The following is a 288,358-nucleotide window of genomic DNA, read 5'->3' as shown; positions in this document are numbered from 1 at the left end:
TACTGTCTGTTCTTCTTGAGTCTCAAATTTTCTCATCTTTTCCATGTTGCAGCCTAGATCCCTCCTTTACTTTCTGCTATCATGATCTTTAATTGCCTCCTGTTTACAAAATAAAATCCTGCCCCTCCAGCCTATGCCTGACATTTGCCTTCTTATCCCTGATCTGTCATTCATACCTGCCCTCTTGAACCCACATATCTTTTTCTTACCTCATTCCCCTTCTTACCTCATTCCCCTTCTGCTGGTATCTTTATTTTTATTTTTATTTTTTTTACCAGATTAGTATAAAATTGTTTGTGAGAAATTACCCCTAGGGCATGTTAGACAATCAAATAATAAAGAAAATGCTCAGGCATGACAGGCTGTACTTTTCTGGGTAGTTACAACATTCCTTCTTTTGTCCTATAAAGCATGAGTCCAATAGCCAAGTGATCAGCACAACTAAAAATGAGATACAATTAACTCTTTGGACTTTCTATCCTTCTAAAATAAGTCTACATCTCTTGGAAAACGTCCACTGACAGCCTTGAAACCCCTCCTTTGTAGGACAAGCACAGTACTGCAGTGACAAAGTAACTTTGTGCTTAGCATCTGAAAGCAAGGAGCCCAGCGATGCAGTGGCGTGTTTCTACCCTTATGCCCAAAAAAATCTCTGAAAGAGAAACATGGGAGTAGTCTCCTCCTTGCAGGAATAGTAGTGGGGATTTAAACAAGCTCCATGATAATTTCAGTTTAGTGCTTGTAGCATTTTGATTTGATTTCTAGAGCGGTTCTTGTGTGTGAGAATGAGATTTCCCTCGAAGGCTACGAAACTGGAGGCTCTGCTCCAGGTGAGCATCAGCAGCACTCCAGGGGCACATAGGGGATCACACAGATGCCAGGCCCTTTGGGCAACTGTAAGCCACATGCATGACAGGGACACTATGGTCTGAAGAAAAACCCTTGGGCATACGTAGAGTAGATGATCTGTCTAGCATGATGAATTACCTGCTCCTGTCCTGGATTTCTAATGCTCTGACCACAGCAGTCCCATTCCCAGGCACTCAGTGCTCTCCATCCCCTTAGAGGGAGCACAGACAGCTCACCCAGGATGGTATGGACAAGAAGGTGACAAGATATCTCAAAAACAGATGACAGGATGCTCAGATTTGCAACACTTCTGTCTATCTGTGGCCCAGTGGAAACTGCAGTGGAAACTCACTGAAGCACTGTTAAGCTTTTCAAGACTAATCCTTTATCTTGAGTTTTGGAATGTCAGAGGGATTGGGCACTCTGCTTACCAACAACACAGGAGATGAATTTCTGTTCCTTCTACTCTAGGACCTTTGTTGTAGTAGAAAAGCTCCTTAGACAGGACCTAGAAGGCTGTTCACCACCCTGGGTACCCCACTGTTGGAAAGATGCTGACATGCAGAATGGAATCTGTATGAGAGCAGAAAGAATGAAAGAGGGAGGACAGACCCCTGCTAGATGGACAGAGAATGAAGTCTGGGCTGGCTGACCAAGAGCTGAAGAGAAATACTGACCATACACTCATGGTATATGAGTCATGTTATGGTTGTTTGTGGTAGTACAGTGTGCAGCACAGCTGAGCAAAAGAAATTCATAACTGAATACCAGGAAAAATGAAAGAAGAAATGGAAGAAGTTCAGAGGATTTCCAGCTCCAGTTAAAAACATAATAATAGATGATATAGCAATATCACAACTCTGGGAGACTGAGACCCCTATTTCCATTCCCAGCTTCTTATCTTTGGCTATCATAAAACAGAATGTGCTGACCTGCAGAGCAAAAATTTTATGGGAAGCAAACAAGCACATAGAGAGTTGCATATGAATGAACAGTCTGTAGCAATGGGCAGGATCAAAAACTTTGTTAATACACAGAACAGACACCAAACTGGGGAATATGTCTAACTATGGTCAAATAACTTCATAGTTTTCCATTCTGGGCTTACTTGGCTCTTCACCAGGTCTCAGCCATTCTCGGAGATGGGACACTGAATGACTGAATTATGACTGAGATAATGTTCTTCCTTGGTTTAAAAACAGAAAGCACCAGAAAAGCATGAAAAGCAATAAACAGTGCTTAAGAGGAAAATCCAGAATGATTGAGGAGTTAGTAACGCTGGGAATATTTTTTATAGCTTTGTGATTTTGGCACGGGACAAAATTCTGAACACATTCCTGACAGATGAGATCTGCAAACATCTGGAGAGATATAAGCTGATAAGAAATCACTTATTCAAATTTCATAAGGGATAAATTTAGACATTTCCAACAGCTGGAGTGACTGTGAGACTTGGGCAGAGCTGTGGTTGTAAGCTGTCAGGAGTGCAGCAGGGAATCAATCTGGCAGCCAGGCTGCAGGCCAAGGTTTTACCTCGCCATCAGCAAGGGGAGAATTTCCCAAATTTAAAGGGGTAATTCTCCCAAGGGTAAATTCTCCCAATGTTCTTCGTGTACCACTGCAGATCTGGATGTGAGAACCTGTAGGGCCAGTGATATTCTAACCCCCCTGTGTATGTACCCGGCACAGAAATGTCTGTAGGAGTCAAGAGACTGACAGAACAGCTCTGAAACCCCTCTGCCCCCTCTGCCCCCTGGAAACCTGCTGCTTTTGGGAATTTCTAACAATCCTGCCGGGGACACAAGGTGCCCCCAGCTGCCTTTTTCATGCCATGGTCCAGCCATGGACTACATCAGCCTTGTGCAGCCACAGCTGAGCACTGCGAGAGAGGGGACAGACAGGAAAAACCTCAGGCCATGAAATGGGAAGTATTTTGGCACCTTACTGCCCTTGCTTAAATATCTCTGAGCTTCTGGAAACCAGGCAGGAGTGGGAACACCACAGGACAAAAGGCTTAGATTTTTAGTGGGTTTAAAATAGGTTTGAAATCAAAGAAGATGAGATCCAGTGATCCAATGTCGACTGACGTTCCTGAGAGGCAGCCAAGAAAAACAAGCTGCTGTTCAGAAACCCTCTGAAGAACAAAGGAGAAAAGAAGGAGATGAAAGGGAGAATGGAAAAAAGTATGAAGCCACCAGCTCAACACGTGTATCTAGAGGACTGCCATGTCAGCACTAGTATCTAATAAGGTCAGATGAAAAAAGAATTTTTTGTTCAACAATAAGATGCTGATGTGTTTGAAATGTCTCTGATTTTAATAACAAATTAATCTCTAATTTCTAAACGCACTTCAAGCCATGAATTCCCTATTTGTATGGGACAAAAGCAAAACAAAATTGAGGGGTTTATATGGTTTAAAAGGAATTAAAGGGCTATTTTTTTTCTCCTTCCATTGTTCAATGTATAAAGCAATACTGCCTTCATGTTTGCTGATCTAAACTGAAGTATCTCCCTTAGACACCCTGTAGTCTTTATGTCTCTTTTCTAGTGTAGAAAGGCCAGAAAAAGGAAGACACAAAACCAAAAATAACTTGTTTTTTCTATAAGGGCTTAAATAAAATATGTTTTTTATGTGTCTGAAACATTTTTTAAGCTATTTCACTAGTTCCAAAGCTCACCAATTCTAAAGTGTTCCAAATGAAAATAATACTCATTTTGATCTTCTACTTTATTTAATATAAAGCACATTCCCTGTTGCTGCAGCAAAACATCACTAACTCTGAGCAAACGTCACTATTATTTGAAAGGCAAGGAGATGTGGAATGCATAATTTTCTATATATTTTATGAACAGGAATGTAGACACAATGAAAGTAATCACATTATCCCAGCCTGCAAAGCGAGGCAGAGGCATAACCAAGAGCACAGGTTCAAATCAGAGCCTGGAAAAAAGTCAAGAGTGACTCATTAGATTGCATTTGTGAAGGGTTAGTCCCCAGACTTCAGCTTCAGTGCAGTGATTTATATTTTCTATCTTGGGACAATGTATTTTTCAGTGAGTAATGATGTGGGTTTGTCTGCAGCCTCCTACGCACAGAAGCTCTGTATTTTGTGGAAAGCAATGTCCGGTGGGATTGACACGAAACTGTCTGACAGCAGATTTTAGTGTTCAGTGAGCAGCAATGATTGCTTGCATTTTTGAAAGCAAGAATGGATATGAAACACAGTTGGGGTTTTCTATTCCCCAGTTAATTTTCAAGATTATCATAGAAAAGAAGACTAAAGCCCAGTCCCCCAAATCCATCAACTGGTTTGTGTATGTCCACGTAACACCTGGAACATTCAAGATGTTGCTGGGACATGTGCTGTCTTTGGGGGATCTTGGTGTAAGAATTTTAATTTATCTTAAGTTAAAAGTTTAAAGCTTGTGCTGGCTTGTTCCAAAGACCTTTTTTAATATTAATTGAATTATGTCAAGTATTTTCTGTCAGCTATAAGATTTGTCATAAATCACAAGAAATTTTGTAATAATGTAGTTCTGTGCATTATGTCTCCAAAAAGCCCCTTTCATAATGGGAAATACTGTCTTATGTCTTTTAATGTCTTTCTTTCCTCCCTTCCCTTGGGCTGTGCTTTTTTCTTTCTTTTGTCCTTTCTAGCAAAATTAAAGCTTTCCTTTTGACTGACTGGAGAAAATCAGCCATTTAGTTAAATTCTAGGTTTGCATTTTCTTCATCTCCCTTTAACAGAGGCAATTTCCTTTAATCTGCAAAAATATTTAGTATGCTGGACTCCACATTTCCATTTAGTTTCTCTCCAGTAATTTGCCATTTGAGATCTTTTAACAAAGATGAGCATGACTGAGCTCACAGAAGCCTTCAAGACACTGAGGACATTTGGTCCAGAGCCAAACCCACCTCTTGTGAACAAGCAACATCTACAAACATCCAGCCCAAAATACCAGAATCAGGTAATGCTGCCTCTTGGAGCAGATTCTCCTAGCACAAAGAGATCAGAGAAGTACTCAGAGGAGTTGCAGATGCCCCATCCCTGGAAGTGTTCAAGGGATGCCAGGTGGATCAGGTAACCTGGTCCAGTGGGAGGTATCCCTGCTAGGTGAGCTTTAAAGTCCCTTCCAACTCAAGCCATTCCATGATTCTATCATTTCTGAGGTGTCATTCTCCCTCTTGTATATCCCAGGGCAGAAGGTGCCATCCTACTGGCACAAGGATGCCCAGAGCACAGGTAAGGAAGCCAAGCTGGGCCACATGCCCATTTGCAAAATTTTATTCCCTTGGGCAGTGCTCAGTGGTAAGCCAGGGCCATGCACTTGGGTCCATAACACTGAAGGCATATGAAGAACAGGAGAAAGATGCTGGCACGAGACAGAGCCAGTGACCAGCTGATGGGAGAGAGAGTTTGAGTCCCAGCAGATGTTACCACTCTGCAGTGACTGAAGGCAGGCAGCAGCTTTGGTGAAGCAGCACACAGCTGAGTTGCTGGAGGTGGCCATTTACTTGTTTTGGAACAAAACATGAAAGGAACAGCTGCTGCAGCCTCTTCAGTTTCAAGAAAAGCCACAGAGGAGAGTGAAAGTCTTTAGGGAATACATCTGGGCAAAACTTGCATGTCAGGTCCCATACTGGGGACTTTGATGTAGTTCTGCAGTGAACCAAGACCCCTGTTTTGATCACGTTGCTTCACCTCTTTTCCCTTCTCCTTCCAAGGAGTGTTGGCCCCATCACTGGATGAAGGTAAGCGTTGAGGCTGGTCTGATCAAATGTGAGTCCTTGCTGAGAAGCAGCTGGCTCCTGCTCAGAGCCACCTCACTGCATGAGCCCCATCTTCAAGGACAAGGAAGTCAACTTGGGTGAAGCTGTCACCTCATGAGAAGGAGGCAGATGCAGAAATGCTATGAAGCAGGAGCTGATTCTGGGGCCCTGATCCAGAGCCTTGTTCATTGTGGACTTTAGGCTCTGAAATACCCCTGAAATACCATGCAGCCACTCAAAAAGGCTTTGAGCAGCAGCAAGTAAGTGACAGGCAGGAGCTTAGTACCAGCCCTCTGTAGATCCCCTGGTCAGAACCACTGAGGGCAGTCATGCAGCAGAGAGCCTTTTGTTTTGGGAAATGAGTCTGAAGGATAAAGTTGTTGTTTGTTTTTTTTTTTTTAAACATTAACTATCTGGGCAAGTAATTTTCCAGCTATGGGTGTCCTACAAAATGCTGGCTACCATTTACCACTAATGAATCTTTGTGGCAGGGGTGCATGGTGGGTGAGCCAGAGTGCTTTCTGATTCTCTAAGCAAACACTGACATTTCCTAGCATAAGCAAGTTGAGTGGTGAGCAGTGACTAATGAACAGCTGGTATGAATTCTTGACACTCCTGGAATTCAGAAATATGTTGATGAATTCTGGCTGAAGTCCAAATATTCACAAAGTAATGACTAAGGTGGTAATGAACTACAGCTGACTGGCTTATTCATGTTTAGAGGCTCGGGGGTTTATTACAGCACTACATCCAGCACCTCTGATCCAGTTCTGGGTCACCTCGATGTCTGGAAGGTGGTGGGTGCCTGGGGATGACACAAGAACCACTGCAGGACAGGGATCTACAGGAGTACTGGTGCTAATTTGCATCCATCTCCAGGCAACCAGGACTTCTGGCTTGTGTGAAGGCTCCAAGACCCTCTGTATCTGAAAGGGAAGGTGCACAAGCAACTTCACAAACACTGGTCCAGGAAGAGTAAGTACTACACAGAAGATGGCAAGTGAGCACCAAATTAGGAAATGTCAGTGGTCTAAACGTATACAAGTAGCATTGCAGAGAAGACTGAAGTTGATGAGGGAGACTGAGAGATTGCCAGAACAGCATGGACTGCAAGATTTAGGAAATTTCAAATTGGGAAAAGCTTTACTCTCTTAAAATAAAATCCATGGTTGCAAAACAAAGAAGGATGGGGAAAATTTACAGTAAAGTGCATAGACTCTATGCTATGAACATATGTATTTACAGATGCTGATAGGCACCAGTAAATATTGGACTCTTCTACTCAGTCACCTCTGAAAATGTGACGTAGGGTGACAGCATTTTTGAACACACTGCCTCCTGATGAGGCACAGGATAGATTTATATCAATGCCATGCACTGATTTCAATGGGGTTTCTCTTGATGTGCACAAATATGACCAGGGCATCCCTTGGACAATCTTCCTGCAGTAACTGAGCATGTATATGACTTGTCTTCTATTACTACTGTGCAAGCAGATGGATCCAGTATCTGTGAAGACAGGCATATTTCCCAGCATGGTCTGCGCACAGATTTCCTTGGGTAGATTCAGGCTGGCATCTCAAATTAAACTAAACTCAACCCAACAAATGTTCTGGCTCCCTTTCCCCTTTTTTTTTTTTTTTTTTTTTTTTTTTTAAAGGGGATTTATGCTAATGGTAAATGAATCTAACTAGCAGGCAAAACCACAGATGGGAGAACATGACAGATTGATGTAGCCAGGTGGAATCATGTTTGTTTTAATCCACAAGCAGTAGGCACAGCCGCAACAGCCTTTTCATGCGGCTTTACAGGAATCAAGCACTCTGAAACTTGATTGGAATTATGTCATGAGAAATAAATAGTCCAGATTGAGTCAGAGATAACAGAGGGTGCAAGGCAGTTGCAGTGCAGCATTGAGGAAAAATGTATCTAACAGTTGTTGAATGTAACAAACCCAAGGACTCAGAGGAATAAGCTGAGCTGAGGGGATGTTTTGGCTGCTGCTTTCCCATCAGCCAGGAATGAGGGTCTCCACAGCATTTGGGAGGGACAAGAAATGCAGTCCTGAAATAGCAAAAGATATTATTTGGCAAGTGCTATTTTATTGATGCTACAAGCACTGCTCTGCTCCTCTTCCTGCCTTGACGTCACTACTAGACATAGACCCCTCTGGTGCCACAGGGGCACAAATCCCACCATCCCTGGGACATCTCTGCGGCATGAACCTGCTGGCTGGGGCTTTCTGTCATCACACAGGGACTTTTGCACCACAGCAAGGTTTTGCTTAAGTGAACACCTTTTTTTTTTACCTGCTTGCCACTGGATTTGTACACAGGAATCCTGACCACTGATGAAGTTCTCCCCTCCCTCCCTGCCAGAGCCCCTGATGCTTTTGTCATGAACAAGCCATAGCTGTTAATGCTTTCCAAGAAAAGCAGCAGTGTTTTGCTAAAAGTGCGGCTGGCAGAAGGTTGGCATTGGGTTTCTTTGTTAAAAGATGACAGAGCTTATGTTTTCTTGGAGAAAGAAAAGTCCTATTGATATAATAATATCATGCCAGGCAGACAGTCCTGCTTGTGTAATCCTCTTTGAGCACAATGCGGTGTTGTGGCTCGAGCATTGTTTCCAGCTGAAAAGTGGCTGCGATTTGCCTGGTCAAGGACATTATCCTGACTGACAGGTCTACAAAAGGAGACAAGCATGTGTGGCAGGCTGAGGGGCTGGCTGAGTCCACCTGAGGGGTGAGGAGATGGAGCAGGGACCAGGGCGGGGGAGCCTTCCCGTGCGTGCATCTTCCTTCTGTTGGTTGAAAAGTGCTGCTGGCGTCCCACAGTGCTGGTAGCATCCCACAGTGATGTGCTCCTGCTTTCCCAGCACAGCAAGGATTCTCAGCAAGGTTCATCAGATTAAGCAGTTCCCACCAAAGGACACATGGCCAGAGTAGAGGAGAAGGAGGAATGCAAGCTGGAAAAGTTGCACCCAAGCCCAACACTGTTATAAGGGTGATACTTGGATACTTTACCAGAAAACATTATGCTGCCTCTGTTTGTAAAGACTGAACATGGATGGTAGGTGTCAGGCAAAAATTTTCTTCCCCTGCAGCAGTCAAGGTGTTCCTATACATGCCTTGTCTAGGGCCATTGCTGAAATCCTGGTATGCCAGGGAAATAGCAAACCTAGTTTACAGCTCCAGTGGCAAACTCCAAATACTGTGAAGACCTTCCTCCTTTTCTTGCTTTCCTATCAGGGTTACAGAAGTATGCAGCTTAGATAGCCCTTTGCTCTCAGAGCTATGATACCTGAGAAAGGTTGGGCATTTAAAATTAATTGGTGATGGACAATTGTGAAGGCACTCAGGTTTTGGATGAGTACTTCCTTACTGGGGAGATTCCCAGAATATTAGGGGTTGAAAGGGACCTCTGGAGATGACCTAGTCCAAACCCCAAGCAGAAAATGGAAAGAGAATTAGAAATGGAAATAACATAAATATTAGATGACACCATAGCAGCTGGCACTCTGTCATGACATTCCACTGTTAGCAATGTCTTGTTCAATCAGATGTCCTAGAAATCACAGTAAATAAATGGAAAGCATGAATAAATATGTGCTGACTATGTACAATGATAACAAAGAAGAGAGAGCTTTTACATGTTCACATTAAAACATGTTGATAGTTTCTGCTAACCTAGAATTAGCTGGAAGGGGAACACTGATATTTCTAAGTCCAATGGCATTATATAAATTGAATTAGACACTGTTTGCAAAAAACCCCTGAATTTCACTTTTTTTTTTACTTACAAAAAAAAGCTTTTACTCTTCACTGGCTACTGAAAAACCAAGCTGTTTAACAATCTCTGGAGGTGTTTCTTAACAAAGAGTTAAAAGTTGGTACCAGATATAGATTTGTAAATTTCCCCTTTATTGTCTATCTCTTTTGACTGTGGTACAATTCAGATGAAATCAGAAAGATGTCATGACTTCAAGATGTTGATCTTGGCTTGCTTTGCATTAGATACCAATTCTATGGCAAAGATGATGAAATCTGTGGGCATTTCTGTCCACTGATGGGCTGAGCCTTGCTTTAGCAGCACAGCTACGGAGATAAAAGAGCTGTACTCTCTTTGTATGCTACAAACTTTGTAGCATAAAGTTTGCCTCAAGGTTTTGCATATATATGCACTGACCTTTTCCCACTTGAAGAGCGTTTGTCTTTGGCAAACCAGTGCCTTCTCTATCAAGAAGTACATTACAACCACTTGTGTTGCAGTGACCATCCATAAGCTGTCTGCAAAACCTTCTTTAGCATTGAACTCAGCTCTCAGCTGTGAAGCGATAAACCTGATTCAAGCTGAAGTCTTACACAGATCTCCTGCTGGCCATTTAAACAGAGGCTGGGTTCACTCAGCAGTGAGCAGTGTGTACCAGCAGCATGGCCAGATGAGCACAGGAATCAGATGGATAAGCAGGGCAAAGAATACAGGAAAGAAGAGAACTGCTCTCCTCTTTGGAGCTTGATACCTCAATCAGCATCCTTCCTCTAGCAGAAAAAAAAAACAAACAAAAAAAACCCCAAACCAAACCAAAACCCAAAAAAATCTCACTGTTTTACTGATGATAAATGAGCATCAGTACCATCCAGCCTGAACCACTAGCATTTTCATTATGTATTCAAGGGATGGCACTAGGAGAGGACTCTCTGCAGATGGACAGCACACATGTTCTTGCAGCTTCTGTCCTCTGGATAGGAATTTGTGGATTTAAATTCCAAGTAGCGCTGTGCTGCTCTTCCACATCAGGCTGGCTTTGCCCCTCCACATGGAAAAAAAGAGTGCAAATTATTATGCATATAATTAAACCAAACTCTGCTGCAGATGCTCAAAACTTCCTGAGCATGGCCAGACCAAGTGTGTCCAGGCCAGTAGCTGATTACTGAGAGAAGCCAATCACCTGCAGTCTTTGAGACCACTCCTAATTAAGGCAGATATTTTTTTACATCTTTCCATCTAGTACTGACCAGGCCTGAACATGTTTAATTGGGAGATATGATGAGTTCTAAGCCTGAGGTTGTATTAATCTTGCTTCTAAATTTGGACACAAGCTTTGAACTAGTAATACTGGAGTTAAAAGCATCATGTAAATGGGATTAGGCTTGGCTCATAAAATCTTGGTTTCTTCCTTGTTTGTGGGAAAAAAAGGCAGGAAGAAAGCACACAGCAGAGCAGATACTTCAGACACAAATGGCTAGTAACTCTACAAACACCTTTCAACACCTATCTCCCAGCATGTAAGAACATGGTATGCCTGGGGTCCTGTGATGGGCGTCAACACCTGCAGGTGGGATGATGTTCCTGGGATGGTGTTACAGGGACAGCAGTCCCACCCAGCAGTGGTGGGGAGGGAGTCTGTCTGTGGTCCTCCTTGAGGACAGGCTTGGCCACCCAGTTCCAAAATATGTGCCTGTGGGATGGCATTGCACATTTGCTGGTGCCACAAAGGAGCAGCATAGTCCAACCTCCCTGCTGTGAGGAAGGCTGGGAAATCCAGGGAGCTGGCAAAAGCCACCTGAGCAAAACTTCCAGGTGGAAAACAAAGGAAGTGTCTAGGAAAAAAAAAAACTTGTAAGAGTTACCCCAGGGTTGCAACACGGTGCTCTGGCTGTTCCTTGGATCCATGTCTTCTAATGCTGGGTGTATGAAATCATAAACCATGTAAGCACTGAGCTGAGAGCAGCACTGCCTCTGACTGGGGTAAAGACAAACAGGGGGGAAGCACTGGAGTTAAAAAAATGAGGCAGCCTTCCCCTCAGTGGTGTGGTGGAGGCATTCATCCAGGGATTTGCTGTCTCAGCAGTTCACAAAGAATACATGGAGCTTGATATGTTTGGAAGTATGTCAGATAGCGCTCTAACCCTTGCACTGATGGATGTACACATCTTAGCATGTTCCATACATCTCAAATATTGTTTCATGAGAGAAATTCAAGCTTTCAGGAAGGGACTAACTTCCCAAGAGAGTGTGTTCATATGCCTAAATTCAGCTTAGTACATGAAAACACAGATTCTGATCTCATCTCTTGACATTTCCCTATTTAACAACTAAATTATAATTTATCGTGTCTTCTGAATATGCTCATGGATGATCTCTAGTTTTGCAGCTCTAATTTATATAGATGTGCTCAGAAATGTTTGTTCATATTGCTCCTGTCCAGTCTCCAGCATCAATCTTCTGAGCAGGGATTTACCAAGCTAGCCAGAATCCCTTCATTTACATTTCTGCATGGGAGAAAGTTAAATCCCCTTTATGTCCTATTTTGCCTTTTCTTTTCTACTCTACTGGAGTAGAGTGCTTATAAGAAACCTCACAGCTGATGAACAAAAGACAGTATTTAATTTAGTTACTTCCAAGTAATCCAGTCAAGCCATTCAGACATTTGTTGCGAAACAAGATCATCAAGGCTAAGGGGCTTGTATACACTATTCCTATTGTTCTGGTGAGTTATTTGCCTTGTACTTAGAGCAGCCTGTGAACTATTTCACTCTATATAATGAGGAGGAATTTTACACATGTAAAGTATTCTCCATGCCTTGGTTTACAGATGTGGTTTCACAGTTCTTGTCTTCAGAGAGCTTGACAGAGAAATATCTGAGGTATCTAAAATATTATGAGAGGTCAGAAAAGGCACCAAGAACTTAAGCCTGGCAGCTTTTCTGGCCTCGTTCAGCCTGCTGCAGTCAAAGAAATGCTTTGACTTTGGGAAAGAGTCCTTAATGGTCTTGGAAGGAAGTATACAAAAGCCAAAAATATCTCCAGGAGAGTTTGAAAAACATCCTTTTTTTTTTTTTTTTCCCCTTTAAATGTTTGTTTTCCCATTGAAAAGTAGTTTCAGTGGAACATATTGAAATGGCTCACTGTGAAGGCAATCCAAATAATATTCAAATACATTTTATAGATAGCCCCCATATCATGAAGTGAGAAGACTCATCTACTGAAACCCCTTTTTTCCTTTTCTCATATACTCCCATATGGACACACACACAGAAACTGGAGCCATTCACACACTAGATAACATCAACTCCACCCTTTCCTCTGGATGGAGGAATATAAGATGAGTTGTGGTTTGTTGCATTCACAAAGGTGGTGGCCCTTTGCATCAGACTCCTCTCAAGGATCTTTCTCCTCTGAGGATTCCTGCTGACTTGCTTCCCTCCTGATTCCTGCATTTCATCAGACAGTTCTGGCTTTAAATGTTGGACTCCACCTTACTTACAAATCTGTGCTCTGGATCACAGTGAAGAGAATCTTTGTGAGGATATTTTGTTTGAGATTTTAAGATGCATGCACCACTGGGGACTCCAACCAACCCAGTTCTGTCAGTGGCTCTGATATTGAACACTGAAATCTTTGCTCCTTTGGACTCTTGTCTCTTTTGTCTCAGGCAATTTTTGTATTTCCTTTTTCCTTAAACTTTTTGAGCCCATTTAAAAATCAATGCAGAAAGTGAACTTTGAAGCCAAACATATTTTTTCGAGTTATGGGTGTTCTATTGGAAAATGTGGTACCATCAGCTGGACTCCATTCACATGCAAGTGAAGCAGCTGCTTCAGACAGCATTTAGCAAGTGTGCTACCACTTTCAAAATGGAAGGCAGTTAAAAAAACAGTCATCCCTAGGAAAATCAGTATTTTTCCATCCTAGGAGAAAGTTCCACACCCAAGAAGATTGTTATAAGTAAAATACTTACATATAAATAAATCCAACAGTCAAGCAATTTTTTTTCTCTGCATAAGCAAGTTTTAGTACTTGAAGAAAGCTTCCTTGATACTAGTTTGGTAAGTAAGAGTTCCTTGGAAATAGATAATAAAGCTTGTACTGTGTGCTTAAAGGCAATTCAGGAATATAAACCTGCTTCAGAAAACTGGACAGTGGTGTCATTGGTGAATCCCCTGGAGGAAGGTTTTCAGAGGAAAGCCCCTCAGAGCTCTACATGGCTGCCTCCCTCCTAGACCATTTTGCTGTGTACAAACCCCAGCTGCACTCCTGCCTGCTCTGCTGATAATAATTCCTTCTTCACAATATTAGAGTTTCTCCTTCTAGCAACTGAGCCTTCCTGGTGGGAAGGACACAGTACTTCTGGGGATTGTCCTGACAGCAGATTCTGACTTGCCCTGCCTTTGACAAAGCACACAGACACAGCCATTTCTCTGCTCTCCTAACTGGGTCTCCCATGAACCCTCCTCATCTAGAAGCTTTTTTTCATTTCTCAAATAAAAGTCTGAGAACAACCTGTTCCTGGTTTAATTAGCAGTATCCTGCCACAGCCTTTTCATTTGTATTAATTTACTTTGGTTTTCTCTCTTCCCAGCTTTTCCCATCAATAGCTATCTCTTAGGCCAGTGGGACAATACGAGCTTTTACTTGGTAGTAGGTGATGTTACCCTGATGTCCATTTGCTGGGTCTCTATTCTTACAAGAGATGAGCTCTTCCACCTCTCTGGACACACTGCATGTGTTGTGAGGAACAATGTAAAACCTACATCTGTATTTTGGCTTCCTTTTCAACAGTTACAGCTCCTGAAACTGAATGACTTAATATAAATTCATTTTAATTTACACATTTGTCTTTAAGCAATTTTTCTGCCTGCAGCACACCCAAATTTAACATTTTCTACTAATGTCATTGAAATGCTCCTCCCTTTCCAGTTTATTAATAAAGTTGTTAAAAACCTTTTGTTGGCCTCCAATATGATTTACTATATGTGTTGCTGCTTCCATGACTAAGGGGGACTATTAGCGGGTCTGGAACATCTCCGGTGTGCCTGGACTACCTCTGCATCTCCCTAGTTTAAGTCCTGCCTACAGAACAGGCTGCTTAGAAGACAGAAACAATAAGACAACACAGTTTTAGATCACTACATGTGGATTCACCCCTCCCCACTTCCCTCCATTCTGAAACAGAAGTTGTTTCTTCATAATTTTAACAACCCCCAAAACCTTAGCAATAGCCACGAGCCTTCCCTGACCACAACACTCAAGTAATTTGAGAGCTATGGCTCAAAAAGTCTTAGTTCTTCTTTCCAAAGCAGCTGAGCTATGGGAACAGCACATGTTGATGATTCTTTCAATTTATTTACTTATTTATGCCCTGAATTGGCTTTTACTTTCTTTGCTGTCAAATCAGGTCTTGCTGGCATTTGCTTTAGGGTGACTGTCTCTATTCCCAGTAGATGGCATTTCTCCAGAAGAGTGCTGAAAATTATTTCTCTTACTGAAGCCTTTTATTGTTTCTGCATGAAAATTTGTAGAAACCTCATTAAATTTTCATTGTCTACCAGCATGCAGCCAGACAAAGACCTTACAAATCAACTATTTTGCTCTTCCAGAGTCTAATGATTAAACTTGAAAGCATCAGTCAGAGGACACGCGGTCCAGTTTGCATAGAAAATTGCCACTGATGTCACACAAGATATGTGTAGCAAAGGCAAAATATGTGACCTTCTTTAAGATTCCCCATGTCTTGCTCCCATCCCATTAGAAGCAAAGGCATCTCTTGCTTATAGCAACCAATCTACTCCACATTGCCAAGTACTTTGGATGAAGGTCTCTCCTTTGTAAGCATCACTCTTCAAGCTGCAGGTTAGGTAACATCCGATGGCAACAGGAAAAACAGCTCTTGATGGACAGCCCTCCACATTCTCTCCTGCTGAACCAGGCTGAGGAACTTCTAGTTGGTGTTCTTCATAAACCAGCTATACTCCAAGAGCCAGGTGAGGAGTAGGGTCTAGATGAGGAGATGCAGGCATCGTGGCAGACTCAGAAGTGCCCTGTCTGCCATTTCAGTGACATAGGGGAGTGAGCAGGATCTCACACGTGGTTCTCAGCTGGGCCAAAAAAACCAGAGGGTAGTTCAATATACCTGGGTTTTAAAAGACAAACTGCAGGCAACAGTGAAAAGTAATACTTCATAGAGCCTTCCTTATTCTTTCCTTGTTTTCTTTTTCCAGACTGATACCTTGATCATGATGTCCTGGTGAAGCCAGAAGAGGAAGAGAAACAGCACTGCAGAAATCAAGCCGGGGACCTCAGGACTGACTGCTGCCTCCAGCGTGGATGGTGTGTGTGTTCCTGCATCAGCCCAGGGCAGCCTCCCATCCCTCGGCGCAGCTGTGGTTTCATTGTAGTGTCATACGACCCCCTGCTGGCCTCATTTTTCTCCTCAGCATTCCGTGCGATACCAATTTTTCTGGGGGTTTTTTGCCCCCTTGGGATTTCTTCACCCAGTCACCCCCCACAGACACTCCTTTCTGAGGTTGAAAGTAAGTTTTCTGGAGGAAGGACAGCCCTGCAAGGGTCTGACCAGCATTGCCCGGCACCATCCCGCTCCCTCGGCAGCCCCGTCGGTGCTCGCCGTCAGGAACCGACGGTACCTCGGGCTAATGAGTTGTCAGAAACCCCTTCCCCTTCCTCCCCTCCCGGGCAGGTTATTATTATTATGAGGGCTGTCAGTGGCGGGTGAGGATGGGGCAAGCAATCCATTCCTGCAGCCAGCGGGGAGCTGGGAATCTGTTCACAGGGGATCAGCGGGGTGCTGTGGGAACCGGCCTGCCCTGCGAGAGTCCACCAAGGGCGACCATTCAGGAGAGAGCTGTGGGTTCATGGCGAGCCCGGCATTAGAGTTGGCCTCTAATGTATACCCTAATGAGTCTGCGGAGGGTGTTCTGCCTGCCTCAATGTCTTTAGTGTGGCAAAGTGGAGTGGACAGTCCCATACAATAGTGGGCTTAAATTCAGCTTCTCGCCGACGTCTAATTCATGGGCGGAACGGCTTTTGTGATACCTATAGAAGAGAAGTACAGTAGGGTCGTTTCACCACCTAATTGGAGTTGACAACCCCATATCTACCCATATCTCCCAGCACATATTTGCATTTGCACATATTTGGAAAGGGAGGCATTTCATCTTCCCTCATGTGGTCAGCTACCAAGATGGGAAAAAGAGGTGTGTGGCTTTGCACTTTAGATGCTCATAGTGTTGCAGCAAAACCAAATACATTCTGGCAATGCCTTTTTCACTTCCTGAATGGCAGGTAGAACATTAAAGATTACCTTTCTTACCTCCACTTTCCACCTTTTACACAACACTTCCTTTTCCCCACCCATGGTTTGATGTCTCTGTAGGGATCCTCTTCATGCTTGTTGAGTGCCTCACACAGAAGAGGCACTCAGCCTCGCATAAGTCTTCTAGGTGCCATCATGATATCAATAAAATAATACAATGATGGCCAGAATAATAACAAATGTCCCTGCTTTGCAAACAGGAGTTTCACAACTTGCTGAAGGCCACTTGCTTGACCAGTAGTGGGGTGAGACTGTCCCCAACCCCATGCTTATAATGAAAGAGTGCACCAAAGCTGCCACATGTCAGTCTTTTGGGCAGAGCATGAAGTTCCACTATTATCAACACTTTATTGATTGTTCAGTTCAGATACAACCTTTGAGTATACACACAGTCAGTACTAATTCTTCCCTTAACACCTGAGAAAGAAACCTTCCCAAATTCTCTGTGGGAGTCAAAAAAATGGGCACAGTGGAGAGCCAGTTAAAACCCAACCTTCTCATTCCTTTGATAAACCATCCTGTCCTCAAAAACATCAGCAACAGAACCATTCTTTCCCCACCTATGTCAATCTTTGGGAAGAACTGACTGTGGTTTCAGCTAACTTGGAGAATTTCTCTTTTTTAGATTTTTTTTTTTTTTAATAAAAGCTTGTGCTTATCCATTTGTCATGCTAAAACCTCCAGGCTCAATACAACCCTCAACTCCATTAACAGTCTATGATGAAATCATGTAAGTGAATGAATGGCTTCTTCCATTTATTAAATAGATACTTAATTAAATAGGAACAGAAATGTTGAATGTGGTGAAATTGCCTATCTGGTACTTTATGCTGGGACTGAAGGAGACTGTAACACCACTTGGATGGAGACAAACTTTATGCATCAACCCAATCAACCCATAGGCAATTCAGTTGTTCTTGATTTGTCATGGAAGTTTTCTAAGATGCTCTAGAGCTAGAAAGCAGTATAAAGCCACACAACAAATACAAAAAAAAAGATGAGATAAATTGCCATAAATTTTTTTTCTAAAGATGTTAATTAACTATATTATTTTGCTTAGGATGAAAAAATGTACTATGCTTTTGGTCTTAAAACGCAATGATCTGCTGGAAGTGTGAGAAATATGTTTTAAAAACCCCAATAAGTAGGGTACACATCAGTAAAGACAGCTCAATTTTGTTATGGTGGTGTGATCAAAAAAACATTTTCTACCATGCAACTTTTAATTAGTCTCGCAAAAAATTATTCTGCTTCACTTATACAGAGTACAGTAAATGGTTACGTAAATGCATAAGGACTGAAATAAATATGCTTTGTTCAAATGTGGTGACCTTTGGGAGACAAAGATGATAAGAGAATGAAGTTCCTTTCTGTTTCATCTTGTATTTACCAAGTGGCAAGCCAATGTTCCCTCATGAAATACAGTAATTATGATAAAAAATAAAGTGAAATGAACTTCTTCACTTCACACTTCAACAATCTTCCAGCCATACAGATGCACTCATGCATGTATGGCTGTCATTTCCAATCCAGACAATTTTTGATAAGCTTTAGCTATTCTGAGGTGCTGCCAGTTTGAGTGACAACCTTGATACCTGAAACTAAATGGTTAATCTGCTCACCATTGTGAATGTAATCAGTGCTCTCAGAGGAATCAGAATCCCACATTTTTCTGAAATAAAACTGGTAGCAAATAATATAAACCATATTTACATAAGTAGCACAGAAATACAGATTAATAGGCACGATGTTGTCTGCACTGTTTTGTGGTATCACACACACACACACATATATATAAAACACACCCATGCATATTAAAACAGAAAAAATATGGAAAGAAAAACATATTTTAAAATTATAAAAATGGATTTTCCTTTGTAATAAAGAAATGAATTTTTAAGCAATGTTTTTCATCACAACATTACAGATGTACAACTCATGTCTGAGTCATGTGCGCTCTGTGAATTTTTAGTATAACTTAGCATCCAGTTCCCATGGAACTCAGGGGCATCCCGCCCTTGAAAGCACAGTCATTGCTTCCATCCTGATGCTATTTCAACACACTTGGAGAGGGTGTGTACTTCCAAATGTTAATAACACAAAAACAGTGAAGGCAAAGGTACATAACATGTACATAACATGCCTACATAAGGCAAAGGGTATTCAATTTCCCTCATCTGTTAAACACATTAGAGTTTTGATCAATGTTCTTAACTTGCACCTTTTAGTCCATTATCTGAGGCTGGAGTCAACTTGCCACCATCAAACAGGTTGTATTTTTCATTTGTATAAGCAATTATATACTCATATTATTTGCTCAGCATCAGAAACGGTGGTCTGCAGTATTTTCCATCCATACTTAACTTACTGATATTGACTAATCAGGGGAAAAAAAACACAGTTTCATGCAAATGAACTTACTACTTTTAGAATAAACTCCCTGAAATGCTGGCAACTTTAGTACTGCAAGTAATAGGCCCATGAATAAAACCTATTGTATGAGTAGTGTATTAGAAAAATAGAGATCGTTTATATATCACCTCAAAGACACATAATAAAATACAAGTTCTTCAGTCTAATAAGTGTTACTCCCTAAAAGCACACAAAAAGTAGAGCCAAAAAAGTAGAGCCAAAAAGTCTTTCTCAATCTGGCCTATGGGAAGGTCCCTCTGCAGACTAGTTCAGCTAAGTAATATATAATAAACAAGTATGATGGCAGTCAGATTTCCAGCCACTCTTATCTCCTGAATGGGTAAAGTGGCTGCCAGAGTCGTCTGGTGGGAGCTGGTGTCCCAGTGCTGGGACAGAAGCAGTGTCACCCACTGTCGTGACAGTGCTTCTCCTTGGACAGCCCAATTCAGAGGGCCACATGAACTGCCATGCACTTGACTATCATGACTTATATTATCAGCTACTTAAAGCCATACTCTTGGGGTCCCAACATGATAGTACTGCAAATTAAACTTTAACAAGACTGTTTAGATGTGAATTTGATGTCTTTTGTTTGATACATTTTAATTGCATCATTTAATCCTCTAGATCTCCTTTCCCCAAAATTATCAGAAAAGCTTTTTCTTGAGCATTAAAGTAAAAACCTGCAAAATGACAGATGAGCTGAAGTGTTTTAGTCCGGTTCACAGAAGCACGTAAATCCATAAAGTGTCACATGTATGAACTAGCCCTTTTCCCCTTCTAATTACATATGTTTTTAACAGTCTGTCAAAACAAGTAGTCACTCGCCTTACACCAAGCATCATATGGAAAGAACATAAATATCAGTACATTGCAAGCTGCAAGTGTTCAACCTTAAGAATATTTTTAGAAATACAACATCTGACAGAAAATTCTCAACATTGTGTATGGATAATATCTAAGCTAGTGTTTATTATATAGTCTGCATTAAATGCATCTGTTTATTAAGTGAAGTTGGCAATGCTATTAAGGTTTCTCTGTTTTCCATTTAAAGATCCACTTTCTTTGAGGCTTATAACTTTGGCAGCCTTTAACTGTTTATATAAACACTTACAGGAGGCAGATCTCTAGAAAAGCTTTCCTGAAAGAAGGAAATAATCTGCACCAAGCTGATTTTTTTCAAGCAAAAATTTAGCCAAGAAGTTTATTTCCAAGAATGGTCCTTGGACAAAAAAACAGGTTACAAGGTTTGGAGAAAAGGTAAGTGTTGCAATAAATGGTCTTTATAATAGGTACCTTTTTCTATAAATTTGCTGAAATTTGCCACAATCTACCCTTGAACATAAATAATGTTCCAAATTACAGTAGTTGTACATGCTGGTCCGAATCAGACAGCTCAGACACCAGAGTATGTTCATTGGCAGAGAAACAGGCATTTTTTTCAATTGTTTTTGTCATTCAAACTAGCTTAAGTACCCCTACTCTGCACTGCAGTAAACATGGGCAGGGCCTGATCTTCTCTTCACTCTCCTGGTCAGTACCTACCCTTGGAAGTATGATTGTCACCACATTCCTGGGCAGAAGAGTAGATCACCTATTGACCATCTTTGGGTCCTATTACAAGAACACCTTCCGGTTACCTACTTGGCTCTTTGCATTACCTCTGGTGTAAACTGCCACAGAAAAGACATTGCTCTGGCAAGGGGAGCCACCAAATGGAGGCAAATGTCCACACTGTGCTGCTGAGGTCACCTGTGCCCCAGAACAGAAGCAATAGTGGCTGCTGTAAGACTGCACAGAACAGAAAATGCCCTGAGGAGAGTGGCATGACAATGGGGCCAGCTGCTCACCTGGGACAAGTGAGAAGCATCATAAACTGTCGGGCCACCATTGGGACCACCAGAACTGCTCTTTGAGGCTCTCCAGGCTCTTGGTGCCCATGGTACCACAGCTGCCTCCTCAGAAACACCCGCTGGGCAAAGAGAGAGGCCAACTCCCATCATCCATGCACTTTGGAAAAAATAAAGTAACAGCTGTATAATCTAACAGAGTACTCAACAAAACAAAGGCAGATACGGCAAAGTAAATAGCAATCTAAAGTCTTCCAGAAAGCACTTGTAATAAGGAAACACCAGCACATCAGTGGTCTCCTGGCTGGAAATGGAGCTGGTAGATCTGCCCTCAACAAGCATTGACACAGTCCAGTGGAAACTTGGCCAAAACTCCAACTTTCTGAACTCTCAAAGCATTTTGAAGAAAGGCATCTCTGTGGTGACACACTGCACCCAGTACATACAGCTGGGCCCTGCCCCAAGAAGCATGAAAATCAGGGGACTGGTAATCTGAGAGAGGCTGGCATGAAACCAGCATAAACAGCTACAGCCATGATCTCTCTCCTGGATGTGTACCAGATGATGCATGTCAAACCATGGGATTTTTTAGTTACTTTTGCCTCAAGAATGCTGCAGTCTTTTTATGTTGTCTACCTTGTGTGTCTGGTCCTTATCCAGTTAAGTCCTGGTCCCTGTAGCCTTTCCTGTCTGAGGTAGGCTGAGCCCTTAGGAGTTCTGGTGGCTAAGAAAAGCGTGACCATCTACACAAGCTTGGGCTTCTGCCTGTTTCAGGCAGTAAAGAAGATGCTCAGAGGTTCTGCTGGCTGACCAGAACTGGCTGCATGAAAGCTTCCCCTCCAGTCTGCTCCATGGAAACATTTGTTTGGAAACACATATGTTTGACTTTACAGCAGCCCTTAGCTGCTCCCTGGCCCTGGAGAGGCCCTCACAAAAGGACCAGCAGTTTTTGGGGAGAGACAGAAGTCACTGGTCTCAGATGCAGGGCAGTGATTGCTGCCTCTCAGCTGAGATGTGGGCCCTGGGCTCAGGTTCAAGTCAAACATGAAATGCAGACATTGCCTCTGGAACATTTTCAGAGTATGGGGCGTTGGGGATTTTTTTTTTTTTTTTTTTGACTGCAGCCCCTTCCTGGAAATGAGACATTCCAGCCCAGCTGCCCCAGGATCAGCTCTGACTCCTCTGGGAGAGGGGTGAAGCAGCAAACAGCCCCACAGACTTTGCAGATGCTTAAAGCCCACATCACTCTTCCCTTTGGCTATCACAAAAATAGATGTATTTGGCCAAATTAATAAAAACCACAGCATGTTCAGAGCCTCAGTGTAGTGAAAGGAGTTCAGAACACAGTTGTCCCTATACCTGTCAGTCAGCCTCACTGGTTTCTTTGGGGTCTGCGGTCCTATTTCTCTACCTCATCTCTCCACATTGCTTGAGCTCAGAAAGAGTTTTCTAAGTAGTTCAGGAATCCTGGAATTACCTCCTTCTTTGAAGCCAGCAGTGTTTCTCCCTTACTTTCTCCTCCACAGCTAGTTTCCTTCTGCTCTTTCTCTGAAGTGGTGAGGGAATCTCTTGTACAACATCTGGCCTCTCAACCAGCAATCCCCTGGTGACCCATGCACCTATACGACTGCTGTGTTAGCATGAATCAAGGACTATTAAGGCTTGGAAACTGTGGTTAGGGTTATAGTACCACCACTGGAATTTCAGCCACAGCTGGAAGCAGAAGGAAAAGCGAAGAAGCAGTCAAGCTCCTCTGTAAAAATACAGCTTGCCACCTAACACAGAGAGCCTCCAACACCACCAGACTTTCTCAGCTTTCAGACATATTTCTCAGAACACCAACTCTTGAGCCACTTCTGTGAGTTAGAGCCAGCTATTAGTTTCCATTAAGATGCCTGTGTGAAAGTAGTTTCCAAATTCCTTCTGCGCAATGCTTGATCCCCCCTTTTTGACACACACATGAATGCCATTTTATTATTTGTATAGATCACTTTGTTCTCCTCAGCACAAAATTTCAGTTCCAATTCATTAATGTCAAAGCATAAAAGAAACAACATAAACCAACAAAAGTTTGCTGAAACCAGAAGATAACAGCTTATAATTAAGGAAGTCCCATTATTTCTTGGCAAAGGAGCCTGTGTTTTCAGAGACAGATTCTTAAAGGGCCTCCCATTAGTGTAGCTGCATAATTTGCATGCACAGAGAAATAAAGGTTTTTGGTATGCATAAAAGGAGGCTTTAATGTTCCCGTAATTTCTGCCCCTTCTTGCTGACACAGCCCAGCATGGTGACAGGTTCACAGCAGAGCCACTCTGGCAACCCTCCTTTGGGAGGAACAAAATCTTTTTGTGACTCCATCAAGACCTGGGCTCTTCATAGAATTTTCAGGGTTGGAAGGGACCATTAAGATCATCCAGTTCCAACTCCCCTGCCACACAGAGGGGACACATCCCACTAGATCAGGTTGCACAGAGCCCTGTCCAGCCTGGCCTTAAAAACTTCCAGGGATGGGGCTTCCACCACCTCTCTGGGCAATCTGATCTAGTATTTCACCACCCTCATGGTGAAGAACTTCTTCCTAGTATCTAACCTAAAACACCCTTCTCTGGTTTGAAACTGTTCCCCCTAGTCCCATCACTACCTGACACCCTAAAATGTCCGTTGCCAGCATTCTTGTAGGCCCCCTTCAGATACTGAAAGGCTACAATAAGGTCTCCTCAGAATCTTCCCCTCTCCAGGCTGAATAACCCCAACTCTCTCAGTCTGTCTTCACAGGAGAGGTGCTCCAGCCCTCTGATCATCCTCCTGGCCTTTCTCTGGACACACTCCAGCACATACATGTCTTTCTTGTAATAGGGGCTCTAGAACTGGATGCAGTATCCCAGGTGTATTCCCCCTCTTGAGAGAGTATTCCCCTTTCTCAAGAGCAGAGGGGAAGAATCACTTTCCTGGACCTGCTGGCTGCGCTTTTCTTGATGCAGCCAAGGATCTGTTTGGCTTACTGGGCTGCAAGTGTACACTGACAGGTCATGCAGAACTTCTCATCCACCAGCACCTCAAGTCCTTTTCCTCAGGGCTGCTCTCAAGCCAGTCACTGCCCACCCTATATCGGTGCTTGGGATTGCCCTGACCCAGATGCAGGACCTTGCACTTGGCCTTGTTGAACTTCAATAGGTTGGCATGTGCCCACCTCTCCAGCCTGTCAAGGTTCCTCTGGATGGCATCCCTTCCTTCCAGCATGTCAGCCACACCACAGTTTGGTGTCATCAGCAAACCTGCTGAGCATGCACTCAATGCCACTGTCCATGTCGCCAGCAAAGATGTTAACACTGACCCAACACTGATTCTTGAAGGACTCCACTTGCCACTGGCCTCCACTTGGACATGGACCCATTGACAGCCACTCTTTGGGTGCAGCCATCAAGCCAGTTCTTAATCCACTGAGTGGTCCATCCATCAAAACCAGTTTGGAGACCAGGATGTTGTGTGGGACTGTGTTGAATGCTTTACTCGGGTCCAGGTAAATGATCCCGGTTGCTCTTCCCTTGTTTATTGATGCTGTGACCTTTTCACAGAAGGCCACAAGATCTGTCAGGCATGATTTCCCCTTGGTGAAGCCGTGGCTTTTGTTGGCATACACCTACTAACCCCAACATCTCTCAGCAGGCAAAAGGTCCTGTGTTGATCTGAAACTGCACATAACGCCCCTGATTTCAGAAGAAAAACTGCATTCCCTTCTCACCAGGCTCACCCCTGCCTCCCTTCAAGGCACGATCTCTGCTCCTTGGGAAAGTCCACCCCAAGCAGACTTTTCATGGAATCATCGTTTTAATTGGAAAGGATCTTAAAAGTTCATCCAACCCTCTTGCCACGGTCAGGTCTTTCAGTTGATTAGGTCATTCAAATTCCCATTAAACCTGACCTGACTTTTGAATCTTGCCTTTCCTCACATGTGTTTGCCAGCCCCACTGCTCCTGCAGGGCTGATGGGAAGTCTCTCTTGGATTTTATAGTTCCCCTGTACCCTTCCCTTCAGCTGCCTCCAGGTCTTGTTCAGCTAGACCAAACATCTACTCCAGGCTACAGTCTTAGACAAAAATATGAATGTGGAAGCACACAGTAAGAGGCAAGTTAGTTGGCTATAAAACAGATAAAACAGTTTTGTGGCTCCTGTATGCCCAACTCTGCAGCACAGCTAAGCTTTGATTCAGCAGGTCATCACAATATGTCATGGAGAAACTAAAGACCTCCTTTTTCTGAAGCCTGATGTCATTGCCTACTGTATCATGAAATGATACAGTTTCCAACCCAATCATTTGGGTTGGAAAAGACCCTGAAGATCATCAAGTCCAACAGCTAACCTAGCAGTGCTAAATCCATCACTAAACCATGTTCCTAAGTGATCCATAGAATCACAGAATCATAGAATTGGCTGGGTTGGAAGGGACCTCAGAGATCATCAAGTCCAACCCTTGATCCACTACTGCTGCAGTCACCAGACCATGGCACTGACTGCCACATCCAGTCTCTTTTTAAATATCTCCAGGGATGGAGAATCCACTACTTCCCGGGGCAGCCCATTCCAATGTCTGATCACCCTCTCAGTAAAGAAATTTTCTAATATCCAACCTAAACCTCCCCCAGCACAACTTAAGACCATGCCCTCTTGTCTTGCTGATAGCTGCCTGGCAAAAGAGACCAACCCCTCCCCGGCTACCCCCTCCTTTCAGGGAGTTGTAGAGAGTGATGAGGTCTCCTCTGAGCCTCCTCTTCTCCAGGCTGAACAGCCCCAGCTCCCTCAGCCTCTCCTCATAGGGTCTGTGCTCAAGTCCCTTCACCAGCCTGGTTGCCCTCCTTTGGACCTGCTCCAGGACCTCGATCTCCTTCCTAAACTGAGGGGCCCAGAACTGGACACAGGACTCGAGGTGTGGCCTCACCAGGGCTGAGTACAGGGGCAGAATCACTTCCTTGGACCTGCTGGCCACACTGTTCCTGATACAGGCCAGGATGCCATTGGCCTTCTTGGCTACCTGGGCACACTGCTGGCTCATGTTCAGCTTCCTGTTGATCCAGACTCCCAGGTCCCTTTCTGCCTGGCTGCTCTCAGCCACTCTGTGCCCAGCCTGTAGCTCCCCATGGGGTTGTTGTGGCCAAAGTGCAGGACCCGGCACTTGGCCGTGTTGAACCTCATCCCATTGGAATCAGCCCAACTCTCCAGTCTGTCCAGGTCCCTCTGCAGAGCCCTCCTGCCTTTCAGCTGATCCACACTTCCCCCCAGCTTAGTGTCATCTGCAAATTTGCTGATGATGGACTCAATCCCCTCATCTAAATAATCAATAAAGATATTGAACAGAACTGGGCCCAACACTGATCCCTGGGGGACACCACTGGTGACCGGCCACCAACTGGATGCAGCCCTGTTCAACACCACTCTCTGGGCCTGGCCCTCCAGCCAGTTCTTAACATCTTAACATCTACACATCTTTTAAATACCTCCAGGATCTCAGTCCTCATCCATGGTGAAGGTCTGTGGTGAATGGTTATTGCCTCAATCATGGACGTTTAATCAAAGATGGTGTTATTAAAATGACAAATTGTCAACAGAGAGAGGAAAGATGTTTTATTGGTAGAGATCTATGAAAATACTGCTTGAAGAGAAACTGTGCTCTGGGGAGACCTTATAGCAGCCTTCCAGTACAGGAAGAGGGCTTACAGGAAAGCTGGGGTGGGGATTTTCACCAGAGGATAGTGACAGGACAAGGGGTAATGTTTTTAATCTGAAATAGTGTAGGTTAGATATTTGGAAAAAATTCTTCGCCATAAGGATAGTAAGACACTGGAACAGGTTGCCTAGGGAGGTTATTGATGCCCCATCCCTGGAAGTTTTCAAGGCCAGGATGGATGCAGCCTTGTGCAACCTGGTTAACTGGGAGGTGTCCCTGTCCACATAGGGGTGTTGGATATTGATGATCTTTAAGGTCCCTTCCAACCCAAACCATTCTATGATTCTATGTTTTATTCTGGCAAAGCCCCAGGTCAGGATTATATCTCATGTGAGGGCTGTCAACAACCCACAGATACTGCCACAGCAGTTCCCCAATCACCAAGAGCTGGCAACTGATACAGATTTTCTGCACATACAAAAGCTTTCTATTTCTTATTGGAAAAGATTTTCAGAGAAAATTTAATCAGATATGTCCTACAGAAAATTAATGGGCAAGAGCAAATTTTCCATTACAGCATGATTCATAATGACAAATCTTCCACTATGCCTATTGCTGAAGGAAAAGTAAGTTTATTTCATGAAAAGATTCAGCCTCTTCATGTTTTAGCAGCATGAAGAGCTGCAGCAAAACTCTCCAGAGTCCCCACAGCCTCTAAAACCTTCTGGTCCATGAGGGTTATAACCACTGCATCCCCGAGTAGTTAGAGCAGGGAGCTTGTCAGAAATCAACTCTTGTAGCACAAAGCTACTTAACAACTGCCTTAGCTTAGATTGAGGCATTGCATCATGTAGTATTTTTGAGAATTGGACACTGAGCTCTGGGAGCCTGGCAAGGGGCAGGAAGGAGGGTGGTACATCTTCACATGGGACAGGTTCACATGGGAAAAACTGCAGGTTCTTACATGGTGTTGGCATTATGAACCCAAAAGAACCAGAAGCTGAGGTTCATCTGTCACACAGCAGAGCTAACTCCATGCTGCTACATTTGATTTATTTTGAGGCAAACCTGTCCCTTGAAGGTGCTGTCTCCTGGTGGAGCTTCCTTGTTGTTAACTCATCTCTCTACTCTTCCTTTAGGGCTGTTCCAAAAGCTGGAACATGGGGCAGCTCTTCAAGATTTCTTAAGAAATGTGTTTATGCCAGGCAGAAGGGGGTTACTGCAGGGAGTTCCTCTCTCAGCTAATTCAGCTCAATCAGGAAATATTTTGGGGCAGCTCAGCTTTCTCTCAGCAATGTGAGTACCAGGGTAGCTCTCTCTGCTCGGCATTAAGGTGACTCAGTCTGTTAAGATGTCAGTGAGAATTCACACTAACACAGATAAGGCTATCTAAGGAGTCCCTCCACCAGAAACGTTGCTGCCATCAGATGTACAGCTGCTTAATGTGCTTTCTTAGGAACAGAGTGTAGGCAGGCATGCTAAATTCCCACCCCTGAGCTTTCAGAGAAAATCCTATCCACCCACCCAAGAGCTAAGGTTTCCATTAATCTGTCACAAAAACTCATTCCTGTTCATTTCCTGATGAGCAGCAGCCTACATACCTTAACTCAAAGGCAGAAAAGAATGCAAATGATTACTTCCCCTGTTACACAGGGAAATACAAGGAGGACAAAAGGTGAACTTCACCCCTATGCTGAAGGTCAGCAGAAGACTTGAGTAAGCAAACTCAGTCAGAACTATTCAGTCAACAAATTAAATTCCTCACAGGGGGAAAAAACCCCAAAAAGCTATTTTGTTTCCTGATCAACTAAGTTACCCAGCCAAATACAGCAGATGAAGTCACACTTTCTGTGTTTTCAGTACTCCTTCCTGCCCTACCACTACACAAAACTGCTACACACCCAGTTTACAGCTGATGAGGTTACTGGCAAGTGAATTCATGCACAGATTATGAAACTAGAAGTCAAGCACCCCTGCTTTCTGTCTTCCACCCTATTATCTATAACCCTGAGAAATTATTCTGGTTTTGGACAACTTTTTAACAACAGGGCTGGAGTATTTACTCATGTCAGATGAACAGTGTATTAAAAGCTGAATGTAATTGCTCCTGTATTTCTTGGTAAAATACATCTCCTGTAAAAATACCTTGGTAAAAAAAAAAAAAGCTCTCCCAACATAAGTAGAGACGTTGTGATCAAAATTAGTCCAATATGTAAAAATAAGAAGTACTGTTTATAGATAACATACCGAACCTGTTATATTGCCATTCACAGGCATATATATTTATCCTTGGCAACTGTCAGAAAAGTGCAGAAATTACTCCCACAGTATTATTTTACCTAAGATGCTCACTTTAAGCTCACTGCATTCTGCCACATTTCACATTATCACTTGAAATCAGCTATTCTTTACTCCAAGTGGCATGAAAAATTTTGCTATATACCATTACCCATTGTGTTCACACTTTATATAGTCCCAGTGCAGACTTCTTTACAGAAATCTTAAAACTTAGTTAACTCTTCCAGCTGGCCAACGGTGTGTCTTGCTACCAGACAGACTATTTACATAACTTTGACCTCCTCTCTGTTGCACATCCAATACTCCCTAAAGAAAATCACACTCATTTCTAATGAATGTGGAAACAAGTATCAGAGTGCACTTTTGATTCTGTTCTTATTCACCCCTACCCATCCACAAAAGTAATGCAGCCACTGTGAGCGAGAACAATCACCATCATTAAAAGATCAGTTGCTGAATTAACAGCATTAAACACTCAGATTTAAGCAGGTGATGATGGGTTTTCTATGGCACTAGACTGACCTTTGGAAGGCAAAGTGCAGAAAAAAATGTGAAAGGTCTGTTACAGAAAGGTTAGCTCCTCATTGTGTGTTTTCCACATTCAGCCTCCAATACATTAGAGGAAGGGAATAAGCTGTATGCAGGAAGGTAACCACACATTGCAGCATCTGGTGACTTTAGACATTGAGAAGCAAAAGACAGTGTAGATGTGACACATTGGCAACTGATACAAATGTTGGTTCAACATATTTGCCTGTCAAAGGTTAAGAGTCATAAATTACAGCTGCAGCAGGACTAGAGCTTCTTGAGTGTGAAGAGGCTGGTGTTCTCTGCACCAAGAAAAGCTCTGGCAAATGCTTTGACTGGGAGTCAAATGAGACCATGTAGAGCACTTGCACGTTGGCAAGGACATCACTTACACATCTTACAAACTCTGAGGTTCTCTATCCATGCGTGTGTGGAGTAAAGAACATACTGGTCGCTAAACAAACACGATGTCGCCTAGAAGGCTCGCAGGGTAACACCAGCAGTTTGTCAGAAGCCTCCCGTTCCGTGCCACAGCCACCTTACAAGCACTGCCGCCTCGTGGAGACCGACCTGTACAGGGAGAGACGGACACGGACACTCTAACCGCTGCTGAGCTGACCGCGGCCCTCACGGATGGTAAAGTTTGAGGTGCAGAGCAATCCATAACCTGCTGAGATGCGCACACACCCGGCTGCTCTGAGGCCGTGCGTACACCTCGTCCGAGAGTGCACCTGCTGCTCCGGTTCTCCGCCTTCCAACACAAAACACAGTTGCCGCCGGCCCCAGGAGGCGAAAACGGCCCCTGAGGACCTGCGAGGCAGCGTGGCGGCGAGGAAGCCGCAACCCGGGAGGGACAGAGGAGAGCCAAGAGCTGAAGGCGCTGGGGACGCCGCCTCCCGCCCCGCCATGACGGACTCCGGCAACCGCCGACCACGCGCCAGCCCCGCCCCCCGCCAACGATTGGCTGGGAGAGGGGGAGGAGAGCCGCGGTTCAGCCAATGAGAGACACCCAGCTCGCCGCCCAGCCAATGGGCAGCCCCGTTTTGCTCCCGGCACTTAGGAGGGGCCGCCCCGGCCCTGTTGCCATGGCGGCGCGGCGGGGGTGAGGGGTCAGGGGTGAGCGCGGCGCCCCCGGAAGTAGAAGCGGGAGCGGGCGCTGCCTTCCCCCTTCTCTCGCGTCCCGCGGCGTGCACGAGGGGTTCCCGCGTGGGTCCGTGTTCCTCCGGCCGCCGCCGCGCGCCGCGTCGCCATGGTGAGGGCGGTGCTCGCGCCGCGGGCGGGAACGGGGGGAGGCGGGGAGGCGCGCGGCGCCGTTAACGGTTCCCGCGGCTGTTAACGGTCCCGGGGTGTGTGTGTGGGGGGCGCTGACCGTCTGCTCTCCCCCTCAGAGCCTCCCCCTGAACCCCAAGCCCTTCCTGAACGGTCTGACGGGGAAGCCGGTGATGGTGAAGCTGAAGTGGGGGATGGAGTACAAGGGCTACCTCGTCTCCGTCGACGGCTACATGAACATGCAGGTGAGGGCCGGGGTGGGCGGCGGAGGGGCGGGAGCCGGCCGGGCTGGGTAAAAGAAGAGGGCCGCCAAAACATCGGCGGTGCCTCGCCGAAGGGCGCGGGGTAGTTCGGCTTCCCCCGGATGCTGTCGGGGGGTGGCCTGAGGAGCAAAACCGCCCTCTGCTTGGCAAAGCTGATTCTGTCATAACCCTTGAGTGTTGCTGGTTTTCTCCTCAAGCTTGCAAACACAGAGGAGTACATAGACGGTGCGCTGTCTGGACATCTCGGTGAAGTCTTGATAAGGTAATGAGGGTATTTCTGGCGGGTTTCTTATTTATGGGGTTTCTTAAAACTTGTCTTACAAGTCTTACTGCTTGTTTTAAAATTTGTACTGCCAGATGGTGTATTTCTCGACTTAGGATGCTAAGTGCTAATGTGTCCGTTTTGTGAGGGCTATGAGGTACCTTCAGAAGGGTGAAAAAAGGAATTTCACAGTATTTTAAAAGCAGTACTTAAAATCTCTTTTTCAAGTAACTGGTTACCTTAAGTTTTGCAGGTTGTTGTATATGTATTAATCTCTCAGCATGATATTATAATCTCAGTAGTTATTTTATTGATATCTCGATGATCAGACATTGGAATAGGCTGCCCAGGGAAGTAGTGGATTCTCCATCCCTGGAGATATTTAAAAAGAGACTGGATGTGGCACTCAGTGCCATGGTCTGGTAACCGCAGGGGTAGTGGATCAAGGGTTGGACTCGATGATCTCTGAGGTCCCTTCCATCCCAGCCGATTCTGTGATTCTATGATATAGGTAGATACTATAAACTCAGTATATCAGTGTTTCACTACTGAAAACATTTTGCGTGTTTGGAAGTTAAACGTGACCATAACTCTTAACCCAAGATTAAAAATTTCTTGGACAACGTTGTCAAACAGTTACAGCTTTATAAACTTAAGCTTTTTGTAATTGTTGTGAACTTTGTAGAAAGCTGTACAAGGTCAATGTCAGTAATTTCTTGTGTGGAATTTGGCTATTGCCAGACTACACTCAAGTAGGAAAATGCTTAAAACAGTGTATAAAAGGGATGGGAAATACAAACATTTACAGTTAAGGAACTCTTTGTTTCTGTTGACAGGTGCAATAATGTTTTGTACATCAGAGGGGTGGAAGAAGAGGAAGAAGATGGAGAAATGAGAGAATAGGTGTTTTGTATATCTGGAAATAAACTTTTTGTTTGTTTGTTTTTCCATAGTTTTGTAATAATGTGTTTACTTTTTTCCATTCTCTTTCAGTATGGGGGAAGTTAATTCTTGAAAAGGTCTCTTGTCTTTTACTGACATCCAAAAAACTGATGCTGAGGGAATAGGCAGTTATTTCGATTCTAAGCTGAAAATATTTGCCCCTGTACTCAGCCCTGGTGAGGCCACACCTCTAGTACTGTGTCCAGTTCTGCCCCTCAGTTCAGGAAGGAGATTGAGGTCCTGGAGCGGGTCCAAAGGAGGGCAACCAGGCTGGTGAAGGGACTCGAGCATAAGTCCTATGAGGTGAGGCTGAGGGAGCTGGGGCTATTCAGCCTGGAGAAGAGGAGGCTCAGGGGAGACCTCATCACTCTCTACAACTCCCTGAAAGGAGGTTGGAGCCAGGTGTGGGTTGGTCTCTTTTCCCAGACAACTCTCAGCAAGACAAGAGGGCATGGTCTTAAGTTGTGCCAGGGGAAGTTTAGGTTGGACATTAGAACGAATTTCTTTACGGAGAGGGTGATCAGGCATTGGAATGGGCTGCCCAGGGAAGTAGCGGATTCTCCAACCCTGGAGATATTTAAAAAGCGACTGGATGTGGCACTCAGTGCCATGGTCTGGTAACTGCAGCGGTAATAGATCAAGGGTTGGACTTGATGATCTCTGAGGTCCCTTCCAACCCAGCCAATTCTATGATTCTATGATTCTATTAGGATGAAAAGTGAATTCCTAGAAAGAAACAAATAGCCCTTGTCCAATTTTTAAGTATTACCAGTGACAACAAATGCCTTTAATGTCAATGGAAATACCTGAATTTAAATGATTCCTGGATCAAATTAAATTTGCAAAGTTGTGTCCTCTGAAAGAGAATGGATTATGTACCAGATCAGTTTAGCATTGGTGGCAGTACTTGGCTGTCAGTCACACTGAACACTGCATATAACAGAAGGTGAAGAATGCTTCATCATGTGTATGCGACTTTCTTCTGCCATCACTAAGCTGCATCGCCGAGTAGACTGGGGGAGCTGCAGGAATAGTCTTTTCCCTCTGTAATGATAATAATAAGGGCTGTGGAATGAGCAGCAGGAAAAAGCTTAAAATTCCTTTGGTGCTCTGCTGTGGTCTTGGCCTGGTCATGGAAAACGAGCAGAAGGGACTCTTGCTGCTCTTTGCAGACTCCAGCTCCTTCTGTCAGGTTTTGCACAGGGATGTTGCACAGAAGCTTGAGATGATACGGAGGAAAGAGGTTTTCCAGAAACCTTCAGCACGCCACAGGTTGTGTCATTAGCTTACTTGGTTGGCCTGAGGAGAAGCGCTGTGTGGTGGCAACCTAACAAGGGAATAAAACCACATTCTGGCCAGCTTTCCTTAGTGGGTTTAAACACCTTCCTGAGACACTGGGAATGAACTCCCAGCAGAGAGTGGGTTTGCCACTGGTGTCCTGGACACACCGCAGAGAGCTCAGTGCCAGCCCTGTCTGCATCACCACCAGTTTGGTGATGCAAAGGCTTCTGAAATAAGGTACTGACATGAAGAACAGCTGTAAGCCTAATCCCCTACCTCAGCATATTTACAAACGCATTCAGCTTTCGGTTTAAATGCTATTATTTGATGCTTACAGAAAAGCATCACTGTTTTGAGCTATTAAAGTGGAAATTTTGGAGATGAGTCAGTCATAAGTGCAGTTCCACAAGAACTCGGCTAGTGCTGGCTGTTTACCGGTACAGGGCCCCACAGAAAGAATACATTGGTTCTAACTTTGTAACTGATCTTAGTTCTTGTGCCCACACACTGCAAAGATGGATGCATTTGTTTTATCTTTGCTACCGTAAAAATGTTCCACTCGTTTCAATGGTAGACCCCATGCAGGTAAAGTTAGACACAGACTTAAACAGGTGCTTAATTCAGATTTTGGTCCTAAAGGGTGTGAAAAAAGTTGCAGTGCAGACAAAGGTAAAAGGTACTCTTGAGTAGGTCAGTGTAACTGGAGCTGGTCCTCAGTTGGTATGGAGTAAGCTAGATTTTATTCCTTTCTTCTGGAGCAAATCTAAAAGGCAGAAGAATAGCAATTGTTTGCTTACATATGTATTCAAGGTATAAATAAAAGGGTTCATAATTTAACTTTTGAAATACAGTGTATATAAAGTAGCTAGAAATAAAAAGCATTCATGAGTTTAGGTTGTTAAAATTCTTTGTAGGATAAAAGAAATCAGATGTTCCATCAGGAAAAGGTTATACCCTGGAAAATGATGTACTAAATACAGTTAAGTCAGGTAGCCAAAAAAAAAAAAAAAGGCTAAAAATATATATAACAAGACTTGAGACAGGCAACACAAGCAGTTTTGCATAATTTTTGTTACTCATTTGAGTACAGGTTGTTTGCTGTTTACTTCTGACTTGGAAACCTTCCCATTCCTAGGAGTAGCATACGGCCTGGCTGAGAAGACCCTCTCTCCTTGCTGCTGCTAAGAGACAAAATGCCACCAACTTAATTCTATCTCGCACGTGTTGCTGGCTGCAAAGAATGGCCATAAGGCTGGGTGCCAAAGTGATTGTTGGCTGGATGTCCCCACTCCTGACAGGACACAAGTGCCCCACAAGCTCTCCTTTTCCATTTGCTGTAGTTTGTTTGAACAGGATAAGAAGGCTGGAAGAGGATATGCTGAGAAATATTCTGGCTGAATTAGATCCCTTGGGGCAAAGTGTAGTGTTCCCCTGAGATGTACCTCCATCACCAGGGGCTGATGGATTTTGCCAAAGAAGTCATTAAGAGAGAACCTGGGAACAGAGCAAGGATTCAGAAAGCTCATCTGAGCAAACGTTGCACTTCCGTGATTTAAAAGAAGTGAAGTTTTTCTGAATAGGAGAAAGAAAATGCAGAATTACTTAATTTTTACTTTCGCAAAGCTGTGCAAAAAAAAATCGTAATCAGACATAAAACTCAATCTGATATGAGGGAGCCAAAAGTATGTAATAATTCTGCCATTCTGAAATACCACATCTGAAAGTCAGTTCTTTCCATTCGATGCAATTTCTTTGTTTGATCACAAGGCTCCAGCAACTTCTGCTGCTTTTGTAAACAGGGAAATAACATTCAGTTAATTCCACTAGGATTTAATTCTTAAGATATGAACAGTGTCTCCTTTCAGGATATTTCATCATGCTATGTATATTATTGGGAAGGACTACTTAGCGGAAGAAAAAGCTAACATAATTAAAGGAAAATGTAGCAAAAATTTGGATTAAGAGTCATATCCAACCTTGGGCCTTCTTTATTTATTTACATGTAATTCACAAAAATAAACAATCTAAAGTAATCTTGACAGTATATTTGAAAAGGTGCTCCTTGAGGAAAATGTGTATTGTGCACTCACACAAAGCAAGAGGAGATGAAATCTCTTAAATCAGTAACCTGATAGTCAATTGATGTCTTTACTTATCTCTACTTTTACTAATTTTTTTCCATCTCTGTTCTTTCAGTAACTGCACTTTTTTTTTTTTTTTTTTTTTTTTTTGAGAAATTAGTTATTTTCCAACCAAAACTCAGGGAACCTAAGCTACTCTGTGATAATAATTTAAGGCATAGCATGTTATTCTTCAACCTGTTTTAGGATCACACCTTTTCAGCAGGCAAAGACCCACCAGCTATGCAGAGAACCGTGAAAGGAGTTTTCTTTTGGTTGCCTATCACCTCCTACAAAATTTTGCAGAAAAATAAACTATTATCCAAGATTAAAGACTTTAGGCAGGGTTCCTCTGGCACCCTGCAGTCTTCTGTTTATATCCAATTAATTCTGACATTAACATTTTTAAAGTACAGCCCAGCTGTTAGAATCTGTATTGTTTGTATCAAATTCAAGATTTTCCAGAGGATGCAACTGTGAAATTGTTCCTGCATTAACTTTTCTGGGCAGTACTTTAAAAAATATATCAGGCACAGCATATCAGAAACCACTGATTTTGCAGTGGATTGACCTTTTTCTTCATATACTGATCTATTGCAGAGAAAAATATTCACCTGAAGAGCACAAGGGCATATACAAAAACACAAACATAGATATAAGTTTTCTGCATGGGGAAGGTAAGTTTGAGAATTAAATACATCCCTATTTTTACCAAGCATAAAATCTATTTAAATCAGGAGCTGCCCTCGGTTTTGGAAAAACCTAGTGCACTGTACTAAATTTTATCCTTATGGAGTGTAAGAACAGACTTGTCACAGCTACTAAGCTTTACTCATAATTTGTCTTTCCTTCTGCCCCCCTTTTTATCAAAAACTAATGCTATCTGTGGATGGAGTCTGAAACTGGATAACTAGAAATAGAACTGCAGACGAAACCTTTGCTTTTCAAAATTCTCCCTGGAATTGCTGAAAGAGACAAATATCAAAAAATACATAGCTGTGAGAGAGCCTTCAGGCCAGTTTGTTTGACTTCCAGGCCACACTTACAGAAGCATCAGATGGCCAGGCACGCGATTAAATGTGTAGATGTGCAAGTACAGGTGGGAACTTAATGGTCATTGGTATTTTCTCAAAAGCAGAAAGAGTAGCTCGTTGGACATACACTCTAAAATACTTGTGAATACGAGGAAGATGATAGGAGGAAGACAGCCCTACAGTGACACTGCTCATTCTAGACCTCTTTATTCACCTGCCATCTCTGTACACAGAGAGTTGAGCTGTGTGCTCACAGGGGGGTGCTGCCTTCTGCTTCAGCTAAATCATCTTCTTTTCAGTGCTTTTATTAGCATGACTCATACTACAAGTGCCAGGCTCCACCACAGCCTGCTGCGTTTCATTCCTGATACACCAGCTCTCACCCCACCACTGCAGTGTCCTTCTGCCCTTGGTCTGACTCTGTTTCAAGGTTCCTCTTTAATTTCCACTTCTAAACACAATGTGATACTGTTGGGAGAGGCCAAAGTCAGCAGCAGGAACCCCTGGAAGCAATAAAACACCATGTACTACCTCTTCTGTCAATCTGCCTGCCAAGCATGAGAGACCATTTAGGAGGAAGATGAAGATTATGTTATGGTGCAGTACTGGGCCAGTGGAACAGTATCACAAAATAACACCCAGTGCTATCAGAGTTTTACTCACCATCAGTGTTGTTATTAAGTGCAAATTACTGTGTTTTAGCTGTGTACCTTGCCTCCTTAGCAGACAACACTTAACCAGAAAAGCTCATTCAAAGAGCCAACACACCCACCTGGTTTCTGTTGTACAGGTATATGTTTATGAACATAGGTTGTAGTGAAATGAGGCAACCAGGTGCCACTAATTACCAGGGAGTGGGCATGAGCTTGTGCTAAGCCCACCGTGCCTGATTAAGGCGGGCCCCCACTGCGCATGAGCAGGATTAGGGGGCCAATAAAAGGTGATGCCTGAGACACAGGCTCAGCTCAGACCTGAGCAAGCCAGCAGAGAGGTCAGTTGCTCTCGAAGCAGTAGCACTGAGCCAGGCTAGTCAGCCCTGAGGGCTATAGGCTCACAGCACTATTTGTGAGTCTCTGCTGGAACACCTAGTTGGACCTTGAAGCACCGTGCCCTAAAAGAGGTTGGTCTTGCTACAATAGGTGTTCCATTTAAAACCATTTAAAATCAATTCTCTTTCTAAAGATAATAGGGTGTCTGAAGAAAATTAAATGCCACTGGAAAGGTTTCTGAGGGACTCCCTATTTAGAAATGCACTCTATTTGCCACCTGGGAATTACTAGAGCCCTGTACTCACTATGAGAAAAGAAGTCTATGCTGCAAGTATTTGTTCCCCAATCCTCCCATCCCGAATTCTGCAGGGGGCAGCAGAATCACACCGACCTTTCAATGGTGGAATTGGACAAGTTAATATCTGCCTGGACAAGTTAATGTCTGCCTGAAAATCCAATGTGGTGAGAGTGCTGTGGTCCTTCAGGGGCTGGGATGCTGGCGAGGTGATGGATCCTGGCCAAGTGATGAAGGCTGGGAAGGTGATAGATCTTGGTGAGGTGATGGATCCTGGCAAGGTGATGGATGCTGAGGAGGTTATGTTCACTGAGGAGGGGGTATGTTGGCAGACAAATGCTTCTGATTCATAAACTTCCATTTTCTTGGCAAAGGGAAATCTCCAGATGGTGGTGCAGTGTGGGCAAAGGGCTCTGGAAATCCCCAGCTGCCAAAACTGATGCTTTGGAGATTTTCATAAACCAGCACGTTGCATGGGTGTTGTCACAGTGCCCTGGACCGCAGGGAGAACAACATCCCTCCCCTAAAGCAGCAAGCTGCTGCCAGACCCAAAGCCTTGTAGTTACTTCAGCTCAAATTTCTGTCAGGTGCCGAACGTGGCCACCCCACTGCCTCACCCGTGCCCCGGAGGACTCACCCGGGCTGCCCCACACTCCGTGTCTTGGACCCTCTCTTGGGAGGATGATCAGCAAAAACCGACCCGGACAGGGACACGGCCAGGCCGGTTCCGAGGCGGGGCAAAGCCTCCCCCTCCCGCACCGCCCCTGGGGACTTTGAGCGGAGCGGTTGCTGCCCCCTCCATCCCGTTCCGCCCCCCACCTCGCCATTTACCGCCCTGCTCGCAGCCATGGCGGGTCGGTACCGGCTCCTCTTGGAGAACGCCCAGCAGCTGGTGCTGGTTTGCAGCCAGGGAGAGGAGTACCTGAGGCGGGAAGGGTCCGCCAGCCTGGCCCTGCTGCGGAACGCCAGCCTGGTGGTGGGGCTGTGAGTGCGGGGCTGGGGCGGGAGATGCGCTGGGAGGGGGGGGCGGCGGCCCCGCATCTCCTGACGGCCTCTGCCCGGGGCTTGCCTCTGCCAGGCGGAACCTGCCTTGGTGGTTTTATTTCATAGAGTGATTTGGATTGGAAAGAACCTTAAAGATCGTCCCGGCATAGGCAGGGACACATCCCACTGGTTCAGGTTGCTCAAAGCCCCATCCAACCTGGTCTTGAACACTTCCAGGGTAGGGGCATCCACAACTTTCCTGGGCAACCTGTGCCAGTGTCTTGCCACCCCCACACTAAAGAATTTGTTCCTAACATCTAACCTAAATCTACCCTCTTCCAGTTTAAAACCATGGCATGATGAGCTCTGAAGTCTTTTCCAGCCCAAACCATATTGTGATTCTATGATTCAGATCCAGGCAGTGGAGGCTGCTGGTGACAGTTTGATTTCCATGAGGAGAAAAGTGCCCTGCAGATATTTGCTGGAAGAATGCTATATATTTGTTGATTCACAAGAGAAAAAGTAACGTTTTGTAGCAGAAATGAGAACAAAAGAGCTCCAGAGCATCATCCTGAGGGATCTGAGGGCAAGTTAACTTATGTAGAAAACAAATGAAAATGCATAGCATTATCCCACGTTTTTTTGGTGCATCTTTAAGATTAGCTAAGCACCTCCTGTATGCATCTTCAGTCCTGAAGGTCTCTGCCTCTGCTTTCAGAGACTTGTTGATCCAGGAGCTCTGTCAATGAGCATTTGATTTTGCAGCAGGTTCATCTCCCTTTGTTCTTTGTGTGCTGTTTGCAGGGATGGTTGTATCAAAGCTGTGGGCTTGGTAGATGTCATTCGCGATCAGTTTTCAGGAGCAACATTTGAAAGAGTAATTGACTGCTCTGGCAAGTGTGTTATACCGGGTAGGTTTATTGTTTCATAATGATACTGTGTTGAATGGTGGCCAGTACTTGGAGACAAAGTAAATGTGTAGTAAACACTCCTCCATCCTTTTTCCTATGCATTCACTACTGGTTTCATAATATCTGATGTTGGGTGGCAAAGTACCATGGCTTCTTCATAAGGACTGCTACGAGGAGAAAATGCCAGCATTTGGGGTGGCTTTGTCATTTGGATTTGTGGTAGAGCTCTGCCTCCTTTTGTTTTGTTTTCTTCTGTTCCTCTGGGGGGATCACAGCAGTAACACAGCTGCCTGTGTTACTGAGGGACTTCTCAGCTTCTCATCTCTTCTCTCTACCCGTGACCTGTCAGCCATTTAGCCATGGGACTCAGTCTCTCTGTCTTGCCTGCAGCTGGAGCCAACAGGACAGCACAGTATTTTAAGTCACATACCATGCAACTTTATTTGATAAAGCAACAAATCTGAGCAAATCTGTTGTATATTAAACTTTGCAAGATGTGCTGTTAATTGTTTTTTTAAAACAACTCTTTTTAGACTTAGTCTAATGAAGTCTGTCAAAGTTAGTTGTTTATAATTTTTTTTTCAGTTTGAAAATGTCATCAAAACAACAAAAAAACCTCAGCAATGGATGCACTCACCTAGACATATTTTGCATAGCGTGTCCTACCTAAAACTGAAAGAAAATTAACAGCTTTTGAAGAAAATCCTAGATTTTGGCAGTTGAATTTTTTTTTTCTCTACACACTAGAGGCTGTACAGGGGAGTTTCTGTAGTGCATTTCAATTGTTTGCATGTCCATAAGTTTTTCTTTTACGAAGTGGAATTACCTGAGTGTACATTTGCTTTTTTTTCTTTAGGTTTGGTAGATGCACATACACATCCAGTGTGGGCTGGTGATAGGGTTCATGAGTTTGCAATGAAGGTAATGGCATAAAATTACACAGCTGAATTTTTCTTTTTTTTTTTTTTTTTTTTTTTTTTTTAATGCATAACTATTTCTACTTTTTAATGACTCCCATTTCTCATTTATTAGAAAAATATATAATTTCTGTCTGGTAATCTAACTTTGAACTCTGGAAGGAGGGGTGATTTTTGAATACTGGTAGGCTGAGAGAGGAGTGTAACTGCATACTTTGCAGCCAGCCTTGTTATATTTTTTTCCATTAGCTGAAGCAATACAGGGGTGCAGCCTTTTATTACCATCTAAATATTGGTTGTTTTGCCCGTCTCTTTTTCTATTGAAATGAATCTTTGAGTTAGAGATAGGCTTTTCACTTGGGCTCAGGGAGAAGCAAATCTTCAGAGTAATTCTGTTAATGTCACTTCTTATATTTCTTCACCAAAGTGGAGGGGAGAAAGAGAAGGAGGGGGAGGGATGAGGAATCAAAGGAGATTTTTTTCCCCACTTCTTTTCTCTCTCACTGCAAAGTCATCTCAAGGCACCTTTCAGAACCCCTTGTGAATAAAATGCATGTTTTATTGCTAATTGTATGGGTGATTGGCTTTTTTGTTTTCTCTTTTCCCCTCAAGCTGGCAGGTGCATCCTATATGGAGATCCACCAGGCTGGGGGGGGAATACATTTTACTGTGGAGCACACACAGAAGGCCACAGAAGAAGAGCTGTTCAGTACCTTCAAGCACCGACTGGAATGCATGTGCAGAGCAGGATCCACCTTGGTTGAGTGCAAGAGTGGATATGGCTTAAACTTAGAAACAGAGCTTAAAATGCTCAGGGTGATCGAACGGGCCAAGCAGACCATGGATATTGGCATTTCATCAACTTACTGTGGAGCTCATGCTGTGCCAAAGTAAGGTGACTTCATTTTTTTTTTGCACTTGTTAAGTATTACTGCTTTGTTTTGAAAATCAACTGCTGTTTTCAGAAAGTCTTCCTCTGCCTTCCTAGAATATAACATCATTGAAGCACTAGACAGTATCTACAGGAGGCTGTACAAAATTTTAACTTGAAGGAAGATGGGGAAGTATTATTTAATGGCTACTAAATGCCAACATAAAATTTACACAGAATCCCTGCCTCCAGCTGATGCTCACACTGAACATAATTCCTATTATAGGGTTTCCTGTACAGAAAGTTCTTGTGATTTGGTTTGCTGCTACCCTTCAAGCTTTGTCTCTGCCATGAATTTTATTTTGATCAGTTAACAGAAAAAAATACTGGGTTTAATCCTTATATGCCTCAGTAACCAAAGCTTAATTATGCTTCCATGCAATGAAGAATTGCATGCATCTTATAGGTATAAGGTCAGTAGAAGGTTAAAGTAAATTTTGTTTATCACAATTCTTTTGGTGGCTGAACTCAACATACCATAAAAAGCCTTTCTCACTTTGGCATTTTTTCCCTGTGATGAAAATAACATCTTAAAGTTACCGGATTTCATTGTGTGGAAGAACTAATGAGGAGATTTAGCTAGGTAGGTGTATATGTAACATATATTTTGACAGACTAATTGATAGGCTGCCTGAAAACAAGGCATGAAGGACAGAGGCAGACCTAGCATCACAAGGATACTGTGGCAATATTTAAGAGATGTTAATTTAAGAAAAAAAAATGTATACTCTAGAAAATCTGCTTCTGACATTAAAAAAAAACATGACCTAAAAAAAAATTATTTGCAATCTCATTTTTGTGTATTTGGGTCAGGACAGCAAGTTATCTTTTGTTGATGTAACTATTTAAAAGGAATCCTCTATCGTCTTCAGTAACTGGAAGATGATTAAGCACAAAGTAACTAAAATCTGGTGAAAACACAAAATAGTTCTTTCAAGAAGTTCTACTAAAATTTGGAGGACTTAGTGGTAAAAAAAAATGGAGGTTTTACCCCAAAATATACCTATTTCTTAGCTCTTACTTCACTGATCCCCTAAAAAGCCTTGGGAAAATTTTTGTTGTAGGTGTTAATGGCAACTCTTGACTAGATGGCCATTAAAAGTCTGTAAATCTTCTGCTGGTTTTGTAATGACTATAATCATGTAAATTTGTCACTGCCAATCTGCTAACATCAAATCAATTTATTCTCTTTGTTGTTATTTATTTATTATATCTATTTTTTATTATTATTTTATCATTCTATTTAATGTGAAATGAGAGGGAAGTTGTGCTTAGACCCCCCCAAGGTGCCAATGCCAAGGAGCTTTGTTAAGTTCTCACCAAACCATTTTCTTGCTTCTTTAACATGGCTTAATTTACTGTTTCAGGTCTTGCTTCTTACAGCAGAAGCATCACCTGAAGGTTCCTTTAATCAACAAAAGTGTCAACTCTTCTGTATTGCCAAGTCTTGCAATAAGTGGTGTGTCTTGTAAAGGTTCAATATGTGGAATTAAGAGGAGCCCACCACTGGTTACTCTTTTTTTCCCCCATGGAAATTAGTTTTGGACAGATGTTGAGAACCTGCCCTGAGTTTCTTTTTGCATTTCTAGCTATGTGGTAATTCAGTCTGATTTTCTGCTTCTAAAAGGCAGCATTGACACATTGTTCAAATTGACCCTGCTCTGCATGAGGGATTGGATCAGATGAGCTCTAGAGGACCCTACAAATATGGTTATTTTGAGGGACAGTGCATTGGTACTAGGCAATACTTACTAAAGCATTTGCCAAACCGTGGCTACTTGAGTCTGAGCCATCTAGAGAAAAACAAAGCTGCTTTGTTTATAGTGATCTTTGTTCCTGTCCATCACTTTTAGAAAATACTTCTAGCCATAGAGCTTTCAGTTCTTTAAGAAATGAACCAAAAAAAAATCAGAATATGGAGAGCAGAAAAACAATTGTTCTGTCATCACTCCAGTCTTAATTTTTTCTTCAAATTCATGATTGTAGGGATGGCTGATCCTAATTTTTTTTTTAATTATTGTTAAGATTTCACTGGACCCTTTTTATCTTTAGGAGAACTTTTTCATAATGGTTTCTTGATCAGAAGTCTCTTGCATCAGAATAATGGCCCTTTTGCATTCCTGGACATTATGTCCACCCAGAAAGTGAAACCAAGACTGGTGTTTCCCTCAGTTTTGTCTTGGCTCTGGTCCTAATCTTGCAGTCCAAATTTCTGTGAAGGCTGCTGAGTAAAAGAAGAAAAGGGAGAAGTCTTGGCTGAGCAACCCAAATGACTTTTGCAGTGAGAGGTTAACAAAAGAAGGACTGTAAGGCAGGTCCTGCTCTGCTTCATAATAGCACAGCCTTGTTTATAAATCTGAGCAGAATTTGGCTTCTTGGACTTACTGCCACTGCAAAACTCCCAAATCTCCCACATGTGGCACTTGTATAGTGCATGCCTCACAGTGCCTGAAACAAGGGCACAGATGTCACAGACACTTAGCTGCAGCATGTCACTTATCTTTAGATCTTAAAATTGGAAAATATTAACTGAACTGCAGATCTGGGCATTGTTTGCTCTTTCAAAGGCATTTAGCGATGTCTCCTGGCTTATCTTTGTGTATTAGGGGGTTTATAAATGGTTCTGACTTGGGTGAATCAAATCTTGAGAAGTTCCTCTCATTTAGAAATCATTATCTAGGTACCACTCTGAAGAGGTCAGTTTAAAATAATGATTTGTGCTCCATATCCCCTTTGAGCTTTGATACTTGCATTAAAATATTGCATGAATGCCATTTAAAATATTTGCATAATCACTGACATATTTTCAATGTGTTTTAGAATACAGTGTAGGTAGGACAGAATGTATGAATAGGAAAGCAGAAGTATTTGTTTTAAAATTCTCATGTCTTGGTAAGGTAACCATATAAAAAATATCTAGCAGTGCTATCTAACATTCTTTGACTGGAAAGTAATCAGTGTTTGAGAGAACGTGAATTATAGTAGTTTTAAATTTTTTAATCTGAAGGCTTTTTGAGTAATTTGTGTAATTTTCTAAATGATCTAAATAATTGCCTGTGCAATTTGAATGTTTTCCAGACTTCAAGGATGTTATTCTTATGCATCTGTAACATTTTCTCTTCATTAGAGGGAAAACTGCTACTGAAGCCACAGATGACATTATCAATAACCATCTCCCTAAACTGAAAGAACTCCAACTAAGTGGTGAAATACATGTTAACAATATAGATGTGTTCTGTGAAAAGGGAGTCTTTGATCTGGAGTCTACCAGGAGAATTCTTCAAGCTGGAAAAGATATAGGGTTACAGATTAACTTCCATGGAGATGAACTCCATCCAATGCAATCTGCTGAGGTACCTCTTTCTTAACATGCACTCAAGCCATTTCTGTGAATTTTTCTTTTTGCTTTGCTCTTGTGAGAGCTTATTCTTTGAAATAATTGCACTTTTCAAAAGCAAGGTTTTCTGTTCTAAGACTTTACAACGTAGACCATTCATAGACATCCACATCTATCAGAAGATAACAAGTGCAGCCCTTTGTGTAGCTTTGGAGTTCAGGACATGGAAGGAAGCCTTGACCTCTGGGACTAACACCCGCTGACTAATCAAACATTGACTTTGCTTATCTTCCACATAGGATAAAGTGGATATCCATGAACCCAAGAATGACAAAAACATTATTTCTATGCAACTTGAAAAACCTTTTTTCCTTCAACATCCTGTAAGCAGCAACAAGTAAGATGTGCAGTGAGCAAACTCAGAGGGATGGCTTAGTCCAGAGTAGGCTACCCAATATCTTAGTAAAGAAAGGCATTTAAGACTGTGTTTCATCATCATTTAAATATTGCTTCCTTCCTGTGGGCTCTGCTCCAGTTATTCTCTGCTGTATTTAAGAAGAAAACTATCACCAAACCAAAAACTTAATGAATTATAAAAGACTTTTTGGTGCTTCATCATTGAAGACAGCAGTTGCACTACTAGTTCTGCAACCAGTTATCAGTTTTTATAACCCTTTTCTGGTGGATACTTTGCAAACAGGAGGTGGTGGTGGGTTTACCCATAGCTGTCCCATAGTTTGCAAGTTCATCTGTTAAAAACACCACTGAAACTGCGCTTTTAGTCTGCTCAACACCTTTTTGTGATTAACTTTTCCTGCAGTAAATTCACAAGTATTTTGTCTCTGCATTTTGTTTGTTTCTTCAAGTGTTTGTTATTTATTCCTGTAGTTAGTTTTATATAAATAGTGAATTGTCACCTCCAGTGGTTTGATAATAACATTGCTTTTTCTGGATTAATTGACAACTGTGAGTAATTTTCTCAAAAATCTCTTCAGCTTGGGGCTGAACTAGGAGCCCGAGCTATCAGCCACCTGGAAGAAGTTAGTGATGAAGGAATCACAGCAATGGCAAGAGCTAAGTGTGCTGCTGTCCTTTTACCAACAACTGCCTACATGCTAAGGTAAGGCCACTAGATGGGAGGAAAACTTTTATAACAGCAAAACCAGGCTTGTGGCTTTAGGGTTTTTTAATGTAAAAGCATAAGCTTGTATCTATGGCTTGAGGATCTGGTTGGATCAGAGAAGACAGTCACAAACACTGGGAGCTGAATGAGCTTACTCATGTGTTGGTTTTGGTGGAGATCCTAGAAAATGGAGTAATACCCTGTTTCTGAGAAGTCTCCCAGTAGATTTGGAGTGGTTCAGTCAACATTTTAATTTAACCCTTATGACAGGCTAAGGTGATAATCAGACATTTATTTAAGAAGAAAAGGAGCCTGGTTTTCTTTAATCCATTTAGCCTTTTAAAACTGAATTGTATTATTTTCTGGAAAATTATATCTGCAATATATTTGTTTGCTCTCTTACAGAAGATTTTGCTGATAAACGAATCTTTTGGTTATCTAAAGCACCAAAAGACTGGGTAGCATTTTTAAAATCTCATCTGCTATTAATCCAGGCAGCACTGAGCAGTAGGAAGTGAGGATCATTCAGTGCACTTGTTACTGAACACAGACTTCTCAGTTTAATACCCATTAAAAATTAAGAAGAGATATAACAGATAAGAGGTTAAAAGAGTACTAGAGGGTCAAAAGATGGGTCATATGTATGAAGTTGCTACGAAGTGATGAGACCTTTTGCTGGCCTCCCTCAGCTCCTTCAGCACTAAAGGTAAGAGCTCAGACCTGCAGTTAACCACACTCTTAACCCCCAGAGCATCGTGGTGTGCAGGAGCAGGTCGTGTATTCTCGTAAATCTGCTAAGAGGCTTCTAGAGAGAGAGAGAGTGTTGTCATACCAGATGTAAGCACTTCATTGAGATCTCATTTATTGTTACTTTCTGTTAACTGCAGTGTTTCTAAAAAAAACCATTTTGAGGAACAGATGTTCTAGTGTTTCATTTGTATTGTTACACTGGTTTATTTTCAGGCACGGTGTTTAGTGCTGTTGGCTTTACAGCAGCTACAGCTAAAACTTTCCTGTGGCTGGCACCCACTCTTGCAAACACCTACCCAGATTAATCCAGTGGCCAAACAATTTTGAAGAGGCTATTCCAGATACTGAAGTTATTAAAGATATCTTTTGCATGAGTATTGCTAAGTGAGGAAATCTGCTAGTGTATACAAGTTAAATTCACAACCTCAACTTACTATTTTGAATTGGAAAGGGACTATTGCATTGTGTTTGCCACTGCTTATATTTGGTAGCCTGTCTTTAAAGCTCTAAGGACTACAAAATTACTTTTTTTGAGAAATGAAGGTTTTCATCTTGTAAATCCTTCCCTAAAGTGACTGCGGACTGGATAATAACCAACATTTCAGTCACCTGGAGCCGGATGCTCAGTAGTGGCTGCTGTTGCTTTTGCTGTTATTGCAAAAGCAATGGATCACACACTTGCCATTTACACTGTCCATAAACTAATTGGTAGGGAGCCAAGAGGAGAATTTGGCCTTTTGTCTCCAAAAGAATAAACGTAACTGAAGGCACAAATGTTGCCAAACTGGGTGATGACTTCTACTCTTGTAATTCATGATGTAATAAAACTGAATTGTACTGACAAGTGTCTCTTTCCCACTAGACTGAAGCAACCTCAAGCTAGAAAAATGTTAGAAGAAGGAGTTATTGTTGCTCTTGGCAGTGACTTTAACCCTAATGCATACTGCTTTTCAATGGTAAGCTATTCTTCATCCTTATGACAACACAAAATTATGAAATCTCTTACCAGGAAAACCTGGATATAGATATTACTTAAAACAATCTTGACGTCTGCAAAGCAAGTTCTATGTCCAGCTTTGACAGTTGCTTGTGCATATTTATGTGGATTGGTACTTTTTGCCAGAAATTCTTGAAGCCAGAAGGGCTTTTATTCTTCATATGCACAGAAAGGCTTATAAAAAAGGCCCTCAAAGTTCCTGATTTCGGAGTTTTCATTTTGGATTTGCCAAGATTTACACTATGCAGGACAGCTCCTGTTGGAAGGGAAAGAATGCTTAGAGGTTTGAGAGATGAACAGCTTTATTTGTGTTACTTGTAACTCCCATTTTCCACTTAACTTGCCTGCTAGCCTATGGTGATGCATCTGGCCTGTGTAAACATGAAGATGTCGATGAATGAAGCACTAGCAGCTGCCACCATTAATGCTGCTTATGCTCTGGGAAAATCAGATATGCATGGCTCCATAGAGACTGGCAAGCAGGGGGATCTTGTTATCATAAATTCATCAAGGTTTGTTTTTCTGTTGTCTTTTGAAATGTGATTTAACAGAAGGGACTTTGTTTTTCACTGAATTGAAGATGGTGGAGAGGTTAGTGAATTCCATGCATTTTAGAAGTTATTTTCATCTGGAAAAAAAACCAGACACTGGTGGAATTTTAGACCCACTTTCATTCACCTCTGTCACTTCAGTGGAAAAGAAAGCCTAAAACTTTTGTGGCTAATATTACAAATAATCTGCTCCTAATTAAGTGATGATAATACCTGTTTATTTTGTGGAAGGAATTCTCTATTGATTTGTACATTAATTCACTGTATTCATGCAACATATAAGCATGGAATAGTATTTTTTGATGGTTCACACAAATCTTGTAATTGCCAGGTATACTGGTGAGCTGCTTTTATGCAGGTCTTAAATATGTTATATTTTTTTTAGGTGGGAGCACCTGATTTACCAGTTTGGGTGTCATGAAGAATTGATCAACTACATTATAATTAAAGGAAAAGTCATCTATCAAAATGAGAGGTGTGGGACAATGAGTAGTTACTGAGAGGAGACAGTAATTTACAAAGCTGCTATAATGAGATTAGCATGGAATATTTCAAGGCAACAGACAAATCAGATTTGTACTTACTGGTAAATTGTTTTCTTGTTTATCTTGCCAATCCATTTATTCAAAAGCATTACCCATCTGGTACATCTTCCTGTCCATTGTCCCTGTCTCCTCTGAATAAAAATAGTTTTGAATTGTATCTATATGAAATAAGACAGTTTAAAAAAATGTTTTCCTACACAATATCAATCGATAAAAGTATAATATCTTAAAAACCAAACCATAACAACACCACAAAAAACCAACCAACCGAAGAAAACCCCACCAAACAAAAAAACAACAACGAATGAAGAAAACTGAATCCAGGTAAGATTTATCGGGTAGTGTGATGTTAAGTGATGTGTGACAGAGGGTCAGGGGCTCAGGCATGCATATTTGGGACAGCACTTGGCAGTGCTGAGAGGCTGCAGCATCCTTAGGCACCATTCATAGCTCCTGTGTCTGCTCAGTCCCAAACTTGGCAGATACCAAGAACCAGTTGTGGTAGGAGGCACATGTTCTTACCTCTCTGAAATACGAAGTCTCCTGGTTTCTGCAAACTTGAAACTCAGTGTGTGCTGGCAGCTGGGAGCCCAGCAAGGTGCTGCTTAGCAGCTGATCTGCAACATCTTCCCTTGCTGTGGATCCCAGAGCTTTGGCACTCTGTAGAGACACAAAGAAAAGGAGGCAAGAAGAATGCAATGAGGTACAGCACCCATGGGCTGCTGGAAGTTGGAGTGCACTGTGGGTTAAGGATTGAATTAGGTTTCCTACTGGAAACCAGCACTGCCAAAACCTTGCAGATCACCCCCCAGTGGCACTTAGCTCACTGCAAGAAGATCTGTTAAAAAACAGCCACCTCTCAAAATTTCAGTCACCATGAAACTTAAAAGAAGAACACCAGCAGACTTGTGCAGATGTTCCAAACAAAAAAGATTGTTCTCATTTAAGCTCAATCTGAAATAACGTGAGACATATTTGTTGATGTGATGTTCATGTTATGTTTCTGATGATGAGTATGAATATGATTACTCCTACTGAGAGCAATTTCAAAACTTAAGAGCCTTAAGTTATTTTTCAAGCTGTCTTTCAGCTTCTGTTTTTTTCCCAGGGCTTGAACCATCAATTGAGGATGTGGTATGTGGAAAAAAGGATGGCTCAGCTCTTAAGTTAAAGATGCTGCAGTATTTAAGCTGAATCTGCACTAGAGAGGGTGTCTGAAGGTGTGCTGGCCAACGCTTTTCTTCAGCTTTTCAAATGGATGGTTTCAAAAGGGCTTAACTTGCTGAAGGGGAAGTAAAAAACCTACACCTGGCAAGCATGAAAAACTTGGCATCAAAAACAAGTAGATATAAGCAGGTGACATAACCTGTGGTACAGAGCAGAATGCTTTAGCAAACCAGACACTGGAGGATGGACAACAGTCTCATTTTCATTAACAGATATTTGAAAGGTATCATGAATATGTATGAGCTTTATTATGATCTTCTGATCTCCCCAACCCTTGGGCTCATCTGTTAACATACAATATATATATATGTGTGTGTGTGTGTGTATATATATATATATATATATATATATATGTGCTACTCCACAAAATATGTTTGTTCATGCTTTATTTGAGCCTGGCTAGCCAACTAAATCAGTTTTTAAAACAATTTAATGTCATTCCTGCCACTAGATGTGTTTTCCTACAAGCAAATATTGCACCGGACATGGGTGTGGACCTTTGATTTTATAGAGGTTGGAAGAACATCTGAAATATATGATTGCGCAGTCCATTCTGCCCAAGACAGCAGTTGTAACTAATGTTTATGCAGGCTGTTGAGGAAACCTGTCAAGAAATGAGTGAAGGCATCTCTGAAATGCAGCGTGCAGCCGGCGTGGTGCCTCATGGTGTAGGTGTAGGTGTGAAGCTGAGGCTGCCATGCTTCATGGCAGGGTGTAGTGATCCCTTGGCATGGTGGTCCCTTGGTCCCAGGCAGCCAAAAGCAGAGGTGAGTGGGAAGCAATGCCCAGCACCTCCTCACTGAAATCCCTGAGAGCCCAAGCCTGCGTAAGGAAAAACCTCCAATATTCTCTTGCTGGACAGGAATAAGCATTCACAGCCTGAAACTACTGATGTGAAGGGATTCTGCTCTCACACACAACCTCAAACCACATGCTTGTCTGGCCATTTGGGAGTTTGCCCCAGGGCTGTCATTCGTGGCAGGTTTGCAGTTAGAGGATGTGGTTATACCCGAGTGGTGCAGCTGGCTGAAGTGGTTGCTGGTGCCTGGCTCCGTGTTCCTGCCGTTGCACAGTTTGCAGTGCTGGTACCACAGCGGCCATGCAGCTGCCAGGGAAGGCACAGCCACTGAAGGGCAGCAGGAGGGCTTCTGTTTGCTTGTTGGTAACGTGGCTCACTTCAGTGATGATGTTCACCCTCCTGGTTCCCGTAGTGGGTGGGAGTGGGATGCAGGTGTCAGCTCAGTGGGTAGGAGCTGGTGCTGGCTTTGCTGCTGAAGGAACCATATTGTTTAACCTATAACACGAGGCTGAAGGCAAATGGTTGGTACACCCTTGAAAGATATAGGCCTGGCTGTTCTCGTACTATTCTGTACAAAAATGGAATGGCTTCTGAGGGGATATTGATATATGCCTGCTACAGAGTCTCCAGCTGAAAGGGTAGGAACTTACTCGGCAGGTGAGGGAGAGAGAGGCCAGAGATGCTGCAAATCAGGAGCAGAAGGGAGAACCTGAACTGGGAGCTCACATGCCCTGGGGGTACCCTATTCCAGGGCTTCTGGCCAGGTTAGGTGCCTCCTTGCTAGCTTGCCAACAGGCTTGAGTCTTGTCTTTAGGGCAGGTTGCAGACACTTGAGGGTAGCCCCACACTAGTGCCTTGGCCACCATTTGCAGCACAGCCGATAGCCTGGGAAGAGTTGAAGCTCCTTCTGAGAGCCCCCCAGCCATGGATATTGGGCCAGCAGTGCTGAAGGTGTTTTTTTAACCATCCACTATATGGCATCACCACCTCATGATGTGAAGTCTGATGTTTGACTCTTCCCTTGCAAAATGAAGTCTGTGCCAGAGGCCAATGTTGTAACACAGAGCTATGACACAGAGCCCTCAGCAGCCAGGCAGACACCCAGCGAGCCACAGCAGTGAAGGTCCTGGTGCTATTGCTTCAGCACTGGCTCACACCCACCACTTCTACACCTCCTCCTTCTCCTTTCCTCAGCCCTGTTCCACTTGTCCTCCTTATTTCCAAATTAAGCTTTTCCTTTTCATCAAAATGCACGGCAGGAAAATAGATTGCTACAGCTGTATATGAAGTCTCAGTTTATTTATCACAGTTGTCAGCCCATAGCTCTTTGTAAGCTGCATTAAGTGTAGTCCATTCACCAGAATACAATATATTTGTTCTGTAGCAACGATCCCCATAGCACGTTTTTATGTGCACAGCTTTTCTGATTGATGAAGCATTTGTTCTAACAATGCTCCTGTTATACAAGAACTTGTATTTCACATGTGATCTGCAAAAGAGAGGAGAGTTAAGTGTAAAGATAATTTTGCTTGTGGCAGAAAGAACAGGACCACAGCAGTTAGTTACTCAAAGGAAAAAAAAAGAAAAAAGGTGAGAATGTCAAACCCAAGCTGTTTGCTATCATTGGCATAGATGATAAAACAAATGAAGAGCTGAAAAAACAAGTACAGGAGGCCCTGTATAAAACATCCACTGCTTTCAGCAGGGATCCAAATGTTTTGGGTTTGGAAGCTCAGGAAATTCTGTCAAAACAGTGCTATCATGATAAAGTTGTCCTTCACATGCAAAGGAAACTAGCAAGCCATTTCTGTTACATGTGCTTCTGAGCTGGACATGTCCATTGAGTCACCTGGAAAAACCACATTCAGTTCAAGAATAATGGCAAGGTCCTGGAAAGGATCTGCTCTTTACAAGCAGCTCTTAAAGATTATCCTGCTGCCTGTGGTCATGACCAGCATCACTATTGATATCCATCAGTCCCAGGGAGAAAGCTGTTGGTGAAATGGGTCTTGACTCAGGGATGTGTTCCCTCCTGTACTTTTCAATGTAAGGCCTAGCCACTTCCCACACCTGCAAAACAAGAAAGTGAAATAGTAGAGTCAGGGACAAAGTAAAAGGTGAGGCAAGACATTGACACACAAGCTCAGGGAACCCTGTAAAAAAGTTATTGTGATGGAGGTGAGAATTACACAGACACGCTATATGTGAGGTTTAGGGAAGATGGAGTTGACAGGAGACGGGAAAAGCTCCGGAGGACAAGGAGAAAGCATTTAAGGTGAAAATGGTGTGTCTTGTTAGCAGGTTAATGCTCCCTGTGGGGTAGCTGGGAGAAGCTGGCATGGAAAAAGAAAAAAGGGAAGGAACAGCAGCTGGGGTTAAGGAAGAAAATGAAAATGTTCTACACTGAGTCTCCTTTGACTTTCCTCTGCAAGCACTGCAAAGTGAAAAAGGGATTTTCTTCTCCCATTTGCTTACTCTCCACAATTCTTCTGTTGCTTGTATTTTACAAAACACTTAGCCCAGGTTAACAGATTTCACCACAGCTATTCCCTCATCCATATTCCCTTATTGCTTCCAGATGATGCCTAAGGTCCTAAAGGCTGGGGAACACTCACTGCCCCAGGAATGAGGATCACCATCTGGAGAGACTGCCCATTTCTGTGGATATCTGTGGGGTTATAGGACCCTGCCCTCAAAGGATTCACAGTTGGATGTATGTCTGGACCCTGACAGATTTAATACTGCAAGCTATTTATTACACTGGGCAGTGGTTTATAAAGGTAACCCACTAAAATGAAGAAAGCCCCAGTCTCAGGGAATCTGTTTGGGCTTGCCCCAGGCAGAGGAGTGCTTTTAGTGAGGCCACCTAATGCAGAGGTATATTTCCACAGCAGAGGTACACTGTGGCTCCTTGGGGCAATCTGACACGTGCCAAAAGCCAACACTTGCCTTCTGCTCCACCAGCAGCCTGTGAGCTGCCTCAATATCCGGGGCCATGAAACGATCCTTCATCCAAGGCCTGCAACAAGACACATTACAAACATTGGCCAAACATTAACCAGGGCCACTGGTGGCTGTGCTCTGGAGGAACAACCTCGGTGGGAGCTATGTGCCTGGGTCTTACCTCACAACAGAGCGCACAAGGTCATAAACCTTCTCCAATGGGGTCGTCGTTCTGAGAGGGCGTAGGAATTCAATACCCTGGCAGGCTGCAAGCAGCTCGATAGCCAGAACTAGGAAATCAGAATGGGGAAAGAATTTTCAGCAGGTAGTTCGAGGTGCGGTTTCCTTTATGAAGCTCTCCCTGGAGTTGGTTCTGGACAATACGGTGTGGCTTCGGGACATGCGAAAAGACAAGTGGGTCCACACAACCCAGAGACACAGTCCAGAAGCAGGATCATTTTATGGATGGTGCTGGGGGCACTATCCAGCATTTTAGCAAGCAGATTTTGGGTGTTCTCTTGGACAGACCTTTCAGTGTGCCAGGAATTCCTGGCCACTAGAATCTTAAATCCTTCCAGGCTATCATGAATATTCAAATTAATGGCCACCCTAAATCTGAAAACCTCCTCAGGATGAAGAAGAAAGGGGCTTGAGCTATAAATGAAAGGTCTGTCTGTGAAACTAGCAAGAGCCCATGTAAGAGGACCAATAAAATTACAGAGCTATAGAAGAGAGTCTTCTGTCACCTCATCATTACTGGCATTAGTTCCTCATTTTCATGACCTAATTCATCCAAGGAAGTGAGCGAATCAACTGGATCTAGGACACACTGTTTCTCAGCACATTGTTGAAACACAAGGTTTCTCACACTCATTTCTCTGCCTCAAATGTATGAACAAGTGGGCAAGTGAGTTCAGTATTTGTGTGCTGTGTATTACTCTGCTTCTCCACTAACAGCTGAGATTTATATCTAAGCACACCAGAGGCCGAATAAATAAGTAAATAAAAAGCAAGAGAGCAACCTGTCCTTGTAAGGAAAGGAGGGAAGTTTTGCTGAGTGTCCTGCAGTAAGCAGTTTTGTTTCACTTGTTTCACAAGTGCTAGATTTGCCTCATTTTTGTTAGGTCCAAATGCTTGTAAAAGTATGTATTTGATATGATTAAAAATATCATAGTAGTTCTTTCAGATTCACAACTCCTTTTCTTCTTAAAACACATCTGAAAAGAATGGCACTAATACCTTCACCTTGTTACATATTTTGTAATTTGTCTTGAAATTAACATTTTAATTTTACCTTGTTCCACATGTTCAATAACTCTCAAAGCTTTTCTTGCAGACCATCCTCCCATGGACACGTGATCCTCTGTTGCAGCACTGGTTGAGAGAGAATCCACAGAAGAGGGGTGGCACAAGGCTTTGTTCTCAGAAACTGCAAAAATTCGGTGCAATGGATGTAGGACAGAATGAGCACAAGGCAGCAGAAGCAATGGCCAACCTGGAGCAAAGAGCCTGTCTAACCACCTCAGGTCCAATTATTGCTCCTCTCTGAGAAGGCATAGATGGTTTACCTAGACTGACTATTTGTAATAAATACCTTGAAAACTACCATTGTCTCTGAAAATTGTAACCAATATGAGTCCTCACATGCAACTATTAACCAAATATAGAATGACTGCTCACTCCTCCCCCATCTCCAGGGTTGGGTTTTGGTCACAGACACTGCCTCTAACCCTGGTTTTAAGACAAGAGCTGGAGATCAGCATCCCATTGGAGCTGAGGCACTTGCAGAACATGCTGCAGGAAGATGCTGGGGGAGCATGGTACAAAACCACCCCAACCATCCTCACCTTGCCACCAGGCTGCCCATGCCTCTCCTCCAGGCATGCACACCCCTGAGGGTGGGAGTGCTCTGGCTTTGAAAGCTTTGAAAGGCTCTCAAACTGCACCCAAAAGCGAGAAGTTGGCTGCAGGATGGGCCGTAGGCACCATCCAACAACTATTTGTGGTGGAGAATTGCTCTTTAGAAAGAAGAAAAGCTCTGGCTGCAAGCAGACCTTTCCTTTCTGAAGCTCAGCAGGATGCTGCATAATGCCCTGGACAAATTAAGGGCAGCAGAAGAGCAACAAGAACGACAGAGAGGTGGTGATGCCAATAGCAAACAGACTGGAGTGACACAGCCCAAGCTAGAGCCCGGCTGGCACATTCGGGCAGGAGACAGCAGCTCCCAGGGAAGCTGCACATGGCTGCGGCAAACACTTTGCTCTGGCAGGCACAGTGCTACCAGAGAGGAAGGGAGAGATGCATCCAGAAGTGCTGCAAAACAATCCAATCCTTTTCTTCTTTTCTTTTCTTTTCTTTTCTTTTCTTTTCTTTTCTTTTCTTTTCTTTTCTTTTCTTTTCTTTTCTTTTCTTTTCTTTTCTTTTCTTTTCTTTCTTTTCTTTTCTTTTCCCTTGCCTGGATCAGTGCTATTGCTCCCAGAGCAGCCAGTCTGTCTGCAGACGTGCTCAGGACTGAGCTGAGCCTGTGACTCAGGCCTTATCTTTCATTGGACCCCTGGTCTTGCTCATGTGCAGTGGGGGCCCGCCCTAATCAGGCACAGGTGGGCTTAACACAAGCTCATGCCCACTACCTGGCACCCGGTTGCCTCATTTCACTACATTTCCCCCCCTCTTTTTTTTAATTTTTTAATTTTTTTGTTTGTGAGTAACTCTTGTTTATTACAATGACAATTGTAATATGTTCTAGTATACACAAACACAACAAAAATGACAATTCCTCTCTTTCTTTTGTTGTTGGGTTTTTTTGGTTTTTTTCTTTTTGTTGTTTTGGGTTTTTTGGGTTCATTTTTCTTTTTTTTTGTTTGTTTGTTTTTGTTTTTATTTTGGGTTTTTTTGTTTCATTTTTTTGTTTTCATTTTTTTGCCTTGCCTTGATCAGTGCTATTGCTCCCAGAGCAGCCAATCTCTCTGCTGGCTAGCTCAAGAGTGAGCTGAGCACATGCTTCAAGCCTCACCTTTTATTGGCCCCCTATTCCTGCTCATGCGCAGTGGGGCCCTCCCTAACGAGGCACAGGTGGCCTTGCCTTGCCTTGCCTTGCCTTGCCTTGCCTTGCCTTGCCTTGCCTTGCCTTGCCTTGCCTTGCCTTGCCTTGCCTTGCCTTGCCTTGCCTTGCCTTGCCTTGCCTTGCCTTGCCGTGAGGGCCCCACCCTAATCAGGCACAGGTGGCCTTAACACAAGCTCATGCTCGCTACCTGGCAATTAGTGGCACCTGGTTGCCTCATTTCACTACATTTCCCCACCTTTTTTTTTTTTTTTGTGAAGAACTCCCATTTATTACAATGACAATTGTAATATGTTCTAATATACACAAACACAACAAAAATGACAATTCTTCTCTCTTTTTTTTTGTCTTTTTTTGTTTGTTTTTTTTCTTTTTGTTATTTTGGGTTCTTTTTCCATTTGTTTTGGTTTTTTGTTTCTGTTTTTTTGCCGCCTTGCCTTGCCCTGCCTTGCCTTTCTTTTTGCCTTTCCTTCTTCCTTTCCTTGCCTTACTTTTTTCTTTTTTTCTTTCCTTTTCTTTCCTTTTCTTTCCTTTCCTTTCCTTTCCTTTCCTTTCCTTTCCTTTCCTTTCCTTTCCTTTCCTTTCCTTTCCTTTCCTTTCCTTTCCTTTCCTTCCTTCCTTTCCTTTCCTTTCCTTTCCTTTCCTTCCTTCCCTTCCCTTCCCTTCCCTTCCCTTCCCTTCCCTTCCCTTCCCTTCCCTTCCTTCCCTTCCCTTCCCTTTCCTTCCCTTTTTCCTTTCCTTTTCCCTCTCCTTTCCTTACACCTTCCCTTTTTCCTTTCCTTTCCTTTTCCTTTTAATTTCCTTTCCTTTCCTTTTCCTTTTAATTTCCTTTCCTTTTTCCTTCCCTTCCCATTCCCCATCCCCCTTACCTTTACTCTTTCTCTTTCCTCTTTATCTGTTCACTCTGGGAGTGAACAACATTAGCTGGTATACAAGCACCTTTGAAACTGTCAGAGTGACTTAAAAAACACTAGTAATTCCTTGTTAAAATAAAAAAGCAAGAGAGTTAAAACTTCCTTTATAGATATATTCTGGGCTATTTTGACCAGGGAATGATGGTTTTAACTCCTGCTGTCAGTGCAGAAATTACCTAGGAGGCAGGGCTGTCCTTTTCATTCCCCACAGCAGAGACCACAAACGCCCCAGAATCTCTCACTCCAGATTGCAGAAGTGAGCTGTGAAACCTCAGGCCAAGCAACAGCTAATGCCTGGAGCCATCCTAAAACTGTACCCAGAAAGTGTCCAGCCTTGGAACATGGGGAATAGCATTTCAACTCCTTTTCCAGCCCTGATTCTCGAAGCAGCCTCTAAGCAGGTTTCCTTTATTTTATTACATTGATTTAGTTAATTGGCTTATTTTTTTCTGCAGGTTGTTTTTTCTATACGTTTCACTGACATACTCTCTTCCTTTGTCTTCTCTCTTGTAATTTACCCTCTACTCAGAGCAAATTTGCTTTTATGTTGGCTTGTGCTTTCCTGAACCTATGAACTGTAACACCCCAGAGGCCACCAGGCTTTTTGTTACCTTAAGTCATGAATACTAGAGGACTAATGTACTAATGCCCTTTTTTGTGTACTCCTCTGATAATCAGCCCATCAACTCTGGGAACTCCAGTCTCTTGAGGACTGTGGAGTCTGATACTGGTGTCCAGACCTGGCTGTCAAGTGGAGACACTGAGTACTAAGGGTACCAGGGCCAGCTTTGAGGCAAGTGGTGTCCCTGTGCTCATGAGAAGCGAGGAACAGGGGTATTCTCTGCTTACTCAAGCAGGGGTTTTAATTTCAGCAGCGTGGTTCAGACAGGTGGGTGTATGTTTGCTGCACGCAGGGTTTGCTGTTAATTACAGCCCTTTCTGAGCATATTTGTAAGCTCCTGACACCGATTCCAAGCAGAGCTCTTATGCTGGTGACTGTAAATCACCACTCTCCCAGTCAATCCCATAAGGATGCCAGTAGGCAAGCATTCCCATCACAATCTGCTTAAATGTTTCCATGCCCAGAGCACTAAACATGCCCATGGGTTAGTGCAGAATAAAGAATCACGAGCTGAAATAATTGCAGCTGCACTCAACACTTAAAATTCATGCCTAGACAGCACAAAGCACATAGAGAAGAGATGGAAAACTGGAGTGAGGTCTATATAAATTCACTCGTGCCTCAATATAAATTGATCTTTCTAGCTTGGTCTCTCAGTGATATTGCTTAAGTACTCACCCAGGGCAGCTGCTGTGCAGTGTGCAATCATGAAGCCAGAGTTCAGACCTCCTTCAGTGACTAAAAAGGCAGGCAGCTCACTGAGTGAGGGGTTGCAGAGCCTCTCAATTCTTCTTTCACTAATTGCAGCAAGTTCATGCACACCGATTGCCAAATAGTCCAAAGCCTATGAAAAATTATCATTAAATTATCATTAATTATTCATTAAAAAGAAAAATCTCATTAAACCAGATGAGAGAAAAAACAAACAAGACAAAACAGATACTAAAATGTTTTGCATTTGGTTTTGTTTGTTTGTTGTGGTTTTTTTTTTCTTTCTCAAAATGCTTACTTACCTTTGCAGGGTATTCACCATGGAAATTTCCTCCAGAAATGGTCTCTGCTCTTTCAGCAAACACCATCTTTTGGGAGAAGTTAAGTCACAAAGATGAGTGAAATACAGTTAACATGACAGATGTCTACCAGTAATCGGAATATCTCAACTGAAAGAACGTTTGCACTAACAGGTTTTTGTCTGCAAGCACATTATAGTACAGCCATGTGTTCACTTTTCAGAAAATCCAGACCCAGTCTTGGTTCCCTGAACATGTAGACACAGTTCTGACATATATTTTTTCCAAATAAAATGAGATCTCTGATGGAGGGCTGGAAGGGGTGCAAAGAAACACGTGTTCAGATCCTAGCATAGTTCCTCAGTTCCTTGGTAGATTCCCTCTGTGGCACATACAGTTTTAGACAGATTACAAGCACTAATGCTTATCAGCTGCTGATAGGATGTACAGCATCATTACACTGCTGAGGGGAACCTCTCCTTGCTCAGTGCCAGTGCCAGAACTGTGCACAGAGTTTACCAGGCTGAGCCTTACCAGCCGTGCAGCTTTCATCTGCCTTCCCTTTCTGAGTACAAATCTTGCTTTATAGCACAGGTTTCACTCAAGCTGCACCAGCAGATGTTTCATACAAGTCACCATTTGTCTGTGTTCATTAGGTTGCCAAGTTCCACCTATCTATGTCCTCAATCTAAGTGCACAGAATCTTACCTAGGAAACATTTAACATACACTAAACCATATGCACATAAGGTTTCCTTGCCCCAGCACACACTTGCATGCACCAACACAGCCACAGGGAAAAGAAGAGAGGATGCTATTGCAACCAATGGTAGCTATTGACCAAAGACAGCTAGGGTTTTTTTTGCCTCCTATGCAAGTAAATATATAAAAGAAAAGGAATAAAAAAGGCCAAGGAAAATTTTACACAGAAATAGTCATAAAAAAGATACAGGGTTGTCTGTGGCACTGTTGATTTCAGTTGTCATGATGTCCTTCACAAAAGCAATTGTATCATTTACAACTCCATGGACCTGAAACAAAAGATGTTAGCTCCTGAGCTCAGTAACTACACTGAGTTCATCTTCAGGATGCTGACTGAGCTACAGGCACCCTTTTCCCATCTTCCCACCCTTTCCCATCTTGCTCTACATCCATCCATACACAAAGATGGTCTTGGACTTGTTCTTTAAATTAGGAACATCACTATGGGATACTGCCTACCCTAGACAGCCAAAAGACTAGATTTACTAATACTATGGCAGTATTGCTGAAAGGGTAATACAGATATGTAATTTTTTACATGTTTGTGTTGGTTTACCCTAAATGGAAGATATTTATTCAATGGCAGAAGTGTTATGAGGGGAGAAGTAGCCTTACAAAGACCCCACAGGGAACAAAACCTCTAATTAATTCATTCCATTCATTCCACTGATTTTATGGCAAATCATAGAATTGAGTTCTTTCAGTAAGTTTGAGATAGTCCATTGGCTGGTTCTGGAAACATCTTTCCCCAGTTCAAGGTCATAGCACCAACGCTATGCAGAAGTAGTGCCTGACAAAGCCTACAAGCACAGAAACCATCACTTTCCCCCTGCTTCTGAATCTGACCTCTTATAGATCTGAACACAGCTTTGTTAGACACTGCCATGGGTGTGTGCATGAGATCAATGAATTACATCTCTTCATCAGTAATAACACTGAAGTGAGGGAGAAGCAAAATAAAACCACTTCCTCTCAAGGAGTCAGACAGCACATGGTGGGCAGTATTTCTGAGGTGGGAACTTTGCCATCATTTATCTAGTGCTGTGAAGGGAAACCAAAGTCAGTTTTTACCTGGGGGCAGCAGCGCATTGTGTACGCATCCTGAACTCGGTCACAGAATCTATGGCTCTCTAGAAGGAACAAGGGAGAGAAAAAAAAAACCCAAATATTTTGCACACAGAAGCGTACAGGCTACTGCTGAAGGACTCAGCCTGTCCAGGTAAGCTGAGAAGGTGAAGAAGGTTAAGATTGCTCACCTGCTATTTCTGATGGATGATGGTCAGAATCTAGAAGGGACCTGAATCGAAACGCCACTTCAACCTGCCCTCGGTGTGGGCGCACTGCGTGGATATCTGTAAAACCAGTGGCTGCTTGGTTTTGCCTCTCTTGCCAACAGCTGTGAAGCAAACAGCAGGAAAGGCCCAGTACCCACCAGTGTCAAAGGCCCTTGTGGTACCCTTCAAGACTTCAAGTGTAAGGGCAGCAATGATGTCAGCTTGTCTAGCTATAGCACTGGCCCTTTCAACCGCTTCGCATCCCAGTGAGGTGATCATTTGTGTCCCATTGATGAGAGCCAGGCCCTTCAAAGAGAGAGCAGACACTAAGCATATTCACTGCAGCTATTCTAAATGCTGTGATAATTCTCCTTCACATATGAATGAGCTGAAGACCTTTGCTCAGCTTCCTGGATTGTCCTGAAATCGTGACATGCACAGCTTGTCCCGGCATCTTATTGTCAATGTTTGTGACACCATGAAACCACTATAGACACTCTCGGTGCTCCAGTAGTTCCAAGCAAGAGGATTATTTCATGTTATTTTGAGATTAAGAAAGAAAAGTACAGGGAATACGCATTGTTTTCCAGTCCTTAGGAAGTGTAATGCTATCTTTATTAACGCATTTTTAAGCTATTAGTTAAAACAAAGAAGCTATGAACACAAGGAGTGCAAAACCCAATCATAATGCGGAAGTGGAGAATTAAAACAGCATTGCAAGTTCTAACTGCTTTAAAAGATTCAGTTAAAACTAGCTTCAGGTTGGTTCTAGTCAAACATGAAGCCTATGGTCGCCTTCCATTTGCCTTTAAGGAGACCCTGGACTTGGCTTCTTGCTCCCAGTGCTGTTTTACAGCTACTGAGGCACTTCACCAGTGAGCTCCATAGCCCTGGCATCTGTTGTGTTTCCGTGTAAACTTTAATACTTAGAGATTCACCTCACACAGTTTTAATGATCTAGAGATCAGATACCTCACCAAGTCAGTCCTCTGAACTCCTGTTATGGTCAAAGGGCAGATTAGGTACCTTGAGAGGGCTTCTTAGACAGCTGTTTCAGGATGACAGTGTTTTCTGAAGATGCCTGTCTCTCTCCACCAACCACAGAGCCAATACAAACAACAGGCTTGGGTCATGTCAAGTAAGGTGACACTCTGAGAGATGAATCCCACTCCTGATAATGCTTCATTATTATCCTTCTGGAGCTTGATTTAAAATTACTGTTAATTTATTTAATTATAATGGTAAATATAAAGCAACTAGTGATTGACTGTACTTGTTTTCTATCAAATAGCATCGTTTTACTTTTATTACCTCTTTTGGTTTCAAGGCAATTGGTCTCAGACCATGGGCTTCCAGGACCTGTGAAGAAGTTTAATGACAAAGCAATTAACAAAAGAGGTTTTTCGGTAATTCAATCATCAAAACTTCTACATCATTAAGATTATGTTTCCATAAATAAAAATATTAGGAAATTCCTTAAGTGATGTGAGGAAAAGAGTTTTTTATCACAAACATTTAAAATATTTTTTTCATGCTGGGATAAATACAGGACAGCATTTCTGGGCTTCCAAACTAGCCCACACCTCAGAGGTCCTGAAGGTCCAGGGCACACTAGCCTGCTTCCTCTCTAGTCCTACCCCTTTGTAGTTCTTAGTACTTCTCCAGCCTACAGTGTTAATACATAACCATCAATCCATATAAAAATCAGGTATTCAAATATACATTGATAAGAGTGACAGGTGTAGCACAGCAGAATTACCATGAGAGATTTTGAAGGAGCAAGACTTGGAGAAATTAAACATTAGATTATAGAATCACAGAATAATTTGGGTTGGAAGGGTCCTCTAAAGGTCACCTAGTCCAACCCCCCTGCAGTACGCAGGGGCATCCTCAACTAGATCAGGTTTCTCAGAGCCTTGTCAAGCCTCACCCCGAATATCTCTGGGGATGAGGCCTCAACTACCTCCCTGGGCAAAAGAATTTTTCCCTAACATAAGTATGCTGATGTATTACTGGCAGATTAATAATTAATTAAAAACCAATTCAACTGTAAAGCTTCAGTCTTGTAAAGGACGGGGATATAACTTTGCTGCTAAATTTCTGCCTCAAATAAATCTCCAGTTACTCTCAGCATCTGAAGTTTTGAATTGGAGGGGTGATCTTGGGTTGTTGGAAGTGTTGGTGTTCATGGAGCTGAAGATAAGTAATAGTTCTTTCATAGTTGGTATCATGTCCTGTCACTCTCTCCAGGTCCTAAATTATGTCACCGTGGTATCTTGTATTGCAATGCAATGACATGATATTTCTTTAGGACTTAATATCTTGCTGCATATCTATACCTACGCTGGCAATATGCAGGTCAGTTACTCCATTTGCATGGGTCCACTTTCCTCAAGGTAGAGGATGACTTGATAAAGGCAACCTACTCCAAACTCAAACCAGTTAAAATAATCCGAAGACTTTTACATGTTATTAATCTGACCAAAGCTCTCCCTCTCAAGGCTACATGGAATTTAGCAAATGAGCCATCTAGCAAGAAAAAAACCAATCAGCTGCACAAATCTTACATATTTAGCATCAGCCCAGCCACTCTTTGGGGACCACATCTTTCCCTCTCCAATTAATCCTAGCGCAAGATGAGAGAGGGGGGCCAAGTCTCCACTGGCTCCAACTGTACCTTTCTCTGGGATATAAGGAAGGCAGGATGCTAGAAAGAAAACAAAAAACAACCCCTGTTAGAGCATTCCCCTTGATACACTCCTTGGAAAACAGAGAAGCCAGCAAAAATGGGGTCACAGTAACATCCTGCAGTCACAGCCAACAGCACCAACAGGACTACTGTTGTTACAGAAAGGGAGTTGCCCTATTCACAGGCTAGCAGCAGTTCATAGAAAATTCAGTCTCCTTCTGTGTCTACTTTTGAGTTTAGTGTTGGACTGGGAGGACCACAGGTCGAGGTGGTTGCACAAATCCTGGCACCCCTGAACATGATGGCACAGACATCAACGTTCACCCTTCAGGACAAAATTTAGAGACTTGAGCCTTTGTAGAGGAGCTCACCCAGAGTCATGCTCTTAGTCTTCAACTAATTACCTGACCGAGGCTCATTTCCCAAGCTTCTGCCTGTTGCATCGCTTCCTTTCAGCCTTTTTTGTCAATTCTTCTCATATTCCAAGTTCTTCAATGGAAGAAGAACTGTCTCCAGTTGTGAGCTTGTGCTTGTAAGCTCTGGTTCTGATCTCTCACAATTACCAAGATGAAAGCCTAGCTTTTGTACCTTGACCCACTAAACTACACCCTTTAAAGAAACAGTAACCAAAAAAAAAAAAAAAAAAGTCTTTTTACCATTAAAGGCATCAATAACTTGCTGGAGTGTTTCTAGGGATATGCCACTGTATCCTTTTGCTAGGACATTGATTCTCAATGCCAACAGCATGCGAGATCTCTCTGGGGTCAAAGGTTTCCCCACACCTGAAACAGTAATGCTCTTGGTTACTTAACCTCTACCAACAGCAATAGAACAGGGAAACACCAAGCAATTTCTCATTACCTGCAGAATGGGAACGAACCAAGTTCACTTGAAGCTCCCTATAGAAAAAAAAATAAAATGTAGAAACCCAAGCACGTCTCATCAGGTTTTATTTTGAACAAAACAGAATGAAATTCTAAAGCAGCCTCTCATCTAACCATAGAGGATAAATGTACAGCATTGGACTGCTCCCTCTTCTTCCTTTCCCCAAAAGAAAGGATGGAGAAAGCTGCACACACAACTTACGTCAGCTTGCTATTTGGGATGACAGTCCGGGCAAACTTCCCAAACCCCGTGGTGATTCCATAAACAACTGCAAGAAATGCACAATGCTGGCTAAGGGGATGACTCCATGAAGTTTTCTGAACAATTAATAGTTAGAGATAAAAATGTTTACCCGTCTTTTCCTTTACAATCCTTTCAATCACTTCTCTTGATTGTTTGACTTTAGTTTCAGCTTCAGGAGTGAGCTAAAATATGAGTAGTTTAAACTTTAGTTTGTCATTAATTTAATTGTAAAAAGATAAAAGTGCAATTTTTAGCCTATGTTGGTTCAGAATCCTTACCTTTATCTTGTAGAGCCCCTTTCCTAAATTAACCAAGTCCTCCGTTGTTAAGCTGTTGCCATCTAAAGAAATATACTGCACCAAAGAACCACCTTTTAAGTTTGGAGTACATATAAAGTTGCTTATCAATCAGAATTCTAAAAACCCACCACCAAACAGTCAAAATTCAGCAATGAGAGGAAGCTTACACACATCCATTTTTAAGGCAGGAAATCACTAGCAAAAAGACAACATTATGCCAGATTCCCAGACCCAGCCAATCTCACAGCCCCTGCTCTCCTGAATGCTGCAGTGACTCAGCTCTCAGCGTGTCCTGGTGACCAGCAGGATTTGTTACCAGGTTAACATAGGTGGCAATTACCAAGTTAACACAGTTGGTGATTCCTACCTGTTCTGGTTCTCGGTATTTGCTGTATCTGAAAGTTTTGTGAAGGAAAAGAAAAAAAAAAGGTAAACAGGATTTCACAAGTGGTGACCACTCAGTTACAGCTGGCAACGTGTTTTAAGAATGAAGGAACTCTAGAAAACCAGGGCAGTCTAGAAAATTATAGATCTGAAATAATAAAAATTGTTTACAAAAAGCTCAAAGAAAGGATACAGGTGAACTCCTTCTGGCTGGGATGGTATGAAATCTGGAGACATTATGTCTCCTTCTATAACTAGATGCAAATAAAACATGAACTAAGTTGTATTCTATGTATAAAAATTTTCTACTCATCGTAACACACACCAGTAAGAATTCTCTTTTGCAGTTATCAGCCCCAAATATATTTGTGTGGTCCTAGGAAAATAACAAAGGACTATGTAGTTTATTTAAGGTAAACTCTAAAGGTGAAAGAGTCCCCCAACCCTTGGACATGTGCTCCATGTCCCATACAATCACATAGCATAAATTATATCATGTACAAATGATGCATATGGAATCCTATGCCTTCTATATCCTATATAGTTCTATATTTAAAAAGTAAGGGTGAATTTTGGTATTTTTTAGAAAAATCCTAGACACTCTGCACTTGCAGATAAACTAAACACTGGTTTCCTGGCTTAGAAGCATCACTTCAGGCTTTTGCTTACCAACTTCAACAAATTCATTGTCCTCTAGGGCATCCTCCACTTTATCATCAAGATCCAGCAAGCCAAGACCCTTGCACCTTCGGATGTAAAATTTCACCTCTTCTGCCGAGGCAAACCCCCCATTGTCGGGTTTGTTTTTCATGTACCGCCTCAGCGCTTCCTTTCCCAGCCACCCGATGGTGCTGGTGCTGTTCAGGCACGGCACTGCCAGCCATTCTCCTCGGACATGCACCGTGTATCTCGGCATGATTTCTCCAAAATTGTCCCTTGGCCACGAAGGGCAGCAGCGTGCAGCAGCCTTACATTTGCCGCACGACAACCCGGAGTTCGGTGTCGCAATCAGATAAGAGGCAAAAATCCACCCCTAAGGCCCCCAGCTTTGTCAATACACAAGATCGATGGATTCAGCTGACTTCATCCAATCAAACCAAACCCAGGGAGCACACCCTTTTCCTGGAAAGGCAAAAAAAACCCCCAAAAACCTCCAGCCCTATTACCACAGGAATTTTTTTCAGAGGATCACATCAGGAATATAGAAATTGAAATCTAGGAGCTGGAGTTGATGTAGCAAGAAGAGAAATAAAGTATCTGGAATGCTATGAAAACTCTGGGGTTTAGGACAACTTAACAGAGTCGTTGCCTGGCAGTAGATCACACTAATGAAAACCTCCATGAGGGAATGGGGCTGGAGGAGAGTCACCCTGTCGTGGATTTGTTAGTCATGCTTCTAGGACTGTGGGGAGAATGGGTTATATCCATACATTTCAATCCAGAGCAGGCTGAGAGCAGGCAGTTCAGGCAGCAAGCCTGCTTTGCTCAGTCCCATGTGGAAATTCAAGAACCTAATTCTGTGTTGTAGATGAGGAAAAGATGAATTTCCCTTCCCCTTTCACATATGGTCTGGAAGATGTTGCTGGAACAGGCAGGACAAATATTAGGCTGCATTTGCCCACTACAGAGGCTGCTGCTGCTATTCCACATGTCTTTTGCAGGCAGACACAAAGGGCAAAAAGATGTGGAAAGCACCTCTTTAAGATGGCATATAAATAAAATCTAGCAATGACCACATTTATGCACAAACTGAAAATACAACACTTTTAGTCTGTGCTGCCCAGGATTGTGTTCCCAGATAAGGAGAGTACTATAGAATTATAGAATCATAAAATCATAGAATTGGCTGGGTTGGAAAGGACCTCTGAGATCATCAAGTCCAACCCTTGATCCACTACTGCTGCAGTTACCAGACCATGGCACTGACTGCCACATCCAGTCTCTTTTTAAATATCTCCAGGGACAGAGAATCCACTACTTCCCTGGGCAGCCCATTCCAGTGTCTGATCACCCTCTCCATAAAGAAATTCTTTCTAATATCCAACCTAAACCTCCCCTGGCACAACTTGAGACCATGCCCTCTTGTCTTGCTGAGAGTTGTCTGGGAAAAGAGACCAACGCCCCCTGGCTACACCCTCCTTTCAGGGAGTTGTAGAGAGTGATGAGGTCTCCCCTGAGCCTCCTCTTCTCCAGGCTGAACAGCCCCAGCTCCCTCAGCCTCTCCTCATAGGGTCTGTGCTCGAGCCCCTTCACCAGCCTGGTTGCCCTCCTTTGGACCTGCTCCAGCACCTCGATATCCTTCCTGAACTGAGGGGCCCAGAACTGGACACAGGACTCAAGCTGTGGCCTCACCAGCGCTGAGTACAGGGCAGAATCACTTCCTTGGACCTGCTGGCCACACTGTTCCTGATACAGGCCAGGATGCCATTGTCCTTCTTGGCCACCTGGGCACACTGCTGGCTCATGTTCAGCTTCCTGTCAATCCAGACTCCCAGGTCCCTTTCTGCCTGGCTGCTCTCAGCCACTCTGTGCCCAGCCTGGAGCTCCCCATGGGGTTGTTGTGGCCAAAGTGCAGGACCCGGCACTTGGCCATGTGAATGAAGTGCACTAGGCTGTGCCTATGAAGTGCACTTCCCAGGTGTGAATTACTGCAGGAGTTTCAACTTGAGACCCACCAGTGAGAGTATCTCTCACAGAGATACTGTGACATTGCCCCAGCAGAGCAGGATAAAGCCCTGACTGCTGATGGTTTTTTTTTTGTTTTTTTTTTTTTTTTTTAGCTCTGACAGCAAGAAACCAGTATTAGCTGGCAGCTTCAAATTCAATACATGATGCAGGGGCTTTTATGACAGAATGTTAGCCCTAAACTATTAACACAAAACAGGTGTGAAGCAAAGAACAGGAGCTTTCATTCCAACCCAATAGCTTGAACCAGGACCTGTTAACACCAGATACTCCCTCCTACCAGAACCTTGCCTGGGAGAATCCCTATTTATTCTGTTGATGCCGTAGCAGAAGCATAATAAGATTTTGGAAGTGAATGAAAGGAATTGTGATAGTTTCTCATCTGAAATATATAACATTCTTTTCAGTGAGTTTTCCAGCAGAAAGCAGCAATGAGAGAATGAATGGCTCATTAGGTTCTTAACCAAGAAAGCCTGCAAGTTCTTTACACACAAGGAATTTACACTTTTGGCTCCAAAAAAAGCCAGTATTTTATTGTGTTTATTAAAAACTGAGTGGCACAATATTGATAGAGAGAATTTAAACTGATTTTTTTAGCCTTAGTCACCTAAGAGTTAATTTCTCTATAATTCCTATTTAAACTACTTAGACAGATGTAGCTTAAAGCTGAATGGAAGAATTCAAGATGCCTTGAATAAAAAAAAAATCCAACCTCGTATGTTCATGCCTCAAATTATATTTTAGCTTTGAGCATGAAAAGATAAATCTCCTGAGAAGTATGTAAATCTTGCCACTTGAAAACTTAATGCAGATCAGAAATAAATTGATAGGCTCTCCACTCCAATGCTCTGTGCCATTATTAAATCCAAAAATTTTGCCTTGATTTATATTTGGTATCTTCCTCATCCCTTGTTGCTCCTTATGGAGTTATCTCTCTGTCAACAGGCACAACTTAACACTAACTGATCACCTCCAGCAGTTCTCAAACTCGCTTCCAAAAACCACCTGTGGATGGCAGTAGTCACAACAGTTCCACCTAAACCATCAACTTGGACCGAAGTGCTGCAGCAGTTCTACAGAACTCACCCGAGACCGCTTTTTACCTTATCTCGAAGTTGTTATATTAGTGTGGTAGTGACCAGAAATGGTTAACAAAGGAAATTACAAAAAAAAATTCAATTTTTTTAATCCTTCCTGCAATAACAAGAAGTTTTGAAGATTGTCCTGGTTTGGGCTAGGATAAAGGTGATTTTCTGTCCTGTACTTTTTGCTTTCAGCTAAGTCTCTTGTAAGTAACTGCACTTGCTGAAATTAACAGCAAGTTTCTCAGACAGTGTCTACTTCTAGGACTGATAACACTCAATGTTTATAGTTATTGCTATAGTTACTGCAGAGTTACTGCTCAGCTCTGAGGAACATTTTACCCTCCAGAAGGAGTAAAGAGGTCCCACCTGCAGCCCTCCTTTGGGGAGGAACAGACAAGATAGATGCCAGAATTGACCAAACAGAGTATTCCATCCCATATACGTCATACTCAGTATAAATTTGAGGCATCATGAGGGCCAAGCCATGTTTCCAGCTTCTGGCTGCCTGCCCTTCCTGCCTTTCCTGCTTCCCTTCCTTCACCCGGCATCCTGGAAGGATTCCGTCCGTTCCTCTGCCTGTGGTCCTGATCCGTGCCAGCCCATATCTGTGTGTTCCTGCCTCCAGTTCCCAACTGCTGCTGACTCCAGGAGTCCAGCCTGGACTTTCCCAGGGCTGCCCTGCAGCCTCGGTGGTGACGTGAGAGTTATTGGGGGAAAAGGGGGGAGGAATGTGGTATCCATTTTCCTGTATATTTGTATATATTTAGTAATTTTTCCTATGTATCATTACTGTTTCATTAAAGTTGTGTAGTTTAGTTTCCAACCCATAAGTCTCTTTCCCTTATTCTCTCTCCTTTCTTTATCAGGGAGGAGAGAGAGATTAATAGGGAGCGTCTCTTACTCGGTTTAATTGCCGGGCCAGTGTTAAACTGTGAAAGAAGATATATAGTGGATTGAAATAATTTAAAGAAGTTACTAAAAGCATAGCAAAATACTAAATCTGAAATTTGGTAAAAATCCCACATTTTCACAAAAAACAAATGAATGAACAAACAAGCAAAAAAAATCCAGGCCAAACAACAATAAATGAAAGAAGTAGGAAGTATTTGAAGTATTTAAGACAACTATTAGAGCACCACATAGGATTCAGTAGGAGTAACAAAGTAAAACCCCCATATTGTGATTCACATGAGAAAATGACTAACAAGGCCATGACAAATAGGACTAGATGAAAATTCTGCTCCAACACAAGAATGCTGTGACCCATTTAGGTCTTCATAATCCTCTTGGATTTACAATAAAAATGTCCCATAACAAAGAAAAGTAAATAAACAAAACCGTTGTTTCAAAACACATAGACATGTACAGAAAAACACATAGACAAGTAGCCAGTGAAAAGATTTATTTTTTTAGTCTTCAGATACTTGATGCTTTAGCTACATTAGTACAAAAAAGTAAGCTGTGCACAAAGAGCCATCCCATCCAACAGTTCAATTTCCATGGTTTTGAATTTCACACCTGACAAATTACTATATCTCAGAACAGTTTCTGTTCATGTTCTACAAATTGCTTGTGAAAAACCATGCTCCTCATTCCAGAGATTTACCAATTTTGCTCTTTTACTTGCAGGTGCAAAACAGAAATTACTGAACCTGATTTCATTTTAAGCAAAGTGAGTACCAAAGCAGCAGAGCATTTTAGGGCATAATCAAGCACGCATACCAGCAGTTTGTGGAACCAGTGTCTTCTTTCAGAAGATTTCAAAGAAATCAGTAAATCTGTCACTGATCCAGTTTCAAGTCTTTGGCCACAAGCATTGAGGTGGTAGGATGCATAGAGGCTCTATGCTCCAGAAATGTCTTCACAGCCAGATCTCGAGACTTATCAAAATTGTAAAGTTCTCTGTAGAGCAGAAAATAAAAACACCATTACAGAAATCTATGAAAATATTATGATGAGGATTTTCTTAAGGTTTTATTTTTCCCTTGAAAGCCTTGCATTAAGGTGCATACTGGGAGACAATTTTCTCCTACTACAGAAAGTCGGCAACTGGAAAGCCATTCTGAAAACAAGCTTGTTCACAGTATACAGAAAATTCTGTGTCATAACATTTGGAAGCATAATATAAATACATGTACAACTACAAGTATTAAATATTCCATTATACTAAAAATGCCAACAGCATGAGCTCCTGCAATTTGGAGACTACTTTTACCTGAACAAGGGTCGAGTGAACTTCATCCTGCCCTGATCTGTTGCCATTTTTAGAGCCAGAGGAATAGCTTCCTCCCATTTAGACTTTATGCAGAGGAGCAGCCACCTGAAAAAGAAAAAAAAAATTACATTTTTATTTTAATTTGCTGTGGCTATTCATTTTGCAGCAACGGTGGTTCAAGGGTTGGACTCGATGATCTATGAGGTCCCTTTCAACCCAGCCAATTCTATGATTCTATGAACACTCTTGACAGAGCTCTGTCCTCATGGTAATGAGATTCTAGCTAAGCTCAATACAAACTATTTAGTGCCTGACTAGCACATAACAAAAGTAGTCTTTTATATATAAATAGGATTTTTTTCCCAAAGTTTCTCCAGAATGGTCTGATTATTTTCTATACCTATGTATTTCTTTTATATTACAGTAGGGACCAGTTGCATCACTCAGAATGAGAGGCAGTCACACCTGACCAAGTGATTATTAACAACAAAACAAACAACCCACAATAAAAACCCCAAACAAAATGTTCCCAGCAATTGGCATGTGCTTATTTTGCTTTAAAAATAAGAAGAAACTGATCCTGTTACAAGAAGTAAAAACTATATACTCTTTACTAAGGAAGAATAACTGTCACTATTGCAAATGCATCGAAGTCCGTAAAAGCAGCAAAATATGGAATACTTCGAGGTATTTGTAAAGATGACTTATGTCTTCAACAATACCTTTTTCTAGCAAGTGATATGCATAAATGCAATGTGTAAATACAAAACAGAAGAAATCAGGATGGCAACAGAATCAAGCTATTTAGCAAGAACCATTTCCTGCTTGGCTCGAAACATCCTTTGATAATAACTTTTTATCTTCGTTTTTTTTTTTTTACCGAGACAAAAGCTTTGTGACAGCAAGCAGTAGAAGGTGATAAAAAAACCTTCACACTGTGTTGAAAAAACCCCAAAACACTGGCACAGCAGCAGAAGAACTGATTAGGTAAGTCCAGAAGACCTGTGGCTGCCAGAATGTAAAGACTTTTCAAGCACATCTGAATCACAGGTAGGCTCACTATTGTATTCTCCAGTACAAATCCCAAAATAAAAATGACCAGGCCATCAGGTTCATTTGCTGGATGAAAATAAAGCACAGCTGAACCACTGCTCACTTCCAGTTCTTCTACAAGACAATATTTACCTAATTCATAAGTAACAGAAAACCACTCTGGTAAGCACACTTGCACAGGCACTTACAAAAAACCCACAGCAACAATAAACAACAAAAACCCCAAAAGAAAAACAACAGGATACCTCAGACCACTTATGAGGGAGGACAGTTTGTTTAATGAAAGCACTTAAGATTAGAAAAAATGCCCATGCTAGAACAAACCTGAATCTTATTTCGGAGTTGTATATAGCATTGAAGTTATACACTTGCTGCATTCGTTTGACATGTGACACTGGAAGAGAACCCTGAAAAAGGAAATTGTGCAGTCAGAATAAGCCAGAGGCACATTTCAAGCCTCATACTTCAAAACCAAACAGGTTTTTCAATTCAAGAAGATTGATAATACAAAGGAACTAAAAGCTTAACATGATAAGTATTTGTATTTGTATTCCTTTCACCTTCTAATAGGGAATGGGCAACAATACATGATAGCAAATCCCCACATTCAATACTTGTGAAACACTTAAAAGTATTTTCACTGGTTTATTTATAGCTTATTTGCCGTGACATCATATACAAATTCCAGCCCCTTATAATTATATTTTTACCCTTCAATCTAAAATAGTCTATATATTGCTCATTATCTGAAGAGCCAGGTATAATCAGGGAAGCAGAAGGTTTTAATAACTATTTGTGGTGAGAGAGGACTATTTTAGCAAACTCAAAAAATGGGTCATTTAATTCCAAAACACACTTTGACTTCTATGTCTACTTTCTATGAGTCTATGATTTGTGTACCAGAATCAAGTTAACCCAGGCGTGCATTTACCTCCAGAAGCAACAGTGCCAGGAACTCAATCAGCTGATGAGATGACATTTCCTTCAGGTCTGCTGAGCTGAATGAGCCCAAATTGCTCTCTTTTGCCTAGAAGAGAATGGTTACTTAAGTTTTTAATAGGTGTTTTCAAAGCACAATCAGGTGTACATAAGCACTTAGTACTGAGCCATTCCACATAAAAGACACTGTTTTATCATAGAATGATTTGGGCTGGAAGGGACCTCTAAAAGCCATCTATTCCAATCCCCCCACAGGGAGCAGGGACATCTTCAACTAGACCCAGTTGCTCAGAGCCCCATCCAACCTGACCTTGAATGTTTGCAAGGATGGGGCATCTACCACCTCTCTGGGCAACTTGTGCCAGTGTTTCACCACCCTTATTGTAAAAAAATTTCTTCTTATATCTAGTCTAAATCTACCCTCTTGTAACTTAAAACCATCCCCTCTTGACATATTGCAACAGGTCCTGCCAAAAGTTTGTCCTCACCTTTGTTACAGCACCCCTTTAAACACTGAAAGGCTTCAATAATTTTTGTATGTGCAGAATGTTACTAGAAGTGGAAGAAGGGCTTAAGCTATAGTCATAGACATTTGGTATTATTTATTCCAATTTTCACTAGATTTCTCTACACTGATCTTTATAACTCCACTGTCCCTCTCTAAAAGTGAAAAAAACAAAGTACTTTTTTTCTATAAAAAGTAATACAACAAGAAAGTTAAAGATCACATCCAAGTACAGTGAAAAGCCACAAAGCAAACAAAAGGAAGTTATGCAGAATGGCCTATCAGTTGTACGAGTTTTATGGTTAAGCTTATGAAATAATTGTATGGTATTAGTTACTTATTTTCATTTGCATATTCCAGGTTTTGATGAGAAATGCATACTCAGTCCAGTATGACACAGGGGAATTATTGCTCTTACAATATAATCAGAAATTAAGAGATACCTTGGGATTTGTTTTTAAAAAAGCAATAATACCAGAGGTTTTTTAAGTATTCTCTATTTGGTCACTACATACAAAGGCTGGCTGTGTGCATGTGCCTTGTTAAAATAAATACTGCACTTCATGTGCAGAAGTCACAGCAAATCCACAGATTTATGATGAAACACCAGTCTACAAAATGCAAAATCCCTGTCAGCCATACTATTGCCACTGATATATTCTCTCTCCTCAAATGACAGATTTCCAAAGAGAACAGCTCACTTTCAACAAAGAAAACTAGCTTTTCAAGATAGAGAAACCTCAGCTTCCTTTAACCACTCACTTTAATCCATCTTTGGCTCAAGGCAACACAAGCATTTGCCAGTGTCATATCATACCTGTCAAATATTAAAAAACAAAGGATCACGCTTAGGAAACACAAAAAACTCCTGTAATATTTTAACAAGAATGCTTAGAAATTATTTTTGATTGGCTCCACAACTGTTCATTGCAGGCTTCAACTCAATATTGCAACAAAATTTACAAAAGATCTTTTATAACAAAATGTATTTCACTTTTAGTTAGAAGCACTTTGTGCAGAGGTGACACTATCCCTTCATCCCATACACTCATACACTTCTGAGCATATATGCCAGTACATGTATAATAGCTTATAGCTGAAAATACTGTAACAAACTGTCAGAAAAAAGAATCTTCCCTTGCAACTTTTGAAGCAAAATAAATTTCTACTAGAGTAAAAAACTTAAAATACTGACAGTAATATTTTTTTCTCCTATATATACATATATCAATTTCTACATAGTACTAGGACATTTTCTAATAAAATATTGGGGGGAAGACTTTTTGTCCTGTTTACAGACTGCTTCTGAGCAATGTGGAAAAGAAAAAGTTGAACTATAAAGGAACACATCTTACATAGGCTTCGCTGGTGGCATTCCTGGAGCATGAAACCATGAGTTCCAATCAACTTTATCAAGAACATCTACCTAAAAAGCAACACAAGTTTTAAATGTTATTTTTAGAGAAAAGAGAGAGCCGGTCTCAATAATTTTTTTTAACATACTTCCAATTAACTTGGACATTCTATACTGATGACTTCAAAACAAAATCCCCTTCTAGAAAACAAAAAAGCACAAAATGCAAATCCTTCTATGTAAGATGCGAGGCTACATCATGTTAAGATATTCAGACAAAAAAAGAATATGAAGAACTGGTCCTTAAAGACAATAATTCCTGAGCTTGCCATGTTTTCACATAATAAAATGTTTCAAGCAATTAGTCTTAAATCCTACCCTACCTTATCCTTGAAGTAGGAGTACAAGAACCTCTTCCAGTCCTCAGTTACTATGCTCCTATAAGCAAACTGCTGAATATAAGCCTTCAAGAAGCCAATGAAGATATCTACCAGTTAAAAAACACAGTTTCAGTGTTTGAAATAAAACCAGGAAACAATAATATATAAAGTCTAACACTCACCTGGTCCTCCAAGAAGCTGTTCAAGGTAAAAAAGCAAAGCAAAACCCTTCTCATATGGAACAGACGAATAAGCAACATCAGGATCTACTTCACTCAGATTAGGGATGAGGTTTGTTATAGGATTTTTATCTCCAAGAGTATTTATCTGTGACAAAGAGACAAGAAAATATACTCATCTGGGAAAACTAGCTATCTTGCAAATCACTAGTAATCCTATTCATAAAAGTATAATCTACCCAAAATTAAGATGGCCTCCTCTCAAAGCATTCTCATTTTTTTCCCTGAAGTTCTGAACCTGCACAAAATAAAATTTCCTAAATTTTTTTTCTCATTCTGTTTTATCAGTGTCTGATCACATATCAAACAGAAAGATGTTAGAATGAATGACCCTGCTTGTCCAGCTACGTCACATCTAGGCAGCTGATTAAAAAGCAGCAGATTACTGTCACATGTGTAATAATCATGAGCACCTCAGAAACTGTATTTATTCCTTACTAAAAAACTATGTAAACTACTTGACTTCAATGGGTGCTATAAGGTATAAAATACAATGAGGAAATATTCATAATGAATCAGGTAAACTGCATCATGAAACTGAAGGAGGGCTGGAAACATCACTGGCTGGAAATCTGAAAACTGGTTTAACTATGCTACCTAAACACAAAAATGGCCAACCCTCCTATACAGTAACAAATTAGGAATATGCTCAATTATTAACCAGTACACAGGAAAAGAAATCAGTTACTTGCATGATGCACTGGAAATTCCAGTCATCATGCTTGCAGGTAATTCTGACTAGCTTTCAGCTGCTTACCAGTATGCTAACAGGCAACATTGCAATTTAGCCATGCCCAGAACAACCAAGAGAGCCTGTTCAGCCTTACTGAGCATCTTAAAACAGTTCCAAAAGCTTTATCTAATCTGAGTACGTTAAGATGTTGCCTTGGAAAGAGGTCCTATGCACTGGAATCAAAGTTGTTCATCCTCTGCTAGGAAAGCAGAGTAGACAAGTCTTACTTGTGAGAAACACATGCAATCAGCTTTGTTTTACTTACATATATGCTTAAACATAAAGTTATAACAGCTTTAAAAATATTTACCGTATTCTGCAACTCCCTCCAACCTCCAAGGGCTTGGAAGTGCCTGAACTGCTCACCAAACAACCTGCCACCAATCCTGCGTTCCAGGTACACAGTATGGCCCTCATTCAGCCTGGAAATAAATCAATTAAGTCAGTACTGGCAGGGTGGCAAAATTTGTTTCCTTGGTCTCTTTCCAGATGCATTTCAAATTATCATTTGCATTGCACTGAACATCACACCTACCAAAAATGCTCCCATGTTTTGTTTGTTACCAAGTTTCCTGTCCAGCTGTGAGATATTTCATGAGCAATAACCTAAAACAAAGAAAATAATGACAGAGTTATCATTTCAACTCCTCTGGAAAATGAACATCAAATCTCAACAGAAAAAAATTTTCTTTGGATCTCATTTATTTCACTACACTCCCAAATACTACTAAGCATTCACAGCCCTGTAACCTTATCCATATATATTTTATTTAGAGGACTAACACTATCCTACTGAGTCTTCTCCAGAAGTAATTTTGAATGTCCACAATGATTAACAAAAACCAATATCTCTAGTAGCACAGTGCAGGTACCTGTCAATGACATCACATTTCAGAATACTGGATTTCATGTCAAGTAATAGACTAGGATTGCTTTCTCACCTAAGCAACTGATGCAGTGCTGAGATGTTCTAAAATATGAAATGGGAAGAAAACAGTCACTTCTAGAGAACAATGATTCGGGGTAAGTTAAAAACTGCCCATGTCAGATATATCAGTGTTATTGGGATAGTAACTTATTTCTAAGTAGTACATCAGTAGAAAGCCATGTGAGAGAAAACAGCACCCAGAGTACGCAACTCTCTGGAAAAAAGAAGAATTCACTCAAATTGCAGTGATGATTTTTACTTTAAAGAAAAACTGCACACAGAGTTAGTTCTAGTGCACAGACAGGTATCCAGAGGAAGAAGCTCCTGCAAACAATTTCTATGATATCAGTTCCCTTTTTAAACTTAGCTATAGACAGGACAGGAGAACAGCTACTGAGCAGCTAACTTCAGTCACTCCTCTATGCACGTGGGCATCTGTGTTGTTTTCATTTGTTTTTTATACAAAACAAATATGTCTCCAGTTTTCTACAGTTTATTTAGAACTAAAACTCACTTAAGACTTTGAGTTACTGTGTTAACCTTTAGTTCCCCCCATGAAATAGAAACGTCTTCAGATATCTGTCACAAAGGAAGAAACAACATCAAGTTGTGCTCTACTTGAAAAATTGAATTTATTTTGCACTTACGTTTGACAGAGATCGATCACCTGCCTGAAAAAAACCAAACAGTTGTCAGTTCATCAGTTCAAGTAAATCTTAAAATATATCACTTAATGTAGTTTCATGTACCATTCCTAACTCCAAAGGAGGCAGGAATGTTTACAGGTATTTTTCTAGGGGGAGGACTAATAAAATTTATGGATTAATATCCATCATTTGATGTATAAGCAAGCCCTAAGGAAAAGCTGACTTTTATCAGTGTTACACTTACCAATAGTGTTGGAGTTACGAAAGTGAGACAAGGGTTCTCCATACCACCATAAGGGAAAGAAGGTGGAAGGACTAACAAATCATACTGCCCCCACACATAGGGTCCTGCTAAATCTTCTGCTGTTTTCAGCATAGCTTCAGCCTGAAACAAGAATTCACATTAGTTTCTAACATGACTTCTGACTACAAAAACTGAACAAGTAATAAGCTACTGATCCCACACTTTATTCTCTTTCACCTTGTCATGTCCCACATGCAAAATGAGTACAGGTCTGTACTGGTATTGTTATTAAGTAGTAGTTCTGTGTTCTGATACAAGAACAGCATTTTTGGGGGTGAGAGGCACAGAAAGGAGGGCTATGGATGAACGAAACACTGAACTACAGTCTGTTCCTTTTCCAGACGCAGTTAGTTTACAACCATTAGTGTTACAAAAGTTTACAAAACACTTTTTGTTAATTACTCACCTCAGCAAATTCATAGGCTGATTTATCCACTAGCTCCTTTTCAGCCCACACCAATGTCCTTGGGCCAATCTTTCTGTTGAAAGTAATAATGACACTGAGATAACATGAACTGGAAATAATGCTACAGAAAACTAACACTAGAAAAAACTTCAGAAAACAAGCAAACCACATACATTCACTGCTCAGAACAAAGAAATAGGAAACACATTTACATATTTAAAAATCCTGTGAAGTCCTAATGTAAAAGCATTATTATGGGCTGGATTAACATATCCCTACGCAGATATACGAGTCTGATACAAACAACCAGGTTCACTGAACCTTTAGGACCTTTTATAACTAGATATGTGACTGTGAAACAAAAAAGAGAGAACTCCGAAGATTTATTATGATTATTATTATTTATACTTTCACTCACCTGCTTTCTAAAGCTCCAACCACTAAAGCAATCAAGTAGCAAGGTATGGGAACCTAATGGAGAGGAAGAGTAAAAAAAGCATTTGTAATACGGAGTTATGACCACCACTGACTCAGTCCAAGAAAAATAAATATAACCAAAGAAGTAGATTCCCCCCATAGTTTCCTGCCCTATGTTATGTTAGAGGCATTATTTTTTTCCTTTCAGCTGCCTGTTCAACAAAATTAACTAAGCTCACCAAGAGACCCCATGAACACCACAACTGTAACCCAAAATGCTGTGAGAACAAGAAAAGCCAGGAGGGTAAATTGAGATTACTACTTCTGGAGAAGTGGAATCATCAAACTACTACACCACTTAATAAATCCTGACAATGTCAATCTTTAATTACCTGGAGACACTTTTCATAAAAGCCAAAGTTTTCACCTTGAAAAAAAAAAAAAAATCTCTATTGTCAAGTTAAAAATTGGTTCCAATGCTCAACTTCACTGATAAGATCTTGGTAAGCTGAAAATTTGTAGGATCCGTGTTTTAAAACTCATTCCCATATTACTCAAGTCTGCATATTATTTCCCAAGAGTCAGTGAAGATAAAGTGTTTTGCCTGTTTTAAGTATACTGACCATTTTCAAAACTCAGCAGGGTTTTCCGGGAATGCCAAAATGACAAGCAAACATCAGCAGCACCCACTGATCTTCCAAAGTCAGAGATCTATAATACACTATTTTTACAGTGGCAAAGAACCACTGTCAGTCAGGTGACTGAGCTGCAGTGGAGGAAGTTAAACCCAGTTGGTGGTTGGTCACAAGTGGTGTTCCCCAAGGCTCAGTGTTGGGGCCAGCCCGGTTTTAAGATCTTTATCAATGATTTGGGCACGGTGATCACGTGCACTCTTATTAAGGCTGCAGACAGCACTGGGTTTGGTGGGACTGTTGATCTGCGTGAGGGTAAGAGTTCTCTGCAGAGGGATCAGGAGAGGCTGGATTGATAGGCTGAAGCCAGCTGTATGAGATTCAACAAGGCCAAGTGTCAGGTCCTGCATTTGGGTCACAGCAGCTCCAAGCAACGCTGCAAGTTTGTGGATGTGGTTGGAAAGCTGCCAGACAGAAAAGGACCTACAAGTGTAGATCAACTGCTGGCTGAATATGAGCTCACTCTGTGACCATGTTGCCAAGAAGGCAAATAGCACCCTGGCTTGTAAAAGAAACAGCATGGCCAGCAGGACTAGGGAGGCGATTGTCCTCCTGTGCTCAGTGGTGATGAGACTACACCTTTTATACTGTGTTCAGTTTTGAGCCCCTCAAGGGCACTGAGGTACTGGAGTGTGTCCAAGAAAGAGCAACAAAGCTGGTGCAGGGTCTAGAACACAAGTCTTACAAGAAGCAGATGAGGAAACTAATGCTGTTAACCTGGAGGAGGCTGAAGGGAGACTTCTACAACTACCTAAAGGAGGTTGTAGAGAGGTGGGTGTTGGTGTCTTCTACGAAGTAGCAAGTGATAGGACACGAGAAAACAACCAGCTAAGTTTGGGGAGGGGAGGTTTAAATTGGATGTTAGGAAGAATTTCTTCACTGAAGCATTACCAGGCATTGGAACAGGTTGCCCTGGGAAGCAGCTGAATCACCATTCCTGGAGGCATTTAAAAGATGTGACAATTAGGGACTTGGTTTAGTGGTAGCCTTGGCAGTTTCGAGTTAACAGTCGGACTCAATGATCTTAACAGTCTTTTCCAACCTAAATGATTCTGTGATTCATCAATGCTATCAAAAGCCTGTCTGAAGTGATTGTGAACTGCATGAGTTAGGAATAAGACCTCAGGCATCTTCTTACCAGCCTGTAGTACTTACATTCTGGCTGAAACGGTAAATCTTCCGACTGCTGTCCTCTGGGTCAGGCACCTCTCCATCACGAGTAGCACTCATAAGAGCCACCAGCTCTTTAGGAACAGATATCTGAAAGAAGATTATGCAACTGTGAGGAACTCAGTTGGCACACAAGATTATAGAATATACCAGAAGCAGCAACAGCTAAAAGAGTAGCCCAGATTCATAGAATCATAGAATTGGCTGGGTTGGAAAGGACCTCCAGAGATCATCAAGTCCAACCCTTGATCCACTACTGCTGCAGTTACCAGACCATGGCACTGAGTGCCACATCCAGTCTCTTTTTAAATATCTCCAGGGATGGAGAATCCACTACTTCCCTGGGCAGCCCATTCCTGTGCCTGATCACCCCCTCCATAAAGAAATTCTTTCTAATGTCCAACCTAAACCTCCCCTGGCACAACTTAAGACCATGCCCTCTTGTCTTGCTTGTTTTTAAGTCCTCCACCTGAAGTAGAATGCAAGGCATATAAAAAAGTCTGTCTTAAAGGCTGGCAACATTCAATTAGCCAAAAGGACTACCAGAAGTTGAAAGTTTCACTATGATTCAGACTACAAACTGTACTGCCACTTTGGACATCTTGATTTCTGCTTCCTTAAAACACTTGGACTACTTATGCCAGGAATGCAAAGATCTCCCAACTATGTCCCTGAGCATATTACTTAATGCTTTATATATATATGTGAGTGTCATTTCAAGTATTTTTACTTTACAGTACTCTTTGTTGTGTTACTGTCAGCTTTCCCTATTTAAGAATGTACTTCTTTCCCACTATACCACTTTTTTTTGCTTTCTTTCTTTTGGAAATAAAGATACATATGAATGCAAACAAGATGAGATCTATAAAAGAAAATGGTAAAGCTGAAGAAGTACCACATGGAAGATAAGCAGGTTTGGAGTTTTACATTAAGCTAAAAGTCTATATTCTCTCTTTTTATTTTAGGCCACATGCCAGCAAGTACAAAAAAAATTTCACCCATTTTGGTTGTTCTCTTTATTTAGTCACACAAGACTTAGGTTCATCTACCTCTGCATAGTATGTTAGCTTCACAGCAGGTGTGTCTTGGCATGGAAGGATGGCTCTGCAGTGGGTAGCCTGGAGAGGAACGGAAAAAAATAGAAAAAAGCAAAACCATAACAATCTTTTAATGCAGAGGACTAGAAATAAATCAAACTAATACATTCTATTGGTAATCCATACAGGCCCTACACAGAATTCATTATCTACAAGCCACTACTTCCTATTGCTTGTAGTACTTTTCATAGTTAAAGATTTTCTAAAAGAAATAATGGTAGGCAAGACAGATCAATAGCCACATATATTGCTTGCAAAGGTCTGCATGTTCTTTGCTGAGAATACTGGAAAGGGTAAAGCAGTCCTGGAATTAGCAGCAAACATATATTAGTCTCAGCAGTATTCTGACTTACTAAGTGTTTTATTTTAGGACCTTTGACACATACAATTAGAAGTTATGGGCTAATGTACTTTTGCCTGTTTGCCTTCCTCTTCAGTTCTTTGGAAACTAAGAGGAATTACAGTGGTATGTAAACAGAAGTTAAAAAAAAAATTATTATCCACTCAACCTGACACTGGCTGAAGAGAAATGGGTGTTCCTTTCCAGAAGTTTGCTCTGGAGAAAACCACTGAAGAGCTGAAGACTTTGGAGAGCTTTCAAAAGAGATTTCAACAATTGCTTCTTGTCCCCTGAGTAACAAAGAACAGAGTCAGCCTGTTTTGATGCTACTCCTGATCACTACAGAAGTTCTTCTACAAAGACTTACGGAAAGCAGGCCTGCAGTACTGTCTCAAAAGCATTAAAAATAAACAAGTAGCAACATTAAAAATTCTTGCCTTTGTATTATGACAGTAAAATTAAGCTGGTTTGTTTAAATTTTAATGTCCCAAGACAATTCTAGTTTTGTTTTTACTAATGAGAAACTTTTCTTCTCTCTTCAAGGAGAACATGGACTTTAAACTATTTGAATTAGCCACATACATTTAGTTTTGTATTTTGTAAATAAAAAAATTAATCTGATTTTATGTATGTTCTGTAAGTATCATCTGTAAGCAGAAAAAATACATTGAAAATAGTAATTACTAGAAAATCCTATTAAAAGTAGGGTTAACAAGAAAAATTAAAACTACTCAACAGATTTTATTCAAGATATCAGAACTGGTATAAAGTAAAACCAGCTCTATGCAAGACAGATACAAGCTTGCTAACAAGAGGACACACAAACACACTTGACACATTCATACTCAAAAACTGTATCAAACCCATCACTGGCACCAAAAGAACACAGAAGTACTTGCTTCTGTTATCTGCAAGTTCCAGGTTACACATGCAGCTCTCTGAAATTACCAATCCAACCACAAAGCAGAACAAACTTCAGCTAATCACAGAAGTTGGCCGCTAGATAAGATGACCAGATATACATATCTGGTTTCTAAATGGTATTCCAAAGTACATATTTGACAAGAAGAAAGAATAATTTGTATCATCATAAGGCACGCTGCTTACTGAACACTTCCAAACATAACTCTTACTCTTTCCTATCACACTTTTATTGATATTTACATAGTGAAATACACCTCACAAAAGATTATGCATTCTTACGATCACAAATCATAACTCCCTTTTTTTTCTTACAAGGAAATCTAGCAATAAAAAAAAAGAAAATAATAAAAAAGCTTAAAAGTCAAACAAAAGAAACAGGCTTATGTTTCTGATGTGGCCTGCTGGTTCAGGTACTTCACTTGTTCCGTTTGATATCAGATCATAAGTGATTCCTCAGTATGATATTCCTTTCTCTTCTGGATTATGTCTGTTTCTACATTGCACCAATTCAGAGCAGAAAAAAAACAACAACAAATGGAAACCAGCGGGGTGTCTGTAGAGGTAGTAACCAGTTTTGAAAAGAAAACAGTAAGAAGCAACATAGTATATAATCTTATTAAAAAAAAAAAGAGGACCTCTACATAGAACGACAGCTTTCAGCTTTGGCACACGACAATACCACGGGTTTCCAAGATACAAAGCAAACTGATAAAAAATGTACTGTAATTTAGCAACAACTTTTTAATTCATGCAACCTAAGAGGTAGCTGGTTAGTTCATTTTCCATGATAAGGAACTTCTTACAAAAAGAAGTTTCATTTTTTTAAGAACTTGGGAGACATTTACTATTTGGAAATGTGTTTTTCTATCTCATCCAAGTGGTGACCTACAGCTCTACAGCAATGTTTCATCAGCTCTTTTTTATCAGTATTTAAGAAAGGAAAACAGGGGCTGTAACTCCATATGGGCCTTACTGTGGCAATTCTGGTAAAATTCAGGTAGTTGAAGCTGAAAGAATATTAATTATGAGAAGCACTGGAAAAACTGTGGCAACCTGCACATCACTTTTCTACTTACTTTGAGAAGTCATTTTGTACATGATATAAGACCCAAAAAAAGATATTAAGACTCTGAAAGTTTTGGCGGTCAAATGATAGCCCAATATGAAGCCCATGTACAAGATCATATAGCAAATAAAAAAGCCATCCTCATATCCAAGTCCATTTGCAAGCCTGACATAACAACCCTACAGGAGAGACAAGCAGCTTATACAGTGCATTTTGGAAAAGGCCAAGAGTAACAAGCAAAATCGTGTACCTTCTCAGTTCAAAAGGGAAGGTGATTTCCAGAGGGGTCCCCTTGAAACTGTGCTTTTCTCCAAAAGCAAATTTTGCATCTTGTCCATTTACAGTCACTTTAAATACCTGTAAGTCTTTTGTATCCAAAACCTGTAATGAAGCAAATATTAAATAGTTGTTAATTATTTAGAATAACACTCATGAAATCTTAAAGGCAAGTTTATTTGAAGAAAAAAGTATTTATCCTTACTAATAAAGATCAGAAAATGGAGTAACTATGCTGACTTCTGGGGACTAGAATTTTAATATGGCAGGGGAGAAAACTAGCTTCTGATCATCAAAGGGGAAACAAGAGTTCATGATGTAAAACTACAAAGGTAAAAGACAGTCATAGGACTTCTAAGAAGTAAGAGAGTGATAGAAGAAACCCTGCCAAGGCTTCCAACCTGGAACTGGATACTATGAATCAGGACTGCCATGCAACAGAAGGTTACTTAAATAACATAGCATCCCAGAAGGCATCATGAGTATTTGGGTTTCACTATTACAAAAGATGCATTTATTAAAAAAAAAAAAGCAAAAAAGCACCATTCACAAAAGGACTTTATGGAGCTAGCAGAAAAATCCCACAAAACCAAAACTTCCCTTTGAACACAGATTAAAGCTGAAAAGGTTGTGGCTTTTTTTTCCCATCTTTTCGGCAAAGGGCTCCTCGCTATCCAAGACGCATTTCTCCCCTTCCCTTGCACACCGTGTGACAAGCGGGAAACCGGGGCTGCCCAGCGGCAACACCGAGCTGCCCGCCCCAGGGAGAGCAGCAGCCCGGGGAAGGGAAGGAGGGAAGGAGGGAAGGAGGGAAGGAGGGAAGGAGGGAAGGAGGGAAGGAGGGAAGGAGGGAAGGAGGGAAGGAGGGAAGGAGGGAAGGAGGGAAGGAGGGAAGGAGGGAAGGAGGGAAGGAGGGAAGGAGGGAAGGAGGGAAGGAGGGAAGGAGGGAAGGGAAGGGAAGGGAAGGGAAGGGAAGGGAAGGGAAGGGAAGGGAAGGGAAGGGGGAAGGGAAGGGGTGAAGGGAAGGGGTGAAGGGAAGGAGTGAAGGGAAGGAGTGAAGGGAAGGAGTGAAGGGAAGGAGTGAAGGGAAGGAGTGAAGGGAAGGAGTGAAGGGAAGGAGTGAAGGGAAGGAGTGAAGGGAAGGAGTGAAGGGAAGGAGTGAAGGGAAGGAGTGAAGGGAAGGAGTGAAGGGAAGGAGTGAAGGGAAGGAGTGAAGGGAAGGAGTGAAGGAAAACGAAGAGAAAGAAGGAGAGGAGAAAGGAGAGGGGGAAGAATCGGGAGGAACGGAGTAGAAGAACGGGGGAGACAGCTGAGGGTAGGCGACGCCAGGGTGGTGAGAGAAGACGGAAAGGGCGAGGGGTGAGGGTCCCCTCACAATCCCCACCCGCCCCGCCCCTCTCTCGGGGATACTGGGGGGACCCCTGGGAGGCTGCGGGCAGCGCCGCCGGGGGTCCCCTTCCCACCCCCCCTCCCCGCCCGTTACCAGGCAACGCAGCGCCTCGCACTCGGCGCGCGCAGTGAAGGCCGCCGTGCCCCGCAGCGCCCGCGCGGCGAAGTCCACGCGGCATCGTAGGTAGAGGTGCCGCGTGAGGCAGCGCGAGGGCGAGGCGAAGGAGCTCGGGTCCGCCGCCGCCGCCATGGCCCGCGAGCTGCTCGAGAGCTGCCCACGAGCTGCCGCGCGGTCCCCGGCACCTCGGGAGCTGCCCCGCCCACCGCGGGGGGAAGGAGGGGGAGTGGAGAGGCGAGGGGGCCCGCGCGGTGGCCTTTGGGAGTCGTAGTTCCGCCTTTTGCGGGAAGCGGGAGAGCAGCGCTTGTGCAGAACTACAACCCCCGTGGGGCATTGCGGGAGGAGGTGGTGCGTGCCACACCGCCAAGCGTGATTGGTCACCATGATCCAGGGTCTGCCCACCGCCGGGCCGTGAGCCGGGAGAAATGATTTCAGGGCTTCTCGGGACGGTCCTCGTGTACAGCTCCTCGTTAGTATAGTGGTAAGTATCCCCGCCTGTCACGCGGGAGACCGGGGTTCGATTCCCCGACGGGGAGGTGCGAGTAATTTTCGTTCTTAGTATTTTTTTCCCGTGTTGTATTTATCATTCCTCACCGATGCGGCCTCTACCCCGAAAGCGAAAAACAGTTTTTGGAAGAGTGCTGCGGCTTTAAAACGGGGAGAACGTCAGAAAAGCACAGCGGGGACCCGGCTGCCTGGGGAGCAGGTCCTGCCCCGACCCTTCCTCAGGGCTGAAACAGCCCGGGGAGCCTCTGAGGCACAAGTTCAGCTGCTTCCCTGAAAGCGTAGGGAAACCTTTTTTTCGTTTTTAAATGGCTCAAACAGCTGCACAGGCGTGTTAATTAAACCTTCCAAAAACATGAAACCAAGATGGGGATAAAATCCCCAACCTCACAAAAACCCAAGAAGCAGGAGCAAGGGGAAGAAGGAGAGGACAGACAGACGTGGCAGGAGAGATGAGGAGGAAGGATGAAGGCCATGTCTATGTATCTCAACCCCTTATTTTAATCCTCTAAGTGAAAACTTTGGAGAGCAGGAAGCCTGTGCTTCCAGCCCATGGGCTGCTGTGGGCTTTCTAGCCAGAGCTTCCCTGCTTGTAGTTGTTTAGTATCATCAGAATTGTTTTCTTTTTTGTTTTGTTTTGTTTTTAAATCCCTCTCCCAAAGGGTACATGGAGCCCGGTATAAACCAGCTGAACTAGAGTGATGTGCAGACAAGCCCAGATAAACCCAGACAGGAGAGGAAGGAAATGTCAGTGTGTTTATTGCTGCATGTGTTATATAAAGATGAAAACCTAACCTCAACATTTTTCTCTATGCAATTTCTGAATTTCCTTCCATGCCCACTTCCCTTTCTCAAAATCCACATACATCACAAATACAAGGAAACTGATTATGCTTAGTAGGCAGTTTATTTCAAAGCAGAGGATGGACCATAAAATAAGACATTAAGAACCATTTAGTAGTTCATATGTATTGGCATACAGTCAGGTAATTTCAGCTGTCATAAAACAATAAGGGATTAGAAAAAGTTATCAGTTCAAAACAGAAATATGCTGACAGTGCTTTGCAGGCATAAAAAAAAAATTTCACAAGCAACTCCATACCTGGTAAGTTTGGGTTCCTGTTTTCAGATGAAGCTTGCACAGCGCACAAGCAAACTGCCCAAGAGGCAAAGCTGTGCTATAGACAGGAAGCTTCTGGAATCCAGGGAAGTCATTCTCATTTATGCATGGGCAATTCACATTAGGAGGAACAAGAAGCTCAGGGCATTGAGCAAGGTTTTAAAAGGGCAGCCTTTGCCTTTTTCTCCCTGAGGTACACTTTATTCTCACCTAAGTCTCCCTCAGGTCAGGACAAGCTCTTCCCCCTCCTGTGGTACTGAGCCCTTTCCATGCATCCCCACAGTGCTGCCTCACCCCACTCTGCTGTGTGGACTCAGCACTGCTGGAACACCAATGGCAATGATGGGCAAACCCAGCTCCAGCTGCCCGAACCACCTCGGACCACCAGGAGAATTCTGGAGCAATCCATGCTGGCTTCCCTGTGAGCTGAGTCCTCAGGAGGTGCCAGGCAAGGGAGCCTCAGCATGAATCCTCCTGCAAACAGTGCAGGAGCAGCAACGTTTGAGCAGCAAAATCTGGAGTAGGAAACACTGCTAGCAGAAATCTTGCCCTGATTTTCTCTTTAAATGCTTACTGAATTATTGTATTCATGTACAGCTTTCATCAGTATCTCTTCTTTCTAGTCACTGGGCTTGCCATCACGTGTGTGTTTTATCATCCTTACCAACAGCCCAGGGAGAGCAGGCATCAGCCTTCTGGCAGCAGAGAAAGCTGTGGTGAAACCGACAAGAGCAGGCTGGAAAATTAAACTACTGCTTGCAGCCTTGCTGATCACGCAGGGTGGTAGCAAAGCAGTGCCGAGGGGTGGTCTGGGCTGGAGGTTCAGCCCAGGTGTGTTAACTGCAGCTTGTTACACCATTTTATTTAAGCATGTTCAAGCCCTGTGTTACTCTGTGTATTATGTCCTCCATGTGTTGGATCCATCTCTGTGTATTTAAGTGAGTGTGTTTTATGTTTGCTTTACCCTGCCAAACATTTTAATTTACTTTTGTCAAGAAGATTTTTGGAAGGCAAAAGTGATTTCAAATGCTGGAAACTGCTTTATGTCATTAGTAATGATGAAATACAAACTTGTGAGCTCCAAGAATCTGGGAAGTTTTATTTGTTGGTTACTCTAAGGGCAAGGAAAAAAAGACCTCTTCACTAAATTACTCATCACTAAATTTAATGATGTTAGCAATCAATTAACATTTTAAGCCTAGTTAAAAAAAAGTTCTTGGCAGTTGTTCTAAGCAGTCCCAGTAGGGAAACTTGAACAGAACCACACACTGAAAATGTGCTAATTGTGTTTACATTTCCAAGGAAATTAATCAATACATAGGGAGATCAGGTAGAGCAGAACAAAAAATGTTGCTATGAATGCTCAGCAAGGCGTAATAGCAGGAACAGATAATGGCAAATTTTTCACAAGCTTTCTTGCAATTCAGGGCATCCAACATAATCACGATGAAGTGACAACAGTAGTGGGCTACAAACCCACTACTCAACCTTGATTTTTCTGCAAAGAATCCTGGTGTTTAACTTTCTGGTAAGGGGGGGAAGGGAGTGGTTGCCTCTCAGAAGGTGCTGAAACAATCTGCACCAGTAGCTGCTAGAGGCTTCTCATTACCATTCCATGTTTCACATGATGAAACAGCTGATCATATAGATTAAAAAAAAAAAAAGAAAAAAAAAAAAAAAAAAAAAAAAAAAAAAAAAAAGCAAAAAGCAAAAAACAAGCATCCTGGAGGAATTTCATCTTCATTTGTGAAGATTTAGATTGTCATCATTAGTATCCACTCTCAGCCCCAAAAACCTCAATAAGCCCTTACAGTCTCCTCTCTGCACTGAGGAGTCTGTCTGCCAGCGCACGACCAGCCCTATGTGAGTGCCAGCCCTGGGAAAAGAGTTGTGTAAAGATGCTGACAGCTGGGTCATCGCTGTCCTCAGCTGCTGCCACTGTCCCTGTCCCACTCCCCTTGTGCAGGAGCTGTGGGGCTGTGTCCTTGCTGTATCCTTGCCCCACCAGCCCCTGGGGAGCAGCCCTCCCCAGCGGCTCCTGGGCACACCGCCCGTCCCAGAGCAGGATGCGGGGCTGTGAGCACAGCATGCCACACACTAACTGCTGCTGGAGTCATTTCATTGAAGATTTCCATCCTCTTTACACAGGACTGTGTCTTCAGGTGCTGCACATTGCTGCAGCCCCACTCGGGTCAGTGGAGCAACACTAACTTAAGCCAGATGGGATGCTGACCTGCCTGCCAGTTAACTAATACCAGGCCACCGTTCAATCCCAATGCATGCTGTGGCTTTATGATTCCTCCAGACTAGCCTGGTACTTTTCCATGCTAGCTTATAATAAGGGTAAACTAGTCGTCCACTTTTTAGCCAGTAGCTCTTAACATATTCAGCACCTAATACCTAAGCATAATGATTTACAAGGAACTGTTCACTTTTGTACATGAGCAACAAGTAATGGATCCAGTTTCTTGGGACAGATAGAACAGAAAATGTTTAAAAGCAGTATCTTATTAATCAGTTATCCTGTATTTAATTTTGAGCAGCTCCAGAAGGTCTATTCTATTTATGTTTTTCTGAGAAAGACCATCCCTCAATCCTGCCTTCCCTGCAGAAATCAACAACCATTTCATACAGCTGTAGTTCTCCATCTCAGGGGGTCTGTTAAATATCATTTCCATCATCCTTCTTTTCATTCCGAGTAAACCTGTTTCATAATTTTTTCAGTTCCTCTTCTGATTTAAAAATACTTCTGCACAGACAACAGGTTTTAGTTTGTTTGTTTGCTTGTTTATTTGTTTTTGTTTAACTTCCATGTTCATAGACATGCACACAGTTTACACTGGTGGAATGATTAGCCTCAGCTTTGTGGTGCTACGTTCAAGGTATCATGAAGACCTAATGTTCAGAGTCAGTTGTATTATTTCAAAACTAAAGCACAGAAAAAACACAATGTACATTTGCAAATGTTAGCTTACAGCTTTGGGATACACTATTAATAACTAATTTTAAAGTCATCGCTTGAACTGCCTGTACTTGCATTTCTACACAGTTATTACACAATTTATTTTTACTGCTTCAAGGTGTGTGGTGTGCTCTGGTAAGGACAATTCCCATCTCAGAACCAAAAATCCAGATTATGCATCATTAATCTTCTGTTTATTTGATGCTATACATGTATTACAGTAATTAGCCTGCTGGGCAATTTGGTTTTTTCTCTGGCATTTTCTTTGTTAAAGCTTTTGAAATCTCCTGGACAGCAACACTTCCTCTTTCTGGTCGTGTTATTTGCATTTCAAAGAGTGGGTTGTAGCATCCTTCTCCATCAGAGAAATCAAGCGCATGCAAATCATGTTAACCAGACAGGATTACAGTATATTAAGAAATCAGCTATGTTGTTTTATATGTATGTATAGCTATTATGAGTTTCATAATCTTCTCAACTATCCATTTTAAAAACTGGGAGATTGGGTCCTTTCTGAAGCACTAAACAAACTAGATTATACTGAATTTTAAGCATCCAAGAATCAGAACTGAAACAAAAGGGATGTTATATCTGTTTCACAGAAAGCATGTTATACACGGTTTGCTTAAATAGGATGCAGGTGCTCATCTTCTTGCAGAATAAATTTCATGATCACAAAAGGGGTTTTTGTCTCCATTGCTTAAAAGTTTCCAAGAGGAGGGTTCATGTTTGTTTTCATAGAGTTCAACTTTAAGTGACGTTTTCCCCGGACATCCATACAAACTGACCTCTGGATAAATTCAGGGTATTGTTTTAAGGGTGGGAATGCTGTGGAATTTGCATGGGTCTGGTGCTGACTTTCACCAAGAGATGCACACAAATACATCCATCTCCTCCTGCTACCACATGAGGCAATGGCTTCTGGTAAGTGTAACATGCAATAATGAGGTTGCTTTTGAGCTCATAGATGAGTCAATAGTGTACATCTGTAGATCAGTAGGTAGGATTTCATTTAGCTAGACTTGGTTATTTTTTTAGTTAGATCTGGTTCTTTGAGCCTTCTTTCATTCTTTGGGGAGAAACTACAGAGCTTTTGCATGTAATTATTTGGATATTTGTCTCTCATGTCATTCAGACCAAGAATGGGAACTAGAACAACAACACAAGTAGGAATTCTGCAGGAAAATAGCATGTTACCCAAAATCTTCAACAAAAAGAAGTCTCATATGTCTCAGCTACAGATACCTTTACTCAAGAATGTGAGCAGAGAAGAAATATTTACTAAACAGCAAGAACTTCTACTACAGTTTTGGAAGAAAAACTTAGGTATGTGCTTCCCTCTTTTCAGTCAGCGTGACAGTGCCCCTCTGTGTAATTTCTGTGGTTACAGAAGGCGTGCTTATTTCTTCTGCCTGGCTTACTGCATTCACATCATCTGTTAGCACAGCACCAACCAGAGAACATTTTCAAAAACCACTTGATCTTACAATTCTACCCCATCTTGTGTGTAGACTTGGAGTGTGATCTGAAGACTTCGTGTTAGAGCAATATTTATATTACTACATATACCCACGTGGTGTTGCCAGTCCCTCCAAATTTCAAAGAGTTTGTGGCTGGCATAGAAGAATCTCATGTTTCTAAACTGGAATTTGCTTCTGTGACCCTTCTGCTATGCTTTCCCTGGTAGCACCACTGGCTTCAACTTCTGGTGGTCAAGCTAGGAAAATGGAGTTGTTTCACAACAGTGCTTAACAAACACTCCCTTTTCACAATAAGCAATGAAAGAAGTTTAATCAAACAATATTATAGAACAGGAAAAACAGAAAAAGAAAGCAGAAGAATTATCAACAGAGCTGAAAAGAAATACTTTCTCCAAAATTGCTGGAAGGTAATGTGAGTCTGTGTCACTTCTCAGTGAAGTGACACCACCACTTGCCCACAGTTTGTTGTTCTCAAACCCAGGCATGTCTTCATTTATCCTCATTTAGGCTGCTGGTTATCAAGTCCACCATTTCCTCATCAGTGATGATGAGTTCTCCTTGCAGTTCTCTTCATTAGTCTTCTCTGTTTGTTATTCCTTTGCCCCAGAGATCTCAGCTCCTTTGCAGGAATACCCACAAAGCCCACACAGCGTTCTTGCCATAAAGGGAAGACTCCCTAAATAGATGTACTACCATATTTCCCCCCTTTGTCTTCAATAGGGGTTCCCCAAGCCTGAGAACAACAACTGGAGATGATTACCACAAGCATAGTCAGTTTTTCACAGCTTGGACAGTCACTTTCATATTTCTCTCAGAGCTGCATTTTTGTGGTAGCTATTTCATAGCTTCGTGCCTCTCCTCCAACTTATTGCATAACGTGCGACATAACACACAAACTTATGAAGCCTGCCATTCAAGTGTCACTGCCCTCACTAAAAACCTGTGGAGCACCCAATCCATCCAGGTTTCCATGCTTGTAGTGCTTTCATCAGAGGGACTGATCTCTGAGATCAAGACAAGAGGGCACGGTCTCAGGTTGTGCCAGGGGAGGTTTAGGTTGGATATTAGAAAGAATTTCTTTATGGAGAGGGGGATCACAAACACTGGAATGGGCTGCCCAGGGAAGTAGTGCTCCATCCCTGGAGATATTTAAAAAGAGACTGGATGTGGCACTCAGTGCCATGGTCTGGTAACTGCAGCGGTAGTGGATCAAGGGTTGGATTTGGTGATCTCTGAGGTCCCTTCCAACCCAGCCGATTCTATGATTCTATGATCCTTCTCAACCCATCCTGTGTAACCACAGGCAAGTGACATCGCTACACCAAGATGTCTGTAGCCCTGCTACCTTCTGTGCAGGCATAGCTCCAAAACTGTGAAGCAGGACCCTCTTAGGAAAGGCCATGCAACCTCAGGCAAGGGCTCCTGTGAGGGTTTGTGCAGAGCCATTCTGGACCATGAACTACAGGCCTTGCCCCCTCTTGCCCTTTGCTTCCCTGCTGAAACGTGTGGGGGACAACCCCAGCCCAAGGCGGAACCTTAGGACTGCATCCATATTGCCTGAGACTGGTTGAGTTCAGATGGCTGAGGGCTGACTGAGATGATTTTTCATTGTACTCCACACATGACATGAAGGAAAGTCTTTTTTGAGTTGTCTGGAACCATCTTCAGCAGAGAAAAAGTTTCCAAGAAACCAGAGCTGAAAATTCCAACTGAACAACAATAGCATTGAGGTACAGGCAGGCCCTCAGGTGTGTTAAGAAATACTGCTTGTAACTGGTGGGACTTCTCTGAAGCTGAATTCTCTCAACCCGGCCCCTCACCAGGATTCCTGTACAGCCTGGACTGAAGAAACAGTGCAAAAAGGGTCTCTTTTAGCAGGAGCTGTTGTCATTTCAGCGCAAATGGTCTCATCAAGGGGAAATAATAGGTTTGATTTTCTTCAGAAGACATATTAAAGTACATTTATTTTGTAAGAACATGACTTGTACAGGCAGCCTCTTTAGCTCTCTGGAATCTAATTTCAGGCACTTCAGGGTGTCCAAGGGGCTGTGTCTTCTCCATAACTCTGGGAAGTGGGATATGTCAGGACCACTGGTGAGACTTGTCTTCACCTGTGCCCTCTGTGAACCAGGAGATCAAGCAGTCAGCGATGAAGGATTTTGGCCTTCTTGAGGAATACAGCAGGCACACCAGCTCCTTAGACTGGCACCTTTCACCCTCCTGCCCCCCATAGGCCAGGGCTGGGCTGCAGGGTGCACCACGTAAGGCTGGCAGGGGATAACCCAGCCACCCTCCAACCAGCCCCATGGCCACTGGCCACCTCCACCCAGGTGGGTCTCAGAAGCAGTGCAGACAGACCACAGATGGTCTTTTCTCAAAACCACTTATAAATCTTTAAACTATTCTCACCATCCCTCCCCATCTGCACAGCACAAACCTTCTCAACATCATTCCACTCTCAGAATTAAGAAGAAAAAAAGTATTTCTACTGAGAGTCAACAGATTTCTTTATTTCATTGGTTGTGTTTTTCCTGTCTGATTCTCCTTACTAGCTTACCACCAGCTGCTGGCAGGATAGATTTTACACCAATTTATGGGCTGCTAGAGGGAGGCTAAAAGTCCACTAAACACCTCAAATAAATGAACAAACAAGCAGGCACAATTGTTTCCCTGCTTCCACTGAGACAACAATGTGTGTCTTAGCAAAAGAAAATCCTACATACAATGTTTGATACTGCACAGCCAGTTAACACATGGTGTGTTAGAAATCATCACCTACAGCCAGTTTGACTTCAGCTTGCACTTAATGTGTAATTGCACCCCATGCCTATGCCCAGAAGAATCCCTGTGTATACAAAGAGGCACTGGAAGTTTAATTGCCCTTCTGGGACGTGCACCCACCAGCAGGTGAAATTTTCTGTCTGTCAGTCCAGCTCACAGGGCATATAGTGCTTGCCCATCTTCTGTTGCTAATATCCAGCAGGATCTGCACACCCCACCTCATCCCCCCTAGATTTTTCCTCCAGTTAAGCTCTGGGACACCCTGAGTGTCTGAGGCAGTGCAGTGAGGGAAGTATTTATCCAGTCTTCCTTTTAAATAAATACTATCAGACCCTAAAAAAGAGGAAGCAATATTTCCAGACAAATATACAAAACAATGCAAGAGGCTCAGCTGGACATAGGGACTTTTGTTGCTAAAATACGTAGCTGCACAATAGCCATGGCGGGCTTCAACCCAAGTAATATGAAACAGGTTGTATGTTTATGCGAAGACATTGATAAAAGCTGAGGGAATGTATTTTTAAACATCTTTTACAATAGATGTCTATAAAATCACAAGTGGTCTGGAGAAGATGAAGTGGGAATGGTTATTTATTGTTCCTCATAAAGAAGAACTAGGAGCCACCCAATGAAATTTTTGGCAAGCAGGAAAGCGAAAGAGAGCACTTTCCCCTGAAGTTAAAGAGTCAAATGCAACCATGTAAATGATGAAACACATTTTCACAGGATGCCATGGACACTGGGAGGATAAGCAGGTTCAAAAGAGTTTAAAGGCTGTCATGGTTTAATGCTGGAGTGGCATTCAACTGAATGACAGATGCTCTCTATTAATCCCCCTCCTCTCCCTGATAAAGAAAGGAGCGAGAATAAGGGAGAGAGACTTATGGATTGTAAACTAAACTACACAGCTTTAATGAAACAGTAATGACAAAAAAGGCAAAATAATTAAATATATTCAAATATATAGAAAAATTATGCCATGTTCCCTTCCCCCTTCCGCCCCCAACAACCTCATGTCACCACCAAGGCTCAGGGCAGCTCTGGGAAAGTCCAGGCTGGACTCCTGGAGTCAGCAGCAGAAGGGATCTGGAGGCAGGAACACACAGATTCAGGCTGGCACGGATCAGGACCACAGGCAGACAAGGGGACAGAATCCTCCCAGGATGCTGAAGCAAACAGGGACAGGCAAAGAAGGGCTGAAGGGAAGGGCGAAGGGTGAAGGCCAAGGCAAAGGGATTTGACTCTTGTGACCCCTCAAATTAATACCGAGTATGATGCATATGGGATGGAATACTCCGTTTGGTTAATATTGGTCTTTTGCCTTGTCCACTCCTCCCTAAAGGAGGGCTGCAGGTGTGACCCCTTTACTCCCTTTCTCTTTCCAGAGCATAAGAAGTTCCTCAGAACCGAGCAGTGGCCTTGGTCCTGCAGACCATTCTCTATCTGTAACTATAAACATTGTTATCAATCCTAGAATCAGACACTGACTGAGAAACTTGCTGTTTCAGCAGGTACAGCTATTAATGAGAGACTTAGATGAAAGCAAAATCACAAGTCTGAAAATTTGCTCTATCCTGGTCCAAACCGGGACAAAGGTTATGAAGCTCAGATCTAGTAGTGCCTCTAAGACATTTCCAAGTGGATGCAGCTTCCATACCATTTCTATAACCTGGGAGATTGTACCAGGGGAAAAATCACTCCATACCTTATCTTACTTATGCTGTTCTCCTTGAACAGACAGAAGGTACTGAGTGAGGTGGGCCCTTGGTTTGAACTGCTTCTGGAGAATCTTAATCAATTTTGTTCTTAATTATTTGTTTCCCATTTGTGTATCTTGTGATTTTGACTACAAAGCTTTGTGGGGAAGACATATGGACTATATGCACAGGGGCCTCTGTAGCTTCTTTGGCTACAACCCATTTAAGCAGCAAGAGACCTCTGAGAGGAAGAAAATCAGCCTGGCTTCCTCCCCTGATGGGAGAAGAGTGGAAAGAGGGAAGAGAAGATTATTATCATGGGGCCCTCGCACTTCTTTAAGCCTGTGTTAATTTCCCAGCAGTACAGAAGAGATTACCACATCAGAGAAATGAGTCTGCACAGTTTCAGGTCAAAACAAGCTCAATGGGAGCACTTAGTGTGACCAAACACATGCCCATCAACAAAGATTACAAATATTTTTAATTCCATACTGTGACTCAGGTTCTGTCCTTCAGTCACTTGTTTATGCTGCTAAGTAAATATTGGTTACAAGAGGAAATTTTTACCTTGAATTTTAAAAAAAATCTTGCTTTTCAAAAGTATTGAATTTAATGGAAACACATTACTGGTTGAAGTCCAGAAATTTATGCCCTTGCCCTGGCCACTGCACTCAGGGAGCTGGAGCAGTGAGGTGGTGGCAATAGGAGCCAACAGTTTACTGGGTTTGCTTGAAGCTTTTTAGGAAACCAAGCTTGCACAGACCTAATGTGGTTGCTCTAGACATGGCAGCCATTGATCCAGATTATGATGAAAACTTTTGCATAAAGAGTTGTTAGCTCCATAAAAACTGCAGTGAGGATTGCTGGCTATCCCCATAAGGGTGACCAGTTAAGTAATAGTGCTGTAATTTCCATAATCTTTTGCCAAGCAGGTGGCACTTGCTTGTCCCCTGTACTGACAGTGTTTAATTCCCTGTAGTTCAGTCTCCTTTCATGGGGAAGCTGTAGGGCAATATGATACCAGAGACAGAGAGAATACATTTCATGCTGTTTTTTCCTCATGACATAAAAACATGTTAACTCCACCGTCACTTTGTGCCCTGTGAATCCACAGTCAGACCAGTGGTCTGTTGGACAAGCACAGATGATGTGAAGCCAAGTTGCACCACATGAACGCTGATCTCTCATCCCAGCCATGACTGGAAGATGAGCCAAGGAGCAACCTAAGCCAGGCATTCTGAAGGCCAGGCTGGCCCCTTTTTTCCTCTGTTTTGAGGCTGAATGTACCCAGAAGCTGAGCCTCAGTATTAACATCCTGAAACCAAACTGTTCCAGCAATGCCAAGGGCTTGTGGGATCTGTTCAGTTCCATGCAGTGCCAGTCTTGCTGTCTGCTACAGCAGTTTACCTTGTTACCCAGGAAAATCCTTTTGTAGGAGTAGCCTGGGAACCCTTAAAAAAAGACCAAAGTGGGTTTGCAACATTAGAGACTTTCCAGACTTACTTCTCTAGAAATCTACTGCTGTGGAGTGGGGACACCTAATGGCAGGGACACAATGCAAGGCACGGGTACAGCAGGGGTGCAAATGAGCTAAAAGAACAGTGTTGCTCCTCATGGATACAAAGCAAATATCGTCATATTTCACAGGACTTCCACCCTCAACTGTGCAGAACCTTAATGCAATGTCTCCTTTTTAGTCTTCGCCTTCTCAAAGGTAAATGAATTATTAAGATCTGCTCACGGAGCCTTCATTTTGAGTTCCAATGTTATAGTAGCCCCTTCCACCTTCTGTGTTATCCTCTGTTCTGCTGACTCTGGTCTACCCTTTTTATTAAACCCTGCAATTTGTAGCTTGTCTCAGAGCAGCTTGTTCAGATTAAATATGCCTAGGGGCTAGTTTAAATTGCTCACATGACTTCTCGTCAGAAACATTACACACATGTTAAATTCATGAGCCAAAGTAGGCTTGTGTGTGAAGTGCTCTCCAGTTCCCCTTGCCCTTTCCAGGTGGCTTTTTCCTCATATTTCCACACCTATCCCACATTCTCCCCTGCCTCCCCAAGCCACCCTTCCATGCTTTTGTATGGAAACAAAGAGAATCTCGTCTCTGTAAAATGACATGGGGCAATCCAATCTGACTATTTGAATACTCAGGATTGGAATCTGTCCCAATAAAACCTGTCTGCACATAATTGTAATGCCATATGCAAACACAGCTGAAATGAGGAAAGAAAGTGGAGGGAGCCATTCACATATCCAGTACATTAACACACAAAGGAGGTATTTTTGCCTCTGTTTCTGGAAAGCCCAAAGCAAGAGTGGCTGTTCCCACTTAAATTTTGTTTCAGATTGTCCTGTATTGCTCTCAGTGCAGAGAACAGCACAGTGCAGAGAGTAGGACTTCTGTCACTGATTACTGGGTTAACTTTTCTCCAAAGATCATCCCCATAGGGTCACAAACACCCACTTAAGGCTCTGTTACTCTGCTATGTCAATAATACAGCCCCCTTCTAACTTTTGCTTCTTCTAGCTTTTTGCTGGAAGTCTAGCAGCTGATCAGTTTGCTGGTTTGTTTTGGCTTGCTGGCAGGTTTGTTTGGTCAACATATACAAAACAAAATCACTCTCAGTGTGTCTGAGACTAGTCACAAATAGGGAGGTAAAAACCAGCAGTGCTTAGCCCAGCTACTGAGGGCTGAAGAAATGATGCTCAGTCTTGATGAGGCCTTGAGCAACCTGGTCTAGTGGGAGGTGTCTCCACCCATGACTAGGGGAGGGGGTTTGGAACTAGATCATCTTTAAGGTCTCTTCTAAGCCAAACTATTCTATTATTCAAAAAAACTCAACAAAAATAAGTAACTTGTAAGGTAAGAAAAATTTTACTAGTGTCTGTATTGAAAGGAAAGCTGTGACAATTTGCACTCCTCAAGCATCATGGAGGATAATGGAGCCATTATGAACAATTTCTTCTCAATGGGAAGAAAATCATCTGCTAGAGTTCACACCACCTTAGATTCTAGATAGTTTAAACATGAGCTACTACCAGGCCTCCCTTCTTCCACCTCACAGAAAACTACTCCTCCTGCTTATAGTTACTTAACATACTGTGGCTATTTCAAGCACAAGTGGCAGTATGGCAATTCAATTAAGGCGGTTGTTCATTCCAGCCAGCAGAGCATGGGCAGGCTGATTCCGCAGTGGGGAGAGCTGGCTGAGGGAATGACACAGCCACAGCATTTTCACATCTGGATATAATCTGAGCTGTTAGCGCTATGTAAAACTGGGTAGTAAATGGCTTAGAGGCTGGTCCTGAAGGACCATGTCTTCCCCCATAGATCTCCATAGAAACTTAGATAATCAGCAGTATTTTTCCTGAAAGTCTATAAATGTTTACCCAGGACATGAGTCATTTTCAGCAGAAGGACCTCAGCTGTGCAGCATCCTTCTCTCAGCAACTCAGCAGACTTCACTGGTCTGCAGTAACACCTACCTAGCTGGTATCATGCCTTGATTCCCCACCTGAATCACCTGCCCTAAGCAGCCTGGGAAGCTGCTGTTGAGCTTTTTTGTCCTTTGATCTAAAGCTCTTCCAAAGTTAAAATTCAATTACAGAGAGTTCCCCTCCTGGGAATGTTCCTGCCTCACTCCCAAGGTGGAAGACCTCTGCAAGCCCCAGACCTAGACTCTAGACCTGTCAACCCTCCTGTATTCTGTACTCTCCTGCTCTTGCTGAGTCATCAGGTAGCAAAGAAGGCCATGGCATCCTGGCTTGTATTAGGAATACTGTGGCCAGCAGGAATAGGGAGGAATAGGCTCCGTACTCGGCTCTGGTGACGCTGCATCTTGAGTGCTGTGTTCAGTTCTGGGCACCTCACTATAGGGGGGACACAGAAGTGCACAGAAGAGCGTGTCCAGAGAAGGGCTCATGAAGGGCCTGAAGCACAAGTCCTGTGAGGAATGGCTGAGGGAGCTGGGGGTGTTTAGTGTGGAGAAGAGGAGGTTGAGAGGAGACCTTAAAGCTCTCTTCAACTACCTGGGAGGTTGGAGCAAGGAGGGAAATGGCCTCAGCTCCTTATAACTGTGATAGGACCAGAGGAAATGGATGTCAGCTGCACCAGGGTAGGTTTAGGCTGGATGTTAGGAAACATTTTTCACTGAGAGGATTTTCAGGTGTTGGAATCGCCTGCCCAGGACATTGGTGGAGTCACCATCCCTGGAGGCATTTAAAAGGCATTTGGACCTGGTCCTTAAGGACATTGTTTAGTAGTTAGCTTATGGTGTTGGTCAAAGGTTGGACTGGATGACCTTGGAGGTCTCTTCCAACCTAAAACATTCTGTGATTCTGTGATTCAAGAAATCTAGGCTCAAAGACATCCCTGTCCTTACAACAGCTTGCTGGCTGAGCGGCTCAGAACTGCAGGCTGTTTGTCATCACTCTGCACCTCTTCTTATTTCCCATGGCATTTTCTTCCACAGACTTCCATGTAATCATTTCCGTAACCTCACTGGGACCAAATGCTTACCTTTACTGAGCTGTGGAGAACCCCTCTAAACTGTTCCAATATATGACCATAACCAATGACTGCTACTACTCACTCCCCCAGCACCCCCATTCCCATTGCTTTCCACTGTAATGAGCCTCCCCTTTAAAATTAAGTGATGGGAATTATGGAAAGTTCTTTTCTCTACAACCAGCAAGGGACAAGCATGTCACAGAACAACTTGCTGTCAAGGATAGGGTAGCAAAGGGTTAGTTGCAACACAGAGCAGCAAGTTGGAGCAACTGCACGTTAGCTGGAGAGTTACTGATTCTAAAGGAGGGTAGCTTAATTTCTTCAAGGACAACAGTTTGATTTAAGGCTGATAGAATTTTAATCAAAAACCTACAAGTCATTTTCACTGGAAATGGGACATTATTTGTCAGCGAATTAAAGTAAACAGTAATTTAATGCAGCTGAGGCAGTAGAGCACATGTTTCCTTGGCATGCTTGGCTGTAAAAGCAATCTGGTGTATTGTATTGCCAGGTACTCAGAAATTTCTTTGTTATTCATTGTTGTATTAGTGATTCTTTATTTGGGCTAAACAAAGCTTCTACACAAAACTACACAGAGAAAACCAGATCCTCTCCTAACATAAATCATGTTAGAAGGAAATAAATTCCAGCTACTGATGTCCTACCCAATCCAGCCTCAACCAAGATTTCTTGATGATAGCCAAGTGATGTCATGTAGATATCTTGCTTTCTGGCTGTACTTAGTGTTGGATAGCTGAATATTTAATAGAAAACTTCAAGAAATTGTTACTACATTTGTAAAGTGTCAGAAAGAGCATTTTAAGAATTTACAGAAGCTGAGTTTGTAAAGACAGTTGGTGTCTGTGTGGAAAGAAGACAGTCTTCAATAGACATACATCTTGCACTGAAGTACAGGCCAAAATATTCTTAATGCCTTTGCAGTGTTAGTATTAGATGCCCCTTTAATTCATGTTTATGAATATAGACAGCACAAGTTATTTTATTTAGATTTTTTATTTACTATGTGACTGTTGCACAAATTACAACTTCCTCTCCATACTTTTCATTATCCAAGCCTCCCTGGAGAGACATACTATTATAATTTCCAGTTCAGTGGATAGTGTTGTGTACATCCAAAAGATTTATAACCTAGTCATGGTTTTATAGGATGTACTGACTTACTTGGATTTGATGCTGTGTTCTATATAAAAAAGTATTTTATATTTTGGTGTCCTGATGGTGGCAGTAGGAGATTTTACAACAGTTTGCAGAAAACAATGATCCAGCAGTAAATAGCCTCATTATGTCTTCAAGAGGAAAAGCTGCCTAACACATCATAAGATGACTTAGTTTGTGCCCTCCATTCAAACACAACCTAAGTGAAACGTTTCCATTTACGCACATCAGATAAATAACAAGTAATCTTGAGCTCTTCAAGAAGCACTAACAGGACTGAGCATTTGCCAATAACAAAGAAATTTCCCTTAAAAATTTTTTTTAAGAGGAGAAAGAAAGAAGTGTAACAGAAGAAGAAAGCTGCAGACATGGGACTCCTGCCCATGCCCTTCAGACAGAAGAGCACACTACACAACAACCATCTCCATGAGCACTTTGCTGCCCATGTCAGGGTACAGCTGCTCCTTGGGGAACAAAAGTTGCATCCACTATGATCAGAGGCTGTCTCTTGGTGACAGTGGGCAACCTGTCACCACGCATGATTTGTGTAGGAGGCATGAGCAAACCTGCTGTGTTGCAGACATGCAGCACCAATCTCATGCTCTCTCAACTTTATCACCTGCTTCACAGCTTGCTGCAGCCAAGTCTTGTGAAAACAAGACCTTTTTTTTTCCTTCTGCCTCCTTTTGCTGTGTGCTGTGTGCTCTGGCACCATGTCTAACTTCACTCACTTGACCCCCTGTCCATAGGGGACATGAGGTGGTTGGGACATCTGCAGCCTGGACTGGGTCAGCCCTGGTTCCCAGGCTGAACATCCCCAGCAGAATCATCCCCTCTTGGAGGTGGGAAAGGAGACACACTGGGTCCTTCATTACCGAGGACAGGCAGCAAGGGTGGCTCTGAGCAGCACCGTGACTGTGGCACTGTGAGGATCACAGGTAGCAAGGGACACCACAGCTGACCATGGTGGGGTCTTGGTGCTCTGACATGTCACCAGCAGAGGCAATGGCTGTGTTGGTCCTGCAGAGTTTACAGTCGCCAATGTATCCAAAATGCTACTGGACAAGGACTAAAAGGACAAAAAGAGCAGGGAAGCACAGGCTCACGCAGCAGCCACATTGGCTAGGAGCAATTAACGAGAGACTTAAGCAGCTCAAAAAGTCTCTAGATTTTTTGCCCTTAAAAATTAAACTGTGGTAATTAAAGTGGTAATAGGGCTTTAAGAGAGATTAAATAAAAAGGAAAAAAACACCTCTTTCCACTAAACTGCCAGAGACTCCTTAAAAATTATGTTACAGGAAATGAATGCCTGGAGGTGGAACAGAATGGATGTATTCACTACCCCTATCACAGAGGCAGACTCTGCTGCACAGATCCTTGGGAAGAGAAGTTTGTGGCTGCCAAAAGCCTGATCCTTAGCCTGCTCTTACCCTGGTGTAAAGGAGGAGCAGCTCCACAGGGAGCTTAGGGAGTTAAATCTGCTCTAAAACTGATTTGCACAAGACCTGGATCACCCTTTCTCGTGCGCAACTCAGAATAGTGAGCTGAGATTGGTAAAAGAGCTGCAGTGGGTCTTGTTAGAAAAAGTGACCTCAAAGAAAACTGAGATACTACTAAAAATTAAACAAAGAGATGTAGTCATAGACCTTAGCAGCTGGGAACATGTACCAGCTATTTTTTTTCACAGATCGAAACATTAAACCTGTAGTAAGGCTATCAGAAAATGAATTTGGAGCATTAAAAATTTATAAAGCCTTTTGAGTCCCTAGGAAGATCATTACTAGGCAACATATTGCTGTAGTTCCCGTCACAAGGCGCTGAGACAGTACAGATCTGGCTTCGCATCGTCCAGGAGCAGATGAGGGAGATGTGCTCTAAAGTGCCTATGGAAGAGAAGCTCCTTGCCACCACGAGGGGCATTCAGGAGTCTGCTGAGACACATAGGGTGGAAGGACAGAGGTCTCCAGTTATCAGCATCCCTTAGGTTGAACCACAGACAGCCTGATTATTTCCCATATTTGCTTCTGAGTGTAGCTTTGACCTTTCCCTTAATGCAAGCTAGCTCTTTCTCCCTTTATTTAGCAGGTTGAATTTGACTCAAAATGCCCCATGGAAAACACTTCAAATGAACGGGTTCCATAAAATTTCTTTGATTCCATAATGGCTTAGTATTTCATAGGTACCACTACTAACATTGTTCAGCATGACTGCCTTTTTTATGGTGCATGCAGTTTTCTCATTTACTGCTGGGTGGTATTGTGGCAAAAGCACTCAAGGGGCTCACAGCCTCCTCAAGGCTCTGCCTTCCTCTTTCAGCCGTAACACTAAATGTGACACTTTCTCCGTGATAGTTTCTGTAGTTTTGAAGAGAGAAAATAATATGCTGCCTCTCAGAAGTATTAAAAAGCTCCATTCTTTGTATTTATGATGTGCTTTCAGTTCTCAAGAAAAGGTGCAATGTGCTGTAAATGCAAATTATTAGTAGTTATGACTCCTGTAAATAAAAGAGAATTTTTATTTGGCAGGTCTCAGATGAAGTGGAACAGTCATGTCAAATATGTGCTGTGTTACTAACAGATTGGAGAAAGGAGAAGCAAGACCCCAAATCTATTGGGATTGATATCAAATCTACACACAAATGCACTGGCAGAGGTTAGGCTTAGACTTAACGCTCTGCTAAAAATTAGATGGGATTTGTAAGGCTGTTGCTCTCTCAAACAAGATTTATCTCCAAAAGGCTATTTTATTTCTGATGTCCTTATAGCCATTGCTTTATATTGTGTGGGTTGTTTAAATATTTGTGTGCTTTCAGGAGCAGCAATTTCATCTCTTTAACAGAAAAATGTTGCAGCTGGCAGTGGCTCTGTGCCAGTAACACACAGGATGTTGGAGCAGCCCTGTGTTCAGTGTTCCTCTGCCCCAGCAATCTGGATTATGTTTTTGTAAATTCATTTGATCATGGCGCTCATGAAAATTACAAATTAACATCAGTAAGAAGGAGCTAACATGGTCTCAGTGTATCTTGGGTAATTTTTGCCATAGCTCTTCTGCTTAGCTCAGTCCTTATGAGAGGAGGCTGAAGGGAGACCTTTGCAGCTACCTGAAAGGAGGCCGTAGTGAGGCTGCTGTTGGGCTCTTCTCCCAAGTAAATAACGATAGGACTAGAGGAAATGGCCTGAAGTTGTACCAGGGGAGGTTTAGACTAGATATAAAGAAGAACTTCTTCACTGAAAGAGTAGTCAGGCACTGGAATGGACTGCCCTAAGAGGTGGTGGAGTCACAATCCCTGGAGGTATTTTTAAAAAAGTGTACATGTGGCAGTTCAGGGTATGCACTAGTGGGCATGGTCATTTTTTTTTCTGAGTTGACAGCTGGACTCCAGGTCTTTTCCAACCATAATGATTCTGTGATTCCTTTCTCCAGGTTATGCGGATTGGCACTGGTGGTGCACCAGGAAAGAAACTACAAATGCTACAAGAACCAAAGGAGAACAAACTTTATGCAGCTTGAGACTAGCATGAAACCCAGTCAAGCTCCCTAGAATGAATGGAATATAGGATTACAATACTTCAGTGCAGTGATATAGTAGCAGACCAACTATTAAGGTTTCCATTAAAGCCTTGAGCATATAGGAATATACTTAGCTACATCCCTACTCTGCAATGCCTTCCTGTGCTATCTCCCTTCCTGTGTTTAATCTCCCTCAGAGGCACAAACCTGTTGATTGCCTTTGTTTATGCTTCAAGTAAATAGTTGCTCTTGCATGTGATTGTAAGATTTGATCCTTAGATGAACACAGAATTGGTGACTTAAGACCAATACAAGGTGTAAAAATGATGCTACTTCGACCTGCAGTATTAATTTCACACACACATACATGACCTTGTTCTGGTTCTGAGCCAGGAAACAACTAATTTCCTTCTGAATAATTTTACTTTTCAGTTAAGTTTCTTCTAAGTAACTGCACTTGATGAAATTATTAGCATGTTTTTCAGTCAGTGCCTGCTTCTAGCACTATAAACCGATATTGAAAGCCACTGCTTGGTTCTGCTAAACTTCTTATGCACCAGAAACAAAAGGGAGAAAAAAAGGTTCACATCACATCTGCCACGCTCTTGTGGTGAGGACTGGACTGGGCAGGTGACCCAAAATTGACCAAAAGGAAGAATTCCATCCCATATGCCTCATACTCAGTATGAATCTGAGGGATCATGAGAGTCAAGCTCTCTTCATCCATGAGTGATAATCCTGGGAGGGTTCAATCCACTCTTCTGCCTGTGATCATGATCCATGCATTCCTGAGGCCTGTTCCCATCTGTGGCTGACTCCAGGAGTTCAGTCCTGAACTTTCCTTGCAGTCACAGGGGTCACATGAGCATTACTTGGAGAGGGAGGAGCATGATATTAGATTTGTGTTTTAGTACTTACTTTTTTTTTTGTGGGATTTTTTGTGGTTGGTTTTTTGTTTGTTTGTGGGTTTTTTTGTGGGTTTGGTTTGGTTTGGTTTGGTTTGGTTTGGTTTGGTTTCTTTCTTCATCATTATAGTTTTCATTAAAGCTGTGTAGTTTGGTTTTCAACCATAAATCTCTCTCCTTTATTCTCTTTCCTTTTCCTTTCTGGGAAGGGAGAGGGGTTAATAGAAAGCATCTGTTATTCTATTAATTGACAGCCCAGTGTTAAACCTTGACACATAGTCTTTTGTTTTTAACCACTTTTGAAAGTGACTCACTTCTGCACTGGGAAAAATATTAGTCATCTTCATAGTTCTTGACAATACTGAAAGACAACACCAACAAAAGTTTAGCATCACATAGCAAGTTATCCACACTCTATATTCACTGAGAGGCCATGCCATATATGCTCCAGAAGGGAGTCAGGCAAATGGGAAGTTGCCTCAGTGAAGCCATTTACACCAGCAAACCATTACCTCACAGTGTGTAAATCCAGATGACACTCATGTAACTAACCTAAGGAAAACAGTCACTTGTCCACTGAAGAGCTGTTCATTAGGTTAGAGCAAGAGAGATCAATAGAATCAGCTTTCATCTGCGTTTTCATCATGAGAGCATACAGGAAATTAAATGGAATTTGATGTAACACCATAATGCCATACTGCCATTTATTTGTATGGTAATATATCATATAAAACATTCCCCAAAGTTTAGCTTGTTAGTTCATTTGAATAATTGAACATTTAATGCTTCCTCCCCTTCTTCCCTACCCTCTCTTCCCTTCTCTCAGAAAGAAAAAATAATCAATTTATTAATTATTGACTCCTACTGCAGAATAATTCATGTTCCTTTCCATTGGCAATACCCAAATGTTCTTATCTGCTTGAGAAATATATAATAATAAAAGGCTGAGAAATAGAGGCTTTTTAAAAGAAATCACAGGCTAAAAACCATAAGGCCTGCAGAGACCAGTGCACTTCAAATATTACCATTGATCTCAATTTCTGCTACAAGCTAAGTAAATCCATCAAATCCAAATATCTCTAACTTTGGAATCAGGCTCACCTTCACTCCACAATTACTGTTCCTGTGATTTTAATGGCCAGGACTGTTGGCTTGATCACGTCCACCTTGCCAGCAGCCTGGGGGAAGGCAGCCTGCCAGCAGGGTTATTACTGTCTTCTCCTGCCTAGGTGCAAGCCCTCTCAGCAGTGTGCCCGAGCCATGGTGCTGTCCTGACCCATCCTTCTGGCACACCTCAAGTTGCTTAGAATCACAGAAAGCCAGGGGTTGGAAGGGACCTCCAAAGATCATTGAGTCCAACCCCCCTGCCAGAGCAGGGTCACCTACAGGAGGTCACACAGGAACACGTCCAGGTGGGCTTTGAATGTCTCCAGGGAAGGAGACTCCACAACCTCCCTGGGCAGCCTGTGCCAGTGCTCTGTCACCCTCACAGTGAAAAAATTCTTCCTTATATCTATATGGAACTGCCTGTGCTCCAGTTTATAACCATTGCCCCTTGTCCTATTGTTAGTCACCCCTGAGAAAAGCTTGACTTGACTCCTGGCACTCACCCCTTACATATTTATAAACATTCATGTGGTCACCCCTCAGTCTCCTCTTCTCCAAGCTGAAGAGACCCAGCTTCCTCAGCCTTTCCTCATAAGGGAGATGCTCCACTCCCTTAATCATCTTGGAGGCTCTGGACTGGACTCTTCTGTTCTGCTTCTCCCTCTGATCATGGGTCCTAGGGAGCAGCTATAAACTCCTTCAAGCTGCCCCTGAGATGGGAGCAGCTAACTAGGTGCTCTGCTCCAGGACTGAATTTGAAATTAAAAATTCTAGCAAAATTTGTCTCACAAGATTTTTTTTTTTTTTTTGTAAGAGCAGAGAAGCTGGGAGGAATGAGGATTCATACAGCTGAATTTCCCCAAACATTTCCCTCTTCTGCTGAGATATTCCCAAACAAGTCTTGAGGCTTTTTCTTGCTTCTCTCAAATTTCTAGATGCTTGATAGCTACATTTCATTGAACAGCACTATCTCAGAGCTGGAACTTGCCCTACACTACTAAAAGATTTGACCATATTGTGGCAAGGTGTAGTCCCACCATCTGCTGATGAGGATGAGACTTGTTGCTTGACAACCTGTGTGGTTTCTCAGGCTCTGTCCCATCAGTGTTGCTGCCTGAGAAAAGTCACATCAGGGGATTCCAAGAAGATAATTCACTGCACTGTTCTGTACTACACACTGCTGCACAAGATCAGACCTTCCTAAATGTTGCCTTTTTACCCTATTGCTAATTTTTAATGCTGGGATAGCAATTAACTATGATGGATGCTCTTTATTAGCCCCTCACTCTCCCCAGAAAGGGAAAGGAAAGAGAATAAGGGAGAGAGACTTACAGGTTGGAAAGTACACAGCTTTAAGGAAAACTATAGTGACGCAAAGGAAAATAAATAAATAGTAAAAATATGTACAAAAATATACAAAATAAATATTTCCTAGCCTCCCTTGCAGTAATGCTCACATCACCAGTGATGCTGCAAGGCAGGCCCTGGAAAAGTCCCAGACCAGACACTTGGACTCAGCTACAGATGGGAATTGGATTTGGGATCAGATGGATTCAGGAATTCGTGGATCACGATCAAGCACAGAAGATGGACAAAGAAAGCTTGACCTTTGTGAGCCCTCAGATTTATAATGGGTATCACTGGTATGGGATGGAATACTTCCTTTGGTCAATTTTGGGTCACTTGTCCAGATCAATCCTCCCCAAAGGAGGGTCATGAGTATGACTCCCTTTCCTCCCTTTCATTTCTTGTACATAAGAAGTTTAGCAGGACCAAGCAGTGGCCTTGGTTCTGCATACCATTCTCCAGCAGGAACCATAAACATTGGGTGTTATCAGTCCCAGAAGCAGACACTGACTGGAAAATATGCTGTTAATTTCTGCAGGCGCCATTACTTAGAAGAGACTTAACTGAAATTACTAGAAAGAAAATTAGTTCTCTCCTGGCTCAAACCAGGACACATGGTAGGATTGGCCACTTGGGAATCAGGGGGAAAACAGAAATCATTGCAAAAATTAATGGAACACCACAACGGGTTTTGCAAGTTGTTAAAGAACATAAGCCCCGTTAACAATGTTCACTACTTTTTGTAACTCAAAATACTCAGCTAGTGTAGACAGCAAATGATGTATTTGCAACCAAAATATTTCTAAAGCTTGGTCCTGGATTTTGCCTCAAATTTCTGCCTACGTAGCACCGAAAGTATCATAAAAAGGCAGAATGTAGAGGACCCCACAAAGAGAAACCACGACCAAAGCTGGGGGAGTGCTTGTTGCAGGTGGCAAGATGGGAGAGTTTTGCAGACTCCACAAAGGGCAGTGTGCAAGCTGCCTGATTTCATGTGAGAACACTGGCCCAGTTAGCAAGTAAAGAGGCAGGTTTATGAAAAAAACATTGTGATGTTGCCCCAGTGGTGGCTCAGGCTGTGAACAGCAACACTTGTTTTTCTTTTCCTTAAAAGACCACATTATGTCCTTGCTGACATGTAAAAATCTATTGTAGCTTAGTTTTGGCTTCTTTAGGGAGCTTTGAAACCAGACAAATATAACTACTCTGTCCACATAAGGCAAAGCAAAAACACACAACTGAAAAGTTGGAAGTTGTTCTTCCTTACCTCAAGGAGGAAACTCCAAACTCCTTTTAGCATGGTGCTGGTTCTCAGTTTTCTCAGTGGGTTGTTTGCATCACAAAGTCCTCCTGTGGGAACCCCCTCCAGCCATGACCCATTCCAAGTGGCTCAGGGAAGGGGAGAAGAAAGAGTCATCAATATCATTGCCGAAGCTGCTGATGGGAAGAGATACCTCGCTCAGAAAGCAAGGCACTGTTTGTCTTCAGCTGAGCCAGGACATAACCAATTTTCTTTCTAGTAATTTTACTTTTCAGCTAAGTCTCTTCTAAGTGGCTGCATATGCTGAAATTAACAGCATACTTTCCAGTCAGTGCCTGCTTCTAGGACTGATAATGCCCAATATTTATGGTTCCTGCTGGAGAATGATACCCAGAACCAAGGCTACTGCTTGGTTTTGCTAAACTTCTTATGTGCCAGAACCAAAAGGGAGGAAAAGGGTCACACCTGTGACCCTTTTGTAGTGAGAGGAGGGACAGGTGACCAAAGGAAGAATTCCATCCTATATGTGTCATACTTGGTATAAATCTGAGGGACCGCAAGGGTCAAGCTCTCTTCGTCCATGGATGGTTTCCTGGGAGGACTTGATCTGTTCTGCTGCCTTTGATCCCAATCTGTGTGTTCCTGGGTCCAGTTTTCAGATGTGGCAGATTCCAGGAGCCCAGCCCACGATTTTCCCAGGGCCTGCCCTGCAGCCTCAGTGGTAATATGAGCATTATTGGGGAGGGAGGAGTGTGGTATTGGTTTTGCATACATTTGTACACATTTCTTTCTTTTCTTTCTTTCTTTCTTTCTTTCTTTCTTTCTTTCTTTCTTTCTTTCTTTCTTTCTTTCTTTCTTTCTTTCTTTCTTTCTTTCTTTCTTTCTTTCTTTCTTTCTTTCTTTCTTTCTTTCTTTCTTTCTTTCTTTCTTTCTTTCTTTCTTTCTTTCTTTCTTTCTTTCTTTCTTTCTTTCTTTCTTTCTTTCTTTCTTTCTTTCTTTCTTTCTTCCTTTCTTTCTTCCTTTCTTTCTTCCTTTCTTCCTTTCTTCCTTTCTTCCTTTCTTCCTTTCTTCCTTTCTTCCTTTCTTCCTTTCTTCCTTTCTTCCTTTCTTCCTTTCTTCCTTTCTTCCTTTCTTTTCCTTCCTTCCTTCCTTCCTTCCTTCCTTCCTTCCTTCCTTCCTTCCTTCCTTCCTTCCTTCCTTCCTTCCTTCCTTCCTTCCTTCCTTCCTTCCTTCCTTCCTTCCTTCCTTCCTTCCTTCCTTCCTTCCTTCCTTCCTTCCTTCCTTCCTTCCTTCCTTTCTTCCTTCCTTCCTTCCTTCCTTCCTTAGTTTGTGGGTTTTTTCATGATTATTGTTTTCATTAAAACTGTGTAGTTTGGCTTTCAACCCATAAATCTCTCTCCCTTATTCTCCTTTCTCTTTCTGGGAAGCAGAGAGGTTAATAAAAAGCACCTGTATAATTTCTTGCCCAGCGTTAAATTGAAATTTGTTTCAAAGGAAGTTTTTTCCCAGTGAACAAATACAGCTACACCTACAACAAACTGCAGCTACTGTCTGAATTGCTGATGCTAAAGATACTCTGACATTGTGTCCAGAAGTCCAGCCTCCAGGCTGTTACAGGGTTGTGATTTTCTCAGGAGCTACACGGTGAAGATGAAGTTTTAGCAGTCTTGAACATTAGGGTTATTCAGAAGCACTCAGAGGTCTAAATAGGTCAAAACCCAATAAATTCTTAGCTTATATGCCAAATACTTACCCAGATGGCTTTGGTGCAAACAGAAATTGTCAAGAATTGAGAGACTGGTTGTTTGCCAGTGCTCATGGGTCAAGTTCAGTCTAAGAGGATAGCCAGTTCCTGCCATTTCTCCTCACCTCGAAGCATCTTGAAGAAGAGCTGCACTGAAAACCCTGGAGACCTTCTGCAGTATGAAGCTGGGTGGAGATGATCTAGAAGATGCAGCTCGCCAGTGTGACAAATGCTGTCTCTACAGCACGATCTGGCTGGTAGATTCACAGCATGGAGTGAGATGTGCTAGAGGTTGGGTTTTGCTACTGTCAGATTTCTTGATGGCAAAGCCCTCTCACAGACAGTTCTAGACCAGAAAGGCGACAAATTTAGTTGTCTCTGAAAAAGAGGGAGTTTAATGCTCTAATTGTGTCTAGGTCTTATCTGTGGAAATTGGGCTTTTTTCCCAATGTTGAGAAAGAAAATCTAATCAGAAATGGCCCACTACTGTCTTTATTATCTCACTGGAATAAAAATTAGACCTCTAGAAGTTAATAGCCAATAAATATCATTCTCTCTTTCACAGGAGTGAAGTACTCAGAAGTAAGAGGAAGAAATACATAGACTAAACAAGATCTGATGACTGGGAGCAAAGAAACATTAAAAAAGTGGAGCATGCCAAGGTTCAGCTGTGTTGGCTATTTGTCAGAACCAGAGACTACATGATATGAAAATACCAGATTGAAGCCTTTGTAAAGCACTGTTTAAAGGGTCTATTTCTTCCACGGATGAATAGAGTACTGTGTAAACACCACTTCATGTCAAAAGATTAAAATACACAGTCTTCGAAGAGCTGTATCATATCTGTGTATCAGCATCGTAGGAGCAATAAAAGGAAGAGACGTAGGAGTGCAGGTGGATAGAAAAGAAAATGCAGCAGAACAACTTAGATGCATTAAAAAACAACTGACAAACCAACAGTGAGAAAATGCTAAGAAATTATCAGACCAAGTGTTAAATAGACTGAACTGCTTTACCTCTTGAGATGAGGATTCAGCCACAAAGCTAATGGAAGTGCTAGCATGGCTTCTAACCTCAACAAATTAGCTTAGTGACTCAGGGAAAAGAAGTTTCAGTCATCTTCAGCTGGTTCACCTGCCAGGAGGCTGTACCTCTGCAGGCACACATACAAATATAATGTGTGGAACAGAAAAATAAGCTTTTTGAAAAGGGCACTTACTGAATTTGACACATTGGATGGAGCAGTTGTTCTGCTACTGTCAGGAGATTAATTCCTTGCATGCTAGGTTATTGTATTTAATCTTCTGCAGTAGGTGAATTAATCAGGATTAAGAAATATAAACTACTGGCAAAAACAATTTTGCTAGTCTAAGTGTCTCTTCACAACTATAATGCTCTAATTGTTCTTTGAAATCTACTGTAGGGAGGGTCTCACCCAGTGAATATGCTGCCTAATCTAAAATGGCCCATGGTAACATTTCCTGTTGTTTAAAAACAAAATCAGGAGAAAAAAAGGAAAGAAAGAAAAAAAGGGTGAAGAGGAGAAAGGAGAAGAAAACCAGAAGAAATTTGGTCACACTGTTAATGAACCTTTGAATTGCTACTTTAGATGATCACTTTTTCAGAAAAAAGTAAAATGGGGAAATGAGAGAGATTCTCTCAAGTCTGTTTCTAATACATCTTACTGTCTTAGAAAACTATTCTTAGGATTCAGACATGTGTTCTGCAGGACAGATGTGCTATAAAATACAAATGATGATGTCTTTGTGGCAGAAAAGGTTAAGCCAAAGCCTATTAAAGTCAATAAAAAACTCCTGGTGGTTTCAATGGGCTTTGGATCAGGTGCAAAGTAAGCAATGGGGAACTATGGGGCCTCTGCTCCCTTCCCGGCTATACAACAGGGGTCCCAAGTGACATTACAAGTTAATTTATGTTTCATGCCTTAGTTTCCCTACTTTTCTGAGTCTTCTAAAGTGCCTACCCACAGGCATAATCAAGCTTAATGGTTCATAAGGTGACTGAAAAATCTTTGAAAGCTGTAAGACTGCAACGTATTCCTGGTACCCAGGTACCCAGCAAATGTTTTCTTTTATGGCTGATTAAACACCTAATGTTTAAGGTATGAGGGGCTGGTGAACACAAGTGTTAATAGCAGGTTCCCATAGATTAGTTTTTCTCCTAAGTGGGTCTACTTTGAACTTAATTCCCGTGTTTATTTAGCTGTGCATATGTGTGTGCATGGCGCTGCATGTAGCTGAGGGCCAGAAGGACTGAGCCCCTCCCTGAGGAAGCTCTGACAGAGGATCTGTGCAAATGTGCTTCCTCTTCCTTTCACTCCCCAACCTTAAGGTCAGAGGATCTGGAAAATCCTCCTCCACCCTGTGACTTGATCTGATGATTGTAAGAGAACCATGTTCCCCTGTGCCTTCCTCTCTCCACCCTTCCCCCTTGAAGCCTGGTAACCCTTTAAAGCCTTTTCTAGATTGATGACTATTGATCCAGAGCTCCAAGGAGGGATGCGGGGGCTTTGGATGCTTGTTTTTGACAGGATGTGCAGCCTTGAGCATCCCAGTTGGGAGGCTGTTTCTGTGACTCTCATGGGCCAAGGCAGCATGTAAAAACTGTGTCCCAAAGGGTGTTTAGGGGCATAGCTTCCAGCTCCAAGACTGACAGGAGGCCAGTCTGGTAAGTGCATCAATTATTAACTCGGTTGAAAAGAGTTAAGTGCTTTTTTTTTTTTTTTTTTTTCTTTGGATTCAGGTCAGCCAAGTCAGGAATTCCTGCCTTTGGCTTCCAGCTCCACTGTGGTGTGAGGGGCCCCCACAGCAGCTGGTGGCTCTGCAGCCCATGCTCCATGGACAGCGTGGACAGGAGTGTCAGGGCTGAAAGGGCACCATTTCAGGGATCCCCTCTGGGTGGGTCTCTCTGTGGGTGCTTTCCGACATTTACTGGCACTGCCCTTAAACAACTGCTTGAGGGACTCTCAGAAAAGCCTTCAGAGAGCCCCGGTGTTGAAATCACAGGGAAAGGGACAAATGGCCAGAGAAACATCCCCATTGGCAACTCCACCTTTGGAGAAATCATGAATTGAGCTCCTTTGTGCTAGAGGTTTCTTACGGGGAAAAAAACCACAAACAAAAAAACCCAAACCAAGCAAAAACAAGCAAAAAACCCATAAACAACAAAACAAAAGAAATAATGATAAAAATATTAGAAGTAATTTTTAAAAGGCATTTGAAATAGTTCTCATCTTCTTTCTGGCTCCTGAGACTTTTAGTCACACTGAGTTTTCCTCTGCCCCATAAGGGCAAAAAAGTTACTTCTTATTTACAGCTGAAGGCGCAGGAAGGGCTGAGGCAGTGTGACAAGCACACTGGCTGCAGGCAGAAAGTAAATCCACGGGCACAAGTGCACGGTGGCCATGGCCTCTGAGACTCAAGATGGAGATTGTCTCGCCCTGATAGCAGCCCCGGGCTTGCTGAAGGTGAGCAGAGCCAACTCTCAGCCCAGTGTGCCCCTTCCTGCCACCGAAAGCCACTCTTAGGTGCCCAACTCTTGGCCTCATCTGGGGTTTTTAATGCAGCTCCAGTAAAACAGTGTCCCCAGCAGGGTCGGCAGAGGGGAGGCAGCGGCTGCAGGAGTCCCGCTCGCACCATGACCCACAGGGCCTCTCCCTCCTCTTCTCTCTCCCCTGTCCTCTGGAGGAGCCATGGTGTGTCCCTCCCTGCAGCTGGGGAAGGGAAGAGACCTCAGGGCCATGACCCAAACCTCAGCAGCCGGTTCAGGTCCAAGTTCACCTCAGCATCTGTCTGGTCGAGGTGGCTCTTCCTGCACGCTTGCCCTTGCGGTGGCCCTGGGCACAGGGCACAGGCCAGGACTCTGAGGCCAGGATGCCAGGAGGCAGTGCTTGGCACCTGTGCCAACTTGCCGGGGCTTGGCACTTGTTCCCGGTGCCAGCCTTGGCAGCTCTGTGCCTCATTGCAGCCAGCAAAGAGCCAGTCAGTCCCCTTAGGATGGGAGGGGGAAAGCAGCGGTGTCCCACCTGCTGCTCCTCTCTCTGGGCAGGCAGCTGACAGACCCAGCACTTCCCAGAAACACTAAAAGCACTCCCAGATTCTAAAAATCCACATGCGAACCTGGGAATTCCGAGCTAATCTAAACGATTTTTAAGGAACCGCTTGGTACTATTGGCATATGTTGCTTTTGTATACAGTTGGTCAGTTCTTGTACAGACTTTGCCTCCTTGAAGGGAGCGGAGAGTACTCCCCACAGAACACATTCAGCATGTGCCTCCATTTTTCCACTCAGTCTAGACTAAGCAAACATTTTAGGTTCTATCAGTGTTTGTGGTCTACAATTAAAAAAGCTGAGGCAGATACAGGTTAGTCTGGTTCTTCTGTGGAGTGATTTATTACAGATACACGGGCCAGGCAATGCACGCTGCAGCAAAATGTCTGACCCACAGAATAAGTACTTTCTAATATTAGCATTGGCCCAAGTGAATTACACAGAGATGGCTGTGTAATTATGCCTCTTTGAAAGGCCTCTCGGTAAACATATATGTGTATAAAGTGTCTTTCAGTTAAAGAAGACAAAGTGCTTTGGGTCTCAGTCAACTCCATTTACGCTAAGGCGCCATTACTCTTCCGTGGCGGTGAAACTATCCTGGGATTCAGCTTAGAGAAAACCACAGATGTTTGTGTCCTGCAACAAACATTTCTGGGTGCCTACATTCGTAGAGGTAATCATGAAATGAGTTACCATGGGGCCACAAACCTGGCTATAAATATATGCACAAATTTCACGTTTCCTGAAGCAGGAACTGCTATTTATTGTGTACAGCACCTGACACAATGAAGTCTTGACCTGCATAGTGTTCCTGTGCCGTCCTGCAGTGAAATGGTAAATAAAATGGCAATAGTGAGTTTTGCCCTTTCCTTCTGCACAGCCTTATTGCTAGGGTGTTTTTGTTTAGTGGGTCTAATTAACAAACTTAAGGAGTTGCTACTGAATGCAGAGGATTTTGAAGAAGGCAAGTTTTTGCCATTTGTGAATCCTGCCTACTTAAAAACAGGCCATGGGTTTCTTGAAACCTGTAAGAAACAAACCCATGGTTTTTACAATAGTAATGAATTTTGTGCAGTGCAGAAGGTCATATAAAAAAGCAGCAGGAGGACAGGATGCCGGTATAAAACACTGAGCAGATTTACTTCCTAAATTAACATTTTTTCTTTTTTTTTTTTCTTTTTTTTTTTTTTTTTTTTTTTTTTCTCTTTAAGGGAGACTTAAGTCTCCCTGGGACTTCATGGAATAACAGCATCTTGTGCTAGACAAAGGAAATGAAAGAGCATTAAGTACAGGTATACTGCAAACACAGTAGGCAAAATAATGGGACATTTCTAAAGAAAACCAACAAAAGAACCCAGCAAGGAATGCAGCTTTAAGTGGAAACATGCGATTCAGCTTATCAGCAACTTTACATTTTATTTATTGTCAAATGTATTGGGAAGATATTAGGTGGACAAGTACATGCAAAAGCTGTCAAAAAGACCAACAGGAATGAAGTTATTGAATTTATAAGAAACTCACGTGCATCTACCCATGCAGGTATGATGGAGGGTTATTATACCTGGCTATATATTCCCTGATTCTGAAGAGACTGGACTAAATGTTTCCCTACCACAGTTTCATCATGGTCTTTGGATATTTATTAAACTCATATTTGTCTGGTGTAGGGGCCAGAAAACATAAGCTCTGAAAACATGCAATCCAACATATGTACAAAAGATTGGTTTAATAAATATAAGGGCCACAAAGTAAAATATCTGAGGTATTTGGGAGAATTTTTAGTTAAGGACAAGTTTAGCTCACTGCAACAGCTGACTTGCTTGCACAAGCTGTTTGGCTCACCAAGGAAAATCTATGGCAAGGCATAGGATGTCGTAAGATAGATTTAAAAAACCTCACTAAATTTACCAGAAAAGCCCATACACGTTTGTCACTTTGCTTTAGTAGCCAGCACCCTCTGCCTGCTCAGAGGTTTTAGGAGGACTGTGGAGTCAGCTGCCCCAGACCAGGAGGTACACTGGGACTTGGTGGCATTGAGGCTCCCTCCCCAGGTCCTCATCTGCTTGGGGAAATGAGGGTGACAGGAGTGACTTATCTCACCATCCAGAGAGATGATGTACTTTCTGGCCAATGCAAGAGGGCCTCAGTGCCATTCCTTGCTTTTCCTTGTCCTGCTCATGCCAAAGGGATGTACAAAGCACAGTCCTGACACATCTGCCCATTCTTCCCTTTTAGCCTCCTCCTCCACTGGACTGTTTCTGATGTCTTGTCTTGCTGTCAAACTTGCTGGGCACACCCATTCATCCTCAGGTTCCTGTGGGATAAAAGGAGGATTAAGTTACCTGTTTTCTGTTTCAGGCAAGAGATTCTGAGCCCTTTCCTGTCCTGAGTCACCAGGATCCTTCAGGGCTCTCCCAGGGTAAGCTCTTGCAGGAGGGGAGAAGCTGAGAAGGCTCCCATGGCAACAGCACTCTTTCCTTTCATCTCTCTGCATCTCTCTGCATGCAGTCCTCTGGATATTCATCTGCAAAATGGAAAAAGATAAGCTTTGCCCTGTTTTCCATTCCAACAGGCACTGGAATATTACCAAAAAGTCTGGGAAGGTGTAAAAAAAAAGATAAATACAAAAAGGGGAAGAAAATTATGACATGAGAAATAGGGAAGAAGAGGAAATAGCAGAAAAGAAATTAAGATCCCAAGTATTGGTTTATCTAAGACCTCCACTTTCATGGTAATGTGCACTTTCTGGATTGGCATAACTGTGCAGGAGCCTTTTGTACTAAGAAACACTAATTTCACACAGAATCTCTTTCAGCCTTAGATTAAAAGTGCTGGAATAGCTATCTTGAAGTTACTCCTTCAGGGATCAGGGAAGAAAAGTCAGTAATACAGCATGATGATCTATATTTTGCTTCCCCATTCTGCCTGGGATTGCCCCCCAAATTCCTCTGATGGGACAATTTAAAACTTTGAAGATCTATGACCAGGGCATACCAATCGTATTCTCCTTTTCTTTTTCTTTATCATCTCCCTCCAACCTTCCTCTTAGTTCTTTGGGTCAAAAGGGCATAACTTCCTGTCTGCCTCCTAAAACTGTGGTCTTTTGAAGCAAGAATGAGCTGAAGGTGAATTTCATTTTGTAGATAGCTGAACATGAAAACATTCAAAATAAATAGGAACAGAATCTGAGTGCTGTTATAAAGGAAAAAGCATGCAAGCAAAGTGATTCCCTCAGAATACTCGCAAAAAAGAAACAGATGTGAAAAAAAATCTAAATGTGAATATAAAATAAAATCCAGACCTGTAAAAACTATTTTCTTGGCAAAGAAGGACAGATTTATTGACATTTCCTCAAAATATGGAAACAACATATTTGAAAAAGTGAAAAATAAGGTGAAAATACAGAACCATAGGCCTGAAAAAATCAATGAAAAGAACAAAGTGAAGGTTTGCAGAAGCCAAATAAATGCTGACATGACTGTAAGAGAGTAAGTAAAATAACCCCAGCTAGCAAAAGGAAGTGTCTGCATCACAGCTGAAGAAAAATAAATTGGAGAAATGTCACTTCGACAAATGATCTGTTATCTTCATCAAGAATTTACTTGCTAAATTCTGACCATAATGAAGCTGCAGTATAACATTTCTGCAGCTGACCTTCATGCTACTTTAAAGGATGTTTGTTTATTTTTTCAGTTGGAGACTAAGACTACTTTGAAGCTTCCAAATATTAACATCACATACACTTCACCTCAGTGTGTGGGTTGTTTCCAGGCTGAAAGGTTTAGGAAACTGTACAACTGATCTGCAAGGCATAACATTCATCTTGATGAGATCTATAACTTAATCAGTTTAACATACATAACTGTTCTTTTTTCACTGTTTTGAGGAAGAACACAATAAAAGCCACACCTGAAAACCCACACAGAAAAAAATGTGGTACTAGAGGCTTCATCCTTGTCTGTTGAAAACATAGAACACACAGCTACAATCTTTACTTCCACTAGCAAATTAATTCTCATTCACACTGAACACTGATGTTCAAAATACAGGCTCACTTAAAAAAATAAAGTAAGTATCTGACTAAAAATGGCTTTTGCTTGTTAACTGATTTTGTTCTTACAATTTCAACACATGTAAGATGTTATGATCTCTTGAGGTCCCTCCCAACCACTAGCATTCTGTGATACACATCAGTACAGGTTTTAATTATTTGAAGTATTTTGCTTACAACAGACAAGATGTCAGCTGCCAAAATATTGGAAAGAAATTGTGACATTTTTAACTTTTTGGTTTTTCTTTTTCAGATATTTCATTGGTGTCATTAAGTAAAAAAGTGAGTTCTTTAATTAGATCATCATAGCAAGGTCTTTCTGAAATTTCTTAAGAAATGACAGCTCAAAGCAGCCACTTCCAAACTTTCTTCAGTCCATATCTTACAGCACATTAATTTTCTGCAGCCTCTGATGTTGGACCTGTAATGTCAATCCTGTGCAAAACCATTAATGTTAGTGAATACAGAATTTCTGTCAGGTGTAGAAGCCCACAGACAGCTACATTTAAATGCATAACTTGTGATTTAGGATACTACTATATATATAGTTTAAGCTGTCAGATACAGCTGACCGCATTTTAAGTCCTCTCCTCTCCTCTCTGCTCATCTCTTCTTCTCTCCTGCCTTCTTTTATAGAATATGCTGTTTTCTTTGCAGCATTTCAGAGTAGACCTTCTTCATGCTGTATACATGGGAGCTGGAGATATTAGATTGCATTTTAATGTGTCCTTTCCCTCTGATATTTTCTCTTCTATACTCCATGGTAATCCCATCCCCACCTCACAGAAAGGTGGCTCTTTCTCATCTCCAGACAGAAGGCTGACTCAGTTTAAGCCTTGCAGGAAGTCACTCAAATAGCATGTACTTGTTACAGAGTGACAGGGTGATTGATACCTTACCAGCAGAGATTGACCTCACATTTTGAAGCCATGTAGTTGAAAAGGTTAGCAAATAATGCCAGAGCCCTAACTCTGACACCCGGGGCTCCACCTAACATATTTTCCAGGCAGATGACCTCTCTTTTTCCCCAGACCTGAGAAGGGTGACAATTTTCAAATCACTGCGAGGTCTTCCATTAAAGATACAAAATATTCTGACAGGTCAGCAAAGAACTTGAAGTAGCTAAGTTCTCCATTCCTGAAGCAAAGGACCATTATCAATAACTGCTCATTGCTTCCTGGCACCCTTGCCACAAGTCTCAGAATGTCTCAGCTCCCTGTTTCACCCCAGTCAACAATTATTTAGAACATTGAAGAGAGGTGATGATACAACATGTATTTTGGATAAAAAGGCCATACAACATACTGTAATTTGGTAGAGCTTCGTTGATATTAAGGAGTATCTGATTAGAACAACTAACTGAAAAATAACTGAAATGCTACAATTGCAGTTTTTGTTTAAGCCTAGAAGTCACTAAACTGGCAAACATGCCTTAAAAGATGGCAAAGTTGAGGTGCAAGGCAAGACAGAGGTGATTCTTGCTGAGAGAAAGACAGGCATCGTAGAAGTTGCTGTTTACCATGCCACACATCCTCAAGGGCATCTGTTTCTAGATTATTAAATTAGTCTTTTAGCCTGTGACTCATTTTTGTTGCTCCACAATTATAAACTCCCTTGATTTCTGTTCTGTTCAACTGAGGAAAGTATCAGGCCCCAAAGGAAGGTTTTTGCATGTGGGAGAGAAATGGAAGCGGAGACTGTGGAACCTGCAGGGCAGAGGCAGCCCTGCTCTAAGTATGACTTATGGTCATAACTTAATGATGTGGACCTTGAGTGCATGAAGATCTTGCATACCATGCTAATTAGAGAAGTATAGGGAAGAGGAAGGAAACCCTCTCAGCATCATGCTAAATGCCCAAATTTGTTACCTCCCACAGGAGACATGATTCTGAATTAACTGTTTTCAGAGTTACACAGGGCACTCATCTGCTTTATGGGTCTTTACCTCAATAAAGTCCTCATAGAAACACCCATATAGATTTATTTCTTTTTAATTTAACCAAATCATAAAACAGTTTTTCTGAAGAAATAATGGTTTGGAGCTGCTTGTCCTCATTTTAGCCAGGACAGAACTGATTTTCTTTCTTGTAATTTTACTTTCCAGTTAAGCCCTTCTAAGTAAATTCATGTGCTGAAATCAACAGCATGTTCTTCAGTCAGTGTCTGCTTCTAGGACTGATGATGCCCAATATTTATAGTTCCTGCTGGAGAATGGTATGCAGAATCAAGGCCACTGCTTGGCTCTGCAAAACATCTTATGTTCCAGAAATAAAAGGGAGGAAAAGGGGTCACACCTGCAACCCTCTTGTGGGGAGGAGTAGACTGTGCAGGTGACCTAAAATGGGGTCACTTTCACTAGAGCATCTCCTGTCCAATTCCAGGAGCCTCCTGTGACACCACAGCAGTAACTTAGTGATAAAAACATGTTAACATAAACATCTTGGGAAACCAGCTACCTAGGTGTTTCATAACTTCACTTTTACGAATGGTGGTTTGGGTACATAAAGGTTTCCAGTTATCCTAGAGGAAGCAAAGAGTTTACAGCCTTATGCATACAAACCACTGTGGAAACCAGTTCAGAAAGCCACTGGTTTTGTCTGTCTGTGCAACAAGAAAAGCCTCTGGAGATTGAAGGCAGTAAGATATTTGTTTATATTTTTTCTTCCTCTATAAAATTCAGCTGAGAGTGCCTTATCTAACAGAGATGATCAGAACTGTAACTGACAAATTAGGATAAAATACACGCTTCTTTTGTTTTCTTTGAGTTCTCACCTTCGTTTTAATAAATGTCGTTCTTGTTCAGATCACTAGCGTGTGTGTAATTTTACACTGATGCCCTCAAGGAAAGAAGACCCTTGAAACCTGTGGGGGCAAGTATTGAACAGCTTGTACTGCTTTTGAGGTTAATCCAGAGAGCAGAACTTCCTACACCTTCTGAAATGTGATTTCACGAGGCTCTCATAGGCAAACCAAGATTACTGTGAGAACCAGAGAGACCAAAGTAGAAAGATATAAAGAAGGAGGAGAAGGTCAAAGATTGTTAAGTAATATCACGACCTGTATAGGGCAGTCTAGGGAGATCCAGATTAGACCTCCTTGCATTCTGAACTTCTCAGGTGCATCTGGATCCAACGTTAGTCTCAGACCTGGCTCTTCCAGGGAGAGTATTAAAATATTAAGGCTGCAAGAAAAGCTTGGCCATCTGAAACCCTTGATTGGATTAAGGTGAAATGACACTCATGGTCTGTATTTGAACATAAGATTTAATTAAAACTATACAAGGAATAATAGCTGATACTTCAACTATTATATATGCTCAGGCAGCACAATCATAAAGGCTGATATTTTGATGACAAAAGTCACAATACGTATATGTTCAAGCTGTGCAGCCTGGGGAAAATTCATAGTAGTCCTTATGTTACTTAATGGTTTTAGGAAGGAAAAGGGAAACAGAAAGAGAAAGAGAGAGAGAGAGAGAGAGATAAGAAAAGTTGGAGAGAGAGAGATAGCAGAAAATCCCTAGTCTTGGATCCAGTAGCAGGACAGCCAACAGAGAGCAACCTGTAAAGCAAAACAGGTTGGAGTCAGTGAAGCTCCTGAAGCCCACCATCACATCTCCCATCTTTATAGGCCTGTTCTTCTTAAACAACTGTTTCTAAAGGATGAGTAATCATGGTTGAGACATATCAGACTCAGCAACTGGAGTGGGCCTCCAGTGCCTCTGCTCCTTCATCGTTGTCTCTATTGTCTTGATGTGCAGGTACCAGGCCATCTGCAGCATTTATTTCCAGAGGCTCCAGGCAGTCCTTTTGCTACGTTGAAGGCTTACATTGGTGCTTCGACACCACCAGAATAGGTCCTGTGGGCTGATCCCTCACAAGTAACCAATGTTTAACTTACATAACACTGGCCCACAAGGCAGTCCAGTCTTTCCTAGTAGCCTCTTGTGCATCTTGTACAAGAGGAGAAGAATTTGTATCCCTGTGGAGCTGTGCCACAAGCCAAGTTGTTCCAAAAAAGAAGAGCTAGTGTAGTCTGGATTTCTGAGGCTTTGCGTATTTTGACTGGGGTGTTTTGGTGCCTAATAAGTGCAAACTCCAAGTGACTCCAGTCACACGAGTGAGGCATTTATAGCACATCATTATGTGGGCTCACTGGTGTCTGTGACTCGCTGAGTTCAGTTACAATCACTCCTGAACTAGAATTAATGGAGTTTTAGAATCATAGAACAGTTTGAGGTGGTTGAGGTGGAAGGGACCTTAAAGATCATTCCCCTTCATAGGCAGAGACAACTCCCACTAGACCAGATTTCTTAAAGTCCCATCCAACCTGGCCTTGAAAACCTCCAGGAAGGGAGCATCCACAATGTCTCTGGGCAACCTGGACCTCATGCTAAATTGCTGACTATTAAAGAAATAACTTTTATAGAAGCAAAGGTCATACAAGAACATTATACTACATATAGGTATGCTAAATAACATGTAAATAGAATAAGGGTTAAATTTATATATAGTTCTTAATCAATTTGGTAATCAACAAACTTCTGAATAACTTTAAATAATGAATATTGATGTCTAAATCCTTGTTTTATTCTTCATAATATTAATTTCCTAGAAGTCAAAACACTTCCCCTTGTTCCGCACCTCTTCTATTTAGCATAAAAAGAAAGATAAGCAAGTCAGTAAAATAGATACATTATCAGAAAAGGTGGAGGGGAAAATAAAAGACTACTATAAGAAACTTTTAATTCATTAGATCTCATCCATGCAGAGGGAGAAATTTTGTTCTGTATAATTTTAAAGGTAAATTTAAAAACATCTACTTCCTATTTACTATGTATTTCAAAAAAATTGTCTGAAACTTCTGCATTTTTTAAAAGCCTCCTCCCTTTCACATTATTTTAATTTGGCAGCCCTGTGGATCATTTATGGTTTTTCACACATGAACTTCATTTGAAATGAATAATCAGTTTGTTTTCTGATGTCCCTTGTCTACTGGAACACAGTGTAATTCTCTTCTCTTGACTACCATCATGCCTTATTGGTCCTGCTAGGGAAGAACTGCTAAGTGATCTAAATGAGAAACACATATATACATCTGCATTAATAGGTGTGTAGGGTTATAAAACAGGCTTCTAACATACAGAGGAGCAGTACAAAGGTAAAAGCCTACACTGACTTCTCAGCAGCATGGTCCATTAACATTAACTAAGCTTTTAAAGTCCCGGTCCTTTATTTTATTTTATTCTAAGTATTGACTTTTAGAATGAGTAAAGTCTGGAACTCAAATCAGAGGCCCTTACTAATTTCCTTATTTATTATTGGGAGCTAAGAAATTCCCATACAATTCCCACAAGGATGCAGACAGAGTCTGGACAGACAGACAAGTGGAAAGTGGGAGCTAATGAATATTGCTCTAGTGTCAGACAGGTAAAGCACTCCCCCTCTTCCTGTTAATTCAGTTGAAACAATGAAGAGAAAAACCCAACCCACCCTTGTCTTGTTTGGCTTAGACATGAACCCTTGATAAGACTCTGCAAAACAAGAAACTGTAATAGATTTTTAGCTACCTTTTGCTGAGAAACTCATACGTCAAAAAAAAAAAAAGTAGAAATCATAGTGTACTTCTGCAACTAATGTACACTCAGCTTAATATGCTGTAGATAAGAGAAAATTACTGAGATAAAGAATAATATAACATTTTTCTTTCAATATTACATACTTTACATTTCTCTACATAAAGGATATCCCAGCAGGAAGGAGAAAGGTGGAGCACAATCCCTGTAGCATTTCTTGTTCTGCATTGTACAAAACTTTGTAGGGACACAGGAAGAGGATACGGAAGTTTCTACAGGAAAACGGAGAAAAGTTAAAACATAAACAGAATCCAAAAAATTTACCAACAGTTTATATAATTTCCTTTTTCTCTTTAAATGCTTAAAGACACTTACGTTATAGCATAATCTACTATACATTTCTATGGGTATACAGTTTTGCAGTTTCTCTTGCAATAATATCTCAAAGCAATTCTTAACATTAATTATGCAAGCTATATTACATGGAGTAATGTGAGCAGTAATTGATTTGGTAGAGCATCCTCCTTTTAACAGAATGAGCAAGTTTATACTACAAACTGTGTAGATTTTTGAAGAAACTTGGTATTTAACCGAAGTCTCCCTGAAGACCACTTCCACAATAAACACTTTATTGAAACTCACTAAAGTCAAAACAAACTTGCCAAAACCTCAACACCTTTTACTCAAGGATATAAGATCTCTCTTCAGCAAAGCTTAAGAATTTGCTTAAATCTGGTGTTTTCCTGCAGCTGAAATGTGTCTGAGAGGGTTATAGCTGGAGATCTGTCCTCTCACCTCGAGCAGCCATGATTCACTGGACAGTGCCAATGATGGGATACAGTCATGATTTCTGTTCCCATAGGTTTGTGGTCGCCTGGATTTCTTTCGTGTTAAGTACAAGAAAAAGAGCACATGGTTAACTCTTAAGAACTTGTTTAGTATGTATGGACTTAGACTTGTGTTTATGGTCTTTTACCAAGTCTGGGTATGAAGGAGCCTGTATAAAAAAGCTTTCTACGTATATATGACATCTCTGCATAACCAGTCAAGAGTGCACTAATAACAGCCAAGGCAATATTCGTATAACCATAGTTTTGGCTGCACATCATCAACCTTCTTAGAACCGTGTCTATTGCTAGGATGTGATAAAGCATTAGGTGGGTAAATGGGTATAAGATTTTCAGCATGTCTACGTCTAAGCTAGAGGCAGGATAGCACTCCCGGTTTAATACAGAGCAGACCAGTATATGCAAGAAATATGAATATAAATGAATATACATGCATATATATGAAACTGGGATTTTTCAGAGGAACAAGACCTCTGCACTGCAAGCCTACATTACCTGAAGTTTTATATGCATCAAAACACTGTCACTTTTAAATCACTTGGTTGTGAGTCTGTTTACACTGAAAGCTTTGCATACTTCTAGTTCAGATGAATGGCAAAAAAACCTCTGACTAAAATCCCCTCGCAGACCTCTGGAAAGTGCTGTACAGAAGGGAGGATATTAGCCTAAGGGATACCTGTGTCTTCTAACACTAAGCACCAAATTTGAGTGGCGGGGAAGGCTTCCCAGGATTCCTGCATCGTCAGCAGAGAGAAGCAGGCACCCCTGGATCATTCATATCAGGGACTTTACTCACATGCTTTGAATTGTTTTCTGAAGTCTCTTCCTGTTACTGTACATCAAGAATAATGAATGCACATGCATGTGTAAGATAAAGGTATTAAGACAGATTCTTTTTTTTTTTACTTTTTTTGTGTAATGTGGCTTTGAGAAATGATTTTGTATCAAGCAAAAGGCAGCCACACTTATGGTAAGAGCAGTAATTACCCATAAGAAATACATAATGCATATACTTTATGTTCTGTGCCAATGACTGGTTAAGGGGCAAGCTTTGAGTTTAAAACCTAAAGATATTTTGAAGATTTAATTGTTCTTCTGAGGCGTCTTATATATGATGTTTATAATTATGGCTATGCAGCATAAGAACAGGGAGTGCTTTAAGAAAACATTTATTATTTTGTTAGAAAATGCACATCTCCAAGAGCACGCATAATTAACTTTGTAACTATAAACAGAATAATACAATCATTGGAACATCATAATCAAATAATACCTTACTGAAAATTGTTAGGTAGAAATGTCTCTCAAAGTGTGTGTGTCATACCAGGAAATATAAAAGCTAGAAAGTCACTTGTTGAAGATAAAATCTGCACAATTTCATTTGTTTTATAAAAATCTTAGAATTAATGTGGGCTGAACAGGAGTAGCAACTAAAGTTCTAGCTCACATCTTTAATTAATTAGCCTGGAAAAGAAGTTGAAGTAGAACAGATTTAAAGATTTGAAAGAAGCACAGCGACCTCTGAAATAGTTAATCTTAGTAGTTAGATTATACCTCAAGGTTATAGAAAGATTCTTGGAATCCTCTTCCCCTGTTTTTATGGGTTGCTCATTTAGGTGCTATAGATTCCTTCAACACACAGCAACATCACACTCCTGAAATGACAAAAAAATCACACAGGAAGTAATTCTTGTAAATCTTTCAGTAAGATGGCAAACCTAATGAAATTCTACATGCAAACGATGCTTTTACTTGAAACATGTTGGGTCATGTGCTTTCTTCCACAACAACGTACAAGGAAAGCAAAACATTCAGGAAACCAAAAATGTGCCAGAGGAAGAGGAGTATAAAAGCAGTAATTTCCCCCCAACACTCCTTCCTGATCAAACACCACAGCCTTCCGGGGATGGGTGAAAGAGAAGAGGAAAAGCTTGGGGTCTCCAAAACATCATTCCCTGAAGACTCAAGGCAGATTTCTAATTGCAACACAGCAGCAATTCTCATTTACAGCCTCTGTCAGAAGGGACTGGAAAATGCTCCCTGAAGGGCAAAAGAAGTCCCTGGGAGGACAGAAGGAGCTCCTGCTTCTTTGCCAAGGTCCTACCATCTGCAGAGAATAATTGTTTCATGATACGAAGAAGCACTTACCCCTTCTCCTGCCTCTCACAGGAAACACTTTAGGCTAAAACTTACAGAATTTCTCTGTTTCAGATAATGTGGCATGAGGTTTTGAACCTTTTGATGATGACATGCGATTATTTTTTCCACTAATCTGATCCAACTTCAAACGTGAGGTTTCTGAGCAGCACACATGGTACTGTTGATGTTTGCCATCTAAAAACCCTTTTCTAAAGCTCATAATTTTCTTTGCTCAGAGAAAAGCCCAGGAAGAAATAATGCTTGCCGAGGAACAATGTGCAGCCCAGTCTCTTGAGTTTCCATGGCTTTAGAGTCTGTGTTACACCCTGGAGGTATCACTGGGCAGTATTGCAGAGAGAACTTTTGCCAGTGAAGCTGCCTGTGAGATGAGATAGAACTGAAGACCTGACCACTTTGTGAGTGGTATGGATCTCCTGGGACTTTTTGCAATAATGAAGTTGTTGGCTCTGAAGCTCATGTTTGTCCAGCTACAGGAAAGGATGAAAGAGAAAAACTAAACCTGCTACAGGAACATTCATCAATATTGATGCAACATTTTCAAGGCATTTAAATAGCATGTTGTGAAGGGCAACCAAGAATCCTACGTGAATTAGGCTGCATTGCAACTCAGGTGAATAGTTTCTATATACCCGCTTTCCAAAATCCCCCCTAAAACCTCCTGTAGCCTGGAAGGTGGTCATCCAATCTAGAATTACTTGAAAATAAGAAAAAAAATGGTTACAAGTCATTCTTCCACAAAACCTATTATGTTAGTTGTCATAAACGCAGACACAAATTTGAAGCCTTTTCACTGCAGAACCTGTAATCTAGAAATACAAAATGTTTAGAGAGGGTAAAACAATGTAGACATTCATTAAGTATATTTTCAGTAAAAGATTAAATGAAATGACAATTATTTTCAACAGCTTTCCACTTTGTTCTTGATAATTACACATGATTATAAGCATCTATGTACATCTAAGGAAAACTGTATACTGCAAAGTGACGTTACAATTATTTAATTAAATTTAATAATTTAATTACAGTGGGACTCAAGGCTCGGAGTGAAATTACATGAAAACCTGGACCCACACAAACATAAGTCTCAGCCTGATGAGCTTAAACAGAGATCTGGAACACAGCAAATCTACCTTTTTTTTTTCACCCTTTTTTTAGATTGGTTTATTACAGCAGCACATGAGATTTATGAACAGCTTACAAATACTGTAGGAACAATCTGAAAGGACAGGACAAAGACTGGTTTCTTAACTGATGCAATCTAATAAAAATAAGGTAGAATTATAGTTACTATACTTAGGAATGCTTTGGGGCAATTTTTTCAACAGAAGGATATGTTTATAAACACCAGCTCTTTTACAAACTGCACTGTCCCTAGGTAAACAGGACACAGAGACATCCTGGGTGCATATGTTTGTTCAAGGATTGCCTGAACCCATCAGATTAAGAGCAGTAGTAACCTGTCTTACTGGTCGAAAGCGAGCTGCCTCTAGTCACTCTTAGTCCTTTAAGAGTGTGACAGCTGCTGTCTGGATCGACTCTGAGCAAGATACCATTTCCAAAGCTAAAACTCAACATCTTCATAGCTTGGGGACAGGATTCAGGCTTTATAATTAGCAGCTATAATGATATATATATATAATATGCACTGGTGAATGGATGTGCATCGAGACACAGAAGTTCACTAGTGACTCTACTGAAAAGATAACTAGGATTTTTATGACTGTGTTAACAATCAGGTTATCTGAGTGGAATTTCTTTGTCAGAAAAAAAAAGAAAAAAAAAGAAAAAAAAAAGGGGTCCTACACAGTACAAACCTGCAATTTTCCTCATTTGTCATCTTGTATTCTTGCATCAGATAAGCCTCAAGGATAACTATAACCCTAGATAATGTAGCCAGGCAGACATCACAGATGAGAGAGTTTTAGCAATCAGTCTTTAAAGCATAGTGTTTCCATGGAGCATATAGATGTAGTTTTCAAAAATATTTTCCCAATGTCATCCACAGTACAGGGCTACAATCAGTAGCCCTGCTGAAAAGCTCACATTTTCTTTCAGTTCCAGGAGAACTTTCTGAATTTCTCATGTTTCCATCATATCCTGGTGCCTTTATTCCATTAAACAAGTTCTATGCTTTCTTCTCCAGCATTCGTAGGGTTTGATGAACAGCCTTCATCCAGTGGTTGTCCAATTTCCAGCATGGCAGATTTACTTAGGTTTCTGCCTCACTATCTAGACAAAAAAAACAAATAAATGACTAGTGCTGTAAAAAAATTCTAGTGCTGTCAACAAGGTCACAACACAATAAAAAGAAACATTTTAATTTAAAAATAATTAAAAGATACAGTGGTATTTCTTTTTGTAACAGAAAAGAATTTATATTAGTTTTGAGAATCTGTTCTCTCAGACCTCTACACCAATAACAAGTCAAGGCACTCCTGGAATATCTCTGCTTTGTCTCATTCACAACATCAATGAAAGGTAAATGTAGAAGGTGAATGCTGGTACCTGCAGCATTGTCTGTTGGTACCCTAAAAGCTTCTCTGGCTCTCTGGATTTGCTGAACCAAGTCTTCAGTTGTAGTCTTCAATCCGAAGATTGATTCTTGCATCCCAATGATTTAACTATGATGACAGCAAGAATTCATCCACTGGGCATTTTAATCTAGAAAATACATTATCTCAAGATAAACATTTAAATTCTGCTTTTTTTTTTTTTTTTGGGAAACACAAAAACCTTACTTCTAAAAGGGAATTATTTAAGGAAAATATCAAAGTTACATAATTTGGTGTGCCGATATAGTGTTATTTTTGCTCCCTCATGGCACGTTAGAAGATAGGAAGGAAGAAACTTGATGCACTTCCACAGGAGACTTGTGATTTGCTCACTGCCAGCTGTTTGGATGTTATTGACTAATGCTTAGTAGTCACATGTGATGATCCTTTTAATTCCATCAAAGCACACTTCTGAATGACACTGTAAGCAACAACCTAACAGTGATAAAACCCCATAGCTTCTGTGTCATTGCATGTCAAGAACATTCTGAACTGCAGTTATTGTGCTGGAATGATAAAGCTTGTGACTGCTAAAAGATATTGCAGAACAGTATTGATTTTAAAGTATTATGCACTGAACATTGCTGATGCACTGGGCAGACAGAAGATAACGTCACTTACTGTGAGAATTCCTAAATAAAGTTAGAAATAGTGCAATACAAGACACAAGAAAAGACTTAAAGGATTGGAATTCCAAGGACTGTAAAAGTCACCCTTTTAATAAATATAAACCAACTGTTTACACCCGACATCTTCCACTTGAGGGTCAAAACCTAAATCCCAATCAGCCGGCTACCACTGGTCTCTTTCTGAGGTATGATGTGGAACTGAAAGACCCTCCTCAGACTGGACTTTAAGAGTGCCCCCTAACTTCTAGTATGTCATTTCCCTCAAGTTTATGCTTTTGTGCTGTACTGCATCGTTTCCACACTCTGCTACCGACTCGAGGTCCATCTCGGGAAGGTGTCCAGCACCAATGCATCCAGCAAGCTCTCCCGCACCACCAGCCCCTCAGCCCATGTGCTGACCCATGAGGGAGCTACCTAAAGCTTTGTTCCACCGCGACCTGAGCCATCACTTTGGGTGGGACAAGGACAGCAGCCTCTCCCAAGCCGAGTGGGCTCCCTGAGGCCCCTCGCCCCGCTTCGGGGAGGACAAAGATCCGCTCGGAAGCGCTTCTTAAGCATCTCTCAAGTGTCCCTCCTGAGGAAAAGACGGGGTTGTTTTGGTTTGGTTTGGAGGTTTTTTTGCCAAGACACTGGAGCCTGCTACTAGCCGGGATGGTCCGGTGGGCCAAGCTCTGGGCTGGTGGGAAGCTCCTCCCCAGGGGTGTAGCACAGGAAGAGGTGGAGGTCGGGGGAGCCGTCGGAGCTCCCTGCGAGGCTGTGGAGTCACCGTTACCCGTTTTACTATGTGTGTGTCTTATATTACAGCCATGCTGCACATCAGTGGCCAGAGCGAGGGGAGAGGGGAGGAAAAGCCTGTTTACACAGACTGCAAACCGCCTGGGGAATAATGCAGGAAAGGAAGTGAGCCGGCTCTCTGTCTGACTGCTCTGACTTCCTGCTCGCTCTCTCTCACACACACACACACACACACACACACACACACACACCGTCCGAAAAAAAAAAAAAAAAAAAAAAAAAAAAGAGGAGGGGGGGGGCGAAATAAATCAGGATCTCATTACAAGAGCAACAGAGCGTTTGCAGAAGACTGTCAGCATGGAGAACCAGGGGATTTTAACCAACTCCCTCTAAACTACCAGGAGAGAGCGGAAAAGTCCCTCAGGCTCTGGGTAGGTACAAGTGCTGCTGCGCCTGCCCCGGCTCCTGAAAAGTTTCGGGGGGCTTCGCCGAGGGGGAGGCCGGCGGCTGCTGCTGCTGCTGCAGGGTCCGGCGCTCCTCTCGCTGCTGGGGCAGCGGGGGACACGGTGGGGCAAACCTCGGGCTGGAGGTGAGGAGCACCGGGGGGGGGGGGAAGAGAAGGGAAGGCTCGGAGCCCCACTCTGGGCCGGGGGTCCCGGGGGTCCTGCCTCAGGGCCAGCGCAGCGGTAACCCCCAGAGGGCCGGGGGTAGCGGCTGGAGGGTGCCGGGGCTCCCGGCGCCGCGGGGGGCTCCCCGGCAGGGGAGAGGGCGGCTTGGGGGGGGGGGGGGGGGGCGTCTCCCGGGAGCTGCGGGGGTAGGTGAGGGGAATGAACGTGTATGTGGGGCGGGCGGGGGCCGGGGTGTGAGGAGGGGCAGGGGCGGGAGGGGGACGCTGCCTGACAGGGTGCAGAGGGTTGGGGGGAGCGCTGGGACCCCTCGCAGACCCGCAGCCTCCTCGGCTGTTGCGGGTCCTATCCTGCCCTCCCTCCCCTCCCCTTCTAACCCCGTCGGTGTCCGGGTGCCGGATGCCCCCCGGGCCTGCCCCGTACGAGCAGCATCCCTGATAACGGCGCTTGGGGCGGCGGGGGCCGCCCGGGTGACTGTCACGGCGGCGGGGGGCGCCCGGGGGTTCCCGGCGCCTCTGCGAGGCCAAGAGGGGCCGGGGGGGTGTGTGTGTTTGGGGGGGAAGGGAAGGTTCTTGCTGAAACTGCAGAAGGGGCTTTAAAAAAAAAAAAAAAGAAAGAAAGAAAGGAAAAAAAAAAAGTGTCGGGAGAGTTTCTGGCTTGTCTGGAAACAGCAAGACTAATTGCCATGCGCTTCCGGTTTGAAACTGGCAGCAGACAACATCTTGAAAATGAGTCACTGCAGCTCACAAAGAAACTCTGTGGTTTTCTCCCTCTCAGGTTTATGTATTTGCTCCTTTTTAGAGTTTCTTTTGTAGTCGTCTACGTTCTCCTCGGGCCTCCCCCCCTCCCCGCTTTTCTTAGCCACCCCCTGCCCCAGGACCGCTTGGCCGATGTGGATAGTTTCCACGATGAACTAAAAAAAAAAAAAAAAAAAAAACCACTAAAAATGTTTGTAAGGGAATGAAAAAAAAATAAGAGAGAGAGAAAGGGAGAGAAAGTGGAGAGTTGTTTTTGGATCTGGCTTTGCTGAAGGTTAGAGGGACTCTGATGCTGCAGGGGGAAAAAGTTCCCTGAATTTTCCACTGGCTGCAGGAAGAGAGCCCATTTAGTCATGGCTAAGTAATGTCTGCACACACACCAACTAATCTCATTAGGAGTTTCCGTTCCCTAACACAGGAGGGTTTTGTGAAGCCCTGTCAGCCTTTCTAACATTGCAGTTGAAAGGGAGACAAGTTACATCTTTATTTACATAGGGGTGTAGTGCTGAGACAAGTTTACACAATGCAGCATCTTTTTGGTCATGAGGACTCTGAAAGTCAATGGTTTTATTTAATTTCAAGCAGAAATTCTTCTTCATCTCATATTTTTTGCTCATACAGTCTTTTCGATTGTTTCAGATTAAATGTAATTTGTGCATAAATAGTGTAAGAGGGTGAATTGCAGAAATGGGGTACATAGAAGGCTGTGTTACCATAAATGTGTTCTGTGCATCTGTGGCAATTGTATGTAATTGCCTGATTAAAAGCCTCTTGTGCCAAGATACTGAGGTGATGGGCATGTTGGGAAAGTGTATTCAGTCACATAACCTTGCTGTATGGCTGCTTTCCATATTTGATTTCCATGTGATACTTTGTACATATCACTTGACTTAGTGGTTTGTGCAATTATTTAATCATGATTTATTTTCATAGCAATCATGAAAAAAGTTTGGTGCTCAGAATTAGAAGATTTTTGTCAAGTCATCTTTAGTTCAAATTAGAAGTTAATGACTTACTGCAAAAAAGTCTGGAGCAAACAAAAAAAATGGAGTCTTGCTTGCAGTTAGATCTTAACTTAAAGAAATGTCAAAAAATTTGAATGAAATTGCATCTAATAGGAAATAACTGGCTACTTACTTGAATTACTATGATCGCATTAAACTAGCAAATATTGTGCAAAAAAAAGTAGTACTTGGATGGAGTACTAATTGCAGCGTACCACGTGTTTACCTTTGAGGATCTTCAGTGTTTCCTGTACTTCCTATGTCCAAGCTGCACAGAAAAGTTCTTCATTAACATCATGTTACAGAGGACTTTTATTAGTGGATTAGTGACAATGTCCTGACACAGATGCCTTATCGCTTTCCTCGTTGGGAGAAAAGAATTTTTAGAATAGTATGTGAAATAGAAAATGCTTCATCTCTGTTTCAATCAAGAGCAATCATCAGGTAGGGGGACCTCAGGTTTTGCAGTCTTCTTTCTTTTGTAAAATTCTAAATTTTATATAGAGAGAGGTCCATTAATGGGCAAAATGGTAAAAAATCTACTGAATTATGTTGTTGAGCAATTCGTGTGGTGTACAACACCAAAACTCTTACTGTACAGTATTCCCTAGCTCTTACTGCCTCTCTTTGAAACATGGACATTGAATTGTCCACTTATTGCATTAAATATTGCTGGAGTTTCACTGTGCCATCTGCTGAATCAGTATAGATGAAGCACACACATTTATACCTACATAGATGTATATATGTAGTCTGTCTACACCGGCAACATTTTGTATATTGTATTCACTCAGCAAAAGTAAAAACATCTTGATTTCCTCATAGAAAAACAGATAGTAGCAGTGTACCTGTAGTATGTTCTTTATATTTGGAAGACTGAATGAGAAGTAATCCATAGATGTGTTAAAAATACAATTGTTCTTGTAGGAACAGAAAAAAAATCTAAATATCAAATCATGTGTGATGGTTTCCACTCAAAAAATAAAAATGTCTTAAAGTTGTTAAGTTTGATTTTATTCTTTACTTGTTTTAATCTACGAAATACTGAAGCCTGTGAGAATAATATATACTATCAGCTGAGGGATGAGATATTATCATAATTGCTTATATCTCAGTCTTCCAAATCAATTATGTGAGTTGTTCCTAGGAAGAAAAACCCCATGGGTTAATTTATACACTTTCCGATATCACCAACTCCACCTACATCCAACAGCTGAAATAAGCAACGTAGTCTCGGGGAGAAACTCCGCTACAGCCTTCCTTGTAACTGTGTTTATCAATCTCTCTGCACATGGATGCTTTCATATGTAGAAACATATGTAGAAACAAATAATCTATTTTGTTTTATTCATCAACAGCTCTCACTACTTACTGATTCACAGTGGTTCTTTGCTCATGTTACTTAATGGTGTGTTATTAAATTTAAACCACGAAAACAAAACAAGTCTCTCACTCCCAAGACTGAGGTGTTCCCCTTTACTGTGCGTGCAATTCAATTATGTTAACTTTACCTTCTTGTTGTAATGTCCTTCTTGGGAAGGAGGCCAGCTTCAGGGTGTGTTATGGTAGAGGTGTTCTTATGGGAAAGTATCACAGCTCCTGTGACCGTATAACTGAAATCTGCCTTAGTTTAAAAATCTGTTCTGGAGGATTTAGCACAGATTGCAGGTTCACCAAAGTGCCTGAAGTTGTTGGTTGCTCTGAGGATCTTGTGCTTACATGTAGGAATGGGTGTATATATGATGCTTAAGGACACAAGTCCATCAGCTGTTACAGAAAATACAAGTCTTTGCCTTGGGAATGCAATCACATGACAATGTATTGCTTCAGAAAATCAAAGAGATGCTAAAATAAAAAGTTATTTGGCTTCTAAAGAAGGGAGAGTGGGATACAGCTGGGAGAACCAACTTGCACTAATTTGTAATGCATATATTTGTAACAGTTCTTTTAGCTCATTTATCTTGGTGACATCATATAAAATGTGTACACCCGTATAGTTAGTTATCTCTGAGTGGTTCTCTGTTGTAGTACTAAAAAATTCTAAAATAGCAAAGAATTCATAAACCAGTTAGTGCTTCCAACAAGGATATTCCCGGTTGGACTCACTTGTGCAATTCAGGCTGTTTATCAGTCCATGATTCTCTTCTGGTGGCAGCAGCCCCGACGTTCAGCATGCCTGGACACTTCTGCTTGAATCCATCTTAGACCCATGACACTGATTATAGGACACTGTTAGTCTGGGCCAGTTTGGACGAGTACTGTTGGTTTTGAACTGCTGTGTTATCTTTTGTAACCACACCCAATGGTTCATGCAGCAGGCTGTCACTTAGGGGCCTCTGAAAATGATGCTGGGCTCTGCGTACCCAGATTGATTCACCATGACTTTCTCCTTGGTGTTTCCCACAATAGGGAATCTCACAGTCTTGAATCATTAGACAGATGTTTATGTCATCTGTGGCTTATTAAATGAATCAGCTTATATTCTGGAGGCTGTTGAGAGCTCCTTGAAGACTGAATGTGTGTGTTCCAGTGTTGAAATATTTTGTTGAATAATGAATGATTAAAAAATTAGTCATGATTTTGAGGAGAATGTCAAGGTGCTGGCACAGGAAGTGCAGCTCACTGCGCTGCAAAATGCAGGGCTGCAAGTATGGAAACAAAGCAGATGAAGCACAAAGTGCCTCTTATCTCTGCACTTCACAAAAAAATGCATCTTTCTTCCTAAAAGTTTCTTTAACTCATACTGATTTCATATGCCAGTAACTATATCAGAATTGAAATTCTTAAGTATTTGCTGTCGAATGGATTTAAAGTCAAAAGCTCTTGGAAGGAGACTTGATGCTTTTCTAAATGCAAAAATATCTGCCTTAAGCATTGATATGGAAATATCACTAAGTCACTACCTGACAGCTAATTTAATGCCAATTCATAGTGTAGTCATTCTGCATTTTTAATTTTGTGTGAATACCATGGTAGTTTTTACAGTACCAAAAAGTACTCTGGAATTGTCAATCTGCTTAGTTGTATAATTCACGGCCAGTTTCTCACAGTTTATAAATAATGAAATATTTAATTGGTAAAGTTATATTAGAGTTAAGAACATGGGAAGCCAAATTTTACCACGCCCTAAGCACATACAACTCAGCTGAAAATCAGACATTTTTACTTCTATGAGGTTACAATTGCCAACCCCATGACTGATTTTCACCTACTTGCTCGAGTAGCATTTCTGTGACTATCTAGAACAGTGGGGTTTGTCCTTTCCATATCTGTGGATCCATAATTATTTTTGAGCAGTTGTGCAGATGCGTGTGTTGCAGTTGAGCCTGCTGTAGGAGTACTCTGGTACTTCTACATCTCCTTCAGAACGAATCCACTTACCCCTATGTGCAGGGCCCACGTGTTGAAAGCTGCTCACCTGTATGATATCACCTGTGGACTTTTAGGAAATGTATCAATCAATTTTGCAAAGAAAGGTCTCTAAAGACTATCATGTGCTCTGTCTACATCTGAGTGGTTAGCTACAGCTCAGGGTCTTCAAAGAGAAGACTCTACTCAGCGCTGGTGAGGCCACACCGTGAGTCCTGTGTCCAGTTCTGGGCCCCTCAGTTCAGGAAGGATATTGAGGTCCTGGAGTGGGTCCAAAGGAGGGCAAATAGGCTGGTGAAGGGACTCAAGCTCAGACCCTATGAGGAGAGGCTGAGGGAGCTGGGGCTGTTCAGCCTGGAGGAGAGGAGGCTCAGGGGAGACCTCATCACTCTCTACAACTCCCTGAAAGGAGGGTGTAGCCAGGTGGGGGTTGGGCTCTTTTGCCAGACGACTTTCAACAAGACAAGAGGGCATGGTCTTAAGTTGTGCCAGGGGAAGTTTAGGTTGGATATTAGAAAGAATTTCTTAACAGAAAGGGTGATCGGGCATTGGAATGGGCTGCCCAGGGAAGTAGTGGATTCTCCATCCCTGGAGATATTTAAAAAAAGACTGGATGTGGCACTCAGTGCCATGGGCTGGTAACCGCGGCAGTAGTGGATCAAGGGTTGGACTTGATGATCTCTGAGGTCCCTTCCAACCCAGTTGATTCTATGATTCTCTGATTTCTGTAGGAAGCCACAGACTTACTTAATTTTGATGTTTCAAAGCACTTATTTTTGAGTGTCAGCACTTCAGTTAATGCACTGAGACTGACTGCATATTGCAGACGTTTAAATGATACCTTAGACCTTGAATGTTACTAAGGCATTGGAGTAGCTCTTGCTTGCTTTGTGCAAGTGTCCTGCTAGTCTTTATAACTATGCTCTCAATTTTGCAGTGTTAAGAGTGCTTGAAGGATAATGCCCAATCTATGGATTCCCCCAGACTAATTTGCGAGTGTAATTTCAGTCATGTCTGTGCCTCTGCTTGCCGGTATTTGAATATTCAGAATGTATCTTGGATAATCTTTGCAAATACTGATTACTACATCTTACTATATTTCTGTCTTACCTTCTTCAGCTTTGAGGTCTGCAATTTTTTAATCTTGGGGATCCTAACTTGAAGATCATTTGAGGTACTGCAAGAAGAAAACTTAGATCTTACTCATGGTCTTTTAGTTTTAGCTGTTGTTAAATTTATGTAATGAATCATTTGGTTGTAATTTTTATGATTCTTGCCATTTGTTCAAAATTGGTAAAAGCTTTCTAAGCACTAACCTAACTATTAAGTCCTGCTAATACAATTTTACAAGATGGATCTTTCTCTGAAAATATTAGTCAGCAAGCCAAGAATTTGGTGTAAAGTGCATTTTTGCAGCTGTACAAAAAGAGTAGACTTGGATTATATACTACATCTTAAGAATGTAAATGTTTTTAATCAAATGGCCTCCTGTAAGTTTCCCATCCTGATTTTGCAAAAGATCTGACAGTTCATCTGGAAAACAGATTGCTCTTATGCATTCATTTGCCTGTAATGTGGTGACAGCACCTCTTTACTGTTTCACTGTATATTTCTTTTTTTTTTTCTTTTTTTTTTTTTTTTTTTAATATATGAAGAAAATTGATCAGATGTGTTTCAGTTTAAGGTTTTTGGGAAGGATGCTTATGAGCAATGCTGTTTGTAAATGTCTATATTGCGGTAACGCTGAGTGGCCTCTGTTCTATCAAGTCACAATGCAGCACAAACAAAAAGTTTATGGGCTCAAGTATCACAATTATCTCTTCCCAGCAATTAACATTAATTCATGAGAAGAAAAAAACCTTTAATGAATGCTTTTTAAAGTAAGAACAAATTCCTCTTTCAGCTCTGTTAGTGAAATCTGGAGAAAGTCTGCTACCTTCAGAGAATTTCTTCCATGCTACACTAATACATCTGAGATGGGAATGTGGGTTTAGATGCTAGATATAGACCTCTGTGAAGTCTGGTGACTCAGAGCAGACTCAGAACAACTGGCATGTGTGGTTAGTTTAGCAAACTGGGAGCATGGAATTGGGCTGGTGTAGGAAGTATGACTGCTGGTTCAGTACTGAAGCCCTGCCATGCAAGTGCATCCAAAACAGAGCAGTATCAAGACTTAATCGATTCCTTGGGAGGATACAACGAAAGTGACTGTGTAGTCTCATCCAAGTTGAGGAGAGGGGGATGGAGTATTCACGTTATATTTAAACACGGATCCTTATCCAGGATTCAGAGTACAAATCAAAGTAGTGGCTGTCACACAGAGACACCAGCAAACCAGTCGGTGTATTGCTGTCACTTCTGTACATAAGCAGCTGAGGCACTTTGTACACAGCAAAGTTTGCTGTAGTCACTGGAGTGGTGTCCCATTTGTCTCTCCTTCATGTGTCCATGGGACACAGCACAGAAGTGTGAAAACCAGATTTTCTATTCCCTGGAATCTCGTGTATTTGATGACATATTCTGTTAGATATTCCAGCGCTTACGAACAATGTTGGGGGAAATGTGTAGGTGTGAGCTTCAGGTTCCTGTTGGTGCAGTGGACAAGTGAATAATGTCAGAAGATAAGAATCTTTTTATTGGGTTTCAGCTTACCTTAACACATGAGTAACATGCATGTCAGAACTTTGATTAGCACTGAGGAAGAAGGAGAATGGCAGATTTTTGACACCTAAGAGTGTTTCTTAATTCAGGTTTTTAAGATGAGACCAATGTGTATAGAAATTTACAGTGAAAAATGTAGAACTTGGCTAGTGCTGCTCATTTTTTTAATGACTAAGGAACCTCTTACACCCTGGCTTGTGCTCCACGATCTATTGTAGTATCACTGATGTTTTGGGGAGAAATTCTCCTGGTAAAATTGTATGTAGGTTACCATCTGCGTAATTGTATCACACCATTTTCAATATAATGCTGTCACTGACTCCCCCAGCAACTTGAGAATTTACAGGTAAGACTGCATGTTATTTAGTGCTTGAATGGCTCATTTTGCTAATCCAGCAAATTCTGACAATTGAGTGTGCATAGAAATGTGAGCTCTGACTGCCAGTATAAGCTGCAATGATCTTGCTGAGCTCCAGGTCTCGCAGAAATTGCCAGTCAGCTCTGTTTGCCTGAACAGAACTCCCAGGACTGCATTTCCTCACCTTTTGGCCAGGTTCCTCTCTGCTCACAGCATTAAAAAGACCTACTTGTTAGTATCTAAGTTTCTGGTCCAGGAAAAAACAGTCGGGAGGGGACGATTAGTTTTTAAAAAATCTGAATATGAAATGTATTAAAAGCCAAATTTGAGACAGTTGATAGAACACGGTATTAGAGACATTAGCTTAAGTTACAAAGCATTCAGTCTGCTGTCACAAAATTGGAAAATTGAATATTTCAGTTTAAGAAGGGAGTACAGATAAGGAAAAAGCATTTACATTTGGGAGTAACCATTGCTTGATATGTCAGGTAAACTTTTGGAATAGCCACCATTCCTGGAGGCTGTATCTGTGCTCTTAGCTATTTTTTTGTGTTTTCATGCACATTCCTCTGAATTTATGAAAGTGAGTATCAGAAATTTTATATAGGACAGTCAGATAATCATGATCTGTGTCGTACTGATGCTGACAAAAATGAAGGAGAAAGTCACACAGGAAAAATAAACATATAGGGCTGACTTTGAAAGCAGAAGTCCGTCGGCATGCAGCATAGCATATTGCCAGCACACCACAGATGTGCACCACATGAACAGACAAAAAGTGGTGTGAGGAGTCTGCATTCATTCCACTTCTGTCCCAAGGTGAATGGTTGGAGTCATTATGGATTTATGTAGTTTTGTTTACAGCTAGCTTTAGAAAAAGCTGAGCAGGTCTTTTTTGTTTGGTTTTTTTTTTTTTTTTTTAAGCCTTTCACAGGGAGGTAAATAGCCATATTCCCTCCTGCCAAGGGCTTTTACTAAAGTTGGATTAAAACTGTTTCTTGAACTGATTACTTACGGAGAATCTGAAAACACTCATGTTCCTGAGGCGGTGTCATCACACCTCTGCTTGGCAGGCGACCAGTCCTTTGTTGTATCAATTTGGAGATTGCAGAACTTTTCTCCTTTGGACATCTGCCTCAGCCTTTCTCTGTCTGAGTAAAAAAAAAAAAAAGTAAAAAAAACCCAACTCTAAAAACATTGTATTACTACATGTACCTACTAGAAGCATTACTGGACATGTGTGTAAATGCTTTCTTTTCTGCAGTGGAACTTGATGTTATCCTATAATATTTTTCTAGATCTTGCCGCTGTCTCTTTTGTGTTGCTCTTAACAACAGGAGTCTGTTTATTTTTTTAAAATGTGCTGGGTCAGAACAGTGGGTATTCTTGCTTGGGAAGGAGACCTTGTAAATTATTACTGTAAATAAACTTTTAAATTAGAATATAAAGTTAAGACTGTTATGTAAGAGTGGCAGAGAAGTCATGCCTCATACAACTCTGTTAAGTACATTGGCCAGCAAAATTCTGGGCTTTTTTGGACCATCATCTTTAAACCAGTCTGCATTTGTGTGGCAATATTACTTTAGTTGTGCAGCAAATCAGAACTTGTGTGTTGGGGCACTCTCTAACTTTCTGTAATGTTTCCACTGGGTGGTGCTGCAGGAACTCTTTTTTTTTTTTTTTTTTTTTTTTTACACTTGAATCTGCATTTCCCAGAAAGACGCCTCTAAAATATAATAGGAGGAAGTCCTGATTTAGAAAGTTTTTGCAGTTTCAACACAATGGAAGAACTCTGAGGATGCTCTGGCAGGAAATGTCCTGGTTTCTGGATGTGGAAAAATTACCAGTATTCTGTATCGTGTACACAGTTCCCTAAAGTGCCCTGGGTATGGATTGCACCATTAGTTTGATTTATTATCTTTAACAGAGAAAGTTCTACATGAAGTTAAAACCGGCATATTTACACACTTAGTTATAAGCTTATTTTTTCAAGGCCAGTTAAATTAGCAGTAAGATCTCCTTTGATGAGTATTCGAAAACTTTCTGAGTAAACAAAATGATATTTGTTTTTCCTCCTTTCTGGCAGAATCACTAACTTTTCACCAACCACATCCTATTTATCACCCTTGAAGCATCTCTGTTGAGAAATAAAGTGTGAGGACTGACTCAGACTTTTGCCTTGTTCTTTCAGATGTTTCTTAGCAAACATTTAGGCAGATTTGGCAGTTGTCTTTAACCTCTCATGATGTACTCATTGTTAGTCAGCTGTAGCATTTTCCACTGAAAATTCATCTGTAAAACCTTTTGATTGTTCTGGTGAAGTTTCTTTCCTTGATCAGGACCCTACTGCTTCTGTAGTAAAATGCAAAACAAGTAAGATCTAATTTTTTATAGAAACTAAAATGTAAAAGAGAAAAACTATCCTAGCAGATTTGTAAGCTGTTCAGCTTTCTTTGTGGATATTCACTTTAGAACTGTGTTAAAAATGTATACAGGTGGAACAGCTAGAGATTGTCTCACTCTGTATTTTCCCCTTGATTCACTCTATGATATTTGTGATCATGGAATGGAATTTTTTTTTTTCATCTCCAACAGAAGTTTTTAAGAACTCCCATAACTGTTTATTTCATAAATATGAATAGACTTTAAAATGAGTATGGTTTAGCAAAATCTCAATTTCTAGTACAGAGAAACGGTGGTTAAAAAAAAATAATCCCAAAGCAGTCATGTTCTTCCACATGTTATTGCAGCAGTCATCTCAAGGGTTAAAATGAACCTGAGACACTTAGAAAAATAAAACCAGAGCTGCTATTACAAACTGGGACAGATGTAGGAGGCCAGGTTTCCTGTGGCCCATTTTCCAGTTTCCTGGCTGCAACCTGCAGAAATAAAGGAAGCCGAATGTTAACGTGAATGAGAAGCTAACAATGCCCCACGTCACACTGCTCAGAGAAACGTGCTGTTGGCCAGAATTAGGATACAAAAGCAGTAAGTAAATGGACGTACAAAAAAATATACACATGTCTCCAGAGTAGTTGAAAAGGGAAAAAAAAAAAGGGGGGAAAAAAAAAAGGCATCTGTAACACGGAAATGCTGTGTGCTTGCAAAAGCACACACTTTCCTGTAAGGGAAATGTAAGTGGAGGTGTGTGCCTGCTGTGGTGGGGCATAGGAAAATGAGCTGAATCTTTTGCAGCTGCTTTGGCTACAGAAAGAATCAGCAGTTTATTCATACACTAAAGGAAATTAGTTTCCCTGCCCTGGCTCTGCATCTTGATCCTTCTCATGTACATGTCTAATCAACATCACTGTGACTACCTATAGTGCATAATGCTGGCTAACACCTTTTATGTCTTCCTGATTTAATTGATCTCCAGCTGATTTTTCTTCAGCCTCTGGGCTTCCCAGCCAGTCTCTCCCACTCAGCTGTTCCACCTCTGCCCCGAGACCCATGATCTGGTTTATAGCTCAGAATCCCAGATGTTCCTCTGTAGACCCTCCAAAGCAACAATGGGCTGGTTTTGATCCTAATGCCTGGAGAGATTCCTAGTTTGAGCCTTCAGAACTTGTTTGTGTTGACTGTCCAGGATCAGCAGTCTATCTCGTTATTTTAGCATAGAGTGGGGAGAAAAAATCCGATATGAAACCTGGAGTTTGTGGGAGAATGAAAGATGCAAGAATGAAAGATGAGAGAGTAGCTGTGACATAATTGTACAGAAAGTAAAAAGCTCTTAGAGGTTCTGAATGCTACTGCTTTCCAGCTTTCTGCTTTTTTTCTCTAGATTTTCCTGTACCAGAGTCCTACAAAACTTAATGCTACTACCTTTCTCACAGCTCACATCATAAATCCTTCTGCTACTGAGATTTTTGTTTAACTGGTTGTTTCTTAACTTCCTAGTTTTTTGCTGTCTGAAATTAAGATGGCTTGCTTATTTGTTTTATTTTGTCCATCAGTTAATGACTTTTTTTTTATCTTAATGCCACTTTACTGACATTTTGTCACCTAGAACTTTGCATGTATTGTCTTGCTCAAAAAAAAAAAGGCAATGTGGCTCGTCATTAGGTGTATTCATACATCTTAACCATTTCTAGTGTAACTTGCATAATGTTTTCACATTGATATTCATATACTTGATCATGTGTCCATACATGTCAAGTCAGTGCCCATACACTAAGAGGAGAGTCCGTGATTGGCACTTAGGTCTTTCACCTAAGTAAGGAATTTGGGACCTCTCTTGACAGGAAAATCATCTCCTAGATGGAATGATTTGCCCTATGGATGTGTCTATCCTTTTCTATGAATCTCTTCAGGGTGAGCTTACAGAATGGACTTTGCTGGCACCCCAAGTTTAGGCATTTCCTACGTCCCTTATTTGGCTGAAATCAAGAGGAGCAGTTGATCCCAGCAGAGATATTCTGATTCTGATGCCTCCTTCCCATCTCAATCCCGAGCTTAAAATCTGATGCGTGGAGGTGACATTGTGTGACACTGATGAGGCAGCTGGGAGATTTTGTATGAAGAGGTGCACATTGGAAAGGATGTAAAGTGGCAATGCAGAGGGTGTTGGGGTGGCGACTGTCACAGCAGCTTGAGAAATGGACTTGCAGAAAACTTGGTCCTGAAATACCCTTCTGCTGTCTAACATTCTGCATTTCAAAGTATAATTCCTTCTAGCTATACCAGTTATTACTTGCATGAGTGGTTGTGGAACTGATCACAAAGTAAAATTACTAGGCTATTTTAGGTCAGGTCAACCCAGCAAATTTTGTTTCATGGCTTAGAAAATACCTTTGACTGTGAATTGCATTGTATAAATGTTTTAGCAAAACCATGCGTGTTAATGGGTGAAAAAATTTACTCTTTTGTTTCTGTGAATTCTGACTGACACAGAATATATGTTTCTTACGTAGGTTGCCTGTCTTGTTCTGTACCATAGATGGATGTCACTATCTGAATACGTGATTTTTAAAAACTTTTTTTTTTCTAATCCCTGTAATTCAGTATGTGGTTCCATGCATTATTTATTGCCCAGCATTCAAATCCTGTCCTGAGTACAGAATTACCAGGAGTATTTCTTATTACTATTTAATATTAATAAAGAGATGAATGAAATGTGAATTATATGCCCTGTAGGATGTGCTTAACACCCATTTCAGTCAAGTGAAGGCAAGATGCTGAATTCCCCTTAAGTCAGTAAAAAATTCAAAAGAATTAGAAAATAAAGACAATAAATGAAAGACAATAAAGATTTCTGACTCCTCTCAATTGTAGTTTATAACAACTTGTAATACAGCTAGTACACTTCTGTTAAATAACATGTCTTGTAATATGTCTGCTATGTGATTCTTCTGTGCCACCACTCAAAAGAGGCACAAGTTAAGGCTCCGTGTGCCGTGGGGCCACGTTGTCCTCCCAGGGGAATAGTTCAAGCCTTGTGTCCACAGAGAAAAGTAGTTTAATGCTTCTGTTGGCCTGATTGGAAATGAAATATTTTGTATAAGTTTAAAAATCCATCTACTGCAGGATCTTAGTTTTTTGCCACTCCCTGTGACTCACATTTTAAAGAATGGAAACAAGATGAAAAGTTTAACATCAGTTTACTGAATTCAAAGTATTTAAGATTTTACATCACCATATATACTTACTGAGCACAAAGCTTCTGTTAAAGGTAGTTACATCTGTGAATATTCAGTGCAACTCAGACTGAATGCCTCTAGCTGGGTGCTTAGAAGAAAGGGACCATACAATTAATGATCAGCTGAAAACATAATTTGCATGATTTTCTTCATGTAGGAATTGTACATAGGGTTGTTATACAAGCACTATGGGAAGCTTTATACAGGAACTTGGAGGCAGATGGAGGGATGGAGTACAATACAGCATTGAGCTGGTTTAATCTCATTTCAGTAAGGGCAGACTTGGGTCACATCCAGTAGAAGATTTATGCGCCTACCAATTAGGCACATCGATGCTGAATTCTGAGGCAAGCAAGTCCTTTATAAAGCCTGTTCAGAGCTACACACTTGGAGAGTCGATGGGAAGGCAAGCAGAGTGGTCTGCTTGAGAGGAACTGCCTAAATCTTAATTCCACCACAGCCATCTGTCCTGGATCTAGCACCTGAAGTGCCCTCCAGAGATTGTGTGTATCTTAGCTGGCTGAAGAACAGATCAGTAAGAACTGCACTTCTTTGAAAAATGTAGCAAGAACTTTTTATTCAATAACCTGATGGAAGTAATTTCTCCTTAATCACTGGGTCAGACAGAGTAGAATGTTCTCACCTAGGCTTGCACTGCTCATGTGTTTTACATTATGCCTATGGCTGAAGTCACCATGAGGCCCTCACTCCATAGATAAAGTGGAATCCAAAACTATTTACATTTTACAAACTGTAAGCATCAGAGCAGTAGCTGTAGAGACCTTGTGAGTGCTCTTGGGCAGAGGTGAAAGTGGATGGAGGAGACTGTGGTGAAACGCCCCTTGCTGTGAGTTTAGTTGCACCTAAACTTTCTCAAGAGACATGATTGCTGATTATCTGAAGGAAGACATAATTTAAGGTCTGGATGAAAGAATTCTATCTCTGAGGTACTGTACCATTTTGGCTAACGGCATGGTGGAGTTTGTACTTGTTCTTTTGTAGCTCTTTTCCATCTCTAATTTCCTCAGCTGAAGTTCTGCTGACAGGTTTTTGTAGCACGGGATACCTGTGCATATTTTAATACACTTTTGATGAAAGAGATTTATAAGGTACTTCCAATTTTCCAGAGCAAAAAAAGAAGTTCTCTTTGTGATTTCTTGTTTGAAATAATGGTTTAAAACTTGAAGTGGGGAAATTAATTTAGATTAGATATTAGGAGGTAATTCTTTACTGTGAGGGTGGTAAGACACTGGCACAGGTTGCCCAGGGAAGTGGCTCCCTGGCAGTGTTCAAGGCCAGTTTGGATGGGACTTTGAGCAACCTGATCTAGTGGGAGGTGCTCCTGCCCATGGAAACAGATGATCTTTAAGGTCCTGTCCAGTGCAAACCATTCTATGATTCTGTATTCTATAACTGTGTGATACATACTGACATTATGCAGAGTATTGCTGTATCATATATGATATACAAAAACTAGATTATTTGTAAGTAATACAGCTGTATATACCCATATATTTTGTGAACTAACTTGCAAGATTTATAAATACGAATTTAAAAATGTGTTTATATGATGCCAGATTAATAGGGGTACTTTATTAGCCATCCACTGAAGATGTTAATACCTGCACAGATGGTGTGGAACTTTCAAAGCCTGTAAAGCGAGTATATAGCTTTCACATATATTAAATTCTAGCTATACATTTTGTTCTTACACTGTTTAGGAAAGGATTAGTATAAAGTGACAAAAACTGCAACAAAGCAAATGCAAAGCTTTGAAAGTGGCACATCATCCATATAGGCAGCTCTGTTTCAGCCAACAGTGCTGGGAGCCCCTGTCATCTCCTGAAGGTGCTATCTGGTTACCAAGTTGTACAGCTGGGTGTCAGGGACAGGTATTTTTGTCCTCGGCATTCAGACTGGATTCTCAGTTGATTAGAGAAATGAATTATCCCTATGCAGGGATAATAAAACCATCATTAATTCTGCAAAACCTTGTTTGGCCAGTGCGCTTCAAAATTATTTGAATCAAGCTAGAGCTCCAAATTCTGTTTTTCTGTAAAACCATTGACAACATTTTCTGGTATCCTTAACTTGCTTTTCCTCTAGTGAAGCTTATGCCTTTCATTTGCCTTTATACTAGTGATGCTTATGTCACGTATTTTCCCCTTTATCTACCGTGGTGTGAAGAGAAGCTAATTAAGTTAGTAGGACAAAATAAACACGATTTCCATGGTGCTGGGACAGGCTGGGAAAGGCACCGTTCCATGTGGTGAATGGTTGGGAGCCTTGTGCCCTCTTGTGGTCAAGGGAATCGTCAGGGAGAAAGCCTGGCAGGGACTGGCCCTGTAATCTGTTAGGACACGAACAGGAATATATGTAGGAAACAAAATGAGCAAGGAGGTAAAAAAGTCACCAGCTTGTTTAGATAAAGACAAAAATATCCACTGTTCCACGTACAAAGATAAATCAGGCAATAATTTTCCCCATCAGCACCATAATCAGGTAGCCCAGTAGTACCACCATCTCTAAATCAGTGTTAGTTAGAGACAGAGCATGTCCAAATAAAGCATAAGAAGAAGCCTAGAAAAAAACATTTGATACACTGTTAAGATGCTAAGGCTGGCAAAGTTGTTAGAAGTGAGGAAAGAAATCCTATTTTGTAGTTCTGCAGTTTAAAATGTCAGCTTTAGCTGTATCTTCATTAGAATAATAAGTTGTCTTCAGTGGTAGTGATCCTGAGTTTTAAGTTGTGTATGTGCCTGTGCTGAGTTGCAGTATAATATTTTTAAGTTTATTTTTCTATTGCAGTGCCTGAAAAAAAAAGGTTTACTCTGGAGAAGGCTCAGTAGCAGAGGCACTTAGCAGAGAAAAAAGAAAAATTCAAAATAACTTCAGACAACCTTAGAAGTGAGACTCGGGTACTGTTAGAAGTATTCCTAGTTCTTGGTCATTCACATGAAAATGAAAGAAAAGATCTGTTAGAGAAGAGCTCAGGGTAAACATCACTTATTTTATTGTGCTTGTGTATACTGAACTTTAAGCATTTCTGCAAAATAGATAATATCTTTTGAGGTGTTTTTAATTAGCAAGCAGAAGCAGCAAGAGCCATTTCGGACCTTGGAAGAAACAAAATAGAGAAAGTCTGTATGACACCAGGAAGGCAGACGTGTGTGGTGGGAGGAGGAAAGAGGATGGTTTCTGGTCCTCTTACAAAGGCAACTACTCTGGTCTTTGCTTTTCCTTCCCCTCTTCCCAAGGATATATGCAGACGGGTTTAGAGTTCTCATGATGGTAAACAGCATTTTTTCAGTTCGTTTAAATGGGTAGCTACATCAGGTGTATTCCCCCCATCTGTTCCCTTGAAGGGTGGTTTTGTACACCAAAGACACCAAGTGAAGATGACCCAGTGAGCGATGTGAACTATACAGTTGTACTATGTGCCCCTTCAGAAAAAAAGCAGTGGAAAAAATACAGAAGTGGGAGAGCAAGACCTGTGGCATCTCGGGGATGTTTGGTTGCAAATGATACAGTAGCTTCCTTTGCTCGGTTACCTAGGATGCCTCCTACACAGAGCTTATAAGTGAAATGGGTGTTGGGTGGCACACCTGCTCCCAAAGGTTTTCACGCTGTTTTCAGAATTTCACTGTTGCTCTCCTTTGTCCCTTGTAGGTATGGAGAGTGCAATCACACTGTGGCAGTTCCTTTTGCAGTTGCTGCTAGACCAGAAACATGAGCACCTGATTTGCTGGACGTCAAACGATGGCGAATTCAAGCTACTCAAGGCAGAAGAAGTGGCTAAGCTGTGGGGACTCAGAAAAAACAAAACTAATATGAATTATGACAAGCTGAGCCGAGCGCTCAGATACTATTATGACAAGGTAAATTTTGCTATTCTCGTGCAGACTAAGAAAATAGAAACACTATCATTTAATATTTCACCTCTATGTGGAAACTATTCGACAGGTCCTCTAACTAGTTTTTACCACAGAGAACAGTATGGAAAGCACAGTGGAGGTAAGAGGGCAACTAAAAGATGCACAGGAAAACACTGCTTATCCCAATTCCTGAGGAGGGGAGGCTTTGACCTAGGTTTACACTTACTGATACTTTCATGTGTTTATGTGTTTGGCTACCCAATCTTTTCTGTAGCTTTTGACAACAATAAAATAACTGTTGATAACGGAGAACTGTTTGATTATTACAGCCTGCATAGGATCTTCTGGAATTCAGGGAGGTGATAGAAAGCAGTGATACTGCAATGCAGCAGGCAGATTGGCAGCTTTACCAGCTGGTTATCACCTATGTCAGAAAAAAGAAAAGACACACAAAAACCCCAACAGCATAGGGGGTGGGGTTGAGTTTTCACACATCTTTTGGAGAATAGATCTTGCTGTCCAGTGTTTTAGCTAGTCTTGCCTGACCTTTCTGGTAAATCTTTTCTGCAGATGTAATGGGTCCTAATTTGTTAGCTGGAGATACAGTGCTAAACACTTGCAGTTACATACAATTTAGAAGAGATCAGTAGAGGTTACTGGTAACTAGCACCCTTGAAAATAATTTTTCTGTGGTGTATATAGTAAATGACTGTAGTAGGAGTTCGTAAGATCACTGTCACCCTCGTGAAAACCATCCCTCAGTTTGGCATTTAGTCCTGGGTCTTTTTCTTCACCATGAAGCAAGGTGGCAACAAAACAACAGAGAATGCAAAAATGAAAACAGAATAGCCAGGGTATGTATTAGATTGCTGTAGCAGAAAGACATCTTAGGGGAATATCTCTGATGTATCAAGATTCTAAAAGGAAAATATTGTTGAACACAAATATGGGAGCGCTAAAATACCTTGCATATTCACCTTTCTCAGTTTTAGACCCAAGCAAGTTCAAGGAATTTCTGTATTGTTTCTCTAGCATTTTTGGATGTACATTATATTGTTTTTGCTAATTATTATTAAATCTTTTCAGGATTAGGTCCCGTTTTAAAAAAATTTAAAATAAATTAATAGGTTTTACTATTTCCTATATTATTGAAGATTAAAAAGGAAGACTCTTAAAGATTTTATATATTAAAAAGGAAAACTTTATAGCCATGCTTAGTGGTCTGTTCTCACCTTGATTTTTCAGAAAAGGCAGTGAGAAGAGATTATATGGTGAGTAACACCAGTGTTCAGCACTTGCTGCCTGCGTAAGGCAGAGGAAACTAGAGAGTGTTGATGAACTCAGAGTACTGTTGCTGTGTATTATTTGTAGTGCACAAATTCTTGAAGGGCACAATGGGGCTGGGTGCTAAAAATGCAAAAATGTTATGACTGCAAATTCAAGGCATAATCTGAAGATCAGACTTTTTGTTATTCACATTCAACACTGGAAGGAATCTTTCTCCTGCAGGATTTTTTTTTAGTTTCAGATTTAGAGCTGGAAGTTCTGCAATGAAATATATTTAGTATTTTGCCTACTGGAAGTCAGATTTTTCTAGTTAACATGTTTCAAAAGTGGCCTGACTGTTGAAGGCACAAAAGGATTCAGAGAGGACAGTGCAGCGGGTGTTCCAAACAGTTGGTGCGATGAATTCCCCTTCACTGAGTGTTAAAAAGACTTCTGCTCAGCATGGGGAAGCTTGCTTCATTATATGGCTCCAACCCCTCTGATTATAATCTTGACTGGGATCAATGGAGCCAGAGTGCCTGCTGGTGGATGAACAGGCAGAGCACAAATACGCAGTTAAGTGACTGAACAGACACGGCTTAAAAACAAGGGATGAGATATTTGTAGCGCTTGTCCTTCAAGATCTCTCTGATCTCTTCAAATCAATTGATATAATTGCTCCTTCCACGGAGCTCCCTTTCTTCTTTTATCCCTTAACCTTTCTTTTTTTTTTTTTTTTTTTACCCTTGTCCTGTTTTCAGTTGCCCCCCGCAGCACACGAGTGCTGTCCTCTGTCTTGTCCCTGCTCACACAGCATCTGCCAGAGGAGTGGCTGTAGGGTTTCCTCACGGGGCTCTGGCTGAGGTGATTACTTGCTGTTACTGCAGCCGCATTCTTGGACTCTGTGCTCTCTCTTCTGGCTGCAAGTTTTATCTAGGTTTGGCACAAGGATTTTGGCTGTTTTTCCAGGAGTTGTGCAGCCCAGTGGAGGTTGTTGCTCCTAGATGGAAAGAAGGATAAGCTTTCCCTTCCCCATGTATTGTGATCAGGGTTTGAACCCCGAACCAAAGTCATGGCCACTGCTATTTAAATCGAAGGAATAACTCCTTTATCAGGACACAGTGGGGGGGTCTCACTTGCTGTGCGAGTATGGTGTGTTGAATCCTGTTTTTTTCCAGGCAGGAAGGCAGACTATTGGGAGTACAGAGGGACAGGGGATCTTTCTGCAGGTTTTGACATTTGAGACATACTGGCGTAAGGCAGCATCTAATGAATCCTAGTAGGCTGGCAGGGAGTGCTTACTAGTAGGTTCAGACCTAAATGGTTCCTCTGCCTTCAGTTCAGTCCATGCTGCATAGCACAGAAAGGGAAAGAAGTCAAGGAAGGAAGGAAAGGCTCCCTGGCATTTTTCTTTCCCCTCTGCAAAACAAAAGGGGAAGGGCTGATGGGGTTGAAAGGGTATCTCTCAGACTTTTGCACTCCTTTCCCGTGGATGATTCACCACTTTGTGGGGTAATATTAAGAGCAGTTTAGATGCTGAGGTAGCCTTATGGAGCCTACCTAGATCTTGTCCTTTTCCTTGCTGTTGGCAGCTATAGATGTGTTGACAGCTGGATGTGCTGGAGCAGATGGGATGCACACTGAGCAAATGGGAGAAACATTGTGCTGCAGGCTGGGGTGAGGCAGCAGGAAAGGCAAGAGGTGGAACTCTGGGCAAGATTTCCTTCAGGTTGTGGAATTATCAACAGGGACTTCTCTACCTATAACCCAGATGCTCTGGCAGTATGTGAGTTGGAGGCAAAGGGCAGAGATTTTCTAGAAATATGGTGGCACACAGGGTGGGCCTTCCTTCCTCAGGCTGCCTTCTTCTGCTGCTGCATACAGCTGACACTGAGTTACTGCTTCATGGTTTGTCTTTGAAATTATTCACCGTGTAGAAATAAAAACTGATCACTGGATAAATGGAGGCTTATGAGCTCTGCTGTTTTGCTTGGGGGGAACACTGGCTTGTTAAAATTCATCATCTGATTCATCTGAACTTAAAAGTAAATTAATTCCAATATTGGAGAAAAAGAAGACAATTAGGACAAATTCCTTAGCTTAGCTTTGAAAGCAAGCATGACATGCTGTTAAGGCTGATGGCTAGATTTATGTTAAATTCACATATAAAGCACCCCAGGAAATGTAGAGTGTGGCATGTCTTGATTGTAATTTATTATCATGATTCTGGTTGCTAAAGGTTTGCAGATAATTTGAAGAATTTCTGTTTCCTCTTCTGTTTGTTCCCCAAATTCCCTTCCCCGCTTTTATTTAATGCATTTCCTTTGTTGCCTTAACAGAGCAGCAGAACAGATGACAGTGCTGAGGAAAGGCATCTTGCACTCTCTCTACCTGAAGCATGAGCAGCATGTCAATCATGTTACACACTTCTGCTGGTCAAAAATCTCTTGTAAGGCTTTCAGGCAAGGAAATCCTTCACATCTGTTCTCATGCAGAGCACTTTAGCTTGATGTGTAGAACTAAAATACCTTTGTAAGTGGGATTAGTAGGTTTCTTTTTGTTCAGGTTGCTCAGTTTGTTTGTATCATAGCTGTATTGACACATACCTTCTGGAAGTCTCCAGAGGTTTCAGGAGTACTTAAGATTCCGTGAATATTTCAAGATGACACCACAAAAGGGAAGCTAGTGACTTCTCCCCATTAGGTTTTTGGGTTGTTTTTTGTTTGTTTGTGTTTCTTTAGGGAAGGAGGACAAATCTAGGAGATTACATTCAAATACTGACAGTAATAGGATGTAACAGTTGTGAAAGTTAAGCCCTTGTAAGTGCAAGAATCTCAGTTACCTGGGTAACCCTAATGTTTGCATGAATTATGCTGCATCTTTAATTACACAGTCACATACTTTTGTGATGAGCAGCTATTCAGTAATTTTTTGCATCCTCTCTGAACAGTATGTGGCCGCAGATGTTAGTGAGTATTATTCAGTCTTCTAAAGACAGGATAAATCATTTTTGTTGCAGTCAATGGCTGCCCTCTCATTTTGAAGGGCTGGCAGAATGATCTACAGCATGTAAGTACCATGGGCTTCATTTTGCTTGATGCAGTGCAGGGGACAGGGCTTCTTAGGTGCTCTTAGGCTTGAGAGATGTAGCGGGAAGAGCCTTTCTTGCTCCTGAGGCTCAACGAGCTGCTGGCCTCTCCATTGCCTCGCACAAGAGTGAGCTCTCTCTGTGGGTGTGTGTCCCACCTTTATCGGCCCCTGGTCTTGCTCATGCCCAATAGGGGCCTGTCCTAATCAGGCACAGGTGGACTCACACCCACTCTTTGGCAACTCAAGGCACCTGGTTTATCTTGTTTCTCTACATTTCCCCCCTTTTTTTTTTTCTTTTTTTTTTTTTTTCTTAAAGCTTTCCCGGTTTGCCCTAGCTTACAGGATTTTTACACACACACATTTTTACAACACTGATTACAGGATTTTTACACATTTTTACACATGTAGCTTACGGGATTTAACCCTAGCTTCGACTGACACACACTTATAGCTTACGGGATTTGACCCTAGCTTACAAACATACACAGGATTTTTACACATTTTTTTTTTTTTTTTTTCAACTGACACAAACATACATAGCTTACAGGATTTAACCCTAGCTTCTAAGACTGACACAAGACTGACACAACCTAAACATACAAACATACACTTATAGCTTACGGGATTTAACCCTAGCTTTTCACACTGCTGCAGCCTAGGCAAACCGTTCAATGTCAGCCCAGGCACTTTTCACAAAGTCTCTGCCTTTCTGACTTGAGTTGTTCTTCTCCCGCCTGTATCTGCTCTTCTCTTGGCTTCCCTCTGCTCAGGGGTTTCCAATCCAAAGAGCTTGCTGGTTCCTCATGGGATTACGGGATTTAACCCTTCCTCATGGGATTCCATACCATGGGATTCCATCCTCCTGGCTTCCCTCTGCTTAGGGGTTTCCAAAGAGAGAATCCTTATCTTGGCTTCCCTCTGCTCAGGGGTTTCCAATCCAAAGAGCTTGCTGGTCATACCTTTCAGGGAGAGTGTTAGCCCAGGCACTTTTTCAAATCAGGGAGAATGTTCCTGTTGCCAGCTCCTCACACTGCTGCCTTTCAGAAGTTGTTCTTCTTTCAAGTTGCCCACATTCTCCACCAAATGTAGCGGGAAGAGCCTTTCTTGCTCCTGATGCTCAACAAGCTGCTGGCCCCCCCATTGCCTCACACAAGAGTGAGCTCTCTCTCTGGGTGTGTGTCCCACCTTTATTGGCCCCTGGTCTTGCTCATGCCCAATAGGGGCCTGTCCTAATCAGGCACAGGTGGACTCACACCCACTCTTTGGCAACTCGAGGCACCTGGTTTATCTTGTTTCTCTACAGAGAGATGCTCATGGCATTCTCTCTTCTCCTATAACAGGTCAGATGCAGTAGCCTGGTTATTAGTTCCCATTTTTACTGCACAAGTGTGGGTGGCAGCACGGAAGAATTTTCTTGGGAAGAGGGCCCCTTGCATGGTCTACTTAGAGAAGTTCAGGATACAAAGTGATAAGGGAAACTATTATTTTACTTTTGGGAAGATATTCTCTTGAGTTGTCTCAGGAGAAATAGAACATTACAATGGAACAATAGCAGTATAGTGGTGCTACAGTACCAGCTACACAGTTTGTAGTGGTACAGGTAATATACCTGTGGTATAGGGTACAGGGTATAAGGAAATATGCGAAGAAGCATTAGAAAATAGATTTATAGAGAATTGGAAAGAGTTTCTTCCAGTTGAGTTATGACTACAAATGAACTGCATAATCTGATGATCAGAGTCATCAGGAGTGATGTGTGGAAGTCAAGAAAGTACTTGTCTGAAATAGCACAGAAGTGGTTATTGAGTGATCTCCTAGGGAGAAATGGAAATAAAGATTTTGATACTTACTAAAAAGTTATGGGTAGAGGAGAAAACCCAGGAACACCCTAAAAAGGAGTGACAAATTGTTGATGCTTCATGTAACAAGAAAGAGATGTGCAGTGAATTGCAGCAGAGAGAGACCAGAGAACCTGGCCAAAGGTGCCAACTAGAGGAACGGCCTTTGCCTTCCAGATGGAGATGGGTGAGGCAAGACTGAAATGCAGCTAAGTGATGGCCTTGCACTTCGAAAGGTCAGTACAGATGCACGATATAGTAGCATCTGTGCCTCCATAAAAATTTCACAAAATCTGGCTTCTGCACACAGAGTGCATGGAGCATGGTGTTAACAGAATCTGTCTACCTGAACATGCTGATGTGGACACACACTGGTTTTTTTGGAGATAACCATGCAGCCACCAGTATGTCCTGCTAGTTTACATATTTGGGACATTGGTGTGGGAGCAGCTCACTCTCTGGGTAGAGTTACCAAAAGCTGGAGGCAGCTCATGTTTTCATAGAGGCCTTGAGAAATTCATAGCCTAAGTGTCCCTACATCTGTTGCATCCCTCACTACTCTTGGAGCCAAGGACCTTGGAACACATCCAAATGGGAGTTAAGTGCAGCAGCTACAGCTCTCGGGAACCCTGATTGTAGGTCACTTTCAGTGAGGAGGAAGAAAGTCCCAATCTGGTCTTCCTGCCGCTGAGGCCCTTCATTAGTCTGATGTTCAAGTAGGAACTGGATATGATTTCCCAGCTCAATGTCCAAGTGGCTCTCTGCACCCAGCAAACTTGCTAGCTAACAGGTTTGAGCCAAGCCACTAAAATCCTTGTGTCACACTGGTAGTACAGTTACACCTTAGAAGCAGGAGGATGAGAAACAAAGAGGAGGAGCTGGGAACAGGACAGCTATCATGTAGTCCCCATCAGAGAGGCATGGTGGGATGGCTCTCATGACTGGGATGCTGCAATGGATGGTTATAAGCTCTTCAGAAAGGACCGACAGGGAAGGAGAGGCAGCGGAGTGGCTGTATGTGTTAGGGAGTGTTTTGATTGCACGGAGCTTGATGATAGTGATGATAAGGTTGAGTGTTTATGGGTAAGGAGCAGGGAGAATGTGAATGAGACAGATATCCTGTTGGGTGTTTGTTACAGACCACCTAACCAGGACAAGGAGGCAGGTGAAGCATTCTAAAAGATGCTGATAGAGATCTCACAATGTCTTGCCCTTGTCCTGGTGGCACATCTGCTGGAAGTACACCATAGCAGAGAGGAGACAGGCTAGGAGGTTTTTCTAGTGTGTGGAACATAACTTCCTGACACATCTGGTAGTTGAGCCTGCCAGAGGAGGTGCCTCACCAGATCTCGTGTTCACAAACAGGGCAGGACTGGTGGGAAATGTGGTGGTCAGAGGTCTTCTTGGGTTTTGCAGCCATGAAATGGTGAGGTTCTCCATCCTTGGTGAAGTAAGGAGGTGGGGTCACCGACACCTCCACCATGGGCTTCTGGAGGGCTGACTTTGGGCTGTTGAGAACAGTGGTTGAGAGAGTACCTTCAGAGACAGTCCTGAAGGGTCAAAAAAAGCTGGATGCTCTTCAAGAAGGAAATGTTAAAAGCAGAGGAGCAGGCTGTCCCCATGTGCTCTAAGACAAAATGGCAGAGTAGAGTTTACCTTCTTTGGAAGAAAGGGCAAGCGTCTCAAGATGAGTACAGGGGTCTCCTTAGGTCATGCAGAGAAAAAAATTAGAAAGGCAAAAGCCCAGCTGGATCTCAGTCTGGCCACTGTCATAAGGGACAACAAAAATATTTTTTACAAATGCATTAACAATAAAAAGAAAGCCAGGGAGGAATCTCCATCCTCAATTGGATGTGGGGGGGAATGTTACAACCAAGGATAAGGAAAAAGCAGAAATACTTAATGCCTTCTTTGCCTTCATATTTATTAGTCAGACCAGCTACCTGCAGGGTATTTAGCCTTCTGAGCTGGAAGATAAAGACAGGGAGCAGCAGAATCCCCCCACAGCCCAGGCGGAAGCAGTTAATGCCCTGGTGCAGCACCTGGACACTCACAAGTCTATGGGGCTGGATGGGATCCATCTGAGAGCATTGAGGGAGCTGGCAGAGGAGTTCTTCAAGTTTCTCTTCATCATTTATCAACAGTCCTGGTTAACCATGGAGGTCCCAGGTGACTGGAAGTTTGCCAGTGTGAGACCTATCCTCAGAAAGGGCTGCAAGAAGCACTGGGGGAGCTACAGGCTTGTCATCCTGACCTCGGTGCCTGGGAAAATTATGGAGAGGTTCATCTTGAGTGTACTCACTCGGCAAGTTCAGGACAGCCAGGGGATCAGGCCCAGCCAGCATGGGTTCAGGAAAAGCAGGTCCTGCTTGACCAACCTGATCTTGTTCTATGACCAAGTGACCCACCTAGTGGATGAGGGAAAGGCTGTGGATGTTTACCTGCACTTTAGTAAAGCCTTTGACACCATCTCCCAGAGGATTCTCCTAGAGAAGCTGGCAGCTCATGGAATAGACAGGTGTACTCTTCATGGGGTTAAAAACTGGCTGCATGGCTGGGTCTGGAGAGTTGCAGTCTGTGGAGTTAAATCCAGTTGGCAGCCCATCACCTGTAGTGTTCCCCAGGGCTCAGTTTTGGGGGTGGTTTTGTTCAGTTTCTCTAGCAATGATCTAGATGAGGGGATTGAGTGCTTCCTCAGCAAGTTTGCAGACCAACACAAAGTTGGGTAGGATTGCTGATCTGCCTGAGGGTAGGAAGGCTTTGCAGGAGGGATCTAGACAAATTCTGGTTGAATTGATGAGCTGAGGCCAATTGTCAGAGTTTTAACAGGACTGAGTGCCAGGTCCTGAATTTGGGACACAACAACCCCATGGAACACTACAGGCTTGTGTACGAGTGCTGGAAGGCTGCCCAGAGGAAAAGGACCTGGGGGTGCTGGTTGACACCTGGTTGAATATGAGCCAGCAGTGTGGCCAAGAAGGCCAACAGCATCCTGGCTTGTATCAGGAATAGTGTGGGCAGCAGGAGTAGGGAAGTGATGGTGTCCCTGTACTTGGCACTGGTGACACCACATCTCCAGTACTGTGTGGAGCTCTGGGCCCGTCACTACACGAAAGACATTGAGGTCCTGGAGTGAGTTCAGAGAAGGGCAACCAAGCTGGTGAAGGGTCTGGAGCACAAGTCCTTTGAGGAGAGGCTGAGGGAACTGGAATTGTTTAGTTTGGAGGAGGCTGAAGGGAGACCTTTACAACTACCTGAAAGGAGGTTGTAGTGAGGTGGGTTCTGGCCTCTTCTCTCAAGTAAATAATGATAAGACTGGAGGAAATAGCCTAAAGCTGCACCAGGGGAGGTTTAGACTAGATATTAAGGAGAATTTCTTTACTGGGAGAGTAGTTAGGCACTGGAACAGCCTCCCTGGCTGCCCAGAGATGGAGCCACCATTCCATGAAGTATTTAAAAAATGTGTACATGAGGCACTTCAGGTTAGGCTCTGTTTGGCATGGTGATATGTATTATTTTATTTTTATTTTATTTCATTATTTTCTTTTACTTTATTTTATTGTGGGGGTGGGAGGCTGATGGTTGGATGCAGTGGTCGTGAGGTCCTTTCCAACCATGACAATTCTGTGATTCTGCAAATGTCTGAAAACAGGGAGTAGGAGTCAGAGCTGATGAAAATAAAACATGATAAAAGAATAATAGAATCACAGAATGGTTTGGGTTGGAAGAGATCTTAAAGAACACCTACTAGGTTGCTTAAGGCCCCATCCAACCTGAAGAAGGGAAATCCGAATTGCACCAATGCACCGGAAAACTTCTGGAGGGAAAGGGGAAAGTGGAAAAAAACCCAGAGGTCATGTGCTGTTGAGATAGGCAAACAGCTCCTGTGTATTTTGGAAGGGCGTCCAAAAGTGGTAGTGCATGTGCATAGTTGACCAAACCAGGACACACACACAGAAAAAAAAACCCCAACCCAACCACATTATATCCTGTTTTAAGCTGCAGTGGGAACCAGGTCACTGAGCTTTCGGCATCTAGCTCAGCCAGCTGGTCTGTGAAGGAGAAGGGAGAGACCCATCCCTCTACCTGGGGGTTCAGAGCATTTGGGTAAGGCTGGGTTTGGAGCTGCTTGTACAGTGAGTGCCTGCAATGCTGTGGTGTCAGCAAGCCTGAGCTCCCTAGCACAGCTGATGCACCAGAGAAGATGCTGGGCAGTGCTGTATCCAGTTTGTATTTGCAGCTTTCAGAGCACTCAGCAATGGGCAGGGGGGTCACCTTTTGCTGTAGTCTCTGTTTTATAGACCGGGTGACTAAAGAGAGGAAGTGGAAAGTGTTCAGGTGATGAAACCAATCAAGAAGCCAACAGAAGAGATGGGCATTCCCAGCCCCCTGCCCTTTTTATAGATGTCAGAGAGTACTGTTTCTTGATAAGATAGATTTTTTTTTTTTTTTTTTTTTTTTTTTTTTTTGAGCTGTTGGACTGGAGCCTCTGGTCCTGGCCTGGCCCATTTCTCTTCCCCAGCAGCTGCCCTGGCTCAGCAGAGCAGTTCCCTTCCCCAGCAGCACAGCCCTGGAGCTCCCTGCAGCCCTGGCCAGCAGCCACCAACACTCATTGCAAGCCTGCTCACAAGGGAATTTACTTAGAAAATTCAAACAACAAGAAAAAAGGGCTAAACGTGCACACACACATACTGTTCAGTTATCAAGCAAGTGTCCAAGTCTCCCTGCAAATGCAGTCCTTAATATAAGGAATCCTTCTTTGCCCTTCCAAAGTGAGGGTGGAAAACCCCTGCTTCTCAAGATACTACTGTATCCTGTGGTTTGAATCATCATCCACAGCTCAGAATTATTCTGACAGATCACTGAAGGTTATGGTAAAAATACACTGCTTTTCACCTCACTTCAGTTATCTGTCAAAAAAAAAAAAAAATAGAGAAGTCCGTAGCATTTCAGAGGCACTTAATTAATTTGTGGCCTTATTTTCTCTTACACGAAATTTCTTCAGGCTCCACATTGAAGAGAAGGATGAAAAATGCTTGAGGGATCTGCCCTTGAATCCTTTTCATCTCCAGGCATTGTTAAGTGGGCTTTTGCTGCAGGCTTACTCTCAGAGGAACCGCACCGAGAGATCTTAAAATATAACTATATTTAACAGTAATAGAAATATAAACTCACCAGTCCATTCAGTTGGGTTTTTTTATAGCAATGTTTCCCTGTTCCAAGCCTGCACCAGTGCAGAAGTACCACCCTTAAATACATTTAATCTATTTCTGCTGGGAGTTGCACTATATATGTTACATATATTATATATATATATATATATATATATATATACATATTTAAAAAAAGAAAACTAAGTCAAGTTTAGGTGTTTCTTCCCATAAGTGAGCTTCCCATAAGTTTCTTCCCATTTGGAGTTTTCGCCTTTTTCAAGAAAAATGTAACGCTGAGAGTGCAGAAAAAGTTCATCCATCCAATGTTTCACCCAATTAGCACACACACAAAAGAAAAAATCTAGGCCAAGCCCGAAGCCATGGAAATTAAAGCTGAGACAGATTGAGATCCTCTGGGCTAACTATATGTCCTGAGCTTTTGGAGGGCAAAAATAGGCATTTCAGGACCCACTGGGTGGACATAGCTACAGCTCAGCATGGAAGTTTTGTGTCTTGAGTCTCAGGTTGCTGAATTTTGTTCTCCTCCTTGCTGCAGATCCCCATTATCAACTTGGGAAACAGCTTTCTCCATCTGTGCCACAGCTCCTGACCTGTGAATCAAAGCCACCTCCCAGGGCTCTTTGTGGGATTAATTTTGTATTCAAGAAGGTGCCTGAATGAAATGCCATGACATTCAGGTAGACGAATTAGAGAGTGCAGTAGCTCAGCTGAAAGGCAGAAGAGGTTGCGATACACAAGTGCAGGCTTTTCTTGCCCAAAATGGGCCTTAATTTTGTGGTAAAAAAAAAAAAAAATAAAGAAAGATGTAGTGCAGGCAGTGCAAGCACCCAGTACTAGGTGCTGCCCAGATATAAATAGGGAGGATGTTTGTATTAATTTTTTTTTTCCATTTCCAATCAATTTAACACATTTTTCTCTAATTGTTGTAAAATCTGTAGTAGGATGAAAAACAAAGCAGATTTTTAGGAATACTGTAAATATTTACATTCCTGTATGAACAGCGAAGCAAATGGGTGTTTGCAGAGGTGCAGCAGTCCTGTGCTGCACTAAAGTGAAGCTTCTTGGAAAGGGTTTTTCAGAGCTGACTTAAAGACAAACTCTCCACTGGGGGCTTCAAGAAGAGCAAAATCACTATGGAAACCTTGGGAAATATTGCTGCTACTGTTCCACAGCAGTTGGCTTAGGGTGGTAAAAGTTCCAGTCTTTCTCCTAGGCCAAGCCAGCACCCAGTGCCATGAAGTGTCTCTGTGGAGGAGCTCACGTCGTGTCCCTGGGGATAATGAACACAGTGTTAGAGAAGGAAACATACCTGGGTTTGCAGTACAGGAGCCAGGACTGGAAATGGCACCCTCACAAAATATTTCTGTTTCAAAGGGAATCAGTTCTTTCTATAAAGAGGACACTTTTTAAAATGGCAAATGTGAAGAAAAAGTAGTTCTACAAACCTTTGAGAGGTTTGGGATTTTCTCTTCAATAATTAATATAACTACCAGTTAAAATTGATGAAAACTCTCTGCCTGCACCAGTAAGCATCCTGAGCCTATTGCAAACCTGGGGACAGCACAGGCAATGCAGCAGAACTCAAGTACTTTTCCAACCCCTGCAAATGATTGCATTTGTCTCAGACACGTGACGTGAGCACTGAGAGAGGGACAGTCACTGTCAGACTAGATCAGTCCCTCTGCACGTGGTCAGGAGGCAAGGGTAAATCACTGGAGCAGGTGGGTTTGTGCCTTGCAGACATTCCAAGAGTATTTTTTATTCAGGGCAGTTGCCGCCAGTTTTAGGAGGCATAAATGAAGGAGTTTGCTTTTGCTGTGAAATTCAGATGGTGGCATGGCTCAAGTCTGCAAGGCAGCAGCGTTGGTTTTACTGGAAAGAATATTCCCAAGCTGCCTCTGGGGAAGCAGGAGGAAAACATCCCACCTGTAGGTCTTTATCACCTAGTAATGGTGATTTTGTTAGGCACCATGTTAGCACCATTCCAGGCATTGGAATGGGCTGCCCAGGGAAGTAGTGGATTCTCCATCCCTGGAGATATTTAAAAAGAGACTGGATGTGGCACTCAGTGCCATGGGCTGGTAACTGCAGTGGTAGTGGAGCAAGGGTTGGACTTGATGATCTCTGAGGTCCCTTCCAACCCAGCCAATTCTATGATTCTATGAGGAGCAGGTTGTAGTCTCCCTGGAAATGAGCTGCTCATCTTGATGAGGGAGCTGCACACCCCTACCTTTATGAACACCCTGATGTTTGGTGTACTCAGTACCTTTAAAATGTTGATCTCTCTAGCATTTGCTTTTGTATTTGCAGAACATCATCAAGAAAGTGATTGGACAAAAATTTGTGTACAAGTTTGTCTCCTTTCCTGAGATTTTAAAAATGGATCCACATGCTGTGGAAATCAGCAGAGAAAGCCTTTTGCTGCAGGACAGCGACTGTAAGATGCCTTCTGAGAGCAGGGATCAGCACAAGCACAGCTTGTCAGCACTGAAAAGCACAAGCCGAAATGAATATATCCACTCTGGCCTGTACTCCTCTTTCACTATCAACTCTCTGCAGAACCAGCCAGACCCTTACAAGCCAATCAAAACAGAGAAACTGGAGGAGAAGTCAGAAGGAAACACACCAGTCGAAGAAGTTCGGACCGTTATAAGATTTGTGACAAACAAAACAGACAAACAAGTTATGAGGCCCATGGTGTCATTGCCTTCCACTTCTGAAACAGCAGCTGCCTCTGCTTTTCTCAGCTCATCAGTGTCAGCAAAACTATCTTCTTTAATGCTACCCAACAGTGCCAGCATTTCATCTCCATCATCGTCTTCCTCCAGGTCACCATCTCTGTCTCCCACCTCACCCCTCCCTGCAGAACACAGGAGCCTCTTCCTTGAGTCCACTTGCCACGACTCAGATTCCCTTGAGCCTCTGAACCTCTCTTCAGGCTCCAAGGCAAAATCTCCGTCTCTTCCCCCAAAGGCTAAAAAACCCAAAGGCTTGGAAATCTCTGCCCCACCTATGGTTCTCTCTAGCACCGACATCGGTTCCATTGCCCTCAACAGCCCCGCACTTCCTTCGGGATCCCTGACTCCAGCTTTTTTCACTGCACAGGTAAGACCTGCCTGTCTCCTGTCCTCTTGCTTTAGCCAGGTGTTCCCTCCATCTGGCCAAGAGTCTTAGCTCTATGGGTCTGTCATCATTTGATAGAAAAAAAAAAAAAAAGGATGGGGGAGTGGGAAACAAAGCAGGGAGCTGAACAAAGGGTGGAAGGCAGGTCCCTCCTGGGGTTCCTATGTGAGTGTGGGAAAAGCCATCACAGCCAGGTCTACAAAACAATCAGGAAATGGTCAACAAGAAAAACAGGGTTTTTTAGGTCATGACTTGAGCATGTGCATTGTGGGGTGCTTGGCTAGATTTCTCTATTAGGTGTTGTATCCATTCAAACAGCATGACCTTTTCTCTAGTGAATTTTCATTTTTCACTAGCCTCATGGGAGAAGAGACTGACCCCCACCTTGATGCAATCTCCTAGAGCAATGAGGTCTTCCCTCAGCCTCCTCTTCAAACTAAACAATCCCATTTCCCTCAGCTGTTCCTCACAAGACTTGTGCTCCAGACCCTGCACCAGCTTTGTTGCTCTTCTCTGGACACACTCCAGCACCTCAGTGTCTTTCCTGTAGTGAGGGTCCCAGAACTGAACACAATACTTGAGGTGTGGCCTCACCAGCACCAAGCACAGGAGAACGATCACTTCCTTACTCCTGCTGGCCACACTATTCCTGATGCAGGACAGGATCTGAGAGTAAAATTATCCCAATGGGGAAGACCCCCAGCATTACCTTCTCGCCCTTAAAATAAAAGTTGATGCAAATACTAGCACTGAATGTCACAAACTGAACAGTAAATAAATAAGTACAAAAGTAGGTGTTACCAGCTTTGATTTGCTTTGGGCTGTCATGAGGTGACACTGCAGAATCCCTGTACCTCTCTCCTCTTCAAAGAGGTATTGCATGGATGGCGTCTGCAGTGCAGGCCAGCATTAGAGGTTGAGAGAACTGGGACTGTTTAACCTTGAAGGAAGACCTCCTCAATGTCTATAAATATCTAAAAGGGTGGGCGTAAGGAGAATGGAACTAGACCCTTTCCAGCAGTGCCCAGCAACGGGAAGAGGGGCAATGGGCACAAGCTGGAATCCATCTAAACACAAGGAAAAACTTCTTTACTGTCAGAGTGACAAAACACTGGAACAGGGGGGTTTTGGAGTCTCCTTCTCTGGAGGTGTTCAAACCCCACCTGGATGCAGTCCTGTGTCATGTGCCATGGGTGATCCTACTTCATCAGGGGGGTCGGAGTCGATGATCTCCAGAGACCCTTTCCAACTCCAATGGTTCTGTGATTCTGTACTGGAGCTGCCCATGGGCAGGATCTTGTGCCTGCATGGCATGAAGGCAGAAGGCAGAGTGTTGGCAGATACCCTTGGCCAGCACAGACTGGCTCTCACCGAGCTTTTCAGCTGGCTGCAGAGCAGGTTTGTGTAAAATTCAGACACACCTGTAGGCCACTGCAATATGAGGTTGTGTCCCCAAAGAAGAGGATTTTGTGGGCTGTTATCTCTAATTTCTGACATCGTAAAGCCTTTAAGTGAAGTGACATTTGTCAGGAAGAACAGAAGTGTGGCAAACCAAAACCAAGGTGCATTGACAGACTCTAACTGTGGTATAACCACAGTAGGTTGGCTTGCAGGAATCCAATCTGACAAATAAATTATATCAGATGCCAGCCAGACACAATGACAGCATGAGTTATTGCAAGCTAGCTTTAATCTACTGCTGCCCCCAATCGCAGTATGAACAGAGAAGTCTTCCCTCATTTTGTAATTATTTCTTTAAACACTTAATTTTCTTGTTCCTCTTTGAACTGTTGTACTTGCTACCCCTGAAATACATTGAGGGGAATTAGGCAGGTGACTGTGACTCTCTTTTAGCAGGATGGCTAGGTAAGGCCATGATGGTTATCTGACATCATTAAAAATCATGATACTATTACAAATCTTTTTTTAAAAGATTCTCCTATCACAGAAGAGGTAGGTGGTACCTGTGTAGGGTAGTGCCTGGGTCCATCTGTTTAAACTTCTGACTATACAACAAAGCAGCTTTTTTCCTTTCTTTTAGCTATTTCCAGCATGGGTAAGGAGCACCCTGCATCCTAGATAGTTGATATAGTGAATATGCAATAAGAACTCTACAGAAACTGTGTTCAGGTAACTGTAAAACCACAATGCAAACTATCTAAAGCAATAATTTAGGTTGGAAATCTTCAAGGAGGAATGTGTATCATATCTCAAATGATCTCTGATTTGTCAGGTCCCAGTGGTAGACATCTCACAGGCAGGTGGAAAGCGGGATGTCAGGCATTGGTTCCTGCTCCAAGAATGATGCAGGTTCACAGAAGGCTGTGCTGTCTGAGAGGGCATTTCTGATGGCTTTTCAGTGTACCTGATGGTCACAAGGAAAGCCATCAGATGGAGCCCTGTGAAAGGGCGTGTGATATACACAACCAGTTTGAGAACAGAAAAATGGCTTTGAAGAAGTCAGCGCATACAGTACCATACTTTGGTAGACAAATGTCAGCTTTCAATTTGGTTAGCTTCAAAGAGAGATATTTAGATTGTGTTCATGATTTGCCTTTTTTTTTTTTTTTTTTAATTTTATTTTAACAATTTACTTACGCTTATTTTTGCTGTCTCTCCCTTGGCCAATGTGGATATGTAATTCTGACTCACTCTGTTTCTTCAGACCTCTACTTTAGCATTTGTATCATTTACAGCATGCTGTTTCCTTACAGACAAAGTAGTGTGTCTGCAGCCAGTATGTGTGTGGTCTGTACTATATCCAGATACACTATCCGGGCTCCAGCACATGCCTAATGACATGGGAAATAATGTACATGTGGCAGCACTTGTCTGTTATCTGTCTGCTAAAAGTGACAAGAAAGATTGTACTTAAACACATTCTTTGTCAGAGAAGTCAGGAGCCATGAGCATCATGCTTAACATAATCCTCTCTGTGCAATGAATTATTTTTATTTAAACTGTTCCTATGCTTCAATTTTAATGGTGTTTTTAAAGTAGGAACTTCCCACTGGGTTCCACATCTAATACCAGATGTGCAGCTCCATGAGGGCAGAAAATGAATTGACACATCAATTTCCAGATGTAATTTAAGGATCGCCTGTGCTGTGGTGTTATTTACACTTAGTTTCCTTTGGTGGTTTTGATGCTTGGCTGATGGTGATACTGAGAATAAGCCTGGGCAGCCTTGTGCTCTTTTTGAATTAAATATTAACAGATTTGGAGGCTTGTGTTGGCTGGCTCTTGGCTCTGGCGGAACTTGTGGACATCAGTGCTCTGATCATCAGAGGACATGAGCTTTTGCTTAGCACTGTTGTTAAGCATGTTAACATGTTTTCAGAGATGGAGGACAGCTCAGTTTCAAATCACATCTCTCTGAAGACTTGCCCTGGCTCTATCTAGGTAGGAATAAACACCTCCAAGTTTTCAAAAGACATACTGAAGAACTGCATTTCCAGTGCTGGATATCTGCAGTTTCTCAGAGAAAAAATGGAAGAATCGAGGCATTGCTCATTGGAGCTCTTAGTATGGTTTGCATAATACTGTGTCCTTAGTTGAATGTTGTTGGGTCTTGCTGCTTACGTCTTCAGTTTTAAGGTTAGTAGGCTCTTCTGTAAGTAGATCTCTGAGCATTTATCCTGACCTAATTCGGTGTGTTCTTTGTCAGTCTTGTAAATCCCCATCAGTAGCTGCCTGCCCATGGAGCACCAGCCCATAGTGCTGCACAGGAAGGGTGCCCTCACTGGCACTGCTGTTATCTCACCCCTTGAAAGCACCAGGGTCCTGGGAAGAGAGTGTTTGTGAAGGAGCCAGTCACAAGTGACTGCTTGTCAACTATTTTTTCTCAGATGTCTTGACAAAAGCTGTCACTTGATGAGACCAAGACGAATGTTTTCTTCTTGCCAGGTCTCCACTCACTCTTTGCCCTTTTCCAAATACATCCAAACCCTGGTCTCATTGGTACTCCTGTGACCACTGTACCTGCTGCTTAACTGCGTGAACACCTTTTGCTTTCCCAGCAATACCTTATGGTAGTTCTTGGGACATAACTGTGGTGACTTCCATGAGGTTTAGCATTTCTGATCCACTTCTTCAGCACAAGGGAGCTGACGGTGTCCTTTCCTTTCTCGTTTCTCCATGAAACTTAGAGGAATTGTGTCTTTCAGGAGCACCCAATCTCTTTGTATCAAATGGCCTGGAACAGAATCACTGGGAGAAGTTTCACTTTTGCTGCTCCTTGTCTCTCCCATCTCTTCTGCTGGTGTTAAACTAATTGTTTGACCCTGCCATGAACTCCAGTGCAAGCACGTCAGTGCAGGTCTGTATTCCTGTGTGTTTGCACAGAGCCTCAAACACCACAGCTGATCCCTCAGGCACTGCTTTGCAAATGGTATGTCTCTCATATTCAAAAATCCGTGTGGCCTGTGGTACCTGCCTTTCCGAGCCTGCTCACTGCTGAGTCCTGGCAATGGGATGTGACAGCCTGTGGTGTGAGCAGTTGTTAAGTGAGGCCTTGTGGTTGCAATTGTCATATGTGGGAGTTTATATTTCTGGCCCGATGGGAAGCTAGCAGGTACAGAATGCATGACGTGCTGGTTGCTAGGGGGAGATACTCTGCCTTCTAGCTTTGCTTTTCATATTTTAAACTCTGGACAAATTGATGCCTCTGTTTGACAGAGCACTGAGACACTTGTCCTGCACATTGGAACATGTCCATGCTTGATAGGTGTGCAAATGCCATTAAGCGCTTTGGTACATAGGACTGATTTTGATAATTGGCACAAAGACTACTGGTGAGATTAACTCATTGTGCCAAATACTTCATTCAGAACTGTCACATCACTTTCATATTCTTTTTTTGGAAAGGCAGAAGTTACTCTCCATAGAGAATAATTAACGTGATTTTCCTTTGAATGGAGATTTGCATCTACTTTAACTCTGCCTCCCCTCCAGTTGTGCTTTAGGAGCGCTGAGAGCGTTTCCAGCAATCCTTGGGTGTTGTGACACCATAGGGAGCTACTTTTGAGCTGGTAGAAGCCTTGGATTCTTAGTTCTTGCCACTTTGGTTCTTTTAAAACAATTACCTACGCTCACCACCATCCCCCTGGGCACCCAGCCCATACACCTGCCTCTTGCTGCGTCAGCCTCTGCACTGCCAGTTTCTTGAAACTTCTCCCATTTTGAACAGGTGCCATCAGAGGAGTAAACATCAAAGGCTGGCAGTTGCTCTTTTGGCTCCACATGCAATTGTGTGAACGCTTCAAAAGCTGCAGTCACTCCAAGCAATTGCTGGGGAAAAAGTTAAAAAATTATTCTGAGGAGACAAGGTTGTTTTTACAGACACTGGGGCATACGTGGTATCTCGCACGAGCGCAGTCCAAATAAACTGGAATTGTGCTTCTCCTTAAGCAAATTGCAACAGAAATGGAACCATTTTGCACATGAGGGAATATTACATGTGCAGGTATCCAGTACTGACTGCTGTGGAGGTGGGATGCAAGGCCGAAGGGGCAGCTGCTGCTGGCTGGTGTACTCGTCATGTTGTGTGTCTAAATTCCCAGGGAAAAAAGTCAGTGGGTGAAGCGTTAACACTTCAGAAGTTGTGACCACTGTATGGAGACTCCACAGGCATACCTCATCCGGTGTTTTGGTTTTTTTTTTGTCTTGCAGACCCCAAGTGGATTATTGCTGACCCCAAGCCCGCTGCTGTCTAGCATTCATTTCTGGAGCAGCCTCAGTCCTGTTGCTCCTCTGAGTCCTGCCAGGCTGCAGGGACCAAACACTCTGTTTCAGGTAGGTCTTTCTAATGCATATGTTTCATTTCTGAAAGTACATATGGGGAAGAGACATCAGGGGAGCATCTTTTCGCATCCATCCAGAGCTTTTCAAATAGTTTAAGAAAATATGGGAGTTAACAGGCATATTTAAAAAGAGCCCTGCTTACCTCTGCCCTCTTTAAAGCCTTGGCAGGACAGTCAGAACCTACAGGACAGTATCTGCTGCAGCGAGCACATACATATTGTATGAAGGGAAACAGGAATAAATTCTGGACACCTGTAAGAGTACAAAACAGTTCTTAGAGCTCCAGGAGGAGACCACATACCAGACAGGAGAGTGGTGCAACGTGGACTCTGGGAAATCCAAGCCCAGCTAGGGTCTCAGGCAGTAAGCTGGGTGTAGGTTTATTCCTCTGTCTTAATGAGCCACTTCTCACTCAGAAAGACAGGACATAGTTGTATTGACTAAAAGGGCACTCTGAACCTGAAGGTGCCGTTTCCAGTTCTCCTGCAAATTATCCAAGTGCCCTCAACCAAGTTACTTCATACCTCTGTGCATGACCTCTCTGTATGTAACAGGAGAAAGGCAGCGTTATCCCCTCTCTCTCGTAAGTATTGGGAGAGCAAAAAATCTCGAAGTTCTATAGAGATGTGGAAATACAAGTTATTAAGGAAACCATGATGGCCACAGCAGTCTCTCCAGGCTTAGAAAGAGGGTGGTGAGAATGGTATTAGTAGCTGCAGCTGTAGAGCTGCTGCAAAACAGCTGATTCAGTAAGTCACAGAAGAAATTATGCTCATCAGCTGATTGGCAGGAAGCACAAGAAGCTGGTGGCTGTCTGAGCAGCTGAAGAATGCAGGGACAGCCCTGGAATGAACTCCCTGGCTGCTGTAGAAGGGCAACACCAACAGAGGAGAGGGCTGCTGCTAGATGGGGATCCTGCATTTGTCTCTGAACCCCTAGGGAGAGTGACTGCCCAACTCCAGGGCTGGGCATTAGCTCCAGTGCTCTGCTAAGGTACAGTGTGTGCTAGGGTAGTCCTTCTGCCTCTGGTGGAACAGCAAAGCACGGAGCCCAAGGGCTCCTTATGTGTGTTCCAGATGAACTCATTTATCCCTGTTGGACCTTAAGTTTTTGCACATGTGGTTAAAACCAGCCAGGCATTTCATTTGAGAGGGAAGTGTCTGCACCAGGGCTTGTGTGGACATAACACCGGCCACCTCCTGTGGGAACCAGGAGTCAAGAGTGGCTTTGGCTCTCTCCCTCCTGAGAGACCCAAGGGGCCTTATAAACGATGTTTAATTCAGGCAGAGGCCACAATGACAAGTCTGTCGAGCGCGAAGCTTTATTTTAACAGCCAAATAGGAAATGACAGCCACAGCTGAAGCACAGCCAGCCCCACTGAGAACTGCTGGGTTGGCCTGCGTGGGCGCCGGAGCAGAGCTTTCCCTGGGCTGCTGGCACCAGTCAGGCCTCTCTCCCAGTAGCTTCTCAGGGAGTGGAGCTGCTTCACAAGCTGCTTTTGCTTTCACCTGGTCCTTTGCACTGAGAACTGAAAGAACATTTGTGCTTTGTGGAGGGAGCCAGCAGCTAGAGGCCAGGGCAGCGCTGCAGCTGCCTGCCTGCCTCTGCACCCTCCTTGCCTGCTGCCATGTATGGGTTTGGGTTTTTTTGGTTTTTTGGGTTTTTTTGTATACTCTGCTTTTCACAAGAGTGCTCTGCTTGGCACAGCCTGCAGTTCTTAGTTGGAGTCTTCATATAGTATAAGGACCAGCCTCCACCCATTGTCTGTGGTCCCACTAAGCCCAGGACAAACCTATGGAAAAGCACAGTCCCCTCCCTTAGTGAACCAGGAGGAACCTGTTCTGGCACTGCTGGACGCAGCTATGCGCACACTCCCTCACAGAGCGTGTAGATGCTTATTAGCTGGTAAAAACCTCTCCTCCAATGCTTATAAGGTGAAAGCAAATCCCATACGCCTATGCCTATACAGCCTATGTAGAGCATCACTGAAAACTGCAGTCTTCTTTCACACATTTTACCTTGATATAGTGACTTACCTGGAAAGTCTTCCCTTTGAAGCCATGCTAGCATGTAATTAAACTTAATTTGATGTTTTGTTATTAATTTGAAATAATGACATTAACTGGAACTGCAAGAGAGATGCTCGGAAATGGTCAATTCAAGAAAATGCAGCCAAACTTAAGAACTAGCGAGTCAGCTTGAATTAAGTGCTGTATTAAACATATTTCCTTTGTTACTACTGTATAGACAGTAGCACTGTGAGGGCGTAGTCAAGTGCCAGATCCCCAGTGTAAGGAGGCATTGGAATAAAGAGCATCGCCCTGGCCCCAGGGGCTACAGGGACAGCAGCAAGATGAACAAGAGATCTGGGTTGGGGTGGAGACCAGGGGAAGGATGAAATCATGACGTGAGCATCTTTTGCATCTTGGAGTATAGTGCCAGCATACTACCAGCAGCCTCAACCAGCACCAAAGATCACCCAACCATGGGGTTTTTAGCTGTAGTTATCATGTGCAGCACACTGTAATTTACATTACTTAGACTAGAAAAGAGCTTGTAATCAAGCTCTGTGTTTAAAGAAGGTAGAAGCTATAAAACGCATTTCCTAAGGTTCAGTTTGGTTCAAATAGAGGTATCAGGCAGCCCTGGTCCCACCAGAAGCCTGGTGCCAGCCCACCACAGCACACAGCTGAGCTTGTCAACATGATTTTAAACCCAACAGGTGGAGATAGGTAACCTTAACTAACATCTTGGGGGAAGAGTGATCCTGTTATAAGCAGATTATGTGCATGTGTAGAGGTTGATTACGCCACAGTTGGCTGTTGAAGGACTGATCTGATAAGGGGTTAAAATACAGCCGACACTTGGAAGTCAGGAGCTCTGTTACTCTCCCTGGGCCTGGCCTGGAGGCCTGATTGGGATCTACCACTTGGATAATTCCTGCCTCATGCTGTAGCAAGTTTATTCCACCTACTTGCTCTGTTTTTTTTTCTCAGGTCAGATATTAAAAACTAGTCAATACACATCCCTGCAGGCAAGTTACAGCCAGGATGAACTAGGCATATACGGCTTATGTATTGAATTAGTATTTCTTGGCACTGTATTTCAGGAGCTGAATGTTAATGCTAAATTACTGTTAGCATCCTGCTTCACATACTGACTGACAGGGTATATAGCAAATACAGAGAGAAACTGTCATTGCTTGAGTAATTCTCCCCAGTTTTGTATTCATAGTTGTATTCTTTCAGCCCTAAAACTACATCTCAACTTGCAGTTTTGTAGAGCTCTTTCCTGCTTAGCTTTTAGGAATGGCAGATGAAAAGCATAGATTTCAAGAAATAATTTGTAGATTGAAAAACATTTCTGGAAGCAGATTGGATGGCAAACATTGCTCTAGAGTATTCACTTTCCCGGGGTGATGACAGATGTATTGTCATGTGAACTTTTATATAAAATATAGCCAATAAAAGATTTACACATCCCAGCAGATTTACAAATTATTCCCTGAAATTTGACTGTACTTGAGGGATTTTTGGAATAGATTTACACTTCAAATTATGAATTCTACATGTACAAAAACTTTTCCAGTAGTAGATCTGCATATTCTGGTACATTTACAAATTACTTAGGTTTCATCCTCCATTTTGCATTCCTAGTGGCTGATGCAGGCATTTGGTGTATGTGTTACAGTATAGACATGACAAGTCCTGAAAACATCTGGACTCGGTTGCTAATGCTAAATGCACGTACTTCTGGGCAGAATGCTTTGAGATAAAGGGTAATTTTTACCTTTTGGCCTCTTACAGTTTCCAACTCTGCTTAATGGTCACATACCAGTGCCACTCCCCAGTCTGGACGGAGCCTCCTCTCCAGTACTGCTTTCTCCAAATGCTCAGAAATCCTGATGATGCCTCACCAAGCTAAGGACTTTTTGGTGGATTTAACACTTCATTCCTATGGGCTAGTTTTTCCTGTGTCATGAGAAGGACATTGTGAAACCCTCTATTACTTTGGTTTGCACTTTTCATTACATGGATAATCTACTTTTATTATGTTAGCATTTTTAAACAGTGTTTATATATAAAAGTATATATAACTCTGTTTTGCATTAAATGAATTATAATTTTTTTATATCATAGCTCTCAAGTGTTGAACACTTCTGTTGTTGATGAAGTACCTTTCTTAATGGATTGCAACAATGTATCTAATAAGGATGTGAAGCCTCTTTTTAATCCCTTTTTCTGCCTATTATGCATTGTGCTTGTGTAAACTATAACCGGCTGTGCCTTCTTTTGCATAATGTCATGTAAATGATTTATATATTTTCTAGTATTAAGAGGAAAAGTTGAAAGACAAAACTAGTATTGAAAAGCCCTATGGTAGTATTTCAGTATTTTCTCCACAGATAGGCCATATGATGCAGTGTATTCATGTAACTTTGTATTATGTGCTTTCAAATTGTATAAAAATAGCCTTATAATTTTTCTTTGCTGAAGTGAAAAAACATAATCAACATTCCAGTCAGGAGATGCATTTAGAAGTAACAAAGCCCCATTTACACGTTTATGCCCAAATTCTCCTGTGAAGTTGCAAGAGGGAGGAACCGGGTTGTGTATATTCATGAGGCATTTCCAGCATTTCAGAATACTTCTGCAGAAAGGGAGACATTGCTCAGAATTTATTTGGCTTGTACTTCTTACAGACTGTCACTATTACAGCTGGAAAGATTGCAGGTAATCTCTATCCTCCCAGGGAATGAGGATCATTCCCAATAGAGAATTTCCAGGTGCTTTGTTCAGTTGTGCCAAGTTCCTTCTACTATTTCCCTGGAAAGACTATTCTAGCTCCTTAAGCTCAGAAGGTCGTGTTTCCCCTTCCCCCAAAGCTGGAAAAGTTACAGGACTGTAAATCAATGCCTGGTGCTTGTAAAGAGGCATACTGTACATGTGGGATGTTAATGTATAAACATCTGAATTCTGGATTAAAAACCAGCACTGTGTTACTATATACTTGCAACTTGAATTTACTGGGTATGTCCTCTACCTTAAGGCAATGGTTTAGTCATCTAAACATCAGGTTAGGATTAGGCTAGACTCCGTGGCACCACAGATTCTAATCTTGGCAGGGCTGATGCAAATCCTCAGTGGTCTGAGGTGGCTAAATTGGGTTGAATGCAGCTTTACCATGTAGGTTTTTCAGATGAGACCTTCAAAACCAAAACCAAAATCAGAATCCTGTTTGCTGCAGGTCATTAGAGCTTTTCTACTTTGCTTTCTGGCCAAGCAGATGGCCAAATGTCCCTTCTTTTTGAAATTTATGCAGTGAGTTGTCTGCTGATTTTCTGTTTGGATGCATTTCAGTGATGATGTGTGTAGTTAATTGTAAAGTGCTTTTGGATCCTTCTACCTGAAAGGTGCTAAATAAACATTTTATTAATGCAGTTCTGAGGTTGAGTGTGATTTAAGGGGGGGGGGGGGAAGGGGACACACAGAGGTGTCTGTGTTTCTGACAAAAGACAGCAGGAATGTTTCTCAGGCTCCTGGGTTGCACAACCAAAAATGACTCCTCCATTTCACTTGCAATAATTAATGAGATAAAAAACTTGCCATATCTGTATGATGTACCAGTGTTGATAGTGCAATCAGATGCAAGAAATAAGGAATGAGGCTGATGAGACACACAGGAAGTCATTCACTTAGTTTGGTATTTAAGAGCTCCAAGAGGTGCCACCCCACAGAGGCAAAACCAGAAGATGAACCTGTGCAAAATTTAAGAGCAAAGGGTAATGTTGCAAGAAGTAGAATCAGAATAGGTTGGAAGGTAGCATGGAACTGATGGGATTGCTAAGTCTCGTGGAGATGAAATCACAAAGGCTCACATATCAAACATTTCTCTTTCAATGGATTCCTCCCAGGTACGTGGAATATTTTTCAGTAACCAAGTCACAGCGAGGCAGTTGCTCACACTCTAGCACTAAGTCTCAGTTTTAAAAAAGCACAAGTGCCCACCTCAGTAGTGACTTGCCTTATGCACACCAGTGCTAATGGGAGAAGGCATAGACTTAAAGTGTTTCTCACTGCAAATTTAAAAAAGGAAGATACTTGTGAAAATTTGGTCTTTGACATAAGAACTGGGTAGCACACTGCAAAAATACAGATGAACACAAGGGGAGGGGGAGTGTGATGCAGAAGGGATTCTTAAAAATAGCATCCAGATTCTCATGATTGTGTTTCTTCCAAGGTTTTACTATTAATAAGGCAGGTTGGTTTTTTTTCTTTTCAAAAGGCTTAACACCCACGTCTCCCCTCCTACCCTTCTGCCCCTAGAGTGACTTCATTTTTAATTTAAAGATAGCAGCAATTCTGGGACAAAAATCTGTTCCAAGCTGTTACTGTAAAGGTTCTGAGAGAATTTAGTAAAACTTAGGGGAAGACACCCAGAAACAGAAAAGCAGTGCTGTCTTTGAGAGAATGAAAGACAGCAATAGAACACAATCTTTTGCTGGTTGACTTTTCCATTAAAAAAAACCAAAACAAAAACAAAAATCAGAAGAAAAAAAAAGAGTTCATCAATTGTGTGAAACAAAATTTCTTCCTACTGCAAAGAATTTTTACTGAAGTCCAGCCTCTCAAGCCTAACACTTGGCTGAAACTACGCCTTCTGCTTTGAAGAAAATATTCCATTAGTAATTTTCTATTGTGTTTTATTTCACAGATCTCTCTAACTGTAGAGAAAAATCAAATATTTGTAAAAGAAATACTGCTGAAGTGTCAGAATTTCTGTGGCATGCAGAGTTCCAAGCCACCAGTCCTGGGGAAAAAAACTCTGCAATTTGACCATACTCAAGGGATTTTTTTGGATAGATTTACACTTCTCATTCATGCTTCAGCAACACACAAGAAGTTTTCAATACTATAGGGGCTGGGTGTATGATTAGGCCATTTTTGGCTTACCTTTACACATTGTTGTTTGGTTTTGTCAGTGTTTTTAAATTTTTGTTTGTTTTTTATTTTTTTCAGAAAAGCAAGTACCCACCAGTAGGGCCACAGTTAGTGGGTAACTTTGCAAGAGATTGCAGACATCATCTGCCCTGGCAAAAGCAAGTTGCTGCAGTTCTAAAGAAACCTTTCCAAGTGGGGAAAGCAGTGATGGGTGATAACAAGCTACAGAAAAAGAAAGATTTGACATCTCCATTACATCAACAGAGAACGATTTGTTTTGTCTGAAGAAAACACATCTCATCAGACAGACACTTGCCAATCTGGAAATACCTACCAGGGAAGTAAAGAACTGAGATTAAGATGATTATTTAAAGGGGAGATGGTCCTTTTAAAATAGACTATAGCATTTCATTTCAAGAGAAAGAGGCTCTGTGTTAAGAGGCTGGGTGATCTTGAACCTACAGGAAACATCTTCACAAGCTGTCATGACCACCAAATTAGTTTAGAAAAGGCACAGTAACTCCAGGCAGTCTTTTACCTAAGGGCATCACTGTTCCCTTCTGATCTGGAGACTGTTTCTACATCCCATGGCATAAACCAACACAGGTCACTCAGATTTAAGCCTGCCTCTAGGAAGCTGTCAGAAAAACTACAACTTTTAAATCCCTTTTAAGCCCCAAACTGTAACTGCTCTTACCAATTAGTATGCGAGTGATCTGCTTACCCAGATGGAGTACAAACCTATTGCTTGAGAGCAAAGAGATTGACAGGAGTAGTATAAATTTATTTAAACCAAAAAGTACAATGAACCTCAGGCAAGGACTCCGGAGCAATCAGCACCATGGCCTGCCGTAGGGAGGGGAAGGGGAGGGCTACTTGTACAAAAGCATCCTAGAGGAGAGGACTCCAGGATATGTTGTTTCTTTCTTGAAAGATTCCCACTAGCTGGTGTTCACTCTGCAAGAAGTGTGAAGGGATAAACATAACCTTGATTATTCTTCATATGGCTCCAGACCAGCTGCCTTCTCCTGCAAATTAGGGAAAGAAGATGGAAGACAGGAAAAAAAAGTCTTTGAAAAAACAAGCTCAGGGTGTGAAAGAGGAGGAGTAGGCAGTGCTGATGCTGCCATGTGAGCTCTGAGGTGCTCTGCAGGAGCATGATGGAGACAGGGAAGAACATTCTCCCCAGTCTGCAATCTGCAGCGATGGCATTTCCATTGGCAAGAAGATCCCACTGCAGTAAATGAAGGAACTTCACAGCTCTCTGAGGAAAGATGTGTTTCAGGGTATGGTATCTGAGCTGAACAAGACTCCTATTTCATTAGGAGGACAATAAAAACAATCTGCTCAGGCATGCCTGCTTTTTAAGTGATCCTGGAGGATGCAGCCAGGACAATAAATCAAACAGTTATTTATAAAGTAAGTACATGCATATGTGTGCATTCACAGTTTAAGTTGGCTCAAAAACTGCAGAACTTAAATGAGTTCAGGGATTGTAGAAAATAATGGAAAATTGTAATGTACACATTTTTCCACTGACATAAATCTTTTTCTTTCAGTTCATGAGAGGGGTACACTAGAGCCCAATGAAAATCACACACAAAATATTAAAAAAAAATAAAATAATCCAGAATAGCTAACCTCTAATCCCAGTTCTGATTACATGAGTTTCCACTTTGGACTAGAGTGCAATTGCCCTGCAACTGAACTCCACAGACTAAAGGGCTGCATGGTATGAAGTACATTGCCCAAGGATCCACTGTGCTCTTGCACTTTGCAAAATCATTCTACCTCTACAGCCAGAGCTTACTTTTATAATGTACTGATTAGCTGAACAATTGTACAGTGCTTCCTTTATGTTTTACCATCTATTCCTGTTATCTTGTCAGTCTCTTAAGATGGTCTGATTTAGATGTTGGTGAGATACATGGATGTTGCATATAGGCCAAACAGTAGCACTCAATCTCTTAACAGCCTGGTCCCTGAAGTGGAAAAAAGAATAAAAAATAATCTGTAAAAAGCATTCAAGTTTCTCCCCCAAATTAAGAAATTTCACAGAAATCTTCCGTTTGTTTCAAAACCAAACTTTACTGAGGAAAAAAAAGGTGTTGAAACATGCTAACAAGGTGTGCAGATCACTTCACCCCTGCCTGTTAGTGACCAGATGACACAACCTTACGACTGTGACCAAATCATCACAGACAAGGTAGGTTCTAATTAATTGTCACTAAGTGCTGTAGCTGTGCATTTCCACACCCTAATTTGGAGTTTTTTCAAGTCTGATCTTAATGCCTGGTATTTCCTGGGTTTATGATACTTAGCTCAGGGATATTTACAATAATACCTTTCATATTTTCGTTGTCCTCAATAACTGAATGTATTCTTAACCATAATTCCATCTTAACACCATTCCTTTGTTACATTAAAAAACTCATGAGCAAACATCAAGCAAGCAGCCCAAAGAATGCTACCCTGCAGTTTTTCAAATGATTTGCAAGTACAAAGCATATTGATTCTTCAATAGTTTATTTTAACTTTTATTGCCCAATTCAGGGATACACTCTGGCTACTTAATGCTGAGGTAAAGCAGCACAAAAATAACACAGCTGTGTTGAGATGCACGTTCCACTAGAGCATTGCTGAGCCACTGCTTTCCCCCTTCAACCTCCTGTTCTGTCCTCTCCCATCAGTCCCTGTCCTCCACCCACCCTCTCTTCCTTTCAGCCTTCACCTCCATGTACACCACCTGCCTCTTTCCTGTCCTTAAGTCCACCTTATTCCTACATGCACCCATGCACACACCTTGGCATTCCTACCCTGGGGTAGATGGGATACACTGGTTATCTTCTAAAAATGATCACTTAATCAGCAACAACTTGCAGGCCATCTCTCATTAACTGATCTCTCATCTTAAAGAAAAGGTTGTCATATCAAATCTTGCAAGTCATCCACTTTCAGCAGCTATCTGCTTGGTTTTTGTCATGGTTGAGGTCTTCTCCCGAAAAGGCCAAAATTCCCTAGAGTTCTTGGGGACAGTGAAACAGAGTCTGCAAGAGCCTGATGCTGTTAAGACACAGGAGGAATAACTCTGAACTGCACAAAAAGGATGTCAGAGAAATGCCCAGCGACTTCAAACTCGCTGACTGCTGTCCCAAAGAGGCAGCTGGCACAGAAATGTCTCTGCTGTAGGAATTTGAATTATATACAATAACCAATTAAAAAAAAAAAAAAAAAAAAAAAAAAAGAAGAAAAGAAACTGGCTTGACCCCAGATGCCAAGTTTCTTAAGAAATACATTCTTTAAAGCTACTTAAGTAAAGCAAACCAATTCATTGCAGGTCCTTAGAAAAATCTCTTTATAAACAGAGTGCTTTAATTTTAAGGAAGATCTTTCCATCTGTAAGAAAAAGAGCTGAATTCCTACTTAAAATGGAAACCTCCTTTTGGCAGCTGATCCCTTTCTTAATTTTTTAATGCACTTCATTTTAGCAGTTAAACCTTTAAGTCCCTTACTGATTAGTGTCACAATATTACTTGTTCTTTTATGACCTATAAAATCTTACTGTTCTAGAAACGCTAAATCCCACATTTATCCACAGTGAACATTTACCCTATAGAATCTTTTCTAATTTTGTAAAAAAAGGGGATGTTTTCCTGATACTTCTCTCTTCAACACCATCACGTCTACAATGTTCTCCTACAAAGTTAATCAGTATAAAATCTAGAGCAGATCCATAGCAACTATAAAAAATACATATATAACAACTATTTTAGGACAAAGGTTTTTCGTCAGTGCCAAATATGCCTCTGACACACACACAACCCCCAGCTCCCATGGGAACTGCTGGGAGGTGCAGGAGTCTACCAGAGGCAGGTACCACCCTCCTAGACCTAGGCAAGACTTCTGGTGCTGCGTGACATGCAGGCCTTCCTTGCTGACCACTGGACTATGGACCATACTTATGACAAGATCTGAAGAGCCTCAGCCATTTCACTGCCCCTACTTCTGCGTAGCATGAATTAAAAAGCAGCCCCAAGTTGACACTGGTGACTCTTGCAACAGAAACGTTTCCAACAATGCCCCAAGAACCCCAAGTTCACTTAAGTCTGTATTTTTAACAGCACAGGGCCTTTGTTATCATGAATTTCGAAACAAAACCAAAGAATTCCACATAATATTTATACTTTCAAAAGTACAATATTAATACAGGTCGGTCAGTTAGAAATAACAGCAGTTTGTTAGGTCTACAAGATTTAACGTAAAACCGGTTTACAAATGCTGAAAAGCAGTAGTGGTCCAATAGTCACCATTACACATGAATTTCTCTCTTCCAGAAAAAGAAAAAAAAAAAAATAATCCCAATTCAAAATTTACCAGTATCAATGAAATATTAATAAAACACCCCCAAACATGCCACAATCACTATTCACAAATAAAGTTAAAATGAAATATACAAAAATTCACTTAATACTGTTAAATAACAATAAACTACAAGATTTCCTGAACAGAAATGGTAGGACCCCTGAATGTTTTACAGTGAATGTCAGGAAAAATTAAATTACCTATGACTATTTTCATGATATACCAGCCAAAGATTTACATGACCATTTCAAAATATACCAATAAAGATTTACAGTCTCTTTAAGATGCACTAAACAAATAGGTTCATAAAGGTGAACACAAATGCTTAAAAATACTGTAACCATCACCAAGGGTGTACTTATGATACTCACTGAGATGCATAAGCATAGTAGTAACATGTTTACTATCTCTGGTAAACAGATAACATCTAAGATCTGAAAAAGTCTCTAAGTTCCCATGTAAAAGCTCTGTAGCATAGTGAGTTCTTACCAAGTACAAACTTGCATCTTTCCAGTTGATTTCAAGTGAATAACGCACAAATGGGAGAGCAACAAGGTGGGAAAAGTGTGACATTATTCCCATGCTCTCGTTATTAGTTGCCCTGTTTGTCTGTAATGAAAAGATTCTAAATTTCAAAAGTAAGACAGGGTCCAACATACATGAATCATATTTTTACGATTTGTATTTCTAAGTTAAAAACAAGGTAAAAAAGTCATTGCTTCTGCAGGCCTCGTATGCACAAGAATGTGCAAATACCTTATGCTGGAGTAAGCCTGACAAAATTTATCATCCAGCCTCCATGCTCTAATTCTTCAGTAACTAACATAGGATCGGAGAGCAAATAATAGTTACAGTTCACTTGTTTCAATCAACTTCCACACCATGTGCTTTTCAAAAACAAAATAAGCATCATAATTTGTCAACTATTTCAACACATACTCCCAATGTTAAATAAGGAATTAAGTGCCATGAACTTAGAGCATTAAAGATGGTTCACCTATAGCCAAGCAAAGCTATGTTTACATTCCAGGAAACACTGCAGTTTAAGAAATACAAAATAACCCCGCAGCAGTAGAACATTTTATGAAGAGAAACAGATGCATTCACATATTATAAAGCCATTGCAACTTCTTCAGGCATGGAACTGTTTTGTTAACTATACAGACAGTAGTTATTTAGCAGCAATGATTCCGCAATAAATAATGCACTGTGTTTCTCAGTCCTGCACAAAAATTGCAGCTACAGTTACATCAACAGCTGTAACCTACTGGCTCTAGTGGCAGAGGAGACCTTAAAACCAACTGTACAAAAAATTGTCACACTGTGACAACAAATATAAAAACATAATCTGCAGGTTGGAAATAAAAAGACTCCACTGTGAAGAGGACAGTGTAGACAAACTGCGATTCCAAGTCCACCAACAGAGAGCACTGCCTTCAGATCCCACTCCTTGATTGACAGGATAGGCTTGGGCTTGACTCTGCATCACCCACTTTAAAAAAGCATGCTCTGCCTTCTGTTCTTCCCATGTCCTACAACAGAACATGCAAGGGGTAAGAAACCAACAAAAGCATTTGAACAACAAGAGTATTCAGCTGTCGTCTACGTCTTCTGTCCTTCTATTTTGCATGAATAACCTTTGGGCTTTTTTCTTTTAACTGCACCTGTTGCATTTTTTTTCTTTTTACTCTGCCACAACTGACCCACCCACAAATCATGGTTTGAAACTCCAAGATATCCTCCTATTATCAGTCCCACTCCTAATAAAATTTGGTTCCTTCTGTGTATTTAGCATTTATGTCTCTACAGGAATCTGAGCAAATCATTCTTGATATTTGTTCAAGCACATTCACACAGACCAATTTAACAATGTATTTTTTGCTTCCAAATGTCTCTGGCACAGCGTTCCATTTGCAGATGTGAGAAAATATCAGGACTTCCATACCTGTCTCTGGGTAAGTGGAATTTCGAAAGCCAGGATCTTTTTGCAATTGAATCTCTTTTAGACTGAATATTGAAACACCTGCAATTTAACAAAGAAATTAATTCACATCCAAACATAACTATTCTTTATTGAACATTCTTAATTATACAGTATAGAGATTAAAAAACGGTTCCTATTCCCAAATATTTAAGCCAATATATGCCATACTTAAAGAGATTATACTTGAGAGGTTTACCTTAAGCAATGTACTTAGCTTTAATGTACTATCTTAATAATACTCAGCTACTTTACTACTCCTCTTACTTTCAGGCAAAGTGTGTATTCTTGTTCCAAGACTTCTGAAGTATGCATGTTTCATAGCCTCTTCTGCTGAAATTCTCTTCTTCGATTCATACTATTGACATGAAAGGATACAAGTTTGTTGGTTTTCATTAAAAAACTCCCTGCATCAAATGATTCAATCAGAGTTCTACTTGTCTAGTACTTCCCACTAGGATAAACTTGTTTTCATTGTTTTTATTTCACACATTAAAATCTAGCATATGCTATCTAAATCAGTATTTTCAACATATAACAAGATTGCTAAAATAGTAAAATTAATTACGGTGAATAGATGCAAGTCAAAAATACACTTGATCTTTATAGATGGAACAAGGATTAGATGACAGGCTTCTGTCTACATCATGTTGCAATAATAAATTGCAATGAAATACCATTACATGAGAGCACAAAAGTTTTCTAATTCAATGGACTGTGCTGCAGCATTTTGCGTAAAATGGAACTGCAGACAACACAGTCTTCAATCTATGCTCAAATGCTGTTGGCTTGGCAAATGTGGACATTTGGACAAAGATGCAGACACTTAAAAAGCTGTTTATAAACAAGAACAAAGTCCAAACATGGACTGCAACTACTGTGTACATTCACCGTGTGTAAATAAATGAAGACCCGACATAGAATTTAAATCAAAGGCTGCAAAGCAGAGAAACTGCACTCCACCTTAGGCACTAAGCATTTTTAACATCGTGAAGCTACAGTGCTTTGGCATCTACTCAAAAGTAGAATTGGTTCTCCATCTTGATTCCCTTCTCCTTGCTCCTGGCTCTTTTTTTTAATATAGATTAAAAGATTAAACCCACATACCACCTTACCTTTTGAATACAGATGGCAAGATTAAAGAGTAATATTACACCTTAGTAACTGCTTCTCTAGTAGTAAGCTAAGTCCACAGTTACAGGAATTTAGTAGTTGTATTTAGAAGTTCTCTTTTAATACTGTATTTCACAAGAGCTTTAATTTTCATGGGGAATTGCTAATACAGAATAAATTCTGTTTTAAAAAAAATAGTAATAAAAGAAGAAATAACTTGTGCAAAAAAAACCCCAAACCAAACCACAATACAAAAACCCCCAATAAAATCCAAAACCAAACAAAAAAACAACTAAAAAAAAAAGAGAAAAAACCCAAGACATCCCTAAACACGTTTTTAATTCTTACAGGACACAGTCTTCCCATATCTGTCATCCTCTACAGACTTAGCTACATATCCCACTTTGAGACAGATCTAGCACTTACTATAGTTTCTAATACATTTTGTAATTAACATATTAGAACTCTAAACTTGCCCTTTTATCAAGTAAAGCCACAAAACAGATCTTACTTGAAGGAACTTCGCTATCAATTCAATTCCTTCGGTGTCTAGCCTAAAAATAAAAATATTTTAAGAAAATTAAAACACTCATTGAACTACATTTACAAAAGCAACACTGTCACCTGAACAACTTTTCTGCATGTAAATGTGTATAGATATGAGTACCAGTATCTCAGAACAAGACTATTTGAAAAACACTGGGGACAGACAAATGCTGAGCTGTGGATTGTTGATTTACTAGGTTGACCTAGATAATTTTTGTTTGTTTGTTTATTTTTTCCTTCTTAACAGTACTCGGGTTTTAGAAGGACACAATGTTAGATCTTTTTCTTTAGAGCCAACTAAAAAAAATGTGGCAATCTTCATTATGAAATTTATTTATTGTAATTGTGCAGAGCCTTCAAATTCCTTATGACAGTTGTACAATGATTCCAAGAGACTACTAGAGGAAATCTTGCCATTTTATCAAAGGGCCTATTACATAAAGAAGAGAATTTATGCTATTTAGGATGTGCTGTGTGAATACTCCTACTTTGCAGGCATTATTAATCAGAATTCATCATTCTATAGGTCTGCCCACAATATCTGCCCACCATAACACAACTGATGTGCAGTTTTTCCAGCACTTGGTAGCAGACTATACTTGGAAAGGTTCACATTTACAAATATGCAAAGCCACAGGGATGCATATTTTCTGTCAGTAAAACACAATGTACCTTGGTGCATGGGTGATGAGGGGCTGAGGTTTATACTTAGGAAAGTTGTAGTTTCTAAACTCATCACTGGAAGAAATGCCTGGCCATGTTTCTTGACATGGAGTTCCTGCATTTAAAGAAACCAACAAATTTGACTTAAAAAATGTGTAAAGAAATAGCTTGGACATAAATAGGCAACCACCGTAATCATACTACAATATAAAATATCCTTTACAAATAAAGATCTACAATTCTTGTAGAAAAAATGCTTAGAACAAACATATAGTATTAACATTACTGCTACAAGTATCCATCTACCTAGAAGTCTGAAAATTAAGTGCAGTTCATCTTCAACAGTTGAGCCAGGAAAAAGAGGCCTTCCTGATGCCATTTCAAAAAATATGCATCCGACACCCCTTTATGAAAACAGAGAAAAAGATAAATCAGAAACAGTCCAACAATTTAAGCTTTCAACTCTAAACCCAGGACAAACTCTTAAAGACTCTTGTGATTTCTCTTCAACTAAATTAAGTTAGTTGTGAGGCACATACTGCTACTAAAAATACTGTTTTGAAGGATACACAGCAACAATGGAAGTAAAAACCTAACCAAAACCTATTTCACAGCTGTTATATTCTCTTCCTTCACAGTAAAACACCCATGCCATTAAGAAAATGTCTTTTCTTCCCCTAACACTATGGACCTAGTGCCTGCTTTACTCTAAGCAATAAAAAGGTACTCTCACTGCATTTTCAGAGAGAAATAAAAGCAACTTCCCTGCCTGCCAATCCGTTCTTTAAAAAGCCTAACTTAGTTGTAGCCCTCAAAAATTACAAGGACAAGTATTTGAATGCTACCACATAAGTGAGGTGACATTTTTTAAACTGACTGAGAATAAAAATTTTGTATTAGACATATCTATACAAACCACATGTCAATTTGAGTTGAATACTCTGAAGATCCGAGGAGGACATCAGGTGGTCTGTACCATAACGTGACAACTTCATTGGAATAGGTCTTTGTAGGAACAGATTTTGCTCTAGCCAATCCTGATAGAAAGGAAAATAGGAGACATATGCAGCTTGCTGAAATCTTTTTCTGCATGAAATTGATGAAGAATTTTAAGAGCTAAATCAACATTATTATACTTGCTAAATACCTTCTCAGTTATTGTCATTAAAAAGCCCTAGTAAATACATTTCTACAGCTTGTGTTTTGCCTCTTATTTATAGCCATCTCATGATCAGTGTTTGTAAGCACAGAAGGCAGGTAAACAGATCAAAACCTGGAACAATCCTATAAATCTTATTAAAACAACGAAGAACTACATCAATATGACACCTCTGCTTGTGAAAACTCTTCAGCACTATTTTCATTTGGGAATTATGTACCTAAAGGCAGAAGGCAACACTCAGTAATGAAATGGAAGAAAAAAACAATTAAGTGTTAGATCAACAGGAGTTTTCCACCCTCACACTGCCAGCTTGACAGTAGTATCCTTCAATAAAATTAAAATTACATGTGTCACATGTAATCTTCTAAGCAACTTTCATTCATACGGTAGTGGAAAAAGTAGTGGTAGAACAATTCTACAAGGATCTTCCTGACACAGAAGATAACAGGAAACTCTGAATGTCTTCACTTTACTGGAAATCCCAAAGGAACTCGGTGTATCAGTGATGGAGTAACACCTAATTATTCAGCATGTGGACAGATCCCCTCTCCAGTCAGGGTTACTCTGGAGTGACTGCAAAGTGTTTGGAACAGAAACTTTAAGTTCCATTTTAAGAATATGACTGTGTCAATTTCGAAGCAAGCTGTAAGGACTACCTTCAAACCAAAAGTCAAGCAACATTATTACCTGCACACCTATAACTTTAATTACTAATATCCTGTAAAAGGCTGGCTTCCATTTTCCATCTAATAATACACAAATTCACTACAGATTCCATGCCCTTTTCTTCCCTTTACAAGGAAAGATGCCTTTTTTTTTTGAGTGAAGAAAATATTTGTTACAGGGTGATTTCATACCAAAGTCTGCGAGCTTCAGTTCTCCTTTCTCATTAATGAGTAAATTTTGTGGCTTCAGATCTCGATGTAATACCTTTCTCCTGTGACAGTATGCCAAACCACGAAGAATCTGGTATAAAAATAGCTACAAAAGAAAACATCTATATAAATTACACAAAAAATGTTACAAGACAGATGGCACAACTAAATCAGCCCATGTGGGCACTGTAGAGTTAAGTCTGTATTGTAAAGAGGACAAAAACACTTCTCAAAAAGTAAGGTAATTTTCCGTAAGAACACATTCTGAAAATCATCATTATTGTTTAGGGAGTTAAAATCCTTTTATGCTAATGTACTGCTTTAACATGATACTTTACAACAAAGATTTTAAGAGCAATTTGTTCTGCTTAAATGAAGAGAACCACAGATCCGTTTATTTTTTGAATAAGCATTTAACAATGCTCTTTGCTACACTGGTGTCTTTAAAGGTAACTGACTATACTCAAGTTCCCTTCTGCCACAGAATCCCTTCTGAAAATGCTGCTCAGCATCCCTTCTATCCAACTGTGCCAAACTATGTAAAGAACATTTTGGAATTCTACTGGAAGAATACACTTGGGTCCACAAGCTCACAAAATGTGGAGAAATGGGGAAAGGACTGAAACAGCCCAACTACCTCTGGCATTTATGTTCATTCCCTCACCTTGACACACACACAGAAGTTTATTTTAGTCTTTTGGAATTGCAAGCCAAGCAAGAAACTTCAGTCATGCATACTAATGCTGCACATATATAGGCACCGTAGTAAGAAGGCATGAAGAAAGGTTTAGCAGAAGGCAGCCAACCAAGTTTACTGTATCACTAGATTAGGAACTACTATTTTGCAGTTTACGTATGTAGGAAGAGTCTGATCTTAAACACGGGACTTGGGTAACCATTGCTGGAATGTACCACACAACAGTCCTCAGCCAGTTCAGGAAAAAAATGTATAATGAAAAAATATGAAGCATTACAGAAAGCAATGGTTACCAATGTGCTGACAAATTCAGCACATATGGGACTTATGAGGAGAAACACTAGAATGCTTTTATTTGACCATTTTCTAACACATCAGTTAATTATTCTGCAAGGTGACACATATTGGAATATGAATGAGTATAATATGACAGGGAGGTCTCTCATATGTTAAGAATGACCTAAATCCCCACAGTTAATGTAAGGTAAGCACCTACAGCTACTACAGTTAAGCAGCTGTTCTAGTTTCTCATGCCAAAGGTACTGACCGTATAAATCTGCTCTTAGGGCACAGCTTAAACTGAAGGCAAACAAGGAAAAACAGTCCCTCTGCTTAGCTTGGATTACCACAAGCAAATTCTGCTTGTTCTCTAACTGCACTTACTACAAGTCAGCTTCCCACTGAAAGCTTTTCTTTTTTCTTTTTTTTTTTTTTTAAGCTTAAAGCACCACTTACTAAATTGCAGTTAATTAAAAGCACAAATGTAATTATGTTTTCTGTTGTCTTTTTGAGGTGGAGACAAATTAAAGAATTTCCCTTTACAGTCTCTCAAAGCAAGCAAAAGAGTAAGTTAAGAGCAGATGTCTTTCCCTAGAGATACTGCAATGGGACAACAGAATAAAAGAAAAACCTATCCAAACAGTAACCAATATCTAAATCCCATACACAATTCAACAAGAAACAGATTTCTCAACATGCAACTAAGCCAAAAATAAGGATGACAACTCCACTGGAATGCACACAAAACCCATCATTTCACAGTATTTGGTACATTGTGTTGTCAACCACTTTTGTGCCATGTGCTGCTGTCTAAGAATAAGGCTACAACACAGCAGGGTAATATTGGTAACCCAGCCTCCTCAGACAATTTCTCTCATTTCAAGATACTATTGTGCTCTTTTTAAATCTTGTTTTATAAAGCCTTAACTATTAAAGAACATAAACATTTATTACAGTTTTCCAAATCAAACCCTGCTTGTTACTAGAGAGGGAACATTCAAACCTGAGTTAGTATCAAGTAAGCCAGATTGAAAACTGAGTCACTTCACTTGGGCACATCCACAGTTAAAAACAGCAGACAATTAAATCTTTTTTAAAATTTCCATTTTATTACTAATGGAATGATCGACATCACTTATTCTTACATGAATTTCTTACTTGTATGGTAGGCAGCAGCATCCAAACCCACATTCATTACTGAGGCCACATTCTCCTCAGTGTGCAGATGCAGTACCAAACTATAGATTAAACTAAATTTAACTAAATAAAGGAATATAAAATAATGGAAGGAAAAGTTCAAAATAGTTATAAACATGTTATTTTTAGGAAGTGTTAAATTTTAAATATGTAACTTCAAAGAGAACAAAAGCATATGAAGTTATATCATCTCCAGTTTTCAGTGCTTTAAACACTTAACAGCCATCTAAACCAAAAAGAAAGACTCTATCTGATGTCAGACATAGTTAAGCCAGACCAAAAAAGGAAAAAAGGAAGTTAATTTTTTAATTTTCTTTTTTTTTAAACACTGAACCATATGGCTCCTGATAATTAAATTCTCAGAAATTCTTAAGAACACAGAAGCTGGAAACCAGTCACTGTCACTGAAAACACTCACCTTTACATTGTGCATACTCATGATGTTACCACAGTCATCCATGTACTGCTTCAGATCCTTGTCCTGTCAAAACACCATCATAATTTTTCAGTAAAATTGTAGACAACAGATTACATTAATATTATTTATTGTTAGAACTGGAATAATTAATCTGAAAACTTGCATTTTCTGCAGAAAGTCTTCAACGATAAAAAACCTAATTTTTTTCCAGAGGATAAAAATACTCATGTTTTGCAGCAAGCTGCACAACCACGGGCAATGTTATTTGTTATGCCTCCTTCTCCATCTTTTGTGTGGCACAGTATTTTAATGAAATTGCTAGACTTTGCAGTTACAGTGGAAACTAGGAGGCCTTTCTTCATATCTCTTATTACATCATATATTGCAGCACATTATACAGAAAGATCATTAAGGAAAGCTTCAGTGAGAAAGTGAAAAGTGAGATATACAATTGTGGGTATCTGTTTGAAAAGATTGTTATGAAAAGATGGAATATGTTGTTTATTTTGAATTATACATTTTCCTTGGATAACTTGTGAGAGTAGTGTCATAACAGAAAAATATAATTTCAAGAATTATGATTATCCTTTTGTTACAGCTAACAGCTAAATAGTTTGCTCAAGAAGACCACTACTGGGTGCTCTTAATGAAATTCTGAAATTATCAGAAAAATACTTATAAATTTACAGCAATTTAAGAACTGAATAATTTTTTCCCATTTTCAACCAAACGGTTCTAGATGTAGGAAAAACTGTAACAGTTACAGTATATTTAAAAAAGAATACAGAATTTTCTTAAGTCTTTGTTACTTATAAACAATAAATCAAATGTAAAGCTTGCTAGATGTTTAAGCACTTACCAGATATTCAAAAACAAGAGTCAAAGACTTGTCTGTGTGCACAATATCGTGCAATGTAACAATATTTGCATGCTTCAGATCTTTTAATAATGACACTGAAACAGAAAATCAGATATAAATAAATAAATGCAAAACATAACAGAAGTAGATACATTTTTAGCAAGTTCACACATATCAGTTATTTAATTTTTCAATTAAAAGGCTATTTTTAAGAATATAAAACTTATGCAGAGTAAGTTGACAAGAAAGGTATTCAAGAGAGCAAACTATAGTATTTCCTAAATTATACATTTCAGGCAGAAGCAGTCATTTGTTAAAAGGTATCTGAATACCTAAAAGTTATTCACTAAAAATAGTCTAAATCCTAAGAAAATAATCTTTTTATAACACTGCATTTGAGAACACGAGCACCCCCCATAAAGTAAATAAATTTGAAACACTACCTCTTAATACGTCTAGACTAAAATTTTCCTCACCACAATTAGTACCAACTTCATTAATCTGCTACACAGCCTATTTCCAAACGCAAACAGTACATTGGTTAAAAAGGAACCTGAAATCCTAGGATGTGGAAAAAAAGGTTATCACCTTCTCTTATGGCTGTGCACGGTGCTCCCTCTTCATGTTCCAGGCGGATTTCTTTCAGAGCTACCAGGTTCTCTGTCAGTTTACTTCTCCCCTTATAAACTGTTGCGTAAGTACCCTACAAAACGGAAAAAGAAGAAAACTTTCATAAGTTGTTCCTTCACTGAAAGATCAAATAAAGAAAACACACCTCTGCCTGAGGTTTTAATAGGTTTCACTTTGGATATGGATAGTTTTTACAATGACTTATTTACATATATGTAGAACTACAAAAATACTCTGTAAGCACAAGTCTGAACACACATAAGGCACATGGGATGCATATGCTTACCAGCTCTGAAATTTGCATGGAAAGCTACACACCATGTAACTACCAAAGAAGTCAGATCAGGTAGCATTAAGTTCACAGGGTTCACTGCTGGGATCATTTACCCTCTTGAAAGCCTCTATCTGATTACTACTAGCTCAGGTATCTCCACACTACGTTGCAGCTGTACTCCCAAAGGCTGCAGACATACACTTCCATGACTGATATGAAAACCTTTATATTCCTTTGATAGCCTCTTGTCTTTGTTACATACTTCACATCAGATTTTTTAATTTTTTTGGAGGGGGGAGTTGTCAAAGTTTAATTTTAATATTGGTTGACACAATGAAAAGTATTATGAATCTTTTTTTTTTTTCCCCCCAGACAAAAAGAGATGCAAACCTCTCAAAGCATGTTACATAAGGACAAGAAATTCTCACAAAACCAGCAAGTAGGTATGCCTATAGCAATTGCAAAGAGGAAGCAACAAAGTTACAGAAACTGCCTTAGGTTACAGTACCTACCTGATGGTGTCCACTACACTTTATATGCAAGTGAGATAATGTACACCTGCAACCATGACCTAATAACTTCCAGATTAACATTCTTCCATAGAATCATAGAATTGGCTGGGTTGGAAGGGACCATCAAGTCCAGTCTGAGATCATCAAGTCCAGCCCTTGATCCACTACCACCACGGTTACCAGACCATGGCACTGAGTGCCACATCCAGTCTCTTTTTAAATACCTCCAGGGATGGAGAATCCACTACTTCCCTGGGCAGCCCTGAACTGAGGGTCCCAGAACTGGACACAGGACTCAAGCTGTGGCCTCACCAGGGCTGAGTACAGGGTCAGAATCACTTCCTTGGACCTGCTGGCCACACTGTTCCTGATACAGGCCAGGATGCCACTGGCCTTCTGGGCCACCTGGGCACACTGCTGGCTCATGTTCAGCTTCCTGTCAATCCAACCTCCAAGGTCCCTCTCTGTCTGGCTGCTCTCCAACCACTCTGTGCCCAGCCTGGAGCTCCCCATGGGGTTGTTGTGGCCAAAGTGCAGGACCCGGCACTTGGCCTTGTTGAACCTCATCCCGTAGGAATCAGCCCAACTCTCCAGTCTGTCTAGGTCCCTCTGCAGAGCTCTTCTGCCTTCCAGCTGATCCACACTCCACCCCAGCTTATTGTTACCTGCAAATTTGCTGATGATGGACTCAGTCCCCTCATCTAAATCATTAATGAAGATATTGAACAGAACTGGGCTCAACAGTGATCCCTGGGGGACACCACTAGTGACCCTCCTAAGAAGGACTAGAGGCAAAATAAAAAACATGTTTGAAAACGAAAATGTTTCAAGTGTAATAGCTGCAACTTTCACAGCAGAGATGCTGACCAGCTCTGCTTCCTTCTGTTAGGTTCACCGTGACCTGTTCTGCTGCTCCTTGTCATTTCTGATCCCATTGGCCAACCTTAATCAAATTGGACAGGAGTGACATTTGCCCCTCCCTAAATTCTACTATTTGTCTGGACCTCAGGGACTGGGTGGAGGTAGAAAGCTGTGCTGCTGCCCTCCCAGAAGGAAAGGGAAACTCAACGTTACATATTCCGCACGGCAGCACCCCGCTTGACTGCCCAGCTCTGGCAGAGCATGCACAGCTACTGCCTGCTCACCACAAGCACTGGCTTCTTGTCCAGTGTCAGTGCTCCCCAACACCTAACTCACAGCAGGACAACACTAGACTTAACTAGTTTTATTATCAATAGGGTAATTTTGCCTATCTGCATACACATCCAGCCATGTAAGGAGGGTACAGACCATATGCTAATGGAGTCTTGCTTTTCCCGCTTTTTTGTTTATTATACATGCATAGCATGTGTGTGGTTGTGACACAGTAACGCATTGAGTATGCCTGGTTTACTGAAAAAATAAATTCAGCAGGGTATTTTGAGGGATTTGGAGATTTGTACTTAAGATTTGGGTAAGATTGTACATAACACATTGTCATCAAAGCAGTAACTATTTGAAAAGAAAGCTGGACCTACCTCTCCGAGCTTTTCCAGCTTGATATAGGTTTCCATTTTTCCAAATCCAATTTCTGACTGCAATGAAACAAAATGGAAGATTGATCGCTGAAACCATGTTCTTTACACATCATTTAACCAGCAAGCAAAAATTTGTTTCAAAAAATACCTGATATTACTTGGCCAAAGACGGCACAATTCTGCCATTTTACAAACAATTTAGCAAACTATGCTTTAAATGTTCCCTAGCATCCAAACCTAATGTTCAGCTTGTTGGTCAGTTTACTGTGTATCCTGGAAGAATTACATACCGAGTTACACTTAGACCAAAGCCCCACTTAACCTCCTGGTTAAGTCTTCTCCATTCTTCTGTTCTGATTACTACTCATGAGAGGTTGGTTAATGGTTTAAGCTTAAAGCACAGAGGTAATCTCAAACTATTCCATCCTTTCTCTTGCTAAGTATAAGCATATTGTGCTGCTTCTTTTAAAATATCTTTTATTACTTACTTGCTTTCTACCATATAACATACTCAAGACCCAGTTCTCCTCTCCCATTCAGACTTCTCAGTGTCTCTCAATCTAAATCTCTGCCAGTAAAACCCCTAAACGTCCTTGCTCCCCAAGCTTAAGCTTTGTCTCAATAATTTATGTTTCATGGCTCATAATTTCAAGTCTTTGTGTCTTTTGCTTGGATCTATTAATCTTCTCTTTTATCATCACTAACTTAGCTTTGCAATGCAAGCCAGGAGGGACTGCCTGCCTATGTAACATCTTTTCAGAAGACTGTAAGAATATTACTCTTATTTATAAGAATATTACTGTTCAAATCCACTGCTACTCTCAAAATTATTATGGTTATCTCTTACAGTTATTTTCATGTAAGGCTATTGTCAGCTAAACCTAAGCTTTATATTGTTTTTACAGTGCAAAGAATGTCAATATTTAAACCTAATTATTTAAGTATAAAATATGTCAATATTTAAACCTGTACTCTGTCAAACACACTGGCTTTATGTAGTTTTGCTATACTGACAATTGAACATTTAGTAAGAAAAAAAGCCAGGTTTTCTCCCTAGCTCCACTTCTTCCTTCCACTTGCAAGCATAGCCCTACACTTGCTGGTTCTTTCTAAGACGCAATACTTTGACCCAGGACTGGCTTCAGCCCCTATGTCCACAAGTCTGAACACAATTATTTGCTCCTAAGTCTGACTGATATGAAAGTGATATATTATTTCATGGTGGCACAGTGCAACATAGATAATGCTGACTGTATGAAGATTTGACAACACTAAAATATAAAGGCATATTTAGTTTTCAGAACATAAGCTTGAAAATGCATCTGAAGCAAATGCAAGATCTTGTCTGTGAACATATTTGATATATCTAAGAGAAAAAATGAGCACACACTTATGTTAACATAGTATTAAAAGTAATTCTGCTTTGATAAAGTGGTGTTAAGACTGAAACATTTTAAAACTGCGAGAGGTTGCTGAAGCCAAGCTCCTTATCCCCAAACTCAAGTATAGTTGATATCTGACAACCCTTGTAACTCCAGCGAGATTTTAAACATACCACTGATACAGGTACAATGTTAGTAAAATAAATACTATGTTTCCAAAGTACTTAAAGAAACATATCTTGAAGTGAGCATTAGATAATAATAGAACTAAAATGATAGGCTTCTTAGTTTTCAGGAGAAACTAAAGGATAATTTAAAGCCATTGGCTTTATTACTGCCAGACAGTCTGGAATGCAACTTAGTCTGATTTCTGAGAAGCCTCGATGTTGTTCATCAAGACTAACATAAAATCTTCTCTAGACAATAAAATCATACAGAGGACATGTATTTTTCAAGATCTGCCTTTCAATGTGTTTAGCTTTTTAATCATATTTTTGTTGCCTGCCATTCATAAGAAAAAAAAATTATGATTTTTGAAACTAAGATCGATTTCCTTTTCCATTCAAAATAATTTCTGAATATTTTTTTCCTGCCAGGCACATCTATCTTGACTTGAAGAGAAACACTGATTCATCATATTTGTGGTCTCCTGTTTCTCATAGCTGGTGCATAAATTACACCCATGCTACTGCACATGCATGTACCTGTATACACCAAACACAATTAACATAAAAGCTTTTTTTTTTTGTTGTATCTCAAAAGAAATACACCAGACCTAAAGTATAACAAGTCCTCACTTGATATTTTTTTATAGCCTTTTTCCTTTGATTCCTACAAAGCCCTGAATACAGCCATGCCTTTGAAGAAGAGCACAATGCACATATATTGTAATTAACAGTCTGCTAGCAAGCTTTCAACGACTATCTGAGAATAATGAGTCCTTGAATTTCTTGTTTTTAAAGGTTAGTTTGAAATCATGAAAAGACAACACAGCAAACACATGCCAGCATACCACAGCACTGCTGGCAGTTTTCATTTTGGACTTTTAAGCCCTGAAAGCATTTTTGAAAGGCAAAACAAAACAACCTTGCAACAAGACACTGATTTCCATACACACCACCACGTTCATTAGAGGGCACTGTTTTTCTGTCTTCTACAACGTAACAAGGAGAAAATTGCAACAACTGCTCTAAGAGCCCAACATTAAATGAGCAAGATATACAAATCTGGATATACAGTAAACTTTCCCCAGCTCTCCAATACTACTTTGCACTGAAAAGGTTCTACTGAGAAGATACTACACCAGTGTCTGAGAAATGAAGGTTTGGGCAAGTCTCCTCCATGCAGTGTTACACCAGTAGCACAGTGGTCAATGACCTACAACATTCTGGCACAAGTATTTCAGCTTGCTGCATTACTACATCCAGTGCTTTGATAAAATCTTTTCCTTTAATACAGTTCTCTCAAAAGATGATGGGGCAGATCAGAACTTCAGTCTAGCACACCAAGCTGTATTTTTTTCAGGGGAAAAATACGTAACAAAGCTCAACCATTGCCTTGTACAGACTTTAGGAAATTACAAAGAAAAAAATTAAGCCATTTCACAATTAATAAAACTAATTCACTGCACATGCTTTTGTATTTATTTTTCAGCAAATAAGCAATAAACCAAGAAGACAAACAGTGCACATTTCATAAACCTATCCAGTTTTTCACAGCAAAGAAGTTCTCACCAATGAATCTGGCTAGGGAGACAAGAACGGGCTAGCAATTCTTTAAGCACTTGATTAATATTAAGAAAGCTGGTAGGTCAGACAGATGTAACCTGTCAGCTGTAGGTTACATTGCAATGTAACAATTTTTATAAAAAAACAGACAATAATGAGGTTTTTTTTTTAATTATTCCAGGGATGTGCATATTTTATATGAGTGTCCAAGATTTCTAGCATCTATACTCTAGTTACAATATAGAAATCCACATTCTGCCACCTCCAAGGAAAGGCTTGTATTTAAAATAACTCAAAATCTAACAAGATTATGTGAATTTACTCATGCATATTCTTAGGAATTTGTGTACACTTTAAAAAAAATTAGAAGAATCTATCCTCTCAACAGAAATTTTGATAAAGAAAATTTTGTTGTCATATACAAAAAGAATAGTGAGGAAAACCTGCTTTCATATTACACTGCTTTAGGCCTTCCTGCTACATATCACTTGAGATTCCCAGCCTTGACCTGAGAGTATGTGACCTATTTGTTCAAACAGATCATCCCTGCTCTAAAAGGTAAAAGGAATTAACTATGCACCATGGGAGCTGAGTTTAACCACTGATATCAAGGGTCAGGACCTTCACTGAAAAACAACAGCCCCACATTTGCAGAAGAGAAATGAAAAAATGGTGAAATTCTTCAGTGATCTTGACAGGTCCATGCTGCCGTGCCCTATCTTCCAGGACTTACAGTTCTAGGTGTAAATGAATCTGAATTGTACCTGTGGTGTACACACACCTGCTCTATAAGGAACTTGAAGACCTGAGAGGTTTGTTTAACAAAGAAAAGCATTACACTTACTAGTGATGCTCTACGAGAACGTCGACTCATTGGCTGATCAAAGGGTGGGCTGTTAATCTGCAACTTTTCAAGATAGCCATCGGGTATCCTGATGTCAGCAGGCAGGGACAAGCGCTTGTTCAGATCCTGCAGTGAATCACGTTACAGAGAGAAGAGTCAAGTATAACTCAAGAGCTTCCTAAAACATCTTCCAACACCTGTAGTGTTATCGTTTTTACAGTGCTACTATTTAAAGCTGAAATATTTATAGGAATGCAAAATAAGTCATCTCACAGGAAGTGTTTTAAAACCACATACTTTTCTAATAATACTTCAAATTGCTTAGGTAGTAAGTTAAAAAAAATGAGTGCTTTACAAACTCATTACTCTATCAAGAGGAACAAAATTGTAAAATGTAATTATACATTGTGGATAAATACATTGTGGATAAATATATTGAGTTTACTTGAATACCTATACATTCCTGGAATACTAAATGGAGAATTCAGAATACAACTTTTCATATAGTAATTACATTAGAATAATAAGAGGTCTCCATGATTCAGAATATAGCATTTTTTCTCTATTACAAGTTACACATTTATTTAAACTTTCATTTTTCAAGTCTTAAAAAGCAGAATCACTTCATTAGTAGAGAAAAAAATTTTAAAAATGTAAATACCAATTTCTATTTAAATCTTTTTACTATAGGATCTTTAGAAAATCAAACTTCCATTATGTATGTGCAGTTTCCCCTACAGCAGATTCTGGGTTTCATCAGTAAATTTTTCCAACAACAACACCACTTATGATTTCTAAGACGAGAGGGATGCAAAACTACTTCACCTTTCAGCAAACATTCCCACCAATTTTTATTTTTAGCTTGGCTTTAATCTCAAACATGCCAGAAAATGAAATACTTAATATGTTCTTAAAGTTGTCAGTCACCACAGAGATACAGGGGAACACAACAAGACTCACAAAAAATGGCAAGCAATTTCCAGAACAGCAGGAACTGCTTTTCAGTAAAGGTAGTTCACTAAAGTAACGGAAATCACACTCAGCATCAAACTACATAATCCACCTCCATGGATTCTACTGTGAAGTTAAGACAACATCTCTGGAACCACATTTTCCTCCATCAGAAGAATAAAACTCCAGATTTCTGCTGGTGAACCTCAGATGTAATCAATACCTTAAAGCAGTCAGCTATTCTTCACATTCTATCTTCGTTATTGCCTCCAGCCTTTGAATTTTAAGAATCCTGAACTAACCTAAGTGCTGGCAGCTAAATCTGCATTTGCTTCCCCCTCAGGCTTAGCCATGTGTTTTCTACTCCTGTCTTTGCAACAGCTTTTAGCTATTTCAGCATGCTGAACTCCAGCAGGCTAAGTGCACAGATCCCTGCCAGCTTTCTGCTCCAAACAGGTTCAGTGGAAGGTCAGACAAGCTCACAGCCTGAACACAGGTCAAGAGAGGCAGCAGCTACACTGGCTCAGGCTGCCAAGGAACTGGCTCATCAGACTTTCAAGACTTGAGATCTTGGGGGACAACTTCCTAAGCCTTCATCATGTACCTGAATCATGCATATGCATGATCTGCACACATACCTGTATACCTGTTGCTACATGGCAACAGTTAAGCAAAAAATATCGGCTAAAAATTTCTACTTGGCAACCAGTTGAATTTCAGGTAGGCCTGCAGTGCTAATACACATCCCTCAGATAGTAACACAAACCATTCACTATGGCCACTGGATATAGGGAAATTTTTTTTAAGAGATGCCAACAAAACTAGCTTCTGGTGGCTGACCCTCCTGTTCTCTTTACACACCACTTATCTCCTTAGGTACAGAGCACCAAGCCTGTTACCTTCCACTTTGCTGCTCAACATCAGCTTCTCTACATAGCTGAAAAAAATCAGGGTATTTATTATTTTGTAAACAAATTTTAAGTTGCCTTTAAACAGAAGTAATAGTTCACTGAATGGTAGCTTTGATCCAACATTCTGAAGTTAAATTAACAAAAAATAACAACAACCAATACCAAAACCAAGAAAAAATTAACCCCCAAAACAAACAGACAAAAAGGATGCCTCAGCTTTGGCAGTTTCCGATTTATTTTCCTATTTTCAACTTTACTGTTTTCATTTTTTTCCCCAAAACATTGGCAAGTTTTAAGATTGTGTGGATTTTGGGGTCCTGGAAGAACCAATTAATTACAGCAGAAGCGAGCAGTAATCCCAGCAGTAAAACAGTATTTTCCACTATAAATTTTTCCTTTTTTTCTGCTAATGCCATTTTTAAAATAGGCAACTAAAATTCAGTGAAGCTAGAATCATGTGAAAAGAATCATCACTCCCCTACTGAAAAGGGTTTTGGATTATTAAAAATAAATAAAGTCAGCCTGTAATTTATTGCATTCTTCAGAAAACTGAGGTAGCTCCTCAAAACAGGTATGAGTACAAAGAAAGAGCTCCATGTTGTCTCCAAGAAAGTAACTTTGTCATCTCATTGCAGCTGGGAGCCATGTAACTGCTGGAACAAGACAGGGATGGCAGGAGAAGACCCAGTATTCCCATTGTAATTCCACCTTCCTATTGTAATTCCAGATCAACAGTGGAGCAGTTTCCCAGTTTTCTTTCTCCTGTTGTTCAATAAAATAGAACAAATAAGAAATCTGACAAATTCTGAGTCAGAAGAAGAGCACTGGGATGAGTTCTTCACTACAACCTCCTGAACACAGCAGATACCATTTTCCTATATACCCTGTGGCAAAATAGCTTTCTCCTACTCCTATCTATTAACCCTATGGCAGAAAACCTGCTGTAGTGCTCTCTTCTTACTGTCCCATTGTGCCTGTTTGACAGTAAGTATCTCACAGAGTCTCTTTATAGGGATACTCAAATCACACACCACAACTCAAAGGCCTCAATGAACGAAAGGCATCCTAAATCTACTCGGCACTTCTCAGGCTGCACCTGGAATGCTGCCTTCTGTTGTTCTGCTCTGGTCCCTGCTATACAAAACAGATGCAGACAGGCTTGAAAGGGTCCAGAGAAGAGCCACAAAGATGATCAAAGGACTTGGAAGGGGAGGCGTTACTGCCATGTTGCAGTGCTTAAGGGTGGCTACTAAGAGGATGGAGACTTCCTTTTAACAATGAGTAAAGAAGAGGAAAAAACAGGGGGTAATGGGTGCAAATTACTCCTAGGAAGACCACAACTGGACATCAGAAGAAAATTTTTCACTATGAGAACTGTCAGACTTCAGAATAATCTCACCAAGGAAGTGGTGGATTCCCCAGCACCGGACACCTTCAAGACTCAACTTGACAAGGTGCTGGGCCATCTCCTCTAAACCATGTTCCTACCTAGAAAGGCCCTTTCCAACCTGGTATTCTATGATTCTATGAAATATTGTGTCAACTGTACCCCAGAGTTCTCCACCTGTATGTTCTCTCCTCCCATAGCACTCATCCTTGGAGAAGCTGAACGGGTGCTTCACATCTAGCTCCACAGCCTTGAAGAAAGCCTATGAAGTTGATGGGTATACATAGGAAGATGGAAGCAAAGGCCTTTAAAAAGCTGTGATGACAATTCCAAAACCATGCCATTAACTGTGCACAGAGCCTGCTATCATAAACACATAGCTTTTCAAATGGAAAGGAAGGGAAACAAAATAATCCTAAGGTGCTTTACCAATACTAAGAATTCATTACTTTGGAGCCCAGCTACCATAAAATCTGGAAATAATCATGTTTAAGGTACCAGAAAGTACTTGTAATTCTATTACACAATTCTCCTTCATTCTCAGGAGCTCTGCCTATGCCATTTTTGCAAAAAGCAATTGCAAAACCCCCCATGACTTACTTCAGAGATCCATGTGACATCCTGAGTTCTAAACTGAGCTTAAGCTGCAAACTCACATTTAGTGCTCCACAGCGTGTAATACAGAAACTGTTGGAATGTACTTAGTGATGTAAAGGCCAAAACCTATTCCAGTTTTGGGAAAAATCCCACAAACAACAGTCTACTTTAAGCATACAAGCTCACCCCCACCCTCCTGCAATGACAGTCCTTTTAAAAACAAGAGAAAAAAAAACCAAACAAAAAAGATAACACAACACAACCTGAGGGAAAAGCAGGGAGAGAATTTTTTCGGGACTGTAATACTTTAATACAATTTTTAAACATACATTATCATCTTTTTACTTAGCAATACAAATGGACAGCACATGATAATAATTATTTCTTTTTGTCCCCCTAAAAATAGGAATATTTAGTGCTAGAAGCCTAGGGTTTTTTGTAATTTTGTAAATAAAATCAAAACATTTTCCACTCTCCTTAATGTCTTACAGATGAAGAAAGTTTCTTTCCTGAGAGGAAAATGATTTCATGGAAACTGCAGCAGGTACTTTTTAGAGGTTTTCTCCTAATGATTTACACTGTTTCACTTGCGTATTTGCTATGCTGAGATGTTAATCAAGCCAAGACTTTTTTTTTAAACCATATATTAAAATTTTTACTTACTGTAGTCATAAGACTTTTATGACACCAGTATTTGAAAGATCATCGAGTTACATATATAAAATCACATATAAAAGTCTTCATTGTATTATAATTATCCTTTACATAACTGCCGGAGATAGGCAAAAATAAAGAAAGCCATTTAAGCTGCAAACCTGAATAATGGGAAGAGAGAAAATTATTATGTTCTGTTTGCTTGTACCACCTTAGTTCCTCCTAGTTTTTGCAATAATTGAAGCAATCACCTCTTGGGAAAAGAAAGCAATCATTATTAAATGCTATACAGCAACATGAAAGAAGATTCATTAGACGTGCATGAGAGAAATAAGCACAATGTTTCCTAGTGGCTAAAAAGTCAGCTTGATATGGTTGAAAACCCCAGTTAATATAACCGAGATTATACTAAAAAAGAAACATAAGAACCCTGCCATACACCAACCAATTTTGAGCCTTGAATGTTCAAAACCAGGCAGTTTGCTGAGGCTCAGGCAAGCTGTTCAGCTGATGGCAGCAAGGGACTTATTCAGCCTGTTGTGGGCTGATCCTGGCCAACAGCCAAGCTCACACCCAGCTGAGCACTTGCTCCCTGCTCCTGCGGGATGCAGAGGAAATGGAAGGATAATGAGGAGACTTGTGACAGGAGGTTAATGACAGCTGAATAGGGAAAGCAAAAGCTGTGTGCCCCAGCAGTGTGGAAAAAGGAATTAAATCCCTACTTCCCATCGGCAAGTCCCTTCCTGGAAAGCTGGGTCTCAGCATGGCTCCCAGTGGCTTGGGAAGTGGGAGACAATTGCCACAGCCACCAGTGTTTCCCCTTCCTCGTCCTTCCCCGAAGCTTTTATCACTGAGCACCACGTCTGATGGTACAGAATGGCCCTTTAGCCAGCCAAGGTTGAGTGCTGAGCCTGGGGGAAGCAGCCCAATTCCCTGCTGGTGCTGAACAGCCCTCAGAGAGGGGATACTGGGGTCAGGAGCTGGCCTGAGCACACCAAGCCCTGAGCTGCACCTTAGATGGCAAGCCCTACATCTGACCCTCATGATGCTACTGCAGCCATCCTCATGCAATCTTGCTGTTGATGCTCTTCCGAATCCCATGGCGTGCTGCAATTTTGGCATTATGGCAGGCTTCAGGGCAAGCAAGAGTAGGAAACAATGATTTTTAAGAATTTCTAATTCTCCAGAATTCATGAAATAATGAAAAAGGCACCCCATGGACAGAGGACTTTGTCCACGCTGACTTCAATGACTAATTGAATCTAAGGACTAGCTAGCATTTTTCAGCAAAAAAGAAAAAACACAACCTAAACCATGGAAAGTGACTAAAACCAAGAAACCTTTTATAGTGTAAACTCTTTGCAGGCTGTTAAAAACACAGGCTGCAACAAGATACTGCTACAAGGCTGAATCTTTTTAATTTGGGTTTGGTGTTTTTTTTAATGGTATTAAGCTAGAGTAACCTCCTATGTTACCTTTCTAAAACCTAACAGGGGCATAAGTGGTGTACACAGACCCTCAACTATGCAGAGGGAATTTAGGTGCATTCCTTTGTAACTCTTGACAAGCAAAGGTCTACTGGAATGTAAAACTTTAGCTTTCAGGGACAAAAATGTACTTCAAGTAAAACAAATTATCATTTAGGAAATTAGAATCATAGTATATTCTTCTATGTCACTTAAATATTACTTTTCAAAATATTGTGTAATTTATGAAAAAACTCTTGTCAATTCATAAGATCTTCTAGTTTGATTCTTTTATGGTTATCTTTAGGATCAACGTGCAACAAAATGTATCAATGTTCAGTAATCATGCTACTGTTAGAAGCTCAAATGCCTGCAGTTAACTGTATGTTGCTTAATGAGCTAGCTTTTTGATCCAGTTCCAGAATATATTCTGGAGAACATATTCAGGCACCATTTGCTTTGCTAGGGTAACCAGAATGCTTGTGGCATTTCCACCCTCCTTCGACAACTTAAAAACACATTTTCTTTCCCCATGTGCAATGCTTATTCTCAGTCTCGCTTTATTACTGGTAGCACTGGCAAAGAAATACATACTATTTTTACAATTTGCCTGAAATGAGAATCACATTTGTCCTACCCTGTTTGATGGCAGATAAACATGTATGCACTTGAGACACTCATACCACTTTGTTTTCTGTGGAGATAAACTACCCCAACTTGTGTTTATCTTTGCTATCTATTTCTAATGCTAGCTGCAGCAAATGCTCTGAGAAGAGCTCCACTTTGTTGAGCCTTTTCTCTTGTCTGGCTCACATCCAGCCACGTTGCTGTAACTGATGTGAATGTTCTGTAAATCACCAACTGCTGCTTATGCTTGGGCACAAGAAGAAGAGGCAGGTGTTTAAACTTCAGGCCTGCAGGTCCTCAGGTGAGCTGAGTAATTTAACATTTTAAGTAAATGAACATGTCTTCAAAACTGAAAAAAAAAAACCAACCAAACAAGAAGACCTACTGCTTTTCACACATACTTCAAAATAAAACCCAGAAATCTCAGTATTATTTACTTACTTCTGGTCCCAAAAGTGGATGGACAAAAGCACTGTTGCGAAGATCAGCTTCTTGACCTCTCGAGTTTAATACTAGAATTTTGTCACCACATACTTTTTCATATCTGACTTCAAAAAAACTATTCATCTGCTACTTATCCTTTTCTTACTCATTTTCTCTAGCTACTCCTCTTTCTAATAGCTTGATTTATATATTAGTCTTTAGAGCCATAGCATGACATTGTCAGAAAGTCTGTGGTGAAAATACGAATTTTCATTTCTCTTAATCCCTATCAAAAAAGTACATTTTCCACAAAATGAACAGGAAAGCAACAGTTAACTCTGCTCTTTCCATCAGATACTAAAACCAACAACTTCTGTTTTAAGTCACCATTTTTTTTTTGTAAAAATGTACTATACACTTCAGTCAATTTCAGTGAAGAGAAATAAAGACGATTCTAACTCAGGAGGTGGAACATTTGAACTCTACATGTTCAAACAACTTTTAAAAGAAGGAATTTGAAATATCCACGCTTTTCAGGCTGTCTTCTGATGACTCAAGTAATTATGTTGTCTTTGACTTACATAGCACTTTTAGACAATAAAAACTAATATTTTTCCCAAAGCAGAATAACAATAATAAAAAATTTAAAGAAAAAACAACCAGGAAGTTGCCCCAGGGAAGGATCTGTTGAGGTCTTCCTGAATCCAATTCTCACTACACTAACAAAAGAAAAAACAAAACAAATGAACCAACACAAAACAAACAAACAAAAACTCTGGCTACCTTTATTTTTATCCCTTAACAACTGTGCCATTTTGCAGACTGCTGCTTAAAGAATAGCACTCATAAATCTTTCCCACATCTACTGGGCTACAAATGCCATTAATCTTTCAATGCTAGGCTCCTTTGGTCTGCTATTGCACTCATAAGTGCAGAAACAGAAGAAAGATTCAGGCTTCTGCCAGTGCAGCAGGACAGTCCTGCAGTACCCAAACATCTCATCAGAAAAACCGAAAGGAAAACCATCAGGCTCAGCTCACTATTTCTTCAATGTTTCATTTAGCAAATCAAACAGCCAACTACCTTCAAACCTGCTGTTTCATTGCCTTTGACCAAAGGTTGCCATCATGTTTTGGAGGAGAATGGGCTCTAAGCTGATGAAGCAGTGATGTAGTCTAAGACAATCAACTGGCAGAAATCTGTCTCTTCAAAATGAAGTGAACAATTACCTGCTGATGTTAAGTTTAGGAGCCAAGAGGAGAAGGAAGCTTGCTCTGTCAGGAGCAGGCAGGCAGTGGATGACACAAACTATATTGCCAAGCTATATCATCTTATACCAATCCTTACCACTTTGGTTCTTTAATTTAATGGTAAATTACATTTCCAGACCACCTTAAGGTAAATATTTACAACATGGTGCCAGACAACAAGCTGTTGACCCCTCACTGAAATTTCAGTTTATCTTTTTAGAGATAACATTGCTAAAATCCATCAATAAAATTTTGGTACAGACTTGCAAGGAAAAATAATTGTACTTTTAAGTCTACAGACATCAGTCTGACAGCCCAAACAATCCACTATAGATCACATTAAAATGCTTTGCTCTCCTGGGTAAGCATCGGTCTGAATTAGTCTTCTCACCAGTTTTAGTGAGCACCATTGAGACATGTCAGCTGCAACCACAAGCTGTTCACTAATAAGCCATAGTGCTTTTGTTCACTGGAGAATGCTTAATGAGATGTAAAATGCTACATCATATAACCCTCTATACAACACAGTTAAAGACATGCTTACTGTGGAAGAAAAAAAAAAAAACCACACCACTTTTTTACTAGTACTTCCTTGGATATTTTAAATAAAAGTGCATTATGTTCTACTTTATGATACATAAAGCAAACAAATTAATTTTAAAAAAAACATTTGCTGATGCCAATGAGAATTTAAACTTTGTAATATACAGCCCTATGTGAGTGTACTTTATGTATCACTTTAGCGTCAAGTATCATGTGGAATTTTTTCTGAAGGTTGCCATATCAAATTTCAGTGCATTTTTGTCATATTACAGAGTTAGCACAGTTGCAGCCAACTGGATCTTCTACAGAATTATGACATACTACAAGACTGCTAGAGGCAAAAGCAAACAGAAAAAAGCTCAATCCCAAATGAAAGAATGTATTTATAGAGAATTTTGTTGTTTGGTAACAGCCCCGTACACCTCCAAGGTCTTGAAGCAAAACACCAGCATACACACCTACCAAAAGAAACCTAAAGCATCCTTACAGCATGAATTTTCAACACTTTTATAAGTAGGCCTTGATTACAGTACAAAAGGACTATTTGAGCAGCTGGCAGGTGTTATCTATACCAGTTTTCCTTACAGGTATATAAAAGCAGCACAAATCCCTCACTACAGCTTACAGGTGTAACTAGAATTTCACTGTGATGCAGAAAGTGCATTTTTTTTCTTCCTTCTGCAGGATATCTTTTAAGTAATATTTGTAACAATGATTATTTTTGAAAGCACAGAATTAGAATTATAGGTCAACACAATTTTTTTTGTGTCATCAAATACATAAATTCTGACCATTTATTTCTCCAAAATACTTTTACCAAGAACTTCCATTTCATGGATATGCTGCTTGAATAAAAACTACTCTTTCATACTTTTAAAAAAAAAAAAAAACACAGGGAGTTTTTCATTTGCTTCCTATCTCCCAGCAGTTTTAAGGTGAAAGGCTGAAACCGTTGAGCACAAATAAAGTATTCATAAACTACATTCCAGGAGCCTCTACTCACAACCGATGAAACCAAAGCAAACCAAATACATGTGACAGAAAACCAGTTTTGAAAAATCTGAGAGGGAAGAAACGAAATTCAAATGTAAGATAATTGCTTTCTTTCAGCATATAAATACACCAGAAATTGGTGACAAATCACGTCAGAAATACTTCAAAATTCTTCTTCGGTGTTTTGTTATTATTTTACTGCACCTCAGAGAGCTTGTAAGGAAGTGAACTCAGGGAGTAAAAGAAAGAATAAGAAAATTAGTAATAACCATAAAAAGATCTGGTTTTGTCTGACTAAATCACCACCTAACAAGGTATCATTCTGTGGCATTAGCCTCAACATAAAACCTGCTGAAATCCAGGGTCTGACGGATGTTTGACTCAGTGGTAGGTGCCTGGCAGGAACAGATGCTAATAAGGCAAGCCCTGACTCACTTACTACTACACCTTCCTGATTTTTGAACATAGTTTTTCGTTATGTTTTCATCAGTGTCTGTAGCAGAATAGTAGGAGAAACTGCCCTAAAGAAAAAGGTAGCATAAGCTTACAAGAAGAACGAGGTACAAGGGAACTGAAAAAATGTGAGAAACAGATCACTGTAAAAATACAATGTTGAAGCCTTAAAACAGTTCTGTGCACTGTTGATTACTATGCAGACCTTTCACATCAAAACCAAAACTGCAAGTAACAAAGGAAAAGTCCCATGAAGAAACTGGCTAATTCAAAATAAACCAACTTCTTGAATATGGAAAATGGAAATCTGACCTTCCTGGACAGGACAGTGAGGCTGGAAAGCTGGTTATGAAACTGCACTTCTAATCAGCTGCATTCCAGTGATTACTAGAGATGTGTTTTGTAAATGGATGACTATATCTGACATGAGAGAAGCCTACTCTTAAATGGAACCAGAAGAAAAACAAAGTTATGAGAAAGCAAAACAAAAAAAGCAGATATTCCATACTTACAGAAAGGCTACAGCCTAGTGCAGTAATATTTCTATGGGAAGCAGTAAGAGGTTTCTAACAAAAGGACAAAAAAGCACCAGTTGCTAACAATACAGTTACCCCTAGAAAAGCTTTGAAAAGGCAGGTTAAAATCTGTCTGCTATCCAAGCTGAAGTTATTTTTCTCGTTGCAGAATCAGTTTTATTCCGCAAGAAATTAAAGTCTGCCAGTTTAACAGATCAACAGGAGGTCTATCAGTTTTGTCAAAACCACACTAGTAATTTAGAGTACACACTTGTGTTTCAATTCTTCTGTCTAGTACTGAAATTTTCTGGTAAGTGACCAAGCTTAAGACAATCAGAAGAAATGCTGCACATTCTCATGAGGTGCAGAAAAGGAAATTCAACAAACTACAGTATATATAAAAAAGTTATGAAAGCTGAGCACAGAAGGAAGGGGGAAGGAAGAACATTTGCTTGGAGAAGGCATTTAGTAATACCTGCTAGGTTTCCAAAAGAGCTTCTCAAAGTGGCAAGAGGTGTAGGGTAGAATGATCAGGCTGTCTTTGATACAGTGCATCCTGCTTCCAAAAGTAATGATAGCACAAAATACTGTACTGCCCCTGACCAAAAGCATGGGTCAGTACTATCATATCATCTGCTGTTCAAGAATTTAAACAACTGAACAGAGACAACATGTCCTATCTGCACACAAACCACACTGTAATCCACAGCTTACAAACAGAAAAGCCTAGCACTATGTCAGTTGAAATATCAATTGATTTTGTGGATTTTTTCTGGAGAAGGTACACTAGCTCAGCTGCATGAACAGCAGATGGAGTTACCTAAACTGTGTCAAAATCCCTGAACCAGTCACACCCCTGGTAGAGAGTGAGCTCACCAAAAACCCATTTCTCATCTACATTCTTTCCTTTGGAAGGTTACCAGCACAATGCACACTTGACTACAGGATCACTGCGTGGCCTTTGTGTTTCTCCCTTTTCAGCTAAAAGCACTAACCCTGCAGCTAATCCTCCCAGGGGAGAATTACACCTTACAGCAGTGTGAGAGGAGCAGCCTGATCTGGAACACACTCCTGTCACTAATGTGACAGTCAGATGGATAAGAACTGTTTCTCAGGATAAAATATCTGGGAAACAGGCTGGTGAACAGTGGGTTATGGCCCTCTGCCAGTTCACATGCTAAGATAGCTTAAAGACCTTGGACTTCGGGGAAAGGAAAACAGATGTTTCAATTTGCACAGACCATCTCCCTGTTTTTTATCCACCAGAGTTCTTAATGAAGCATTCCCCAGCCAGTGCAAGGGCACAGGGGCCCCAGTAAACACTTATGGCTTGAAATGTGAATTTTTATTAATGCATTACTGCCCATGTTTTCTTTTGCAGCAAATTAAAATGAAAATGCTTTAAGATCAAACTCCATGACCTAGAAAAGTGTTTCTCATTACATGATGAAAGCATCTACGCTTAAAATGCAGATACACATGTACTCATTCTTAGGTTGCACTGCTTCTGATGCTTGAAAAAAATTTTTCCATACCTATGTTTTGATAAATACTTTTATTGATTTACTAAGTAATTAATATTAGCATGAGATTAGTAGATAATTTAATTAAAACCTAACAGTTTAACAGCTGTTTGAAGCCAAATTCCTTACACAATAGATGCTCGCAGTACTACCTACTGACAGCATGGTTCCTGAATGAAGGGAAGGAAGGAGGGGGGCTGGGGGGCAAACCAACTGCTTTATATACTATTTGTAGCCTCTGGATTACAGACAAAATAAACTTTATCTAGGCAACACAATAAAAATCTGGTACGTTCTCTTTGTTTTCTAAACATTCAATAACAATGAACAACATTAAAAAAAAATCTAGTCCCACAATTGAAGTGTTGTTGGATTCAGAAGCAAATAAATGCATATCACCTCCCTGTCTGTAACAGGGATACTGACCCAAATTTTATGTCATTTGGAGAATATGACAGAGAGAAAGCTGCTATCTCCATGGCTGCTACTGTGGATGCAAAGTTTTTACCCAGCTGAATTTTCACTGCAGAGTGGGCTTTCTCTCCACAGTATCAACACTTTATTTCTAAAATGCTTCATAGTTAGGTTCTGTTGCAGGATGATCATCTGTCTAAAATCTGGCCCACATTAGTTTATGAAACTTCAGCTTTCTATTGCTATAAAGAATCTGCTACAACAAATGTACTTTGTTGCATTTCCATTGTCTGTTTTACATTTCTATCTATATAAAAATGTTATATAGGCAAGTTTTCTTTCCTAACAAAGACAAGATAATCTGTCTGCTCTTTGACAATTTTACATATAGCTCTGAATTATTAAAAAATTATAGAGAAAGCATCTTTATTATATGATTTGCTTCAGTGGGAATGGACACTAGGATTCAAAATGGATATTCCAATGTACAAAAATTGTACAATGTTTTTAGCAAGCATTTGAAAAATTTGTTCGTTTTTTTTTTAATGGGATGCTAGTTTTTAGGATTCCAGTGGAAACTCAAGTTTAGCATGAAAACTGTGGTTAGATACACAAAGCACTTACAAGTATAAAGGACTGTTCCAATGTTTCAGCTTTACCTGATTAGTTACCTTCAAAACTAATCATAATCAGGACATCTGTCATTCAGCAGGGAGACACAAACATCCCTAGCCAAGACATTATGTGCAAAAATATTACAAAAACAGAGTGAACACTGGCCAAATGAGACACAGAAAAGGATACAGTCACAGTGTGGCATGCACATTCCTCTTAATGAGGAATGGTTTACTGAGTTTATCCAACTTTGTATATTTAATCATATACATTCTACAATGGATTTAAAGTGCAGCCAATGACTTGAGCAGACTACCATAAAAACACATCCATATGAATTTACTTCAATCTGTATGTAAAACACAGAGCTATAGCTCATCCTAAATGACAACAAAGGGAATATGGCCACAGGTTACCAAATAATATCAAGAGATGACAGATCCTCCAAAACCAGGAAAATAACAATCATAGAATCATAGAATCATAGAATCATAGAATTAGCCGGGTTGGAAGGGACCTCAGAGATCATCTAGTCCAACCCTTGACCCACCGGAGCAGTTGCTAGACCATGGCACTGAGTGCCACATCCAGTCTCTTTTTAAATGTTTCCAGGGACGGAGAATCTACCACCTCACCGGGCAGTCCATTCCATAGCCTAATCACCCTCTCCGTGAAGAAATTCTTTCTAATATCTAACCTAAACCTCCCCTGGCACAACTTAAGACTGTGTCCTCTTGTCTTGTTGAAGGTCGTCTGTGAAAAGAGTCCAGTTCCCACCTCGCTACAGCCTCCTTTCAGGTAGTTGTAGACAGCAATGAGGTCTCCCCTGAGCCTCCTCTTCTTCAGGCTTAACAGCCCCAGCTCTCTCAGCCTCTCCTCATAGGGCCTGTGCTCGAGTCCCTTCACCAGACTGGTTGCCCTCCTTTGGACCTGTTCCAGGACCTCTACATCCTTCTTAAACTGAGGGGCCCAGAACTGGCTTAAAATTCGTAAGTGAAAGCATTTACAGACGTTAGCTTGAAACCTTACTGGAAAAGTCACCTTATCAATACTGAAGCAGTTTTGGGCAAATGCTACAAATCTCACAGAACATACATGAATAGCTGCCAAATTCTCATTGACTGAGCCAGTCAATGAAGAAACAATGGTAATATTAGAAGTTGGAAACAACCATTAGGACTTCGGAGAAAAATGAGAAAATTAATTTTGGATAAACAGAACTTACAAAAAAGCTTCCCAGAGGCTCCTAAACAGTAATATTAGAACTGTTCAGAGTTAGAGAGGCTAATAAAAGCTTTTATTTGACAGGTTGTGAAGAATTGCACAGGAATTTCCTGAACTTTACTGACTACTCCTGAGTTATTTTCTAATTTCTTTTAGTTTCTTGAATTCTAATCTAGAAGAAAATCTTTTCATGGTTCTTAGATCTCTCTGGAATACTTAACACATTTCCACTTCAGTTTGTTAATTTAATTATGCCTTTAATTTAATTATGTCTTTCTTATTCTAAATGTGCATTTCAAAACGCAGAGGGAAACAGACAATGAACAAAAAAGTAAATAGTATTTTTAAATAATTTCCTTGATTTTTAGTTTCTCTAGCATACATACTGATGTGAAGTTTTCACAATGACTTTTTTTAAGTTGAAGTATCCTGCACAAATCAATAGACGCAAGTAAATGACCTGTCTTCAGGTCAAACCTGAAATTGAAGACAACCCCCTCCCCAACCCAGGGTGCAAGATATTATATAAATAATTACTACAGCTAATACACAAGTTCTTGGAATCATATTAGCATTACATTCTTGGAGTCTTGGAATTCCAAGCATAACGGAACGCCTCAGAAATAAAAAATTTTTGGCACGTACACCCTACTGTAACTTATCCAGATTTGTTTCCCCAACCCCGCATTTGCTACAAGCCTCCGAATGAAGATTTAAAATCTTACAAACAATGCATATTGGTCTGTAGGCTATAAAGCAGCAACTACAAAATTCTACATGTAACAAAGGCATCGTTATAACCGTAACTTTTATACACTCAAGAAATGGGGAAGCGTTCTGTTTTTCTTCACCACGGGAAATGGCAACAAAGCAAGCACAAGGGTGGCTAGTATTCATAATGAGACTCATAAATAACGGAAATTATGTGCACAGTTATTCATAAGGTATTTTTCCTCCTTTTGTTTACCATCCTGCAAAGTTCCGTTCATTAAAAAACAGGAAGAGAGGGAAAGGCTGAAGCAGTCAGGACCAACGCTGCTGGAGCATTTGTTTTACAAAGATTAGAAAACAGTCCTAAGTAAAAAATGTCTGAACGCTTTATCTCCCTGAATATACCCAGTGAATTGCACAGCATGTGACAGTAAGATATTCAAATGCTATGTTTAGCAGATTCTTTCAAAAAAAAAAAATCCAAGTTTCAAAACATATTTTAGATTTTCAAAACTAACAGCTCATAAATGCTGCACAACCACCAGATTTCTGTGTGACAAATGGAAACAGAAATGTAAGTAATACCAAAAAAATGCTCTCTGCACTAACTATATGTCAGAGCAATTAGAGTTAATTGAGGAGACAACTAGTTATAACAAACTATTGAAGTAATGCCCAGGTCTCTTGTCAATTTAAGTTATCCTGGGATGAAAAGTAAATTACCTCCATTGAGATTCGTCTATGTATCCGGTTCCTGAGACAAACACCCGTGGGAGACTGAACTTCATCAGATGACGTTCCAGAAGCTTGGTCACTTTCACCATCTGACCCCATTTTCAGATTTTCATGAACGATATCTTAAAATAATCCAAAGCATTGAAAACAGTTAATCAGAATTCCACTCAACATATCTCTTGCACAGATGGAAAACAACTGTGTCATTCCTCTGTATTTGGCTATATGGCAGAGTCGAAGACCCAAGACAGTCACAGTAGTCTTGATATACTTTTCATGTCTTAGCAATCACAAAATTAACAAGATTACTTTATAGGATAGTCATAAAAACATAATTGTACTTTTGTCATATTTGGTTTGCAGCAACTCTCAATCTTCCAAAACAAAAGACAGACAGTCCAATCCCAATTTTAATTCCTTTAAACCACCTTCCTCTCACGGCTTCAGTTCCCAAAGTCCCTCATGACCACTTCCCTTCCTGCTGCTCTTGGATATCAAACATTACTGAGAATATATATAACATCTTCTGGTCAGACTACCTGATTTTAGCAACCTAAGTACATCTTCGGGAAGCTTAAAAAAACCTGAGGAGCATAGGTATTTTTTTCAGAAATGCCATATAAACTTCAGATATAAAAACCACTGGTGTGCATGTTTGGAGTAAGGGGATTTATTCTGTCTGAAGATAAAGCCTAAAACATAGAGGTGATCTCAGCAGAGGACCTGATACTTAGGAGTAATTAAGTGAAATCTGTGACCTCAAGCAGGAACTTAGTTAACAGATGAGTTGTATGAAGTTGCAGAATTTTAATGTCAGGTGAAACATATATTTTTAATACAAACCTGCAGATTCATCCACATAGGATTTTATGTATACTATGCATATACATATACATTACTTTTAAGAACCACAGGATCCTCGAGACTTTGGAAGACAAACACCATAATGAGCTAAGAGAAGATCAAGGTGGTGTCATTAATAGCATAAAAAGAAAAACGTGTTGCAAAAGTACGAACAATGTAAAATTGGTCATACAAGCAATTCACTATAAATAATGCTCCACCATCACTTCTGAAATATTTGAATTTCAAACTACTTTAGAAAATACTTATATATAGAGATGAGGTGCCTTCAAATGACATCAACTTCCATGACATCTCCTGCTGTTTGGTATTAAGCATAATCTTGTACAGGGTAAAAAGGAACATGAGGAATGACTTTAAAAAATCTCATAATGCTACCCCTTAACAAAATGCTAGTATTAACAAAACACACAGAGCTCAATTCAGCCTTACCACTAATATGCCTGTAAATATTTGATATTTGGACAGCATTACAGCAATAAAAAAAGAACAAAACAGAAAATGCAAACCAAAAACAAAAGAGAAAATGCAAGTTTTAGAACCATCAACAAAAAATAAAGCCAAATTTTCTAGAACAAAAAGCCCTTAGGCCAGTGTTGGGTTATCAGCATATCTTCTAAAACGTTTGTCTAGTCTGGCTCACATAGATCTAATGCAGACTTCAAAGGAACTGAATCTTCCTCAGTACAAATAATTTCCTTTTATGGAAAACAGAATGATACAAAAACCTTAACTAGTAAGGTATTGGCACCATGTATTTTAACTCAAAGTACTGTAATTAAACACATACTAAGCATGCAGCTCACGCACAAAGCAAATTCTCCAGCAGCAATGAGGATCTAAATTTAATTTCTATTAAAAATTCACTTTGCTTAAGAATTTTCCCTTCAAGTCATGCTCAGACTTGGTCTGAATGAGAGAAAAATAAGCTATACTTCTTGTATATAATAAGAAGCAATCTTCAAGTTTCAAACATGGTAAATACTCATCATTGCTCTTAAAGGCATAGCGGTTTGAACCAGAGGAATAGATTTCCAGAGAGTGGTCTCTAAAAATCAGCCTTGACCTTAAGCTCATCAGACAACACATGACTTTGTGTTGCCAAGACTCTAAGAAATCTCATATCCTCTGTAGTGACTTGATAACTGCCTTTTAAAAAAATCTCTAACATACTGTAGGAAATTATTTTTAGTAATACAGAAGCATTATTGAAAATATTAGTTGCAGAAAAGCTGTTATGCCAGCATTGATGTATCTGGTAAGCAGCATATTCACCATGTCAGTTCTTCAATACATATACTTTAAAAATACTTTTCTGTAATCCATTCTAGAAATTGCAGTTCTCAAGATTCTGTTTGAAAAAATTAAGTACAACAGCTACTGTCAATTGTGCCCCTATCTATTATTTATCTTCATGTCAGTACAGGCCCACTGTTGGGCCCCAAAGTCTATCTTTAAAGCCACACAAGAGACACTTATCTGGGCAACCTCACAAAATAAGACTGATAAAATTAAAGCAGCATTGTATTCTAAGCCATGGAGCAATTACATCATTCCTGTTTTAAAAGGGCTAACAAATAATCATGTGATTGATACTGTCACATCTTTTATCTTAAATATACAATGCTCAATTCACAAAAGCACACATATTATGAAATGACAGTAGAAAACTGCTACACTCCTAACTCCTGAACGGCAACACTCCTAAAGAGCATCCAAATTGAGAAAGAGAATTCATTTCCTAAAAAGACCATGTATGCAATAATATGCTGCTAAGGAATCTTTCAAGTACTAGTAACACAAACCCATACATTTTGGGGAGATAATACCTAAAAATGTAGTATTTCAGACTTTAGTAAGATGATGGCCATTCTGTTTTGAATGTTGGTGGTATATGTTTAATTCTGGTAAGTCTGGATAAGCTACATACCCATAACCAAAAGGTTTTAAGCATCCAAAAATCTATCATTAAGCACATGCATAAATTTCTGACAGGCTAATTACCCAACTGCTCTTATCTGTATGTGTTTGCAGATACTTTAATTATATTTTTAAAAGGGGTACATTTAAGCTTTTAAAAATACCTTGACTGTTTTATAAACTAATATACGGTGCCTTTTTTTTTTGTTATTCAATTACAAAAGCATTAGTTGAGCCTTATGTTCATTATTTTAATAGCATGAATCCAGGAATATAAGGCCTTAACCTAGTCATTTTACACAGGTGCATGATAACATTTGATTAAGCAATGATTAAAATAATGCAAATATTTCCTTAATTTCAATAAGGAAATAGATAAGTTCACCTGCACCAAAGCCAGCTTGCGTGGTCTTCAGAGGTTTTAATGGCTCTGTAATTTATTGAATTGCTTTTACTGAACACCCAGGCTGTTCTCTTTCACTGATGTCTCTTTAAATGTACTCTACGTATCTAATTAAACACCCACTATGACCATGTAATAAAAAGCTGCAGGTGACTACAATGTAACAGGAAAACTATGGAAGTACATTTAGAAGAAAAGGCTGTGCTCATCTCAGTTGTGGGGAATCCACCATGGAAGAAATTCATACAGGGAACCTACATCAAATGAGAACTCCTCCAAGTGAGCAAAATAATACCCAGTAATCAGTGAGTCAGACTGTGTGATCTTTCCCTCTACTTTCAAAAGATTACAAAAATAATCAGGTGACCTGCAAACTGGATTCCTTCCAAGGTGGAAGTGGTCACATTTTATGAGTTGTTTCACTAATGATGATTCAAATTGAGGAAGGCAATAGTGAGGAACTGCCTTTGCTATTAACATTACTCATCTATGAAAGCTGTATGGAAACATTATTACTTTCAATTTCAGTGTTTGTGACATAGAAATCAAGCCTCTCCATAACTATAACAACACAACTGACAAAAGCAGGTATAAACTCTGCCTTGATTGTTACTGAGGTTCACCAGGGGATTAGCTTTAGCTCTATGGTGGCTTTGCACATTCCAAGTGCCTCTCAAGTGTTCCCAGGAATAAAAATAAGGAACCAGGATAACTGAACTGGCTCTACATTTAGCCAAGTCAGGTCCAAACGGGGTTGATTAGCTCTGGCCCCATCATGGATTGCAGCAGTTAAAGGTTTCTGGAGGTGCAAGACTTTAGGAGCTGAATAGATATGCATGGGTTAAAAAAAATTTCAGCTTGACCTTCAGTAGCATCAGTGGTGTTGCTGAATTATAATTTGGCTGAGAGCAATCTACATTACTTAAAATCATCATGGGAACTGAATACCAAATTGAAAAGTAATACAAAATTGTAAACAAAGGGACACTTTTTAAAGACCAGTTTGGAATTTCCTTCTTTACAACACGTTTACAAAACCAAAAGCTAATGGAGATGGCTCAAATTTAAAATTATTTAAAAAATAATTTAGGATTTTACATGTTAACACAAGAGGAGGGATTCCTGTTATATGCTGAGAAAGCAAACAAGACTCCAAAAACTTTCTGGGCCTCTCTACCAATTTTTTTATACTGACCTTCTCATTTCAAAAGCAAGCAGCATGAAGATGCACCTATGTCAAGTCTAATTTTGATCTGTATTTTAACCAAGTAACTACCCTTTAGCTACCATAATTTTGTGGTATTTCAAGGACGTCTCCCTGACAGCATTTTTCCACCACTAGAATAGAGGAAAAAGTAGAAAGAAAAGAAGATTAATAAAGGAAACAAAGAAAATAAAGTCTCAAGTACTGTAGCTTACTTGACCGTTTAATTCTTATGTTTTCAACGGAGAAAACCTCAGCATCCTGCTGAGTAATAATCATTTTCATAAAGCAGGAAGAAAAGGAAGAAAGATGTTAAGAAAAAGCAAAAAGATCATTAGTAATTATGTCTGTATATGCTTGTAACTGTTATCTACCAGGGCATCATTAATGGCATAACTGCATCAAAATCTAAAAAACAGGTTTTTAACACAGACATACATACACTCAGTAAATCTATTCCATACTGTTTCAATGAAATACAGGAATCTGTAGCTATTTAAAATATGCTATTATAGCACTTCCTACAGACTAACACTAAGATTGCAAGTTCTAGTTAAACACTTGATCATCTATACAACTTGATCAACTGAGCCAAATAAAATTAATGGCATTCTTCTTCAATACCTATATATTAGGTTATTTTTCATGTGAAAAATAAATATTTGGAAAACTGGAAAATCATTAGAAGTAACAAAATACCATTTATAAATTTTCCTTTCACTGAGCTCATTTGAAGTTCATAGTAAAATTTCAAAAAAGAGTAAGTTACTGGTAAATTTACATTTCAATATGCTATAGAAATTTTTTATAGACAACAAACAAGAACAAGTATACAGAAGCATACATCTCTGCTGTTCCTGTACCTAGTTTACATACATCTGATTTGACAACCCATAAAAGATTAAATATTCTTAATCACAAACTTCTTTAAGCATAAAAATAAATAAGAAATAAATAAGTTTATAGGATTTGAGAGGAATTTATATAGCAGTCACGCTATGCACACTAAAACTGTTTTATTCTGCGATAGTAACAGCTGCTGAGGTCCATTCAAGGATAAAATTCTTCTTTCAGTTTGAATGGTGGTACAAACAGTAAAAAGGCAAGTTTCTGAACATGAGTGATAAAACCACAGAGGATATAAGTGGTTTGACTACCAACTTGAAGAATCATAGCTTAATCTTGAAGGAGATCAGCTTATCATACCCTTCTAAAGGAAGGCAGAAGATTGAAATATTCATAAAATTCTAATTAAGCTGTGACTTGCTCTCATTTTCTAGTATCAATTAATTAATCATAATTTAAAATAATATAAAAGAAGGATAAAATATTAACGGTGACTGGAGGCAGCAACATGACAGATTACTTGAAGGAGAAGACAAAAATTTCCTAACTTCCTTGCCTTACAGAACCACAAATACAGCTTTGGACCACAACAAAAAGATAATTATAGTTGAGTGTCCTTAATTTATTACTGAAAAAAGCATAATTTTTTTCTTACAATAAAGGAGAGTAATAAACCAGAGCTTTTAAAATTGTCACATGTAGACTGACTATCCTCTGCTTTTATCGTAGTTTTACTGTAGTTCTCAACAATGCCTAACTGAGATGGACACACAGCTTTCTTGCATATTAAGAAAGAAGATTTTGTAACTTTTACAAGTGTCAAAAAATCACGGGTGACTTCTGTGTGTTCCTGTAATTGGTTTATTCCCAAGAATCTTAAAAGACATTCAGCGCCTTAAAAACAAGTTTCTCTAACAACCCCAGAAAAAGATTACTGCATTCCTCGAGATTTATTAAAACATTAGAATAACCACATCTCTAGCTAAGAAGCAAGACAGACATTATTCTCTACAGAAACACGAAGGTAGACAAACAACATAGTAAATTACCTAATCTGCTCCCATTTCTGGGCATTGCCATGAAGGAGCCGAGGCTGCCCCCTATGACGCTATGTGGTCTCCGTAAAGGGGGCTTCTTGAAAGATCCTGTGTATTGGTGAAGAAATGAGTGCATGCTGTGAGATGTTGGAGGCCTGCCATTCTTCACAATAGGCTCTACAATTCACAAGGATCAAAATATTCATTCCCACAAGCAAGCAGGAGTGTCAGGAACATGCCAGAAAGAAAAAAAAAAAAAAGAAAAAAGAAAAAAGAAACAAAAAAGAAAAAAAAATCAGTTACTAGACAGCAAATCACCAATCTGGTAAGATTTTCTTTCATACTGACAGTATACCATAACACTATTTCTCTATTAACCAATTAATACAAAACATGGCATTAAATATTAACCAAACTTCATTATATTAAGTTCTGTCACTGATGCTGCATCAGTAAATGACCTGAATAAACAGTCTAAAAATATGAATAAAAGCAGAACGTAGCTTTTAATATCAGCAATTTTTTTTCTTCTGAATTAATGATTTGTCTTATTGTGCAACATTTCATCTTGACTATAATTTACGCAGACTGACCATTAGATAAATTTGTATGAGGACCAAATTTGACTGGAAGCCTTTGGAAATATTCTCCCTCCCAAAATTCTTGAGTACCACTAGTAGCAAGGCCTCGCTATTGGAAGTCCTTATGAGGAAACCTACCTGTCTATATCCACTAGAGTTACCATGCCACAAGCAAGGTTGTTAACTTAAAGCATATCTGAATAATTAAGCATTCAATGAGTTACTTTGACTTTCTACTGGATTGTGTCCCGAACAGTTCACTGCAGATTTTTTAAAAAAATTATTACTGATAAACACTTTCTTAAAGATAAAACATTGGAAATTTAAAAATCTTATATACAAATGTGCATAGAAATTGAGTGTTCATGTTCTCTCAGCCAGTCTTACTCTGTGCATGGGAACAATCACTCAAGGATTGCCACGGTACTTGAAGCAGTCCAACTCCAACAAAACCACAAGAAACTGGACTTATCAGAATCACTGATGACATCACTCATACAAGCAATTAAAGAAGAAATACTCTGGTTATAGAAAACACACATAGAAGTGGGAATCACCCAGCAGCTACATACAAGCGCTCTCCCCATAACTGTGAAAAGACCAGAGTTATGTGCCCAACAAACATGTTAAGATTCAAGTAATTTTGTTTTTCCATCATCTCATTCTTATGACCATTACAGATACGTGTTGTTTGCTTTTTATTTGGAAGACAGAAAAGGCAGCAGCCAAGCACTGAGAAGTGGCAGCAGAAGTACTGCTGGATGGAGTGGTACCTTTTGAGGTGCCCCTGGGGCACAACTGGGATCTGCTCAGAGCTTCACTTATGCCTGCTAGGAGAGGGAGTCATCTGGGCTGCTATTTCATCACCCCAACTTACGTTCTCACATGCAAGGAACCCAACATCTTGCTTTGTCTTCAGAAATAAGAATAATACAGCTAGGAGAACTTCATGGAAAGCAGAATTTCAATGGTGAAGGCAAATAATAGCAACAAACACCTAAGGAAAACAGAATCCTATACAGAAACCTTTTGGAGATTTTATGACTGAAGCATGATGGTCTGAAGCAAAGAGATGGAAGTACATAGACTGAACTACACAAAAGACAAGCTAGTGATTAAAAAAATAGTTACGTAAAGAATTTTTTTCACATAGACATGATTAATACAGTAAGACGTACAAAAAATTAATTAAAATCAGCTGCTGCAGGAAAAAATAAAAGCAACAAAATAAAGCTCCAGGTAAAAAACAGAATGTGAAAGGATGCATCAGCACTTATGAACCTGCCTGCACCTTTCCATCAGGACCCTTCACAGCACAACTTCAAAGTGGGTGGAAAAACAGGAAACTGAGGAAAACCAGACCCTACATCTATGCATATGTTCATAAAGAATGATCAGTGTAATCACCCTCAAAGCTCTGCATATCACTGTCTCAAACCCTTATTTCTGTTTCTACTACACTGCATCATCCTTTGTAATTCAAGAATGGTATCAGCTTCCTTGTTGTGTGCCTTCAACAACAGATTTATCTTAGGGCAGCAGGCAGCAAATTCCTCTATTTTCAAATAACATCTATTACTACTTTCACATGACAGAAAACACAGGTTCACATACAGAACAACTAATGCCTTTCCTTTTCACATAGTAGAATTTGTTTTCTGCTTTCCAACTTTCTTACTAACCTTTGACTTAAATCTGATCCAGTTTCTAGACCAAAAAACCTCACTGAGTTTACACACAGAGCTGTACAAATGAATGCTAACACTGAAAATCCAAATTCCCGATGAGTACATAGTTTGTTCTGTTGAGAGTCTTTACTGGTTTTAACTATGGTGGGATTTAGTGCCTAATTTGCATAATTTTAGAGTTACTACTTCATTTGTATTCCTTTTATAACCAGTAAGTAATATATATAAAGCATGTAATTCTACTTCATTTCAATTGTTTCTAAACCTATTTTTTTTAAATGAAAAAAAGAGAGCTAACTCAGAAGTATTTTTTCTGAGCAAGTCTGGAAAATAAAACTCTCCTCCATTTGACTAAGCCCTACTGCACCAAGAAAACCAAGAGACCCTCAGTTTTTTTGATGTCATAATAATAAACCTGGGAACAAATTTCTCAGACTTTTTGCTATTATGGGAATGTGCTGCTAAAAAATCACTGAAGTATTTCTTAGCTCTGCCACTAATGTCAACAGCTTTACACATTGGAGGAGAACTCAAACCCTGAGCAAAGTGCTGAGACAGACTGATGCTTGGTAAGTGAAACTGTATTTCCCATGGAAAGATTACTGTCACACACACACACACAAAGCAAATTCTACATCAAAGTTAGCATGACTTTTCTCATCCTAATGAGAAACTGAAGATGGCAGGATACATCTCCAAAGGGTAGGGGAAGCACCAAAAAGCAGCACAGGAAAGCCACAGAGACATATGGTTGGAAGCAAAAGTCTGCCTGTTCATGGGACAGCACATGGCCCCAGCCTGGCTGCCCAGCCATACCCACCTCTATACACTGACAGATGCTGCAGATTCCAGTGTCATTAACCATGCTGGACTGTATGCACACATGAGGACTACAGCTGCATACATAGAGCCCAGAGCTGATAACTGCCCTTGGATATTAAGGCTTTTGTGTACTCACGCTAAAATTATTCTATATCCATGAAGTGTGTAGCATATAGAAAAGACCAGAGTTCATGAGCTCACTGAATGATTAAGCAGAGATTGAGTTTCATGTTCATTACTAGCATGACACTGTGGTGAACAGATAAACTTATTTTTAAAATTTGTTTTCCTCATGCCACTTTTACAGTTAAAAAAAACCAACTTCTAAAATGCTCTAACATACCAAGAGGTTTGGCTCAAATAAAAGGATAAACACATAAGAAGAATAAGAAGAAAATTTACATAAAAATGAAAGATGAATGGTTGACAAAATAAGATTCAGTCACACAGAAATAACTTCTGCCATAATAGGCAACTACTACCTTCCTGTGCTGTCGTAAGTACTGTTCTAAATTATGGAGCCCATTATAAAATTTAGTAAAAATAATTTAGGTTATGTAGTAGGGCAGGCATAACTACCAACAATTAAATGAAGGTTACAAAAGCATACTTCTGACTAAGAGAAATAAAAATAGCACTTCCTTACAAACGTTGCATTTTTTTAAATCCTTGTACACAATAGCTTACAAAAAGGTGGGATCGCATGGCATGTCATGAAGGTGTAACATATACACTCATGATCTGGAAAAGTATTTTTGATAGACACAGTTAAGTTTGTATTGTGGTATGCTAGAAATGCTCAAAGAAACGTTTACATGAATTCTGCGTTGTGTGTCACCTCCTCTCTGAGAAAGTGGCAATGATAGCTAAGGGATGGAATAAATACTGAATATTATCAAGCTCTTGTGGGAATGAATTTGCAGGACTGTTTACTGTTATTTTTGTGTATTTGTAAGATGGAAAATTTAAAGAAAGTGCTTTTGAAAAAACTATTTAACATCTTGTGTCTGAAGATCTGCAAGTACCTTTTCCAATGTTACAATTTCATTTATTTCAATTAAAAAATTGGGTGTTTTTTCCTAATATTAACATGTTGAATCCCTACATTTAAAGGGTAATGCTGCAGTTTTTAAAGGTGTGAATTTAGTGCAACTGCTTGATTTTGAGTAAGATGAATCAAAACTGTGAAAATTAAATGCCTTCAGTACATACATATATAAACTGGTTCTTACAATTTTATCTGTGATTATAGGTTTGGTTTGCCTTAAAAAATCAAAACAAAACCCCACAGCATTTCCCCGTATAAAACTGACAAACATCCCTTATTTTACTGTGAATGTATTTGGTAAATATAACTCAGTAACCACTCAAAGGGCTGGCATGATGGAGGTGATTCTGGTCGCACAGTTGGTATTTTCATGGTGCTATTGGTTTAATATTTAAGTACAGACAAAATGAATGAGGGGAGCAGCAAAACACAAGAAAACCACTATGCCACTATACACATGTATGGATCTACTGTGTTTTGGTATCGTGCACAGTTCTAGGCTTCCTCTCTCAAACAGATTAAAACTGTGTAAGTATAACTCACAGACTTGAAGGAGGCTGAGGAGAACACAGGACCACAGAATGTGCTGGGTTGGAAAGGACTTTTAAAGGTTATCTAGTCCAACACGCTTGCAGTGAGCAGGGACATCTTTAACTAGATCAGGTTGCTCAGAAACCCATCAAGCCTGATCTTCCATGTTACCAGGGATGAGGCATCCACAGCCTCTTTGGGCAACCTGTTCCAGCGCTTCACCACCCTCACAGTAATGAACCTCTGCCTAATGTCTGATCTGTACCTACCCTGTTCTAGTTTAAGACCATTGCCCCTAGTCCTATTCCTATGCACCCTTGTAAAGAGTCCCTCCCCAAATCACCTAGAAATCAGCTGCATCCACCAGCTCCTCCAGCACAAGGATGAGGGTCCCCGAAAGAGCCAGCTGTGAGAGGCTGCGTGCAGCACCCGGCAGCGGATCTTCAGACTCTGCACCCTGTGGAAACTCCCCACGCAGGATGAGTACAAGAAGTTTACAATACTCAAGGGGAGACTGAACAAGAGATCTGCTCAGGGTAACTAACTGCATAGAGACTTGCCTAGTTCAGAAGTCTCTGAACTAGAAACTGGTACACTACTCTGGGGAAATGCCGTTATATTTTTGGCTCTAATCTTAGACTTGCCCTGAATTGTCATCCTCAGAGACAGAGCAGCCAGGCAGATCTCCAGCTCTCCTTACGGCACAAGGCTTCTGCAGCATCTGGGCAGTACACTCCTGGTGGCTTATGCTGGCACAACTATTCCAGCATGGGTTTTATAAATTATTTATCTCTCTCTTTCCTCACCCTGCTCTATATTCTGTAGTGCCAAAATAAAAAAATGAGTTGAGAGATTTTTATCAGTGGCTCTTCACAGAAATTTATGCTTGAATGTAAGGGGAACTGATTTTTGAACTTCATAATGATGAGAACTGCCAGAGTCAAGGGGAACAATAGTATATCTAACCAAGAAGCTTGTTCAAGGATTAGTTAAAACAAACTATTTTATGAGGTTACAAAGATGTCTCCTCTTTTTCCTTTAACTGCGATTTAAATTAACCACAAATCCCTGACCTGAAATTACTCCCAAATTAAGAAATTTTTCACTAAATTCCCAAAGGTTCTTTTTGTTGTCCATCTATCTTAACAAAGAGCCACCATACCACTTTCTTTCCTGTGCTGGATTTACTTAACAGGATTTACTTAATCTGAGCTCCAGAAAGCCTGCAGAATTGCCTGGCATTTCTATGCAAGGCCTCAGCAACTGGCATACATCAATCAGCTGGTGGATTAAAGAAAGTGTTTTCATTAGGTACGTAAATGCATTTAAGAACATATTTTATTAATACCACATATTCAACTGCCTCTTTTTCTTTCTTACGTCCCATGAGCTTCTCTATAATGTGGCAAAAAGACAAAGCTGGCTTTCAGATTCCACTGCCTAAAATTCTGGAATGATATTTGCTTCAGCTGGCTTTAACAAAGAATCAAAATCATCTGTGATACACAGTGCCATTTTATCCTTAAACCAAGTATCTCTGCTAAAGCTAAATATATCTGCAAGAAGACAATATTATTCAGAAACCATTATCCATTCTGGACAAGAAAACCATATAAACACATTATTTTAACTTGATATAAATAAAGTACACAAGATGAGCTTTTTTCTGATCTAAGTATGGCAGACACCTAACATTTCTCATCTCTGCTTTGTGTATATACACCGAGCATTTCACCCGGGTATGCTCCACATTTTAAATAAGGATGAACTTTTGTGAACTTTTGCTGCTCCCAAAAAGGTGTTTCTAAGTGCTCTCCCAGCAAAAAACTCTGTAAATCTGATTTAGGTTTTTGAATTAGATCATCCCAGGGCACACAGAGTGCTGGCACTGATAGGAGGGTGGAGGCAGAACCTCACTCACCACTTCTAGCTGCAGCCTGACTTTGGACCAGCTCAACTGTGACAGACTCTTACTGAACACCTGGAGAATCAGCTACTGATTTTTATAGGACAGGACTCTACACAAGTTTCTTTTTCACTCACCTTGACCTCACCCTTGCCCCAGAAAAATTCCAAGCTGCTTGGGGTTTTGTTTTGCTTTGATTTTTCTTTTCTTTTTCATTTTTGATAGAGAATGGGGAAGTGTCAAAACTCTACATACAAGAAACTCAATACTCATTCTCTGAACAGTCCTGCATTCAGGCAGCTTGCAATCCACTATGATAATGTTTTAGAATTAGTTGTATCAGCTGTCTCAAATGCTACTGTCATGTAACTTAATAATATTTTGGCATCATCTACTACATATTAATTCAACCAAGCTGAATGTATGCTCTATTAATCATTACTCAATTTTTACATGTCAACTGGCAATAAAGACTGATTTTTTTTTTTTGTAACTGGTAATACAAAATATTTTGAACAAACTGCTTTCACGAAGAAGCTATTGTCAAGAAGTCTTTTGTTTCTTCAGAAATCCTAGAATGTAAGCATGTGAATTTCTGACATTTTAGAAATGTGCTGTACAACATTTAATTATACTCCTGTAAGGCTGCCAGACCCACTTAGTAAAATTAGTTTATTACAGGTGATGGCTCCCACAGAAGAAATATTTAAATAACCCCAAACAGCTGTATATTTGTTATATCTGCACTCAGGCATCTTCATGAGGAGCAGTTTATAAAATACTGTATGTTATGGGGTTGTTTCCCTTGACTCTATTATGTGATCTCCAGGAAAACATTAAGTCACTCTAAAATAAAGCAACCACTCAAAACTATCTGAAGCTGTATTTATTTATTTAATAATAAAAATGAAACCTTCAAACTATTGGCTACTACAATATAAAAATATTAACAAAACCTCAAGTCATTCCTCCCATTGCTCAAAATTAACCCATTTGAGTATAGCAGTCATGTTCAGAGTAAACATTCTTCACTTGGAAGACACAGGGCAAAATAATTTTGGTAGCATATTTAAAGAAAAAAATCAACAGAAACCTAAAGAAACACAGCCTTCAAGTTTCTCCCAGAAACAAAGTACTTCAATGTTTAAAAAAGGACTGTAATGTCCTGTAAAATTTTTTTTTCCACTTCAGACAAAAAAGACACAAAATTTTCCGAGAAGTCTCTTTAAACTACGAAAAAAAAAAACCAAAATTAAAAGATAAATAATATGCAAGTCAAAAAATCACGACAAAAAGCCTTTCAAAGTTGACTTCACATACAGTAAGTTTTTGTCTTCAGTCAAGACAGTGATCTTTGCCAAGACAAAAATCAAAACCAAATTTAAAATATTCAAAGCTGAAAATCTGCCCTTGAGATTTATATATTTCATACTCCTAAAAAGATAATTCTCAAGACAGTACTTTTGGCCATCACAGACTGGAACATAAGCATGGTAGTCCTGCACCTCTTGCCATATATGCATGACACACCAGCAGTCACTAATTCTCCTTTCAAAAGCTAGCTCCAGAAAACCTCGTGCTACACCAAATCCTTCAGAACACTGTCTAGGGCACAATTTAAATCAACATAAGTCAGCATCGTAGCTAGAGACAGAAATATCCCTGACCTCTCTACAGAAAACTACCCTGTAGCTCTCAACACAAACATATCTGAGGCCACAAGGCCACCCAAATGAGGAAACAGAATCTAGCTCCTTTTTGCCCTGCATCCAGAAATAACTGCTGGCTATTTAGGTCTGGTTTACTTCTCTGTACTTCCAGTAAGTCCATCTGAATGCCACTTGAGAATAAAAAAATCTCTACACATTCATCAGTGATTCTACACTAGAAGATGTCTGGTGTATTTAGAGGGTCCACTTCTTCACCTAAGCACCATGTTCTGTGAAATCTACACTGTGCTTGTGAAGGAAAACACCTAGGAGTGGACAGCCCCCCTGTCCCCCAAGACTGCAGGTCTCTGCAGTATGTTTTCAGGCACTGAATTTTCATGCTCAGTCACCTTTATAAGCACTTCCACACACGAATAGAGCCTCCAGGTTCTGTTGGAAGAAGCAAATTAAAACAGAAAGGAAGCAAGAACACTCTTGTGCAGTGTATGTGGTATGGAGAAACCATACTGATCAGGAATAACAAAAACTGATGTATGCCACAGCACAGAAGGGTACACAGACTATAATAAAGGCATCATCAGTACAGTGTAAGGTCAAGTAAAAGGCTCAGTATTTAGCTGTGACAAATGCCAGTTATTTGCAGTAATCTGTTGCTCTAGAATGAGCTCAAGCACTTCTGGGGATTTCACCCAGTGCCCCCGTTGTTTTTACATTGATACCTTCCTTCATTATCAAAAGAGAAATTGTATTTATTTATTACCAGTATTTCTGCAATATTTTTATTTCAAGAACATCTTGTAAATAAGTATGTTTTAATACACTGTTTTTCTTCCATACTCAAGGAATCACACATAGCAGATGGAATGGGAGTTTCTCAGCTGAACGGAAGATGATATGAAATGACTGCAACTATAAAGACATTTGGATGTTCTCAGACAGTTCTGCAATGTGTTGATTTTTATAAACAATCATTCCTCATATCAGAGTAGTAACTAGTCATTAAAGGCCTTAAACCTAAAAAACACTTACGCACTTTACTGTAGCTGATCCTTCCATTATTACTCACACCTGTAAAATTACAAAAAGATTATGCAAGTGTTTGAGACTGGATCCTATGATCACATGACTGAGCTAAAACAGACCAAAATGGAGATAAATATTATTCTAGAAATTAATGAAGCCATTTCTATGGCTCACTTGGTTTAGTATGTATGTGTGTATGTATACCTATATATAAAAATAAAAACTGGCAATACAGAATGGCTTTCTGAGTTACGAACATATTAATGCAAGAGCTGTGGATGTATTTTTTAACATTATCTTCTTAAAAGCATGCCTGGAGCTTGTGATAATATATTTTATATTGTAAGACAATACAGTCACATTTTTCACTTTCATTAGAGACCATATTCATATGTATTAAAGTATTTGCATAAATTTTACAGTTAATTGGGCTTTAAATATGCATGATTTGGATGTTACTTCTAGCCAAATTTCATTAGTATGTCAATGGCAAGAAAGATTTCAGGAGCAAATTTAGTTGTCAACTGCTATAAAATTAGCATTTAGTATTTTAATATTAATCTGAATACATGAATTAAAAAAGCAAGTGGGCACATGGTTAGTGTGCTTGAATCGAGACAGAACAAAAAATAAGTAACAAATCCAACAAACTGGCTTTGTATGTAGAAACAGAAACCACTAAAAGCTTCTGTAATTAGAAAAAATAAAAGCTCAAAATATATTTCATACAGTCCACAGTTCATAAGGCTTCAGATGTATGCTAGGCATTTCACTGGTCCCTCTACTTTTATGGTTTATGCATCTGATTTTGCGATGCTTCCTCACCCAGACACCAATTATGATGAAAATAATTTTTAAGGCAGATTAAATACAATACAGGTTTCCAATCACTAAATAATTTGAAGGCATTCAAAAAAATCCCAAACCCCAAAGCAAAACTGATGGTTATTGTTCATTCAGTGCAATAGTGCTGTGCTACTGCACTGAACAATATGGTTTGATCCCTGCTAATCCCATTTCGGTGCTGATGGATGAGTGCTGCATACTGAGATTCTACTGACATCAGGCGATGAAGGAGGCTGTGTATGAAATGAGATGGCATACAAAAGGTTAGCTGATTGAGTGGTACTGATGCACTGCTAAGACACTTAAAGTTACTTATCTACTTTTATGTCTGTGAACTGCAAAAGGGACAATTTCTTCTGCATTAGGAGTGCTGTTCTTTAAAACAATTCACTCAAAGCTGGAGCTAATGACAAGGTGTGTCTCTGTACCAAAGCAGGACACCATTTGAAATCAGAGGCAACTGTTCTGGAAAAGGAAATGTGTGCTGGGCGATTGAGTAACACAGGTTATTGGAGAAGGGTGACCTCTAGGAAAGGTCTCTGGTACTCTGTGCATGTGATCTACATCTCAAATTGCTGTGCTGAACTGGAACTTAAAGATTCTACAGGACATGTATGTGAAAATCGGACAGAGGTGAGCACCAATCCAGGTCAGCAGAGATGATGGTTTCCTATGGATGTAGCCACTACCATCTCTAAGGTCCAGTAACACAGCCATTGTCAAGAAGGAAAAAAGCTAACTTGTATTAAATTGTATCCTTCAGTGAACATGGCCATCCGAATGGAATGTCAGGAGACAAGATGGGTGATTCGCTAGGAAGAAAAAAATAAAACAAAATTGGACAACAACGATGGAAAATATTTGCTCTAAAGACTGTTCAGGGTCTATCTTTGCTTTCTGTCATGAGAAGATTTGCAACGCCCTTCAACTCTCATTTCTCAAGCTCATGATGTAACAACAAGCTGAAAATAAACCACATATGAAGATCCACTTTCTGAAGACTGTTTGTATCCCTGACGTTGATTCTCTGTAGATCAAGCTATTAGCTTGCCTTTGATTTCCAAGCCTGTGCTTTTAAGTTCCTTTAAGAACAGGTTCAAAGCCTGTGAACTGGGCATATTTATTTTCCTCTGTTCCACAGGGTAAAGGAGCTGTTTATTCTTCTTAAAAGCACAACTATGGAGGTGGTTACTCCAGCCTTCTGAGATCAGTGCCATCACAGTATGAGATGCACTTTCAAGATCTTAATGCAGCTACCACTTTATAAACTACTCTATCTGCAGTTAGTATAGGCTTCTTAACACTGATTATACAACATGCTGGAGAAACCTTTCTCATTTAAGCACTCCTCTGTGAGTACTTTTTAAAAATATTGTCTAGTGGAGAATTTTTTCCACGCTACACTCTTCACCAAACCTGTCTTCCAGCAGAAGAGGGAACTTGTTTCCTGACTGTTTTTTCTAGCAATTGTTGTTGCCTGAATCCTGATTACTATGGTCTGTCTGAAAATGACTCCTTCCAAACTATCTTATCCGTGGGAAAGTTAAGAGCTTCCTTCAGAAAAGCAGCACTAGCTGGTGTAGCAAGCCTTTTTCCAACGCTGCTTTCTAAGAAAAGGAGGGTTGGAAAGGAAAAACAAAGAGAAAATAAAAATACTCAAAGTAGTATCTTATCTCTCCAAGATCAAAGATAAGACAGATACCAATATCTGCATTCTAAAGGTATCAGGAAAAGGAAGCAAATGTCAGTAAATCTTTTAAAAATTACATAAGATTACAAGATTATACATAGCAACAGTATACTTTATATTTACTATCCTTCCTCTTTAGAGAGCATCACCAACACTTCAGTGTATCCTAAGATACCTTACTAAGGCAACAACGATATTTTGCAGTTGTAAGCAAAGCATGGACAGTATCACACAATATTAGCATATCTTCCTTCTGGCCAATGAAAATGTGTAGAGCAAAATAAAAGGAGCACTAAAAGCTAAATAATGAATTTGTAATTGGGCACATTTTCTTCATTTGTATTTTCATCACTTTAAATATCTACTGAGAAGTTTTGCCAAGTTTGGTTATAAACTTGCAGAAAATACGTAAGTATTGCTGTTTGAAATAAATGTCAAATTAATATTATAAACTGTAAATAGATGGTATGACATGGTTTAAGATGGCATCAGCTCATGCTTTTGTAAATGAATTACTGTGTCTGCTTCCATTTGAGCTGACACCAAGAAGAAGTTTAAAATAAAATCTTTCTTTTTTTTTCTTCATGGATCCAGTTTTCACCAGAATCCATTTAGTAACCTAGTTCACTGCATTCACTGATGCTCGTGACAATTTTTTGATGCTCATTTCCCAGCATGGAAGTAATATTCTCAGCATTTATTTGCATAATGAAATCAATCAGAAGTATATACAAATCCGAACAAAATATGTAGCAGTAACAAGTGGTAATACAAGTGAAACTATGTGAGACAACTGCTTAGTGTCTCAGGAATTATTTCATAGATATGGATGCAAAAATGCTACAACTGTTTCAGAGTAGACCTGTTTCATCAACACATAAGTTGTAATAAACATCATTTACTAAGCTATTGGGCATGGCTCATAATGAAGATAGGAAAACAGCAATGAGTATAACAGGGACTAGGGGTAAAAATGAAAAATATGAATAGCTTTTTTTTGCCAAAGGTAAATTCAGCAACAGGTATGCAACAGGTCTTGGATGGGTATTAAAAGTCTGCAGGGCAACTTCCATTGCCTATCCTTCTGCTTAAATTTCCCAGTCCTGTCAGGTTTCAATGGGAAAACTCAGAATCATTAATTGGTGTGAAATAGGAGGAAAAAAATTTCAAATCACCTGGCACTTGAGAAAATCTTAGATGTCAGTAGAGCAAGAACTAGCGCTTAACAGAATAGAAAATGAAATATGACTTAAAAGCAGCAGCCCAGGAAACACAACAAAGCAACAAAATCTCTTCCAGTCAATCTTCTAGCAGTTTACATTCAAAAGCAGTATCACCATTAATGTGAACTTTATAGCAGCCACTATATTTATGGGATCAGCCAAAGACTTGCATAAGAATACACAAGCCAGTTACCCTGAATCTTTGTAGCTGCCTTCGTATTGCTGAAGTACAATTCAGAGACATGAAAGGGTGATAGAATTCTCAGACTACTGCATCACCAATGAAAAGGTAAAGTTTTATAATACTTAAGCAATTCCAATCAATTACATTACCAAATAATGATCATGTGAAAAAAATTAATTTGAAGCCATATGAAATTGATGCAAGACCCACTCAATTCACACAATGAGTTTGTTTACTGAAAGAACTTCCATAATCCTTGCTGCATGCCAAATTAAAATATCAATTTAGGCAGCTTCTGGTAAATAGCTATTTAACAGTTTAATATCAAAGCAAACCAAAGCAATACATAACAGCATATCAACCTGTTAAAAGAAGTAAAAGAGTTAAATGCAAGATAAATCAGAACACGTTAGTGAGAAACTCTATGCAATTGTGAAAACTGAAATAAAGCCCAACAGCACTCACTTGAGTGGGGGCTGTTAAAATTCTTAACATTTTCTGCAAAGTCAAAGACACACTTACCATTATCTTTGCTGCTGTTTTCTTCAATTGTCATTTGCTCTGCTAGCTCAGACAGTGATTCATCAATTGTCTGGCTTCCACGCAAGGTTAAGGAAAGTCTCCTCTTAAACTTTTTCATTCTATCAATATTAAATCTGGCTTAAGGAAGCCTGAAAAAAAGAAAAATTAAAAAGCAGAAAGTGAGGAAAAAAACCCTAGTTCATCAGAAACAAATATCTGTCACCACACATAAAAATGCAGGAAAGCTTACAGAAAATTCTATTGAATATTCAAGTTATCCTTTGAGCAGGATTACTCCACTGGACTGAAGAAGAATGTCTTGAGAGGTGGATGCCCATACATTTTTGCAACTTTTGTTTCTACTAGGGAAAATTATAACCTCTGTTCCTTAAAAAAACCGAAACTAAATCCAAACCCAAACAAATAAAAGCCCAAAATAACCCAAACACAACAAAAAACTTACAATAATAAAAAACCCAGCTGATTTGATAACTGATTTTATAATCCAATAATTAAATAGTCATCTGAAAGCTTATTTAGTGCACACTCGCCTCCTCCATCACCTCTTCCACCAAATCCACTGGGGAGGAGTCTGGAACTCTCTTTCAGCTTATTTGTCTATGGATAAGAAGCTACTGAACTTTTCTATATTTTGCCCATTTCACAAAAGAAGGAAGGGGATAACACTAAAAGCTTTAAACACAAAAGCAATTCCCAAACTCAATCTCACCTAGGGAAATAAGATAGCCAGGGCCTGATAACAAGGGCTAGAATGGACATTTCTCTACAGCCAGGGAGTAAGTCTAAACCGGGAACAAAGCAGGAGGCACTTCCTTCATGGAAAGCTGTAAGCAAACAAGCAATAATAACAAAGGTCCAGGATGATAAACACATTGCCACAAGTCTGAGCTGGCAGGGTGAACTTTGCAGTGTGACACATGTTTGCCCTTACAGAACCAGAAGCACAATTCTGTCCTTCAGGACTCCATATGGACAATTCACACTAGATGTTATTTCACAATAACTTGTTCAACTGCTCAGAGCCTTCAAGAGTCACATGGGCAGTGACAAACACTAGCACAGCATCCTTTTATGACTGAACTGCTCATACAGTTTTTTCCCTGCATCTATCAGCCTCTTCACACTCCAAAATGTGTTAATTCAAATAAAAAACTAGAAAATCATATTATCCTCAATGTCCTCCTCCAGACAGAGAAAAGCAAGCAGCCAGCATTCTAATGATCTACGTTTAATAATAAATTGTGAATAGGATTTCTTTTAGACTGACATAGATTATGCACTCTACAACTGCATAGACACCTCTTTGTTTAGGTGATACTAAATAAAAAGGGAGAACAAAGTGGTGGAACAAGTTGTAAATGTCAGTGGCAGGAGAACACATACGTAAACTAAGCTACCTCAAGACTACATTGCACAAGGTAGTAAAAATTAAGGATGGGTAAAAAAAGCAAACCTTTGGGGTCTGAGCCTGAGATGAACAGTACAACTGCTGGCAAACAAGCAACTACCTCCAAGAAGAAAATGGTGGATTATAAAGCAGGAGAACATCTTAGACAACTACAGGTATTCTAAGTATAAATAGTCAGGCACTGGCTACAAATATATACCAAATATATAAATGCTGGAGATACAGTTAAGCCAGCAGTTTCAAAACTGCCCTTGTAATGCATCGCTGTATGTGCAATAAAGCCACACCTTAGAATGAATAATTTTGTGCTCATTCTCTCTCTCTCTCTCTCTCTCTCAAAAGCAGGATATTCTTATTGTTAAGAAACTGTATCCAGAGAATGTTCCAAAGGGAACATTTACTCTTCCTGTTCAGGACCTGCTTTAAAGACCTTTTTGAAATGGACTTATTTCTGCATTTATTTTAACTTTTCCAAAATGAAGGCCTATGTTTTGCTCCAAAAACTATTAAAGAAAAAAAAAAACAAAACAAACATGGAAGGACACATCCTTTATATGTGATTCTAGTCAATTCTCATATAATGTTCTTTGAAACCTGCATCTTCCTACATATATTAGTCTTTTAAGACTATTTTAAGACTATTAGTCTTTTTTAAGCTTTGTTGTTCTCTAAAGCTACCTGACAGCACAATAATTTCTTTCCAATTTTCCACTTGGGCAGTAACTGAAAAAAACAGAATCCTTTATATGGAAACAGGCTGTTTCTGGCTTTTGATATTGCAAATATTTAAGCCTACGCAATTTTTGAATCAAAAAGGTCTACAGCTGAAGAATATAACACATAAATTAATAGACACATGGATTAGAAAATCTAAGAGATATTCTAAACCTCGAGGTAATATAAAAGCAAATATTTTTTTTAACTATAGTTATAAAATTTCCCCTATTAAAGGAGGATTTCTTGGAGTGCTGAAGCATCATTTTTAACTAAGATTGAATGAAATTCTAGGCTTGATTTTGAAAGAGCTTAACATTATAAGAACTGAGGAGTGTGAATCCATGTGTGAATGAATGCTTCCCTCTACTGAAATATAATTTTTTTAAAGAAAAAAAATGGTCACCAATATAAAACTGATTTTTTCTCTCTTAAAGCATCAGTATTCTTGCTGATTCAGACAGGCTGCACATATTTTAAGAAAATGCAGAAGGAGTGACCAGTATCTAGCACTGGGAAATGTCTTAACTTCATGACTTCTTTATTCTCACTTTAGGCCAGCATTGCAGAACCTGCTAAATCTTGTTAGAGACAAAAGCTCAACGAGCAGAACTTTGAAAAGATTACCTATACAACCCAAATTTTGCTTTGGTTCTCTAAAATTTCACAATTTCACAGAAAAGTTCATTTTAGTTCAGTTTATCAAAATTAAAGGGGAATTATTTGATATTAATTTTTACCAGTTCATCAGATGCATACATATTTCCATTTAACATTAATTTAATTTAAACTCAAAATGGAGTTACCTGATTAATATTATAGATCTAGTGGCTATGATTAGATGATATAAGATTCCTGATGTTCTCCCAAGTACTTACCAACTATACGAACAATACACAGTTGGTTTTTTTGGGAGGGGTTATGTTTTATTGAGGTTTTTTTAAGCTTCAGAACAGAGCCCAATATCAAATGTTTCAGTTTCACAGGACATAGATGCATACACTCAAACATATATATTAACAGAGTTTTTAGTCTTCTGCAGACAGAATGAGGACAAGCAATCTGATATACTATCTGATACAACCTAGAAAAGCTGGCAGAGACAGAGACATAGTTGTTCAGTCTTTCCCTGATATGAATGAAGGAAGTGACTATGTGTTAAAGGAACTGCTCCTTCTTAGAAAACATCTTCAGTCTAACTCTGAAAAGTTATTATTGCTTTTGTCTTTAATAGCAACGCAAGTTAATTTTGAAAACTATGCTACAAATCACCTTTCATGCACGTTTTTCTCCTTAAAACGTACAGAGGGAAGTCTTCCAATATTCATTGTCATTAAGCAAAAATCAGTTTGCTACAGTAGTCTTGAACTCCCACTTTATCATTTCATTTCAATCATATAATTTACAAGCAATCTCCGTAATATAGTTCTGAAGACAAACTCCAGTTCTTCAATCATCCAGGTAAGATCAGATTTGAACAAGTGGGTTCTGGTTCCCTTTTCTGTACCAGACCAATCTGCCCTGCAACACCCATTTATCATTTAGCAAACACAGATGTCTGTGTCTCTGTCTATACAGCAGACAGATATTAAAGTATTTTGATTTCCAAAGTAGTAACTCAATTAGATTCTGCACTTATCGATTCACAAAAAAATCAGAGACCTTATAATACTGATAGCTAAAATTCTCAAAAAACCCCACCACTCTCATCAAGCTCTCAAGCTCTCAGCCCCTTGGTATGTTGAAAAGTGAAAAAATAAAAAAGAAAAAGAAAAATAATTAAAAAGAGAGAAATAAAAAAGGAAAAAAAGAAGAAAAAAAAAGAAAAAAGAAGCAACCATGTGATCTTTACACACCATTTACCTATGCTGCATACCTAATCTTTGTAAAGTTAAATTCAGCTGACGTTTCCAAAAGTAATGAAGTTTGAATGTAAGTTTTAGCCAATTTATTTCAAGACACTCACAAATACCAAAAGTTCACAAAGGTTTTGCTTATTCAAAGACCTCTGAAGTCAAAGAACTTGCCTTTCAATAAGCTTTGGGTCAGCCTAAAGTGCTGACTTTTCTGTTTCCAGATGTTAAACTGCACTAAGATGCCTCTATATAAAGATGAAGCATTTTAAGATTACTTTTCCACTTCAGTTACTATTTGCCTGTTTTTACAGGCTGCTTTACAAGGCAGTAGGTGTTTTGCAAATATCTCAAGGCAGCTTGTGTTCTGAACAACTCGTTATTTGGAGACACCAATTAAAGTGGGAGGAAAGGACAGGAACAGAAACCCTACTTAGCAGCAGCAGCAGCAGGCAAACAGCAGTGGGGACACAGCACAGCCCTTAAGGATGCGTTAACAAACTCAAGGTGCAGGCACGGGATGCTGCAGAAAGCAGACACCAGCATGGCCAGTTCTACACTGGAAAGGAGGAGTCTTTGCCTAGCAGGGTTCACACGAAGTCCAAGGACAGGAGGAGGTAAAAACGAGTGTGGGTCACTTCGTCAAAATCACCACGATGAAATGGGTACCTTCACACTGCAGTGGGACAAATTGTGTAAAGATAAAGAGAAAAATTGCAAGAAGGTACACTGTGAAGAGAAGGTATACTTTGAAGAGGTCTGAAGATTCTCTCATAAGATTTATATTTTTGAGGGGATATAGGCCAGAAAATCAAGTAAGGCATTATCAACTGAAGAATAAAAACAGTACACACAACTAGAAATAAGAATAACATGAATTTCAGCATTATAATTGTTAATGATTCTCAAAATCCATGATGTCATTCGCTGTATCATTCAAATTTGAACAGATAATAATAAAAATTTATCTTTCCACTAGCATTTTAATTACACCAGTTACTGGTCTGTTAAATATTTTCAAGCATGTAATAAGCTACACATCCTTTAACTGTTTGGCTACATTATAATTCTAGATGCATCTAACTTAAGCATTTTTGAGGGTGATAGTCCAAGCTTGTGTCAGAGAGGGAGGTCTGAAAAACTTAAGAGTACTGCAAACAGTATTAATTAAAAACAAGCAGGAAATAAGCGCTTTCCATAGTATTTATATTTATTAAACTGTTTTCGATCTACCTGATTTTTTTGAAAAAGAAAAAAGCTACTGAATGCTTAAGAATACTGCACATCAAATATAGAGCAAACTATTAATTACACCTATGAAAAATATATGGATAATTTATCTAAGAGCATGAGCCACTAGTTTACACTTGTAAAATTCATATACAATACAGATCCATTTCCTTACAGTCACAATTCTATTCTAGAAAAATGGATTATAAATATGGCATCTTACTCATTGAATCTGTTCATTTGTTTCAACTCACGTTTGTTCACATTGGTGAACTTTTCTGTTGCTTCTACAGAGTGTGGAACAATGCAATATGCCTCTGACCAACCAGTCTCCCTTGTGAGGAAGATAACTATTTAAAAAGTTATTCTATTTTATACTGCATTAGGCCATAGAACTGACACCTCACAGATATATGCGACATCTGACAAAAAAGGCCTTTGTTACTGATGAAAGAAAAATAATTCTGATGTCAAATACCACAGCCCAGTTTGACTTACTAGTGAATAAAGGGGAAAAGAACCATTACCACCTTTTCTTTATGATAAAATATTATTCAATAAGGAATTAATTTTTTGAGGTGAAGCCACATTAAGTATTTATAGATCGCTAAACGATTACTGAAACTGAAGATAGCAAAGGTTAACTTCCTATCTGAGGCTGGTTTTCTTTGTCAATATGGGCAAAGAAACTCCTCCCACAGTGAGTAATATTCTCTATATTCAATTCCTGATCTAGAGCACCAACTAGAACCTCTGTGAACAGAGGAAATGTATGGAAATTAGCCTACCCAAATTGAATTTATCAAATTTAATTTAATAAATCACAGCAAGTTTACATTCTTTAAAATATACACATGTATCCTTCCCATGCAGATACAGGCAGTGTGAAACAGTACCATCAATAGACACATTCTGTTTGAGAGATCTTCCTCGATTAGATAAGACTAAACAGGTCCACCTTTACTATCAAAGGTTCTGTTCTTTCAACAGCCAAGTGAAAAAACACAGCGTGAATCCAGTTAAATTGGCTGACATTTAAGCCAACAAAACAAAGGAGCTGAATGGCAAAGCTGTGTGCATTTGCTGTTAGACCCATAAACCTAAGAGTCTTTTTTCTCTTGAAGGGGAAGGCAAAAACCAGAAGGTTACAGGAATGTAACATACATACCACCAATAAGCCACGGAACTTTCCATCTCCAAAGATAAAATGAGCACTGGAAATTAAAAGCAATGCCTGTCATTTTACTCCCTTTGATTAATCAGCTTAAATTTACAAGTCTGCATAGTGTGAACACAAAACATAAAAAACATACAAAACAATCCAGTTTAAAATCTTAAATGCTAAAGTAAAACCAAACACTTGTATGCACAAGCAAAATAAAAAAACAAAAGAGTAATACAGAGTAATAGAGGGGTTTGTTTTGTTTGTGTTTTGGTTTTTTGTGGGTTTTGGGGTTTCTTTTGGTTGGTTGGTTGGTTTTGGGGGTTTTTTGTTTGTTTGGGGTTTTTGGTGGGGTTTTTTGTTTTTTGGTTTTGTTTTTTTGGGGGGGGTTGTTTGTTTGTTTGGGGTTTTTTTTGAAACAAAGCTAACAGTCAGAATATTCAATTACCAAACAGGTGACATTGTAAACAGCATGGTATCCGGCATGTTCTACAATACTGGCAACATACATGTATATTTTTCCTACAAATAACAGGCCACGTTTAAGATCCAATGCACTAAAGAGATTATGCTGAGACACAAGCCAAGACACTAAGAAAAAAAACCAGTATGATAAAACAGACTCTTTGGTGACATTTAACGCACAAGATTTACCAGTCTCTTCCGTATTTTTCTGGATATTTTCATCAATAACAAGCTGTGGTACAATTACTGTTTCTAAATACTAGAGAGATGGAATGCCTTGGGTACAACAGGGGACATAACTACAGATAGAAAAAACAGCCTAAACAAGTTTCTCATAGTTAGGCTGAGTTCACCTAATACCTCCACTGAGATATTTTGAAGTTAATTCTGAAGGGGCAGTCAATAAACCTTGTTCTTGCAAGAAACCATCTTTGAACTAAGATTAAAAAATGTGTTTGAATTAATGAAAGTCTCTTACCTAGGCTTACAAAACGTTCGCATTCAGTATTTTTTAAAACCTCACCTAATATTGTCTTTTCTCCCTTTCTCTGATGCTGTACTTGGTGCAACTTCAGAGATTTCTCACTAGAAGAACTCTCTGAACAATAAGCGAATTACAATTTTTTCTGCTGTAATTATTTTTTACATAGCAGTCATTATGTCTCAGCATGGGACCAGTTTGTTCTGTTACAACATTCAGACAAATGTTGCTACGTCTGTCTGAAGTGCTCCTGCTGCCATTTAATGGTCAAGTGGACATGCACACACATGGATCATTTCAGTACCCACTGCCAAGGATACTAAACACACAGGCAAAAGACACTACTCCTAATGCAAACGATGATTGAGCTGACAATCTGGGAAAGAATGAAGACTTTTGACATATGTTTGCCAAGTGGCTTTGCAAATAGTTATGTTGGCAACAAAAAGGTGGTGGCAATATGCCCCTACAAGGCAGAGAAGAAAGCACATGACTGCTTAAGCCAACTTAATACCTTCACTGAAGTAGAGCACTGATGATTAGCACACCAAATGCAAGGTAAGGTTGTTCTCACTGGAAGCAGTGTGGTGTAATGTGTGTACCAAGAGAAGTGGCCTGGAAAACTGTAATTTTGCCTTAAGCTTATTTCGCCTGGCTAAACAAAAACTGAGATCTGAAATAAAAGCAATCTGTGAACAAAATAAAGGACAACAGCAAATGCTGTTAAGAAAGACCACATGGAAAACCAAGAACAAATGGATATGAAATAATATAAAAGCATTCAGCACAAATGCCTTCATCCTCTGCAACAGTTCAGGCCATTACTACTCGCATCATACCATAACCACATGCAGACTCTTCCTGTCTCTGTACTTGTCCTGCAGCAACATCCCACTCCCAGGTTAAGTTGTCCTGGCAAGCCTCACAAAAGGTACTTTTCAGAGTGCCTTCAAGGAGCAAGGGGGAACCACTCCCCCCCCCCAACAAATGTATCTTCATTTAAACATACAAAACAAGGCAACTGCCATGCATCAAGCTGTCACAGCTGCCACTGTTGGTTCAAAACCATGAACTACAAATGGAGACAAACAGCTTTAGAGACTGAAGATCATTCTGTATCGCTGGATATTTCTTGTTCTTTGCCTGTGAAAATTCTGCCCTGTGTTGTTTTTACATCTCGCTTTTTTTCCAGGTAACTCAAGACTGTTAAGACAAGGGTTCCTAAATTTCGAAGCTAAGTAGAAAAACTAAAATACAAATAAGACATTGGGTAACTCTGGCTGATCAGTTTGAGAGGTTACTCCCCTCTCAGCTGACAGTCTGGCACATCAAAGGACTCAAACTTTACACTACCTTTTCTTAAAATAACCAGCTCTCTACCTGAAGGTATCTGAAGTTTTCTCGACCCTGAATAGAGATCAGTGAAGATGAGACAACAAGAAAGATACAGAGAACAGAGACAGTGCTGTTAGTTACATTCAGTGAAGAAGAAAGAAATAGAAAACAGAAGAAGTGGAAAAATACAAGCAAGTGACAAATCAATAAGACAGCATTACTATGAGGGAAACCCAGGGAAGTAACTATTAATGTCAGTCAATAACATTACACCTGACATGAAGAATTAGCAAACACCACCTGAAAGACAAGCAGTACCCAGAATTGTTTGAACACAATTAAAAGGTAAAAAAACTTTGACTAATACCAGGCAAGCAACACTGATCCTGTCAACAAGCAGTCACAGACACAGAGCAAAGCAGAATTTCTCTCAGATCCTGAAATCTACAGCTTAAAGCCAGAGCAAGGATAGGTGAAGATTTTTTATCAGGAAGTCTCTCTAAAGAAGCAGTGAAAAAATCACACAGTAAGTACAGAGCACAGTTGCTGAACACATGCTGAGCTGATTCATTTGCTCTCTTTTGTTTCCCTAACAGAAGAGAGAACTTTAAGTCTATGTTTGTCTTCAAAATAATTTATTCTGAATTACAAACACAATCATTCGTCTGTTGTTAGAGCCCATCATTCACTCAGTCACTTCACTGCAAAGACCAACAGTGGGCCAATCCCTTCCATAGGAAAGTAATCTCATTCTGGATTTTGTATCACGTTGCAGAGTCTGACACTCCTACTGTGCCAGTGACCTGGATAAAGCTGCTGTAAGATTTGTCTTACAAACAGAAAATGTTTTACGAAAATGGAAATTTAAATCACTGCCTCTACAGACATTTGGTATTCCCTAAGGAATTTTATGTCACTGACACAATATCATATTCTAATACACTTCTTTATTGAAAATTAGTTTTTCACTTAGAGAAATACTGAAGTAGTTTTGCTGTAAAACTTTGGGGGAGGAAAAAAAAAAGGAGTCTTAAGTTATTATAATGTCATCAGATGACAAAAGCCTCAAAGCAGTAAGTAAAGTTACAATCACTTGTAACCTGTAACAGTCACTTTCATAAGCTCCTCTGGAAAACCCAGCTCTACTCTAGCAAGAGACCTAGCAAGCTGTCTTTCAATATCTCAGATACAAATTCCAGTTGATGTCATCTGTCATCTCAAAGAGCAAAAGACTATGTAGTGATGGATGAAACAAAGCCTATTTCTTAACATTTTTAGGATATCCTATTCTTTCACCAACCTGTTGTTTTGATGGCAAGTACTTAAGCTGAACCACCCAGTTCAACATCCCTAGAAAACAGCATCTCCTCATCAAAACACTCTAAAATAAATTTATCTGCATTCTAAGGGAAGTTTTTATCTGTTTTACCACCCAAGTTATTACACCTTTCAACACACCCAAGTATGCTGAAGAGTAACCAGAAGAGTTCTCCCACTGCACTTTGTTTCGGTAACTAGGATTCATAAGCCTGAAATTAAACAGTCCAAGAAGTTTCTGGTTCTCATTTTTAGTACCTGTAATTCAGATCTACAGCTTTGCTTTCCTTAAAATTACTCTACATTTCTGTTTAATAAAAGGGAATTCAAGAGAAATCTTCAGAAGGACTAGTCACCTATGCCTCATTAGAAATGTGTAGAAGCATGAAATAACCAAGAACTATCATACTGAAATTTAAGCTGTACATCCTGAATGCAATTTCAGCACAACACCTCGTATCCAGATGTATTTCTGAAGTAAATAAAATGAGCTGTTTAATTGTTTCTGTTATGAAAGCCAAACTACCTTTGACTTTTTTTCTTAATTGAAGTAACTCCTTAGCTTGGAACTTCTTCAGGATCACCTTCAGTTATTTTCTCTGCTGCATACATAACACAAGTGAGTCAATTTCAACCACTCTAAACGGGTACTACAGCTACTTTGACAGTCAGTTTTTTAATTCTTAGGAATATCCCAGTCACTATACTTTCTACCTCTATATCTGTATCCTTACTTTAGAGATGAGGCTACAAGGAAATGCAGATGAAGAGCTCAGGACATCACCTGATCTATGGAAACCTGAAAGTAGAGAACATACACTATGGAATTAATTCAAAAATCTAGAGAACTTTGGTTCTTCACAACTTATCTTTCTCTGCTTTTGGAATTAAAGTTCAAATTGTAGGTACTGAAGGAAGAAAGAAAAACTAATTGTTACTTGATTATGCACTATGTCCCTTCTGAAATCATCAACTTTACTGAGAAAAGAGCTGTAGGAGAAGCTTGATGATGGGCAGCAAATGAAGTCGACATGAAGTGTCTTTTGTCTAAAGTTGCCTTAGAAGCACATTCACTTTTGGTTTCTACAGTATAAAATGTACTCAAAGTAACGAACACAAAGGAGATTTCAAAGAATCAAAACTGTACTTGTTGAATTAAATTACTTCTATTTTCAGAAGTAAAAAGTAGAAGTATATATTGTCTACGCACACTGCTAGAGAAATGAGGCAGACAGAAGAAACTGACATGAAAATCTCATACAGAAATCTTTGAAGGTGCCAAGCATCCAAATAAAAATACAAGAACTGCACGGGTTATCAAGATCAAAACATGACTCTAATCTCATTTCAATGATTACTGTTTAACAGCTCAACATGTACTTTGCCGTCCACATTATAATTTATATAAAAGGTACTTCAATTGTCTGTTCAGCTTATCAGTCTTCAAATACATTAAACCATGAGCTACAGAAGAGAAATTATGCTTTATCACCGTGCAGCTCTAGGGGGAAAAAAAAAAAAAAGTATCAGCTTTTCTCATTGTTAGTATCCTACCAGCATTTAAACATTTTCGAAAAAAAGACTGAGCAAATTACGCATTAGAAGCAGCACACAGAAGCTTGATCTTGTTAGTCACTCCAAAATACATAATTTTAAAAGCCACAACAAAACAATTTTAAAAATGCATTGATGTTTCTAGCAAAAAAATGCAATGGGCAATGAATGACAGCTATGAGAGGGAGGAGAAACTGAAGCAGACTCGCAAGGTACTTAAATGAAAAGAATCACGAGACAGCACTGAATTCTTGCACAGACATGCAAGAATTTCTTACACCAATAAAAGGGAAAAATATGACAAACTCAGTCTATATCTCAAGACAGTAGACTGGGTATTAGGGTAATTATTAGCTGAACCCTACACACATTCACATGATGCAGAGCACCAGAGCTGTCTGGCTCCTCTGTATGAATCCATTCAAAACATTTTCTATGTGTAATTCTGTTCCAAACCTATGCCAAACAGAGCATCAGCTGTCCTACCACAGCCACCACAAAGCTGAAAAGCAGCACTGTTACACGTTCTCATGAAGTATACAGAAATGTTATTATTTGCTTATACTTCATCTGGATCAAGATTTTACCAATGGGTGAATCCTTTGTAAGAGTAATGAACAAATCTGCTACTGCCAGAGGTGAAGCTGTCATCTGAGGTAGAGGCTCCTGCATAAAACTAGCTGTACAGACAGCTTTCCAGAGCAAAACAACAACCAAAAACCCCTACAGCCTCTTAAACAATCTTATTCCAGCCATCAGAAACAAGTGTTTTCAAGAAGTCCATCCAGTTAATATTCTTACTGTTATATTGTTTAAAGACTTATCTTCCACCATTTAGTTCATAATTTTTTATTATTACAGCTATTTTATTGTTCCTATTATTTACCTAATTATTCCCCCACTGAAGATGCTGAAATTCCCACGAACTTCCAGAAGAACTGTTAGGCCAATGTAAGACATCTCAGGGACTAAAAGTCTTGCTTTTAAGTTGTGAAGTCTTATAATAATGCAAGAAAGGACGAATATTTATCACCACTTTTGTGCTATCACAAACATTTGTGTGGCTAATGATTTGGCACATCCAGTTAGTGAGCCTTTAAGTGTCTAAGGAAGGCTTTAGTATTTTAAAGGGAATGAGACACAAGGTCTCTGGTTTCCTTTACTGTGTACAGGAAGCCTCAAGTCAATGTAACGCTACTATATAAAAATAATTTGAATGTTTAGTCAAAGGAATGATGCCCACTGAGAGCAGGAATTGGTCTAACTCCTCAGAGACACAAATATACTATGCAAGTCCTATTCTGGTAGTCTGTTCACTTATCCCATCCTCAAAGAAGCTAGAAAGACCAAAGGTTTGATGGAACCAGAAGTCAGGCCATGAGAAAATGGAGAATAAAATCTAGTCCTCAACATCCAAACAGAAATTTTGCTTTAATCAGAAATAAAGTAATATTCAAATGGCTCTCGACTGGAAATCATTGCTACTAATCCCTTGCAAGTAAACATAAACCAACCATTTCTTTCCTTGGCAGAAATAGTGAAAAACACATGCCATGATTTATGTGAGCATTCTAGCATTAAAAAAAAAAGACAACTCTTTCACTGAGAGAGAAACAGCAGTACACAAACTTCTTAGAAAGTCTTGGTAATGTTTTCAACGTGTACTGCAAAAAAAAAAATAGTGATTTTATTAGATCACCTCTATTTCAAAGCAAAGGCAAACTACTTAAAAGTTTAAATTCAGTTTTAATATATCATGCATTCTACTGGTTCTGAACAGCCTGCTCTGAAAGACTTGCTTTAGTCTATGTTTTTAAAACTGTATTTCCTAGCCCATGTAACCAGGGTAGTGCTTTCAACCATGAAGTAGATCACCAGCCAGCCATTACTTTTCCATCTGTGTTCAGCTCCCTAGCTGAGGTGGCAAATATGCACTTCATGCAGCTGAAATTATTCAAGTAAAAATACTGAAGTGTGCTATTATTTCCAATTATCTTGTACTCTGCCTAGCAGTTTCTTGAATTTGAACTAACTTTGAGAAAAAAACCATAAAGTTCAGAGAAATAAGTGACTCAGGCAATCTGACAAGAAGGTTTGATGTTTTACATAATTCAGAGTTACCGCAAAGCATATTCATATCTGGTTTTGAAGCAATTACAACTAAAATTTTCAATACAAGAAACTAATACCCTGCAGTGCTTTTTTTTAATCCTTAAGACAAACACACTAACAGCTGTACAATAGCACAGTACTCAAGCCCAAATATGACAGAATTTATTTATTGGGAGCAAAATAGGTTTTTCTTTACTGTGAAAAATTAGCTACAGTTAATGGCTAGATGTTGATCAGTACTGATTTTTCTCTTGATTTTCTCAATTCTTAAGTTCTCTTTTTAAAGGCAAGCAGAAATACAGGTTGGTCAGAGGATGGATTGAGAACAGCCTTGAGGAGAAGGACTTGGGGGTCTTGCTTAATGATAGGCTCAATGTGAGCCAGCAGTGTGCACTTGCAGCACAGAGAAGTAGCCAAGCCTGAGCTACATCAAAACTAGTGTGGCCAGAAGGTAGAGGGAAGTGATTCTTCCCCTCTACTCCACTCTTGTGAGCTCCCACCTTGAGTACTGTGTCCAAGTCTGGAGTCTCCAATACAGGAAGGACATGAACCTGTTCGATTGAGTCCCAGAGCAGAGCCACAAAGATGATCAGAGCACCAGTCCAGTAAAGACAGTCTGAGAGAGTTGGGGTTGCTCAGTCTGGTGAAAACTCTGAGGAAACTTTATAGCAGCCTTCCAGCACCTGAAAGGGCCTCAGAGAAGCTGGGGAGGTACATTTTACAAGGGTATGTACTGACAGGACACAGGGCAATGGTTTTTAAGTGGAAGAGGGTAGATTTACTTTAGACATTAGGAAGAAATTCTTTGTTGTGAGACACTGGCACAGGTTGTCCAGGCTGGTTGTGGCGACCCCTTCGCTGGAAGTGTTCAGGGCCGGGTTGGATGAAGTTTTAGGCAACCTGGTCTAGTGGGAGGTGCTCCTGTGCATGGTAGGAGGGTTGGAACTATATGATCTTTAAGGCCTCTTCCCATCAAAACCAGTCCATGATTTTATGATTAACTTCAGAGAAAAGCAAAAGACAAGACTGCTTTAGATGCTGCTTAAGAATAATTATGTTATTACTAGAAGTACAGTTATTTAAACATTTGAACTATTTCACTATATATATAGTAAGACCAGGTATAGCTAAACACAAATAGATACCAAGTAGAATGGAAAAAAATATATAGCAATATAGACACTTACATTAACCCACCATCTGATGCTTTTATCACTGAAGGTGAAGTTTCTCACCATTTTTCCCCCAAGAGATAAATTTAACATGAAAAAATATGAACATTAAAAAAAAATCAGCATCTTGCACTGTATTTTCATGGTTACTGTTAAAAAGTACACAACCCAAACCCAGTACTTACAGAAAAAAAAGTAATTAAACAAGATACTAATCTTTCAAGAAGGATTTGCTCTGGACAAATGTGTGTAGCAATCTTCATTTCTCTGCTGGGATCATTTAAGTCATGCAGTGAACAAATCTGGATTCTATGCTGGGATGAAAGGTTTGCAAGAAACTGAAACCTGAAGCATGTTCAGAATAGTGAAGCATCAAAAGCAATCAAGAAACAGTATAAAGTGGCCAGCAATTTACAGAATATTGCAGAAGCTCACCCATTTTTCCTGGTGATTTTCAGAACAGTTTACCTTGCTACAGATTCTGCTAAAATCCTGACATCAAAGCATACTGGATGAACTTGAATTCAGAGTGCATTTTTCCATCTTCTTCCCCATTATTTCATCTATTATTATGTTACAGTGTAAGCAAATATTAAAGCAATATTCAGAGGTTCACAACTAGCTATTCTAAGAATGGAAGAAAGCAAATACATTTTACAGATGCTTTTGATCTGATCCAGATTCCATTATGATGGACACTACTCAGAAAAGCACTTTCAGAATCTCGAATATGCCTTAGAGGCAACAGGATTTGTGCGTGTTTCTCTATTTTTTCCCTTTGATTTTTTTTATAAAAGCATTAAAAAAGGAAAATGTGGAAGCTCTTACAAACTGCATGCAAGCTGAATCTGACTCTGAAGTAAAAACAACAAAAAAACCCACCATTAAATAACCCCCCAAACCTTTCAAGCCAAATAACAAAGCGTACTGACAATGAATTTAGTCTTTCAACCCATGGTGTCCAGAGAATCAAAAGTCTTATGCTCAAGATAAGATTGTCTTGGTTTTTAACTGCATGTGTTTAAGACCACATGTGTTTATAAGATCATCAGATAATACCTTTACAAAATCTAGACCATTGAGCCATCAGTTTAAAAATGTTCTTCTTATATAAGTGTACTTTAATATTCATTTATGCACTGAAGTTTACTCTTACTTGTGCGTCACAGCTTACTCTTGATTACACTAGACATGCAAAACTTAAGTTCTCTTGCTTTTCTCAAGGTAACCTTTCTGCATGTAAAGAAACAGATGGACACAGACAAATAATCAAATCTTCGATGAAGATTTGAAATCTAAAGACTTAATGAACAATTTGTGACTGAGGCTTCTACTGAAAGCATCTGAAACTACCTGCTTACAAGGTTGAAATCTTAATATATACTTTTACTATGTCATTTCCTCCTTAAAAGTTTCCACTTTCAAGCTAGGTTAAAATTTGTTTAAACATCAGCTACAATTTTTATTAGAAATTAAAGTATTTGACACTGCACGTTTACAGTGAGATATTGCCAATAACCAAAGAATTCCACAGATATGTTTTTACTGTTGAAAGATGCTGCGTGAATTATGTGGAAAATGCTATTCGGGATAAGTAAGAAATACATAAGAAATCACAATTTTTTTAAAGTTCCTAAACTTGAGTCAAGTGAGTTACTGTGTAAATAAGCTCAAAAAATGAACAGGAATAATAGCAAAACTATACACAATTAAGTCCTTTGAAAAGAAAGATCACTTTTACTTTAGCTTTTCTGGCTAAATTCCGTCATTTGCACATCAATAGCAAACTTGAAATATTGAATCAATTTCTTTATCAACCATCAGAATATTCACTCAGGTCCCCAAGATGCAAGATATACCTATCTATCATATATACTGTAGGATCAACATGAATGTATTAAAGATACGCCTTCAAAAGGGAAAGAAAAAAAAAAGTTGCAAGCAGTTTTCTAGATCAGTGGAATAAAGTGTCAGTAATGCCACACAGCCTGTTATATAACATAACTCTTATTGATGACTCAAACAGGAACCATGACCACTTGAACTCATCCACTTCTCTGAACACACAAGGAAGTTACAAGCTGTCTACCCCCACACAAAAAAAACCCCAACACTACTAGAATGACAACAGTACAGGGAAAAGAACATTACAAGGACTGCCAAACGTTACTTCCCACAAAACATTTTGTCATCATATATTTCAGTACTGACAGCGAAATATTTTTACTTTCATTTTGAGAACTCCTAACATGGTAATAGGTGATGACAATCCAACAAAAACATGGTTTCCAAACAAGCTCCTGCTTCAGCAAACATATCAACTACAGCACAACATGGGCTATTTTTATTCTGCACATTTTGACTGCATTTTCAAATTATACAGAAAATTCTTGGGGGGAGAAGAAATAAACATTCACTGATCACTTCTAATCACAGACTTAGAAACATTAATTGTTGAAAAAAATACCTACTGCATTGACCCAACGTGTTAAATGGAATGTGGGAAAGTGAAAGGGAAAGGTTTTTAACACAAAGGCAATAAAAAACCACAAGTTCTTAACCTCCCTCCTGGAGGAAGGTGACCAGAAGACTTCATAGAAAGTTTTCTAACATTCTTCACAACCAATTCTGACAAACTGCAGCTGTCAGTAGCACTATACCAACTAGTTACTTTATAGGCAGCTCAGGTATCGTGGATGCTGAGACTGCAGCGCAGACAGAAGTCGAGGCAATGGAAAAGCTAAGCAAGCCACCATATTTGAGCTGTGACAAATCGTTGCCGCTCATGTTTTTGTTTGAAGTGTTGCTCCCTATTCTGCCCTTGCAATATGCTGAAGCTCATAAGCTGACAGACATACAGGCTTTCACAGTTCAATTTTTATTATGTTTTAGAAGTCCCCTGGCCTTGCCTGTGAGGCAACCAAGGTATCGGGTGCAACTGCTTCTAAATTACAGATAGCTTTCCACTTAGAAATGCCTTAATCAAAGGTGTAGCATCAACACATGCTAACTAGTCCAAGTACAACCAGATGACCTATGTGGAAACAGTGTCTGCCCAGCAACATCAGTGTTGCCTGGCCCCCTAAAGACAACACTTTTGAGAAAAGTGTATTTTTTCACCTAAAAACTGAATAAAAACTGTTGCCTTACAGAATTAGAAATTAACCTGGTCTATTTCTTCTTAAGCATCTTTTAATTTTAGCCTAAAATACTGAAGAACTAGCAAGAGAATTTCTTTATTATAAAGGAAGAACTTAAAGGGAATCTGAGTAAGAAGAGAAAAACCTGCACTTTCCTTCAGGGGCAACAAGGATGAAAATATATTTTGGACTCTCCAAGAGCTCAAACTATGTGCCTAGAACGATGCTCTGCCATCACATCTCTCATATTCTGGAAATCTGGATAAGAGTGCACAAATGCTTGTACATGTATTCAGAGCATGTTTTCCAGACTCACACCAATTAGTTCCTTCCCTTCTGTTTCCTATCACTTGAATAAAAACATTGGTAAAGATCCAAATAATGACATTTTGACAGCAAAAACGAAAAAAAAAAAAAAAGCAAAGACATTCAAACATTACCAAGGCAAATCGAAAACAAACCAAGCATGGAGGTACCTCTTTTTCCAGTGCCTAATTCCTTATGACATGCTCCCATGAGCTCTAATCAGCTATTTAAAAAGGATAATATTCTTCCCCCATGCAAAACTAATTCTGTAGGTACAGATCAACTACCTTTCCAAAAATCAGTATGCACCTGAAAGAAGCCTGGAGAACTTTATAAAGTGTTAGAGACTGGGTGGGGTGGGGTGGGGTGGGGAGGATACCCAAACCTGAACATTCACACATAACTGTGCAGCTTGCATGCCCACACACATACAAGGATCTAAGGCTCACATAGAAAACAGGAATCATGATGATGCATTTATACTGCACCTGCTAAAGCAATGCCTGAAGAGAACCTTCTCTTTTCAACAGTGAACAAGTTAACACATTTGCATGTATAACTTCTGAAGTAACTAAATATAAAACCACCTGAAAATCTGCTAGAAGTTCTCAGTTTCACTTTTGAAAGGTTTTAAAATTAGCATGAATTTCATTACTTGTCTTGTATTTGACAGAAGAGAAAGAAAAAAACCAGAGTACACATACTGACTGCCAGAGACTCACATAGTCACAATGCCCTAGGGATGAGACTGATCTACGCAAGCTGCCCTTTTGGTTACATCCATCTTCCACACCTCTTGATCACTCTAACAAGAATCTACAATAAAAATCTCCATCATTCCATTAAAGAGCCTCTTCTCTACCGGATTAGTAAAATCAACATTGATATGCCTTTCAAATCTTTATTTATCCTTAAATTTGTATGTTAAACATTAAAATCCCATTTACAACGGAAAGAAAGGTTGGGACAACACTTTTTAAGCCTATTCTTGCTGCACATACTCTCTGCGTGTTGCACAAACCTATGACAAATGTCACATAAACCAAATGTGCTGCTTCTTTCCAGACAGGTTAGCTCTTGCTTACCATTCAAACCTGACTGCAAGTGACAAGTAAGGAGGCCCAGCAGCAGAGACTTTTAATTGATTAGAAATTTCAAAATAAAGAAATTTAATCTCTTAGAGGTTTATGAGTATCCCAGCAAGGTGGTGTAAAATATCAAAATACAGCAGGCCAAACTAAACTCTTGTACTTAGTAGAAGGAGCACAGCTTTTGGGAGAAAAACCATGTGGCATCCCAGTGCAGCTGGTATAAGCAGAGGCCAAGTACACTTTAACGAGCAAACTGAGTATCAAAAAAAGGAGTTGTTAACATAAATACTGCCTTTCATACTAGCAGGAAGCCTTAGTAAACTTTCCATTGTCAGGCATAGCAAAACCACTTACAGTTTTAAGTAACATGCTGAATGCCTTCTATTCAAAACATTCTGTCTTCACAATAAAATAAACCCAAGAATAAGTATCAAAGTCTCTCTACTACTACCAAAATATTATTTTCCTATCTAGTGCTTAACAAACTGCTTCTGGAACTTCTTTTCTACTGCAGTTCACATTTTTCAAGCCACCAGCAAAAACTCTTCTTGAATGCATTTCCTTAAGACAACTCATAAGCTCAAAAAGCAGCTTGTTTTGTTATGACTTACAGGATTGACATAATTTGTTTCTCAATTTACTATGATACTTAAGTATCTGTTATTAATGTTTTAATTATCCATTACCTTAACTGGCATTTAGTAAAAAAAACAATGAGGATCTGAGGGGTAAGTGTAGAATAAATGTTTCTTTTTAATGAGGCCTATAACAGGCTTCATGTGATCACTTAATTTATGACTAGTGTCAAAGTATTGTCTGCAAGAGCTACCTAATTTAGTCACCAACTCAACCTAACCATATCCCCTCAATTAAGTAAACACTATAAGTACTTTGCAGAGCATTTCAGAGGACAAATTGAAAAGGTGCAAATTTTTGGAATGTACATATTTAATGAGCAGCATTAATGAACACAATGTTTAGGTCAATAAGCATATACAGCAGACAGCTTCACAGCACATAATGACTTAAGAGAAAGAGATGACTAATCATGAACTCCTCCAAACAGCATTAAATTAAGCTACCACTCAGATTGAAAAATCACTGTGTGTTTACCTCCCTGTCTGCAATCCTCTTGTGGGAACCCTCTTGAAGGCCTCAGAGCAGGAAAACTGCCTGGGAGGACCTGGTGATGGAAAGGGACACTTTCCTACTCATGAGCAGCCTCATCACATGGAGAACACAGCCCATGGACAAGGCTTAAAGCAAGTGGAGTTAGTGCTGTGCATGGCCATTTCCAGGTTACAGTTTCACAGTCTACTTTTATCATCAATCTCATATACAGTGCAACAGGACTAAAAAAAAAAATTAAAAAAAATTACTCAAGTAAACATTTACTCAAGTTTACTTAAAAACAGCCTGGGATTGAATGGACACAAATGTATCCCTATTTTTTTATACATAGAGATTTACTAGTGCCACCAGAGCTGGCTTGCAATCAGTTTTTCCACTGGATCTGTAGAGATGGAAGGTAGGTAATGCCAGGGACAACTCCTCAATTGAAGAACTCTTTCTAGAGAATCAAAGCAAAGTTTTTTATTGTGCCTCACATTACAAACTAAAATGAATGAACTAAAAATAAATGGCAGGAGATAAAGATCTAGTAGCTTTTGCTTGGACAGGTAGAATTAACTAAGGTATTATTTTAGCATAAAAGGATTCCATCCCTGTTGGTATTTTATGTAGTCAGTCATGAGTTTTGAAGGTGACAGTGAATACATATTAACTTCAAGGGTTTGAAACTGCAGCTCCTTAATCTTAAAACAAGTATGGCATAAACAGATGAAATAGTCACACTGCAAATGAACATCCATTCCTCTGTAGGCTCACAATAGACTCAACCTCATCTCTTCCCTAGAGACAGAAACCTGAATCTTTGGGTTAACATTAAGGTATTATGGAGTTTAAGTCTCCAACTAGGAAGACCAAACAACCAAATTAGTGACAATGCAAACAGAAATGGGAACACAGGAATTCACCAAATATTGCTCTTACAAAGAAGAGGATTCATGGAGCAGCTTAAGATGCTTTTCGAGCTCTGAGGTAGCAAGCTAGTCTTATCATTAAAGAGTGCACCAACCAGAGCCACCAGAAGGGGAGGTGGTCACACTGCTCTCCCTGGCAAAGACAGGCTATGAGGAGTCAGGCTCCTGCCATGCCCTGTAAGCCTTACAACCCCTGGGAGGGGAAGGCCAATCATAGAATCATAGAATTGGCTGGGTTGGAAGGGACCTCAGAGATCATCTAGTCCAACCCTTGATCCACCCTTGTGGTTGCTAGACTGTGGCACTGAGTGCCACATCCAGTCTCTCCCAACTACCTCCACTCCAAGAGAGGCACAACCTTTTGTAAATAAGTCTCCAACTTTGTTTTTAATTAAGATTATTAATGTTGATCTGTTTGTATTAAAAAAAAAAACCAAAACTATTTTCATTACACAATCCTAAACTACAGTGCATCATTTTGATAAACAGTATATCAGATTAATTTTAGCGTTAACATTGTACACCATTTCATACAAAGAAAGTTCACTTCCTCCTTTAAAATAAACAATTTGAATAATTACAAAGATCTATTAAAAAGCAACTTTCTTCTAGCCTTACTAAATGTTTAATACTGCATTTGTGACACAGGATGTGTAAATTCAAGAGACAGTTTAACTATCAAAAGAGGACAGCATTTAAATTGATTTAGAGCTTGTATTAAACTTTTACATTATTAAGAGTCTTGAATATTCTTTATTTATAAAGTGAAATATTTTTAAAAGCAGTCCATATACGGCCATTGCAGTCAAGAATGTGAACATGCAGACATTGATGACAGCATTTAGGTCTTAAGAGAATTCATTTACTCTCTCAAGCACTGCTAGGCAATGCTGTGTAATGAGCAGTAAAATACTGAATAAAGTATTTATGATTTACACAGTATAAATTGTATTTTGATATACCAGACATATTTATAACATGCCCAATGTACATTAACTAATCATGAAGGGTGCAACAAAGGCAACTGCAGAAATTGCTGACAGAACATGATGCTGCATGCATGAAGAAAATGTGGTTGTATTTCTTTACATCTCATTTACTATATTCAAATTTCACCCAGCCATAAAATTGCAATTTCAATCTCATCCTCTCAATATATATGAACATCTCCCTAACAAAATACCTGAAACTTTTGTTATACATCATAAGCAGAATTTTCAATAATCCAAAAGACAAAGCAAACCTAAAAATAGGTCATATTTATTCAAGTTACTTCCAGATCTCCTAAACAAAATATACAAAGGACCATGGTACAGAAAGCCTACTAATGCTTATTATAACCCTTAATTCCTTCTGTTTTCAGCAAGGTCATTATGACCTTCTATCCATCAGCTGCCTACTTTCAATAAAGTTAATTGCATTTAATATAGCTTATGTATTATCTTTTTGGTTTTGAGTTAGATGGTACAGAACTTTTAAAATAAAATTCAACATTCAAAAAAGCTTCAATGTTACAGGTAGGATGCCTCTAAGTAGTTAATCAAAAAATGTGAAGAAAAATTAATAGCCTGAAATAATGTATTAACGTATACTGAAGCATCAGTATCCTTCTAAAATGAATAATTTAAACTAAATCAAACAAAATAAATATGCCTGCATTGTTAAAATAAGAAGCTATGTATTTCAACCTGTATTACAGCAGTACAAATTCTAGCAGCTTATCTCATTTAATTACTTGAACAAATTAATTTCTGCACTACATATGTAGGAAAGACAGAAAAGAGCAAGGAAAACCTAAAAAAGACAACGACAAAAAACAGATAACCTGCAAAGATTTACCAGTGTAGAAATGCCCAACAACACAGTATGCCTCTCATGATGTTCCCTACTAACCTTTTCAAGGTAACACAGCATTTCCCAAAATAATTCTAGGCAAAAAAAAATGTAACAAAACTACATTGTAAATTAAGGAGAAAAGCTATTTTTTGCCTTTCGGAAGCTTAAACCTTATTAATGGAATTCCTAGTATTTAAGTATTTAACTTCCATACATGTAAAGCTTTAAGGTATGAAAAAAAAAAAGACAAAAAGAGAGAAACAGAAGTAGTACAAGGCATTTCACAGAATAATTCTGTGAGCAGCACTGCAAGACCAGCACTCCAGTCATGGGTACAGAGGTGCAGAAGTAAACAGAATACTGAAGGGCTGATTAATGCAAAACTTTATCACAGCCATGGATGAGATTAAGCCGGTCTCACTATAAGGCAGCCCAGTAGGACACCCAAAACATTTCTTAACTTCAATTCAAGCTCTTCAATCATAAAACTTTAGATGCTGCAGAATGTGTGTTTGACTGCAATGATCAGCACCATGCAGTAATCACCTCTAGTTTTTCCACATTATTTTAATCCATCTACAGTGTTTCATGACTGGAATTAAAAAAAATTTATACCTGGATACAACCCTATGGCCTACTGAAGTTCAAAACATTTAATTATCCTTAGAACATGTAATCAGCACATATCATGAATAATAGTGCATGCAGTATCTCTCAAAGAAAACCCCCACTACAAAGATCGAAGAGCAGATTTACATATGCTGTGTATTTCACTACATAAACACAGATGTCTGACTTTTTAGATCAAAATACTGTGAAGCCCTAAGACAACCTCCAGGCCTTTCTCTGGCTTAAAAAATACACAAAAAACCTACCAGATTCCCAGTATTCACAAGAAGGCAGAAGTCTGGTTCCAGGAGCAGTGTGCCAGAATGCTGTGCCCTGCCCATAAACCTCTCCTTTGGTCCTAGGTATGCACTCCTTCCCTCCCTCCTGACACCTGAATTTGACCCCTTTGCTACCCAACAAACCCACTAAGCCTAAGGTTTGATTCAAAAATATTGCAAAGCTACTCATCCAAGGAAGGGAAAGGGATATTATTAAGAAAAAGCTCACCTCCATGCTATATAACTGAGCAGTTTCTCTGTATTTCAGACTGCCTAATCAAAAAGCTCCCTAGACTTCAAGATAAAGAGCCATGATGACTCAATCCAACTGGAGTAATATCACTACCTAGCAGAAAAAGCAAGACTTGTGCACACTGTCAAAAGAACTTTGCCAGGAGTAAAACAAGATAAAAGGATCACCATAAACAGCTCCCACTTTTGCACAAAACACGTTATTTTTTTATGACAGAGAAAGAAATATTTTTAATTAGAACATAACACAAGTAACGGGGCAACTACCTCAAATAACTTTGAAAGGATAGTAAACTGCATAATTTTCTTTATCCCTTTTAAAACTCTGAATACAAATGAAAAAAATCTATTCTGACACTAGGATTCACTAACAGTTAAATACATTACCTTTGGGGTGTGGTTCTTCTCATAAAAGTGACTATACAGAAAAGGAATTTTCTCTGTCAACAATTTTGCTTCCTGTGCTTTATCAGAGGTTTGAGGTTTTTTTTCCTTCATAAGTGACAAAAGCTTTTTGTTGTTTTTTTTTAATACCCAATACAGTTAAGAAGTAGAAGACAGTCAACAAGACTGTCTGGAAGCAGTGAGCTTACGTATGTGTTAGTTCTGTCTGACAGACACCAGTGCAATTATCTAGACTGAGACAAAAAGCATTTATATAGGTTAAATAGTCCAGGATAGATTCATTTACATTGGTATAAAAAGACTGAGAGCAAGACACAACCTATCCGTTAAAAAAAAAGGGAAAGCTATCCTATTGTGCTAGTATAAAGCTGGCTTACTAGCATTTTGTAGATTCACCATCTTTGCATCTCCTCCAGTAGTTTTTAAAAAATCTTTACAAGTATCTGTACCATTAGGTTTTCAGATAATGTTGGGGCATTTTTTCTGACATGCAGCTGACACTGCTAAGCCTGATTTTCAAAATGTCCTCTGGACTTGCACCTTTGAATTCAGTAGCCTAAAGAAGCCTCAACTGAAGCCATCAAAAATAATCCCTTACTACATACACTTCTTTAGCTTCGTACTAACATCTTAGCACTACTTTCCATGAAAACTGGCCAGTGTCACTACACAAAACCTTTAGTAGTCATATCATAAAACAACATCTTCAACAGGTTATCTAAACTAGCATAAAACATGAGAAATAATGTCAACCTACCAAAGGATTTCATTCTCAATATACAAATAATACACGTATTTCACATCCTATCTTCCAAGCAAAAACAAAAGATGAACTATGAATGAAGATACCATTTCAGCTATTCAGAGAAAGTATAACAATCCAATCATCCAAAGATGTAAACTTACAACTAACTTTATGCAGTGTAATGTCATTAAAAAGTCAATAATGAACTACTGATGTAGGTGTAGCATACGCTCAAATCTACATGAGGATTACTTTAACAAAAATCATATATAATCTAAGTACCAGGTTCTCACAATAGAAGGAAAAAAACCCCAAACATCTTCATTTTTTCCATGCAACCATAGGTTCAAAAATTGCCATGAGACATAAAATGAAAACAATCATTCAACAAAGTATTTCAATATTAAAATATACCATCACTACTAATCACAACTGGAATTTTAACTCAAGCATCTGCAAGCAGAAGTGAAAAATAAAGAAAAACCTGCACCTGTTCTTGCTTATATACTAAAGATCCCGATGCATAAATTGCAGTTAACACTGCAGTTTTCATCTTTAGGCACCTGAAGCACTTAGATTAAAGCTTTCTATCAGTTCTGGGGTCAATTAACAGTTTCCCATCATCACTAAGAAAATACGTGCTCCATCTCCCAGCCACCCTCCCTTTCTCCTTCTCCATCAATCACTTAATTCTTGCCCTCTCTCTTCCCTCTAGTACATTCCAGATTGGAATGGAAACCTCAGTTTCCCACTGCAGCAAAAATTATTCTGAAGCAAGTGCTTAATTCAGCTCAAACTATAATGCTGTAATAGAAAAACAATTACTGTGATGTCCTCCCTCCAAGGTAAATGTGAAAAGAGAGACAGCTATGTATTAAGATCTTGGATTAATTACCCTCTGAAACTTGTTGCTCTCTAGTGATGATAGAGATAAGCATTAAAAAAATAATTAAAAAAAAACCAGAAAGCAAGACTCAAGTCAGTCAATCTGGCACAATTAATATTTTAGATGTGCATAAATTACTTACCGAAAAAAAAAGTAATCCAGGTTTTATCTACACACTCATAGAAGTGGATGATTAAACAGAATATAGGTAAGAATACAGATATTACGTTAAGATGCAGCTACAGTGCAAATCACCACTGGCTGTACATTCATATGCCTTAAACCCTACAACTAATGTCTACCTCTTCCATAACGCAAAATACCAGGAAAAACAAATACCAGGAAACCAAAACTCAAATACCAGGAAACTTATTATGTAAGACCACCAAAGGGAGAAAAAAAAAAACCAAACCACCACAAGACAAAACGAAACACCAAACAAGCACACAAGCTACCTTTAAAGAGGAAGCAGGTTCAGAACACTTTGTTAACAACACTCAACACTACAATTTATGCACGAACTAAAACCAAATACATTTTAAAATGTAGTTACTAAGCTTGATACCAAAGCATACGAAATCCATACCTTCAGAACTCATAATCTACTATTTTGCTCCTAAGATAACAAATTGGTATAATTCAAGAAGAAAAGCATGTACCTGCTGAGCAAACCAAATTCTATACACATGTTGTTTCTCCTGTGCTGTGCAAAAAAGAGTGTGCTTAATAATGAAAAGGCCTTCTTCTGCCTACATACATTTTAAACCTTTTTTTTTTTTTTTGGCTTATGGTTCAAACATTTTGCTTTTGAGAATTATGTTGAGATGTATTAGAAACAAGCCACACCAAAACATTTAGGTTAACTGCATTCCCTGATAAACAACCCAGAATTACAAGCAGCAGGTTTAAAAATACTGTGACTTGTGCAAATGGGAACACTGTAAGCTGTTTATCTTGTTTAATCCTGAAGGTAAACAGCATAAGCTTTAGAATATTTTGCTTCTTTGCCATAACCTACTGAATAATATTGACAAAGGTCATGAAATATTATGGAGAATCTTAAAATACTGGAACTACCTCTGAAACTGCATTATCAGAGTGTTGTACAGGACAGAATTCTTAAGAACACTGCGTGTGAATGTCAGTGAGATAAATCCAACCTGTAACTTCAGCAAAGCCCAATGTCTCTCCTGAGGTAATTACTTCAGAAAAAACCTAAGGACCCTGCACAACTATGTTGAGCCCCTTTAAAATATGACAACTACAGTCACTATCTGGGGTTTTTTTAATTGTTGCATATTCCAAAATTTTTTAACTCCTACAATAGCTCACTTTCAGCTCCTGTAGATCAGTTTTTAAATACTTACATTTATAAAAATCTTACTTTTAGCTTCCTCAGATTTCTTTCCTCCCATACTAACAATTTCCACACAAAAATTCTCATTTCCTTTCAAAACTCCTACCTCAAAGATGTACCCATATCTAAAATTAAGACTGTATTTTATAAGACTTATCAGTAGTTATTTTCCCACTATCTTGTCTTATTCAGTATCAAAGTAAGTCTTTGAGCTACTGTTTTACACATCAGTTTTAAAAGACTTCAGCATAGCATCTATGTTTGACAAATTTAGCAGTTGAGGACCTCCTTTCCTCTCTGTACAACAGGAAGTTTCCCCTCCCATCTGCTCAGGATATTTTAAAAAATAATTAATTGCAAACTGCTGTTTTTCCACTGATTCTGCAGCAAGTGACTGCTTTCACATGTAAAAACAAAAGTAAAGGTGAAGGCAATCTGCTTATTATAACCCCACCATCTCCCTGACAGAGTCATCAAATGGTCACAAGACACCTGCCAGTACAAAGGCAGCAGCAGCCTGGGGATGAGAGCAGAAGCCAGGGAAGACGAAAACAACTACAGCTTTAAGCAACAGTGCCAAAGTTATGCCATATTAAACCCTTTGTGGAGCAACAAAGTTATTCACTGGCAGCACCAGCACAAGATTAGTCTCTCACAGTCATACAGGAAGGCTTTAGGTTTATATTTAGTTTTCAAAGCAAACGTAAATAAGGGGAATTATGAAATAGTTTCACATTCAGCGAGCAGACACTTAAACAATTTAGGAAGATATTTATGACAAAGCCTTGAGACTGAATAGTACTTAAGAAGGAAATAAGCCTCCTGCATATGTAAATACTTCACTGATTATGACAGCCAGATCTTTATGAAGAGAGAAAGAACAGAGGGAGCTGCTTTGGCAATAAAATAAGGACAGACTAAAAAACCTGGCTTTTAATTTTCCTCAGTTAAACACACATATGACCACAACTTTTTTGGCCTATACAGAATATCTGTGAATTCTACATTCAGAAATTCAAGGTTGCTTCAAGATATATTCAAGACATAAAGAAAACTAGTAGAAATATATTGTTTAATACTTATTCTCTTCCTCTTGTATATTACAAATTAATTATTAATTATATTATTAACACTTTTAAACTAAAAGCTTTCCCTAAAACCCACATACAGAACGCAGATCAACACTGAATACTTTTTCTGTATTACACATGCAAAACTATTCCAGAGCTTCACAAAATAAAATCCCAAAGAAAAAGCTAGTACTAATAGTTGCTTACACTTGTTTAAATTACAAAATATAATTAATTTGTTTTAAAGGTTAACATACTTCATTCAATCTTTTAAAGCCTGATATAAAATGCCACATCAAGTAAACAATCAAGAGACTGCCATTTGTCCAAGTATCCACTCTGCGCTAATGACCCATTCTGCCGTCTCCATTGTTTTCCCAAGTTTCTGCCAACTACAAAAACAACCAGCAATTTTTCCCTGGCTTTCCCTTCATTAGTGGCGATGCCCAACAGCAGGCACTGAGCAGCTTTCCCAGTGCTCCTTCATGGGCCCACTTGGACTGTGAGGAGCCCTCATCACACGCAGTTACGTAATGACAACTATTTATAGTTAACCACTTGATTCGCATTATCCGCCAGGTTTTAAAACCATTTCGTGTTCAGACACTTGATCTATCATTTCAGTTCAGTTCCTTAATCAAAGTGTCACATAACAGCCCCCAAGCAAATGGTTTCAGAGATCCCTCATTGCAATTATCAACAACTGTATACGCCACACAAAGTTTGTAATCGTATCAAGAGAACTCAAGTTGATTTCACAACATCAATCTTCTATAAATATATGCTGAACAATTTCCTCTTCTTAAACTCCTTCTCAGTCAATATCCATCACTATGCATATTACTGTATTTTAAAACCTTAAAGAAACCCGACAGAAGCCTTAAGTTGTACTAAAATTACAGAATTTCTCAAAGTTCCCAGAGATACTGAAAAACATCACTAGAAGAAAGCACCCTATCAGCTTTTACAATTCTTCCTGTACAACTTCAGAGGCTGCTGTTTAACACTCTCGGAGTCAGCACATGACTATCACCAGGTTTTACTTCTGAATACAATTTAAAGAACAACAATCTGACAATCAGCAAATGCTAACATTCCTTTAGCACTACTAACAGGCTAATGTCTTTGTTAGGATTCATTTTTCTCTTAAAACACACCCTGCCTTGCTGTCATAATCTGTGACAAGCATGTGTCTTCCTCTTCCCTTGTCAATCATATTCTTCTAATTCAACTTATTAATATTTTTGTAAACTGGATTCTTTGCTCCTGTAGGTCACTATAGCATCTTAACCCAGTCTCCTCTCAATTACAAAACAGTAACTGTATCAGTAGGCTTGCTGGTAAATTATATTATTTGATAATTCTCCATAATCCCTATTTCCGAAAGAGCTTCATTTCAGTGAACACCAAGCAGCACTCATTAGCACTTCACTGTATTTTACCTTAATGATTGCTGTATAAAAAACATCTCGCACTAACCTGAAAAAATTTCAAACATATCAAGATAATTCCATATCAGTAAGATAAGAAGTCAGGAATGCTTCATTTCTGAAGAAGACTACGCAGGTTATGGTAGTCCAGTGTAATACAAACATCTCAGTACAGCCACATGCCTGCAAAACACCCTCAGCCACTGAGCACAGAAGAGAAAGTCACCATCCTGCCAATTTTAACACAAACTGAAAGCATGCAAGTGAACTTAGTTAAGCTAAGTGTAGTTGTTAAAAAATCATAGACTACCATACAACTCCACCAAGTCTTTGAAACAGCACCAAAGAAAGCAGTACAATTATGAAGCATAGATTATAATTAAATGAAATACAATAAAAAGTGCAGAGTAACATTCACTTATGCAAGATACTTATCACATCCAACCTAAAATACAAAAATAGGCAAGAACTATAGCTAGAAATGTAAATGAAAGATGTCATTTCTTTCAACTGGTATAAGAATATAGCCTTGTTCATCACAATATAAGCACAACTAGTTCAACTAGTTGTTCCAAAAAAGATTAAAAAAAAAAAAAAAGGAAAAAACTTAGGATAAAACTGTTCTACCTTACTGTATTTTCAAGGAATTACAGGGGTAAGCAAGCTGAAAATTGTTCAGGAATTTAGAAAGACCTTCAAGTGTTTATTTTAAAATGCTGTAAAGTTGCTATTTTCCCTTTTCATAAAATCATTGTTTAATGCTGCCCCACAGGAAAAATTAATATTTGACTTGACAGTTATTTCTTCTACTGCTGCTATATTTTTTTCATAATGCTATTCAACTAGTTTTCTCTCTTTACATTTGTGCTTATACATAGCATCCCTGATGCTCCCCACTAAAAGAAATTTCTAATCCTTTAAAAACAGACACTACATTGTAAAGTCCCAAGTATGTCAGTAAAAGACAGAGTTATTAGGTACAGTATCAGTGTGTCTGCAGTATTTTATACTACAATTAGACATAAGGTATAATGATCTTCAAGGAAGTTGCAAAAGCCTTATTACCTGAAGACTGATGTATCAAAAACCTTATGACCAGAAGTCTGACTTACCAAAAGCTGGCCTGATGTAGATTACCTGATCTATGCAACCATTAATGTTATTCTTTTCCACATAATCAGAACACAAAACTGAAGAACTCTTTTTTTTCTTTCTTTTTTTTTTTTTTTTTAATGTTCTTGTGCTCTGAGTTGGCAAACCAGCTGAAGTTCCAGTTTTGTTTATTCATTGTGACTATCAACATTAGTGGTTAAACACTCAAGGTTTAAACCGCTGTTTGTAAAAGTTCTAATTAGCCAGTTCTAATGAACACTGAAGTTGACAACATCCTAGTCCAGGAAACCAACGACTATGGAAGAATAACCCTCAGGTTACTTAAGAGTGCTCATGTACAGACTGGAATCAGATACAGAATTAAAACTACTCACTTGGCTAACTCTAACTCTTCAGAGAAACAGTTGTCAAAAGTATATCACAACTCTTCACAAAGCACACAGGAAAAAGAAAGCATTTTATATCACTACTGGGCATTTCTGGCAATCTAGTGTTTCTGAAGAAAGCAGTATCTGTTCTTCTCTACTTAATTAGGAGTGTTAATAGGCCCCAAAAGGTATACAGAGCCAGACAGAAAATATTTGTAAAGTTTTTCTAAAAAAAAGCCCCTAATCTTACATTTCTTAAAGGTGTTTATTACCTTAAGTATATTAAAACTATCGTCCAATGATCAGACTATTTAAATATAACATACTTTCACCTCTAATATCCAAGTAAGATAGTCTCTGTACGAGCATTTGAAGAGACACCAAAAAAAAAAAAATATTCTGGTGCCTACAGTCTGAAGGAAAGTTATTGCTACAATTATGTGCATTGCAAAACGGGCAATGATCACAAGCAATACACTGTTTGTGTTTGTCCTTCAGATGTATAACCATAAAGTAAACATTTGGCATTTTAAAAGCATTTTTACAAGCTCAAGTTGTGAAGGAGTGCTTCATATCAAATTCTGAAGAGCCACTGATTACAGTAGTGTCCAGCTGCCTCTGTAGATGCACACTCAGAGCTTGCGGTAAAAATAAAAAAGCAAGCTTTAAAAAAATGCAGCTAAGAACTTAATATATCTATAACTTAAGAACTGTAAGCAACATGCCATGAGTTTACGAAAGGTGAGTTTAAGCAAGGGAAGATTTATTATTATTGATCTTGTCTTTCACACTGCACCAGATTACATATTCAATAAGGAAATTATAAACAGCTCATTACTTTTGTTGGACAATAAATACCAGCTGATCAGTACATGAAATATCAACAGCTTCCATTAAACGTGAAAAGAGGGAGAAGTGCAAATTCCCAGAAAGGTTTTAATGCAGACTGTTCATTAAATTAGTCTCCAACTAAGCCTTTCCTAACACTTTTTTGGTGCAAATATACTCAAATATACTGTACTGAACACAAATTTATTAAGCCTAGAGAAGCTTTTTTTTTTTCTCTTAGCAGCAGCTAGTCATTTAAGAAATCTTATGTTAGTGAGCCATTAAAAAAATTCTGCATAGTTTTACTACAGGAGCTCTGCATTGTCACAGTAACAGAGGCACACAGAACGCTGTAACATCCATATCATGAGCTGTATCATATTTTCACACTGCAGTGCTGGGCAGAAATTGAGGCCAGAGCCAAAACACAGTTTGGTTTTCAGTTCTTCTCAATCCAATTTAATTTGGAATATAAATGAAGTATTTCACTACACATCAGTGGCATTTTACATATTAAAATCATCAATTAATGGACTATATCCTTTGCCAAACTTAAAATAAATTACTTGCCACTTTCAAACTCTAATTTGCTTCAGAAAACACAGGCTCTAATTTGCAAACCCTTCGGTATGGATGTAGGCAGACACCACCTACTGATCTGTGTAGAGCTCCATCCCAGGTAAACAGCTACACCACACAATATGCAAATGCAAGGTATGAATCTCACTGTTATCCTTACTGAAGATCTTTGCAAGTCAGACTCATTTTTGTCAAAGCAGTATTTAAATAACGTCATCAACAAATATGCTTTCATCTTTCAAATTTAAGTGGCCCTTTAATGCCAAGTTAACATTATAATAGTTTCTCTATGTTGGTGAAGTAACATTCAGTTTGTTCTTTCAAATTTTAAAGGAAATTTTTCACTATGCATTTCAAACATAAGATCTGGTGTTTTCATGTTAGTTTTGTGTTAATTACTCAAAACAAGTCTCTCGCATCATTTACTGAAGTGGAGTTATAAATAACAAGAGATGCGTATGAAGAAACTGAATTCCTACAACAAAGCAATACAGCAATTTATTGAGCATCTTAAGCACGGAAAGTAAAAGATCTCCTAACTTCACATTACCCAATTCTAATACGAAGACAAATCTGAATTTGGTACTAAGTCTAATTTCATAAATGCCTTCTTCTGTCCCACATCTCCCAAGTATTTAACTTTTGGTCATCTACTTTCCAGTTTAATTAATACAATTTAAAAAGGGGGGGGGGAGGGAAAGAGGACACACAACGATTTAAAAAGGGAAGGGAACGGAAGAATGTAAAATCAGGCCTCCTCTTATCTATGCAATGGTAGCTACAAGAAAGTTGATATTGATTTTCTGTTTAATTGCAAATAGAACACTAAAAAAAAACAACACATACGTTAGTCAACTTTTTTTTTTTTTTTTTTTTTTTTGTAAAAAGGAACATGTTTTTTAAATTATTAAGTTTAGATTATGATATACCTCGGAACTGTTTCTCTCACAACACTCATGATACTGTTCACCACCACTGGCAAAGTGTCAGGGACAGCAGTAAGTTTAAAACAACTCCAGCCAGCTACCGAAATTGTTGCAGGAGAGACAAAGGGGTTCAAGGTCAGCATTCTTTTAACGCAGCGGCTAATCCACTCCTATGATCACGGTACTGGAACTGGCGGGTGCAGTACATTTCCATGAAATATAAAATAGACCTAATGCCACCTACTTCCACCGTCCTTTTGAGAAAAGAACCATTTTGCTCACAAGTGGATTCAAGGCATTACATATCTGAGAGGAAGGGGAAGGAGAAGAGTTCACAGAAGTTCAGGGTCAGAAAATGTTCACGTATCCTGTCATCTACAAACTCAAAGCTCTGGGCACAAAACCTCCCATGAAAACCTACATATTTTGGGTGTGCGTGTGGGGAGACCTGCAAGAGGAGCGAATGTGTCATACGTGCGGAGGCTGCGAGGAGAAGAGCTGTCAGGAGAAAGCAGCCTCGTTTGAAAGGGAGGAGGCGGTGGGGAAAGGACGAACATACGATCACCAGAAAACCCCGCGGTGCTCACCGGCTCCGAGCCCCGGCGAGCCTCCCCAGGCACGGCTTCCTTCGGCTCCCGCCACAGACGGGGTTCAGCCCCCTGGAGCTGCCCCCCGCCACCGCACCAGCCCCCGCCGAGCCGCTCCCAGCCGCCAACGGGCAGCGGAAATCCCCCACAGCCCTTCCCGGCCCTGTCCTGGGGCGCAGAGCAGTCCTGCCGACCCCGGCCCCCGAGGGCTCCCCGGGCAGCCCCTCGGCCCTCTCACGGAGCAGCCCCCCACCACCCTCCTCCGGGACCACGCTTTCACCTCACCACACCACCCCCCCCCCCCCCCCGCGACGTCCCACGCACATAAGAGGCCGAGGGCCCCTGCGGCTCCCGCGGGCCCGGCCCAGCCCCGCGAACCGGACCCGCACCCCGGGGCTGAGAGGACAATGAGCAGCCACAACTCACCAGCAGCGCGGAGCTCCGTGGACTCTTCCTCTTCCCCCTTCTCCTTCCTCCTCTCCTCCGCCCAGGAGCGGTATCCGGCCGCCGGGAGCCGAATACCCCTCCACCCCCCTCTTCTCCCTGCCCCGAGAGCTTGCCGCCTCCGCGGCCTCGCTGCCGCGCTCCCTCCCCGAGGAAAGTCACTTTATTCCCCGCTCCAACATGGCTGCCCCCCCCGCCGCCGCCGCCGCCTTCGCCTTGCCGCGGCTCGCCGTCGCCGGAGAGCGGCCGCAGGCCGTGCTCGGGAGCCGCCCGCCCGGCTGCTGGCGGTGCCTAAGAGAGGCCCAGCTGGGGGCCTCGCGTCAGCCGGACCGGTCGGCGGGGTTGTGCGAAGAAGGGTCGAGCAGAGCCGAGCAAAGCCAAGCCGAGCCGGGCTGCGCGTCCCCGCTGCGGGCTGACGCCTCCGCCCGCTCTCAGCGCGGAGGCTGGCACTGAGACAGCTCCGCCGGCGGGGCGCAGGAGGGGCCGCTGGGAGGCCCGGGCGCGGGCGACACCTAGCGGCCGCGCGGCTCCGGCTCAGCCGTGGCTACGGGGGGAGCGACGGGCGGCCCGGCGGGGGTGATTGAGGGGCGGAGCGTGGGGGCCCGAGCCACGGGGAATGCCCCGAACCGCGGAGCGGGACTGCTGCTGCCACAGCCGCCTCCGCCGCCGCCGCTTGGCCCTGGGCTTCCCTCCCCGCGAAGGCGCTCTGGGCCGAGGCGAAGCGGGGAAGGCGCTGCCGCTTCCTTCCCAGCAGCCCTGCGCAACCTTCTCCTCCTGCGGGAGGGAGCGGGTCTCCTCCGCGGGAGGCTCCTGACGCCGGGAGGCCCCGTCCGCTGTAGGGAGCCGCGGGAATATCCCCCCCAGCGGTTTCGGGGAAGGCAGTCTGGAAAGGGCGTTTGCTCGCTTCGTGTTTTCCGGCTCCTGGCAGCGTTTCCTCTTAGGTTTGCGGGGTGATTAGCCTACCTGAGGTAGGCAGCATCCCCCCACCCCCTTGCTTCCCCCCCGCTGCTAACAAGTTCAGGTAACCGAAGATGTGGCTTTTTAGATCGATTTCTAAACCCAGTAGCTACAAAAACATCCTTCTAAAATTATTCTTGTGGTATTTTCTTTCCTTTGTCTCCTGCATTGACGATCCCCGTGCCATCCCTCCTTGCGATTGCTCTTGCCAGCACTAACCACGCTTGTTTCCTGCCGAAAAGAATCTTTTTTTCTCCCTTCAGAGATCCAGTTTGCATTCCCTGACTTCTCAGCCCTTTTCACCCCTGAATTTCTTAGGCTTTGTGTGCTACTAAAACTAGACCGAAAAGCTAAAAACTAGTCTTGTGACCCACTTCTCTGCAATATCTGTTGTTTTCATATTTTCACCACACAAAGAACAAATAAAACAGGAAGGGCAAATCTTAGTGATTTTTCTGTGACATGGGTTTGAACTTCAAGTACCAGGTCATAAGCTACACTGAAGGCAGAATTTGGCACGTTTTTTTTTTCCCTGTGGCCATCCCTGATCCTTGCTGCCTGCCTGCTTACTACCTCTTACTTTTGTTCAGCTAAGTTCAATGTCAGCAACCACAGGGCCTTTTCACAAAATGAGACTCTTGCCATCGATTGCAGACTGAGGTTACTGACTATGTCAGGCATGTCAAGGGCTTCTTAAGAGAAACTAATTTCTCAAGTCTGTCACATTCTTGCTTGGCCACGTTCCTGTGCAGGCTGAGGGAGGCCAAAGCTCCATCACTCTGCAGGCAGGCCAGTGCTATGCTGTCTCTAGGAGGAGACCAGAATGTATTTTGCTTTGCAGCAGCACTAAGCTCCTGATATTGAGGAGCTCCATGTGCAGCTTGTTCTTGCCAGTCCTACTCTGCAGTAGGGCCAAGTGTGAGCTGCCTTTGCAATAGCAGTGCCAGCTGAAAATGCCTGTTTCCTGCTTCATTGCACCCTTCCAGCAGCACAAGCGAACCAGAACAAGGATGAGTATGTTTCCAGTAAATAGTCACTTGCTTTTGCCTAAAAAGGAGTGCAAGCATAAAACCACTTCTTATGCCTGCAAAGTCAATGCTTATGTAGACTTTTGGTGAAATGAGTTTAGGATAAAAACACAGTAAATATTGACTCAGAAACAAATTGGTGATCACAGGGACAAACATGATTACTGAGGTCTTGTTGAATGTTTTTTCAAGACATAGCTTATGTTTGCAAGAAACTTGTGGGATTTTTAATAACACAGGGAAAGCAGACTTTCAAGCTTTGAACTTCCTGTTAATGCAAAGATAGCCTTTACAGATCTCTCCTTCAAAGCTCAGGACTACCAGTTCTTGCCAGACATACTAGTTTTAATGTTGAATGCTAACATGATGATCTGCATTTTTTTATCTTATTCAATTTGCAGGCTATTTTGGGTAACTAATATCACTATAAAGCGATTATGTGCAAGTATGTTATTTATACACATGATTTGTAAAACAAGTTCTTGAGACAGCACAGCAATGAGTGCATTTACTGCAGCACGTCTGAGTAAATTATTGTTCCATAAATAAAGTAAAGGGAGAAGATGGGTTACACGCTTATGAAGCTGTGCTTTTGTTTTCAAGTATTAAAAATTTCAGTAAAATGGGCTTGGTTTACTTTATTACATATTTCATTGTCTGCCATTGATACTTTTTCTTCTATAGGAAAAGTAATTATGACAAGAAAAAAAGAAGAAACTAAAAATATGAAGCAGTTAGGATGAGTCATCCAAGAAATAAGGGTCAACGCTGATTGTGGTGCAATGAGAATATTTTAAGGTTTTCCTTTGCCATGGGTAGAATAATTGAGTTGTTTAAGAGGACAGAGTTGGTACTGGGATAGACAATTTCATTGCCCACCTTGGCCTTTGTATCTACCAGCCCCCTGGTGCCCTCAGAGGAAAGTTTTTCACGTCTGGGCAGAAGAGAGTATAAGAAAGCAAGAATATAGTGGACAGACATGAGTTTGAAGTGTAGGAACTGATTTGATTAATTTATCCCATGAGTCTGGTTTTTAAAACTATAGCTATTGATTTGCTTTATTATTTAGTGGAATATGTATGCAATCAATCATATTTCTATTAGCTAACCATGATTATTAATATTTTAAAGTAGTTTTAAAAATGGATTGCCTGGTGAGTGCAATTAGGTCGTTCTTCTAAGCCAGTGAGAACAAAAGTATGCCCAGGTTGCATGAAGTGAATTATTGCCACTGGACAATCTGATGAATCTACTTAGCCTTTAGAATATAAATCCAGCAAGTAGGAATACAGAGTTGTCAGGGGACAAGATTTCCTGCTTTGAATATGAATACCACTGGCTTTGCTTCGGCAGTTAGTGAACAGGAAGAACATACAGATTTTGTGACATTAGAAATATAGAAGTTAAATAAGTGAAATTCACATAATGAATAGTATGGACACTTTACAGAAACATACATGTTTTTAAGCAGTGTATGTGGAAGCAGCTACTTTACTGCCAAGAGCCAAGCTGAAGATTCTGTGCTTCAGTAGCAGGAGACAGCAAGCTCATACCAGCAGCAGTGTGGTATTGTGCTCCATTAGAAGAGATGTGTTTCATTTGCAGGGGAAACACTGAAATCTTGGCATGTATTTAAAAGGTGGGAATGCCTTTGAAATAAAACATTTATTTTTTTTTAATGCGGTTGAATTTTTTCTACTGGATGCTGAAATTTTGGAAGAATGCAGATTCTTCTAACTAATTGTATCTGTGTTCTGAGAGAAGAAACAAAGCTATTGTTCTGCTCACAGCACAAACCTTTTCTATATTAGCCTGTGTAGCACTCCTTTCTGTAATGATCATCCCCACCTATGCCAAAACTACAATACATTTGAAATATCAAATTAAGATAGTTCCTTGCTCTTTTACACCAAGCTGGTATTTCACGATATTTTCCACGATATTGGATTTAATACAACGGTAATACTTGTAGGCCTCTAAGCTAAAAAAAAAAACATATCTAAAGTCACTGGAAGACCATACCCTTCCTCTTTGAATGAATGGAAGCAGGAAGTTGCATCAAGGTCATCCTTGCAAGAAACTAGAAGAGATAAGCCTCTAACTTGTAGCTATTTTTGCCATGATTTTGAGTGATTGATTAACTGTTTTGATTAGTTGCACTGTATATTTCCTACAGAAAGGTAAAAACTACTATTTGTTGTTGTAAACTTTGCTTCTTTGGTAGGGCAGGAAGGAAATGCAAATAGTGGGGTGCTAATTTACCTCTTTGAGATTTGCATTTATATAGCTATATTGGGTGTTAGGAGACTGATAACTGATTAGCTGCTGGGGAATTTACCATTACTGCATGGTCTGTGTCACCCTGTGCTTTCTCTCTTTGTCATTTTGGATCATAAAATATGTATTTATCTACAACACAGCATATACATTATGGACATATGAGTGTCCACTCTTTTCTTCTTTCTATTCCTTTGTGCTGTTTAAACTTTCAGTTCCCATATGTAGCTTCACAATGTCCAATCAAAGTGCTACTTAAATATTATTTCTCATTTCCTTACCCATTGTATCACCAAATTTTCAAGTTAATTTCTCATTCATGCAGATAATAATTTGTGTCTTTGTAATATCTGAGGTTTTATTTATATCCAGCATTTCTGTGACTTGGATATAGATAGTGTCTACTGGTTGTGCATATTTTTAGGATCTGGAGCATTGTTTTAGTGGAAAATCTAGTTTCATTGCTTGATATTTCTTGGTTTTCTTTCCTCTAGTTGTAGATTCCTCCAGCTCATATAAATGAAGTCTTTCCAGTGACTTCACCAAGAGTCAGATTAATCCTTTTAGAAGGAAATTAATAGCACAGAGATTTACAGTACTTTTCTGCCCTAGTTTGCAAACAGATGGCTAGACACTCCTTTATTTCTCTGCTACTGCTCTGAAAGGCAGGACATCCTGCTTTTCAAAACCAAAGATATTAGTCCTACCCAGCCCAGTACAATTATCAGAGTCAGATAGGAAACAGTGAGGTATTTTCTATACATTGTCTAAAAATTAGGTTTCTGCAGCAGAAAATAGCTCACTACAAAACTCTAGCCTAAAAGAAAGATTAGGCTCTAGCCTAAAAGAAAGATTTTTTTTTTCATATTTGTTTACATTTTATGCTGGAGACTAAAACTGTGAAAAGAATTTGAGTGAAAACAATGATATCTGCAGGTAATGAAAGCTAGTCACTTGTGTATGCACACTTCTGCTGCTTCTCCTTTTCAATCACCATTCAGGGATCCACTTCTCCCTTTATGAAACAGAATTTGAAATGGCAGGGGAAGAGGCTCCTATTCTTCTCTGTTTCTTTCATGCAGGTTCAGTGTCTCATACAGAATAGCAAGCATCTCTTTTTCTTCATTGCAAGTAAATTGTTTAATAGAAATTTGCAGTCATTACTCACTGAATTGATTAGAAATGCCATCAGTGAGTCTCAGAATATCTATACTAATGCCAATACAAAGTACTTAGTGGATCTGAAAAATAAAGCATAAAATACAGACTGTCCTGCAGTTACAAGTTTAGAGGTGTCAAACTTCTTATTTTTTCCTAATTGTAATTGTTGCTCTCTCCAGAGAGTTTTAGGACTTTTAGTCATGATTGCTTTCAGTTGTGACAGCTGGCAACTTTCCTGTAATCCTGTTGCATAAGAATGAAGTTTGTTCTAGCAAATATAGGATCTGTTCCAGTGAAGATGAAACCAGATCATTCACCAATTTATATTTTTAAGGCTGGGAAGGAAGAGGTGGAAAGACAAGGGAATAAAAGAAGTGGGAAAGAAGCTAAAATCCGATGTAGAGAATACGAAGACAATGAGAAAGGGCGCGTGCAAATGTAACAAGTTTACCTCGTGGATGCTGGAGATAAAATGAAGTACAGGAAATCTGGGGACAGAATGTAGTGGGGTTGAGGGAAACATTGGTTACTGTTGTGAGGACTGGGTACTGCACACATTGTTCTGTGCGTCACAAGCCAAGGGTATACAATATATTGTTGATGCACAGAGAATTCCTTCTGTACTCTGGAGATCCCTGTACATGCTCAGATCAACTACATTCTGCAGTTTTTTTGTGAACTGGCAGCTGGCTATCAGGATTGCTTTTAATTTTATAATGGTAACTTTTGACGTGTCAGAGGTTGATAGTCTATTGAAAACAAGAGCTAAGGTAAGAGAAAGGGGACAGGAAGAGAGATGGGATGAATGAAAGAGAATGTGAGAGAGAAGGTATGGAAAAAACGTGAAGAAATTAGGAGGTAAGTAGATGAGGGGCTTTAGCTGGCAATCTAGGCTACCGACTTCTACTGTTTTATAATCTTGGCAACACTTAACTATGCAGAGTAGGTAGGCAGAATTAAGATGTTACTTTTTAATGCCTTACTGCCCCAGCTAGTTGGCCTACCCTTCTGCTCAAAGTTGTTACACCCTGAGGGAGAGGAGACAGGAACTGTACCTGTTTCACTGTGTAGTGTGGCAATTAGCTTTAACCACCAGTGAGGACACTGAGGCAGATGAGTCAGATGCCTGTAGTTTCTTCAGCTGCACCTCCTACAAGGACAGTACCCTCTGGCAGATGGGAGGGTCAAAGTGGTGTGGTCTGTAATTTTTTTTAAATCAGCACAGCCGGATCAGTCAGGGTTCTCTTTACACAATTTTTGCTGCCCTATGATTTTTCCTGCTTTAGGCAGCCATGTGAATATTCCTGTGTTAGTGATAGAGCTGGAAGACTGAAACAAAGTGAGAGAATAAAAGGTGGCATGAAATCTGAAGGGTATAGATGGCATCTTCTACCTGCTCATGGGGAAAAAAGCTTCCTTGTAGGTCCCAGTGAGAAACTTTACATTTCTGGGTGTGGCCTAAGAGGTTGAATTGTGATCCTGAAGCTGGCTTTGTTATGAAGAACTTAAAAAATATTATTAAATTTACATGTAACATATAGAATATTTCTGACACTGAAAATATCAAGTACATCTTCAACTGAGATTAATTTCTACAGATGTAAAGATAAAAAAAAGAAGAGGTCACACATAAATTCTGATTGGTTTAACTGGGGAATCCTCACTGATTTCTTATTGTGTAGCTTCTTGTTATTTGCCAAATCATTGAATCAACTAAACTGGAACAGGCTGCCCAGGTTCTGGAGTCTCCTCTGGAGATATTCAAATCCACCTGGATGTGGGGTGATGTGTGTGACCCATACTAGGTGGTCCTGGTCTGGCAGCGGGATTGAACTCGATGATCTCTTGAGGTCCCTTCCATCCCTTCACATTCTGTGATGTCTGCAAACTGTTCTTTAAAGTCAAAGCACAGCATTTTTCAGGGTCTGTTTCAGCACAGTATAAAATAATTAGAGCTATAAACAAGAAAGAAGCAAGAATGCCACAAGCTCCCACTTATCTATTACTTGTCATCTGTAGAGTCTAGCTGTTACCACAAAAGCATGTTAAAATTAAATGCTGAGCTTTATTTAACATACTTATTTGTTCTCTCCTTCTTTGCCTTTGCTGTTCTTATTTCAAAGCTCTTTTGTTCACTTCACAACATGGCATATTCATGGTCATGTAGATACTCATAATCCAAAATAAATTGTTGTACAATTGTACTTTGCTTTTTAAAAACAAGCAAATGTTCAATTGGAGCTTTTGTGGCCCCTGCATAGGTGGCTGTTATAGTTAATTAAGCATTTCACAGGACAGATATTAACTTATATCAGTTTGTAGACCATACAGAATTTAGGATGTTGACAAGGAATTAAGAAGAAAAATAATAAGAAAGAAGAGGAAAGCGTATATTGTAATTCAATATTAGTGTTGATTTCATATCATTAGCTTTCTTTTGCAATATTTTGGTTTAAAAATTAATTTACCTTTTTTATAATTCATCAAAACAGCTTATTTTGCCCACCAATAAGCTCTCCATAGAAACAGTTGTATCTTAGTAACACAGCAAGAATAGAGTTTAGGCAACACACTGCATCTGTGTGTACTACCCTTAAAGAGACTTCTGTGGTTCCTCAAGGAAATTTGAGAATTGTGATTCTGCAATTGTAATGGGCACAGCACTGTCTTGGTGCTTCCTGGATTGATCTCCTTAGTGTAAGATACAGGTCACTTCTACTTGCAGTATTCCTTGTCCTTTGTAGGAGTGTATCAGCAAAGATGTCAAACTGCTGTCCAGTACAGCTGGCATTTTATTTTTTAATTTTGTTTTGATTGAGTACTAGCCAATGGACTATACAAACACTTTTTGCTTTTGATTATTGTCAACTGTATTCAAAACTGGTTTGGCTACTGCCCCTGCTTTTTCATAGTCTTTCTAGCTAGAAGAATCTTGAAAATCTTGTGCCTAGCATCACCTCACGTGGATCTGTAGTTGCTCAGTTGGGCATTCCTTTTCTACTGTCAGAGTCCAGCTGAATGACTCCAGATGACCCTAGTTTCACCAGCTCTCCTACTGTTTTGCCTCTCCTTTTTGCTCTCCCATGGTTGCTGTAGGGCACCTGTTTGTCTTCTGGCACCTAACGTTGTTCTCTCCGTTCCTTCCACACACGGCGCTCTCTGAAGTGATCCAGAGGAACAATTATGATGGCATTTGGGATTCTTTGTAGCACTGTCGATATTTACATTGAGCTGGTTATTAGCAAGTAAAGCATATAACTATATTGTAAACCCTACTTAGTTTAACTAGTGCTTCAGGGGGAAAAAAAAGCGGGAAGTAAAGGATGATGCAGAGGCTGTGTGTACCTTGCATGCTTGGCCTGGGCCTCAGACCCAGATTGGAGCCATTATTTTGTCCACTTAGAAAGGGAAGAGGAATGCTTTTCAGCTGATCCTTAGACTGCTTTTTAGTTGTCAGTTTCAGCATCCCAGCTGAGAGTAATGTCTCCCTTGTTTGGTATTCTTCCCCAGTTCAAAGTAACTCAGGCCATTTAGCACTCCTGTGGGGTAGAGGCTGTCCTAACCTCAGCCCTCCACAGAGGGTTTTAAGATGTCAAGCAACAGAACATCCTATCCTGGGTTTTGGTTAAGGGAAAGAATGGTTATCAGCGTTGGTATCAGGCCCAGAATAACTGAGGGAATGAATACAGAGTCAAGATATCTCTTGTCTCAGCATGCAGTTATTAAAAGAACATATCTGGAGGCAAAGAAGAGGGCAAGGAACCGGGAGAAACCAGGCAGATTTAAAAAGAAACTCCTTTTCCCTCTGCATGGGGAGAATGAGATGGAAACATCTGCTGAAGCATAGTTTTAAAAATTCTCTATTTGAGTAGTTAAGCAAAATTTGCAGCAGTAGTAGGCAAGCTATTTCAGAATAAGAAGTGGGGACATTGGGAGGGGTCTTTTTTTTTTGTTCCAGGGAAATGTTAGGGTACTATGAACTGCAGGGATGATGAAACGAGGCTGAGGTATGAAAAAAAACCCCAAAACTAACAGAATTTTAGAAGCCATGAGGGCTTCTACACCCCTCTCTCACACAACCTATGTGTGCCTGCTCCTCAGTTCTCTGTGGCTATGGCATATCCATGCTCAGGTCTCGTGCAGTTGTCAGTTCTCACTCTAGTGCCTGCATTATCTTCCAGCAGCCACAGTTCACTTCCTTTACCTTCTACACAGGGCCTTTTTCCCTGGATATGGGAAAGGAAGAAGATACAGAACTGATAGGAGAGCAGGAAGGCCTGCAGTGGTACTGAAAAGTAGTATATATGGAGCAAAGAGATTCAGCCTAAAGCATTTGATCTCCTCTCCTAGGCCTGAGTGGAATTGGCAGATTGCTGCCCTCAGCAGCTGTCAAAGGCTGTGTCTACATTAGCAATTTGTTTCAAAGCAAGAGTACAGTTTGGAGGAAAATCCTGTCATTGTCTCCATTTACCATGTGGTGTTTCAGTTCTCAGGGTGCTTTGGGTGCATACAAACTAAATTCCTAAGGGAGGAAATGAAAACAGAAGCTCTGCTTCAAATCTGTTCCACGTGCACCTTAATGCTATTGGGGACAGTAGGTTCCAAAATAGCATGTGAGCTGCATTGTCACAAGGACCTCTGTCACATACCTAACACTTCTGCTGAAGCTTTGAAGAGGAGGTGTTTGGCTCTAGGGACCAGGCTAAATATAATCTAGAATAATCCCCCCAAACACACATAATGGAAAAAAGAGGTGCCTCAGTATCGACAGTTTCATTCTACTGATCCACACCCAAAAATACTGCCTACTTAGTGTGTACCTTGAGCTGGCTTTTGAATATGGCAAATCTAACAAAAACATGTACCTGCTTCTCGTGTCTGATAGGAGGAATGTGCACCCAATTTAATTACATATGTTTGCTTTTAAGACAGGTCTTTAATAACTGTTAATGTTGCTCATCTTCACTTGAATGAAAGAGGTATAGCAAAACCTGCCAGCAGCCACAGTGCCATAGCTGGTACCATAGCTGAGGATACAGGGAGAGTTGTAGAGCTGTACTGCAGGATGGGTTAAGGCACATGTGCTGAAAACTGCACTCATACCCACCAAGAAAAAAAAAAAAAAGATAGATATAGGTGAGCAAATGACTCCGACAATACCATTCTTTCTGAAAAGGGAAGATACTATATGCCTGTTACAAGGGAAGAAGAAAACAAACAATATTTAAGCCAGAAAGATGAATAGATTTAACAGTCAATACTTACTAATCCAAATACAAAGTGATACAAATTCTTAACTGTTGTATTGTCTTTTTTTGCCCTCACTTTTCCTGTTTTCCATTTATTTATGAGCTTCTATGTTTGCTTAGCTTAGGCAGCATTGATCTAAGCTTCCACAAGTACTTTGCTTTGTGCTGCTATTGTCACTTACAGTCAAGGTTTAAGTTATATCTGCTCCCAGGAGCCGTAACATGCCCCCATCCCTCGTATATCCTACTGTGAATTTAAAATATGTTCTAACAAAATGTTCTGAAAGGGCATGCAAGATTACAAAGACATTTTTGGGGATGGAAAATTCTTGTGTTCTTTAGGAAGCTGTAATTTGTACAGTTTAATCTTTTTTCTTACCATGTCAGACAAATCTAGGCATTCTGCTCTCAGATGATAGCATGTTTGGAGATCTGAGAGAAACAGGGAGCTGCTGGAACATATTGCAGAGGCCTAAAGCACTTAGCAACAGGGAGAGTGTGGGATGCAGCGACAGAAGCCAGAATGTAGAAACAAGTGACATCGAGGTGGCTGTTTGGGAAAGAATAGCTTTTCTTTGTTTATAATTTCAGTAACTGTAAAGAACTTAGCAGTGTGGGAGGTCACTGTGGTCTCTGACTCTGCATATATTCTTCTGTGTGTGACCATTTTTCAAAGTGCTATGATAATTATTACCCGAGAGTACTGGATGCATTACTTTCCTTTTGTTTATCCTGTTTCTCTCAAAAAAACAGAGAAGTAACATTAAGAAATTTGGTTTGCTTCAATTTATCCTGTAAAAACATACTCAGGTGACATGCACTATGAAGAGCGTATCAGGAAATAGCTTCATTGCAGAGCTTGGAGTCTCTGCATACAGTGAAGCCACATTTTTATTTCGTAATAGGTCCAGTCTTTAAAATCATAATGTGTTGTGCAGTGATACGAGCATTCACTGTGATGGTTTTTAGTGCTTTGCAGTAGAAGACGCCTCTTGAGATAAAATAAAAACATCCCTGACATCAGAATGAGGTTTAGAAGGGAATTCAGAAATCAGAGTGTTTCTAAGATCCACAGGTCCCGCTGAGGTAGAAATAATCTGGAAAGCTGAAATTTTACACAGCAGTTGCTGGAAACTATTTTAGTGAATTCATATGTATCTCCATATGCAAAAATCTCCTTTCCTCTGACCAGATATTGTGCACTTTATGAAGTGCACTTTATGAAGGGGCCACACAATTCTAGGGTTGAAACAAGGACCAAAGGCTATACAGGATGCTTAAGGAATTCAGAAACAGGATTATAAACATTTTGTATTTAATGAATTCTGAACTAGCCATTAGCTTGTATTTTCTTTTTCCTCTCTATAAACCCCTCTTACAATTTGCCTTATTCAGCAACCTAATTGTCTCTACTTTTCAAGTATTCTCGATTGAAAATAATAGTCAAAGGAGATGATAGACGAACTAAATTATGATAATAACAGAGGTAATAGAGAAATACACATGACAGAAGGAAAAAATCAATAAATCCATATATAATACTGATTCCTAAGTAACTATTAGTATTGAAATCTAACAAATTTATCTACTCACTTAATAATACAGTGTAGAATACTTTCAAGCTACTGCTGATATTCTTTAACCCCTCAAGACTTGTCATTAGGTAAAACCAGCCTTTTAAAGGGAATTGGGTTCAGCCTAACTAGTAATGAACCCTTTACTTCCAAAATGCTGCAGTATTTTCAGTTACAGAAATGCAGAAATCACCTTACACTAAGTGGCAAAACTTAAATATAAAAAATGGACTAAAATAAAGTTAAACTAAATTGAAAAAAAGGACATGACATGAAGACACCAGACCAAAGCTGGGTAACAAATGTATTACCAAGAAAATTAATAAAATACAGAGACATCTGTAGACTGCACAAGAAGTTAGACAAGGCATTATCAAATAATCCTGTCTACAACAGAGTGAACCTGAAAAGTCAAGCCATGACACAAATGGCAATCTCTTCAAGCTTTCCAAAATACACTGGGACCTCTCTAGTGAAGAGAAGATAATCTTGGCCTGAACTTCCCTAGCTTCTTTTGCTTAGGATGAACCCTGAAGAAGTGCTCCATCATTCATAGCCTCAGGGCAAAACACCTCGAGGAAGTTTCCCACAGCAAACTTCTCAGGGACTCAGCGCCAGACTGTCTCTGTACATATTAATGTCTCTCCTCCATATTAATACCTACAAAGCCCCACAGAGGAAGCATCACCTGTTTTAGAGGTTTAAAGACCAGAAATTCCAGCACCACCTTCTTCTATTGCTCTCAGCTACTGCCTCTTGCTTCTCCTAGGGAAGGCCATTATCTCGTCATCATCTCTGCTGTACTCTGCATACACAATTGCCAGCATCCACCCTGAATTCTCTGACTCAGAAAATGTAAATTGGAGGCTTGAGGAAGCTCCACCAGCTCTCTGTAAATCTTCCTGACCCCCTCACCTTCCCATTCAGCACTCCCACTCTCTAATTTCTACTCCAACTGCTTCTCCAGGAAACATCTTACATAACGGAAATGGTAGGAACAATAACTTTAGCCCCAAACCTCTGCTGAAAATCTTCAGTTTTATTTCTAAATGGTGCAAATGCTTTTCCAAAGACAAAAAGTGACACACTTGCTAGTGACGCCATATTCTTGGGCACTTAGGATTCTGTGGCCCATTTTCCTTACCTGTGCTCTGCTTTTCTTTGTGACTCCTCCCCTTCACCTCTGCTCTATCTTCGCTTTCTTGCCCAGTGCTTCCTATGGATTTCTAGATTCTCCCTGGGCTCTTTCCACTTCCTCCCCCCATAAAAGAAATAACACTTGCATGTTCTTTTCCATCCTGTGCAACTACAACAGAAGTTGTACTGTCATCTGTTACAGCCTTTGAGCTTTCCAAGGCAAATTGCAGTCACTTTTTGCATCCCACGAGCAACAGTCTTTCACATCTTGCCATCTCCATATATTTATGTTCCCAGATCCTTCACTTTGTGTACCTGTGGCACTATGAATACTGGCCACTAAATGTGCACCCACATTATGCAAAATAGCACCCTATCAGAAACACACAGCATGGTCCCTGATACACTAACTTCAGAGACAGACTGTTCTGGTACGTCCTTCTGCTGTAATTACATTGTTTTGGTATTTCCACACAGCACAGTGCCAAGTAGCTAAGCCTGTTCAGAGCTGGCTCAGATGCTGCCTCTAACGTCAGATCAGGACCAGCAGCAGAGTCATCTGACCTCTCACAGAAATTGGGATTATGGCACTGGCAAACTAATTTCCTTTTCTTCTTATGCTTCCCTGGAAACACACCAATTTTATTTGTCCCTGAACTATCAGGCTCTATGGAATTATTGATGATACAGGTGCTGAAAAGTCACAGAGGAGAAGCATGTTCTTTGGAGTATGCGTGTTGCTGACTGAGGACTAGGTGGGTATTGCTGAGATACCTGAAAGAACAGCAGAAGCAGTAGTACAGTAGGATAGACATTTTCTCAGACTTTCTTCATGGTATGTGTTTTGAAGAAATTTTTACAGGTTCTCTAGAGAAACCATGGACATCTGCAGCTCAGATAAGGGCAATCTCTCTATTCTCTCAGTCCCTGCAAATTACTATAGTACACACTGAACCTTCTGGTCTGTGACTGATCTGCTGCCTGCCTCCTGACACTACCAGACAAGAGATCTCTGGGTTAGGGGCAGCATTTGTATGTAGTTGGCCTATGGAGTGTACCCGAGGCAAAATGGAGGCTTCTAGGAAAGTACATGATGCATTAAAATTTTTATATTAAGGAAATAAACCAAAGATCTAAAGAAAAGGAATTTGTAGTGCCAGAGCTAGAGAACACTTTGTGGAGCAGAGCTTAGCAATGTGGTCCTTTTTTCTTATATAAGTAATGAGATAAACTACAAGCCAGCAGGCACAGGCCATATTTGTAAATGTTAACCTTGGAACAGATATGATACTATATGTAATACACTGGCAGGTTATTTCTAATCACTGCAGTTTTATCTTCTGTGTCAATGTCACTAAGGAGACACTGAAAATTTCCTTAGCTCTTTAAGACAGACAGAAGAGGGAGTTTTGTGAGAAGAAATAATGTTTAGCTTGTAGCATAAAAGTAGCATAAAAGTTTCTCTGTCCTCTCTCTGCAAAACAAAGTGGAGGTAGCAGCAGTTTCTTAGAAGGCCTTTCTTCAAGCATAGACATTTTAAAAAGCAACTCTCCAGAAATGGCATAATTGTTTTTCATAGCACTTCAAAAAATTTTGTTTCCTAATTAGCAAAGGCTAATGGCTATGGCTATGCTAACAAGGAAAGCAGTGCAAACGGAGCAGATCTGTACTGTGAAATAATTAGTCCCAGGGACCAAATGTTCACATAATGCACATTTTTAGAGTTTTACTTGGGACCCAGTCTAGTCTGTTCCTAGAGACTGAATCTCCTGTACCATCTGGAGGATGTCAGATGTGCTAAACATCATGTCAGATGAACTAAACATTTCAGTTTAGTTCTATTCAGGAGTTCAACCTTGCACTCGAGATCACTCCATAACATGAAACAAGTGCAGAAGCTGGGGATGCTTCAAAAGTGCACTCTTGATCACAACCAAATTACTAATGTAGATGTAGTCATTCATCAGATCTACAAATTAGCTTGTTTTGTTTTTTTTTCAATTCATGCTTGATACCTAGTGACAATATTTCTGATACTTATATTATATTTAGGTTACTGGCTGGGCCTAAACGGTGACACTCAGATGGATGTATAATGCTTAGTTTCAGTGGATTCATGCCTACCTTCTCTAGGGAATCATCTTACCAGTTTTATAATGGGATTATACAGGAAGAACATAAGAAAATTTAATCCTTTAGGGGTAATTTATTAATAAATTCTTGTGCTATAAATACAGAAGATAGAATAAAATCTAGCTCAGTTACTTTAATTTAACAAAGGTAAATACTGTGGTTTTGTTCCTAAAAGTAATAGACATAGCAGAATATACAAAGTAGATCTACTGTGTATAAAATAGGCATTTTAATATACCTATATATAACAGATGAAGAGCCATATGTCCACATGGAAGTATTTTAGCAAAATTCTCAAAGCTTGCTACCAAAGCTTCATCTTTATTTGCGTGTCCAAGGTCTACACACTTTCTATTATTGGATCAATTAAGAATGGTAAAGTTCTGTTAGCAATTTCTAGTTTTCCTAAAGCGCCATAATGCAGAGAAAAGGCAATAGTTTGATCTTTCTAATTTGAAAATCTGGGGGGCAACAGGGTAAAATTTACAATTTTATTTAGAGTATCTCTTGGATGAAATTAAAAAATGTAAAGAACAAACTTACAGTATCCTGACCAGAAAGGTATATACTTATGCTACTGATGATGTCAGAGGCTGATTTCATGAGATCAGAGTCATCTTTGGAGAGTGGGAAGATTTCAACTTGGCAGTTTACAACTATAATAAAATGACAGAAATGCAAGTGTGTTTTTTCTCTAAAAACCTATGATAGGTATATTGAAAACTGACTTGACAAAGTTAATGTATAAGGTATAACTTTCAAGAAATGGTATCACTGTTTCTTAAATAGGGGTTATCAACATACTACATGTATTACAGATTATTCGCTGCTATAATTTTATTTGTTTTTATCTTTGTTACACTCTGATGCTAGATGAAAGTGCATGTTAGGGCACACAAGCTAAACTTTATTAAATTACAAATAGCCAAGACCTTTATTTTGTTATTGTTTTGTATCGGTATGTATCTTTTACTGCTTCCCTTTCTCTGCATTCCTTTATATCCAGCCGAAAAGAGAGAACTTTCTGCCTGAAATTTTACATGAGTCCAGCTCGGTCCTGAAATACTCTCTATCCAAGTTCTCTCTGAATCAGAGAGAAGTTCAAATGTTCAGCTAATAAACTCCACTTAGTCGCCTCCTAAGAGAGGTATGTTTACAGTTTTGTGAAGGGTCCTTCAGTCTGAGAAAGAAGGATAAAATCTCATTTTGACTGAAAAACAGTGTTTCCAAGTTACTCTGGACATTTAATGTAATTTAAATAAAGTAGTATGAAATTCTGAAGTATTTTTAAGGTTGACTAACTGTTGTTAAATATAATCCCTGGCCAAAACTTCCAGCTAGAAGACAATCTGAATAAAATCAAACCAGAAAAAACTCCTAGGCAT

General features: G+C 40.4%; 6 protein-coding genes and 1 non-coding gene across 11 annotated transcripts; 4 read left to right on the top strand and 3 right to left on the bottom strand.

Annotated features, from left to right (window-relative positions):
* Window positions 1–30,584: 30,584 nt before the first annotated feature.
* Window positions 30,585–32,228, top strand: SNRPF (small nuclear ribonucleoprotein polypeptide F). Its single transcript, XM_030452049.1, has 4 exons — window positions 30,585–30,734; window positions 30,871–30,996; window positions 31,212–31,276; window positions 32,113–32,228. Exons 1-4 carry the CDS (start codon window positions 30,732–30,734, stop codon window positions 32,177–32,179), a joined length of 261 nt encoding a protein of 86 aa, XP_030307909.1. The 5' UTR covers window positions 30,585–30,731; the 3' UTR covers window positions 32,180–32,228.
* A 6,337-nt stretch (window positions 32,229–38,565) lies between these two features.
* On the top strand, window positions 38,566–49,151 carry AMDHD1 (amidohydrolase domain containing 1). The gene is made up of 9 exons (XM_030452026.1): window positions 38,566–38,921; window positions 39,726–39,832; window positions 40,689–40,753; window positions 41,362–41,639; window positions 44,808–45,033; window positions 46,013–46,137; window positions 47,753–47,846; window positions 48,239–48,399; window positions 48,824–49,151. The coding sequence occupies exons 1-9, from the start codon at window positions 38,785–38,787 to the stop codon at window positions 48,936–48,938; spliced, it is 1,308 nt and encodes a 435-aa protein (XP_030307886.1). The 5' UTR covers window positions 38,566–38,784; the 3' UTR covers window positions 48,939–49,151.
* Window positions 49,152–52,287: 3,136 nt separating this feature from the next.
* HAL (histidine ammonia-lyase) lies at window positions 52,288–67,093 on the bottom strand. Of its 2 annotated transcripts, XM_008491127.2 has the most exons (20): window positions 66,764–67,093; window positions 66,288–66,348; window positions 66,078–66,105; window positions 65,690–65,764; window positions 65,521–65,593; window positions 65,370–65,436; window positions 65,145–65,182; window positions 64,940–65,065; window positions 64,162–64,301; window positions 62,906–62,953; window positions 61,753–61,900; window positions 61,577–61,672; window positions 61,392–61,450; window positions 60,509–60,589; window positions 59,563–59,628; window positions 59,228–59,393; window positions 55,247–55,381; window positions 54,134–54,242; window positions 53,959–54,028; window positions 52,288–53,079 (listed from the first exon to the last, which is right to left on the bottom strand). In XM_008491127.2, the coding sequence occupies exons 1-20, from the start codon at window positions 67,008–67,010 to the stop codon at window positions 52,930–52,932; spliced, it is 1,983 nt and encodes a 660-aa protein (XP_008489349.1). In that variant the 5' UTR covers window positions 67,011–67,093; the 3' UTR covers window positions 52,288–52,929. The 2 variants fall into 2 exon arrangements, with proteins under 2 accessions (XP_008489349.1, XP_030302080.1); XM_030446220.1 differs by lacking the exons at window positions 66,078–66,105; window positions 66,288–66,348 and having other exon boundaries at window positions 65,690–65,781; window positions 66,764–67,092.
* A 4,158-nt stretch (window positions 67,094–71,251) lies between these two features.
* LTA4H (leukotriene A4 hydrolase) lies at window positions 71,252–87,262 on the bottom strand. The gene is made up of 19 exons (XM_030446231.1): window positions 87,033–87,262; window positions 85,524–85,654; window positions 83,453–83,573; window positions 82,896–82,964; window positions 81,832–81,936; window positions 79,986–80,038; window positions 79,568–79,640; window positions 79,102–79,242; window positions 78,858–78,881; window positions 77,818–77,888; window positions 77,593–77,704; window positions 76,493–76,637; window positions 76,314–76,417; window positions 75,932–76,002; window positions 75,339–75,393; window positions 74,064–74,159; window positions 73,457–73,539; window positions 72,080–72,184; window positions 71,252–71,766 (listed from the first exon to the last, which is right to left on the bottom strand). Exons 1-19 carry the CDS (start codon window positions 87,186–87,188, stop codon window positions 71,646–71,648), a joined length of 1,836 nt encoding a protein of 611 aa, XP_030302091.1. The 5' UTR covers window positions 87,189–87,262; the 3' UTR covers window positions 71,252–71,645.
* A 258-nt stretch (window positions 87,263–87,520) lies between these two features.
* Window positions 87,521–87,592, top strand: TRNAD-GUC. The gene has a single exon. It is a non-coding gene; the product is annotated as a tRNA-Asp (tRNA).
* Window positions 87,593–133,797: 46,205 nt separating this feature from the next.
* ELK3 (ETS transcription factor ELK3) lies at window positions 133,798–177,802 on the top strand. Of its 2 annotated transcripts, XM_008499148.2 has the most exons (5): window positions 133,801–134,213; window positions 151,864–152,072; window positions 165,748–166,542; window positions 172,231–172,353; window positions 176,169–177,802. In XM_008499148.2, exons 2-5 carry the CDS (start codon window positions 151,866–151,868, stop codon window positions 176,265–176,267), a joined length of 1,224 nt encoding a protein of 407 aa, XP_008497370.1. In that variant the 5' UTR covers window positions 133,801–134,213; window positions 151,864–151,865; the 3' UTR covers window positions 176,268–177,802. The 2 variants fall into 2 exon arrangements, with proteins under 2 accessions (XP_030325060.1, XP_008497370.1); XM_030469200.1 differs by lacking the exons at window positions 172,231–172,353; window positions 176,169–177,802 and adding an exon at window positions 166,917–167,029 and having other exon boundaries at window positions 133,798–134,213.
* A 4,010-nt stretch (window positions 177,803–181,812) lies between these two features.
* On the bottom strand, window positions 181,813–271,910 carry CDK17 (cyclin dependent kinase 17). 3 transcript variants are annotated; one of them, XM_030445253.1, is made up of 18 exons: window positions 271,440–271,519; window positions 236,342–236,490; window positions 231,883–231,921; window positions 222,620–222,784; window positions 216,322–216,455; window positions 200,342–200,467; window positions 196,389–196,445; window positions 194,044–194,158; window positions 193,456–193,550; window positions 192,597–192,659; window positions 189,988–190,111; window positions 188,885–189,005; window positions 188,275–188,372; window positions 187,978–188,083; window positions 187,271–187,313; window positions 185,914–186,004; window positions 185,611–185,688; window positions 181,813–185,197 (listed from the first exon to the last, which is right to left on the bottom strand). In XM_030445253.1, exons 2-18 carry the CDS (start codon window positions 236,457–236,459, stop codon window positions 185,160–185,162), a joined length of 1,611 nt encoding a protein of 536 aa, XP_030301113.1. In that variant the 5' UTR covers window positions 236,460–236,490; window positions 271,440–271,519; the 3' UTR covers window positions 181,813–185,159. The 3 variants fall into 3 exon arrangements, with proteins under 3 accessions (XP_030301113.1, XP_030301120.1, XP_030301128.1); XM_030445260.1 differs by lacking the exon at window positions 271,440–271,519 and adding an exon at window positions 256,816–256,834; XM_030445268.1 differs by lacking the exon at window positions 231,883–231,921 and having other exon boundaries at window positions 271,440–271,910.
* Between the last annotated feature and the right edge of the window lie 16,448 nt (window positions 271,911–288,358).

This window comes from Calypte anna, chromosome 1 (genome assembly GCF_003957555.1).
Source record: "Calypte anna isolate BGI_N300 chromosome 1, bCalAnn1_v1.p, whole genome shotgun sequence".
In the NCBI taxonomy this organism is placed as follows: Eukaryota; Metazoa; Chordata; class Aves; order Apodiformes; family Trochilidae; genus Calypte; species Calypte anna.
This window is presented reverse-complemented; position numbering and strand designations above follow the sequence as displayed.

Bases quoted from the DNA above. Each gene is read 5' to 3' on its own strand.
- SNRPF (XM_030452049.1), top strand. The intron at 30,997-31,211 runs GTGAGGGCCGGG...TTTCTCCTCAAG, and splicing joins ACGGCTACATGAACATGCAG to CTTGCAAACACAGAGGAGTA. The intron at 31,277-32,112 runs GTAATGAGGGTA...TTCTGTTGACAG, and splicing joins CTCGGTGAAGTCTTGATAAG to GTGCAATAATGTTTTGTACA.
- AMDHD1 (XM_030452026.1), top strand. From the start codon at position 38,785: ATGGCGGGTCGGTACCGGCTCCTCTTGGAGAACGCCCAGCAGCTGGTG. The intron at 38,922-39,725 runs GTGAGTGCGGGG...TGCTGTTTGCAG, and splicing joins GCCAGCCTGGTGGTGGGGCT to GGATGGTTGTATCAAAGCTG. The intron at 47,847-48,238 runs GTAAGCTATTCT...CTTGCCTGCTAG, and splicing joins ATGCATACTGCTTTTCAATG to CCTATGGTGATGCATCTGGC.
- HAL (XM_008491127.2), bottom strand. From the start codon at position 67,010: ATGCCGAGATACACGGTGCATGTCCGAGGAGAATGGCTGGCAGTGCCG. The intron at 54,029-54,133 runs GTAAGACCCAGG...GTCTTGTTGCAG, and splicing joins CTTGTGCGCTCTGTTGTGAG to GCCTTGGATGAAGGATCGTT. The intron at 53,080-53,958 runs GCAAGTGTTGGC...CTTGTTTTGCAG, and splicing joins GGCTGCTGGTGGAGCAGAAG to GTGTGGGAAGTGGCTAGGCC.
- LTA4H (XM_030446231.1), bottom strand. From the start codon at position 87,188: ATGGCGGCGGCGGCGGACCCGAGCTCCTTCGCCTCGCCCTCGCGCTGC. The intron at 85,655-87,032 runs GTAACGGGCGGG...GCTTCATTACAG, and splicing joins GCGAGGCGCTGCGTTGCCTG to GTTTTGGATACAAAAGACTT. The intron at 76,638-77,592 runs GTAAATATTTTT...TCTTTGTCACAG, and splicing joins GGAGGGAGTTGCAGAATACG to ATAAATACTCTTGGAGATAA.
- ELK3 (XM_008499148.2), top strand. From the start codon at position 151,866: ATGGAGAGTGCAATCACACTGTGGCAGTTCCTTTTGCAGTTGCTGCTA. The intron at 166,543-172,230 runs GTAAGACCTGCC...TTTGTCTTGCAG, and splicing joins CAGCTTTTTTCACTGCACAG to ACCCCAAGTGGATTATTGCT. The intron at 172,354-176,168 runs GTAGGTCTTTCT...GGCCTCTTACAG, and splicing joins GACCAAACACTCTGTTTCAG to TTTCCAACTCTGCTTAATGG.
- CDK17 (XM_030445253.1), bottom strand. From the start codon at position 236,459: ATGAAAAAGTTTAAGAGGAGACTTTCCTTAACCTTGCGTGGAAGCCAG. The intron at 200,468-216,321 runs GTAATTTACTTT...GATTCACTGCAG, and splicing joins ATAGACGAATCTCAATGGAG to GATCTGAACAAGCGCTTGTC. The intron at 194,159-196,388 runs GTAGGTCCAGCT...TCCGTTTTGTAG, and splicing joins AGCTGGAAAAGCTCGGAGAG to GGTACTTACGCAACAGTTTA.